Source organism: Dipodomys spectabilis, unplaced genomic scaffold (assembly GCF_019054845.1).
Source record: "Dipodomys spectabilis isolate Male_0828 unplaced genomic scaffold, ASM1905484v1 ptg000783l, whole genome shotgun sequence".
In the NCBI taxonomy this organism is placed as follows: domain Eukaryota; kingdom Metazoa; phylum Chordata; class Mammalia; order Rodentia; family Heteromyidae; genus Dipodomys; species Dipodomys spectabilis.
This window is the reverse complement of record NW_024871460.1, coordinates 69,772-320,000: the sequence shown is the minus strand read 5'-3', so window position 1 is coordinate 320,000 and position 250,229 is coordinate 69,772. Positions and strand designations below refer to the sequence as shown.

Genomic DNA, 250,229 nt, shown 5'->3' with positions numbered 1-250,229 from the left:
GGGCTTTCGTCTACCGTCCTCCTACTCATGAAATGATAGGCTGTAGTATATGCTGGTCATTGACAGTAGGTCTGTTTCCCCACAGGGCCAGACTTTATCACTTGGGTCGCTCACAATTGAGGAGACCCAACTTCCTAGCTTCCTATCTCCTGTCCTATTGAGGCTTGAACTCAGGGTCTTGTGCTCTTGCCTAGTTTTTTCGCTCCAAGCTGGTGTTCTACCACTTGAGTCATACCTTCACTTCTGGCTTTTTACTGGTTAGTTGGTGATACCAATCTCTTGGATTTGTCTCCCCAGGCTGATCTCAAACCTTGATCCTCATATCTCAGCCTCTTGAGTAGCTAGGATTACAAGCATGAGCTGCTGGCACCTGGTTTAAACAATAAAGTCTTAAAGAAGAGATCTGCCCCTCAGGCAGATAGAGATGCATTACACGCAAACAACACACTGAAAAATGAACCACAGCAGCCACTACCTTATTAGAAAGTGGCCTATCCGACTACCTTCACAGCTTTTCCTGTTTGTCACTTATTTGTGTTTTGTAAATTGGTCATTTCCTTTGGCCTAGTTAGCAATTTTTGTCTCATTGATTTGTAAGACCCCTCTTGATTAACTTGCGAATTTTGCAGATGTGGGGGCCTGGGGCGGCTCCTTGTCCTCTTTGTTAGTCATGTTGTTCCAGGAACTGATGCCTCCATGTTTATGGGGGACAACTCTTTCCAGCTCCGCACCTGACTCTGCAGCCAGACCTTGCTTTGCAAGTGAATGCAGAGACCTGCCCCATCCTCCCTGGTAGGCTTGGAGATTTTTAAATATTCTGGGACCTAGGCTTCTCTCTCCGCGCCATCCTCAGCCCTAAGGAATCCCACTCAGCTGCAGGGGTCAGGGAGCCCCACCCCAAAACTCCTGACGTAGCTCTTGGGGTACAAATGCTTCACAGCATGTTCTCGGGTAGGAGAGTGTGTGGACATTTGAGGGATATCTGTTTCCTTACCAGACTGTTGTTGTTGTGTTTTAGTGTGTGTGTGTGTGTGTGTGTGTGTGTGTGTGTGTGTGTGTGTGTACACGCAAATACTGGGTCTTTCACTTGGCCTTTTCACTCAAGACTGGTGCTCTACCACTTGAGCCACACCTCCAGTTCTGACTTACTGCTGGTTACCTGGAGATAAGTGTCTTCATGAATTCTTTTGTCTGGGCTCGTAATCTTTCTGTCTTAGTCTTCTGAGTAGCTAGGATTACAAGCATGAGGCACAGTACTCAGCTGCCAGACCTCATTTGTGTGTTCGTTTCTGTTGGTTGTAGGCCTTGAGCTTAAGAGTCTGGGTGCTGTCTCTGAGCTCTTTCACTCAAGGGTAGCTCTTTACCACTTGGTGTCACAGCACCACCTCTGGTTTTTCTGGTGGTTAATTGGAGGTAAGAGTCTCACAGACTATCCTGCCCAGTCTGGCTTTGAACCATAATCCTCAAATCTTAGCCTCCTGAGTAGCTGGGATTACAGGCGTGAGCCACCAGTTCCCGGCATGCCAGACTTTTGAAGGTGATGCCCTTTGTCTTTTATAGCATGGGATGTTGTAACTGCAACCGCTAGTGCAACACCTGCCTGGAGGAAGCTGGTGCCACCGTCAGTGAGGGCTGGGTTCTAGGCTTGGTTCTAGGCTTGGTTCTGGGCTTGGTTCTGGCCTGGCAGAGAGGACAGAGCCTGTTGTCTCTGCTAGCCGGAATCTCCACTCAGCCCTGCTAATAATCCCTGATTGCAGGAGTTTTGCACACCACTGATCTAGCAGATCTTTAGCTTCCTGTCTGTGAAGTGGCTGTCAGGGTCAGCGACCAAGGCTGAGTGAGCACATGCCTCTTCTTGGCCCTTAGATCTGTGGATGCTGGCTACGATCCATGCTTCTGTTCATCATTGTCCCAGGCTGAATCAGCACAGTGAAGGTGGCTGTTCCTGGGAAATCCTCAGGCAAGGCGGTGGAAAGTGCATGGGTGGTGACAGAAGCGCCCAGTGCTGGGAGAAACCCTATTCAGACACTCAGTGCTGCCTGAGCTCAGACCAGACTGAGTGTGGTGTTCGGGGTCATCCCAGGTTCACTGGGATCAGGGTGAGCCTGTTTTTTTTCCAGCGATGGTGGTGGGTAGGTATCAATCTGGAGGCTTTACAGATGTTAAACAAAGTTTTATAAATGTCAGTGTGGTTGGTCCCCAAGATGTCCACTTCCTGGAAGCTATGACTATTATATTGCCTGTGTCAAGAGAATTCAGGTGGTAGATGAGTTTAAGGCTGATCTGGAACTGAGGGATGACCTGGGATTATTTATGCAGTGGGCCAGTATGATGATAGAGGTCCTACAAGCTGGGCAAAGGCCAGGTGCTGGTGGCTCATGCCTGTCATCCTAGCAACTCAGAAGGCTCAGATCTGAGGATTGTAGTTCGAAGCCAGTCCCTGCAGGAAGGTCCGAGAGACTCTTATCTCTAATTAACCATCCTTGACCCTTGGCAAAACAAACAAAACCCTTAAGTGGTAGAGTTCTAGCCTTGAGCAAAGAAGCTTAAAGACAGTGCCCATGTCCCTGAGTTCATGCCCCAGGACCTGCACTCCTGAGGGGGGGAAAAATCTGAACAAGGGAAGTGTGGGTGTGTGGCTGCCGGTGGCTCACACCTGTAATCTTAGCTACTCAGGAGGCTGAGATGTGAGGATCACAGTTTGATGCCATCCCAAGTAGACACATTATCTCCAGTTAGCCAGCAAAAAAGCCAAAAGCAGTGATTCAAGTGATAGAGTGCCAACCTGGGGCAAAAAAGCCTGAAACCTGAGTTCAAGCCTCAGTAGTGGCACCAAAAAAAGATGGACAGGGAGGCAGAAAAGATCAAGTAATGTGGTTGGCTCGGGGCAGATGAGTGGCCTCTAGGAGTGGAGAAAAGCTGAGAAGCAGGAATCACTCAAGAGCCGGAGGAAAGAAGCCCTGCCCTGTGGACAGTCAGTGGGATCCTGTTTGGACTTTTCACCTCCAGAATTGCAATCCATGTCTGTGGATTTAAACCACTGCATTCGTGGGCATTCGTTCCAGCAGTCCTCGGATACCGTGGCCATTGTAGCATTCGGCCCACGGGGCTGAAGATGCTCTGGATCTTGGGGACTTGCAGAGGGAAGGGTTCTTCGGGTGTGTAATGGCAGGTGTTCCCTTCTTTGGGTGTGATCATTGGTGATGATCGCCTAGGCTGGCCTGGTGGCCTGGCATGAGTCACCAGGTACTGTGGATGGGTGAGATAAAAGGTTCTGCTTAAAAGTCCTGCTCCGGCAGCTCAGCCTTTGCCTTGGGCACCAGGCAGGGGTGAAGTCATGACTCGTACTTGGGCTCCAGGCGTTGCCACCGTTTAAACGAGTTCGATGGTATCTCACTCCCTGCCCCAGAGGGTCTCCAGGTGTTGCCTAGGCCTTGAGCCACAATCCTCCACCGTCCCGTCCTACTAGGTTGGTATTTCTTTAAGCGTTTTGGGACAGGTGCACATTAGCTCCAACTCAACACTTTCCCCTTCCTGGTCTTTCCAGATATATTCCCAACCAGCCAGTGCCGTGCCCCCGCTCCCCCCCCCCCCCCCCCCCCATGGCTTGTGTATGGAATTTGGCTGCTGCCCACCCCCTGGCCCCTTCTCTGGCCATTGATCCACCTGGTAGGATAACAGGGCAGCCGTTAGGCTGGAATGAGGTAACCAGAGCCCTGCCCACCATCTTTGTGCATTCTAAACTGAGACCTTCTGCCTACCTGCGAGGGTTGCCCTGCCTTGTCTGTGTCCCTTTTGTCCCACAGGTCCCAGGGATTCTCGTCTTGTCTGTCCTTTCCCTCCAGCATCTGGTGGGAGCATAAAAGCCTAAAGATATAGACAGAGGAATGGAGGAAGCCTGCCTGGAGGAGGAGGCCCCAATGGACAATGACATTTGACAGAGCAAATCTGGGAAGTGAGGGCATTAGATTGAGGTTGGGTGAGGGTGCCGGGTGGGAAGAGCTGTAAGTCTCAGCTTGCACGGGGGAAGGTGGGGGGGGCACGCTCAGTGACGGCTGGGAAAGCAGCCCTCCTGCTCTCCACCTCGTTCCCACGCGCTGACAACACAGCACCCACCAGCACACCGGGTGGGGCCCAGGGACCATGGTGGGGTGGGGCCTAGGTCCACTTCAGATGGCACCTGTACCTGTGAGGTGCAGAAGGCTTGGATTCCAGAGTAGGGTGCCACTGAGGAAACGCTTCTTTAAACCCTTAGCTAAGACAGCCCACCTGTCGTCACAGGCGGGACCTTCTGGTCCCTGGACCAGGTGTCAGTGTGCGTGCATTCAGCTGCTGTGGGCTCAGTGGCCTCAGACGCCCTTCTCCGTCCTCATCCTGCCTGCGGCCTTTCTCAGGCTTGCTCCCCCAGAGTGTGAAGAACTGGCCAGACCAGGGTGCTGTCTGGGCTGGTGTTTGGCTTCAGCCAAGGTCAAGTTGCAGGGGAGGGGTGCTTTCGCCCTGAAGGCAAAGGAGGAGGGCTTTAGTCAGCTTTGGCTGCTAGGCAGTCTTTTTGTTTTGTTTTTTGGGTGCATGTTCTCTTGCCTGGAACCCTTCTCCCCCATCTCCTCCTACACCAGGAAGAGAAGTGGGGTGTCTAGTTTTTCGTGGGGGCTAGTACCTCTGATCCAAAGCTCACATTGTTCTGCAGTGTCCTGGGGTTGCTGGCCTGTGGGTACCTGGCTGGAATAACAATGAGCTGATCCTGGAGGATGCTCTCCCCAGGGGCGGGCTCTGCTGAGCCAGCACTTTCCCTCTGGCCTCTCCAGCCTCCCCGACAAAGGCTGAGCATGTATTGGGATGTGGTAATGTCCTCGGGGTTGGCCTTGGCTGCAGGTGAAAAATGAACTTGGGAACCGTCCTCGAGGCTGGGCTGCCTCATTAGTTACGCAGTTGTCTCGGGGATGGGGAGAGGGGGGATTTGGTTAGATGGAGAGAAAGCCACAGAGGAAGTCAGAGGATTGAAGCAAAGCTTCAGAGCTGCCCTTCCTGCTGCACCTGTTTTGATGCAAATATCCCAGAGGTTATAGTTTACCTGCCCTTCACCCCCACAGAAGGCCACCCCCTGCCGCTTCCTGCAGAATCCAAGCTCTGCCTCCGCTGAGGAGGGGAAGTCCACCCTAAACTATGGTGAAAGGACTGTGGAAGAGAAAGGTGGCACGCAGCTCCTCCGCTGGCCTTCGATTATGGTCTCCTTGATCCCCTCTGACTTTGCATATCAGCAGTTTCCTCCCTGACTTTTTGCTTTAATGCCAGTATTTGAACTCAGGCATTGCATTCTTGTTTAGGCTTTCCACTCAAGGCTGGCACTCTACTACGTGAGCTGTACCTCCACTCCCAGCTTTCTGCTGGCTAATTGAAGATGATAGTCTTTCTGATTTGACTTCCTAAGCTTGCTTCCAACCTCAGTCCTCAGATCTCAGCCTCTTCAATAGCTGGAATTACAGGTAGAGCCACTGGTGTTCAGCAGGTATTCCTTCACTTTTAATTTTTTTTCTTATTATAAAGTAAAAATACATTTTGTTTAAGAAAGAATTGTTTGGCACCTTTATAAGCTAGGCATCTCTCTCTCTCTCTCTTTCTTTCTTTCTCTCTCTGTTACTCTGTGTGTGTGTGTGTGTGTGTGTGTGTGTGTGTGTGTGCGTGCAGTTCCTCAGGACATGGGTGCTGTTTCTGAGTTTTTGTACTCAGGACTAGCACTCTACCACTGGAGCCACAGTGTCACTTTTTGGTGGTTAGCTGGAGATAAAAGTCTCATGAACTTTACTGCCCAGGCTGACTTCCAACCTTGATCCTCAGATCACAACCTCCTGAGTAGTTAGGTGTGAGCCACAGGTATCTGGCCTTACTAGCCTTTTCCTTCTCATTTTCCTGAGATTTTAGGGGTCTGCAACTTTATGACTCAAAAGTTTGAGAATGTTTGCCCTTTATAGATTGTACAGAAGGACACAATAGATAATTGTGCTGGCTTGAATGCTCCTCACACTCCAGTTCATGGCTGTAGGAAATTTGGCATGCACAGTATTGGACTCAGGGCCTTTGCGCATATAAATTACTTAAGGCCACACTGGATGAAGGTAAGTTAAGTGACTGTTGCTAGACTGAGATATCACGAAGAACCAGGACATAAGACAGAGACATAGGCAAAAGGCCGGGTGACAAGGTGGGATGAAATAGGAGCAGTGCAGCTGGAAGCCAGGGATTGCTAACGAGAGTCACTGGGAGCTAGGAAGCAGAGGAAGGATTCCCACTTAAGAGTCTCCAGGGAGAACAACAGGAGTTTCTGGGTGACTTTGAACTTCCAACCTCTGAATTGTGAGGAAATGCATTGTATAAGGTTCCCTGTTTTTAGCAGCTAGAAGGACAGGCAGCAATCAACACAGAACCAAGCTCCCCACCTTTGTGCACGAACCACTCTATAAATACTTGCTGCTTGAAGGAAAGATGGTAGATGCTGGGGAACTGGTGGTTTCACTGGCTATTCCCTCCGGTGCTCTGGGAAATCTAAAATGTCTAGACAGGCATCCTCTCTTGGCCACCGGAAACTCCTCTTACTACTTACTTGTTGTAGGATTGTGGGCAGATGGTGAAACACAGGTCTCCAGAGCTGGGAGGCCTTGCTTGTAAAGTGCAGAGTTGTGTGAGTCATGAGGATGACCCCTCTGTCTGGGTCAGGATGATGTGTGTGCATTTCTAGCACATACCCTGACAGTGATAACTCCTATTTTTTTCATTGTTTGCCAAAGAGGTTAGTTATGGGGGGCCAAGAACACAGCACCAGAATCTGCTGTGCACCTAGGAGGGCCTTCCTGCTGGAACCCAGTATGGCAGAAGGTACCCCAGGGCAAGTCAGCAAGCCTGCAAGCTTGATCTCTCTTCTTGCTCTTATAAAGTCAGTAATGACAGCCCCACCAGTAATGGAGGCCGCACCCTCATGAGCTCATCTAATTACCTCTCCAGGGCCTCACCTCCAAACACCATTCACGCACATATTTGGGGGTAAAAATTTCAACACATGACAGTTAATTCATAGCAATATGAGAACGTTTCTGATCAGACAGACAGATATTAGGGAGAACAGGGCTCCGCCACATATATACCATTCCTGCTTTGGGTCTTTTGGCCCTTTCTGGTCCAGGTCTTGCGTGGGGAGGGAATATGTACAAGTTCTTTCTATTCTAACAGCAGTCTTGCTTTCCAGGCTGGCCTAAGAGAGGTTGCTCCCCACATCTCCTTTCCATCCTACACACGCAGAGGTCGGTTACGTTGAGGTATGAGTGCCAGGATGACCACCACTTGGGGAGATCTGTGTTTTTGACCCTGTCTCTCACCTGTCCTTCGGTTGAGCCTGTTAGGATCAAGAAGGCAGCAGGATGTGGGTAGGACACCCATCATAAAGGGACACAATTAGGATAGAGCTCTTGGTGGTTTGTGTTCATTTTGCTGGCTTGCACACAGGCCCTCACCTTTTTACCTAGCTCAAGGCTGATGCTCTACCAGCTGTTTCGCTGGTAAGTTGGAGATATGCCCCACGTTTCTTTACCTGGGCTGGATTCAAACCATGATCCTCAGATCTTAGCCTCCTGGAGTAGCTAGGACTATAGGCATGAGCTACCCATGAGTGAGTGTCTGGCTTCTTTTTTTTTGTGACTGATAGCCAGTGACTGTTCTCACATTTAGAAAACGTCTGCATATTCTAGTGCCAGATGCTAATGTGGTAACAAAATTGAGTCTGACATCTGTAGTTTCTTTGCTGATGGTCTTCAGAAGATATGCCCATTAAAAATGAGTTCCAGCACCACAGACAAGTAGAAAGTTGACATGGCCTTTCCCCCTGCCATTCTGATCTGATGGAGGCTGAGACAGAGTTAGAAGGCCTGGCCTTGGGATCCTAGCCTGACCTCACTTTTTTGAGAGGTGCCCGCAGCACCCATGGTATCTGAGGCCTTGAACCTGCCTGCCTCTGGCCTTGGGGTCCATCCTTTTGAGACTTTCAGAGGAGGCTCCAATAGGCTCAGACCAATGTCAGCTCCTCCTCCTTCTTTTTCTTCTTCTTCTTCTTTTTTTTTTTTTTTTTTGTTGGTCGTGGGGCTTGAACTCTGGGCCTGGGCACTGTCCCTCAGCTCTTCAGCTCAAGGCTAGCGCTCTACCACTAGAGCCACAGTGCCACTTCCGGCTTTTTCTGCTTATGTGGTGCTGAGGAATCGAACCCAGGGCCTCATGCATGCAAGGCAAGCGCTCTACCACTGAGCCACCTTCCCAGCCCCGCTATCAGCTCTTCTTTGCGGATGCCCAGAGGTGACACACAGGTGATTCTGACATGAGCTTCGGGCCGGTGGCTCACATCTGCAATCTTAGCTACTCAGGAGGTTGAGATCTTAAGATCGTGGTTCCAAGCCAGGTTGGGCAGAAAGTCCATGAGATGCTTATCTCCAATTAACCAGCACAATGCTAGAAGTGGAGGTGTGGTTCAAATAGTAGAGTATCTTTGAGCAAAAGAGCTCATCAGGAGCGAGAGCTTGAGTACAAGCCCCAGTGCTGGGCCTTGGGAGCACTGGGAAGAGACACAATGTGGATGCAGTCAGAGGGATGATGAGGAGATGGGTGATGGCTGCACCTGGAAGAGAAGGGCTTTGCAGGATGCATACAAGTTCACTCTTGGAGTTGAACAAGGTCTTAAAGAACTGAAATGGGAAATAAGAGTTTGGTTGCCACATCCTCAGTCCTGGGTCACCTGCTCCTCACTTGTGTGGGTGGTGTTACCATTCTGTCACCTGACACCGGTGCATGCCTGACAGGGGTTTGAGGAGATGGAGCTGTGCTAATAAACTCTTTTCTGTGCAAGGCCTCTCTCTGTTCTACAAACTAGTGTGTAAATGTGAGCGGAGGGAGTCACCTGGGAGTATGATTGTCGAGCCGTTCAAGACAGAAGTGAGGCAGTTAGGTAGCCTGTGACCAGGATCTCCCTGAAGGAAGGTCCTTGTCTTCCTTAACATGTAGCAACCCTTCCTTCCTCCGTGTCCCTGCAGGTCCCCTCCTGGCTGCAGGGAACTGACTGCCAGGTCTAGCTCCCTGGGGTTCCCCCACTGGGCCTTCGGGTGTCAGCCCCAGCTGTGGGCTTGGCTGGGTGGCTGGGTTATGCCTGTTTCACTCAGTGAGCATCTCTTTGGGTTCCTGAGGCTGCGGTCTCCATTTCCAGCAGTGGGAGGGAGGCACCGGTGAGAAGTGGCGTGGTGGTTGTTCATATTGTCTGAGGTTGGGAGAACTTGAGATGACAGGGTTGGGTCTCAGAACTTTTGCCGACTTAGTCTGTGATGGTAGGAAGTTGGAAGTGGGGAACGTTGCACTCACCCATCCTCCGCTTCGCCAGCTCCCCTCTTCTCCTAAGTTGTGATTCTGAGAGCTGCGCAAACTACCCCGGACCATGGCCAGAGAGCGGATTATGTTGGAGTCTTGCCCTTCCTCTCTTTCTCCTCTCCCCTCTCCTTCTCTCCTTCTCTCCTTTCCCTACCTTTGAAGCTGGGGCTGTTTTTCTTTGGTGATTACAAGTCATCTACTTATTAGACAAAGTTGGAGTTCAGTCCCTCTGTCCCCCCCTTTCTCCCTTTTTCCGTCCCTTTCTCTCTCTTCCCTCCCTGAGGTTCAGACTACTTTCCTCTTCTGATGATGAGTTGCACCTTACTTGGTGTGTATTTATTAGCTGTCGGAGTTGTCCTCTCGTTTCTCCACTTGGAAAGCAGCACAGTCAGGCGCTTGAGGATGCTCACACCACGCCAGATATGGCAAGTCTTTTATTTGCCTTTTCTTTTCCATTTCCTTTAATCTCTCAAATGCTCTTAGTTTCCATAATGTAGAGTAAATTCCTCTCCTTCAGACAAAGGGATTTCTGCTACTTCCACGTTGGTGACTTTTGGACTGGACACCCTCGGGGGGAGACTGCTGCTTCCAGGGGTGACTGGAGACCCCAAATGTTGAGTGTCAGGTTTTAGAGTTGTATCTGTTGTCATCGTCTTGTGCTCAATCAGAGGGCCTGATGTCTTTCATCTACTCTACCTAAGCCTCCATTTGTCTCAGGCCTCATGCTAGGAAAAGAGACTTTTTTTTTGTTGGTCGTGGGGCTTGAACTCTGGGCCTGGACGCTGTCCCTCAGCTCTTCAGCTCAAGGCTAGCAGTCTACCACTTGAGTCACAGTGCCACTTCTGGCTTTTTCTGCTAACATGGTGCTGAGGAATTGAACCCAGGGCCTCATGCATGCAAGGCAAGCCCTCTACCACTGAGCGACCTTCCCAGCCCCCAAAGAGAGACTTTTTCCCTGAATGCTTGACCCTCAGGAATGGCAGTGGAGTAGATCCAGTAGACCAGGCCTGCTTTGTAACAAGGCCCATGGGCTTCTCAGAAGACTGAGGTCTCCTTCCCAGGATGGGACCTTCCATACAGAAGGCTGTATGGAAATCTACCCGCAAAGGTCTTGGTAAGCCTGGGCAGTGTCTGTAAGCGCCTGTGTGCACAGTATGACTTGGGGAGCAGGGAAATCTACGGTACTACCCGGTTCCTATGGGGTGCTGGGTACTGAGTAGTCCTTTAGACAGTTCATAGGCGCTCGTGGAAAGCATATATGAACTCCGCTTCCCAGGCATTGGCCATCTTTTTTTTTTTTTAAATTTAATTTTAGCCAAACAATTTCCCAGAGAAATTCCCTTTCTTTCCTAAAGAAAGGTTTCCCCAGCAAGAAAGCCACACATAGAAAATGCTGTCTGCAAGAGCTGTGTTTAGGTTTGATGATACCCAGAGTCCCAGGTCAACATGCTCTGCTTGGTGCCACTTTGCAGGTGAGAGCAAGCGAGGTGCAGCATCTCCTCTGCGCCTCAGGTGTGGGGCTGCACGGGCAGCAGTCACATGCAGGAGACCATGCAATTACTCTCCCTCAGGTGGCAAGACGTTAATGGATCCAACTCCGACAAAATAAACGCTGCTTCAGACTTGCCTTGGGCCTCAGTAAATATTTAACAGTGTGTTTCCCCCATTCTCTTCTGTGCTATTAACTGAGCCACACCATAAATCCATAAATCACAGCTCTGCTTCCTGCTGTAAGCAGCTCCTCCTGGCTGACCAGGTGCCAGTCCTGATGTGAGTGATGCTGCCTCTTTCTCTCTTCGCTGCTGCCCTGTGCCAGGCACAGCTCCTTTAGGAGGTGGGAGTGAAGAGGAGCTCGCAGGAGCAGTACAGGGTGGCTTCTCCCATTTGAAGAGATGGGGACAGTTCTTAAGGTGTGCCCAGTACCTGCCACTTGATGGATGTTGATTATTTCATGTCAACTTTTCCACGTGGGTGGCTATCACGCACTCTTTTGGTAGCGTTAAACAAGAGACATATTTCTCACGGTTCTGGAGGCTGGAAGTCGAAGACAAGAGACCACACAGATTTGCCCATCTCTGGTTCATAGGGGATGTCTTCCTGCTGTGTCCTCAAGTGGTGGCAGAGACAAAGAAGGTCCTTTGGATCCCTTTTAGAACGACACGAAGCTTGTTTGAGGGCTCGACTTTCATGGCCTAATTACACCTCAGACGCCCCTCCTCCTGATGCCCAATACCATGGGGGTTCGAATTTCAACACAAGCATGTTGGGGGCATGCAAATATTGAGAACATAGCACAACCTGACAGTGGAACTATGAAATGGTAGATGCTGTTTGTGTTCATGTCACAGATGAGGATACTGAGGGTTAAAAACAGATTGCCAAGACTGCTGTAGTTGTCTATGCTTATAGTAGTCCTACCACCCAGGAGGCCGAGGCCTGAGGGTGAAAGTTAGAGGCCATGTTGCTATCCACAGCAAGACCTATCTCAAGAAAAAAACAACCCCACCCCCAAATCCACCCAATCTAAAACAACCAACAATCCCCCCAAACAAAATAAAAAAAACCCACACAGTAGAGTGTACACAATAGTAATTAGGTAGGCTAATTTGGAATCCTGTTTTAACTACCAGATGCACTTCCTCTTTTGTAGGATGGAGAGGCCAGTGACAGATAGTGCCTTGAAGGGTGGTTAGTGCTTTCATTGGGTGGCTTGGGAAAGCTGGGCCTTAAGCCCTAGAGACTGTGGAGTGGGGTATGTGTGTGTGTGTCCATCTCAGTATTGGATGGGCCTCACTTTCTCACTTGGCTTTTTCACTCAAGGCTGGTGCTCTACCACTTGAGTTATACCACCACTTCTAGCTTTCTGTTGGTTAATTGGAGATAAGTCTCAGGGATATTTCTGCCTGGGCCAGATTCGAACTGTAGTGCTTAGATATCAGCCTTTTGATTATGTAGATCACAGGGGCCATTAGTCACAAATGCCCAGCTGAGATCTATTCTTTGCTTACCTCTGGGACTGGGTTGGGGACATAAAGACATCACCTGTAGCTGGAAGAGTACTTGGTACCTTGTAGTGGCCAGCCGGGAACTGCTGAATGAGTGTGAATGAGCGAATGGGAAAGAGGCCCCCGGCTTCCCTCCCAGTGCAGGGCTGGGCCTGGAGCCAAGCCAGGGTTTTGTGGTTCTCTTTATAAAAGAAACAAAACAAAGAATGACTTCCGACCAGCTGACTTTAAACTCCTGTAGGGCCCCTCTCAGCACAGCGGGGGAGCTGGGCCGGTGCCAAGGCGGACTTCCAGGCCAGCCACCTAACTCTCTGGCTCTGTACCCCCTCTCCTCTCACCGCCTTGCCGCCTTGCCTCCCTGGCGGCTCTGAGGCGCCCTGGTGGAAGATCTGTCGGGGAGGTGCTCTGCTCCGGGAGCAGCTCACTGCGCTCCCTTGCACCTGCCCCTGGGTGCCAGCATCCTGGGAGTTACAGGCTTCTTTCCTGAACATTACAGTCTGGAGGGAAGGATGGCTCACTGCTGCTTGGGATGTGTGATTGTGACCTGACCATTGTTCCTTCTTTCCTGTCCAGGCCTAATCTTTGACCAGAGAGAGAGAGAAAGAGATAAAAGATAATCTGGAATTTTCTCAGCCCATGGATTTATAGTGAGAACTAATGCTGGAAGATGGCTGCCCTGGAGTCACAAACCCCCGCCTCCACGGGATTCGGGATGCGAGGGCTGGTGTTAAGCACCTGGCCCCGTGCAACCACGGCTGCTGTGAGGACTGGATCTCTGTACCTGATGGGAACAGGAGTGTTGGGTCCGCTCTCTGACGGCTCCCTTTGAAATGTAAGTACTGTCTTCTTCCTTTAAAGCATCTCTTGAGTGTTCTGCCCAGAGTACCGTGGGATTCGTGCCAGGGCAGCCTGGTTGTGGGTTGAAGGTTTGTGGTATGGGGTCTGGCATGAGATGGGGAGCCCAGGAAGACGGGTAGAAATTCAAATGTTCTCTTGCTGTCATGAGCTGAGGTGGAATGTAGGCGTAGGCCCAGGAGAGCCTGTCACGCCTAAGACATCACAGGTGCCTGTCACAGGCTTTCAGGGTGTAGAGAGGGCAAATGAAGGCGTTGCGGAGGATGAATTCAGACCCTGGTAGCTCCATAGGAAAGGTAGTCACAGAGGTGTAAATCTTTAGCTCTTTGCTTAGAACCACGTGATCAGTATTGTGACAGGTGTGTGTCAGCAGATGGCTGTCCCAGGTCTGAATTTCTCCAGGAAGCAAGGGCCAGGTTGCTTTCATGCCTCTCCTCAGCGGGGGTGAGCTCAGCACCCTGCCACCTTCCAGGGGCGGTGGTGCTGAGGGTCACAGAGTAGACACGGGTGTGTGTGTGTGTGTGTGTGTGTGTGTGTGTGTGTGTGTGTGTGTGTGTGTGTGTGTGTGTGTGTGTGTGTGTGTGTGTGTGTGTGTGTGTGTGGTGGGCTTTGGGCACTTAGTCAGGAGAGTGCTGGCTGAAGGTGTCTATGGAAGGGACAGTGCATTCATTGCCTGGCCCTGGACAGCTTTTCTCAGCAGAATCAGGTAGGCAGTGTGAGACTTTGCACTGGACGCTGCTGGTCAGCGTAGGCAGCCGGTGAAAGGTCACTGTCCTTGGCATCCTAGAGAAAAGCAGAGTGGGAGATTGGCAGTAGGCAGGGGCAAAACAGAGCCCTGTGTAGCTGACCAGCAAGAGATGCTCCGAGCTGGCCTCTGGGCTGGACTTGATCAGAGGGACTGGACCTCTGTGACATGTTTGTCTTAGGGCCTGGCTTCAAGCAGGAGAGTGCTAACAATCAGAGGCACTGTCAGGTCACACCATGATTGATATGGGATGGGGTCTTGGTCTGACGGTGGTTGAGTTCCTATTTCTACCATGTTGTTGGCCCTTCTCAGACAAGCCTTCCTGACCTCCCTGTGCAGAGTTCTCTGGGCGTAGTGATGCTGTTCCACAGCTTCCCGATGTGTTACACCTTCCTGTTCACTTGTGAGGAAGTGAGTGGAGTTCATTGGGTCTCCCACGGCTGGCACGTCATCTGAGGCCATGCTATGTGCCCACAGGCCGGGCACATAGCAGACACTTTGTCAGGCGTATTTGAGTTGGCCCGATGAAATGCTGACTCTTTGTCATTTTCTTTCCATTTTCCTGAAAAGGTCTGAGAGCTGGGCAGTGGTGGCGCATACTACCTCTAACCCCAGCTACTCGGGAGGCAGGGGCAGGAAAACCACGAGTCCAAGGGTAGCTTGGGCAGCATTAGCGAGAGCTCATCTCAGAAGCCAAATCCCAACAAAAGGGCTGAGTGTGGCTTACGTGATAGAGTGCTTGACTGGCAGTTGATGCAGCCCCGGGTTTAGTCTCCGGAACAGCAAAAGGTCAGAGAGAACCAAGCACTCTCTTTTTTGAGCATCTTCCAGTTTAGTTCAGCAGCCCTTTCTGTGGAGTGGTGGTATGCCCACGTTATTGCTGAGAACATTGAGGTTCTGGAGAAAGCTGAGCAGGAATCAAATTCTGCCTCATGTTTTTGTCCTAAGCAGCTGAGGGTGGAGATTTTTCTTTCCAGGTCTTCAGAACAATATGCACATTGAGAACTTCTCTGTGGCTGCTCACTGTTTTAGAAGTGACAGCCTTTAGAGGTCCCTCCTAGAGTCCAGGAGGCCGACATTAGGGCTGGGCTGAGGATGGAGGAGGATCAACATGGGGAACAGAGCTCAGGGGCTCATTGTCCAGCAGTCTCTCCTTCCCTCTCTCCACCAGGCTCCTCTACCCATTCATGCCTTCTGCCCCTTTCCTTTTATCTCTTGCTCCCAGGAGCAACCCTCTTGCAAAGATCTGGGCTCTCTTTTCCTCCTCTTAGGAGGTGACTGGTAGTACCCTGGGGTACCCAAAGACACGCAATGTTATGGCTAGACATAAGAGTGTCCAGCCAGCGGTGGACCGGAAGTTGCCTGCTGTGTCTACAGATGTAGCAATAATCACTGTTTATTAAGCCAAGCTCTGTGAGGGTATGTGGCCAGCATTGCCCCAGCCAAACCTCCAAGCAGCGCTGTGGGGTAGACAAGAGTGTTTGTCATTTGTTTTATTGCCGGAGTAAGTGGAGCACAGAGAGGCAAAGTGAGAGACCCCAGGGTACATAGTTTTGCCCAATCCCAAAGCCACAGACCGCAACATCTGGAGTGGAGAGAGTCAGCTTCTCCCCAAAGCCCTCTGACTTCGGCAGAGCTCCTCTCTGGACTCTGGGGGTGGATCCCTGTTTGGTGGGGACTCGCTGGGATGTGTGGAAGGAGATCAGAGATGACAGGTTTTGCAAAAACAGGCGACAGGACTCGGCGGCCAGGACCAGCAGCCCCACCGTGTCTCCCCTGGGACTTCCCAGGTAGATAATGGTGAGGCTGAGGCTTACTGGATCATGGCTGCCATCCTTGGTTTCCCCTTCTTGGCTTCAGGAAGCAATCTGCATTTCTGCTTACAGCTCCCAGCCTGTCTGCCTGTGCTCACCTCCCCTGTCCGTCTTTAGAGGCCTGGCAGGATGCACTTCCGGTGCATTTTCCTTGATGTGATTGACAGTACATGCAGCAGCCCTGCGGCTGCCCTCCTAGCAACACCACCTACTGCCGCCCGCCCACTGGTACTGGTTCTAGAGATGGCTTAAGGCCCTGGACCTGTCCTCCATGGGAGTGCATGCCTGCCTTCTCCTGGGCTCCCAGTGAGCACAGTGGTGGTGTGTGTGTGTGTGTGTGTGTGAGAGAGAGAGAGAGAGACAGAGACAGAGAGACAGAGAGAGACAGAGACAGAGAGCTGATGTTGACACACTTAGATGGAGCTCACTGGTATTTCATTACAATGAAGAGGGTGTGGCCTCTGGTTCATCTGTGAAGAAATAGGCTCAGGGAGTTCAAGAAAGTTGATGCAGTTTGTTATCTGTGGAAAGCACAGAAGCTGTGCTCGCAACCACCATGCCCCAACTCCCACATATTTACCTTCCTAATAAGAGCTGGTGACAGATTTCCTTCCTTCCTTCCTTCCTTCCTTCCTTCCTTCCTTCCTTCCTTCCTTCCTTCCTTCCTTCCTTCCTTCCTTCCTTCCTTCCTTCCTTCCTTTTTTCCTTTCTTTCTTTCTCTCTCTCTTTCTTTCCTTTTCTTTCCATGCCAGGACTGGGGCTTGAACTTAGACCCTGGGCACTGTCTAGGCCACTGCTCAAAGCTGGCAGTCTACCCTTTGAGCCATAGCTCCACTTCTGGCTTTTTTTTTTTGGTTAGTTAACTGGAACTGAGAGTCTCATGGACTTTTCTGCCCTGGCTGGCTTTGAACTGTGATTCTCAGTAGCTAGAATTACATGCGTGAACCACTAGTGTCTGGCTAGAGTTGCAGATTTTTGCTTAGCTCTGTGGTATCGAGGCTACCTGGCTTCCACCAGATCTTGTGCTGTATGTCCTGCTTCATGTCTGCAGAGCCTTTGATCAACTGTTACTTAATTTCAGTCTAGAAGGTCCCTGATAATGTGATTGTATAAGGTGGTCTATAGTTAGAAAACCAGAAGAATTCCAAGGCAGATAGTACCTTATAGTCCTAGAGTGCTGCTGGAATTGATTGGAGCTGCTAATCTCACTTGCCAACTCTTACATCTACTGGGCACCCAGACTTTCCCATCAGCCCCTGCATTGCTCTCTGAGGTTGAATTAGGACAGACTAAGCATTCCCTTTGCAGTCACTCGATGGCTTCTTCATTGTTTTTCATTCATATCTCCTCAATAAATGGTGGATAATATTAGTTTCCCCCATGAGCTTATTGTGAGATTTAAGAGTTCATATTCAGGTCTTAATTCAGTATCTGGCATATAATGTGTACTGAGGGAACAATAGTTGTTGTTAAACTAAATGTTGAAGTGGAATTAGATCAAAACATGTAGGCGCAGAACTGGGTGTGGTGAGTAGACTGTAATCCTAGATTTCAGGAGGCAGAGGCCAGAGGATTAAGGCCAGGTTGGGCTTTGTAAAGAGACTCACTCAAATTGTATGTATGTTTGTGTGTGTGTGTGTGTGTGTGTGTGTATGTCTATATATCTATATCTATGCAGTGTGTGTATGTATACATATGTATGTATATGTGAATATAGATCTATATATATATAGAGAGAGAGAGAAATAAAAATACTGAAGATGAATCATGCAAACAATGTTAACTATAGTTCTCAGCTTCCTAGCTAGCACAACATGCAGAGTAGGTTATACTTGTGCCTAAATTAAGGATTGGCAAACTTTTCCTACCTGGCGTCAGCATCTGGAAAACTGCCATACTTAAAGGAGTAAAGGAGTATATGTGAAGGAGTGGAAGTGGCCAGGAGCCAATAAAACTTTATTTATAAGAACAGGCTTGGGCCAATAAACTACAGTTTGTCCTTAGTTTCAATGAAGGGAGCCTGTTTGTCTTTGGAAGACAGAGACTTCTTGATCACAGGCCCTGCTGCAAATCTGTGGGAGAGGTAGTGTTTACATACGAGAGGCTAGTAAAACAGCAGATGGATGGTTATGTCACTGGCTTTTTGCAGGAAATACAGAAGAAAGCCTTCACAGGCTAGGGCCGGTCATTGTGGTGGAGCGTGTGTGTGTGTGTGTGTGTGTGTGTGTGTGTGTGTGTGTGTGTGTGTGTGTGTGTGTGAGAGAGAGAGAGAGAGAGAGAGAGAGAGAGGGAGAGAGAGAGAGAAACTGACAAGCCAGGAAACCCGAAGCCTGTGCGTTTACCTCCGCAGGAGTGCTGCACTGGCAGCTGCGGGATCTCAGTGGCTCTCTTAAGGTGTCCTCCTCTTTAGTCGCTGGATTAGAGTCTCACACTCATTCCAGAGGCTTCTGAGCCGGAAGGCCTGGGCTCTAGGCATGCTCACTCAGTGTCCTGCTGCAGAGAGCGATTATGTCAAAGACGTCCTGCCCCTTTTGTCTGATAATGTGCCCTTATTGAGAAAATGGGGTCTTTGGGGCCAAATTAACCAGGTTTTGAAGCTCTACTGGTTTATGGTCATGTGATCCTGTCCAGCTTCCTTAACCTCTCTGAGCTTCGTGCAGTTCATCTACAAATCATAAGACCTGTGAATCTCTCATTCTTACCCAAGGGCTGGCCGTCTAGTATTGGCCGTCTAATGTAGTCACTCCCCATGTGGGGCTGTACCCCACAGATCTGTCTCCCGCCAGAGCCTGTGGGCGCGAGGACCCCTGCTCCCCTCCTTCCCCCTTGAGGAAGCCTTGAGAAAACACTGGCCTGTGGAATTCCAAAGTCAGTGGAGGATCAGGATTGTTCCACGGGCCTCTGCTGGGCCGCTTTCCCCAAGCCCTTGTCACCCTTGAGCGGTTTGGAGGCCCTCAAAGGTTTAGAGCCACGGCATTGGCGATCTCCCACTAGGTGGGGCAGGGCGGTGGCGTCAGCCCCTTGAAGTGTAGGCCAGGCCGGCCAAGTTGGGGCCTCTTCTGGAACTACAGTGCAGGCTCTCTTGGGAGAAGGGAAACGACTTCCAGGCATCCACAACGAGGCCAGGGTATAAGATACAAGGCGAGAAACTTGAAAACCAAACCAAACCAGGTGTGGTGGTATCGCCCGCAGTGTGGTTGGCCCCAGAAGAGTGGCTTTAACTGGTGGACCACACTGGATTGGAGTCACTGTAGGCAGGTCACCTGAGCCGGGCCTGTTTCTGAAGCTGGGCTGTGATGCTGTATCTAGACGGGAGTGTGGTGGCCTTGGCAGTGAACCCGGATCCCAGTTGGTTCTGGTGGCCATCACCTTGCTGGAAAGTGGGTCATTTGCGGTGGCAGTGGGTTGAGGCAGGGCTAGGAGCTTCTCCCTCCTCCCTCTCTCCTAGGGTGGACCACTGCTGAGTGGGGATGCCTTCCCCTCCATCTGTCTGCCACCATCCATCCCTGCTGGGCGGGGGAGCGGGGCTCTCTACCCCTCTGCCCCCGGGGTGGAACAGCTGGAGTAGCTGCTAGTGGTGTGAGCTTCGAGTTGGACAGTTGAGCAGGGGTCGCTGGCATTAGTGAGTACACACAGCCTGCCACGAAGCTCCCCAGTTTTCTGCTCACCCAGGACCCTCAGAAACCCCCTAACTACACGTTTGGGAAACAGTAGGATGTGCCTAATTAAAAAAAAAAGACTTTTCCCCATAGAAAAATGTCTTGGGGAGAAGTTAGAAAACTCAGTACTCAGTTAAGTATGGGGCTTTGCGCTGTATGACCTTGGAGAGACCACTTGACCTCTCTGAGCCCTCATCCTGGGAAGCTGATGTGTGAAAATGAGCCAGGCAGTCCCTCCTCCTAGCGTGCTCCAGGGCTAGCATGCTCCAGGGCGGCCCTGGGAGGGGGGCGAGCTCTGCTGTCCCCAGAGAGGTCTGGAGGGAGCGCATCAGCATCAGATCGGTGACGCGGCCGTTTCTCAGTGTGGAGTCAGCCGGGGCTATTCTGGGAACTGGAGGCTCTTGCTCCTCATTTCTCATTGGAGTGCTGGGCCACTGGTCTTGTGACCCTGGAACGCACGCTGAGAGGCGAATGAGTCACCTCTGAGAGAGTGCCTGAGAGCCAGCCTGCGCGCAGTCCCTGGGGAGACCCAAGGGAGCATCTCCCCGCCAGTGCCCAGTGCGAGCCGAGCCCAGTTCCCTGGGAGGAGCCCGTTTCTCCCAGGCTGGGCAGCACTTGCTCAAGACAAGATGACGTCGCCGCACTACACATTCAAGATGATCAGCACCAGGGGCTCTGCCACAGCTGGGGCGATCCTGTTGATGCTCTGAGCTGTCTGGTGTCCTCCGCCTTCCACTGTCTTTTGGAAAGTCTCTTCAGATTCCAGAACCTTCTATGGATTTTTGGGACACTTCCTCTACATCACATGAAGTCTAGATCTGAATAAGAAGTCAGAAAGGGGGCCCTGTGTTGTGGGAGCCACTCCGGGAGATGGTGCCCTGTGCTCTGCCCTGGAGTTCAGAGCTCAGCTCTGAGTGTGAAGTTGGGGCTGTGTCAGAAGGCGGGACCTTCCCTGTGATTGGACAGTGGGGACTGGGGATGATTATGCTCTGATGGGCTACCTGTAGTGCAGATTGGTCCCAAGCGAGGATAGACAGGTGGGTCTAGGTGCTGGGCAGGCCTGTCTGTACAGAATTCCCAGACCTCTAAATGATGCATTCCTGGGGTCAATGCAGTGCTTCAAGGAAAAGATATTGATGATAACGTTTGTGTGGCGCCCCCCCCTCCCCCATCATTCTGGGGTGTGCGTCTACCTCTGGCTTTCATGAGCTCTGGACACCCAAGTGCTGGCTAGTTCCTGACAGTGACTGCACATGCCGGGCACCCACGCTAGTCACTCAGCAGTTGGAGGACCCGGAGCTCAGGTGCCAAGAGCTGAACTGGCAGGGCCCGGTCATCTTGAGCAGCTCTGAGGTAGATGCTAAATCTCCTGGATTTGAGGCAGGGAGAGGAGACTGCTGACCTGAAGGCAGGGTCCGAGACATAACGTGCAGGCCTCAGTAGAAGTGGAAATGCAGGGCCCCTTGTTCAAAAATGGCTAAGGGTTTTTAGGCAAGGACAGCAGAGTGGAAAGTTAAGCCTGGCTTTTCAGAGCCAGAGGTGACGGGGGAAGGTAGGGAAGGGGCAGATGGGCTGCTTCCCTGGCCCTAGAAATCCACGACCAGCCTGTGTTCCAAGTGTTCGCAGAACCCTGGTGATCTCTGCGCAAGCCTTTAGGTTCTTTTGCTTTGGTGTTAACTGGGGTTTGAACTCAGGGCCTCACCCTTGCTGGAAAGGTCCTCTACTACTTTAGTCAACTCCCCAGCCCTTTTTACTTTTATAAGATAGTGTCTTGGTTTCTATCTAGGTCAGCTTAGACTGCAATCCTCCTATTCCTGCTTTTATTTATTCCTGTTGGCTGGAATGACAGGCACTCTACCACGCTCAGCTTTGTTGAAATGGAGCAACTTTTTGTTCAGGCTTGCCTTCAACTGTGAGGCTCTCAGTCTTAGCCTCTCGGGTAGCTAGGCTTTCAGGCATAAGCCATGGTGCCTAGCTTTGGGTTCTTGTAGGTTCTTACAGTCTTTGAGGAAGACTTCGTTTCCCTTGTCTTTCCAAGACTCACAAACACGGGTGGATGCTTCAGGGCCAGAGTGGAGCCACTTCACTGTGTAGCTTGATGACATCATGTTTTGAGGGTGCAGGGCTGGGATTGTACTCACACCCCTGCCTAGCCTTCTTACCTGAACTTCTGTGTTGAGCTACAGAGTCTCTACTAGGAGTTGATTAGTTTCAGGGTGTCCTGAGGTTTTATCTAGGAGTCGTCCTGACTTTGGGAGAGGATTTCCTCTAGGGCTTGCATTTCCTGTGGCATCCTTTTGTCACCAACAACCCAGCTCTTTTGTTTAATCCGACGTAGAAATCATGAGAGGCAAACAAAATTCCTTAATCACATGGCTCATGCTTGCCGGGGGCAGCCTACAAGATGGGGGTGCCCAGGTTGCTCTCAAAGAAGCAAAGGGGTAAAGCTGTTCGGTCTAACATGTCCACGGTCCCCAAACCAGGAGTGTTGAGAGCTGGACATTCTATGCTTGTGAGGAGGCTGAAGCTGGGGGCAGAAAGAGCTACCCCAGGGGGGCAGAATCCTGTCTTGTTCAACACCATGGGAAATAAGGCCTACCTTATTCCGTCTCAGTCCGCAGCACAACCCAATAACGTTTGTGCATTGGTCGATGCCTGTGTGTCTAAGTAATGCTGGTTGAGAGCCGACTTGGTGGGGCAGTGTGCTGAGGATTCCTCCCTGGCTTCCACTGACTCCGTGCATTTATTCTTTGCTGGTCTTTCACATGGCTTCACCTCATTTCGTTGCTGTAGTCATCCAGCTATCCTTTCACAACTGAAAAAATGAGGTGCAGGAAGTCTCTTACTCTAGGTTTACCCAACATCGAAGTCTCAGTCTTCCTTGTCACATGCAGCCATGGGCCTGTGGTCCTGTGCACGTTATATAATGAATGTCTCTTGGTCTCTTTCTCCCCACCTGTAAACTGGAGCCCTAATAATCTCTCTATGTGGGAAGATTCTGAGAGTTAAATGAGGTACAACCCTAGTCTTCAATGATGCCAGGTCAGTGTTGTGGTCACCACCTTTCAGATGACGTCACAGTGGTTCAGAGAGGGTCAGTAGCTTGCCGGTGGTCACGTGGACAGTTTGGGGTTGCCTTTGGAATGGGCCTGGCCAGACTTCTTTTCCCTCCTCTGCCTTCATGGACAGACCCTAATGGCTACTTGGGATGCCTTTTTTTCTTTGCGTAGATTCCTTTGTCCTCACTGATAACCTGAGGAAATCTTGAAAGCCTGAGCGAGATAGGGAGGAAGGGGGAGGGAGGTAGTGGGGGAAGGCCTGGCTGCCATTTGTGGAGTTAATTAAACCGTTCCTGGCGATTCATCTGCTCTCTAGTTAGCACCAGAATAAATCCTCCAAATGGCCGTGGGGGTTTCCAGTTGACAGTGCATTTCATACCAGACAGTTCCAGCATTTTGCATCTTCTCGAATATGATAAATGTTAAGATAGCAACAAACATCAGGAGACAAGAGAAAATGGGGTGAAGTTGAGGCTTAGGCTGAGCAGATTGTGCCCCATTGGTGTGATGTGTGGGTGAGAAATGGTCTTGAAGGACTTGGGCCTTGGTTCCTTCATTCCTTCCTGTGCTGTCTTTTGCTGCTAGATGCTGGGGTATGAGAACAGGAGGGGCGTACACTGTTCTGTTGCCTGGAGAAGCCCGAGTTTTCCTGGTGTTTGTGTTGTGTGAGGCTTGAGCCTGGTTCCCCTGTACCTGTCAAGGTCATGAGCACACTCATCAACGGCCAGGTTCTCAGGTGATTCTTACCCTTAACTGGGTGTCTACTACTACGTGCCAGGGTTGAAAGGATTCTCTCAGCAAGTTCAAAAGAGAAAAGCCATATCATCAGTCATACCGCATGGATGAAAACAGAGGCACTGAGGGCTTTAATTTAGAATTAAAGAATGCAAGGCATCCATTCTTCCTGGGGCGGTGCCCGGGGAGGAGGGGGCCAGGGGACTCCCCAGTACACCCTCCCTGGCTGCCTGCTTCCTACCCGGGAATGCCAATACACGGTGAGTGCAGTAAATAGATTCTGGATACAGATGGACAACCAGGGATCCTCTGCCCTGCAGGAGGCCAAGCCTTCGTGCCAGATGGAAGTGACATGACAGGAGTCCGCCGTCCTGCAGGATTTCCGGAAGTTCTAAGCCATTGCCAGCCAGTACTCCGGAGGATGGCAGGAAGTTCTACCCCAGCTCTATTTGCCTGTCTCAGGGACACAGAGAGGGCGTAGCAGGCACAGGAGAGCGGGCAAGCAGAGAGCCTACTGCCAGGCGTTCAGGCCTTCCAGGGATTCCTGGCTTCTTGCACAGTGCCTCAGATGGGCAGATCTGGGTTGTGAAGTTTTCTGTAGAAAACTCTAATGCAGACTTGGTATTTTCCCACAAGGGCCTCCTCATGTTAAACCTGGCCTCCTCATGTTTTCTGAGCTCTCACTCCAGCCTGTGGGTTCTGGGTTTTCTGGGATGTTCTGTAGGTAGTAAGGAAGGGGTGCTTGGCAGGGTCCGGTAAGGGTGGGAGTTGAGGAAAAGGGAAAAAATGAACCTTCCCCACCCAGCGTCTTCCTGATTTGGGTTCCCTGGAGCTGAAAACAAGGGCTGATTCACGTGGCTCCAGGGCCCTCCCTGGCCTGAATCTGAGGCCCTGTGCCTTCCAGTGACTAAGGAGGAAATTCCATTGCAGTTATAGTGAGCTGTGTGCTGTTCATGGCATTCTCTATCTCAGTTTGATGGCTGCCTCATCTTTCTGGAATTTGCCCTTGATTGGGTGGGGGGTGATGGATGTTGGTGAATGTGTGATGCAGCTCCATAAAACACAACCAAATTTCTTCTATACAGAGTCACAGTGGGTGCTGGGCTGCAAGTTTTCATGATGCTTGGCTTTCTGGAACTTTAGACCTTAACTGTTTCTATGTCTACTCCCATTATCCATCCTTCAATGCTATTGTCATCTTTGTCTTATTCCTTCTTTCTTCCTACTTTTCCCTTTCTCCTCTTCCCTCTCCTCTTGTGTGTGTGTGTGTGTGTGTGTGTGTGTGCATGCACACCAGTAGTAGGATTTGAACTTAGGGCCTCACACTCTTGCTTACTTAGCTTTATCTGCTCAAAGCTGGCATGCATCCATTTGAGCCATACTTCCTAATCCTGCATTTTGCTGGTTCCTTGGAGATAAGCATCTTACAGAATTGTCTTCTTCTGCTGGCTTTTAGCCTCAAGCTTCAAATCTCAGCCTCCCAAACAGCTAGGATTATAAGTGTGAGCCTCCGGTACCTGGAGTGTGCCTTCTTCCTATCCGTTGCTGAGACTGCCACTTAAAGCATCCTTGTGTGGGACCCTGAGGTCCAATCTGATCAGACTGGAGGAACTCCAGCGCAGTGGAAGAGCCACTTGCTGCTTGGGGACTAGGAAAGAACTGGGTCTCTGTCCTAGAGATAAAAGCTGATGACCTGTTCTGCTGGGGAGTTTCAGACTCTGCCTACCTCTCCTCTTCTTAGTCTCCCCCGATCGAGGTGTTGAATTCAGTTGCAATGTTTGCAGAGTCCCTGTAACTTCCCTGGCAGCACTGTTGCTCTGACTTAGTTCACAAATGCCTCTCCTCACCTCTTCCACCTCCCACCTCCCCAAAGGGCCTGTGCACATTTTTCTAATAGGCACCCTAGTTGGGGTTGGACGCAGGGCCTGAGCTTTTTTGCTCAAGGCTAGCACTCTACCACTTGAACCACAGCACCACTTTGGGCTTTTTGGTGCTTAATGGGAGACCAGAGTCTCATGGACTTTCCTGCCCCAATGGCTTCACGCTGTGGTCCTCAGATCTCAGCCTCCTGAGTAGCTAGAATTATATATGTGAGCCACTGACACCCAGACTATTTCTCACCTTTTGGTTGTTATCTGGAGATAAGAGTCTCACAGACGCTTTGAACCTAGATCTTCTCATCTAGATTTTTAAAAATCTCCTTTTGTTAGTAAATCTCTGTTCAATGAGTGAGTTGTGAAGCCTGACCAGTCAGATCAGTTAAATGGTTTCCTGGAAGTGATAATTATATTAGTAACAAATAATAATAGCTGACATTTATCTAGTACTTATTAACTCCTGGGCAATCCTAAGTAGGCTTCATCTGTTAGATAATTTCATTCTTGTAATAATCCTAAGAGATTCAGTACTATTAATTAGCTCCATTTTTACAAATGAGAAAAACGGTGTATCAGAGAGGTTATGCATAGTGTCTCACGTCACACAGCTACACATTGCTGGACTGCTGTTCTAACCTCAGAGTGTGGCTCCTGAGCTTGAATCTGCCAGATGGGCGGGCTGGGGAGGGAGATGGTAACTGATTTGACATTAGTGTGGGCGAAGGGCCATTCCTATGCTTTGCTTTGGGGCCTGTTTGCTGGCTTCTTGGTGGGGAGAAACAGGGCTTTGCCTTAAGCCCCCTGGTTGTCAGTTCTCGACCTGGGGCTGGCTGGACCCGTGGACCCCCAGCTCTCCGTTCTCCTGCTCGGACGGCGCGGTGTCCTAGAGGAGGCTGGCAGGAGGCCTGCCGGACCCCAGCGGCAGTTAGAGCTCATTGAGCTCCCAGTGACGTCTCAGTGATCTGCATCACCGTGTCCTCCTGTCACGTGCTTTCCCAGCCCGTGTCACGGGTAGGTCCTGTTGTGTCTGCTGCAACTTGGTCTGCGAATGCTGTGGGATGGCCCTGCCTCTGAGCGCACAGCAGAGTGGCCACAGACCCCAAGGCACAGCCACCAGCCAGGCCGGCTTCGAGAAGGTGCCACAGGGCCCAGCCGTGGTCTGAGAGTAACCACCCAGCACCCGAGGCCTCTGGGGAGGGGAGCTGGAGGTCCTGGGATGGGCTGGCCAGTGCAGAGGGCTGTATTTCTTCCTCCCTGGATCCTGTGTCTCCCTGGGAAACGGAGGTCTGGCGGAAGGCCAGACCATGAGCAGAGCTAAACGTCAGCCATGTTGGATAGCCCTCCTGCCCCCTGCACCGTCCCGTGTCTCTTTACTTCTCAGGGGCTGGGTGAAGAGTTGAGGCTTTCTCTCATAACCAGGGGTGGGGCCTGGCTTTTTTTTTGCTTTTGAATCCCAGATGCCTCTTATCTCAGGCCAGGAGAAACTGAAGAGCAGCTTTAGGTTTCAACTGAACCCCGCTGCAGGGTGACTGGTAGAGCTTGGTCAACCTGGATAAAGAGTGGGTGTGGCTCAGTATGTGTGTGGGGAGGTGGGGGGACATTGGTGGATGGGGCCTGGGGCTGGGAAGGTGATGGGCTTCTGTTGGAGCCGTTGTGTGAGCCATCCGGCCCTTCCTTGCACGTCTTCGAGGGGAGGGCCTCTGGATGCCACGTGTTTTAAAAGTCTGGGATTGGGTGGCCTTCAGCATTTGCAGCTGGCGTTTGGCTCACGGCCGAAATCTGTACCGTACAGAATGCTGAGAGTTACGTACAGATGGGCAGGTCAGGTACATTCTGAGCCTTTACCTGGCAAACCGTCTTAAAGATGCTTGCTCTGTCCTCACGCCCATTTTACAGATGGAGGAAACTAGCCCAAGAGGAGCCGAGTGTCTTCTGAGCACAGGCAGGAGCGCACTCTGCCCAGTACAAGGGTAGCTCTGGTCCTGTGTGGGCGCGATTGCACGGTAGCCCTACAGACACGTTTGATGAGTGCCAGCTAGAGAGAGGAGAGCTAGGCTCTCAGTGTCTAGGAATTTGCTAGAAATTGTAAACGGTGGTCCTGAAACCCCCCCCCCCCCCCCAAATAGGAGATCATCGCTCCATCCCCTCCTCGTTTCTTGCCAAGTGGAGGCTCACGCAGCCCACATCCTCTCCCTGTCTGTTGGGTTCTTGCTCAGGTGGTCCCTTGGGGACCGTTCCGTGTGACGTCATCCCCAGGGTCGGGACAGCGTCTTCACCACGTCTCTCCCCAGCACCTAACAGGTCAAGCCAGGATGCCAGGTGTGCCCGCCTGACCCTCTGTGCTGAGCCCTGGGTGAGTCATTGAGTGGTAGGCCACCCCGGGGACCGCTTGTGACTGCAACAGGTCTCTTTGGTGAAGGTGTGCCCATGGAGAGCCTGACACTCGGGGAGACAGTGCGGCGCGGGGCCCTGGTCGCCTGTGAGCCGTGCACACCAGCGCCAGGTAATCACAGCCTCTCCAGGGGCCTCTCAGACCTGTGCTCCCTTCCTGCCGCCGCCTGTCCTCCTCTGTGTTCTGGGGAGAAAAGGGACTACTGTCCTGGAAGTCTCCTAGGCAGGCACTCCATTCATGACCTTTTCTCCTCTCCATGGCTCCTTGCTTGGCCCTGGACCCTTTTCTATAGTTCCAGCAGCCTCTGCGAGGGGAGATGAACCTCAAACTTGCAATGCTGTCACTCTTCAGGCCCAGGCCCAACCTTCCCAGCACTCTGCCTCTTGTGGCTCCTGTTACCACCAATGAATACACGTGAGGGAGCGTATGTGTGTTTGTGGCAATGCCTCCCTCTTCCTCCCCATGCCCCAAAGCAACAGTGGATATAATTAAAAAGACAACGAACATTAAGAAATGAGCAAAGTTGGGCACCACGGTTCATGTTTGAAATCCTAGTTACTTAGGGGGCTAAGACCTGCGAATTGTGATTTGAAGCCAGTCTGGGCAGGAAAGTGTGAGACTTTTAGTTCCCATTGACCAGTTGAGCTGTGGCTCACTTCTTTGAGTGCCAGACTTGAGTGAAAAAGCTAAGGAAAAGTACCCAGGCCCTGTGTCCAAGCCTCAGTACTAAGGTGTGTGTGTACCCACGTGCGCGTGCGCACACACACACACACACACACACACACACACACAAGCAAAGGACTTAAACACACATTTTTCCAGAGTGACTCAATGTATCCATCCACCCATCCATATACACACCTACTCATCCAAACATCTGTCCAAACATTCATCCATCCATTTATTCTTCTACCCATGCATCTGTCCTTTCTTCCATCTATCCATGTACCCACCCACTTAACCATCCATCATTGGTCCGTCCGTCCGTCCGTCCGTCCGTCCGTCCATCCATCCATCCATCCATTGGTGCCCTGAAGATGTAGAGAGAATGATAACAGATTTTGGTCATGCGCTTACAGGCCCAAGTGGGTGACAGTTATGTGAATAAGAAGGAAAAATCCAAATGTACTGAGTGCTGGGGCTGGGCAGGTGGCTCAGTGGTAGAGTGTTTGCCTTGCATGCATGCTGATTCCGCAGCACCACATAAGCAGAAAAAGCCAGAAGTGGTGCTATGGCTCAAGTGGTAGAGCACTAGCGTTGAGCTGAAGAGCTGAGGGACAGTGCCCAGGCCCAGAGTTCAGGCCCCACGACCCACCAAAAAAAATGTACCAATTGCTGTGATTCAGAAAAATGTAGGCTGTTCTCATAGCCATGGAGGGAGCAGGCCAGCAACCTCTGAGAACCCTGTAAAGAGACATGGGCTGGTGGGCGCTGGTGGCTCACGCCTGTAATCCTAGCTACTCAGGAGGCTGAGATCTGAGGATCACAGTTCTAAGCCAGACCGGGCAGGAAAAATCTATGAGACTCTTATCTCAAATAAACCACTCAGAAAACCAGAAGTGGTGCTCTGGCTCAAGTGGTAGAACGCTAGCCTTGAGCTGAAGAGCTGAGGGACAGTGCCTAGGCCCAGAGTTTAGTCCTCACGACCAACAAAAAACAAACAAACAAGAGACATGGGCTATTTTCTGCAAGAACTCCAGGAGAATGGTGTTTGTGACCCCAAGGCCCCTCTGAGCCACAGTAATCTGTGATCCGGAGTTTTCAGTGACCAGCTTTCCTGGATAACAAGTGAGAAAGAGAGAGAAAGAAGGAGCAAGAAACAGAGGGGCTGGTGAACCCTGCTGCACATGTAGTTTGTGGTCCCAAACCTCAGTTTCCTGGGGCTGCAGGCTGTGTGTGGGAGGCATACACGGTGCTGCTGCAGCTGGCGCTGGGGACCGGGCCTGCTGGCCGGGCTGCCCTGATGCTGTGGTGGCAGCTGGCCTGGGCTTCCCGCGCTTTGTCCGGTTAGTCAGCGTCCGGTGGCCACAACCTGTGTTTCTGAGGGCCCTGCCCCTCTGCAGAGCAAGGCAGCCCAGTGACTCGCAGGGTGACACTGGCGTGGGCTTCTTCACCCCATCATCCCCACGAGGGAGATCGCGGACAAAGCATTATTTCTAATAAGCAGCCTCTGCTTGCCCCACGGCGGATGAAAGACTGTGGCCAAGAGTGGGTAATTTGGGGTTTTCCTGATTAAAGCATTGACATTTGTGCTCAGACCTCATGCCCACTGCAAACTGCCTTTCATCTCTGGGGCTGTCTTTGGCAAGCCTGGCTGTGGGACGGGGAGGACTTGTGACCCTGGAATTGACTTGGGCCAGTGGTAGAGAGGAGACGGACCTGTTGGCTGTGTGAGGCAGAGGTGGGTTCTGGCTTGCAGGGGTGTGGGACCATGTGCCAGGCGGACGCTCGCCTTATGTGAATCATGTGTCAGCAGGAATAAAAGGATAATGGTCCAAGCTACTCAGGAGACTGAGATCTGAAGATGGCCATTTGAAGCCAGCTTGGGTAGGAAAATCCACACGACTCCCCAAAAAAAGGTGGAAGTGGAGGTATGGCTCAAGTGATCAGAGTGCCAGCCTTGAGTGCAATAGGTCAGGGCTAGCACTCAGGCCTTGAGTTCAAGCCTCAGTACTGGGGGTCAGGGGAAGAAAGTTACAGCTATGACTGGGACTTTGATAACTAGCCTTCTGCAGGTCTGAAGCTATTCAGTGCCAGGAATCTTTGATGGTTTTGACCTGCCATGCCAAGGGGCCAGGTGTCTTCTGAGCTCCCATGCCATGCTCCTGGGTAGTTGGCTTCCTGTAAATGGCTGGCAGGAAGCTCAATGGATGAAAGACGCCTTCAGCCACCCCTACAGCCCTTCTAGCTTGCCCGGCATGAGTGTGTTCAGGAATACAAAGTGAACTCAGACTGGAGTCTCTAAAATAGGGCAGGTTGCACGTGTGATGCTCTGCCCAAGTGCTGAGGACTTGCTTCATTCATTCACTCTCCACTGAAGTGTGGGGCGCCCGTACCTCAGTAGGCTGACATCTGAGGGTTGTGGTTCGAAGCCAGCCTGGACAGGAAAGACTGTGAGACTCTTATCCCCAATTAACCACCAAAAGCCAGCAGTGAAGCTGAGGCTCAAGTGGTAGAGCACTTAGCCTTGAGTGAAAAAGCCAAGTGAGAACGCGAGGCCCTGAGTTCAAGTCCCAATACCAGCACATGCTAAAAACAAGTCTCCACTGCAGTCTCCTATAAAGTATCCACACCATACATGGAATCCGAGCCCTTACCTGTCTAGTCAGCCTGGACAGCAACACTGAAGGCAGTGAGGGTCAGCCTGGCCTCCCTTTCTTCTCAGTGGATTTGCACAGGGGACCGAGGTCTGGCCAGTTCTTTGCCTCTATTAAATGGTAGGCAGTGATACTGAAGGGGAATTTGTTCATTTAGTGTAGTCCTGGGGCTTGAACTCAGGGCCGGAGCGCTGCCCCTGAGTTGTTTTGCTCAAGGCTAGCATCCTTATCACTGGAGCCACAGCTCTACTTCTGGTTTTCCCTTGTTTGTTTTTTAATGCGTGTCCCATTGCCTTTGGGGAGCTGAGGAGCGTGAGTATCCACAGTGATGCGTGGTCACAGGCCCAGGAGCTCGAGTTCCCCAGTTCCTCTGTGTGTTGATCATTTCAAAAGACACCCAATGACTTGGACCACACCGCGGAGGTTCAGGGAACAGCGATTCCTTTTCTTAACCTGTGCATCTCGGAAGTTCTTGGTGTCAGCTTGTTTGGGCTTCAGGAGGAGAGTTCTGGAGACTGGCTGTTTCTCTCCCTGTTCTGATATTGGGTACCCTGTTACTCAGCTTCCCCCTCCCCGGGGACGTCACCCATTCTCCCTCCTTTCTCCCTCTGTGTATCCCCCCCCTCCCCCCCCCCCCCCCCCCCCGCCCCGGGACTGGGACAGGACTGAAGGGACAGCATTGAAGCCCAGCGCGTGGGAAGTGCCTCTGGGCTTCGTGTCAGCTTCTCCCACTCGTGGCCTCGCCTGAGGCTCACGTCCAAGCTCGGGGACTTGGGAGTGGAAGGAGTGCTCCAGCCTACCCTTCTGTTCTCGTTTCTCCTTGCACTTTTCACCCGCAGTACAGTGATTGTCCATTCTTTTTCACTTGGCACCAGTGTGGCAGGCAGTGATTCTGGCCAGTGAGGGAATACAAAGGTGTACCTCTGGCGGAGGTTGGATCCAAACTTGCCCTGACTCATGTGGCCTGTGACTGTTCTTCCCCACATAGCCATCCTTGTCCTAGTCACTCAGACATTCAGAAGTGAGATCGCTGTGTCTGGAGACGTTCATTGCACTGGGAAGTAGGGCCTCATGAAAATCTGAGCTCAGGAAATCACTGCTGATGTCCAGCCCACCCACACCCGATGATCATCAGTCATGTCCTGATTGATAGACGTTATAAACACATGCCGGTTTTCTGCAAGAACAGCAGAAACTCTGGACTGGCTTCCATGTGGCTCGTTCATTGGATTAACCCGGGCTGCAAATTGTAAAGCAAACTGAGCGAGGCCCCTGGCTCTGGACAAATTTTCTAGATTCTAAGCTTTGCTGTGCTACTTACTGTGTGATCTTGGGTAAGCCTATTAACCTCTCTATGCCTATATGCTTCATTTATAAAAGCAAATTAATGCTATTTTCTATGGATTATGATCACAAAAGGAGTTAATGCATGTAAAGGCATAGAAGTGCTTTTTGGCATGGGGTGATCACTGGTTAAATGCTAAGTATTGATGACACTGGAGTGTCCCAAAGACTTGTTTGTTACCACAGTTAATTTGTATACTTGCTGAAAGTTTGTTGTGTTGGTAATTAAGTAGTTACCACAGTTAATTTGTACACTTGCTAAAAGTTTGTTGTGTTGATAATTAAGTAGTCTCTACACTGATGAAAATTGCATTTATCAATCTAGACATGCTTCCTGAAAAAGTTTAGTATTTTGGAAAGAATGGGTAATGCTAATTTGCACAAAAATGATCATGAAGTGATAGAAACGGTGATATTGATCAAGTTGTACTCTACTCATAAATTGTCATTGAACTGCAGCACCTTTGTACAACTGCTTAAAAACAATTTAAAAAACTTCAGGAGAAGCTGTAAGCCAGGCATTGGTGGCTCACACTTGCAATTTTAGCTACTCAGGAGGCTGAGATCTGAGAATCACCATTTGAAGCCAGCTAGAATAGGAAACTTTATGAGTTCCTTATCTCTAGCTAAACAGCAAAAAGTCAGAAGTGGAGTAGCAACTCAAATGGTAGAGTACCAGCCTTGGGTAAAAAAGCTAAGAGATAGTACCCAGGCCTTGAGTTCAAGCCCTCATACTGGTACGCACATGCACATAGACAGAAGTTTGTAAAGCTATATGAGTTCTGAATTCCATGGTTTGAGGGCAACTAAGTTTTGCAGGGCTGTAAACAGATTGCAACTAGACATCATAGTGTTGACACAGAGTATGATGTTTTTCTTTTTGCAAGGAATATACCCTGGTAATGGCATGGTGACAGCGGACCCCTCTGAACAGCAATCCATACTTAGTTGTGATCAAATGTTTGGTGTTGCTGGCTTTATGCGTTAGCTACACTTGAATGAAGTTATGTTGGTGAAGTTGGATACTGGGATTTGTTCTCTTCAAGGCTGATCAACTGGCGGATACTGCTTGTCTTTCCTCCAATGCCCTGTTTACCCTGGGAGTGGGCAGAGCTCTGGAGAGACCCCTGTGCTGGGTGCAGTGATGGGGACAAAGTGGACATGGATTCTTGTCTAGGGGACCATGAATCCCAGGGGGCATCTCACTGGAACTGAGACAGGTGTTTAAAACAGGCACAGTGATGTACCTCTCCTCTAGGTAGAGAGCAGCACCAAGGGCCCGGAAGACTGAGGAGCCACGGGGAGACCAGAGGGGTTCCCAGGGAACCCCAGTTAATAGCAGGAAAAGACTGTGCTCTTGGCAGAGGCATGGCGTGATGTGAAAACTCCCCAAATTAAGAACGGTCTTGGGAGAGAATTAATGAAGCCCTGAAAGGTCCTTTACCAAATAGTTATTTTAATGATGGAGGAGGGAAGCGAAAGAACTTTCTTCTTTTTTTTTTTTTTGGTTGGCCGTGAACTCTGGGCCTGGGCGCTGTCCTTCAGCTCTTCAGCTCAAGGCGAGCGCTCTACCACTTGAGCTACAGCGCCACTTCCGGTTTTCTGGTGGTTTATTGGAGATAGGAGTCTCACAGTCTCTCCTGCCCGGGCTGGCTTTGAACCACAATCCTCAGATCTCAGCCTCCTGAGTAGCTAGGATTACAGTCGTGAGCCACCAGCGCCCGGCCGAAAGAACTTTCTAAGCTGCGAGAAAATGCGCACTAAGAAAAGCCTGGGCTCAGCTTGATGATTAGAGTGTGGGTGAAAATTAGAACTTTGAAGTTCAGATGTAAAATATGAGACAAATTTCATCTTAGAGTTCATGGGTATTTGTAATATGTAACTATTATGTTGTGAACATAAAGACAAAAGGGTTTTGATTCTGTTTCCCTCCCTCCCTCCGGCCCTCCCTCCCTTCCCTCCTTCCACGTGGTACTGGGGCTTGAACTCACGAATTCAGAACATTTTACTCATACTTGGCTCTTTTGTTCATGGCAGGCACTCTGTCCACCACTTGAACCATGCCATCAGTCCAGCATTTTGCTGATTAATCAGAGATGGAGTATCAGGAGCTTTTCTGCCTGGCTGCTTCAGCTGCAGTCTTCTGGGTCTCAGCTCCTGAGTAGTTAGCATCACAGGCTTGAGCCACTGGCACTGGGATCTTCATTTCTTTTTTCTTCCTTTTTTAAATTAATTTTGAAAATTATCTGCATGTAGTTGTACCAAGGGGTTTCATCGGTCAGCATGTCAGTTTATCTTTGTTTCTTTTTTCAAGATGAAGGCCTCCGTGAAGAGGGCTAAGACAAATGACACAAATCCCTTGTCAAGTGGCACCTTTCCCCAGCAACAACACACACATGCCATTCACACTGCGCATCTGCACTTTATTGTAAGTGGATTCATTTTTTTCCTAGGATGACAAACCACAGCTACACTTTTGGTTTTTGTTGTAGATGAGTGGAGAGAAGAGTCTCACAGACTTTCCTGGGCTGGCTTAGAATTGCAGTCTTTAGATCTCAGCCTTCTGAGCCTCTGGGACCTGCCTCCACCTGTGTTTGATCCCTGCCATCCAGTTCCCGTCCTCTGGCTTTGGTTCCTGGTGCTCCCTCCACCTGAATGAATTTCCCTTCCTCACCCCTCAGACCTAGGCCTCTTGCTGTCACTGCATTTGTGGTTGTCCTCGTGTCCCCGTGGACAGGCCAGGGCATCTAATCTGCACTCGGTTCCCGCCTCACTCTGTGTTCTGGACCGGCCAGGCTGCACACAGGCTGGGTGGGGATTCCTAGAATGAACAGGAGCAGTTTACAGATTCTGGGAAGGGCTGTTACCTGACACAGCTGGCAGCTTGATCACAGCCCTCAGAGGCGGACAGGCTTAAGGAGTCAGAGGTCACCGAGCTGTCAGAAATACCAGTGACCAACTCACTCAGAGCTCCAGCAAGTTGGACCACCCTGGCCCAGGTGACGGCTGGGCTTTGTAGTTGGAGGAGAAGGATTCCTCTCTCTATCCCACTGGAGCCTTCTAGCTCTCATTCTTTGCTTCATCTGGCTTACTGTGTGTCGGGTGGCTAGGCCAAGGAAGTAAAAGAAATGACCGGAATCAGCCAAGGCCATAGTAAGGAGAGACGCTAGGTCTTAATATATCATCCTTTTATTTATTTCTTTTCTTTTCTTTTTGGGTGCTGGTTCTTACCTTTTTCACTCAAGACTGGAGCTCTTGAGCCACAGCTCCACTTCTGGCTTTTTGGTGGTTAATTCGAGATAAGAATGTCAGGGACTATGGGCTGGGAAGTTGGCTCAGTGGTAGAGCGCTTGCCTTGCATGCCTGAGGCCCTGGGTTCAATTCCTCAGCACCACATAAGCAAAAAGAAAAAAAGCCAGAAGTGGCGCTGTGGCTCAAGTGGAAGAGCACTAGCCTTGAGCTGAAGAGCTGAGGGACAGCACTCAGGCCCAGAGTTCAGGCCCCACAACCGGACCCAAAAAAAAAAAAAAGAATGTCAGGGACTTCTTTGCCCAGGCTGGCTTTGAATGGAGATCCTCAAATCTCAGCCTCTTGAGTTGCTAGGATTATAGGGGTGACCATCAGTACCTGGCTTACTGTACCATCTTGATGAATGCTCACAAGCATTTGCAGATGGCAGTTATGCTTTTATGGTCAGGGAAACTGGCGGGTGGGTTTATGTCACAACACAATACCTTCCTAGAGGGCAGCTGTTTTGTTTTTTTTTTTTTTGGAATGGGGGAGCAGGGGTAACTTGGAAGTGTTCTGTGCATGCCTCTCATGGCTTGGGCTTTGGCTGTGCCTCTTGGAGATCGACTGCCCTAAACATGCCCAGAGCAGGAAGACCCTGCTGCTTTTGGTGACAACGGCTGTTTGGTCTCCATCCATGGAATCTGGGAAGAGGACACTCAGCACGGGAGCCTCTGGCTAGCCCAAGAGCGTGGAGTGGAGGAGGAGGGCAGCCAGCCCACAAAGGTGGGGAGCCGAGGCCCGAGTCCTGGTAACCGTCAGGACCCCATGCACCATGCTCGCCTCTCTGTGCTGTACGATCCACGGTAACCTAGCGTTTCTCTGCGTCAGGCTTCCCACGTACAGACTGAACATTGAACAGTGACTGCTTTATAAATATTTAACTCTCACTGTTTAGGAATTGCTCAGGGCAGGAGACAAAATAAGAGTTGCAGGCTGCGTGCTGCGTGGCCCCTCTGTCAAGCTCTGGACAGTGGGGAACAGGGCTGGGGGGGGCAATAGCAGCTTGTCTCCCCTTTTGGGGAGTGCGCTTAGAGAGCGGTTCAGACCGGGTGGTGGTGTTGCTTTTTGTCATCTATCATGTGAGTACAAGCGTCTTCCTTTCTTTTTTAAAAATTAAAGATGGCACTTTTTTTTTTGAGACGGACTTCACAAACCTTAAAATTCACCCATTGAAAGAACAGCTTGGGGCTGGTGCCTGTAATCCTAGCCACTCAGGAAGGAGGCTGAGATCTGAGGGTTGAGGTTCAAAGCCAGTCCCTATCGGAGAGACTCTTAATCTCCAATTATCAGCAAAAAGCTCGAAGAGGAGGTACGGCTTAAGTGGTCAAGTGCCAGACTAAAGTGGAAAAAGCGAAGAAGAGGAGCTGGGAAGGTGGCTCAGTGGTAGAGCGCTTGCCTTGTATGCATGAGGCCCTGGGTTCGATTCCTCAGCACCACAGAAGCAAAAAGAAAAAAGCCAGAAGTGGCGCTGTGGCTCAAGTGGTAGAGCGCTAGCCTTGAGCTGAAGAGCTGAGGGACAGTGCCCAGGCCCAGAGTTCAGGCCCCACGACCGGACCCAAAAAAAAAAAAAAAAAAGGCGAAGAAGAGACAGGTACTGGCACCAAAACCCACCACCACAACAAACCGATTTCCTGTTTCTAGTTATGTTCATGGCATTCTAAAACCTCACCACCATTTACTTTAGAATGTTTCTACCATCCTGAAAGGAAACCCATTAACATCCACCCGTCTGTCACCCCTCTCCAGAGCCTCGTTTGCCACTCTGCTTTCTGGCATTGTGGATGTGTGTGATAATGGATCATGTGATACGTGGTCTTTCGTGCGACTGTCTTCTTCCACTTACTATCGCATCTTCAGGATTCATCAAGTAGCTTGTGTCAGTGAGTCCTCAATTCCTCTTTCCAGCTGCGTAATGTTCCACCCCGTTTATTTGGGCATTCATCTGTTGATCACCTCTTGGAACTGCAGGAACTCTGGGAGAGAAATCAGTATGTGTCAGACCCAGTATCACGTGGGGAAGACAGAACTCGGCTCCACAGAGGAGTGCTTTCTTGCTTTGGGGAATGATCTAGAAGGATGTCTTTCAGCATGTGGGAGATGTGAAGGACATACCATTATCTTTCATTTGTCGCTCAGTTTTGTGCTGGGCATTGTGAAGGCCCCATGTGCTAACTGCATGAGCGTCAGGTAACTGTATCATTGCATGGAAATCCTTACTTAGTACGGGCTGTCCTGTTGAGTTTCACCCTTTCTTTTTCAAGATGGACGCTGTAGGAGAGGAGCAGGAAGAAGAGGGGGCTTCTCGGGCTGCCCTTATTCTCCCCGCTTCCTGCTGGCTATCCAGCCTGCTGTCTGGCTTCTCCCTGCTATGCATATTCAGTTCTAGTTGTCCTTCCCAGCTTCGTGGAGAAGCCAGTTCAACCTGGGCAGGGCTTTGGGCCAGCTGAGTCTGTAGGAAGTCAGCAGCTGGGGGCTGCTCCTACCTGGTCTCCCTCATCCCCATCCCCCATAGTCATTTCACTGTGTCTGCCCCCCTCTCCAGAGATAGGCCATTCAGGAAGTTGCTTAGGAACACCCTGGTCCTACAGGACTCAGGACCTGAAAGGCTGACCTCCCCTGCTTGAACTCTAGGGCTCCCCCCAAAGCTCAGGAGAGTCCTTGCCCAGCCTCTCCCCTTGGCTGCCCCAGGACCCCTATTCCCTTTCTCCCAAGGATGTTCCAGTACCCCTGACCTCTCAGATGTCTCCAGGCCTCAGCCTCCAGTGCTCTCTGTTCTCTCTGATGGCACACATGCCCTGCGGACCCGCTCCCGCTTTCCTCTTTCGACTCTTGTTCTGGACAATAGGAAATATCCTGGCCGCACTGTTGGGTGTTGTTTTGTTGGGTTTGATTTCCAAGTTTTTTCAGACTAATCGGACACCAGAATGGTCTGCACTGAATCACAGTCTTGGCATGCTTCCCCCAAATTTCCCCTGAGCACCCTTTTCCTGTGCTGGCTGTGAGCTCAACTGAAGGAGAAAAGGGCCTTGGGAAGGCTGCAGGCTATGGGGGCCAAAGACCCTGGATCAAAGCCCAGCCCTGCTACTTAGTAGCTAGGAACTGACTATTGCTGACTGCTACCTAGGGCTTCCCACTCTGAAACTGGACAGTCATCCCTCCTTCTCAGCACTGTGGTGAGGACCAGGAATGGCTAAGTCAGGAATGTGCAGCAACCAGCACAGAACACGGGCACCTTCAGTGTCATCGGTCCGCTGCAGCCATCCATCATGGTCTTTTCTGGTCTCATTACCTTAGTTCACCTTGTACTTCCTTCCTAGGTTATGCTTCCTTTTTCTCTCTGACCTATCTGTAGCCCCTTTGATTGGTCTGCCTTGTAGAGTCACAGGACCCTCTCTTGGTACCTACTTGCAGATCTTAATTTGCCCAAGCTTCAACCAGGCTCCCAAACCGCCTAGGCCTACCTGTGTACTTCCCTTGAAATAATCCAGTTTAAGCAAAGAACCCGGACAACTCAGTTAGGCAGTTCCTCTCTCTACCCAGTCCCATCGGATCCCCTCAATCTGACCCAGTTCCGTGTCCGCCAGCATCCTCCAGGTGGTGTCTGACCCCTGGCCTGTCTCAGGGAGGAATCTTGGACCCCTCTTACTAACCTCAATGTTTGCTAACAGTAATTTTTTGTGCCCCAACCCCAGCCTGTTCCCTGGTTCTCAATCCTTGGGCCATGTAGAATCCTGAGTTGAGCCCAGTCTTATCCTGTGATGGCAGATGTTGCCTGTCAACTGGATTGGATTGGGAAGCATCTTAGAGAGGAGTAAAGCTCTCCTCTGGCTGTGTCTGAGGGTGTTTCCAGAGAGCACTCACTAAGGGAGGAAGACCCACCATGAATACGGGAAACATCTTATAGACTGGGAGCCCAGATAGAATAAAAGGGGGAAAGGAGGAAACAGAGCATGCCTTCCCTCCCTCTTTCCTTCCTTCCTTCCTTCCTTCCTTCCTTCCTTCCTTCCTTCCTTCCTTCCTTCCTTCCTTCCTTCCTTCCTTCCTTCCTTCCTTCCCTCTTTCCATCTATCCTCTCCCTCACTCCCCCTTACTCTCTGTCCTTTTTCTTTCCCCCTGATTCCTGGCCACCATGCAGCATACTATCACCATGATGTAAACCTGACCAGTGCTACACTCCCTCAGTGCAAAAACTGCTGTAGTGATCATGTCCACTGCATGCTTCTTTGCCATGCTTTAATGAGTATCATTGAATCTTCAGTACTTCTCCCCATCTCCTGCCAGAGTCTCGCTCCAGGGAGCCAAGTTAAGACAGGGACAAAGAGGACCGTTATAGCTGAAAACAAGGACCCAGGCTGAGTTCTGAGATTCAGTCACAGCAGAGAGTTTTTCCTGTGTTAACCACATGGCCCCACCCCTGTTCCCCTTCCAAACTTCCATCTCTTCCCCAGCCCAGCCGCTGTGTCTGGAGGCCACCTCCCTGCTTTGAAGGGACACAGTGCAGCTCACAGCCCGGCTGGCTGTGGTGGCTGTGGAGAGGGACCCAGAATAAGCCTGTGTCCGAGGCAGCCCTCCAAACCCAGCAGGGCTGGCCTGACCTTTAAATAGATGGGCTCTGGGCCACTCAGTTCCTGGAAGTTTGAAGAAAGTCGGCCTTTCAAGTGATGCGACTTCTTCCAGCCTCGGGAAGGATCCTTGTGTTTGCAAAGGCCATAATTTACGGCTGCTTTTGCAGCTCATGATATGTGCTGGTGTGGCTGCTGAGAGCCAGCATGCCAGGGTGAGGAGGGGAAAATCCTCAAGTATTTTAATATACCCCTACTTGAAGCAAGATAAACATATGTATTGTACTTTGGGACCAAGGCAGGGCTGTGGGGGGCAAAGGGAGAAGCCTGGCAGGGCATAAAAGGTCTTTTTAAACTGCACTCTGAGTGTTTTTCTTTCTTCTCTCCTATTTGTCAAGCGAAGTTGTCATGTGCGAATCATGCCAGCATCCACTCTGGTGTGTAAAAACTGACGTCGCTCCCCAGATGGATGGTAGACAGACTTCGGTCTCTTCCTAAGCCATTCACAAGCCTCTGCCATCTTGCTTCTTATCCCATGAGAAATGCTGAAGTCAAGGTTCTCACCACTGTTGGTGGGCTCAGTTTCTTTCAGGAAATCTCTCTGTTCCCCAAACACTCTTGCTTTGTAATTACGCAAAAAAGGAAAGAAAAAAAATAAAGGTTAATAAAAATGCCCAACATGAATCTAATCTTGAGGACATAATCTGCCAGGGTAAGACAGAGAGGGAATGGCTTCTGAATAACTCAGCTACTGGCTCAGCATTGTCAAGGTGAAGAGGCCAGAGGAGACAAAGGGGAGAGGTCTCACCTGGAAGGAGGTAGGTAGCTGAATGCAGAGAACTGAGTCGAGTGCACACAGTTTTCTAAACTGAAGTGGGGTTAGTTTTGACACAATGACTGGTTTCCAGATGGGACCCCTCCTCACAGGGTGTTTTGGGGTGATGGTGATAGGGTACTGCTTGTGTATGGTAGGGGCGGCGGGAGGATTTTGCTGAGCTTCCAACTTTCGAAAGTTTGTGGGTATTTCAGTCACCTAAAAGCAGTAGCATAAAAGGGAAACAAAATAGAAAATAAAAATTGAATGAACCAACGCAGGGGTTTGAACTCTGCCCCTTTCCGCTAAAGTTTGATTTTGACCAAAGACTCTGTGCCTCAGTTTTCTCATCTTATTTTTTTTTTTTAAACAGGTGTGTGTGTGTGTGTGTGTGTGTGTGTGTGTCTTCTGTCACAAGTTATGATTAGGACATCCTGGCAGTATACCGGGGGGCGCTAGGTCATCTGGGGTTTCCTCTTCCTTTGTACCCATTGGCCGCCATGCTCCAGGCCTACAGCATGGAGCAGGGACAGATGGACAGATGGAGATCCTGCAGAGCCTCCTGTACAGCAAAGGACTCTCTGTTTTCATCATGGTGCCATGATGTTGACTGCACCTATTGATTGGAGCGAATCCTAAGGTTTCATTAACCTTCTGAAATCTCCAGCCCAAACTTATTATTGTCCTGCCTGTCTTCTGCTCTCTGCTTCCTGGAAGTTCCTGGCCCATTTGGTTCCCTTGGTAGCTGAGGGACCTGACCCTTCTGCCTCCTCTGTGCATGTCTGACAGCTCTTGTGCAGACTTCTCCGCAGCACCCTTCACTTCTTCTTGGAGGGTGAGGCAGCGTGAAGCTTTACTCCAGAGCCTGGCCAGCCTCCTGTGGAAGGTTTATTTTGTGCTCAGCACGGCACCGCAGGTGAATGACCCAGTTCACTCTCAGTGTTACTGTCTTACAGATAGGGCAGCTAAGGCACGTGCCCATGTCACACATCTGGAATGAGATGGAGATGGACTCCAGATGGATAGAAAGACGGTTCCCAGAGCCAAGGCCTAACCTAACCGGGCACCACTGCCACCCTGCAGAGGGGCACGAGGGGAACGTGGGCACGTGAGGTGATGATGCTTGTAACACCGAGCCAAGCCGAGCTCCAGCCCAGACCTCTCTCCACCACCCTAATAAAGCCAGTGTTTACACAGGCTGGAGGTGCTCATCCGACATTCCTGCCAATCCCCAAATACGGCCATGGCCAAAAAGTGAGAGGTGCCCGTTATGTAAGGCCGTGCACGGGGCCCCAGACAATGCCACTTCCACGCCTGCCCTTGTGTTGACTGCATAACCGTGGGTGACTCATTTCCTCTGGAAAACTTACAGGGCTGCCAGGCCCTGTTTCCTGCTCCTGTCCCACAGATTTCCTCCGGGCACTCTGGATTGGGGCTGAGTGGGGACAGTGAGGAGCAGGACTGTAGTGTGGCCGGGAGTGGCGCGCACATCTGCTCACCTGCCCACACGCGGTGCTCAGGCCCGAGGGAGACCCCGGAGACGTGCATATGAGCCGGTGGGCCATCCTGGTTTCTGATTCTCTCCTCACGCTTCAATAAAGTTATTCCCTTCAGGGAAGGACCCGGTCACCCCCTAAAGGTGTCACCTGTTAACAGTGCTGCCAACTGTTTTGGGCCAAAAGAGTCCTACACATGAACTTTGGGCAAACGTAACTAAGCCCCAGAGCACTTACAAGAATGGCTGTTGGGTGGCTTTGTCTTGTCCCCTGCAAGACTTGGAAGGCAGACACTGGAGAGTCAATCAGCTTACCTCTCCCAGCCTTGCCTCTTCCAGCTCCCTATCACATGGCTGGGTGCCAGCCTCCTGTGGTATTTCAGTGTGTTCTGTGTAGACCAGTTGTATATGGATATAGTCCCTGATAAACACCAACATACATCCTGCCACCTATATCCACCTACCTGTTCCCATTGCCAACTTAAAATCAAACCACATATATATGTGGTTCTACTTCAGTATACAAATATAGACATAGATATTTACATGTCTATCTGTGTCTGCACACACACATACACATACATACATACATACGTGCATATTCCAGTGCCAATGGGGTTGTCTGTTAGTTTATCTGGCTTTTTTGTTCTAGCTGTCAAACATAATGGTTGTTAGCAATTAAGGATTATCTCTAATAACCTGGACTCTAATTAACTGTACTTTTCATGGGTTATTTAATTTGATTTTTTTCCCTACCAACTATGGAGGTTATTAGCAGCATCCCCTCTTTTGCAGATGGGAACTAATCCATCCAGGAACTCTGTTTCATGGATGATATTCAAGTGTCATTTGTGTGCTGCCGGCTAAGGTGTGTAACTCTGGGTTTGTCGAGAGGACCTGTCTTGCTCTTCCATGGAGATTGCTGCAGACCTGGGGCCGGGGAGTAGTTTCTCCACATTTTGTGCTCAAGAAGGAGACGGGGAAGCCTAGGAGGAGGCTGCCTTTATGCCATTAAGGGCCAGACCATATCCGATGTTGATCCCTTAGGTGGGCAGATTCCAGAGACCTCTGTGTAGTACGCGGTCCAGGAGATGGAGGACCATCTGCTTCTGTGAGCGTACTATCTTCTCTAGAACAGGCCAGGTTTCTGATGGAGTGTAAGAATCTGGGCCTGGGACCATGCAGAGCTGGATGCAAATCTACCTTCCATTGCTTTCTTGATGAGTGATAATACCTGTGTCTACTTAGCTTCTTCGAGTCATGAGTTTCCCTCCCTTCCTCCCTCCTTCCCGCCCTCCTTTCTTCCTTCCTTCCCTCCCCTTTTCCCTCCCTCCCTGAGGGAGAGAGATGTCTCACTCCGCGGTCTTCAAGTAGACATGACATCAATTTTAAGGAATTATCCTAATTATTCCCTAATTATCTGAAGGCTACAAAATCTCCTTTCCTGGGAGACAGTTTACAGGCCTGTTGGTGTTTCTTCTACCTGCAAGCGTTAAACTAGCTTTCTCAGGGATCTACCTGTCTAGAAACAGGTTGATGGTTTAGGGAAGGGAATAAAGTGCAGTGTTAAGGGTGAGTTTCAGAGCAAGTGCAGTCAGAGCACTCTTGTTTCCTGTGACCTTGAGCTTCATTGGCACTCAGTGGGACGTAGGTGTTATTTATGACAAGTAACACAAGCATCTTAAAGAAAATCATTTTTTGCTTCTTGTGTAAGGTTTATTTGACCTTTTATGTTTAGCTGTTGAGGAAAGATGTGCTGTGAGGTCTGTCTATTCCTTCCACAGAGGCAGACAGGTTGCCATGTTTTCTGGGTCTGCCACTTTCTAGGCACTCTGAGACCTTGAGAGGGTTTTGTAATCTGTATGTTCCTCTGAAGAATGAGGCAACGAGCGTGTCGGCTTCTCAGGGTTTTTTTTTTTAACTTTTTATTTATTTATTGTGAAAATACTGTACAGAGGAGTTACAATTACATGGGCAAGATAATGAGTACATTTCTTATCAAGCATTGTAGCCTCCTCCTTGTTTCCCCTTCCTATCCTCCACCTGCCCCCCCATCCAATCCTCCCCACTAACCCCTCCCCTCCCCCCCCCCCCCCCCCCCGCACCAACGTTGTAAAGTTCATTTTCAACATAATGACTTGTACATCTCATTGTTGCAATGGGTCCACCTGTATCCCTATTTAAACGATTTGTTTTTCCTCTTCCCCTCTACAAATTATACCGACATCAGATACAGTGAAAGCAGGGGTTATACCATGGGGGAGGGACATACAAAGCAACAAAGAAATAATCTTATAAATGTGTTAGAAACAATTGCATAAAGGAAAATTAAAACATTTGAATATATATCTTAGGGTTCATTTCCCTAGCATCACCTTATCTGACCTTTTCTGCTTGACTCAGACATATACTAGATATTGCAAATAAGGGAAACCATGGGACCTATGTTTCTTTGGGCCTGGCTTACTTCACTTAATATAATCTTTTTCAAGCCTTTCCATTTCCTAACAAATGGGGCAATGTCATTCTTTCTGATGGAGGCATAGAATTCCATTGTGTATATATACCACATTTTCTTGATCCATTCATCTACTGAGGGGCATCTGGGTTGGTTCCATATCTTAGCTATAGTAAATAGTGCTGCAGTAAACATAGTCGTGCTGGTAGCTTTAGTGTGGTCTTGTTTGTAAAGATTTGGGTAAATGCCCAAAAGTGGGATTGTTGGGTCATAGGGGAGTCGGATCCAAAGCCATTGGTCTCCCAGGAGCAGCTCGACCCATTGTTTCCTCCCTTTAGTTTTTTTGATGCCAGTACTAGGATTTGAACTCAGAGGCTGGGCTGTCCTTGAACTCTTTTGTTCAAGGCAGGTGTTCTACCTCTTAAGCCATACCTTCACTTCTAGCTTTTTGGTGGAGTTAAAAGCCTCCTGGACTTTTCTGCCAGGGCTGGCTTCACCCTGTAATCCTCAAATCTCAGCCTCCTGAGTGGCTAGGATTATAGGTGTGTGCCTCTGGTGCCCAGCTCCCGTGTTACTTGTCACAGCCCATACTCCATGTTCTAGGTTCAGGTATTTGGGGTTGTGGGGGAGAAGGTCCCCACAGGGACACTGAGGCAGCCAATCTGCCCCTCTGCCTCTGCTGCTGGGAGGAGGGTATCAGAGACAGGAGTGCTGGCCATATGGTCAGCCAGATGCCTCACTGGTAGCGGTCAAGCCCAGCCCCTTCAAAGTGGTTTTAAGACCACTTTGGTAACTCGATTTGGAAAGTGGTATTGATGACTCCAAGGGCGCAGGCTGCTCCTTAGCTCCTGTCTGGACTGGCAAATTGGTTTAAGTGGACTGACTGTGGCTCCTCCCTCCTTGAGCTCATGGCGGGAGGTGGGGTTGGGGGGGGGGCGGGGAGTGGGGCAGGCTCTTTTGTCAGGGAACCTTTCCTGGGCGAAGAGCTCTGAAAAGCTCTCCAGTGACCTCGGTACTTTTTTTTTTTTCCCCACCAAAATGAATTTTATTTACCGTGTGTGTGGGCCTAGACAGTGGGATGCTAAAGCATGGAAAAGAGCTGGAGTGGGTGACTGTTTCAGGAAAGGTGGTCAAGAAGAATGGATAGCAGACAACCAGGACTGCGTCCCAACGACCCCTTAATTTATGCCCCTGTTCCTTGAGGCTTTCAGCCCCTGATGAGGCCTTAAGGTAACTTTTGAATTAGTAGACATCATTTCATGGTGGTAATTCTACACATGTACTTTAGGCATGTTTGTTCCTCCATTCCTCCAGTCTCTCCTCCTTTTCAAATAGTTTGGTGATTTTCATTATGCTGTTTTAATATGTGAGTACGTATGTGTATATATATATATTGTATTAGGTATGTATATGTATATTACGCATATAGCATGTGTATATATGCGCACACTGGTATGTATGTACAATATATAATATTATGTCTATATGATTTTGTATAATATTTGTATATGTAAAGTATATGCATGTATGTATGTGCCTATACATAATGTGATGTGAGGCTTTCCACCCTCAGCATCTCTTTCCTTCTCCCCCATTCCTGATGGTCCCCCCCACGGTGCACCCCAAAACGTTCATGTTGCATTATCATCATTGTTGTCGTCACCATCATAGTTTTAAGTTTAGTTTACACAAGCAGTTGAGCACCTACTATTTGGCTTTGTGAAGCTCAACGAGATAATTTCTAGTTCCATCCATTTCCCCACAATGGCCTAACTTCACTTTTCTTTCTGGCTGAGTGCTGTTCCATGATACCTATCATAGTTTCCTCATCCATTCTTTGGTTGATTCCACAGTTGGGCTACTGTGGACAGAGCAGCAACATCGATGGGGAATGTCCAGCCTCCCCACATGTAGATGGGAGGGCAAGCCACAGCTTTGGCCCCAGGGACCTGCGTAGGCCACACCCAAGAGAACATCAGAAATCTCTCTTGCATAATCCTTCTGCATAGCAAACTATGGGCTGTGGCCCTGGCTCAGCGCCTCCCTAGGCTGGTGGGTGAGCTTCTGCAGGGCTTACCCAGAACTGGGGGACATTACTTCTGTGAGGCTCCTGGACATGCTCTGTTTGACGAGATGCTAAGAGACCGCTTTGCACAACAGTGTGCCGTGCACAAGAGCCCTTCCTGCCGTGTTGCCACCCACATCTGGTCCATTATAGTTTTGCCCTTTTGCCAGTCTGATGAAGGTGATGTGGGTTTGGCAGCTTCCTGATTGCCAGGAGCTGGGTGTTCTGCGCCTGGCATGCACTTGCCTAAGGACCACAGAGGCAGCTTGGGTCCTCCTCACCCCTGGGCCAATGGGAAGCATTGTCACCCTGGCTCGTCTGAGCTGATTGGTGGTTGCCAGGGAGCATCCTTTCCCAAGCTAGTGCTATGCGGTGCTCTCTACTTGTCAGCCGGAGGCAGAGCTGTGTTCTCTGGGAAGCCACTGCACTGTCGTTCCCACTGGTTCATTCACTTACTTTTTTTTCTTCTTTCAGCTGTTGAGCATTACTCAGCACTTGGCTAAATACAGGATGTAGAAATGAAAGGCCAGAGTTCCTTTCACGGCCCCTTGTCGAGCCCCATGTGAGCTCAGGGAGGAACTCAGGAGCTTTCTGGGTGCATTTTCTTTCTATCTAGTAAGAGATTCATGCTACCAATCTCACAGGTAATTGAACCAGAGGAGGAGTTCCTAATACACATGGTGTCTGAGAAAGTGCTAGAGTCGGGCAGGGCTGGTCACTAAGCACTCCACAGTGCCTGGCCCAGGGGACACACTGAAGAAAGTACATCCTTGTGGCTGGATCACGTCTCTTCTGCATGGAGTGTGCAGTGTTCGTCTGTGAGGAGCTCTGTGTGTGTGTGTGTGTGTGTGTGTGTGTGTGTGTGTGTGTGTATGAGATAGAGAGAGAGAGAATCTAGCTCTTCCGTCTTTCCTCCCCTCTTTCTTTGCTGCCACCATTTCTGTCTGCCAGGTCCCTCTCACTGCTTGACCTCTTCGGCTCCTGTCTCAGAGAACTCAGCCTGGTGCCCACAGCTGCCCTGTGATCCTCACACCTCACATGGCTAAACCAGCCAAGGTTGACTTTCAGACAGTGACATGCAGGCATCTGTCTGTCCTTTCTTCTCCAATTCTGGGCTGTCTTTCTCAGCATGTGCAGTTTCCAGGGTCCTGGCGTCGGTCTACTTCTCTCACCAAAGCATCTCTCATCATTGACTAGTGAGTGTCAGCCCTAGGGACAGGGAGGCCAGTGCTGGCCCTGGAGTTACCCGGAGCTTACGGTAAAAATGCATCACCCTGAACTTGGGCCAGCTTAGGCACCGGCCCAGCCCAGCCCTACCCAGTTGGGCAGCTGGATCTCCTGGCTGCCTTAGTCACTGGCTAGATAGACTCTGCTTGTTGTGGGCTGAGGCCATCTCCACCTCCCTGATGGCCTGGGTTCCTGGAAGAGCTGTACACCATCAAGTGTGGGTTTCCCCTCCTTCTAATAATTAAGCTCTCATTTGGTGAGAGCACTTGCTCCATGTCAGGGACCCTGCCCAACCCTTCAAATACATTTTCCCCCCTTAATTATCTTCTGGGCAGGTGATTGCATCTTTCTTTTACTGAAGGGAGTGCCAACTGGGCAGCACCAGTGCTGACATTAGAAGTTAGCTCACCTTTGTGGGTGTGGCCTGTGCCTGGTCCCTGGGATAAGTCCCTGGCACTTGGAATAGTGTTGTGGCCATTGTCGCCAGAGCTGTAGTGTCATGTGGAAAAATGTAAGCCGGGTGCCCTGAGCGGGAGTGAGCTACATACACACCCCAGATGCCAGCTTGTGAACGCTAACCACTGTGCACACTGTCTTCACAGACAATGTTGGGGTGGCGGATGTTTCTGTGTCCTCGGGGAAAGAGCGAGAGTCACGAAGCACCAGCAGCAAACTCGCTTTGGGTTCATGGGAATAGAGCCTGACTGCAGCAGGAGGGCAGGAGCAGTTGGCGGTCACTTCCGACGAGCGATGGGTCAAGAGAACCAAAGATGGGCCCGGGACGGGTGGGCCTTGGCCAGGGACAGCACTCAAGCTGCAGCCTGGGGACCGGGTCCTTTTTAGTGAGCTCTGTGGTGTCCTGTCACAGTTCCTCCTTTCTCCTTCCCGCCAAGCTGACCAGGAACAGCAGCCTCCCAAGGAGGAGGAGGAAGAGGAAGGTGGGTCCCATGGCTTCTGCCCACTCAGCACTTCCGCAATGTGGAGAGCACTGCACAGACATGATCTCACTCCATTAAGCAACGGCAGTGTGGGGGTCCATGCACCCCGCTGGGGACACTGGGGCTTCATGAGAGAGGGGAAGTAGAGGCCTGGGATGCTTCTACCCCTCCGTGCTCAGGAATACCCATTTCCTACCTGGAAATGGCCACCAGGCTGTCATACCCAGTCCAATAGTTAGCTTAGGAGGAGGGGTAAGCCTAGAGCTGTGGGTAGAGAGCCTGGGGTCCCCACAGAACCTGGAGTGGGTGCAAGCCTTAAGAGTAATCAAAAGAAAGGCAGCACCCAGTAAGGGCCCGATGGCCAAAGGGACACCAGAAGGTGTTACTATCTTGAGATTGGAGTAGACTCGGTGTCTCTAGAGGAGAAGCAAAGAGCTGTCACAGAAGGACGCAGGGACCCCGGCCGGACCCGTTCCAGTCACGTGCCCACGCTGCCTGCCTTGGGGTGTCCCGGGAACATCGCTTCTTGTCCCATCTCCAGACTAGGAAACACATCTGGAAGCAACTGGGCTGGGAAATAAGCCTAGGATGGACCCCAAATCTTCCCTTCTCCCTACTCCATTCTGTGCCTTAAAAAAACAAAAATAGCTGGGTGCAAAAAACAACAACAAACAAAACCTAAGAGATAGGGCCCAGGCCCTGAGTTCAAGCCCCAGGACCAGAACCATAAAAACAAACAAAAACCACAACATCTGAGGATTGAGGCTCAAAGCCAGCCCAGGCAGGAAAAGTCCATGAAACTCTTATCTCCAATAAACCACCAGAAAACCGGAAGTGGTGCTGTGACTCAAGTGGTAGAGCTGAGGGACAGTGCCCAGACCCAGAGTTCAAGCCACATGACCAACCAAAAAAACCCAAAACAAAACAAAAGCAAGTCTGTTAATGTTGCTATAGGTAGTTGATTTTTTTTTTTTTTTTTAATCCATCTCCATCTGCAGTGCTTGGCCATGAAGGGACCGTGGGTAAAGCCAGGTCTTGGTGTTGCTATGCAAGCATCCCAGAAAGGTTGCCTGGGCTGTGTGTCTGTCCAGGGTGGCTGGAAGCCTGCAGTTTCCCTGACTCAGCAGGAAGGCAGGAACCTGTTAACCTGTCTTAGAAGCTAATAAAAAAAAGTCTTCCTGAGATCATGTCTGTCAGAGCCCTTTGAGCTCCTGGGGCTCTGAGGATGTATTAACAGTCCTGCTGCTTACACAGCAAAGTCAGCCCCTGCGCTACAAAGCCCCTTCCTTCCCTCCTTCCTGTCTCTTGGTTTCTAAGGTCTTTCATTTGACACTTCCTCCGTGTCTTGCAAACCTACCTTTTATTTATGTACTTATTTATTTATGAGCTGTCATATTTGAAGACGTGTTTTGTGCTAAGCCTCTTTTCAATAAGAATTCCCAACTCAGTGAAGGCAGGGGTAATGTGGCTCCTCTCCGTCCCATGAAAGCCACGGAGGCTCAGGCTCAGGACCCAGCGAGGTCACCTGGCTCAGTGCAGAGTTGAGATTGCTTCCAGGTTCTGTCACTGTGGCTCCTGCATCTTTCAGATGATTCTCTTCCGTGCACAAAGAACTCTGCGTTTTCTTGATAGGGGGAGAGGAGGGCTGCCTGGAATTGGGCCTTGAATGGAGGTGACCACTGGCAAGGCCAGGACAGGTGAGTTGCTTTGGAGACTTGACTCTGATGGGATCTCAGACTCTGCAGCAGCCTGTCTGTGCAGGAAAAGCTTTACCTGGGTCCTGTGCATGGAATCGATGGGCTCATGATTGCAGCCAACAAGATGTACTTTTCCACTAGAACATGACCCCACGTTAGCTGTCTTGTTTCTGAAAACCATGTTCTTCAGACTGTGTGGCTGTGTGATGGATGGATGATGACAACTAGTGTGTATCATGTGTTTAGTGATGTTAGAAATAGCTCAGAATGTTGGGGTGTCATGTAGGACTAGGGACACCTACTGGAAAAGATCTCAGCAAGGCAAAGAAGGGTCCATCATCAGCCCAAAATCTGGCAAGCAAGCACACAGAGCAGGCAGGCTGCTCCCTTTTTAGCCCTAACCCAGCAGGCCCCGCCTCTGCTTCCTTGGCTGAGCTCAGGTTCACCATCTGCAAAAGGATGTGGCTTAATTAACAGGATGTAACTAAAGTTCCAGGAGCTTCTCACAGGATGTCCCCAATCAAAGTGCTCAGGAACAGGATGTATGTAACTAAAATGTAATTAACAAGAGCCAAGCCACCTGGCCAAAGGAGGAACCCTTCAGAAAAACAATTCTCTCAAGACGAACACCAAGGAAGCCAACTACCTTGGTAGCAAAGATTTTTTCTCAGGGTGCACACCAGTCATTCTTCCAGAGACCATTGGTCCTTGGGCTTGATCTTTTTTTTTTTTTTTTTGGGGGGGGGGTCTGGTCGTGGGGCCTGAAATCTGGGCCTAGGCGTTGTCCCTCAGCTCTTCAGCTCAAGGCTAGCACTCTACCACTTGAGCCACAGCACCACTTCCGGCTTTTTTCTTTTTGCTTATGTGGTGCTGAGGAATCAGGGCCACAAGTATGCAAGGCAAGTGCTCTACCTCTGAGCCACCTTCCCAGCCCCTCAGGCTTGATCTTATGCAGCAGCACTGCCCACACTCCTCCCAAGGTCACCTTGGGATGAGCAAAGCAGGAACCTGATCTGATGTGATAGCAAATTGAAGTTGTAGATTGCCGAGAATCACTCTTGGCAGTGCAAGGGGCCTGGCAACACCGATATCTGAACTAGTGTGGGATTTTGATGAGATAAGTGTCCAGTTGTGGTTTCCGTCCCCTGTGCCTCCATTCAGAAAGATACCTGGTTCTGTGTAGGTTGTGTTCCTCAGCCCCGTGTCCCTCCTGCACAGTGGCAGTACCCAGCCCTGTACACGTCTGCACCCAGGCCCAGGAAAGAGAAGCAGGTCATACAAGGTGATGCAGTTTTGGAATGATTCAAGGCTCCATGTGGGTCTACGGAATCCTTCTTTCATTCAGTGAACTCTTACTGCACTGCTGCCCTATGGCTGGGTGTGGATTGGTCCTTGGAAGCCTGATGTGACACCAGGGCCCTGGGCCAACGCATTCCTGCTGCTACAGTGTTCTGGCTCCTTTGACTCTTGTTCAACATGTTTGGGATTAACTGTATTTTGGAGCTGACGATCCTTTGAAGGTGTTCACAAAGCCAGGTACCAGTAGGCCCTGCCTGTAATGCAAGCTATTCAGGAGGTTGAGCTCTTGAGGATTGTGTTTGAAAGCCAGCTGCGTGGGCAGGAAAGCCTGTGAGACTTTTATCCCCAATTAACCACCAAGAAGCTGGAAGTGGAGCTGTGGCTCAAGTGGTAGAGTGTCAGCTTTGAAAGAATAAGGGATGGCGCTAGGCTTGGAGTTAAAGCCCTGAACTGGCATGTGCGCGTGCACATATACACAAAAGCAATGCAGGTACACCTTTCTGTCATCTTACTGATGTGTTCCAATGGTGGGTGTTAGCAGAGCTTCTCCAGCATTCATCACAGAACTGCGTCTTCCCCACCTGCTTATGTGCAAGCCCTTCCCCCCAACCACCCCCTCCAAATTTGATTGAATTTGGAGTCAGTGTCTTTAAAGAGCATGATGTTAGGGGATCAAAATGAGGCTGTTAGCCTGGCTTTGTCCAGTCTGATTGGTGTCCTCAGAAGAAGTAGATAGACACTGAGGATGTCCCTGTGCAGGAGGACCCAGCAAGAAGGCATCATGGACAGCCAAGGAAGAGAGGCTTCCTGAGAAACCAGCCCTCCCAACACCTTGACCTTGGCCTTAGTGTTGTGAGGAGGTACATTTCTAAAGTGTGAGCCACTCAGTCTCTAGTACTGTGTGGTGACACCCCAGCCCCTCTGAGGCAGTCTGTGTCTGGGGCAATGCCACTGGCCAATGCTAGGGTTTTTGTAGCAAATCTGTGAGTTTTCACAGTCAGTGGCACGAGTAATATCTGTAAACAGCCACAGGCTGTCCCAAGATCTAGGTAACCGGAATGTTGGCCTTGAGAGCTTCGTAGCTCCTGGAGTTGTGCGTGGAAGTCTGCGCTAGCATTGTTTCCAGTCTGTAGATGGTTGGCCAGGCTGGGAAGCTGAGCACCTTACCCAGGGACCCTGCTTGTTTGTGCAAGGATGAGCTTGAACTGGGGTACTTGGGCTCAGGGGCTCTGAATGTATCCACTCTACTCGACCGCCCCTTTTCTGAGGGGACACATGAATGGGCCAAGCGTGTCTGGGTAGGTGAGATCTGGCTTTGAGACCCCAGCAGTGAGTCTCTCCCGGTGGAGCCCTGGTGCGCCTGCCTGCCTCCCTGCCTGCCTGCCTCCCTCCCTCCCTCCCTCCCTTCCTCAAGAATGGAGTGCTGAGCCAGGCTGGCCGAGCTGTGGTCGTGGCCTTGGGAGACTCATCCTTCTCCCTGAAGGCCGAGCCTGGGCTGGCTGGGCTGGCGGGACCGGGGGCTGCAGATCTAGCTGCTCTTCCCACGTGTACAGGGACTGCAAGGTGTATGGCAGGGCCCCTTCTTCTTCTTATTCAGTGCTCCCTGACAAAGGCAGAACATCACTTGTCTGGAAAACGTGTTCATTAAACCCACGCTTCTCTGCATGGGCTTCTGCAGAACGGAGCTAGGACTGGTCGTTCACTGGGAGATTGTTTTTGCCTATTTATTGACTTTTTAAAAGAATGGCTCTTTCATGATACCCAAACTTCTTTCACCCGCTGTTTACCTCTGCCTCAGCTATTGTTCCTTCTCCCTGTTGTAAGTGTGAAAGCTCAGGTTCAGAGAAGTCAAGTTACTCTCCCAAGGTTGCATGGCGTGGAGGTAACAGAAACCACACTGTGCTGAGAATAGCAAACAGTAACTACATGGCATAGGACCTCATCCTCACACTCAAGGTTCTGGGGTGGTTTTCAATCTATCTTCTTTGGCTACAAGGTCTTGGCCTCTATTCTGTAGGTGAGGAACCTGAGACTCAGCATGGTGACTTGGCTATTGTCACACAGGACATTTCTTCCCAGTCTTGCCCAGCCAATCCAGAGTGTGCACGCGCGCACACACACACACACACACACACACACACACACACTGTGCACGCGCACACACACACACACACACACACACACACACAGACTGCCTCTAGGGGCTTTGTGGCCGGGGTCCAGGCAGGCACTGACACAAAGGTGCAGGGAGAGGAAGCGAGGGGTGTAGTGTGTGATCCCTTGTGCCCTGCCATTTCCTTGTTTCACAGGCAGAGGCCCTGGGGCAGGGAATGGCTTGAGCAATCTGGGACAGACTCGTCCTTCCTTAGATCTTGGCGCAGCGTCTACTTCCCTGGCATCAGGAGCTGAGGGCCCCTCACCGGAAGGGGTCAGCCTCTGGGAGTGGCCCCACGTGGTCTGAGGGCCAGAGATTGCAGTTCATTCATTTAAACAGATAACTAGAGATTTGTGATTCATTCTTTCAAATCGATACTATCGTTCAGCACGGGTGGTCCTGGCCTTGGGAAGGGGTCAGCCTTCTGTCTTATTTGATCCACTTTTGGGGGTGACAGAGCAGGCTTGAAGAAGAGGAATCTGAGGTTCAGAGTGGGGAGAAGTGGGCTGGCACAGGGGGTGGCAGAGATCTGTGCTGGGGACTTAGGGTTCCAGGCCAAAGTTTAGAGCGTGTCTTGACCACACAGGGCCCATGATCAGAACTGGGTCTCACGGCACGCGCTCCTGCTCTGCAGTGGTGCTTATGCAGCCGGCAGCGGTGAATTCCGCTGTGCCCAGTTCTCTTGTGGTTCACCTAAGGTGTCCAGATCCTGATTCTGTGGAAATGGGGACCTCGCTGGCGTCAGGAAGTCAGATCTGAGTGCAATAGGCAGTGGGGCTCCTCACATTTTCCCCGTGTCCGGTGCTGCTCTCCAGTCTGAGGGAACCCCACCTCCGGGCTCTTCCCTTCTCCTGGCCCTCCCGTGCTTGTGTTTAGTGGGAGTGGATGAAGCCTTCGCTGAATTCCTCAGCTTGCAGACGAGGGAAGACTCGGACCTTCCCTGCAGGAGCACAGACTCCCTCAGGGAAGAAAGTGGGAAACAGACACCTGTTCTGTGCCCATTGTGGGGCCATCGTGGCTTCAGATTCTTGTAAACACATCTGTTCAGGTGCTCAGGGCTTGGGGTTGAAGGAGAGGTATTAGGATCTAGGTCAGCAGCCTCTGACACTCAGGTGCCAGGCTCTGGAAAAGCCCCCACCCAGCCAGCACACAGAGCAAGCCCCTTCACAGTCTCATTCACCTGAACTCTTTCCAAGAAACAGACCTTCACTTCATCCTCCTCCCCCCCTCCATCACTTCCTGCAGGGGCTCCTAACCTCCTCTTGACACCCCAGGGAGCCTCGGAAGGGCTCTGCAGCTCATCCACCCAGCACAATGCAACTTCTGGAGATGGTTTCCCTTTCCCTCTGCTTTCAGGTCCCAGTTTCTGCTAGGAAGGGATCAGCTCAGGGAGACAAGGCAGTGTTCCGTTGGCATGTTCATCCTAGCTCTGGTTAATGCAGGTTCCCCATTGAAAGATACCTGGAGCCCGTGGAAGGTGGCTTTGTTATTATACCCGAGTCACTCAGTTGGGGAATGGCAGGGCTGAAGCAGGAGCCAGGCTTGGGCTATGGAGGCTGCTCTTCTTCCCCCCCCCCCCCCCCACCTCCCCTGTCCCCTGCCTCCTGGAGAGGTGTAGATAGGAGACACCCTTCCAGGAAAGACAACAGCTTGAGGACACCCGCTGATAAGGCCCGGTGGGTGTGGGTGGCCCAGAATAAAAGGCTTATTACCAAGAGACATTTCTTAGGAATCCACTTTTTTCTTCTTCTTTTTTTCTTTTTGGAGGTGGGTCTCACAGATAAAGATGCTTTTGAAGTTCAGTTGCTGGGAGATTGGATCTTTGTGGTGGAGCCCGTCCCCCGCCAGCCTTGTGGGGATGGACCTCCCCTGATAGAGAGCGAGGCAGGCGCAAGGCCTCTGCAGGGCTGCGTTTCAGGGGCTTCCTTCCTATTAGCTCTGCTCTGGACGCTGCCTCCACCTTACAGATACAAACACTGAGGTGTAGATCAGCGTTATCTTTTGTTTTTCAAAGCCCTAATGATAAATACCACTGTTTTGACTTACTGGGACACTTGAAATAGTTCTTTATTGCACAGCTGAGTCAAACACAGGTCCTGGGACTGCATTCCAGCAGTACGGGGCTGAGTAACGGGCAGGGAATTTGGGGGTGTCATGTCAGGAGAAAGTTTCGATAAGAAATGTGCTAATCACAGCCTAGTATCTTTGTGCCAGGCTGGGGATCCGAGTGCTGTAAGCATACCAAGGGGCCCACAGGAAGTATTCAGGAAGGAAAGAGCCTAGAGAAGAGGCAAAGGGGAAAAGTCACTTGACCAGGGACCATTTGGGCCTTGCTTGAAGGCCTGAAGGTGGCTTTGTTATTATACCCACTGGCAATCCAGGGTAGCAGCGGGCCCACAGCAGGAACCAAAGTCTCTGAAAAGGCCTGTGTGTGGGGGGGGGATATACCCTGGTGTGGGAGGCGCCTGAGGGGCTATAGCAAGGAAGGGAGGGAGGGAGTGGAACCTTCTGCCTGGTGTGTGCTGCTGGCCACTGCCTCTGGGCTGGAGCTATGCCCCGTGTTAGGGAATGCTGGGGGTCCTGGAGCTGTGCCCGTGTTAGGGAATGCTGGGAGATCTGGACTTCAACCATGCGGGAGGCTGGACCCACTTGTGATTCTGGAAGCAGATGACGGTTGGTGGGTGCTGAGTTCAGGACCACACAGCATAGACTGCCCAGTTCTCCTACCTGCCAGCTGTCTCTCCACGCTGGAGACTGGAGACTTGCCGCCATGTACGTACCTGAACCCGCATCACCACTCACCCGTGGCTGCTCACAAAGCCGGTTCATAGCTTGAAGGGGAAAGCCGGTTCATAGCTTGAAGGGGAGAGGGCCTGGCCCTCTCTATGGAACCGGCTGGGACTCCCAGAGGGCGCACTGAGGACACAGGGTGAGGCTCACAGGCGTGCTGGTCCTAGGTGCTTCCCCATAAATGCCCTAGCTATTTCAAAGATCAAGACGGAAGCCATCCACCCAGGCAGAGAGGTCAGCTCGAGTGGCCGCCCCCCAGGCAGAGTGCCTGCTCCGGGAAGGGTCGGCCATGTCTAAGAAGTCCAGGGCAGGTATTGCAGGTGTGTATGGCCTTGCTGGTACCTTGACCGCAGACCTCCAGGCTCCAGACCCCATACAGCACTTTTCTGCTGTTTGAAGCTGCACCATGGGTAGTCATTTGCCCCAGCAACCCTGGGACACCAACGGACAGCCTTTGCCTCCCGCTGGGAAGTAAGCCAGATGCTGACTCAGAGTTTGAAATCCCCCTGGGGCTGAATAACCTTTCAGAGACTTTGGTACCAGCTGTGGGCCCCTCTGCTTCCCTGGACTGTAAACTGCTGTCCTTTCCTGGCTGAGAGTAGGACTGCCATCCGACAGACATCACCTGTGAAGTGTTTCTGAAGGGAGGGAATTGAGGACTCTCGATGTGGTCCTGAGTACCAATTCCCTTTTCTCCAGAAGGGATGTCGCCTCCAGCAGGCCATTGATTCTGGCTTCTAGGAGCCTTGATTCAGGGCCAGGACACTGGGGCAACTTTTGGGGTAATGAGAGTTTCTGGAGGACACATACCAGGCTGATGGCAGGTGGGATGCTCTTCATCAGAATGGATGTTTTCCTGTAATGACAAACGGGACAGGTCAGAGGAGGGCAGGGCCTTTTTTCAACAGAAAGAAAGAAGGGAATCTGGCACGGTACTGGGCAGAAGGGGAAATGAGCTGGAGGAAGAGGTAAGAGGGTGGGTGGTTAGATGGGTTCCTGGGATTAGGTCCATGATGGTTTAGTCCCTGTCTGCAAAGTCTCCTATTCCCTCACCCCAGTACTGCTACAAAGTAAACTTGCAATCTGGAGACCAGAAGGGAATAGGCAGTGCCAAGGCTGGTATTGGTCAGCACAGGGTGAGCGTCTGGTCCATCTCCCAGGTCTGGACGTGCTCCAGCTGCTGGGAGGCTTGGCTAGCTTTGAGGCCGCTTCAGTCAGGGAAGCCTGGCTCCATAATTCCCAGCCATTTAGACATAGATGAGGGACAACCTAATCGCACGGCCCCTCCTATTATCAGGATGGAAAGATAACGTATTCTAGGTACTCTAACATCCCTGAGTCTCCGAGGATGATGGGAGATGGATTTGTAGCAGTTTAGAATTAAAGGCATACAGGCCTCGTTGGTAGACTGGGATAATTCTGTTCCTTCAGCATTCTTCCCCCACCAAAGAGACTCGAAAAAAAGGGTGTCACTGCACGTCAAGTTCCTGGTGCTCTAGAAGGGGACAAATGACAGAAGGAGCAGGCTTTCACTCAGCCATGTCATGACTGTCATGGTTCATGTTGTCACCACCACTGCCATGGAATTCAAGGGTCAACATACTGCCATAAAGTTTTATTGGAACACAGCTACTGCTGCTTTTGGTAGAGTATACTCATGGCCGACAATCTACGGCCCGTAAGACCTGAAATATTTCCTATTTGTTCTTAAAGACCAAGTTGGTCAGCCGCTGTTGTACACTGTTCTCCTGACCTCTTAAGTATTTAAAACTCTTCTTCATGGAGGCTAGACAGACTCCTCCTCATGTGCTACAATGATCCCTATTTTGCAGAGAGGGCTGGGAGGGAAGGTCTTGTTAGGGCCATACGTTGGGCCTGTGCCAGGAAGCAGTCCAGATGCACTCTGCACCCTGGCTGTGCGGCCTCCTTGGGAACTGGGTGAGGGGCAGGGCTTGGGTGAGCTCTTTCGATGATAAGTTGCATCTCTTCGGATCAGATATTCTCTGGCTTCCTACCTGGGCTAGCATCAAGCAGGGGCAATACGTGTTAACCAGAAGGAGGAATCAGTAAAGGAAGCAGCAAGACATGGCAGCATGCTACCACGAAGCCTGACGGGAACCCGTGCAAGGCCTCAAGTCCCAGTTGTTCTTCTTGACTCTAGTCGAGAAGGGCCGGCTGCTCTATGGCCTCCTTTTTAGGTGGGAATAAACCTGGCATTTAATCCCCAATGTGCCTGATACAGCACATGCAGGGAACCCAAAGGTCATACTGGCAGTGTGCTGGAAATACCTGTTACGTAGACCAAGGGCCATTTGCTCTGCATTCTGCAGGAATGGAGAAGAGAAGAGCAGCCTGTGACCCATCTTGCAAAATGCTCCAGGTCGGTACAGGTGTTGCAGATGGTGGGCGAGTCCCTCTACTCAGCCCGCCCTGGGCAAAGCCAGCCCCGAAGAGAGGCAGGGCATCTACTGGGGAGCATTGCAGTCCCCGACAATCCTGCTGGACCCCAACATTGTGTTGCAATGGCTGCAGGCAGGATCTAAAAGCTGAGCACTGGAGACTTGTGTTCCATAGGTGTCACTGCTGATTTCGGCGCAATGCCGCATGGCCTGTGCAGGCAGACGGCCGCAGCTGGCCTTCCAGACAGCTTGCTCACAGGAAGTCACTGGGATGAGCAGCAGGTTGGAGAACTCTTGCCTTCTGTCAGACACTTATACAGCAATGGCTCATTCCCACAGGAGCTGTTGAACTGTGGCCTAAATAAAGACTCCCTTTGCATGCTTTCTTGGGCCTGAGAGTTTGGAGAAGAAATCACAGGTTGCACTCTGGTGAGCTGCTTGTGCCTCAGCCCTGCCTCGCAGGGGAGAAAAAAATCAGCTTCACATTCTGACCAGGACCCAAGGTTGAGAAGCAGACCTGATTGTTAGAAAGGATGGGGACATCTGTGCCCTGGGAAGCAGCCAGGTGACCCGGATGCTATTCAGGGCATTGAGCTCTTTTCTGGTGTGCCTTCCCCTGTGCTGCATGCACATGTCAAGACCTGGGAGAGAAATCCTGTGAGGAGGAGACTTAGGGCATGGGAGCCATGGAAGACCCCACTACAGTCAGATCCGAGCCCTGTTGAGTTCTTGCCCTGGCCCTAGGAGGAAGCGTCTGGAATGCCCTTATTCTATGGATATGAAAACCGGGTTTCAGGACTAGACTTAGGTCCCTGTGGCTGCCAGGTGCTGACCCCTGACTTGTCCGTGGCTGCTTGGGGTACTTGTTGGGGGTTTCCATCTGTGCTGGAATCGCAATCCCCCCAGTCCAGCTTACAGGAATCTAAAGGTTCTCCTAACCTCAAGAACCATGAGCAGAAGCTGTCAGGTTTTCCTTTCTAAAAGAGACTCAGTTTAGCTGGGTACTGGTGACCCACAGCTGTAATCCTAGCTATTCAAGAGGCGGAGATATGAGGATCGCAGTTCAAAGCCAGCCCAAGCAGTAAAAGTCTGTGAGACTTACCTCCAATTAACCACCCAAACCCCAGAAGTGGGGCTGTGGGTTATGTGGTAGAGCCCTAGCCATGAGCATAAGAAGCTCAGGAACAGCACCCTGGCCCTGAGTTCAAGCTCCAAGACCAACACACATACACACACACACACACACACACACACACACACCACCACCACCACCACCACCACCACCACCACCACCACCACCACCACCACCACCACCACCCCAAAAACCAAGACAAAAAAAAAACAGTTGAAGGAAATTCAGGCTTTAATCATTTCTAGACCTCTCTGAAGGGTTTGTTTTAGGAGGGTGGGCATTTGAATACACAGAGAATCAAATGTTTCTACTCCTGCTTGAACCCTTTGGGTACCCTCGAGAGGAAGGAGAGTCCTGGATCTCTCAAAACTGAGACAGTCAGAGACTGGTGTGCATGAGGGACCAGGAAGGCTGGCATGGCTAATACTGAGCTCACTGTGTCTCTGGTGAGAGACCAGTTTGGGAGTGCATTCGAGGGCCCCATGGTTTTGGATCACTGTATTTTATCCATTATTGAAATTTCAGCAGTAAAATATAACCATCATCACTGTCACTATCATTTATTGCACCAACAGCATTATAACTCCAAAGTGTGGAAAAAGACTAAAGAACCAGATCGATAGTCCATATCGTGAGTAATCAGGTTGTTTCAGCTGTCCAATACATTCTGGCCATTCATTGATTAATGAACCTGTGGAGAATCATTTGGCAGCCACTTTTCATTAGGTGGTATTTTATATTATAAACGCGTTTCCATTTTATTAAAGCATTGTATAAAGGATCATCTGTAAGGGTCAGTAGTAGTTCATTAAGTTGATAAATCATATTCAAAACCAGTTGTATTCTGTGTGACCAACAAAGTTTCTAAGTTTGCTAAAGGTGCAGTAAGCACCTTGGAACACATTGCTTTTTTTCCTCTTGGAAAACCATTTGGATGAAGAATTTTCAGCAGTTGGATTATTGAGCCGAAGGCAGAGTTTTATGACTCTTGACCCAAGTTGCCAAATTACTTTCCAATAGGGTTGTTTATGTGTTTCCATTCACACCCAGGACATGCAGTTTCAGTCACCACAAGCCCATCAACACCCCGGTATTATTAGCTTAAAAAATTACAATTCAATATGTGCAAAATGGTCTCTTGTTGCATGTGTGTGTGTGTGTGTGTGTTTTTGTGTGTGTGTGTGTGTTTTAATCCTTAGTGTGGTCTCTCCCCTCTTCCACCCCTTGCTTGTTTACCAGCTCTGAGAGTGCTGACTTTGGCTGCTTCTTGAGCCGAGTTCGTTGCTTTCCATGGGGACGTCTTCAAGTTGAGCCAGTAGCAATGCCGTCTTTGCTTAAAACGAATGAGCTGCAACATTGAGCCTTTTGTACAAAATGCTGCCCGACCTGCCTTCCATGGCTGCAGAGAGTTGGAAGGGTGGGCTTGGAATTCTCTGCTTGCTCTGAAGAAATCACTGAACTGCCCTTTGGTCTCTGTGACTTTAAATTTCACCCTGGCTCCTAGGTTTCACTTACAACCAAGGCTGCATTTATTTATATTTTTCTTCAGAAAAACTTTGAGGCATACCTTCAACTATTTTTGGCCTTTCTACCTGAAAAAAAAAAATTTTCTTTTTTTTTATAAGAGGAAGAAAAAGAAAGGTCCGCGGTGTTCTTGCGAAGTCTTTTTACTTAGGGGAATGTTTGCTCCCCTTTGATGGCTTTCTCTGATTTTTTCTTGTTGTCTCACCCACCACATCCTGTAGGCTTGAAGGTTCCTCTAGCACCGTCTGTTACCTGGAGCCTGCTCTGGGCTCTCCAGCCCGGCCCCTCCTCCCTGAGAAGGCCCAGGCCGGCTGGAAGAAGCCAGGATGGCTCTTGAAGATGCTCCTATGAAAGAGTGGCGCATGCTCAGATGTCTAGAAATGTCCATGTTCACCTGGGCAGGATGTGTAGGGTGGAAAGTGGAATCTCAACTTAGAAGCTGCAGAATCAGCTCTTCTGCAGAGTACAGCTCTGCTCTGGAGCACTGTGGGGGTGGTCACTAGTGCATTTCCCTTCACCTCTGCTCTGGTCTGGGAATTGACCGTTCTCTGGCTGATTAATACCGGGCTCCTACAAACTTAATTCCTTTACATTAAAAGAATTTCTAGTTGAAAGGACACCCAGAAAAGCAAGAGACTTAGATATAGCTTGTCTTACACAGGCTTTACCTAGAACACATGTAGTATGTATTCAAACCTGACTGACCCTGTAAACTCCCTGAGCCTCTTTTTACTGCTCTGTCATTGAGGACAAAATAGCTGCTTGTCAGAACATACTAAACCTTACACCAAGGAGGGGCGCGCTGAATGGGTCTGATGAGTGACTTCCCCAAGATGGATCTCTTCGATGCTGGGGCTTCCTTCCTTTTCATGAGCTGATGTGTTGGTTGATAGCTGACCCTGGGGTCACTTGAGTGCATTCACATTTGTGAGAAGTCATCTTCCTTTTCTTTCTCTCCTTCCTCTTGGGGAGAAGTCACGCAAATGCTTGGTGTGTGTGTGTGTGTGTGTGTGTGTGTGTGTGTGTGTGTGTGTGTGTGTGTGTGTGTGTGTGTGTGTGTGTACACCTTTGGGGGCAAATTGAAAGGCACAAGTAACTTGGATAGATCTGATTTTTGACAAGGAGGTTGGTTCGGGGCCTTGGCTCCTGGCACTTGTGAATGTGAGATTCCTTTACGGGTCAGAGCATCTCTTATAGCTGTAGTCCTGGGTCCTGGGATGAGCCAGTGGCTCTGGGAAGGTGGACTTAGGGAGTTGAGGGAGGGATCCTCCGGTTCCCCATTTGCACTCATCTCCAGGTTTTGGGGAAGAGGACTTGCAGGCTTGTTTGGGATGCCTGTGGAACCGGCGAACTTGTGAGTCTCAGGCCTGCAGCTGAGGCTCCCCTTTCTTGCCTCTCACCTATTTGACTAAGTTTAGAAGATTTTTTTTTTTTTGGCCTTTTTTCCCTCTCCTTGCCTTCCTCCCTCCCTCATTCCTTCCTCTTCTTCCCCCCACCCCTTCTCTTTGCTTTTTAGAAACACGGTTCTATTTTATAGTCCAGGCTATCTTGAAATTCACAACCTCCCCCAGTCTCCCAAAGTGTTGAGATTACAAGTGTGTACCACCATACCTGGCTACCTTGCTTTCTTGAACTTTCAGTGTGTGTGTGTGTGTATTTGTACATGTGTGTGTATTTGTGTGCACACCAGTCCTGGGGCTTGAACTCAGGGCCTGGGCACTGTCTCTTAGCTTTGTTACTGAAAGCTAGCACTCTGCCATTTGAGCCACAGCTCCACTTCTGACTTTTTGGTGGTTAATTGGAGATAAGAGTCTCATAGATACTCCTGTTGACTCCCAACTGTGATCCTCAGATCTCAGCGTCCTGGTTAGTATTACAGGTATGAGCCACTGACACCCAGCCTTTAGTTTTTTCTTTGATAAAGTGGAGAATGTAAAGAAACTAGGTCGAGGAAAGGTTCTTTGGTTAAAGCAACTTATAATCCTACTGTCCCTGTCTTCTTTCCACTGAGTCCTCAGAAGTGGCTGTCGGGAGAATCGCCTGGGTCGGGAGAATCGCCTGGGCCCTAGGGCTTTGCGGAGCATACTTGCAAAGAGCAGAGTGGGAGGCCTGTGACCCGAGTCGAATGACACCAGCATTGCTTACTTAACGTTAGATAAGTGTCATGTGCTCCACACCACTGGGGATCAGGTCCAGCAGGCCCCTGAGGACGTCTGAGCGCTTAGCCCCGGAGCACACACCTCAGGGAGGTGTGCCCCACTGTGTCTCTAACCAGGAAGAAGTGGTGGAGCCTCCAGTCCAGCCCAGGTAGCCCGTAGCTAAGCCTGGCAGCTTCAACCCTGAGCTGTACTGCCTCCCTGTGACACATGACCTTCAACCTGATTCTCAGCCTGCCACCTCTGATGGCCCCGATATTTAGCTGTTACTGAGTTGCATCCAACCACAGCCCAAAGGTAATAGTGTTTTCTAGAATATATTACACTCCCTGAGCCTCTGTGAGCTGCCTGGCTTCATAATTGCCTTTCCCATTGTCCTTAGGACCTACTCTGGTTTTCACAAAAGCTGGGCTCCTCTTCTTTCCCCTTCCTCTCAACACTTCTATCTACTTCTCTGAGCATCACTCTCAGGAAAGTTCCCTTAGAAGTAGAGGTTCTGGTGGGACTCTGAGTAAGGACGGCCTGCCAGTCTATGGCTTTTTCCAGTAAGGGAGATTGAGACTAGGGTCTTGATTTCTTCAAGGTTGTTTCTAACCCTGCAGCTGCTTTCTCAGGATGGAGGCTCCTGGCCTCACCCCAATCCCCGTCTACTTCAGTAAAATGGCAGCCTAGGTGCCCAAAGCCACTGGGGGCACTCCGGGGATGGCTTAGTCAGGAGATCTCTCAGCGATTGGAAGCTTGGGTGGCCAACTTGTTGCCTGCGTTCCGTGAGCTCAGTGGTTTGGTATCACAGTAGGATTAGAGTCAGTGCCTTCTGTTAAGTTGTCACTGCCAGGGGCACACCGGAGTCCACATTCCTTGTGATGGAAGCCATTGGTGCCCTGGACCCCCTGCCGTCTCTTTGGGCTGTTGTGGGTTGGGGTATTGTGGTTCATGTGGCATGAGAAGAGGGGGAGAAATTGGCTAACACATGTCTTCTGTCATTCTCTCCCTACTTCCAAGCCAAGCTGCTGATCACAAGTCCTCCATGAATAGCTTAGTTATCTTCCTCATGGTTAATGTTGACCTAAGGACTGGAATAAATGATATTTAAAACCAAATCTGTTGTACCCTTTATTTCATTGTGTAGCAGCTTCAGGTACAGCTTCCTTGCTCAGGGAATACTTGGATCCATTTATTTGTCAATCCAATCATCATTTAATCATTCAAGAGAAGTTTTGTCAAGTTTTTTCCTATAGTGGATGTTGGGGAAACAGAGGTAAAGACGTGTTTTACATGTCAGCATCATTACTACTTTTTCTTTAACTGAAAAACTATTATATTTAGTCTTCATTTTTATGTATGAAGAAACAGGGGCATGGAACAAGTATATTGTCAAAGATTATACACCTACTATATGCTACAAGTTTCAATCTAAGCAATAAAAACCTAAACCTTACTGGGTTTATTTTTACATTTACTTATTTATTTATTTTTGGCCATTGTAACTCTTAGGAGTTCATGACCTAGGAATTTTTTTTTTTTTTTTTTTAGGTGTTCAGTGGTTCAACATTGGCTTCCCGGAAGAGGCAGCCTTCATTCTGGGGGTGTGACTTCCTGGACTATGAACTCTGAGCCGTAGGTGGGCCCCAAGCTGTCTAGAGAAGATAGTTTATTAAAATGGAGAGTTGAATGAGTATGGGGCATTTTCTCATGGAGGGGAGTCTCCCCTCACAACCCTTCTTTTGGTACACCTGAATGTGTGGGGAACTCCCTGCTTTTCTTATGCACATTGATGCTTGAACTCCCAGAAGCCTGGAACTTCCCCAGGGGTCCCATTGGCTCAGAGACTTGACATCACTCGAGTAACTGGAGACTGGAATTAAGTGGAAATATTTATACAGTTTTCTTCTGTGAGTCACCAAAAACTACAGGCCAACATCTCTCTGCGATCACTTAGCCTTTTTTTCCCCTGTATGTAAATGAACTTTCTTTTCTATTCAGGAAGCAGAGACTGTGCAAGGAGGGGGAGATGAAATCAGTTAAACTTAGATTAGAGGGAGACTTAGAGATTGCCTGGCTCAACCTCTTTAACTTGCGAGGAGAAGGACTTACTTGGAGAGGGGTGCATAGTGTATGCTTTGGGGAATGGGGAACATATTTGTCAGAAGAACTCTCCCTTTCTTCCAGCTTCTTTCTGGTGCAGAGGGTGTGTTTATCTACGCAAGTCACCCAGGTGATCAGAAAACCTTGTACAGAAATCAAGGGTTTTGATCTGGGTGGCAAGACTCAAGTATGCCTGCAGGAAGGGAGGTTCGAGCATTGGAGAAATGAAACCATTGACTTCGGGTGATGATTTAATCATTTGTCACTTCTGTTGAGAGAGGATGTTTGTGAGGAACAGCAGGATGCAAATGTAGGTATAGAAAGGAAAGTCTGAGGTGGGTGAAATGATTCTGTCGTGGCCCAGGGAAACCTCCCTGTACTGGTGACCTTCCAGAAACCTTCCCCCCGCCCCCCCGCCCCCCCCCCCCCCCCCCCCCGTATTTCCTGGTTCAGTGGTGAGATCCACATGATACCTTCCAGGCTGCAAAGAACGTTTCCATCTGCCATCTCCCTCAGACCTCACTGGAGATTCTGCCATCCAGTATTGTCTGTCCCACTCCGTGCAGCCTTCTAAGGAAGCTGGCCTGGGAACACTGAACATGGTCTCTTCTTATGGGACCATAGTGGTCCTCCATTGTCTGTCCTTCCAGGACACCTACAGGCTTCTAAAGTTAGATTCCCTCCTCTTGCTCCCAGCCTCAGTCTCTGCCGAGGCGGTGGATCTTCCTTGACTCCTCTCTGTCTTGCTTCCTTGAGCTGTTAGGTGGGGATGTCAGAGCCCCCTGCCCAGGGGTGGGGCTTGGAAGAAGGCATTCCTGCACCTCCTGGCACACCCTTTGCGGGAATCAGGTGGCTGTGGTTAGGATCCTCCAGAGCGACATTCCTCATTGGCTTTCAGGGCCCCCGACTCTCCAAGTAACCTTCTCGCTAGTGAAGAGGTTGTCGAGCCAGGCAATCTCTAAGTCTCTAAGTCTCCTTCTAATCTAAGATTCCCTGATTGCATCTCCTCCTCCTTGCTCAGAGCCTCTACTTCCTGAATGGAAAGTTCATTTCCATAAAGAGCAAAGTGATCGCAGAGAGATGTTGGGCTATAGTTTTTGATGACTCACAGAAGAAAACTGGATAAATATTTCCACTTAATTCCAGTCTCCAGTTACTCGAGTGATGTCAAATCTCTGAGCCAATGGGACTCCAGGGGAAGTTCCAGGCAGCTGGGAGTTGAAGCCTCAAACAAACCAGGGCCTCTTGATGATGAAATCTGGACACTCAAGCATCTGGGTGCTGCGGCTGCTCCCACTCTCCTGCTAGGGTTATCTGCGTGGCTGGATAGCGTGTAGATGATTTCCAGATTAGAAATTATGTGTGCTTGCTTATTTCATGACTGGCTTGTTTTCTCCAGCCCAGTACACCCCCCTGTCCACGGGCTGGTTGGTCTTTGTGCCATCTATGTTTCCATTGTCTCTTGTGCTGGGGCAGTCACTGTCCTGCTGGTGGTGGGTGGTACTGGGTCAGGCTGCCCTGCTGGTGGTGGGTGGTGCTGATGCCTTGCGGATGCGTGTAGCAGTTCCCTGGCGGTTGTTTGGTGCCCAGACACTGTCGCTTCCCTCTCCTGGTTAGAGGAAGGCCTTGCCTTTGGGTTTGTGGAGAAGGGGTAGTGAACCTGTGGTATACCGGGAATTTGGTACCTGTGACATTCTTGGAATTCTGCTGTCAGATCCCAGGGGAGAGTGGCCAGGGGACTGAGCTTGGCTATGTCTCTGCCTCTTACCTCCCAAGGGCCTGGTGGGGGCTGGGTCTGCCTGTCACTGGCAGCGAAGATCCTCAGATCTTCTGCAGAGCACAGAGCACTGATGTAGAGCACAGCATCGGTAATGAGGGGTCGCTGTGACGTCAGGGAAGGGTTGTCATTGTGGCCCAGGGCTTGTGCAGCCAGGTCCGGTGTGTGTCTTTGCCGACCACAGAGCCACCTCATGTCCTGTCTTTGGGAGGACCGTGCATTAATAAGGAAATGTCAGGACAGTCTGGGGGCTGGCCACCTCATCCTTCAGGCCCAGGCCCTCACACATGCTGGTTGCTGGTTTTCCTCTTCCCCTCTTCTGCTGGGGTGGCTGTGTGTCTGAGCAGGCCTCCTCACAGTGGCCCGCATTAGGCTGGTGGCCTGTGCTGTGCATCTAGCCTCTGTAGGTGTGAGGTGACTCAGTGGTTTGGTATGTTAAGCAAAGCCGGGACCTTGCTGTTCTCTTCCATGCTCTGAGACCTGTGGCTTGCCCAGAACTCTCTCCCTGCTACCGCAGCAATCGTTTGCGAGAGAAACTTTGACATTTTAGCTTCTTAATTTTCATGAAGCATTGCTTGTGTGTGGCTAAACACATGAAAGTGTTAATCACATAGGTGCTGGTGGCTCACTCCTGTAATCCTGTTCAAGAGGCTGAGAGTTGAGGATCATGGTTCAAAGCCAGCCCGGGCAGGAAAGTCCATGAGACTCTTATCTCCAGTTAACTACCAGAAAACCAGAATGCAGCTGTGGCTCAAGTGGTAGAGTGCTAGCCTTGAGGAAGAAGCCTTAAGAGCAGTGTCCTGGCCCTGAGTTCAAACCCTGGGACTGGCACAAACAAGCAAAAAAAAAAAAAAATCAAAATCAAAATGAGCTCAACTGCCTTGGAAGACTTCCTTCCTTCCTTCCTTCCTTCCTTCCTTCCTTCCTTCCTTCCTTCCTTCCTTCCTTCCTTCCTTCCTTCCTTCCTTCTCTCCCTCCCTCCCTCCCTCCCTCCCTTTTTTTCTGTAGATGCCAGAGTTCAGTTATTATTCCTCCAACTACTCTGCCTTAGCAGAAAAACTAGTAGCCAGTCTGCAAACCAGTCACTATGTCATGTATTGATTGGTGGCTGTCTGACTGCCTCCTTAGCCCATCCAAGTGTCGTTTCTATAAGATAGGAATGATGGCTGCACTTGTCTGGACCTCGGAGCGGGGCCACTGTGCTGTGGACGCTTCCTCGCTAGAGGGGCCACCCTCAGAGAAAGAGCCTCTACAGAATGTGCTGACAAATGTGACAGTGGTCACCGTGAATCCCATTGCTCCAGGACATGACTGAGCTCTTCCTTTACACAGTAGCATTCTGCAGCAACCTGGCGAGATGAAGGTATGGCAGTCCAGCCCATTTTACAGATGAGAAAACTGACAAGTGAGAGCCCTAGCAGACCCGGAGCTGGAGGGCCGTGGACCTGCGCAGTACTGCAGTCCCATGGTCTTCATGTACTCACTTCTCCCCACTGCTGGTCCCCTGTTCTGAGTAAGCCCTTGTAGTGAGATAAGAAGAGGGAAGACCTTTTATGTTCTATTAGGAGGTGACTAAGAAGTTAAGGCTCAAGCATTTGCTTAAGAGGTATTCCTTAGTGGCTGACATTTCTAGGTGCTTTTAGTGCAAAACTCTGCTAAGATGCTCACTTAACCTACAGAGCGCAGCCTTGAAATAAGAAACAGAGCTTCAGAGACTAAAGGAACTTGATGAGGCTCCTGGCACAGGCAGAGCTCATGGGGCCCCAGGGTTTCTGATAAGAGACCACCACCAGCCAGGAAGCCGGGCGGGGAAGGGGGTAACAAGCAACTGAATTTTGACAAGACAGCAAAAGCATGCTTTCCTGGTATCAGTGGCCCAGGATGGCTGCCTGCTGGGAAGAGGACAGGATGGCCACTGAATGCACTGCTGGTTGGCAGGACTTTCTGAGGAGGGGATACCCAGAGGGCCCCAGACAAGCAAATTATAGCCGTGTTGTTCCCAGAAGGTGAAATTTGTGGTGGGGAGGGCAAGCTACCTGCGCTCTCTTCCCAGCTCTGAGGCAAGGATATTTGACAAGCTGTTCCCAGAGCTGGGAACTCGTTCCCTTTGCTCTGTCATGAGTGATTTGCCTGCTCATCTGCTGGGGGCTGTGAGGGAGGAAGCAGGGAGGGAGGTCGGTCTGTGGGGAGGGGCACCCCATAATCCATGAAGCGTGAGTGGAAGAACTTAACTTTCTCTAGATGCCCTGGTAGATTCATCACCATCCACTTGGAGGGCAACAGGATGCATGTGTCTGAGATCATCAGGCTGGGCCTCAGGCCTGGGAGAAGCTTGGATGTTCTCTCCACAGTGAAATATCCAGGTGTCTGCCCATACACCCTCGATCCTCACATCATCCCAACCCCTTGGCTACCTCATGTAGCCAGCTGCTTCACTATCAGTTAAGATAAGAATCTCTCATGGGGTCACTTTTTTTTTCTTGGTTCCCTGAGCAATTCATCATGGCCATGTGTCACACGCCCTAGATGATAGCATTGGCATAGATAAAAGTTATATCAAGGGTAAGCTGATGTTGCTTCTGTGGTCCACACAATCCCCATGATCCACATGACAGGTTGTGTGTTCAAGACAGGGCATTTTTCAGAATAAAGTAATGAAGTATAACAAAGAATGGACACAAGAATGAGAAAACAAAAATAACAAAAAAATCCAAACCCAAAACTCCAGTAGGGAAAATGAACAGGTTCCTAGGAGTGAGGAGGACTGGAGCATCAGTTCTGGTCTGATTTCTTGCATGACGCCTAAAATGGGCGTCAAAGCTGATCTTCCAAGAATAAAATGCCTAAGACAAGGCTTGGCACGTAACAGTAGCACATAAATGCTTTCCTGGTGACTGTCATTTGGCGTACCGTAAATGTGCAGCTTGTAGTTTTCAAATGAGTGAAACATCTCATTACCAAGTCCACCCGAAGTGCACACTGATGCTGATAACTCCTTCTTTCCTTGTGTATTTCTAGAATCCTGTTACACCTGGGATTTCCATACTTACAACCTGCAAAAACAAAAAAGTGTTGTAAGCCCTCCAGAAGCAAATCTAGGACATCCTTCCCTGAATGAACGCTGGGGTATCTGGAGAACTGACGTGAGGTAAGGGGTGTTCTTCTGAGCTTTGTGGGAGCAAAAATAGCTTTTGAGATAGATAGTATCTGCAACACCACTTGAGGTGTGGTTCTTGAATTCTCCATGCGTCTTCCTGCCTTCCTACAAACTGCTCAGCAGGCTGGCTTCCAGTAGCTGCCCCTTCCCTTCCCCATGGCCTGGCTCTGTGCTGTGCTGGGTCCACCAGGCCCACACCCACCCTGTTCTGGCGCTCTTAGATGAATCCCACCATGCCTGTCCTGCTTCCTTGCTGTGATATGTGGAGACCACATTGGGGGAAGGAGGGGAAGAAACAGGGTGGGGGAGGGAGGGAGGGTTCTGTAATCAGGTCAGAACACCTTTAGGGCACCCAGATTGTGAACTCTTCCTCCCAGCCCAACCCATTCAGCATTTCCTCCTCTGCCTCCATCTCGTATTCCAGCTGCACAAACCTGAGCTGCCCAGGGGTAGGGGCTGAGAGGAGAAGACCAAGGGCTTCTGGCAGACATAAGGCTTTCCTGTTCCTTCACTGGGACAAACAGCTCAGCCTCACTAAGACTCAGGTTCTGCATTTGCAGACTAGGACCTTACTGGTGGTGCCCAGTGGCCTGAGATGCTCTGGGGATGAATGAGATATAGCAAAGACAGAGCTTCACAGGTAGCCCAGCCTGGCACAGGAAGTGCTCCCACACAGAAAAAGGGGTGTTCTTGTTGTTTTCTTTCTTTAGGAGTGGGGGTGTGCCAATCCTAGGGCTTGAACTCAGGGCTTAGGCTCTGTCCCTGAGCTCTTTTGTTCAAAACTTGTGCTCTACCAATTGAGCTACAGCTCCATTTCAGGAGTTGGGCATTGGTGGCTCATGCCTTATAATTTTAGCTACTCAGGAGTCTGAGATCTGAAGATCATGGTTTGAAGCTAGCCCAAGCAGAAATGTCTGTTAAGACTCTTATCACGAATATACTACTAATAAAAGTGGCTCAAGTGGAAGAGCATTTGCCTTGAACAAAAAAGCTCAGGGACAGTGCCCAGATTCAGAGTTTAAGCCCCAGGACAAAAAAAAAAGTCTCATGGATTTTCCTGCCCAGTCTGGCTTCAAACTCTGATCCTCAGATCTCAGCTTCCTGAGTAGCTACGATTATGAGTAGCAGGAGTGGTATTCTTTATTAATTTTTAAAATGTGCTTTAGTGACTCTATTTAATGTTCCTTTTGTGTTCCCAGGCCGTTCCAAAGTCTTGGGTATACTGTTTCCCCAGCCTTTTACCTATGCCCAAATCTGCCTGAGGGATGGTTTGAGGAGAGTGAGAGTGAGAGAGAGAGAGAGAGAGAGAGAGAGAGAGAGAGAGAGAGAGAGAGAGAGAGAGAGAGAATGCACAAGAAGATCAAAGTTTTGAAAGGTTCAGAGGAATGCATGAGATTAGTGACAATTATTCTTTAACAAGATGCTAGCAAGAATAAATACCATGATGACATGGAAACTGACATGCATGATGGCTGCCACAGATTGGACAATTCTGTTGGATGGGAAGAGGGTGAGGAGGAAGCTGGGTGCTCAGCAGTCGGCACTGTGTGGCCGGTGCAGGGAATTGCACAGTACTGTTCTCCCTACCCATGCCATCCTTTTGTCTTCTTTTGTGTCACATGCTTGTTTTTCTCAGTTGCTGGGTGCTCAGCCTTCCCATGACACTGGGAGATGGAGTGTGTGAGGCCTTGCCCTGCATTGAGGTGAGGGGCACAGGTACACACCTACGGTATTCCAGACCTATTTGGAACAGCCATTTTTCAGTTTCTTGGGGAACTGGTTCAAAGATACCCCAGTCTAAGAATGCTTGCCTTATTCAGAATAGAATATGATTAGCATATAATCTATGCACATCACACCTTCTTCTGTATACTTTAAATCATCTCTAGCTCACTTGGAATACCTCCCGCAATATAAATGCTCTGCAAATAGTTCTGCTGTAATTGTTCAGGGGATAATGGCAAGCAAGCAGGGTGCTCATGTTGAGTCTCCATGCAGCTCTTTCTTTCCTCTTTTTCATCCGCAGTTGGTTGAATTGACAGGTACAGCCTTTGTGGATGTGGCTGACTGCACTTGGGGGGATGAGGAGGGCTCTGCTCTCTCTGCAGGATGCTTGCTGGACAGGGTGCTGCCTCCTGTGCCTCTTGAAGGATGTTTGTGAGTAAATCTCCCCAGAGCTGAGCTGCTGATGAGCAGTTAGGAAGCTTCATTGTCCGTCAGAGTTCTGTCCTCCAGTGTACTCACAATTCTCCTTTCTCTCTTTTGGTGCCAGTACTAGAGTATGAACTCAGGGACTAAGTGCTGTCCCTGAGCTTTTTTGCTCAAGGTTAACACTCTACCACTTGAGCCATAACTCTACCTCCAGCTTTCTGCTGGTTAATTGGAGATGAGAGCCTCACAGACTTTCCTGCCCAAGCTGGGTTCTAAAGATGATCCTCAGATGTCAGCCTCCTGAGATGATCCTCAGATGTCAACCTCTTGAGTTGCTAAGATTACAGGCATGAGCCACCAGCGCCCGGCTGTGTGTGTGTGTGTGTGTGTGTGTGAAGTAGATACTGAGAGAGTCTGGTCCCTTTTCTCTCCTCCACATGGATCTATTTGTCCTTCCCTGAGGCTGTGATTACAGGCATGAGCCACCAGCGCCCGGCTCTGTGTGTGTGTGTGTGTGTGTGTGTGTGTGTGTGTGTGAAGTAGATACTGAGAGTCTGGTCCCTTTTCTTTCCTCCACATGAATCTATTTGTCCTTCCCTGAGGCTGTCACCAGAGCTAACCAGGTTCAGTTGCCCAAATCTTGGACTTTTTAGTCTCTAGAACCTCTTTTTTTCACAGAGATTTCTTTCAGAGATTCTGCATCAACTACAGAAAACAAATGATGACAGTTGACTCTTCTCTTTTGACCCTTCCCTGGGCCATTTGGGCTCCTGACCTCACCTGCCCTGGTTGCTTCTTTTGAATCCCTGCCTGTTATTCACACACTGGCCTTGTTTGGCACTGGTAAGAGAGCATCAGAGAGCCCTGCCTTCTCTGGTCTGTAGATTCCTGCAGCAGCCCTGGTCTTTAGCCACAGGGTACAGGTTGCTTCCTGTACTTCTTCACAGGTACAGGTAAAGGTTGCTTCCTGTATTTCTTCAATGTTGACAGTAGTAAGAATGATTAGCCCACTTGGAACCCTAGACTGGAAACAGAACAAACATCTTTTCAAATCACATCTGGTGTTGGCCCGCTACTACTATTTCTTGTGGTTTTGTATTGAGGTTTTTTGATGCATTATATTTGACCTCGAATTTATTTTTAGCAGTAAAGACAGTTCAATTAATGTCAAAACATGAAGGCATATATGCAGAGGATGGGGTTAGTGAGTCTGGAGGAAAATGTGCCTAATTTTATTTTATTTTTTCATAGAATCTGTCCCCCACCATGCACGGTGACACCCACACTCAGGAGCTTCCTCAGTGATGTTCCTTGAGGGCTCTGTAGAGGAGGGAGCAGTGGTCAGGTTCTCTGCAGAGAAAAACAGTGTTTCTGGGCCTTAGTCCAGCTTATCCAACAGCTGACTGCCCAGAGGAACAGCCATCATAGCTTAATGGTCTTCGTTATTACAGCTATCATTAGGGCCAAGGTCAGGCTGTGAATCCTCAGTGCTCAGAATCTCCTCAGTAAGCTTTGTGATTCTTTTCCTAACACCAGCTCTTCTCTCTGGTTGGGTCATGATTTCCAGGAATGTTCTCAGTGTTCTTTGGCTGGCATCATGAAATGCACAAAGGGCATGTATAGGAACCATTTTCTTGACTTACTTGATTTTTCTGGACATGATATTGACCTAGAAAGTGAAAATGGAGATGACCGCCAGTGGCTTATGCTTGTAAATCTAGTCACTCAAAAGGCTGCTTTGGATCTCCTTGGCTTTCAGTGCATTCTCCTCCCTGTTGATGGTTAGAACATAGTATTTCCCTTCCTTCCTGTTTTTCTATCTTCCTGCTGTAAGCATGATGCTGAATGGTTAAATGATTTCCATCTTTAAAGACTTTAAAATATACTTGTCACCTCTGTCCTCAGAGAAGCCAAAGCAATGGAAGATGAAGATGGATACATACCTATGTCTGTCTGTACCTATATAAGTGCATATATAAAAAATATGTATCTTTCCATAGCTGTACCTATATGGGGAGGGTCTTCTACGGCTTTGGCTTATATAGTGTGAGAGGCTGTGAAGTCTGATCTTCTGTCTCCAACTGGAGACCAGGGTAACTAGTGGTGTAGCTAGAAGGTCAGAGAGCTGGAGGGGTACTGGCATAGATAACCATTCCAGTCTGAAGCTGAAGACAAGAAGACCAAGAAGGTTGCCCCAGCTCAAGCAGCCAGGTAAGATCAAATTCATCCTGTTCGAACTTTCACTGTTTTCTACTTACCTGTCAATCCTGATCCTCAAAGGACTACCTGATGATTAAACTTAGCAAGGGTGATCTGCTTTCCTAGGTCTACTGATTCCCATTACAATCTCACCACCTAGAAGCACTGCCTAACTAGCTGTCTGTGCTTCTGGGGGACTCGTCAAGTTGACACATTCATTGAAGCATCACATTGGGAGACACAGGTGAGTCCTGGGTACCACAAATGTCCTACTGTCTGTGACAGAATAGTGTCAGTGGTAGTAGTTGGGGTGGTACTAGTAGTCATCATGATGATGTGAAGATCGGGCCACTGGTACTACCAGTAGGGATGGTAGAAATGATACTAGCCCAGACTGTTCCTCAGGGACTCCAAGCTTTGAGTGCACACTCTCATTTACTCTTGACAGCCTGCAAGGACATGGAGTAGTTAAGAACTGCTCTCAAGAGAAGAAAGGAAGGTTGGATGCTAGTGGCTCACACCTGTAATCCTGACTTGAGGCTGAGAACTAAGGAGTGTGGTTTGAATCCAGCCCAGGCAGGAAAGTCCATGAGACTCCTCTCTCCAGTTAATCAGTGAAAAGCCAGAAATGGAGCTGAGACTCAAGTGGTAGAGACCAATCTTACCCAAAAGAGCTAAGGAATGGAGCCTAGACCCTGAGCTCAAGCCCCTGTACTAGCACTGAGAGGGGTGGGGGGAAGAGAGAGAGAGAAAAGGATTCTTCCTATGGACTGTATGATTCTCATCAAGTTGAGCAGTTGGTGCTCTGGGATTTTGCATAATTTTAAATTCTTTTTATTTTTTTTTATTTTTTAAGGTTAAGGCCCATAAGAAGACCAGTTACTCAGTTGGTTTAAGTGCCACTCATTTGGCTACTTCTATCCTGTTACAGCTTTTACCATCATTCCCCTGGGGCAGATTCCAGCTCTGTCCAGGTCTTACCTTTTGCCTTTTATTCTTCTCAGTTCCAGGTTTCTAAGGAGCTGGAATAAGCTTGCTGTCCAGGCCAGTGGGGCCTGGAGATGACCCTCTATCGCTTGTCCGCCTCGTATCTGGGTGAAGGCACTTGGTTGTTCCGAGCCTCTTTTCCTTCTCTGCAAAATGGCTTTTTCTTAGGACAAGGTGACATCATTCATTGCCTGTGACTCTTCAAGGCTTCAGATGCTCTACCAGTGGGGGCAGAGCTAAAGCCTGTACAGGCCGTTGATTTCAGGCCTTTGGACCTGATCTTCCTCATCTGTATGTGAAAGCACAGCTTGGGTTGGCTACATCAGTCTCTCCCTAACTCACGGTTTCACTCATGTACCATCTGCTTTCTACACTGATGAACTGTTAGGGCTTAATGGTGGCAGAGCCATGGTGTCCCCTGGGGAACTGAGGCTGAAGGGGATGTCCCCGTGTCAGATATTACAGGAACCCTTTCCACGTCCACTCCTTCGTGAGCATAGTGGAACAAAACACTTCCCACACTTTCCCACAACACACTTGATTTTCAGAAGAGATTTGCATTTTCATAAAGTTGTAAAGGTAGTTCTGAATTTCCCATACTCCTTGTACCCGTTTTGTCTATTACTATTTGTTTTTGCCACTCCTGGGGTTTGCACTTGCTAGACAGGTACTCTACCACTTAAGCCTTGCCTCTAGTTCCTTTCAGCATTTTTTTGGGGGGGTGTTAATCTTGGGGCACTGTCTCTGAGCATTTTGCTCAAGGCTTAGTGCTCTATTAGTTGAGTCACAGCTTCACGTCTGGCTTGTTTTGGTTATGAGTCTCATGGCTTTCCTGTCCAAGTTGGCTTTGAACTGCAAGTCTCAGATCTCATCCTCTTGAGTAGCTAGGATTACAGGTATGAGCAACTGCCTGGGGCAGTGGAATTCCTCCTTGTGCTTCCCCGTGTCACTGGGGATGCCAGGCCTATACCAGTGTGCCCTGCTATTGGTTGAGTTGGAGTCTCATGAGTTTTTCTTTGCCCAAATCAGCTTCGAGCGGTGATCACCTGCTCTCCGTCTCCCAAGTAGCTATAATTACAGGCTTGAGCCTGTGCCTGGCCCCTTTTGTCTGTTACTACCATCAGTACAGTACATTTGTTACTCTTAATAAACCAATAAACTGTTACCTACTGAGTCCTTGCTTTTATTACATTCCTCTAGTACCCACTGTTCTTGGCTCCTGTCTAGAACCCCATTGGACATTTAGTCCCCTTGTCACTTTAGGATCATATAGGCTGAAACAGTTTGTCACTTACTCTTTGTTTTTGGTGACTTAGTTTGCAGGAGTATTGTCTGGCCTTCTATGTAGTGTCTCATAACTTTCCTGAATTTGTGTGTGTGTGTGTGTGTACCAGTCTTGAACTCAGGGCCTGAGTGATGTCCCTGAGCATTTGTGCTCAAGGCTAGTGTTCTACCACTTGAGCCATAGCTCTGCTTCTGGCTTTTTGGTGGTTAATTGGAGATAAGTCTCATGGGTTTCCTTGCCTGGGTTGGCTTTGAACCACTATCCTCAGATCTCAGCCAATTAAGTAGTTAGGGTTATAGATGTAAGCAACCAGCCCCCAGGCTATGTCTGAATGCTTTTAATTCTCATTACTGGATTGCAATTACAGGTTTGGGAATGAAAAGCGGAGGTAAGGTGCCTTGGTAATGACATCATGTCAATATGATTTGTCAATAATGACATTAAATTTGATTTCCTGTCTGTGAAGAATTTGTCTTTCTCCAGTGTTAAGATACTTTTTGTTTGTTTAGTTAATCCCTTTCCATATTGTACTCTGTAGAGGGAAGGTACTGTGAATAGCTCAGGTTGAAGGAGTGGAGATTCTTCTTGGTGGATAGCAGAAGTATGCAAACTATTTGCCATTTTTCTTATTATTATTTTTTTTTGGGGGGGGTCCGGTCATGAGGCCTGAACTCTGGGCCTGGGCGCTGTCCCTCAGCTCTTCAGCTCAAGGCTAGCATTCTACCACTGAGCCACCTTCCCAGCCCCTATTTGCAATTTTTCTGCATGGGAGATCAGTCTATTCTCTCATACTTCTTCGTTTAGGTTACTAAGGACTGTAGAGTTTAAAAAATCATTTTAATCTCATTTGGATTATTATCCTATTGGACGTTATTTTGTTGCTCAAAATTTTCCTGCTTTGGCTTTACAGTTCTTTCAGGAACTTCCTGGGTTCTTCAGGCACAGCTTCTCGTGCTGGCTTTGATTTGTGTGGGACACTTTCACATTTACCAGCACGGTAAAACATGCCAGGCTGGTCTGGTACACTCTCCAAGAAGCCAGCCCTTCCTCTAGCCTGAGCATGCTCACCAAGAGTAATGGACTTGAAGTACAGTCCCTCTCCTGGTGGCCTTCTCAGTTGCGTTCTCAACTTCACCGTTATCAGGACCAGCTAGACAATGGAATCAGTACTGTGGTTCTGGTAAGACCATAGAGACCAAGGGAGACAGGACCTGTGGCCTGGCTTCAGGCTCATCCCTCTGTCTGCTCCAAGTGGTCAGGCACCTGTTTATGTGAGAAAAGCATCTTTTCCATCATACTTTGCTTCTTTTCTGTGACTTCATGAGAGCATTTTTTTTTTGAAGGGTTCCTCCTTTGGACAGGTGGCTTGCCCTTGTTAATTACATTTTAGTTACATACATCCTGTTTCTGAGCACTTTAATGAAGACATCCTGTGAAAAGCCCCCTGAATTTTGCTGATGGTGAACCTGAGCTCAGCCAATGCGAGCAGAGGGGCGGGGCCTGCCTGGGGTAGGGCTAAAAAGGGAGCAGCCTTCCTGCTCTGAGTGCTTGTTTGCTAGAAATTTGGCTGATGGTGGACCCTTTTGCAGAAGTAAGCTTTGCCTTGCCGAGTTCCCTGTGAGTTAGTGTCGCTCTTCCTATGTGATACCCCAACATCCAGCGCTATTTCTAACACTGCTGCTTGGGTTCTGTGCCTAAGGAGTTGTGTCGGGATATGGTGGTGAGTGTCCGTGTGCATGCACATATAAAGGGGACAGTGGCCAGTCTGTGACCAGTGACTTCAGCCATCATGCACAGCAGCCCCTGGGTGTGCACCTGGCTGTTCAAAGGGAGACTGGAAGTGTCCTCCTCCAGCACAGGCTCCTCTTGTGCTGGCAGGGCCAGCACCTCAGTGTGGCTCTGCTCCGGCAGCATCGTTTCACTAGGGCTTTTTGTGCCAGCCACACACCCAGCCGCGCTGTTCTGTTCTGATCTCAGAGATGATGCCCTCCGCAGGACTCCCCTGCTCAGTTCTGAGAATCCCATCAGGAGATAGCTGCATCTTGGAGCCACTGTCCTTGTGTCTCTGTGCCTCTATATCCTTTCCACCACCCCCCAACCCCCCCTCCACCCCCCATGTAGACTCTTTCACATTCTATTCATGGCTTTGTTCTTTCCTAAAAGCCTATTAAGACAACCAGTGTGTGTCCTCTTCCTTAACAAGCCCTGAGAAACACCCAAGCTGTATGTCTGTAGGTCCTTCCCTCCCTTCCTTTGTTCATGGAGCCACATTCAACTCAACACCTGGAGACCCAGAATGCTGTCACCCACATCTCCTGGGTCCCTTTGCCAGGAAGCCTGATTTCCCATCTGCAAGCCCACCATGTTAAGGGGGAAGAGTGGTGTGCCCCTGTATTCCACAGCCTGCTACGCACAGAGGTGAGGCTGTGGGTTTTCCACCATGATCAACTGTCCCCAGGGTGGGCCGGGCGCCCGTGCCTGCAGGAGTGTGTGTGACCATGTAGGATGGAAAGAATCTTTTGAGAATAGACCAGGGCTGTGCTGACAGGGGAAGTGAGGCTGGGCTGGAGAGAACACGTGGGCTGGGTGCTTCTTGGGGGGTTTCCTCCACACAGAGGGCCCCCAGCAGGCTGACTGACAGCTTCCTGTGACCTGTAGATTCACTCAAATTCACACCGCTTACTTTCTGCCACTCAGCGAGCACAAAGCGGTTGCCTGGGGGAACAGAACCAACTCTCCTTTCTTTTTTCTGTTTTTTTTCTTTACTCCATTTGGATACCACAAGTAACAGAAATTTATTTCTCACAGTGCTGGAGGCTAAAAGTCCAAGAGCCGCATGCAGGTAGTTGTAAATGTTGGGTAAGAGCTCAATTTGTGATTCACAATCAACGGTTTTTTCTCCCTGTTCTTCATATGGCAGAAGGAGAGCCAGAGAGCACTCTGGGACATCTTTTATAAGGAGCAGAGTCGAATTCATGAAAGCTCCATTTTGTCACTGCCCATTTTCCTCCAGTTAAGAATACAGCATAGAGCCGGGCACCAGTGGCTCAAGCCTGTAATCCTAGCTACTCTGGAAGCTGAGATCTGAGGATCATGGTTCAGAGCCAGCCTGGGCAGGAAACTTCGTGAGACTCTTTATCTCCAATAAACCACTAGAAAACTGGAAGTGGTGCAGTGGCTCAAGTGGTTGAGCGCTTGCCTTGAGCTGAAGAGCTGAGGGACAGCGCCTAAGCCCAGAGTTCAAGCCCCATGAGCGACCAAAAAAAAAAGAAAAAAAGAGTACAACATAGAATATTCAGACAATTCAGACTATAGCAGCCCTTAAATGTGTGCATTGAATTCACTTTTCAGGCATGAAGCTAGTTGTAAAACATTTACGAATTAGGAACCACACCACATTTGTATTAACATTTGTGTGTGTGTGTGTGTGTGTGTGTGTGCGTGCGTGCGTGCATGCGCGTGCGCATGTACACGCACACGTGCATGTGTGTGCTCATGCCCGAGTCCTGAGGCTTGACCTCAGGGCCTGCTCACAGTCCCTGAGTGTTTTAGTTCAAGGCTGGTGCCTTGTGAGCTACAGCTCTCCTTCTAACTTTTGGGTGGGTTGTTGGAGATAAGGATTTCGTGGACTTTCCTGCACAAGCTAGCTTTTAATCATCATCAGATCTCAGCCTCCTGAGTGGCTTGAATTACAGGCATGAGCTGCTGGTGCCTAGCTTTGGTCTGGCTCTTGATCTTTCTCAGTATTGTTCTAACTTTTAAAGATCTATGATTGGAGGCTGGAAATGAGGCTGGGTGGGGTTTTGGACAATTCAAACTCTTTGGTCTTTTCCAAATAGCCACCCCTAGAAATAGCATCAGATTGATATGTTAGAATCCTAACTGTTCCATCTTGTACTTTTGCCTATTGCTACATGTAGCTCTGTGTCGGTTAAACCTCAGACACTCTTTCCATGGTCAGGTGTATCCAGAGTTCTTCTGCCTCTGTCTGTACCCACCTGACCTGATGAGGTTGTGACAGCTCTGTCTGGCTATCTTATTCCAATGCTAAGCCTTCTGGTGGGATGTGATTTGTGGGAGGGGAGTGAGTATTCCCTCTTGTGCTAGGTGGGGTGAAGGTGGTGAAGATGGCCCTAGTTAGCCATCACTAAAAATCCTCAGTGTGCCACATCAGGAGGCCCAGGGGACTTCCTTCCCACTACATCTCTTGGCTAAGCTACCGACTGCTAGGCTTCTGTACTGTAAAGTGTCTGTTTTTCTCTGAGTAGGTATCGTGTTGGGAGGTACTTTAGAAGCACACAAATAGTTTACTTCTCATCATACTTCCCCTGAACTAATTTTAACACCCATTGAAAATTCTTGTCCCAAGCAGTTATTACTCTGGTGTTTGCCAAAACGGTGAGTTTCTTTTTCCATCATGACTTCTACATTCATGAATTCAAGTTCTACTGTAAAGATGAACTTTCTTTTTCCATTTAAAAAGTATCTTCTTTACTCTGGACTCATGGCTTCCTATTTACAAGCCATACTGCATGGTGGTAATTAGGAAGTTTTCTGGGATTTGGCTATTAGGATACCCTCCACATTGAGGTCTATGTCCTGGATTTTGACATTCCCACATGCTCTGAGCTTCGTCTTCGTGACCCATTTTCACTGTATGTTTTGTCTTCCCTAGGCCTGGAGACAACAGGCTTCTTTGGTATTCTTGCTAGAACTTAATTATCTAAATTTTATAAGGGGGAATTATCAGACGAATCTAAATGGAGAGGTCAATCTACAGCGTGATTAGTCAGGAGACAATGAACGCCAGAGGAGTGATTTCACATTCAAAGGGACAAAGGCATGTGACAGCTAAATATAGCTTGTACCATTGGATCAGATGCTGCTGGTAAAATTCGAATGAGGTTTCTTGATTTGCAGTTGTATTTTACTGAAGTTCTTTTCTCAATTCAATCCAATGACCGCGCTGGGATAACATAAGCTAGCAGTGTTTGACAAGTCAGAAGCTTATATAGGAATTTTCTTTTATTTCATTAATGTGAGATTATTTCAAAATGAAAATTGAAAATCAATATACAATATAATAAGAAACTCATCGGATCTAATACGAACTGGTAGCCATCAGAAATTTATTGTATTGAGAAAGACAAATTGTCCTAGAGTTCATGTAGAACTGACACATTTTATTTTTTAAACAAGAGAGAACAATATATAGTACTTAAACGTATTTCTCTACACTTAGGATTAGTTCTGAGAAGGGGATGTTTTCCCCATTAACAGCCATTTCTAGGAAATGTGATTGGAAGTTGTGAGACACTGGGGGGCTTTTACTTGCTGATATTTTTTCACACAAAGGGCATATGTTAGAATGGGAGGGAGGGTTGGGCATGAGTGTGCCTGACACACGTGTGATGATTTAGAGGCCTCTGTGCGCAGCCCCTTTTCCGCTGTCTTCTCTGCACACAGTTTTGGTCAGGGGACATTAACTTCTGGATACTTTTTAGCCAGTTTTCCGCATCTGATCCATCTTTCATGGATGAAAAGTGGACACAAAGATAGTTGTTGCCTTTGTTCAAAGCTGGCACCACTTTATGCAATCGACCAGATGTGTACCTTTGAAAACTTTTAAGGAAAACTTTATTCCTAATCTTGTTGTCAATTCTGTCTCCCCAGAAGAGTTTAAGTTAGAAATTTACCAGTTAGAGTCATTACATTTGCTCCATTAAAAAGCAGTGGTTTAGGGGCTGGGAAGGTGGCTCAGTGGTAGAGTGCTTGCCTTGCATGCCTGAGGCCCTGGGTTCGATTCCTCAGCACCACATAAGCAAAAAGAAAAAAGCCGGAAGTGGTGCTGTGGCTCAAGTGGTAGAGCGCTAGCCTTGAGCTGAAGAGCTGAGGGACAGTGCCCAGGCCCAGAGTTCAAGCCCCATGATCGGACCCAAAAAAATAAAATAAAAAATAAAAAAGCAGTGGTTTAATGGTGTTTAGTATCTCAATCTACTTAGTAAGATAACTGTTGTGGTTCCTCCAAGAATGTGTGTGTGTGTGTGTGTGTGTGTGTGTGTTCATGCGCGTGTGTGCACACGCGCTCATAATGGGGCTTAAACTTGGGGCCTAGGTGTTATCCCTGAGCTTTTTTTTTTTGCCCAAAGTTAGTGCTCTACCACTTGAGCCACAGCTCTGTTTCTGGCTTGTTGGTGGTTCATTGGAGATGAGAGCCATACAGACTTTCCTGCCAGGACTGGCTTCCAACCACAATCCTCAGATGCTAGCCTCCTGAGTAGCCAGGATGACAGGAATAAGCCACCAGTGCCTGGCTCTCACAAGAATTTTTGATGATCAAGAGACCTGTGTAGTTATTGTAAAATTTCTTTTAGATGGATTTATTTTGTGGACAGGTTTGGTGTTTAGAGCAGATGCTACTTTGAGAAGAGGGGAAGGGAAGACAGAAGTAATGTTTCAATAGCTGAAAGCCTACTATATGCCCCGAGTTATTGCATACGTTGACCAATGTAGCCTCTTGATGCTAGGTGAAATTCTTCTAGTTTATCATTGAGCCCAACATATTAAAAAAGACATAACCCACAGGCTCTGAGTGTTCTCTGAGTTAGCTGCCATTTTCTCCTGCCAGTTCCTTACTCCTTTGAAGGCTTATTCTCTAGAATGCTTTTCACCACCCTCTTCAACATCCTGGACTGTCCCATAACTATGTTCTTGTAGCTCTAGAGCATTAATTTTATTTGTGCCTTCTGAGTTCCTCGGCCTTGCCGCTGTCTCCATGAATGGAACTCTTAGCTGTGGCTACAGTGGTGGTGAGAAGGAAATCGAGAATCTGAGGATGTCTTCATCAGGCCCGAGTGTGCTGGGCACGAGGTTGCGCGTTGTGTCGTTGCGTCTCCCATCGGCTCTCTGCAGTAGTGGGACTCATTGTGTGCCCAGGGTCTGAAATCTGCAGCCAGTCCCATCTGGGAACGGGAAGCGAAGGCAATACCTCACATGAGCTTTGCGTTTCCGAGTCATTTACAGGTTTAAGCTCTTCAGTGAGTTTTCACAGGGTAGAGAACACTAGCAAAGTATTTTTGCCACAAAATTATCACCATGTTTCTAGACATTATAAGTATACAGCTGAGTCAGCATTAATGCCCATTACCATTTTATGTAATAATTGAGCTAACTATGGAGTGTGAAAATATTGTTTCACAGCTCCAAAGCATATAAAATATTAGATGCCTGCTTAATTCATCAGTAGAAACATTTTTGGAGACTTAAAGGTAAAAGATAAAGGGAGGAAAAAAAATCTATTTTTCACCAAATATAACTTCCCAATAAGTATGGCTAAAGAAGCCAGGCTCTGGAGGTTCACACCTGTAATCATAGCTACTCAGGAGGCTGAGATCTGTGAATCGCAGTTTGTAGCCAGCCTCTGCAAGAAAGTCCATGAGACTCTTATCATTTAACCCCCAGAAAATCAGAAGTGGCGCTGTGGCTCACGTAGTAGAGTGCTAGCCTTGAGCTGAAGAGCTGAGGGACAGTACCCAGGCCCAGAGTTCAATATCCACGACTGACAAAAAACAAAACAAAAAACGAAACACCAAAAAACAAGTATGGCTAAAGAAACAGCAAGATAAATTATTAAGAAATGTTTGGTTACAAATTGTTTTAACTACAATGAAAAAGTGCCTCATAACAAAAGACATCTATCTTTCAAAACATTTACTGCTTAAATGACTACTCTATTGGTCCCGCATAACACACAGGGTCGATCATAGAAGAAATTACTTGCCAGTCCAGTCCTAGGCCCTCCCTAGTCAATTGTACCCAAAGGGGAAACATTAATTGAACTGCAAGCCGTTTTTGTCTAAAGGCATCAAAGACATACTGATGTCATTAACTGGACCTTTCACCAGAATGCTGTAATTTCTCAAAATCAATGTTTTTCAAAATAACATCACTACATGAGACTTTGACAGTTTGAAGAGTCTCCTAACATTTGGTTGATCCAATAAAAAGCTCATTTGTGTCAATCCTTATGGTATCTGTATGTGAATATGAGTGATGTAAACATAAAGATAAATAGACAAATGATTATGTAGTATAGTCCCCATCTTCAGTGCTTGAGATGACCAAAGCGGTAAACCATACCATGTCAAAGATAGAATACTAGCTCTTTCCTACTAGGTTCCCCCCCACAAGCTTGTTTCAGCTTGTTCATCTTGTTAAACTTGTCTGCAATTGTTAAGATTTACAGTCGGAACACTCATTGTACATGTGCGATAAAGGAAGTGGGAAATGTGAAATTGGTCTTGGGGAGGATCCGATGGGATGAGGATGAATGGTGGAAGAGGAGATGCAGATCAAGAAGCAATGGACACAGAAATGGACATGTTAAATTGTAGCTCACTGTGCAGCCATTTGAAGGTTAGAAAAAAAAGTAATTTTCTGGAAGTTAGAGAAAATCAGACAAAAGATCTGGATGTGTATGTATGTTTATATATTTATATTTAGTCTTCAATTTATTTTTAATTATATTTAAATAATTGTACAGAAGAGTTTTAGATAGATAGATAGATAGATAGATAGATAGATAGATAGATAGATAGATAGATAGATAGAGCTGGTCCTAGGGCTTGAAATCAGGGCCTGGGTGTTGTCCCTGAGTTTTTTCTGCTCAAGGCTGGCACATTACCACTTGAGCTACACCTCCACTTCTGGCTTTTTTGGTGGTTAATTGCAGGTAAGAGTTTCATGGACTTTACTGTCTAGGTCAGCTTTGAACAAGAATCCTTATATCTTAGCCTCCTGAGTAGCTAGGCTCACAGGCATGAGCCACTGGGACTAGCTAATTATATTTTTATTATCATTAAGGAGTTGTACAAAAGAGATTCAACAAAACAGTTTATGAATACAGTGCATCTTGATTGATGTTTCCCCTTTCGTCATTCTCCCCTTCCCTCCCAGCCTTTCTGTTCCCATTTTTCTTAATTTTGTAGGCTATGCCTTGAATTTTAAGCTGCATTCTTCCCCTGAATAGATAATGTTTAAAAAGCAAGAACAAACTTGATGAAAGTCACATGTATAAGACCAGGCAATAAAATTATTTTCAAGGAAAAAAAATGCATGTATCCTGTTGGGTTATTTTGACACCCAATCTTTCTAGCATCGTTATTGGTAAGATTCTGACATAGGAAATGGATTACAGCAAGAAGCATATAGTACAATAGAGCATGAATTTTGGAAAGGCAATAGATAAAAATTGTATTTCTAAGCCTGAACAGCAGGAATCTTTTTGCTAAGTGTTGAGTCCATTGCCAGGAACACAAAAGGAGAAGTTGTCCTTCTGCTGAGCTAGACTAGGAACTACAGTTCTATCCAAACTGCTTTTCAGCATTCCAGTAGAGCCATCATTGGACTGGTTTAGTACATCTCTGTGTGACTGACGTGTACCTCAAGCTAGAGCCTCCTCTCATATTCCCGCTTCCATGGCTGGACAGTAAGGAAGCCTCTTTTCTGTTAGTGTTGGGGCTTGAATTCCAGGCCTGGTTACTGCACTTGAGCATTTTTGATCAAGGCTGATCTGCTACCATTTGAGCCACATTGTACTTCTGGCTTTTTGGTGGTGACTTGGAAATAAGTAAGCATCTCACAGACTTTCCTGCCTAGGCTGACTTTGAACCATGATCTCAGATCTCAACCTTTTGAGTAGCTAGTATTACCTGCATGAGCCACTGGCACCTGACTTTAAGGAAACCTAATTTGACTGAATTTAACAGTTGTCTCATGGATATTGGGGACGAATTTTAGGAAGATTCTTCTCCAGTGTATTGCCTCATGTTAAAGCTCCATAGCTGTTTTATCTTACAGGTAGGTGGAGTAGGGGAGGGAAGCTGGCCATATTTCATCCCACTTTGCAGTTCATGCTTAGACCACACACACTAGACTTCTCCCAAGTCTTGTAGCCCATTGAAAAGCATTCTGATGCACAGCTAGCTGCTTTGCCAAATTAAAGTTTTTCAGACTTAATCTGTCAGCAAGACCTGGGACTTTGATGGTGAGTCTATTAAAAGGTCAATCTGGTTCCTGGTCACCTTTTTTTTTTTTTTTTCTACACAGGAACCAAGAGTGTCTTTGGCTCTCATCTTCAGGACCAACGATGGCTATCTTTGATAAGCAGCAAGCGGGGTGAGGGAGGATGACACTTAGAAAGACACATATCTCCTGTCGACAAGCCTTGTGAGTGGAAGGCAGTCATGCCAGGGGCCTTGGTTTTCACCTGTGGGTTTATGAGGTGCCATCATTTGAACATCTGCTCTGGACTGAGAGAAGTGTGTGGCTTCTCCACCCCACATCTCACTAACTTGCTCTCGCTTCCATAGCAGAAAACAAGATCCAGTTTCCTAAGGGCTAGTGCATTTGCCTGCCATGCTTACAGGTCCAGAGACCCAGTCCACCTTCGTGTCTGTCTGTGTCTGCCTCCTCCTCTGGGAAATGGAGATGATCATGCTAGTTCCCTTATAAGGATGATGTATGTACTAACTCAGGATTGTGGTTGGCTGGTGGACAGCTGGACTTCATACCTAGTTACAGGTCCACACTGATAGGATCATTGCCAAGAGGTAGGAAACCAGTTTCTTCATTTTTCTGTAATGAGCATGGTTCATTCATTCATTTAGTCCAGAGCAGTGTAAACAACACACGTCTCAGCGTTTCATGTTAGAGCCGTACAGATGAATGCCCCTTTATAGAGTCTTCCCAGTCTTTCTGGAAATGAGATCCCTAAGTCGGGAAATCACAGTTGCTATTATGGCTTCTCTAATGATGAATGGGGGTTCAGGGGCTTGTGGCCCCTAAAACAAGTCTTTTCTGAAAGCCTGGTTTTTCTTTTTCTGTTTGTTTGTGCCGGTACTGAGGCTTGAACTCAGGACTTTGCACTCTTGATCAGCTTTTTGCTCTCATGGCTAGTGTACTACCACTTGAGTCACATCACTGGTTGTGCTTTTTTTTTTTGCCTGACCAGGCTGGCTTCCTGAGTAGCTAGGATTGTAACTGGGAACCACTAGCACCCAATAATCCCCTGTTTGTCAATGTACAACTCTGTGTTTTTGTGTGTAATTACCCCACACACGCCCCCCCCTCCCCCGAGTTTTAGTCAGTGCCTGACCTAGCAAGTGCACAGTAATATATAGTATGGTTGCACACAGTGTGGCAACAGAGTGTATAGCTTTTCTTGGGAGTTTATCTTCTTCTCCAAATAGGAGATTAGCTAATATTATGATGTTCTCAATTAATACTGCCTTCTGGAATCCTCTAATGAGCACAGAAACAATTTTCCCCTCATTGGAGCTACCTGGGAAGGTTCATTGTTTTGTGACTTTCTCAGACTCTCATCATTGCTAGAAGCTGACTAATTTGGAGGAGGGAAGTTAGGGTTTTAAAATGCCCCTCTTTGTACATCTGGCCTCACTGTCAAATCGCGAGTTGTTTCAGGTAAATTCTTTGGCTGGTGTGAATCAGCTTGACCATGTCTGGTAGTGTAGGTGGTGGTGATAATGAATTGAACAGAGAATACAGACAGGGGCAGGGAACATGGCTCTTGAACCCAGTGGGTAGAGAAGATGGGCGTTTTAGTCCATTTCACAGTAATGAGAAGGCGGCTTTGAGAATGATCAGTGACATCCACGACCTCATTTACCTCTGTTTCCTTTGAAAATGAAATAATTGTAGGTGGACTGAACCAACTCCCACCCCCACCCCCCCAAATGGGAACTTCAACAGGACAGCTACTGATAGATGCAACTCAGCTGTTTTTAGAGTGCTGTGTTCTTCCAGAGTAATGTTGCCCTGGACTCTTCTTTTGGACTCTGTGTGCATTTCAACTCTTGGCATGTCAGCAACTAGATATTTGGGAAAGACCATAGATTGTACAAACTTTCCAAGAAACAAGTAGAAACCAGCACATTTCCAGCAATGTATCCTTTAGTTCAGCTTCCTATTTGGAGCTTCAGTTATCCTATTCAATTATGAAAGCACGTGAACTCTAATGTGATCATCCTAGGTGACACCTCAACTTGGTTTTGAGATTGATTTTTTTTTTTTCTGTTGAGTCTTTAGAATGGACTGGCTTCTTTCTACAAAGGGCTAGAGCGTGGATGGTCCAGGTTCTGCCCATCACTCTAGCTAGACACGTAACAAATACGTACAGCTGTGCGCCATCAACACTATTAGTTGCACAGTGGAATTTGAATTTCACAGAATCATATCTGTCAAAGAATACTATTCATTCATCTTTTGATTTTTTTTTCTCTCCCAACTTTTTTTTTTTCTGTCAGTTGTGGGGCCTGAACTCTGGGCCTGGGCGTTGCTGTCCCTCAGCTCTTCAGCTCAAGGCTAGAGTCTACCACTTGAGCCACAGCACCACTTCCAGCTTTTTCTGCTTCTGCGATGCTGAGGAATCAAACCCAGAGCCTCATGCATGCAAGGCAAGCACTCTACCACTGAGTCACCTTCCCAGCCCTTCTCCCAACTATTGAAAAATGTAAAAATAATCCATTTGAGCCGGGTACCAGTGACTCACACCTGTAATCCTAGCTATGCAGGAGGCTGAGATCTGAGGATCACAGTTCAAAGCCAACCCAGGCAGGAAAGTCTGTGAGACTCTCATCTCCAATTAACCACCAGAAAACCAGAAGTTACACTATGGCTCAAGAGGTAGAGCACTCGCCTTGAGCTGAAGAGCTCAGGGACAGCGCCCAGGCCCAGAGTTCAAGCCCCATGACTGACACCCCACCCTCCCCCCCCAAAAAATCCATTGTAGCTCATAGGCCAAATAGAAAAAACTATTTACCTTGAAGGCTAGGTAGTTGTCTAACTGTTCTTAAACACTATTAGTAAAAGTAAAACAATTCAGCAAAAGATAGATTTAAGAAATCCCAGGACCTAGCACTATTTAAAAAAAAATCATTGAAATAATCCCAGAAAGGCACTCATGGTCATGTGGGCTGTTCCTGTATTCCTATAGTTAATTTATCCCCTAGAGAATGTGCAGTGGACATCCACCTGTGACTGAGGGTAGATTTGCATTCCAAGTCTAACAGGCCACCATGAAGCTGAGTTGCGATTTACACACACCTGTCTTTTGCTGTCCTCTTGTAGATCGTGTTGGGCTTCATTCTGGAAGAAGGAATACTGCATAGATTCTCCATACCGGTACCACGGAGATACTTTTGGGGAAGAAAGAAAAATGGTCATACAGAGCTGTTCCTTCAATGCACTTACACTTGAATAAGCTACATAGGCGACAGGCTCTATGGAGCTATCCTGGCTAGAAAAATCATGGCTTCCCTCATCAACACTCCAGTGCAGAGACATTGAAGTACAGAGCAGTTGCTGTAAAGGTCCTTGTGAGGACCAGTGCCTTGCTTTCCTGAGTCAGGAGCTTCCTTCTTAGATTTCAGGACCATGGAGAATGTCGAAGAAAGGCCTTCAGAGGGTGTCTGGTCATCATCTCCCTACCTGCTTATGGATGGAGGAGCACAGACTCGATGGAGGATGAATGGGGGGCTGGTGAAAAGCCACCAGACTTCACATCCAGGTGTCTTTACCAGAAGACAGTGTTTGGTTTTGAATCAAGATCCTAAGGTGCTGTATTGTTGTATTTCCACACATTGTGTCTAGAAGTCTCGAGGACCTTCCTGAAGAGAGCTGGAGAGTGGATGAGCAGTAACCATGGCAAAACAGACAGGTAGGTCCATGACACACCAAGATGCTGCTGTCAGGTTCGTGAGATGATCAGTCAGCTGCGTCTTCCTTAATTTTTTTTTAATGTAAAGTTATAGCACCTAGCTGCTACCTGGCTCATCTGTATTGGCAACCATGTCAGCCTGTCTCCTGTCAGATAAGAGCTCTGTCTCAGGGAGGGGGTGCTCACTTCCCCAAATCAGACGTAGCTGTGCATATGTTTGAGGTGCAGGTCACACTCTGCTCGTCCATGCGCCGGGAGTGGGTAGAATAGCAGCTCCACTGACCCTCCTGTACCCTGGAGGTCAGTTAGTGATCCTATAACTAGGTAGGTCTGTCTCAGATCCCTTTCCTGTGAATCTATAAAAATACTGGCCGCACTGGTATTTATAACCATGAAAAATCAGAAATAGGCTAGGGCTGATAGTACATACCAATGGATCTCATTGGGCTGGAGGCTGAGGAGGGCAGATCATGAGTTCAAGGCCAACCTCAGCTACACCGTGAGACTGTCTCAACAAAACAAAATAAGGAATTGGAAATTGCATTGATCTTCTATCATAGTGGGTGGTTGAAGGCCTTGTAGCATGTGTAAAGAATTTCTTCTCCAGCTATTTAAATGTGAAAATGATGGTTAAAAATGACTATATTATGTGACAGAGTTACAGGTTGCAAAATGTTCAAATGGCATGATAATGCAAAATGGAAAGAAAAAGATGCTGTGAAAGGTCAGATAAAACCACACACAGATACACACACAGACACACACACACACACACACACACACACACACACACACACACACACACACACGTCAGCAGGATGTTGTGATTAGCTTCTTGGGCCAGGCACCCAGACTGACCAGAGGTTCTGGTGTGAGGCTGACCTATCTCCATTACACGTCTGAGCATTTTCATCACTACATGTGATGCCATTTTAATGGCATCATTGTTGCTTCCCACAATGGCGTCCTGGGGAAATGCCAACTGGCGGTCACCTAAATGTGTCAGAAGGACCAATCATTGCTATAGGTGGCAACAGCAATGGAAGTTATAAGACAACAAGGAGTGTCTTCCTGGGGGACTGGCACTTTACAGTTTCTCCTCCTAAGGGAAGAGAACCCTCGTCCTGTCGCTGAGCGCCGTGGGCTGGGAAGAGCATTATAAATGAGAAAGCCCCAGGTCTGCAGGCTTTCCCTGGATCTGACACAGGGAGGAAGGGCTGGCCCTAGAGAAGCTAGCGCTCCTTGAGCATGATTCATAATGATTGCAGCAGATGGACCCTGAGGTCCGTGGCTCAGACTGCAGCTGAGAAAGCCCTCCCCTGAGGAGATGTGGCTGGCCTGGACCCTGTATTTCCCAGCAGGGGGGTGAGTGCTGAGCCTTCCCCCCCCCCCCCCCGCCCCCCCCCCCCCCTGGGCAGGGTTTCCAGTCTGCGCGCACACGTCAGAGCCCCTGCGTTTGTACCAGCTGGAAGCAGCCAGGATGTTTCTGCCGCCTCCCAGAAGAGCCTGGGAAGTCAGGGATTGGCAGGGAGGGGCTTGTTTCACACTCATTATTCTTTTATATGATGTGCAAGATAACAGAAAACATTAAATATTCCTGTAATCACACCAATTTATAAAACAACTAGCACAAACCAGAGAGAGTAACATGCCAGTCTGAAACACATCATCCCACCCCTTCTTGACAAAACTGGATTATCAGCCTGATAAGGTATATAAACCCAAGCGTATACATACTGTTAAGCTTACTAGGAGGGAAGAAAAGCTTTGCACTGTTGAGTTCTTATGTTTTTACGGTGCAATCCCACACTTGCTGATTTAAGACTATTAAGGATTTAAAATCAGCATTTGCAAAAATCCTTGAAAATTTAACAGCTGGTTTTGAACAAGCTCATATAGGCTCACAGATGTCTGTATCTTTTCCTTCCCTTTCATCTTAATCTTCTTCCTTTCTTCCCTCTTCTTCACCTTCCTTTTTTCTGGAATTGGAAACCGTATACCACTATTAATTACTCTGCCGGGAGTGTCCTTCAGACCTGCACATAGAGGCCCACTTGGCTCTATTGCTTGTGTAGTAGAATTTCCATGATGGTGTACCTCTTGTTTCTGGAACCTTCTTAGAAACGCAGACCTGCCTGCCAGGAGAGGAGCGAGTGACTGGCAGTGCTTCACATAGACGGGGCTGCGGTGCTGTCCACCTCTGCCTTCCCTTTGTGTTTCCTTAGCTTCTAGCCCATCAAGTTAGATTGAGACTCTTTTCTTCATTCCTCACCGTCTCCAGATTCTGAGAGAGAATCTTACTTTTTCTTGTGGCAAACCTTTTCTGATACTCTCCCATTCCCCAAGTACTCTCCAAGTGCCTCTCTTCATAATTCCTTAAAATCTAACATCCTACCATGCAGTGTCCATCAATAGACCTTCTTAGTTATTGAATGATGTGTCTTGTTTCTTGTTGAGAACCTCTGGGAGGCACAGAGATCACCAAACGTGTGCTCCCTCCTCTAGTCCCTAAGTGCTATTCTTACATAGGTAACTGTATTGCTTTATATGGCGAAAGTGTCTTTGTACATCCAATGAAGGTAACGTTACTAACCAGCTGATTCTTAATAAAGAAAGTGTCTGAAATTAACCGAGTGGGTCCATAATCACAAGGACCCTTACAAATAGAACTTTCTCTGATGGGATCAGGGGATGCTAGGAAGTACGTCAGGAGGGATACTGGGAGTGAGGAGATATAGATAAGCAATGGTAAGTTCAATGTAGAGACCTACATGTATGGACTGCAGAGAGGCCACTCTTTTCTCAGGTGGCCAGCAGCTAACAAAGCAACAGGCACATCCATCCTGCAGCCTCCGGCAACTGAATTCACCAACGACACAAAAAGCTTAGAGAATCCTTCCAGCACCTTCCTATAGGAGCCCAGGCAGCCCACACCTTACATTGAGCTCTGCTATTTGAGCAGATACTTCCGCCAAACTAGCCCACATTCTGATCCTCAGAACTGTGAGATAATTATACATGCATCGTTTTAAACTGAGTCTGTGGAGATCCATTAGTACAACTGTAGAAAGTCCCTATTAGAGTCTTAACAACTGGGAACACAGGCCCTGGGTCCCTCTTCTAACTTCCAGGGTGAGTTGCTCCTTCCCAGAAGACCCTCTCATCCCTTTACTCCCTTTTATACATTCAGCCCATCTTCCTCTGGGTCTCAGAGTGAGCAAGTTTGGCCATCTTCCAGATTCTTCATCTGTCTACCTACCAACAGTGACCACGTAGCGGCATTTACTTCCATGTTATGTGCTTATTTCCTAGCTCTAGGGTATACTCACATGCTGATCTAGGGGCATCTTGAGTAAAGGAGTGAGGCATCTGGACAGTGAAGTCCCTTTTACCATATTAGGTGTGGGGCCTACAACCACACATCAAAATAGCTCTTAACAGAATGTGTAATGGCTTCCTCTTGTCCTTCTCGAACAAGGATCCCTCTAAGGACTTGAAAAATCTGAGTATTTTTAGCACATTCTTCTTATAAGAGCATTTCTCTGTGTAAGCACTGCCTACCCTTTAAAGATGGCACACACATTGTCAAATAATATGTTGTAAGCCTTACAGGTGCACTGTTCTACTGTGTCATCAAAGCTAGCACGCTGAACACCTGGAATCAAGATGGAGTCGCCCATGGAGTTCTTACAGCAGTGCCCTGAGGTTGGACTCTAAGAGGATCTGCATCTTACGGAGAGGACACTGGGGCAGAGTGATTTTTATGGGCTGGCACTGAAATGTTCCCCTGAAGGTTAGCGGGCTTGGTTCTTGAGGTAGCAGGGCGCAGAGGGGAGAGAGGTGACTGGGTCCTGAGCTCTCCCTTCACCAGAGCATTACTCCGTTGATTGATCTATAGCGTAGTGGGTATTGGGAAGTGATGGGAGCTTTAGGAGCTCGGCCTCTTTGGAAATAAGTCATGGCGGGGTGACCTTGGATTGTCTGTCGGTCAGTCTGTCTGTCTGTCTGTCTGTCTCTCTGTCTCTCTCTCTCTCTCTTTTTCTCCTCTCTCTTAGCTTTCTTTGCCATGTATTTCATTCCTCAGGCCACACTGATTCCATGAGCCACAAACCTCTCCTCCTTTATGTGGATTCCTGCAAATGTCTCATCACAGTGTGGATAGCAGACTAACAGTAATGAGTGACCCAAGGCACACAGCTGTTTAGTAGTAGAGTCTGCATGAAAAGCCCAGGCAGTTTGGCTCTAGAGTCTGTAACCACCGGAATAACCTTAAGAGTTTTCCTTCCCTTTGCTTTCCATTTTGGTAGCGGTAGGGAGAAGAAGATGGTGGTGAGAAACAAGGATGATGCATCCATGGATGTCTCCCAGGTGAAGGGATAGGCCATCCTCGCAGCCACGGAAGGCTTCCTTCCCATCCAGTCCTCATCTCCTACCTTCCGTTCATTCTTCTGCTCTTAGAGCTGCTGTCTTTGTCCAGAGGGACAACAGCAGTCCACCAGTCGACCTTGAGATCCTCAAACTATGCTGTTTTCTTTATAATTTTAGGGTGTTTTTTTGTTGTTGTAGTTTGTTTTGGTCATGGAGGCTTGAACTCAGGGCCAGGGTATTGTCCCTGAGCCATTTTTGCTCAAGGCTATAGTGCTCTACCCCTTGGAGACACAGATCCACTTCTGGTTTTTGAGTAGTTAATTGGAGATTAGAGTCTCACGGGACTCTTCTGCCTGGGCTGGTTTCGAACTGCAATCCTCAGCTCTCAGCCTCCTGAATAGTTAGGATTAGGTGTGAGTCACCAACACCCGGCGCCAATTTTAATTTTTGATCTCTGGGTTTTTACCCCCAACTGCAATCCTGAGACCCCCTTTCTTCCTTTCTATTTCCTAAGCTAGGGAAACATGGAAACAGGAGGCAAAATATCTTTCCTTCTTCCATCCTCGGGAAGCCTGCCAAACAGTCTGTCCAGAGGCTGTTGGCTAGAGGCCCGTCCCCGTCCTCGGAAGCCACGTCGGCAGTAAGCATCACAGAGTAGGAGCCAGCGCATGGCCCTGGGGGCCTCCCCAGCAGTCCTGGGCACAGAGGTCCCAGAACTGGGCTTTTGCTGATCCAGACTGTGCTTAGAAAGCACACCATGTCCTTGGCCCTAATATCCCCTATGCTGGGAAGCGACATATTTCCCATTCCCAACCCTCTCCACCTCCCGCCACTGTATTACTTTTAATAATTACACAGGAAGTTCCTTTCCCTCAAGAATGGATGGTCAACACAGTTTCCAGCCAGCGTGTTGACTTTGACTTCCCTAGAGCTTTGACAAAGGGTGTGAATCACATCTTAGAGCAGGCCAGAGCCAGGCTCTGTATCAGACAATGCTGAAGCGCAAACACAAGGCCAGTCCTGAGCTGACTGTGGATCCCTGAGCAAGTTCCTCAGCCTCCCTGAGGCTCCGTCACCTCTTTGTCAGGGGGGAGGAAGTAGACCCAGCAAGATCTCCGGGGTCTGCAGGAAAGCACATTTCTCACATGAGTGCACGCAGAGGCCTGGAGGAGAGCCACATTCTTGTTCACACACCGCTGCTTAGTGGGTTGGCAGAAACGATTGAAGAAGCCAGCGAGAGGAGGTGGAAATGAGAGGCGATAGAACAAAGCCACTGAAAAGGTGAGCAAGCTGGCAGTGAGCTCACTGCCTTAGCCAGAAAGGGTATTGGAGCAGCCCACTTGTTGAAGGACTTGACTGTCTTCTTGTTTTGTAGTGGTAGTGGTGGGATTTGAACTCGGGTCCTTGCACTTGATAAGGAAGGTGATCTACTACCTGAACCAGGCCTCCCAACTCTTGTTTTTCACATCCAGTGTCTGATTATAATCCTGTTACCTTTGCTTCCCATGTAGGTGGGATTACAGGCCAGCACACCAACTTTCATTTTTTTGTTTTGGTTGTTGTTGTTTGTTGTAGTTGGGGCTTGAACTCAGGGCCTGATTGCCATCCCCTAGCTTTTTCATTCAAGGCTAGCACTCTACCATTTGAGCCACAGTTCTACTTCTGGATTTCTTGGTGGTTTGTAGGAAATAAGAGTCTTACAGACTTTCTTGCCCAGGCTGGCTTTGAACTATGCTCTTCAGATCTCAGCCTCCTGAGTAGCTAGGATTACAGATATGAGCCATCAGTGCCCAGCTACAGTCTTTTTCAAATGACACTACAGGACAGGCTCCAGTTTCCCGTAGCAGGCACTTTCCCAGCCCTTCCAAGTAAGAGCCTGGACCCTGGCATCTGAAGTCTGCAGATACCTCCAGGAAGCCTTCAAGGAGCTTTGTGCACCTTGACTTCTCTGGGATACACTTTTCTCACCTGAAAAGTGGCCATAAACTTCTCCTCTACTTCCCAGAGTTATTGTAAGGTTCAGCTGAGGCCATAGGTGCACATGGCTTTTAGTAGTGCTGGCGTGTCAGGTGCTCAGCTGTTGGTAATTACTGTGTTCTCTCTTCCTGTGGATGTATATGCATGTGCATGCACTTCCACTTATTTCTGTCTCTTCCCCCATGGAAGCATGAATACTTCATGCCTTTGGCACGCTTCACTTCTGTGATTGGATAGCTGAAGGCTTCCAAATGTGACCTGAGAAATACCTGTATTGGACTCACCTGGCGAGTTTATTGACAATGTCGGGGCCTAGGCTCCAGCCGGGAGCCACTGAGCCAGCTGCTGGCAGTTGGCTATGATCCCTGCTGGGCCCCTTCTTTGCTGTCTCAGCCCAGCAGTGCTGTGGACCGTGCGAGGCGTTTGCTACGTGCTGTACTATCCCTATCCCCAGAAAAACCGGGACACTTGGGGGCGGGAAGTGGGTGGAAATGGATCGATTAACTTAGAGTCTTTGCTTGACCTTTACCCTGGGTTTATGGAGCTTGGAAGTACAAGAAAGGTTGCATTCCTTTCTCTGGAGCTGTTTAATTCATACCCACTTTCCCAAACCGGGCTTCTGGCTTATTTCACCTCTTAGCTGGGTGCTATTTGCTGCCCTTCTGTATTAGCCAAGAGATGCATTAGATGAACAGAACTTGTGCTAGCTCTTGGCCATCCACCACCCATGCTGTCCAGACCTAGACTACACCAGAATTCCATAGCAGTGCCCAGGATTGGTACCAAGTCCACAGTGTTGGTGTACTGGGGTATCACTACCCAGGTAGGGCTTGGACCACAGTGCCATAATGACAGCCACTCAGGGTTTAGTACAGAACAAATTGCCTGATTTCAGGGCTGAAGGTGTAGCTCAGTGCTTGGCAAAACAAAACAACCTGAACAAATCCTGACGCTTAGTTCCCTCACTTTTTCTCAGTAATATCATCTATGTATGCGTGCTCCCCCCCCCCCCCTTTTCTTCATTTATAAAAGGATGTGGTGAGTTGATTACAGGAATGTCCCCAGTGACTCCTCCATTCCTTTATCTTCTGCAGCTCTCAATCACTTTGTCCAATAAGCCGTTAAGCAGACATGCTGCCAGCTGAGCTTTGAAAAGGTGTTTCTGTTTCTGCTGTTGAACTTCTGCCACCATCACGAAAGGAGTATGTTTGGAGTGACTCTTTGGTTCAAAAAGGATGATGGATACATAAGACTCAGTCAGAGTGCTCTCTGTCTAATGGCAGTTGAAACCACCCTAGACCAGTTGATAGCCAACAGACTTCCAGACGCTGAATGAGAAAAACCATCCAGGTTGCTGCCTGCCTGCCCACTGAGATGTGTGGACACCGACCTGGTGTTTATGACGCTGAGGTTTCATTGTTCCACAGTGTTTTGGTGATTGATCGAATGGGGATATTAGTTACAACTGTTGTATGGGTGACTTGTGTTTTGCAGGGGCTGGAGCTGGAGAATACCGTGTGGGTTGCCTGGCGTACAAAGTCCTTGTGGAACATATAGACGATCTCATAAGAATGAATTAGGTTAGACCTCTGAGGGTCTGTCTGGCAGAATACTTATTCAGTCTGCTCAGATCGTGGTGAACTGGGGTCAGTATTTGCTCTACTCACTATTCTTAATTACCTTCCATGCCTACAAGGGCAGAGGTGCCATTTGCTGGACTGGGGCTGAGCAGTTCCATCCTAGCTGTATGTACACAACTCAGGGGGTAATAGGTCTCACCGCTCTACTCAGCACTTTGGGCCCCCATCCCAACGCATGCATTGGGATAACATTTCTTCAGGGGAAATTTTTGATCTGGGTTATCAGTTTGTGAATGTAGGGTGGATGAGCTAGAGAAATAGCAGTGCCCTTATTTGGGACATTTGCTTTATTCTTGGCACTTCCTATCTGTTCTTATTTGATTCTGCAGTGGGGAGTGCTCTTATGAGGTGGTGTGTGTGTGTGTGTGTGTGTGTGTGTGTGTGTTCCTAGGGCTTGAACTTAGTGGCATGGGCACTGTCTCTGAGCTTTTTTGCTCAAGCCTGTCACTCTACCACTTTGAGCCATTGCTTCACTTCTGGCTTTTTGGTAGTTAATTGGAGGTAAGAGTTTCACCAACTCTACTGCTCAGGCTGGCTTTGAATGGTGATCCTCAGATCTCAGCCTGTTGAATAGGTAGGATCACAAGCGTGAGCCAATGGCACCCAGCTTCTGAGATTTCCAGAGGAGGAAAGCTCAGAGACATCAAATGAATGACTAGGGAGCATACAGCTACGAAGGGAGGAGCAGGAAGTTGTAGGTCCTGGACTCCCCGACAGCAAAGCGCACATCATGCAGGTTAAACCTCACATTTTACTCAGGAAGGAACTCTAACCTGTGAGGGGCATGGCCTGCCCGTGGCGACCTGGTTGTCAGTGCAGCAGGCTGCGTGGCACACTTGGTGTGTGTATTGAGAGCTCATGGATCACTGAGCATCTCTGAAATGCCTGGGTGAGTTTTCCAGGATGGCATTATCCGTTTTGGGGGTTCCGTCCACGTGAGCATTGTGAAGGAGCTGACCTGAGCCGCGGTGTGCCCTGGAGAAAACCAGGCAGAATGGGGGAGGGTGCGTGGCAGGAGGAGGTGTGAAGGTGGGTTAGGGCGGCCGGGGGAGGGCAGCGAGGTCTCCAAACCGCCCCTCTAAGGAGCTGAGGAGAGAAGCGTCCACCCCTGCTCCCCGCCCCTGACCTCTCGTTTGTCCTGCTGCCAGCACAGGGTGGGGTGGAGAGCCAGTGCCAGCCATGTTCTTAGGCTTCCGCTCTCATTGGCACTGGCCAGGCAAGAGCCCTGCTTGGCTGGCGGCCCCGGGCACTTGCCACCCTCGTGTGTTTGCTCAGAGGGTTGGGGTGAGGAAGTAGGATTCTGTCTGTTGGGCCATGGGCGTTCCAGGCCTCAGGGACCAGCTGCTGGGGTGGGCACTTGGAGGAGCTGTCCCTTCTCTTCTCAGTGTCTCCCTCTCTGAAATACCCAGTGTGTAGACAGTAATGCCCCACTGTGACTTGGGGAAGAAAGCAGGAGGGCCAGCTGATGTGTGCGGAGCAGACGCCCGCAAGCCCCTCGCTCATTCTGTCCTGCAGGGTGGGGGAAGGGTGGCCAAGAGGCTCTTGTGGCACACTCCACAGGGCCGTGTCAGAAGTATTCGTTGGATATAGTGGTGTGTGCCTGCAATCTCAGCACTTGGGAAGCTGAGGCAGAAGCATCGCTTCAGTCTGAGTTACAGAGCAAACCCTGTCTTGAAGCGGGGTGGGGGGATGGGAAGGTGGGGAATGTATTGGCTGGAACTCTTTTGAGAGCCTCCAGTATCACAGTGCCTCCTCTCATTAGATGTCAGGAGGAATTTAACTTCATCTTAACACAACAGCTCCTCTCCTGTCAGAACCAGCAAGGGACTGGCTCTGGAGCCATTGCTTAGCCAAGAGGATTTCTTTCTTGCTAAGACAGAGCATGGTAGTAATGAATGTCCAAAGAGCTTTGTGATCACAAAGCAGCTTCGCATCCACTAGAACCTGGAACCCATCAAGTCAGCATGCTCAGTAACCTCATCTTACAGATGGGGCAGCTAACATCAAGGGAGCCAGAGCCACTTGCCCAGGGTAGAAGCCTCAGAGCAGAGATGGGCGCTGTCCTCAGAATAACCCCTGCTTTTGACTCTCTCGTAGAAGTGGGTGTTAGTGTAGACCTGGGGTCTTTCCCAAGGGGGACCTTTGCTCCATCAAAGTTCAAGAGATTAAACTCTGCTGTACCTCGTGCCCTGGGCAGGCTTCCCTTTGAGGGAAGAGTTGTTCCTCCCCAGACTCACAGAGGTGACGGGGCTGTGTCCAGTCCACAGCCAGCCAGAGGTAGACTATAGAGTGAGACCACTTGACCCCATCTCTCTTCTTCTCTGTGCACCGTAAGTCTCCTTCTGAGACCAGGTGTGACAAGGAGGTTGGATAGATGAGAGAGCTGCTGCTTCTGTTCTGGGGTCCAGAAAGTTCTAAAATGAGCCTTCTCTTTGCAGCCTCCCGCCTCTCTCCAGCTAGAACATGGGGTGGCGGTGTGGAGAGAAAGGTCTTGCCCTCTGCTCATTTGTCTCATTTATCCCAGCCAGGCCAGTGGGCTGGGGCTTCTCTCATGGCCCTGTCCCGCTGTCTGCTTCCTTTCGTACCTTTTAAGCTAGTAGTTACAACTTGATCACAAGCTGCTCTGTGGTCTCCCCTGGTCCCAGTGAGGTGGTTCTCGTCTCCAGGAAGAACTTAAGTTCCAGAGGCCAGGAGCAGGCTGTTTCCTTGGATACAGAGCTGGCATTCAGGGGGAGCAGGGCTGGCCTCTCGGGGGTCTTGGATCTTATTCCAGCCCTGCCTGTGTGGATCCTGTGAGCTGTTGTCATCTCTGCGTCTTATAATTACAGCTCCGCTTGTCACTGCTGCAGAGATGGCAGTGATGCCCCTTGAGTGGACACTCAGATGGACAGGCCCTGTGTGAAATGCTTGGCTCTTCCTGGTCCCTGTGTAGTACAAAGCTCCCACTGCACATGGGGGCCATGCCTGTGAGCACTGGCTGGCTGGAGTTAGGAGCATCCTCCGTTATGAGTGCATCCTTCTTCCCACAATGCACTGGTGTTCCTGAATAGCCAGCTGATCTCTCATGGACATAAGAGTGAGTCACATGCCAAGTCATAGCATCAGGAGCAGAGCCTAGGCATTTGCTACAACTTCTGTGTCATGGCACAAACTTCTGCCCTTCCTTCATCCTAGAGACACCCTGGGGGAGATGCGAGCAGGCCTCCTATGTGCCTGTACCTTTGGATCCCCCCTGGGCCCTCAGTACCGAGTGTGCGGCTCATAGCAGGTGCTCAGGCAATGTGGAGTGAGTAAATGAATAGTTTCTGAGATGCACAGACACCTATCCAGTCCCTTGGATTTCTCTTGACACAAAGGTTAGCTTTGTGCAGAGTGCCCCTACCAGCTCTTCTTGGGCCTCAGTTTCCCCTACATGCTAGAGCCGTAGCTGTGGCTTTCTGCTGGGATTCTGTCTCCCTCATTGAGTTCACAGGGTGCCCAGTACCCACTGTAGCTAGTGAGTCTCTCCCCAGCCCTCCTCTGCACCTCCCTTTCCCGCCCTCTGTCCCGCCACCAGCTCCTGCCAGCGCAGCCCATAACGGCCTTCTTTTGTTTAACCATCTCAGCTTTGGGCAGACCTGTCCAGCCTGGTCCCCCAGCTGGCTTCACTCATCCCTTTGAAGCCTTGACAGGCAGCCAACTGAGCTGGCCGAGCGTGTAAGGCAGGGTGCCGGTGCCAGAGCTGGCAGCCGCTTCCCGCCTTGCCGGCTCCCCGGACCTGGCTGCGTGGAGGCCCATTCACACGGGGACTGAAAGTGCCCGGATGTTCGTCGTGGCTGGCGTGGGCATGCCAGCCGGGGCTATTCCCACAACTTGGAGTCCTTTCTCAGCCCTTCGCTTTCTCCCAGGCCCTGAAGCCCACAGTCTGTGTCTCCAGAAAGGAGTTTGGCAGAAGAAATCACCTGGCTGAGTTTTGAGCTCTAAGGAGAGGGCACAGCCTTTGGCCTCGGATTCGTGTGGAACAACTCTATCCTTGGCTATGGGACCTGCATGCTTCCTGCCTCCATTTCCTCTACTGTAAGTAGAAAGAGTAGGACACGTTCATGAGCTTCCACCGAGCAGTAAGGAATACTACGGGCTCAGTCCATTGTAAATTCCCACTACTAGGAGCTGCTAGGTAATGCCACTCTGAGGGGCATATCACCCTAGTTGCTGAGTATGGCCAGGGAGAGCAAGAGCCAGAGCAGGCAATTAACTGAGCCCCATTCCCTGTTACCTGGCTACACTCATGTGAGTGAGAGGACTTCTGTGTTTACTGTTGAACTTTGAAAAGCAATACCCGCTTACTGTATAATTTAGCAAAAGATAAAGTAAAATAACATTTATCCTGCTGATACACAGGCCCACACTTTACCCACGTATACCTACACTAGAACAGCCGTTCACACACATGTGTTCATTACCATCTGTACACTATGTGCACATAGGCAGCATTCCATACCATACGTCTTCTACCTGCATTGTTGCATATACATATGATTAAGGCAAATAAAGAATGGGCTCTCTACCTTTTTTCTTTTTCCTCCAATCCTGGGGCTTGAACTTAGGGCCTGGGCATGTCCCTGAGCCTCCTTGTGCTCAAGGCTAGTGCTCTACCACTTACGCCACAATGCTACTTCTGGCTTTTACTGAGTAGTTTATTGGAGATAAGAGTCTAATGGACTTTTCTGCCTGGGTTGACTTCAAACTGTGATCCTCAGATCTCAGCCTCCTAAGTAGCATGAGCCACTGGCACACTGCTCTCTCTGTAGTTTGTAAAGTTTGAGTGACAAACTTTGAGAAAAGGAAAAAGAAAATAGAATGGGTTCTCAAGTTGATTGCTCTTTAAACCTAAGGTGAACTTATTTCATGTTCTCAAACTTTTCTATAGGGAAAGTTACTTCCATTTTTTAATTATTATCTTTATGTAACTGTATAGAGGGATTTCAACTCAGCACATCAGTTTGGGAGTTCAGTGAGTCTTTATCACTCTCCCCCTTTCGTCATTCTCTCCCAGCCGCATTCACCGCCCTCATTTTCCTACTTCCGTTTTCACACATGTACATGGAGTCTTACGGCTGCACTTGCCCATCCTTCCTCTCCCCACTTGTCCACCCTGTCCTCTCGACCTCACACCCCCTCCTGACACAGGTCCTGATTTCCTGGTATTCATTTTGTTAAACTGTAAGTTAGACGTTCACCATTGGAATCCTCCCCTGCATATACCATATCTTAGTTAATATGTTCGTGTGTGTGTGTGTGTGTGTGTGTGTGTGTGTGTGTGTGTGTGTGTGTGTGTGTGTGTTTATGCATGTGCATCTGACCTCCAGGGAAAATCTGAAAGCCACACAACATGTGAGTACAAACTGTGTTAGTCCCCATGAGAACAGAGCTGCTTGGAGCCTGGTTGATCCCCAGGACTTCTCTGGAGGTGCTGTGGTTGCTAGAGGCAAGAATCTCAAGGATCTAAGTCAAAAGGATGCTAATATACGTGAACTAAGTCCCAGGAGAGCAGCGGGAGCATGTCTGCCCATGACTCTGTGTCTCGCTGTACTTGCTCCAGGTAGCTGTCCTATGAGAGAATGATTGTGGGATGTCTCATCTCCTTCCTTTCTTGCTCAAACCCACTGTGACATTTGCCATGTTGTTCCACATGGCTCCTTGCTAGCCCCCCTACCCCCCCACCCCTCCTTGCACCTCCCCCCCACCCGCCCGCTCAGGGCTGCATGTAATTGATTGTCATTGACTCCATCTGCCTCAGTGCCAGCCTGCTCTGGAGCAGGTTCTCTATGCTTGAACATGGCCTTCAAGGGAGCCCAGGTTTCCCTGTCCTGGGTTTTAGCCAGTGGCCTTCATTATGAAGCCCTTCTGGACTCTCTCACCACAGGTAGAGGTGAAGTTTCCCTGATCATTGTGTTTTCTGAGGCTTGCTGGCCACCTGGGTCCAGAGCAACTTGGATGTCAGCTTCTGGCTGGCACACCTGAGATTGGCACACCTGGCCCGTCCCAGGCCAAATCCCACAGCTAAAGGTTAAGTAATACTGGAATGTGAGGCTGGGCACCGCCTCCTCGTGAATCTCCTGGGCTGCGTGGCGGGTGGCTGGTGGCTGGAAGGGGCAGCATGCCCGGTACCGCTGCCAGCGGGGCCTTTGATGTACACGCAGGAGCATTGTGGAACACAAAGGCTGCGGAAACCAGCCTAAGTAGCATGGAAAAGACCTGGGAGCTGTAGGGAGCTTATCAACCTGTCTCCCTGTTACAGGTGGGGGGTGGGGGAGGGCTCTAAGGGCGTTTCTGGGCCTTGTGGCTGGCACATTGCATGGGCCCACTGACACTGTAGATAAAGCATTAGCCTGGCAACTAGGCTTAACCCTTCACCTTTCTGGTCTTCCCAATTGAGGTGTCCAAGCTCAGGAATTGTTGGGACATTAGATGAGTTAACCTAATTATAATGTCTATGTTGTGTGTGATAATAAGGATAGTAGTAATGCATAATGGTTGTAACAACCAGTATTTGCTGAACATGTGTTCTGTGCCAACCCTTTAAATTTTTTAAATTTATTTATTTATCTACTTATTTATTCTGCTGTGTGGGGCTTGAACTCAAGGGCTCTTGTTTGCTCAGCTGACACTATCATTTAAGCCCTATCTCTGGCCCTGCATTTTGCTGATTATTTTGGAGATGGAGTTGTACACATTTTTCTACCTGGGCTGTCTTCAGACCACAATCCTCCAGATTTCAGCCTCCTAATAAATAGGTTTTATAGGTATGAACCACTGGCACTTGGCTTGTGTCAAGCACTTTGAATTTAATTTTTCATAATGAAGTCAGTAGTATGGTTATCTTCATTTTATGGATGTGCAAACAAGAGGTCAGAAATCTTAAGAAACTTCCCCAGCACCCCACGGTTCAGCCAAAGTCATCCAGAGTCCAACCTCCCAGCCTAGTGGAGCACAGGTACCTTACTGGCTGGCTCCCTGTTTCTCCTCTTCTCTTTTGACTTCTGTATTTTCCTATTTGTTTTTACAGTGGGGATAACCAGCACAGTGGTGGTGATGATGATGATGAGGAGGAGGAGGAGGAGGAGGAGGAGAATGATGGTGGTGGTGGTAATGGTGGGTGGTGTGATGATGCTTGTGGTAGTGGCAAGGATATCATTCTGTATAGCAGTCTGATTCTTGCTGAAGCTTCAAATTCATTTCGTAGTTGGTCCTCAGAGCGGGCTTGGGGAAGAAAACAATATTAAAATTTGAGGAAACTGGCCTGTAAGATGTGGCCAGAGAGCTACACACTGAGGCTGTGGAGTGGGAATTGGAAGCACTTGGGGGTTATGGATCGACATAATCTGCTGGTGGTGGCCTAGGTCTGTACTTAATGACATCAGGCTGAGGCTTGAGCTGAGGCTCATCCTTCTGCTGCCACCATTGTGCTGTGCCAGTCCCTTCACACAGGAGGAGGCTGTGTCTAGACAGTCCAGTGGCTGCCATGGACTTACTGTACATGGGTGCTTGAGTGACTCGGTGAGTGTCCAGTGCCCTTGACAGCGTGATAGTGTTGTTGCTCCTGTCAACAGAGACAAGCCCACCATGCCGGTAATTTAGTGCTCTAATAGTGTCAGGCAGCAGCAGAATTGAGTGGCTTTCAGCATCCACACACCTGGGGTGGCTGACCAACCCACCCGCTGACCCTGGCTGACTTCCTCCGTGACTGGTGTGTGACTGATTGCTTGCTGATCCAATCTAGCTGGAGTAGCTGGTGAATCTGGGTTTCTCTCCCTGTGTTTTTCTTCTTCCAGGTTCCACAGATGATCTAGGGAGAATGTCTTCTTGGTGAGAGTGGAGGGCAAGAACAAGACCAGCTCTCAGGGAGCAGGGTTGCACTGTACTTCTGCTGGGCTCTCACTGCTGGCAGCCCATTGGCCGAGGCCAGTCATAGAGCTGAGTTCATTGTACTTAGGGTGGAGTGGGGGAACGCGAGAATGAAGGGAGAGGGACCTTGTTTGCAGTACATCACTGGTGAGTGTCATGTTAGGTGTCCTTTGGGCTCCTTTGAGCTTAATATTACTTAAAAATCATTGCACTGTTAGAAAGAGAAAGGAGAGTGCCAGGCTAGCAAGTCTCACTCAGTGCCTGGACTAATCACCGCAGGAGATTAGAAGGTGATTCCCTGGCTGGGTAGGACTAGGGGACTTTCTCAAGGTGGCCTTAACTAGTACCTGTTTCCTGTGGGCCCGTGTGCTTGTGTGTGTGTGTGTGTGTGTGTGTGTGTGTGTGTGTGTGTGTAAGAGAGAGAGAGTGTGTGTGTTTGTGTGTGTGTGTGTGTGAGAGCGAGAGAGAGAGAGAGAGAGGCAGCCCCAGGTGACACAGATGAGAAATCCATTTCATCATGCAGTGCTGCTTGGGGAGCCAAAGCTATGAGGAAGAGAATCCTACCCTGCTTGCTAGAACCCTTGGCTTCCTCCAAGCATCCCGATGGGTGGTCGCCCCACACTAGGACACAGCAAGAGAATTCCCCGGGACAGGCAGGGAGTCTTTAGGGAAGAATCCCTTGAGATAGTAGTGTCACGGAGAATCCTTGAACCCGAGCTTAGCTTCGGTTGTGTGGGCTGGGATGTAGAGTTCAAAAACATTTCCAGCCTTGAGAGCTGGAACAAAGTTAGGAAGCTGGCCTCTACATAAGTCCTTCATCCTCTCATAAGGCTAGAGCTGTTTCTCCTCCTCCTTTCACCCATGCCAAGTCCCTGGAAGGGCGCTACAGTTCCCTACTCAATTTCTTTGGGGACTTTCTATACTCTTACTTGCTTCTTCTCATGCCAAGAGGATGGAGCTAAAGGTGCTTCATGGGTGGCCAAAACTTGCTTGGGCAGCTATTTCCTTTATCAGCTCATCTCCCCAGTCCTCTTAATGGGAATCTAAAGGTGACTTCGTGTGCCCCTTTTTAGTCTTGGCCTTGGGCTTGACCTAAGAAAAGAGCAGAGCCTTGAAAGGAAAAGTCAGATACAAGATGCTTTGCCCTCCTCCTCAGCAAGCCTGTCTCCCCACACCCGGGAATCTACGGGAGAGGAACCACCTGCTGCTGCCTTGGCCTGTGCTTAGGCTGTGATAGCATTGGGAACACACAGAAGACAGAAAAACAAACATATTACTCACTGGGGACTTCCATCCTTGAGCCACTGGGCTGCAGACACCTCAGGATTTATCAGGCTTCCCGGTAGATCCAGCCCGTTGGTTTTTAGGACGACACTGACAGCCATCTTCTTCCCTCGTCCTCCATCAGTGGGGCTCTTACTTGTATGTCAGGTACCTTGCTAGGTCTTGGGGGAAATAATGAAGAGTAAGACATACTACAGGGGACAGACAAGTCAGACTGTGGTTGTCTCACAGATGTGTATATTTTCATCAAGGATTAGGACAAGGATTGTAGACGAGGTGAAGATTAGGATCTAGTGAAAAGGTTGATTCTGCAGGATAATCGGGGTGGACCCGGTGTCATTGCAAGTACCCTTTGAAGAGTAGAGCAGATTTGACTAGTAAGGTGAGGTGTCCATACAAGTAGAGATCGGAGCGACAGCTCCAGGAGCCCGCCTGTGCTGGCAGCCCGTAGCAGTGGAGGAGGTGACCCTGGCATTTTCTTTTGGTGCCTCCGGAAGAAACCAGACTGGCTCCTTTTAGCTCCTTAAGATTTCTTTTAGGTTTGGATTTCCAGAGTTGTGAGAGAATACGTTTGTGGTTTCAGCTGCTGTGTTCACGATCATTAGTTACATCAGCAAGAGAAACTGGAGTGTTTGTGTGATGTCTGAATACCATTCTCCCGTGGTGATGGAGGTGCTAGCCTGGCTCGCTGGTTTTGGCCCACAGCCTTGGCATCCTCATGCCTGCATTTAGTTTCTGCTAGTTTAGAGGGCTTTTCCTCAGTCACTTCCCAAAGCCTCAGGTAGAGCTGTCATCTGTAAAAGAAGGACATTAGCCATTTCCATCTCATGGTGAGATGCACATGGCTTTGCCAAATGCCTCTGACAGGTGTGTGTGACAGCTCAGCATCCTGGGTCCAGAACCTCTGGCTCCCAACATGTGCAGTACCCAAAGCTCTTTTTCTTGACTCTCTTCCCTACTTGAGGTAGTTGTTTTTTTTTTTTTTTTCAACCAAACTTAAGTATTTCTGTGATAACTAAACATGTGTGACCTAGGAAGGGGGAGGGGTCATCAAGCCAAATTGACACATTCTGGCCTGTGTCAGGCAAAGATGCTTTAGGCGACAACTCTGTGTGTGTGTGTGTGTGTGTGTGTGTGTGTGTGTGTGTGTGTGTGTGTGTGTGTGTGTTTTCTGGAAAGGAAGGTTCCACATCTGCAATGATTGCTGACCAGTTGGAAACCAGTCTGCAGCCCTCGGGAGGAGTCCTGAGACACGGATGTACTCATTTAGTCATTTGAGATAAAGGCTTAGCATCAAATGTCTATGGAAGTACCTTTGATAGCCAGCTTTTTCCCGGAGTCCCTGTGCCAGCTTCTCCCCCTTAGGCCTGAGCAGTGCTATTTATTCCACTGGTATTATTGTTCAGTGTTGGCCAGGTGTCAGGACTTCCTGTGGGCTTGAGGATGCACCAGCCATTGGCAACTTGGCCATTGCACTAGAGGAGGTCTGGAGCCATAGTGGGGAAAGAGAGAGGGAGGAAGGGAGGGAGGGAAGGAGGGAGGAAGGGAGGAAGGAAGGAAGGAAGAGAATGAGACACTGAATGAGAATAGGATTTCTGATGCAGTTAAGGCTAAGAGGGATGGCCAGATGCTGGTGACTCATACGTACAATCCAAGCTACTCATGAGGCTGACATCCAAGGTTGCAGTTCGAAGCCAGCATGGGCAGACGAATCTAAAAGATTCATATCTCTAATATTAGACAGCAAAAAGCTGGAAGTAGAGGTGTGGCTCATGTGTAGAGTGCCAGCCTTGAGGGAAAAGCTAAACACACACACACATACACGTACATGTGCGCACACACATGCACACACACACACAGAGCTAGGAGGGAAGTGCAGGGTGGTGATCTGTGGACCCTTTGGTTACATGTACCCCTTGACAGACCTAGCTTCTTGCTAGCCTTCTCCCTAGGGAGAAAGTCCTTCACTGCTTATGAAAATAGGCTCCGTAGTTGATGTTCTGCTAACAACAGGCCTTTCCAAGGTGGGGTAACGGCTTGCTCTCATGCTCCGTGAGAAGACACTCCAGAAACCTTCAACTGGTTCCATTGACAAATCTCTCTCCCCAGACTTGGGTAAGGCCCGGGAATCAAACTTAGTGATCTGCACAGGGAAAATGGTAGATTCCTCTTCCTCCTCCATGACTTCAGCCTGGGTCTCAGTCCACAGCTGGGTTCCTTGGTCTCTTGCCTTTGTGCTCAGGTCTGGGCTGTTGGAGGAGCAGAGGACAGGTAGATAGGACAGAGGGGATCTACCTTGCTTACCTGGCTGCCCTGTTCTGAACCACAGCAGACCTTTTCTTTTCTTTTCTTTTTACCCCCTCCTGGCCACAATCAGATGTAGTTCTTTCTGCCTTTGTTCTCTGAGATTCTTGTGACCGTTGGTGTGTGAAATTGTAGCTGCTTGGCAGTGGCGTTCAAGGAGGTTGTTGAATACCTGCTCAGGTTCCCGCTTCCCCCCCCCCCCCCACTCCTTCCCTCTCTTCTTCCCTTCCTCTGCCCTTCCTTCCCTGGCTGCCACCCCATTCTTCTCTTTAGTTCAGAAAACAATCTACAGTAGCCACCTTAGGGACTCTTCCAAAGACACAGACCCTACCCTGTGTCTCCTCACCTTTAGCCAGCACCTTGCTATGTGTGCCCTTTCCTTTCTGCTGCCCTCCGGTCATCATGGCTATTACTTAAGGACACCTGGACCCTTTCCAGCTAGGTGGCCTTCCGTGCCTCATCTGGTACTGGGAAATGGACCGTCAGGGATCATTCCAGCCATAAAGCAACAGTCCAGCTCAGGGATGAGATCTAGAGGGCACTGAGTGAGAATGGTCTCTGGACCTTGCAGGACAGGGTATCGCAGTCATGGAGGAGCTAGAGGCGTGGCCAGGTGTCTGGATGTGTATCATCAAAGGTGGTGTGCGCGGGGAGAGGTGAGGGCATGGGTAAAGAGGAGCCTGAGTTCCTACTGGGAATTAGAGAGTGCAGGTGTTTTTTTGTGGGTGAGAGTGGGATTTTTCTATTGCAGATGTTGATGAGACATCTAAGAATTTTTTTTTAATTGAGGAAGAGGCTAGCTATGTGCATCTGGAGTGAACACCTTGACTAGGTGTTCAGAGGTTTGTTCAACTACCAGTTCAACTGTCATTGTGAAGATGTTTTTCCCTGTTTTTTTTTTGTTTTGTTTTTATTTTTCTTTTTGAGAGAGAGAAAACCTATTGGTGCAGCCCAGGTGGGCCTTGAACTCTCCATCCTTCTTCCTCTGCTTCCTGGGTGCTAGGGTTAAAGCATGAACCAACTATACCTGGTTACATTGATTTTTCAGTGAGGTTAACACTTAAATTAGTATGCTGAGTAAACAGAATTACCCACCATAATGTAAGTGGGTCTCATTCAATCAGTTGTAAAAAAAAAGAAAGAAAAGAAAAGATCATGGTCTCTTGAGACACTGGGAAGTGAGGATTCTAACTCTGATACAGCAGTTCTGTCCAACTCTGACTCCTGTCTAGTTATTCCATCAGCTCTTTCCTGAGCTCTGGCTTGCTGGTCTGCCTAGCTGGTGTGGACTTGGGAACCCCTGTGATTGTGAGCCAATCCCTTAAATCTGTTTCCACAGTCATACCCTACTGGTTCTACTTCTGTGGACAACTCTGAACTAATTCATGCAGGAAAGTGATCACTCTGGGAAGAGGAAAGCACTTGAATTCATATTTGAAATCTCAATTCATTGAGCCTTAAGGTTGTGATCACCTAACAAAGGCAGATATGGGCAGAGGAACAAGTCTGTTGTGGAATATAACGCAGGTCATGAGGTTCAGAAATCTGTGTGTGTGTGTGTGTGTGTATGGTACATGGAGTATATATAAGTAGGATATATAAGTAGATGAATGAGGCCAGTATTTAATGATCACTTAGTATATACCAGGTACTCCGTGATGCCTCTTATTGACAAGAGAACTATCCATCTTTTGTTGTTGTTGTTGTTGTTAGCAGTTTAAATTTTATTGACCTCCCAGTTTTTTAAAAAAAAGTTTAAGGTCACACCTCTAAGTTTGAGGTACTATATACAGAGCGTGCAGAGTATGAGTATGAAGAGCAAGCCATCTTTTAATGTTTGTTTGTTTTTCCTGGAGCTTTGGGACAGGGTCCCAGTGTAGCCCCCGGCTTTATTTGTGTGATGCAGTGAACAGTCTTTGTGTTGTGGTCCCTTCAGGTTGGGTGTGGGCAGCAGCAGAGCCCGGCTGTTGCTTCTCCTGTGTCAGACGGACTGTTTCGGCATCTTCTGGGCCAGTTTTGGTTCCCTTGCCCTCTAGCCTCTGGAAGCCATCTAGCTTCCCTTAGAACTGCATGATCCTGGTTATTAAAACATGTACCGCTTCCTTACTGGCAAGTCCCAGTAAAAATAGTTCTGCAGCCCCAAGAGACAGACTCATTTGAACTTAGTGACTCGAAAAACATTTGGTGTGAATAATGCCAAGTGGAGTGCCACGGTAATGGTCTTTGTTCCTTGTTTTCTTTGTGAGGCGGAATGTTTAACCCATATTTTCCAAGAACTGTGTAGGTGGGTTGCTGGGGACAATTGATCTTTTAGAGAAGTATTGTTCTTTGAGATGTGGAAACCATGAAGCAGAGACTCACATTGAGCAAGAACTGTCCGATGACCGGGCCTGGGCTAATTCTGGAGAGCGTGTTGCAATGTTTGGGCTTCGTGTGCTTGTAGGTTGAGTGCCCCTTACCCAAAACGCTTGTGACTAGCAGGGTGAGAGGGGCACTGGGTTGTGGCATGGCCCCGCCCTGGGCTGCAGGGTGGTCTGCAGCAACGCTTCTACCTCTCTTTGCCTCCATCAGCAAGGAACTGGGCAAGGTGGTTACTGGGGGATGGGTCTTTGGGAGCTGGCTGTTCTTGTAAATGACGCCTCCCTCTCTCGGCACCCTGCCTGCCTGCTGCTGTCCTGTGAAGGGCCTTCTGGGACTGCCGGGTTAAATTTGGATTCTGTAATGCAGTGAAATGCCCTGGATTTCAGACTTGCCTGTGAACTTCAAAACACTCAAAGCACCGGGGACCTGGGTGCCCAGCTGCAGCACACGGTTGGTTTGTTGTTCTTTGCAGGTTAGCACAGGCGGCTCTCCTGATTTGTTATGTTTTGAAATCACAACAAGTATTTTTCAGTGACCTGGGCGTAGCAAAGCCAGGCCACAGTGCTGTTGCCTAGAGAGGTAGAGAGGGGGCACAGCCTTCCTTTGTCCTAGATGAAAACCTCTGCTCACAGAGGGACTGGAGGTCACCTGCTCTGTCCCCAACACCAGCTCCTCGGTGGCATTCAGAGATAGAGGAAATCAAATATTGCACCATCTCCATTTTCTGTGTCATAATCTATCCTGAAAATCTGTGTGTGTGTGTGTGTGTGTGTGTGTGTGTGTGTGTATTGTTGTTGGTTTTTTGAAGCAGGGACTCATGTCATATAGACTGTCTCCAACTCTCAATCTTCCTGCCTCAGACTCTTTCGTGCTGGGATTATAGGATTGAGTCAACATGCCTGGCCTTTTCATTCTTTCCACATTGTTACATGATGCCCTGTGTTTTCTCTGTTGTTTTTCATTAATGCCCATTTTCTTTTCTTGTTTTGCTTTTTGTATTTATACTTCTGGTCTCATGTCAGGGGGTCACACAGCTTTATTCTTCCTTCCCTCTTTCCCACCCTCCCTCCCTCCTTCCCTTGCATCTCTGCATCTGTTTCCTCTTCCGGGCTGTTCTCCTTGCAGATCTGACACAGGGGCCAAATCCAGGGGCCTGGTATCGGACCACAGCCCAAGGGGATGGAGTGCAATCACTTGGTGGGGATACTGGAAGCAGTTTCTCTGTAGTCTTGTAGAGTCTGAGACCCTCTGAAGCAGATGCTTGTCTCTCAAAGCAATAGTCAGCCATTAGGCGCCTATAGCTACCTCTGTGTTTTGGAATCTCCTAGAACTATCATGGCCATCTCCCGCCCCTCTGCCTCACCCTTTCCCATTGCTGGTTCCTACAGCTGGGAAGGAAAACACCAGGGTGGGCTCTGGAGTGAAGGTCATGAGAGGGCATGAGGGGACTGTCCTGGACCAGTTTTAAAGTGCTCACATGACCCCAGGACCTTCTTCCATGGAGGGGTGTGCACAGGGAGTGAAGGTAGCATTCATTTTTACAGACGGAGAGAAAGCCACGATGCTCCCTTACTTCCCAAATGGGCTTAGAGGCAGAGGCAGAGGCCTCCTCTGCGCCTCACACGTTGGATTCTTTCCTGTGATCCTTCTTGCAGAAACCCTGGGGAAGATCTGTGGTGTGGCGCTAGGCACGGAAGCCTTCGTAGGTGCCATTCATGGTTCAGGCTGCCATACCCAGCAGCCTGCTCTGCTCTTCATCGCTCCTGCCACGTGAGCAGGCTGTGTAGTCTCAGTGTGTAAGTCTCCCATTCTGTCCTGTGTGTAAAATGGGATTCATGCTGTAGGCTTTCTTCTAGGGATGTTGAGCAGGGGGATGGGAAGGGAATGAACAATTTCTTGTGAAACATTTGTTAATATTCTGCTCACCTTAGGTCCTCAGCTCTGCCCAGACCTGGGCCCCTCCCATCTACCTCACTTCCTATCCCCAGACCCTCCTGCTACCTGGATGGAGATGGAGGCCATGTGCTCCCTCTTGGGGGGAACTATGGCTCTTCTAATAAACATTATAATCATCTTTCTCTTATGCCCACCTGCCTCTGCGTGGTCCCCTGAGATGGATGTGTGGGATCTTTTTCAACATTGACCTAACTTTAGAATGAGGCTTGGCATACAGGAAGTACTCAACAAGCAACACACACACACACACACACACACACACACACACACACACACACACACACACACACACACACACACACACACACACGGAGCTTAAACGACATCTCACCGGATGGAGGAGCCTTTCGTGGCCCCTGTGGCTAGTCCTCCCTCAAGCCCCCATCTCTCTGTCCTTTCTGTCTGTTATTTACTTGTCTACTGACCACTGTCCGCTGCCACCTCCACTCCGATCAAGGCAGAAATTTCTGTTGCTTTTGATTAACGTCGTTATTCCTTGGAACACGAGAGGTGCCTAGTAAATTTGTGCTGAACGAATGAATAAATATTGAATCTGTATTTTAAAGATGACCTTCAGGCACAGAGAAAGATAAAGTCTTTAGCTCAAGGTCACCCAGTGATAGGCAGGCAAATCTGGGCTCAAAGCTGTGTTGTAATGAAAAAAAAATCATGCCAGAAACAAAGGAAGGAAGGAAAGAGAGGAAAGGAGGGAGGAAAGAAGGAAGGAAGAAAGGCAGGGAGGGAAGGAGGCAGGAAGGGCGACGAAGTTGTGAGATATTCCATAGAAAATACCCAGTTTGTTGCCTGGTTTATCATCAGCCTCAAGTGTCTGGCGACTCCTTGGTATTCTCAATGGATCTAGCGCATTGTGTTGCACTCTGGTGTTCCTTGTTTGACATTTCTGTCTGTCTCTCCTCAGGGTGGGGACAGAGCCTTGAGTAGTGTAGCCTCCACCCCCTCCCCCCACACACAATTCCTGATATGTGGTTGATACACTCTACTGTAAGTGCATGAATGAAGCAAAGAAATGAGTAAACAAATGGCCTGGAGATTTGCCTGGGCCAGGCTGGCCGGTCGGTCGTCTGGGGACATGGCTTCCTGGACTCTTATCCCTTCTTGTCAGATTCAGATCCAGGACAACGGTTCCGTTGTTCCATTGTTCCCAGATAACACCTCCTATCTGAACGTCTGTGTGGGGCAGCCCCGCAGACACACCCCAGCGCCTGCCCTATCACTGGTCCCACTTGGACCCCCTGCAGCCGCTAGGAGAGCCTGCTCTGAAGACAGCTTTCATGTGGCCGCTGGGCTCCTTAATCTCCCCCCCCACAACTCCCCCAGGGAAAAAATGTTCTTCCGCAGAACATTAACTCTGTAACAAACTCTTTCTTGAAGCGTTCATGAAGATCTAGAAGCAAAGATGATTTACATTTGGCTGCCTCTTCAGCCCGACCCACAAACACTTTATGTGATAGATCTGTTCTCATCCCCATTTTACCACCGGAGAAACAGAGGCTGCAAAGTTGGATTTCTTTTAAGACCACACAGTATTTGTGGCAAAGACTGAGACTCTAAGAACCAGACGTCGATTCCTAACCCAGAGTTGGTTTTACACTAGTGACCAACATGGCTCAGCTTGTTCATTTTCTCTCCACTTCCTTCCTTCCAGGAAGGACTCAGGGGAGGCGTTAGAGATGTAGGATACTAAGCCCTTGGCCCCAGTGGCTCCCAGCTACTCAGCTACTAATCCCAACTACTCAGGAGGCTAAGATACGAGGATCGCAGTTCAAAGCCAGCCTGGGCAGGAAAGTCAGTGAGACCATTACCTCCAGTTAAACATGAGAAAATCGGAAGTGATGCTGTGGCTCAAAGTGATAGATTGCTAGCCTTGAGCAAAAGAACTGAGGGACAGCACCCAGGCCACCAGTTCAAGCCCTGCAACAAATAAATAAATAAATCAAGCAAGCAAGCAAGCAAGCAAGCGCAGGAGAGATGTAGGATACTTAGTTAGCTCCTTATAAGCATCCAGGCTCTCCAGGAGCTGAGGTGGCTTCTGGAACCTTCCCAGCCGGACAGTGGAGAGCTTTATCCTCTGCCTAGTTTCCCTCTCCAACTGGACTTGATTCTTATACCTATTATTCTTAAGCTGGGTTGAATGTTGGGGGTTCAGAGCCCTCCTGCTGGTATCCCACTCGTAAACTTGGACATCACCTGGCGTTGGGTCTGGGCATGGGGATTTGTGCCCCTGCCCCCAGGAGACCTTCTCTGTAGCACTGCGGTTACAGGGAGACTGAGGAAACTCCCAGACTTCCACTTCACACATAGTCCCAGCGGGAAGCTGCTCGCCTCTGCTGCCTTCACAGCAGCTCCTGTTCTGGAAGGCGCTGGAGGAGGAAGCCCACAGGTGAAGGGGATGGGAGCTGTGGCTGCAGCTGTTGTGCCCAGCCCCTGCTGTGTGCAGGCCCTGCTCATCCCGTTCACAGTCCTCAGGGAGGCCTCTGCGGACAGAACTTCATGTCACGCATGAGAACACTGTACGTGAAGTGGGCGGGTGTCTTGCTCGTGGTGGGGTGTAAGGAGTGACTGCCCAGCTCTGGTAACCACCTTTGCACCACTTGCAGGATGGCCTCGGAGCCGTGCTATCCTGCGTAAAAATGTTCTCTCCTCAGTTTGTCCTCCAGCATGAGGCAGATGTGCTGTGAACCTTCAGGTCCCCTCCCCTGCTTTGCTCAGGGAACTCCTGCTCAAATATCCACTCTGTAACTTGCCTGGAAAGAGGGAGCCTTGCTTCCTTCCTTTTTTTTTTTTTTTCTGTCGGTCGTGGGGCTTGAACTCCAGGCCTAAGTGCTGTCCCTCAGCTCTTCAGCTCAAGGCTAGTGCTCTACCACTGGAGCTACAGCGCCACTTCCAGTTTTCTGGTGGTTTATTGGAGATAAGAGTCTCACAGACTTTCCTGCCCAGGCTGGCTTTGAACCAGGATCCTCAGATCTCAGCCTCCTGAGTAGCTAGGATGACAGGCGTGAGCCACCGGTGCCAGGCTTCCCTGCCCTCCTTCTTGTCCTGCCATCTGTGATCCCACCTGTGTCCATCGCCCCTGGGGACCCTGGGCTCTCCATGAGAGGCCTTGTCCTTCCACACGTTTCCCCTAGGTGCTGGCCAGGCCGCCCTCATGGGCCTCCTCACACGCACGTCAGCTCTGCGCCAGGTTCGACTTGCTTCCGGCCACAGAGACCTACTCTCTTCATCTTCTGAGAAGCCCAGAGCTTTCTGGTTGGGACTGAGGCCTTCCTGCAAGGTGCCTTGGGGTCCCTATTGCATAACTGACCTCTGTTGTACTTTCCTGGGTAGGGTGAAAGCATACATGAGTCCTGAGCTCCGGTGGAGATGTGTCTCTCTTCAGTTTTGAATATCTCAAGAAAACACAAGAGTGCTGGCTAGCTGTGGGTATGGACTGTAGGAAGAAAGTGGGGTATCTGAACCCCAAGCTAGAGAAGGCAGAGGGCAGCAGGAAAGGCCATCAGGAGTGATAGAGGTTTTGTTTGCTCACGTGTTTCTGTGGACATGGCAGTGCTCACCAAGAACGAGCCAGGGCTCCTGAGTAGAGCCTCACCGTGGTCTGCAGAGGTTGGGCACTTAGGAGCCATTAGCTTGCAAAGGTGTGGGATGGATACTTTGCTGCTGTTCGTCAGAAGATTCAAAGGTCAAATGATGTTAAGTAAATTCCCACAGAGACACATGTGTAAGTACCGCATGATATAAACAAGATCTTCATTTCTACAGTCTTTCAAGTAGAAAAAGATTCAATTTAAATATTCATTAGTTGAGGATTAGTCAATTGAATCACAATACATCTATATGATGGAGTGTTACACAGTTACTAAAAAGAATTAGTTTTTTAAAAATAAGTAGCTAGGGTAATGCATACATGCATTGGTTCAGTTCAACTTAAGTGAAGTATATGTATTTCAAAACATGTTCTTTATCATAAATATGTACATTTTTTACCCGTTCACTAAAAGTAGTTAAAATAGGCCTGACATTGGTGGCTCATGCCAGCTCCCAGCTCTGTAAGAGCAGAGAAATTGGAAGAATCAGAACATGGTCCAGGGCAGAAAATAAGACCTTATCAAAAAATAACCAGAGCACAAAAGGCTGGGTGTGTGGCTCAAGTGGTAGAGTGTTTGGCTTACGAGCACAAAACACTGAATTCAAACAGTGCTATCACAAAATAATAATGATAAAAATTATAATAAAATAATTGATGGCTTTGTGAACTGATAGGAAACAATCTTGAAGTTATATTAACTGTTAACGCATAACGTCAATCTTAGCAGTGTTGACTTAACATAAAACTAGAGCAGGCAGTAAGTAAGCCAGGCACCAGAGACATGGACAAGGTCGCTTTTACTCTGCCATTTCTGCCTCTACTGATCAGCAGGGAAAGGCAAGGCCAGGGTCATGACCAGAGCAATCACGTGACAGTTTCCATCTACATGGGTAAGGGAATACATGGGTGAATGGATGGACAGAGGGAAAGTTTTCTTTCTACAGTTTTCTCCCCCCTGCTCCTCCTTAAATACAGGAGCTGGAACTTAAGCCCCACAATGAGCCTTTTTCCCTCCTGTCTCTCACCCCTCTTCTCTCCTCTATGGTTCTCTGCTCTCTAAGACTTCCTCCCAGCCTGCAGAGAAACAAGTAACAGAAATGGACCTTTGAGATTATTCCGTGTAGCTGACATTGTCAGTTAAATCAGGCAGATCTGACCTAATTGATTAATTGAGTCTTTCAAGCTGAGCCAGCTCAGAAGCTGAGCTCAGCCTTCACGTCTCCAATCATAGCTGCCGGTGAGTCAGATCTGCTGGGGTCTGAGACCACGCTCCAACACGGCTGCCATGTGGCCTTGACCTTCTAACTTCACCTTGCTGACTCGCAATTTCCTGATCTTTAAAGGAAGGCTAAAACTGCTTCTCTTGAGGTTGTAGTGAGGATTCAGTGTGATAACTCCAGTGCAAGTGCCCTTTGGGGGGACCGGGAGGAGAAAATGCTTATTGTACTGGGAGCCGAAGGAGGCGGTCCCCTTTGTCCTCCAGAGCCTCATCTCTCCCAGGGAGACAAGTCCCAAGGCCAAGGCAGAAGAGGTTATAATTTGGCTCTTATTCTTTGATTCAGTACATTTCTCCCAGCCACCAGGGATTATTTTCTTTCAGCTTAGGCAAATAAATTATCCTCTTCTACCAGGCTCTGTGTTCTGTAGCCAGCCATATGTTTGAGCTTGATAGAGATCCTTATCTGGCCGGGTAATATTACCCAGCAAGGGGATGACATTTGTTATCGGAGGCCCTGAGGAATCAGAGATAGGCCTTTTTCTCTTCACTGGCCACCAGGCCTCTGAGCTGGCAGGGAGCAGGGAGGGGCCGGCACCTGGGACTGGGGAGTCTCATTTCTTCAGTCAGCCACTCCTGGTTGGTGGCCTGCCCTGGCGGAAGTGGGCTTTTTAGAGATTTTGCATCTCGCAGGCACTGATAAGAGGCAGGGCCAGTGAGTGTGAATGGGGAAGGAAAGAGGGAGAAAGCGGGGAGGCTGAATGCTTTGTGGGCAGTCCCCTGCTATGGAGCCAAGACCTAGGGATTCTGCACTGTGGCCCTGTAGCTGAGGCCCTGGTACAGGTGAAGGGCTGGACTCTTGGAGTGGTGGGATTGTGGACAGCCTCTATCCACCCCAAGCCTTTGGGGCCTTGTGCTATGCTCACCTCTGTGTGTCTGCCTACAAGGTGATGGCACAACGAGGCATCTCATCCCACTGTTCAGTCAAGGTCCACTCTGAGGGTACTGGGTTCCAATCCAGATTCTGGTGTACTCCTCATGAACTATTGAGCAAGTGGGACCTCTGGACCTCCATAGCGTGGGAGCCTCTGCTCTTTGCCTCGTCACTTGCTCTGGGGGCTCCTTGGTCTCTGGGCTTTCTACTTCCTCCTGAGATTCTGAGGGAAAGGGCATGATGGGGCCTCCAGAGAGCCCGCCTGAGGCCAGAGCTCAATGCACTTGAGAGCTCCAGGGCGGACAGAGAGAGATCAGAGTTGACCACGTGGTACGGGGCTGCATCCTCGGTCACAGGCACATGCTCTGGACTCTTCCCCTCCCGGTTTTTGGGAAGTCCTGCCCTGTCAAGCCCTGCTCTCCAGTAATAATCTTGCTATCATCAAAAAGGGAAGGAGAAGTGGTTTTCTCTCTTCCAGGACCCCTTCCTGTCAGCAGTTCCTTCCCGATGGCTTCCTTTTCTGTGTGGCCCCTGTGTCTCAGCTCTCTGCACTCCTTTCCTGTCTAGGGCTTTATATTGGGGGCGCTGCGTTTTCCTGTCTCTCGTGTCCCTTCCTAATGGCCAAGTCCGAATACAGAGCATCTGACATTACCCCGCATTAGCCTTAAACACAGTCACTCCAGGACTGAACCAGACTTCCGAGAGTAGTATTTAAGGCCCATCATCCCCAGAGAGTCCTGGGTTCAAACCCCCACTCTACTACTTGCTAGTTTTGTGGGTTGTGCCAGAGTTGTGTTTTGTTGTTTGTTTGTTTGGTTTCTATACTTGTTGACCTGATGTATTTGTTCATGTGTTTTCTTTCCCCGTGTCTTTAGTCATCTTTCTTTATTTTCGGGTAGTTGATTGAGCTTCTTCAAAAACAATGATTTTGAAGTCTTTGTCAAGAAACCCATGCCTCTCTATTTCTTTGAGCTCATTATTGGTGTTTTACTTTGTTCCTTTGGTGGTTGCATGTTGCCCTGGCTACTTGTCCTGTGGCCCTGCACTGAACATTGGAAGAAATAATCATCTTCAGGAATGTGCTTACTTGGAAGAGAACATCATTACTAGTCAATCCAGAGATTTCCAAAGTCTGTGGCTGGACTTACTACTTGGAGACTTGGATGGACTAGGCCTGGGTCACTAGGTAGATGGGCCAGTTTCCTGGGCGTTGGGCTGTTTTGAAGTTGAAGACAATTTGGGTAGTCTTAGAACTTGGGTCAGTAGGGAATGGACCCAAAGCCTGGGTCCATGAGCAGAGGTCCGGATCCTGAATCCCTGGGGGCCAGTCTTGACTGAGGTCCTGTGGGGTGGGCTACTCACTGCACTGAGCTGGCTTGGGGGAGAGTGAAGTTGTCCTTCTGCCCAAAGTGCATCTTTTCTGTCCTTCCTACCTGAAAGGTTCCACACAGGTGTGTACCCTGTCATGTGCATTTCTTAGCTGAAGGAATGCCTGCCTGCCTGCCTGCCTTCCTTCCTTCCTCCCTCCCTCCCTCCCTCCCTCCCTCCCTCCCTCCCTCCCTCCCTTCCTCCCTCTCTCCCTTCCTTCCTTCCTTCCTTCCTTCCTCCTCGCTTCCTCCCTCCCTCCCTCCCTCTCTCCTCTCTCCCTCCTTTCCTTCTGCTCCCCTCTTTCTTTTTCAGATACAACATTTGAGCTCAAGGCCTTGTGTTTCCTATACAGGGTTCTAGCACTGAGCCACACTTTTTAAGTAAGCTCTTTCCCCGTCTCAGTCATGTGCTTGGGCCTCGATCCTCCCATCCTAGCCTCCCCTGGAGCTGGGGTGACAGGAACACACCTCTACTTGCAGCTTCTTCTGTCAAGATGAATCTGGAGAGTGATTTTTGCCCAGGCTAGCCTGCTAACATCTCGCAAACATTTCTCCTTGACTAGCCTCAAACCAAGATCTTCAGAATCCCATTCTCCCATGCAGCTAGGATCACACTCATGAGGCACCCTGCTTGTAAAATGCTGCTCAGGTCCATTTCCCTGTGACGGATGACATCCCTACTCTGCCATTTTGCTGTCACTTCCCCCTTCATTTGCTTTTGTCTCTCTGTCTTATTCCACTAGATTTCAACCCAGTGAAGGCAAGGATCTTGGAAACCAGTTTTGACTATCAACAGTTGTAATAATGAAAGCCATTGCTGCTTTCATACTATCTCTGTACTGCATACTGTTCCTAAGTCTATCCTCCTAAGACTGTTGAGACCTGGCCTGGTAAGTGGTGCATACCCATAGTCTCAGCTGTTCAGAAGAAGAGTTGAAAGAATCCTGGGTTTGAGGCCAGCCCATACAAAAAGTTAGCAAGACCTCATCTCAACCAACAAGCTAGACATGGTAGAAACATGCATGTAATCTCAGTTACAAATATAGGTAAGATGATTTTGTGGTCTGATGTTGGCCCTGAGCAAAAACAATGAGACTATCAATAATAATAATAATAATAGCAATAATAATAACTAAAAGCAAAAAATGTCTGGGGATGTGGTTTAAAAATATCTTCCTAGCAAGCATGAAAGCCTGAATTCAAACTCCTATACCACCTGAAAATAAATAAATAAATACATACATAAATAGGACTCTTAAGGCACTGTTACTGAGGCCCAGAGAGATTAAGTAATGTGGCTTGCCATTTCATCTAACTGGTGGATGGTAAAGCCAGGATTCACAGAACCACACAGTGGCAGATGGATCTGGGCCACAGCCATCATACTACTGGGGTTTCTTCTAGCAGTCACCATGGAGGCCATTAGACCTCTTGGTAAACGGGTGGCACATGAATCAAAGATCACTGTCCTGGATCTCTAGGAAGCCCCGTGTACGGTTCACACACACACCGTGTGGTAAAGCAGAAGGGACCAGGGCTGAGGAGTCCAGCAGACCTGCCTAGAATTTATTCCCATTGGTGACTGTGAACAAGCTATGCGACTTCCTTGCCCCTTGCCTTGCTTCGGTCAAATCAGAGCCTTCTGTTCGTCTCGGAGGAGATAAGGAAAAGAGACTTTGTGAGGTGAACTGAAAGTGTCACCGGCCCTATTGGCTGGGTTCTGGGTTTTACAGTCAGGTCATGCTCCTTTTCAGCTAGTCACGCTCCTTGTTAGGAGACAGTAGCTGGGAAGGAGGAGAGCGACCGTGAGGGAATGACTTTGACTTAGATTGCAGGGAGAAGGCTCAGTTGCCGCAGCTCACAGAGGAATGCACTCGCCTTCTTTTAGCCTTAGTATACCATTACGTCAAGTCAACATTGCCACCAACTTCTTTTTGCAACTGTGTGGTGTGTGAGCTTTTGGTGACCAACTGCCCCCTGCCACATGACCCAAGGCCCCTGCCTCTCCCAATTACTTACTGGCTCTACAGTCACTCTGAGTCTTTCGACGCTGGTTGCTTTTCTCATGCAGAGATGCTGCTACTCCTGACCTTCCTGTCCTGTGATCTTGCTTTCTAATGGGGCCCCAGCTAGGCCTAGACCATTGGTTTTAGCTTTGTGACCCTTTCCAGGAAATCCAACTAGGTGCCCTGAAATACAGTTTCATAGTACTGTGAGAAATACTTCACTCAAATCCTCCTTCCTTCTTCCATCTACTTTCCAGCTCAGAGACTTCCCTGCCTCACTGCCAGCTTCATTTCCTTCTACATTCTGTGCATCTGCTGTCCTTTCTGTACTTTTCCTCATTCTGGCCTCCAGATTAACAGCCTCCCTTTGTCAAAGGAACCAGCTCACTGGTGTCCTGTAAACCAGCTCTAGCTGCAGATTCTATCCTTAAAGATGAAGCCAGGCGCCTGTGGCTCACACCTCAGAACTCAGGAGGCTGAGTTCTGAGGATCACAGTTCAAAGCCAGCCCGGGCAGGAAAGTCCATGAGACTCTTATCTCCAATAAAAACCACTAGAAAACGGAAGTGGCGCTTTGGCTCAAGCAGTAGAGTACTTGCCTTGAGCTGAAGAGCTCAGGGACAGCACCTGAACCCAGAGTTCAAGCCCCATGACTGACGGAAAAAAAAAAAAAAAAAAAAAAGATGAGGGAAGAAGCTGGGCGCTAGTGGCTCACGCCTGTAATCCTGGTACCTAGGAGGCTGAGATCTGAGGATCGCAGTTCAAAGCCAGCCCAGGCAAGAAAGTCTGTGAGACTGTTGTCTCCAATAAACCACTAAAAAAACCAAAAGTGGCGCTGTGGCTCAAGTGTTAGAGTGCTAGCCTTGAGCTGAAGAGCTGAGGGACAGAGTTCAGGCCCTACAACTGACAAAAAAAAAAGAAAAAAAAAATATGAGGGAAGGACATTTGGCCCCACGACAGCTGTGGACAGTTGACTCATCCCAGATATTGGACTTGCTATACTGGAAAGTCATGGAACCTTCTTAGCCTCAGGCCTGGACCAGAGAATGGAGGCCTTACTGACCTGAGGAAGAGCTCAAGTTGGCTTGCCTTTTTGGTTGGTTCTCTCCCTTCCTGATTGTCGTTCTGGGAATCACTGTGGCCCTGAGGGCTGCACCTTCACCAGAGCCAGCCGCTTAGTACAATGGACTCTTACCTCCACCAGCAGCAGATGTCAATTCTTGACCAGCGTTCCGAAGCCACATTGCTTGACTTCTAACCCTGGCTCCTTTATTCACCAACAGTGTGATTGTGGATGAGCTTCTTAAGGATTCTGACTTCACTGCCTCTGTAACATGAGATACTGGCAGCAGTGTTTACCTGTGAGAGATTGAGCCCCTGGGTCCAGTTCTTTACTCTTCCATTAAGAAATTATGCATTTGGGTACCAGTGGCTCATGCCTATAATCCTAGCTACTCAGAAGGCTGAGATCTGAGGATCATGGTTCCAAGCTATCCAGGGCAGAAAAGTCCCCGTGAGACTCTTCTATTAACCACTCACAAACCAGAAGTAACACTGTGGCTCAAGTGGTAGAGCGCTAGCCTTGATCACGAAGAGGCTCAGGGACAGCGCCCAGGCCCTGATGGGTTCAAGCCCCACATGGGACCAAAAAAAAATTATGCATTCATGCATGTCAGTGTGGATAGCTTGTACTCCTTCACTTTGGTCTTGGTCATGTGATTTGCATTGGTCCATGAGAAGTCGTTGGCCTTATGACCTTTGTTGGCCTCATGCTCCTTTTATGATGATGACATGACTTTGGCAGCCCCTGGGCCAGAGGATGGGAGAGATGGCATAAACTCAGGGCTAACACAGCCTGCAGCCAACCTCAGACAAGCATTGCTTCTATCAGCCAAACCCCTGGGCAACCAGCAGACAGGAAGAACGAGAAAGAAATGCTTGTCATTTATGTTATATCATTATATGTGGGTTTATGCAGCACTTTCTAGCATTGTAGACTCAGAAACCATCTCATAGGATGATTTTAAGTCAGAGCTGGTTCCTGTATTAGTCCCCTCTTGGCAGTGTAACAGATTACTACCAACCCAGAGGCTTAAAACAGACATACATTGTCTTGCCATGTATAGAAGTTTGACAAGGTTCTTGCTATGCTAAAATCATGGAACATAGGATTGCGCTTCTTCCAGACACTCCAAGGAACAAATTTCTTCCTTCCCTTTTTTGGCTTCTAGAAGCTACTGACATGCCTTGGCTCGTATGCTCATCCTATTCCATCTCCAGGGTCAACAGTATAACAGGTCCCTGTTCCCTCCATGGTGACAACTTCCCTGACTCTTCTTTGTCCTTCTCCCATTTTTATTATCTCCTCCTTCCTTCCTTCCTTCCTTCCTTCCTTCCTTCGTTCTTTCCTTCCTTCTTCCCTCCCTTCCTTCCCTCCTCCCTCCTTCCTTCCTTTCTTCCTTCCTTCCTTCCTTCCTTCCTTCCTTCCTTCCTTCCTTCCTTCGTTCTTTCCTTCCTTCTTCCCTCCCTTCCTTCCCTCCTCCCTCCTTCCTTCCTTCCTTCCTTCCTTCCTTCCTTCCTTCCTTTTCTTCTCCCCTCCCTCCCTTTCTCTGTTCTTTTTCTTCTTTCCCTTTTTGTTCCTCCTTCCCTATTTCCTTCCTTTCTTCCCTGCCCTCCTCCTTGCCTCCCTCCCTTCCTTCTTCCTCCTGATTTTTGTTTGTTTCTTTTGAAACAGGGTCTTGCTATGTTGCCCAGGCTGCCTTCGACCTCCCCGAGCTCCAGTGGCGCTTCTGCCTCAGCCTCCCAAAGTACTTGAGACTGCAAGTACCCCACCATACCTGATTTCTTTCTTCTATTTTTCAAGGTCTTTCAGACAACATTTGGGACCACAGAGTAATCCAGAATAATCTCCTTATTGTAAGCAAATTGACTTTATTTAGGTGGCAGTAATGTTGCCTCTCTCAGCCCAGCCCAGGCCTTTAAAGTGGCACCTCACATACCCTAAATGCCATTTATCTGTGGGATGGAAATGAGAGGGAGTCCCACCTGATATGCGCACAGCCTTCTCTTTTAGATGGGTTTTCTTCTGCTGAAGAGGCTGTCCCCAGGAGACCAGGAGGTGGACAGGAGAATGAGACAAAGTGCTTCTCCTCATAGTAAACTGGGTTGGAGGGTGAGGCTTTGTGCCGTATTGTTAGAGCCACAGCAGACTAAGTGGTCAACTCACAGGACTATCTTCAGTGGGCCCCTCAGGCCGCGGGTTTATGAGATGGAAGGGGTGTCGTGAAAGTGGCCTTGGCGCACAGCACAGAGCACAGGTTCTCTAGGCTGCTGATAGGGCTTCTGCATCATTGTCCAGGTGGGGTCTCGGTGTTCCCACTGTCTCCTGGCAGACATGGCTGACCAGCACTAGGGATTGGTGAAGCCACGGGGAGGCCTGCTCCTGTCTCCATGTGCTGCCTGACTCCATCCCTGCATCTCACAGCCTCTCTGATCTCCCCGTGGACAATAGGTTGCAGGGAAAGAGCAACTTCCTGGCCTGGCTGATAGCAGTTTTGAAGGAAATGGCTGGCTTCTGTGGGTGCAGGAAAACAAAATCCAGCGTGTGATAACTTCTAGCCATTCTGAGCTCTGCTTTGAATAAGGAAGCGGGTGCTGCGGCTCCGTTTCGGGGAGGGGGGGATGCGAATGGCAGAAGGGCACCTTTTGGGTCAGAACTGGAGAAGTGGGTGGTTTAACCAATGGGAGGAGAATAGGCAGGATTTGGAGGCGACCTGTGCTTCTGAGATTCCATCAGTGACTCACTGTTATTGCAGGAAGCAGTTGTTTTCGCACCTCTGCACTCTGGAATTCAGCCCATTTCCAGTGCTACTTGTGTCACTGACCAGCCAGCAGTGTGACCCTAGGCAAGGTTTTTACTTCCTCCCAGCCTCTTGTTCTTTGTGGGGGTATGAGGATTGTATTAACAGACTAGAACTTTGGCAAGGAATAATCAAAGAGGTGTGTGTGTTTGACAGTATATGCTGTAGTGAATATACATATATTGTGTGACTGAGCATATAACATAAAGATGTGTATATAAATACATATGTGTTTATATATACAGATACATATATATAGTTGTGTGTGTGATTTCTATTCAAAGAATTTAGTTATTTCAGCAAAGCCTTTTTTTTTTTTTTTTTTTTGCCAGTCCTGGGGCTTGAACTCAGGGCCTGGAGACGGTCCCTGAGCTTCTTTTGCTCAAGACTAGCACCTTACCACTTGAGCTACAGCTCCACTTCCGGTTTTTTCTGTGTATGTGGTACTAAGGAAGCAAACCCAGGCTTCGTGCATGCAAGGCAAGCACTCTACCACTAAGCCGCATTCCCAGCCCTTTTCATGCATAGCTCTTAAGGACTAGTAAACACCCTGGGTCAAGCACTGGTATTCTTTTGAGAAAATTTTAAAATTTGACCAGAGAGTTGGTCCTTAGGTAGGTCTTGAACTTTGGTCATCTCCAAGTGCTGTTTCTCCCGCACAAGCCGCTCTCAGGCCCATTCTTGAGCAACATCAGAAGGTATATGCAGGTGTCTTTGAAACATCCAAGTTCTGCTTCATCCAGCCCCAGGCCTCTTGAGTCAGAGAGGTCGGCCTCTTCTGCCAGCTGCTTGGCTGGTTGCCATGGAAATTGACATGTGCTGCTTCTGCTTCCAGCTGACCCTGGCTGGCCTGTGTTTCCTCCCCTGCACCTCCTGCACTGGATGTAATTCCTATTCCTTTTCCTACCCAGAATACTACGGATTATTCTCCCTGTGTACAGCTAATGGAAGTGCCGAATACAGTCATTTTTCTGAGTGGCTGTTCTGTCCTCTTCCCCGCCCCCATTAGCCTATATCCCTGGAGAGACCAGGCGCTGTCTCCAGGTTGAGATCATGGGGACCACCAGGGTCCTCCCTTCATAATGGCTTGGTTCCCCCCTGGTGCAGCTTCTGCTAGTTCTCTGTCCTGCCTAGATGACCAGAGCAGCTGATGTTTACTGAGCCTGAGTCCTTCCCACGCACCATGCACAGGTATGGGGATCTCTTATGTGCACATAGTGTTCTTGCTACTGCCTTATAGCTCACATACAGTGAGCTATAAGAAAATGACAGAAACCAGAAAATGACAAAATAACTTCTAGAGAGACACAGATCTCAAACCTTCCTGGAATGCCTTTTCTTACTACCGTCCTCAGGTCTCACCTGTCAGGATTGCTTTCAAAGGTGGAGGTCCTGAACGACTTCCCTTTAAACTATGTGAAGAAAATCTGGCTGAGGAGGCCTATGTAATTTAAAGTGTAAAGTTTGCCCTTGGAGTTACAAACAAGTGCCAGAACTTCAGGCGTTGTCCCATGGCTGCCCGTCACTGGGAGATGTGTAAAAAACGTGGGTGCTCTCAGAGGCGCGGTGACCCGGGGCTCCGCGGCTCCCCACATCCTCAGCATAGTCTTCAGGGTGTAAACATGTTTTCTCCCCTGTGTGGTGGCATTTGTCATGATTTAAATTCCAGGTTGTCAGCCCCGCAGAGAAGGGTGCGGATGTGAGTAGTAAATCTTCCCTGTTGGGTGTGCAGGGCCTTGTGACTTCCAGAAGGTTTTCCACACCCACGTGTCCTCACAGCTGTCTGCAGAGGTTACCCGCTCTGCAGATGAGGGACAGCATCTGCTTAGCGGTGGGCGCCAACATCAGTCTCCTCACAGGTACCAGGAATCCCTCTGTCCAGGTGCTCCTTAGCTGAGAGTGTGCGTGTGCTCCAAGGCTGTGTTGACATGTGCTGAGAGACTTCAGGCCCTCCTTGTTGTCCCCTTGGCTGATATCCTAGGCTCTCTGAGCCTTTCTGAGTGATGGGTGCATGCCCTGCCTGGCCTCTGCCCTCAACAGGAAGCTTCTGTCTACCCCCAGCTTGCTTCTGCACTGCATCGTCTGGTCCCTGACTCTGGTAGGTCCTTCCAAGGGATGGATTGGTCAGAGGAGTTAGTAAATAACTAATTTATCAGCCTGTCTTGGCACAAGTTTTTCTTATTATTACAAAGCACCTCTGAAAACACTTATTCAGAGAGGTAGAAACTTAAATGCACTGATGCATGGCCTGTTGATTTGTCTCCACCCATCCATCCCTTTTATGGATGCTCGAAGTTCTTTTCGAAATTGCTGTTTTTGAGAAAGAAGTTACCATACAACATTTCCCTCTTAGGACATCTTCGTCACCTCAGAAGGAAGGTCTGTACTCTTTAGTTATCACCTCACAATTCCTCTTCTTCCTCAGTCACCCATGACCCTCCTTTCCCTTAGTATGGGCTGGTGCCTGGTAGGCATTTCACGTACGTGTGATCGTATGACAGAGTCCTTTGTGATTGGCCTCTTTCGCTCAATTCATACATTACTTTATCCCCCTACCTCCTCCCCCTTTTTGGGAGTGATACTGAGCTTGAGCTCAGGGCCTTCCATCTGCTATGCTGATTGGTACTCTACCATTTGGGCTGCACCTCTATTCCTGCTTTTTGCTCATTATTTTTGAGGTAGTATCTCACAAGCTTTTCTGACATCTACTTTACACTCAACCTCCTGAGTGGCAGCCGTATTACAGTGTGAGCCACCTGCACCCAGCCCATATTCCTTTTTTTGGTGTGTGTGCTTGAAAAATACTCAATTGGGTGGGTGCAGCCTACTGTATTTCTTCATTCCTTCGCACTGGGCTGCTTCTATCAACTGGACTCTATTGCTCATGTAGGTTTATGCACAGGTTTCTGTTGGGCTTGTGCTTTCATTGGCCTTAGGTATGCACCCATCTGGAAATGGAGCTGTCGGGTTGTATGCTAATTGTTTATCACCATTTTGCAGAACTTCTTGTTTTCCAAAGTGCAGACACTGCCTGCCTTTCCATTAGATGCTGTCTGTTCTTGCTCATTGGCCATGCTCATTTTAAACAAAGGTCCATTTATAGCTGCTTCTAGAACATTCAAGACTGATACAGTGTTAGAAATCAGCATGGTGGGTCACCCTGGAAAGTGGACAGAAACCTTTGGGAAATGTACAAGGACACCTTTGGGTGAGGGAAATGTTCTGTCTTGGTGCTTTGGTGCATTTGGGTGGGTTCATTTGTCAAATCTTAAACTGGACATTTCAGTGTGCCTAAATTAGGCCTAACTTAAAAGAAGATCGCACAGAGGACGAGTGTAGGATGGAAGGGCTAAGAGAAATACACGTCTTTCAATCATCAACGGGCTGCTTATCTTACCTACTTTCCCATGGACACAGGGCCGGTGCCTGGCAGCCAAGGCCAAGTGTACAAGACTCTTAATTGAATGCAATTAATTATGTCTCCATAGGGAGCCTCGTTAGCACCAGAGGGGGAGCAAAGGAGGCTATTTTCCACTCTCCCAGCTAGAATTTGTCATGGAGCTGACTGGATGGGGGGTGGGGAGCTAGGGTGGTCATGCCATTGGCCCTATGCGTAACCCAGCTGTGTTTCCCTTTGGCATTAAGATAAAATAATGTTAACCATTTTGTATTAGTTGCTTTAAAACCTATTCTTTATTTTCATCTATCAGGAAGTGGAAACCAATCCAATTTTCAAGGCCACATTTTGCACCAAGATACAGCATTTCTACAAAGTCCTCTCAGTAAAGCACCCTTTCTAAATCCCTTGATGGCAGAGACACAGTTCACAGGAAACAAAGAAAAGAAAAGGTGAAAGGCTTGCATTCTCTGTTGGAACCTGCAGAGCAGTGTATGTACCAGCGAGAATGCACAGCTTAGCACTGGGAAAGCACCACTAGGCCTCCATGTTTAAAAAAATATTAAAATTGTACAACTTTGATAAACCTGCATAAATTATATCATTTTGTTTTTAGGCTAGAAAATATGTATTTGACTGGGTAAATCATTTGGAGTAGTAATGGAATTATAATTCTTTTCCTTCTTTATCTGTTACTTATTTTTCCTAATAACCATGTATTGCTCATGAATTGATTTGTTTTGAAATAATTTGGGTTTTCCTCTTAACTAGAAAGATCTTTGGCCCCCCTCTGTAGAACAGACTCCCACCCCCTCAACTTCCCTACTTACATCTGCAGAACTTGATGTGTATGTACCAGTCCTGTGGCTTGACTTCACAGCCTCACACTCTCTCTTGTCTTGCTTGGCTGCTGTTCTTGAGCCACACTTCCAGTCTAGCTTTTTTTTTTTTTTTTTTTTTTTTTGCTAGTTAATTGGAGAGTCTCATGGACTTTCCTGCCTAAGCTCACTTTGAGCTTCGAACTTCAATCCTCAGATCTCAGCTTTCTGAGTAGCTGAGATTATAGGAATGTGCTACCAGCACCTAATCAAAGAACGTATGAACTCTTAAGGCAGCCTGGTATGAGCCATGAGGTCAGCCAGGTCAGGGTGAGATCTCCTAGGATTTGAGGCGAATCACAGGTTCAGTTTTTGTTTTTGTTTCCTCATCAGAAGAATGAGGTAGAACGTACTCTCACCCACTGGACTGATATGAGATTTGGGGGGATGGAGGTTTGGGTACGTACTTGACTCCTTTTCCAACTGTTACCTACCTTCCTGGGGCCTTGGAAACCCGCCCTCAATACGACAGTCTATATGACTTCTCATTGCTGGGCGGCATCTCTAATTATTGCACAGATGTAAAAATACATGTATGTAACATATTCATGTGTTATGTGTGTGTGTGTGTGTGTGTGTGTGTGTGTGTGTATATATATATATATATATATTCATTTGTGTGTATGTGTATGAATGTGTATTTGATACACGTAGCCCAAACCAGGCACAGAAAGATAAACATGATGTGATCTTATTCACATGTTGAATCTAAAATATGGAAAAACACTTGATCTCATTGAAGTAAGGTGGATGGTACGAGGGGTTGTTGGGGAATGGGAGGGTTTGTGTCGGAGGACACAGAATTTCACGTTAGGCAGGAGCTGTAAGTTCAAGAAAGCTGGTGAACATCATGGCAGCTCTAATTCTTGAAAACTGCTGAGGCAGTAGATGCAATCGATGACCACGGGATGTAATGCATAGGTTCATTAACCACATCGAGTTATTCCAACATACAGCTGAACTTCAAAACATGGCATGGCACCCTGCATACAATTTTAAGTATGATTAAAAGGAAACTATATAAAACTTTCATCCACTGGGTAAACTGAGACTGCTCATTGACGGAATTAGCTAAGGTAGAGCCTGTGACATTTGATACACATCTGGATGACAGCAATGTTTCTGTTCCTTCCTGCCGTTCAGGTCCCTGACAGCGATGGCCAAGTCGTCAGGCGCCGCCCCTCGCTGTGTGGGAAAGGTTAACTCCTCCTGCACATCAGGATTGTGAACGCTGTCCGATGGAGTGTGAGCATTGTTGGCCAGGGCTGGAAGAAGGGCTCTGCAGATGGTGAGTCGTGGTTTTGTAAGTTTGTTTCTCCTGGTGGAACACGCGTGCACACACACATTTGCACACACACAGAGGGAGCCTTCCCCACTCTCCTTTCTTCAGTCCCCCCTAGATCTAACCTCCAGCCATCCTTTTCCCCCTTCTCAAGTCCTTTTTATGGCATTGGATTTCACACTTTCTTTTGCAAATGATTACCTGAGAAATTTGCTGAACTGCAGGTGCCTGGGCTTCCATTTGATTTTCTAGCTCAGTGAGTCTGAGATGAGCTCCAGCAACTGCGCATATATATTCTATGTATATATAAAATATGTCATCGCACATATGTACACATATATACATGTATGCATACATATAATAAATACATATGTACATTAATGTATGTATACATATATATTAAAAAAACTTCTTACTTAGGTCCATTTGACTCATCAAGTGCAATATATTTAGTGCCTAGGACTTATCCCTGTTTCCCAGAGTCATAAACAAGTTTAAGAACAGATAAAACCATCAGTTTGCAAGCAAAGAAACAAACCCTGAAACCAAACCAAAAAAAAAAAAAAGCTACAAAATGGAAATCGTCACACTGTATAGATTTTTTTTTTTTTTTGGTCAGTCATGGGTGCTGTCCCTCAGCTCTTCAGCTCAAAGCGAACACTCTACCATTTGAGCCACAGTGCCACTTCCAGTTTTCTGGTGGTTTATTAGAGATAAGTGTCTCACAGACTTTCCTGCCTGGGCTGGCTTTGAACCATGATCCTCAGATCTCAGCTTCTTGAGTGGCTAGGATTACAGGCGTGAGCCACCGATGCCCAGTCACATATAGAATTTTTAAGTCAGCTTATTCAGCACAGCTAAGCAAACTGAAATTCAGGGATACATGTTAGTATAGCATAACATGGCCTCTCCTGACTGATACAGCCTGCAAGGCAATAAAGCACTAGAGCTTAATCCTGCAGGACTAAGCCATGTTTTAAAGAAATGCTTTAACTCAAACACGAAAGTCCTTAGGGGTTAGGAACATAGATCCTGCTGCCAGCTTTCTGCTTCCGGCCTCCTCACAGACACACACATAGTTTTAGAGGTCAGTTGATTGTAAATTTTTTTCAGTTTATTTTATAGTTGTACAGGGTTCCAGTTTAACATGTTAAGTGATGGGAACAATGTATTTTGCTCAGCGTCACCCCATCCATCCAGATGATCGCTAGTGCCAACCGTAAAAACATTCCCACCTGGGTTTTCCAGCAGCTTCCCTTATTTGATGCACACTGTCACTGGTCTTTGTAAGTACCCATCTTTTGCTTCCTTTTTCACTCTCTTTATTCCCATCATCTTTATCCAAGGACAAAGCACTGACAGGAGGCTCCGCCCTGGTGAAGGTCTCACGGGGTGGTGCCACGGAGGGAGCATGCACCAGGAGAGATCGCACTCAAGATGGGAAGTGCGGGAGAGGGAGGGGCCAGGCTTACACACACTCTTCATACCAGCTGCCCTGAGAGAACTGAGGGTCCCAGCAACCTTTCATTCTGGTGCCCTCATGAAGGCTTCACCCCCATGATGTCACCATCACAGCACTGAGAACCCTGCTTCAAGCCTATGAGCCTTGGGAGGACATACTCAAGCCACATGCAAACTTGAGCCGTCCAGTCTTGGTGCCTGGCATAGCTCCTGCTTGTTTATGGATCCTGTGCCCCACTGTTAGATCATAGTTCCCTCAGCCCAGTTTTTTTTTTGGGGGGGTCCAGTCATGGGGCCTGAACTCTGGGCCTGGGCGCTGTCCCTCAGCTCTTCAGCTCAAGGCTAGCACTCTACCACTTGAGCCACAGCGCCACTTCAGGCTTTTTGCTTTTTGCTTATGTGGTGCTGAGGAATCGAACCCAGGGCCTCAGGCATGCAAGGCGCAAGCGCTCTACCACTGAGCCACCTTCCCAGCCCTCAGCCCAGTTTTGTAATGAACACTGCACACCTGTTCTGTGAACTGTGGGAGAGTTCCCTGGTGTGGACCCAGCACTGATGCAAATGAGTCCTAGCACACATGCACATTTAACTTCACAAGTGCTGGCCCATTGTGTTCCAGGCTTGAGCCATACCTCCACTTCTGGCTTGTTGCCAGTTAATTGGAGAAAAAAGTCTCAGAGACTTTTCTTACTGGGCTGGCTTTGAGCCTTGTTCCTCAGATCTCAGCCTGCTGAGGAGCTAGGATTAGAGTGTGAGCCGTCAGCACTCGGTACTATTTTTAAGAATAAACTGAGACAGCTCCTAGGAATCAGACATCTGATTAGCAGGTCTGTAATTTGAACCCAGTGTCTGATTCCAGAGCTGGGCTGTACCTTTGGGAGTGAGTGCAGTGTCTAAGAGGACCATTGTAAGTCCCTGAACAAGAGTCAGTTCACAGCCAAAGCCTACATCACACCTTCCTTTCTTTTTTTTTGTCAGTTGTGGGGCTTGAACTCTGGGCCTGGGCCCTGTCCCTCAGTTCTTCAGCTCAAGGCTAGTGCTCTGTCACTTGAGCCACATTGCCACTTGTGACTTTCTGGTGGTTTATTGGAGGTAAGAGTCTCACGGACTTTCCTGCCCAGGCTGGCCTTGATGTGTGATCCTCAGATCTCAGCCTCCTGAGTAGCTAGGATTATAAGCATGAGCCACCGATGCCCAGCCACACCACATTTTTCTAAAGAGAGACTAGCCCATGGACCACAAACGCATGTGGTCTGGACCATTACCATTGTCACCTGGTAGAAGAGCATACGCCCAGCGTTCTCACCAGCAGCATCAGTTTTTCTGGTTAAGGCTGAGTTTCTGCATGAATCTTTGGCTCCCAGTTTATGCAGTCGCTGCTAGTTCAAACACTTTGTGGGTGGCAAAGACAGGCCTGGCTTACCTCTCCATCCCTCTTCACAGTGGGAAGATACCCAGGATTCATCTACTGGAGCATCCTGGGAAGTGTGGGAATTACAATCTCCTTTGTGTTTCCCCTCTAGATGAGAAAACCGCTACTTCAGAGATGTGAAGGAACTCAGAGGTCACACCACTAATAAGTGGCTAAGAGCAGTCGCAGGTCACTGTCAAAAGTTGTGAGTTGATAGGTAAGTGTGATCTTCCTAAAGTGCAAGGTGTCCTGGGTTGGTGATGGGAGAATTGCATAGCCAGTAATCCCCTCCCCTCTTCTCCCATCCCCTTCCATTTCCCCTTCCTTCCCCTCCCCTCCTCTCCCCCTCTCCTCCCTCTCCCTTTTCCCCTCTCCCCTCCTCACTCCTCTCTCCCCACTGCCCTTTCCTCCTTCCCTTCCTCCTTCCTTTTCTCCTTTTTCTTCCCTTTCCCTTCCTTTCTTCCCTTTCCCTCCCTCTCTCCTTCTCTCTTTCCCTTCCTTCCTCCCTCCTCCCTTCTCCTTCACTCCTTCCCTCTTTCCTTCCCTCCATCCCTCCTTCCTTCCTTCCTTTGAAATTCCAATCTTTCTTCTTTTCAGGAGACTGTGATGAACTTATGTAGGAGACAGATGCAGGAGTAACACCAGACCACAGAGAATTCAACACTATTTTTTTCCAAAAGACTTAGAAAAATCTACAGACCTGGAACACTGAGCCTGGGAAGCTGCCCTAGAGAGAACACCCTCCCTCCCCTTCTCACCCCTGTCTCCTGCCACACAGACGCATTTCATTAGTGATTTGGTCACTGCTGAGCTGTCTTCATTGAATGTGGTTTTTGACAGAATAGTGGGTGTGAAAATTTTATTTTCAATTAAACTTACTAGTTGGGCTGCCTTGGTTTTAAAAGGATTCCATTAGGATGATAATTATACAGCAGTGGCTACAAGGAGAGATTTGCCCTCAATTTCAGCTCTTAGGTAATTCCAATCAAATGCTTCACATCTTCCTCTCTGGATGAATCATCTCTGGGACAGCTGTGTAGAGCCATTTCTCTCCCCAGCTCCAGGCTTCCCATGACTTTATTTTTAGAAATTCAACTCAAAACAGCAATTGTGGTAGAGGCCATTTCTAGCCCGGTAGAGGAAGCCATATAGACTGATAGAAACAGGGGAGGGGGGGCAGAGCCTTTAAAGAGCATCAGAACCACCTCTCTGTGGGGTTAAGTAGTTAAGAGCTTCAAATCTTGTCCTTTGTCTTCAAACTCTAAAATCTAGAAACAATGGAGATTCCTTTTAAGACTCGCATGGATTTGTCCTCTTTCAAATCATGGCCATTAATCATTGTGTTTCAAGATGGCAGCCGGTGCAGCATTTCCTGGGGACCCTGCTTTGCCTTCTGGATTTCCCCGTGAAACATGAAGATCATCGTCTTTACTTTTTCGTTTTGCCTTGTTCAAATGTTGATTGTGGGAAGAGGCTGAACTTTTCACCTTGTTGCATGCCCGGCATTTGGTAGTTGCTCAAATAATAAATAAACAGATAAATTCTTAAGATTCTGTTTCTTTCTGTTTTCTCCCCCCCCCCCCTTTTTTTATTTTATTAAAGCCAATTTTAAGCTGATTGATGCCTGTAATTATATCTACTTGGAAAGCTGAAATTGGGAGGATTTTAGTTCCTGTCCATCCTAGGTGGAAAAATTTACCAGACTTCATTTTGAAGGGAAGAAGCTGGGCATAGTGACACAGGCCTTATCATCTCAGCTATGTTGGGAAGCCTAAAATAGGGAGATCACTGTCCAGGTCCAGGTCCAGGGAGAAAAGGAGACTGCCTCAAAAATAATCAGTTCAAGGCAGGTGCCAATGGCTCACACCTGTAATCCTAGCTACTTAAGGGCTAAGATCTGAAGATTGCAGCCTGCCAGCCCAGGCAGGAAAGTACGTGAGAGTCATCTCCAGTTAACCACCAGTAAATCAGAAGTGGCTCTGTGGTTCAAGAGGTAGAGCGCACGCCTTGAGCTGAAAAGCTCAGGGACAGCGCCCAGACCCAAAGTTCAAGCCCCATGACTCACCAAAACAAAAAAAAATCAGTTCATTAAATGGCTGGTGGTATGGCTCAGCATAAGCCTTGAGTTCAAACTCTAGTACTGCCCAAAACGTAAATCGATACAATGTCACTCATTACAGAAATAATGCAATTGACATAGGGTGGGGGTGGGGTACAGTGAAGATCTTTTAACTCTTCATCCTCATTCCTTGGCTTCCTCAAGGCTTCCACTCAGGTAACATTTGTTAGCAATTAGAGCACATCTTTGCAGACATTGTAAGTGTGTTCATGGACACCTCTCCACAAAGAACTTGTTGCAGACTTATGACATATAGATTATTCCACATTTAACTGTGGCACAGTTATACCACATTGAACAGATATGCCACCTATAATTTGGTTCAAATAAATACATAAATACTTTTATCTGTTTTCTAGTCTATCACACTAACAGATCCTTTCTTTTGTGTGAGTTCACAGATTAACTATATCCATTGCTACCTCTTAGTAGCTATACCAAATGTCACCAAAATCAGCCACCTACTTTGGAGCTTAATGTGAAATCTCAAGGTTGCCAGAGGGACCAACATTCCCTCGTCCTCAACTTGGGGAGTTCCTTAGTATTGGAGAGTTAAGTGAGAAGAAACCCCACATTGGGTGGGTCTGCCCAGAGCTAAGTCGGGTGGTCCTGGAGAGGTCGTTTTCCTCTGTGTGATGGATTCAGGAGCTGCGTCCAGCTATTCAAGTACATCTAGGATTCTCACACTAGGACCTCCCTGGCTGACCATCCACTGTTGGTACAAAGATAGAGGCTCTAGTCTGGAGCTCTTTGCTGAGAGGATACACAGGTTCCAGGACTGGCCAGCAAAACATTGCCTCTTCTTCTTTTTTTTTTTTTTGGGGGGGAGGGGGGTCCGGTCGTAGGGCCTGAACATCTGGGCCTGGGCGTTGTCCTTCAGCTCAAGGTTAACGCTCTACCACTTGAGCCACAGCGCCACTTCCAGCTTTTTTTTTTTTGCTTATGTGGTGCTGGGGAATCGAACCCAGGGCCTCATGCATGCAAGGCAAGAGCTCTCCCACTGAGCTACCTTCCCAGCCCCTCTTTTTTTCTATGACTTTTCCATTCATTTAAAACAAATTTTAAGTTGTGCTTGCTTTGGTCTTTTTATTCTAAATGAGGAAGGCAGTGAAGAGGAAAATGAGTACCGACCTCGGAATTTGACTTCCAGGTTTGTTTAATCCTGTGTGTGTTTACTTAGGTAAGACACTTAATTTTTTCGGCCGTCTCTGTGAACACTATAATTCCATATTACCCAAGGATTCAGTAAAGTTAACGGTCAACACTTGAAAGTCATCCACTATGAGTGTTTGACCTGGCCATCTCTGAGTCTCCTATCACCCGCTCCTATGACAGCGCATGAGGCCTAAGAGCCTGCCAAAAGCCATGGAACTTCATTTCATGACAAAATGGCCGCCAAACTGGCTTCTAGTCACACATACCCTGCTCCTTCAGAGTGTTCTGAGAGCCCCCTCTTCACTCCCTAAGGTCCTGAGCACCATGATTCACAGGTGAGGCTTTCTCCCCTGTGCTCTGGGGTTGTCTGGTGTGGGAGGGGGAAGGACCCGGGGTTCCCCTGGGGGCCACAAAGGTCCCAGGCTCTGATTCAATCACTCACCCCTGGAGGCTTTCCTGCATGAGGTGAGGGTGCGGCCCCTTGCCTTGGCATTACATAGGGTCTGAAGACAGTGGTCCTGCAGGCGAAAGGTCAGTGTAAGGTGGTGGAGAGGGCTCCTTGGGCTCGAAGTTTGAGTAGGCTTGGGGATCTGGCCTTCCTGGTTCCAGCATCTTGCATAGTTTTGTGCTGCTGAGGATCAAACCCAGGGCCTCAAACATGCTAGCCTAGTGTGCTAGCACCAGGCTATACCTCCAGCCCTGCTAACTGCTGGTTACTCTAAGCTTTTGTTCCTGAATTCTACTCTGCCTACATGTAGGCTGCACCCTATGGGAAAGGTCCTGGTCCGTGGGCCTCCTAAGGGCATGTTATAAATGAGCAATTAGGGGCTGGAAAGGTGGTTCAGTGGTAGAGTGCTTGCCTCACATGCATGCGCCCTGGGTTCGATCCCTTAGCACCACATAAGCAGAAAATGCTGGAAGTGGCACTGTGGCTCTAGTGGTAGAACGCTTGCCTTGAGCTGAAGAGCTGAGGGACAGCCCCCAGACGAGTTCAAGCCCCACACTGACCAACAATAAGTAAATAAAAGAGCAATTAATAAATGAATAAAGGATGGCGATTGCACGCTATCTTCGTTTTAAGAACATCCACGTAAGTTAGCTGTGCAGTTGTAGGTCAGACCCGCCACCCTGTCTCCCCAGTATTTGATCTGCCCTCCCCACTGCTGCCCTCCCCTCCTGTCCTCACATTATCTGCTCTCCTCTCCCCCACCCTCCTGTCATCTATACCGTTTTCATTCACAACCTGGAAACTTTCAGAAATGAGTCAGCCCACACCTGTGATTCATAAATCCTTGATCTGAAATGCTTGATGCTGCTGGGGAAAGGCAGGGGAAGTCAGAAATAAAATTCCCTGACTCCCCTCCCACCCAAAAGTCAGTGTGATGAACACATCTGGGGGGAAAGGGTTCTGGGGAGGGGCTAATGGCCCCCCAAGGTACAGCAGTTGCAGTGTGGAGGAAGCTCAGGCAGCCTCATACTAGGGTTGCTGATGGAGCCCCGGCCCTTCTGCAGTTAGCAGCCCAAGCTGCTATAAGAAATGTCACAGCTTGGAAGATGCCACATTCTGGTGGAGACTAGGCTGGGAGTCCTCAAAGGCTAGAGAGTTCACTGTATCCTGTGCTTATGGCCTCCTGAAAGGAATTAGCAGGTGAGGGAAGGAGTGAACAAGGAGGTTGCTAACCTCTTCTGCTCTCACTCTGATGACTCCACTGTGTCCCCAATTGGTGTCTTGTGAAAGGCCAGAGCTTGATGTGCCCATGAGCAGCCTCATCTATCTAGTGAGTTTTTCCAAGCGACCTAGAGAAGTAGACCACGGCGGGAAGGGAGGGGGTGCATTGGTCCTCACCTGTCCTCTAGCCCTGTGCTAGAGGGGTTGTAGACCTCTGGTGTATGTTGAGCAGGTATACTAAAAATATTTGAGGGCTGGGAAGGTGGCTCAGTGGTAGAGCGCTTGCCTTGCATGCCTGAGGCCCTGGGTTCGATTCCTCAGCACCACATAAGCAAAAAGAAAAAAGTGAGAAGTGGCGCTGTGGCTCAAGTGGTAGAGTGCTAGCCTTGAGCTGAAAAGCTGAGGGACAGCGCCCAGGCCCAGAGTTCAGGCCCCACGACCGGACCCAAAAAAGAAATTGAAAATCAAACAAAGTAAAATATGATCTATAGCTCATCCTTGCTAGCACAATAGAAATTATCATTACCCATTTATACTTTTTTTTTTTTTTTACATAGTTTGTATCTTAAGGTTTATTTCATTCTCTTATGGGTCTTGAACTTAGGGCCAGGGATTGTCCCATAGCTTTTTCACTCTACCACTTGAGCCACAGGTCCATTTTGGCTTTTTTTTTAACCTCAAATTAGCCGATTGGAGGTACAAAGTGATCCTTTGAACGCAGCCTCCTGAGTAGCTGGGTTTACCGGTGTGGGCAGCACTCCAGTAATCCTCTTTTTATTAACACCATGCAGCAATGTGATAAAGTGGCTAGAATTTATGAGCCATCGTTAATACATCATGCATCACAAGTCCAGAATTTACATCAGAGCTGACTTACTGTTTTGTGTGACTAAATCCTCCGTCAAGGTGTCTTATGACATCATACAGAACTGTCTCACTGTCCCCCAATCCTCTCTGCTACCTCATCCATCCCTCTTCCTTCTCCTAACCCCTGGCGTACATTGATGTTTTATGGTCTCCATAGTTTGGCCTTCTCCAGAAAGTTCCATGGTTGGAATCCCATAGTTTGTAGGTTCTTTGCCTTTAGTAATACACAGTTAGGCTTCTTCCATTGCTTTTGAATGCCTTAGTTGTTCATTCCCTTCTAATGCTGAGTAACGTTAAGTTGTCTGGAACGTGTCATAGCACCCATTCACTTATTGAAGGATATCTTGGTTACTTTCTGCTTTGGCATCTATAAATAAAGCTGTTATGAACATTTGTGTAAATAAGTTTTCCTTTTATTTGTATAAATACTATGCAGTTGCTGCAGCTTGTGCCGAGAGAATGTTTAGTATGTAAGAAACATCCACATTCATATTAAAATCATATTAAGTGATATAAGCCAGACCCAAAGAAACATAGGCCCCACAGTTGCCATCACTGGTAAAAATAAGTATATGTCTGGGATAGTCCTAGCAGCGGATCACAATAGCTCTATAGCTTTGTACGTATGAGCACATAAAATGATGTGATCAAAATGATCTCCACAATATGGAAACAAAAGCGTTTTTTTTTTTTTTGTTTTCTTTTTCCTTAGTGTACTGTATGCAGCTATTTCTTTTTACTTTCGTTTTTTTCCCTTTGGTTTACCCCTCTCGTCACTGTTTTTGATGTTGGTACCCTTTGTAGTGTATGTACGTTTATCTGATTTGGGGAAGGGAAAGGGAATCACAGAAATGGTGAGACAAAGGGTGAGCCAATACAACAGTGATATGAGACACTATGTTGGAAGTGAACTTTACAACTTGGGTGGGGGGAGGGAAAAGGGGAGTCAGTGGAGGAAGGAAAGCAAGAGAAAACAAGGGAGGGGGGTAACAGTGTTTGACAAGAAATAAACTCTTTACCACTCTTTACCTCACTTATGTAATTGTAACCCCTCTGTACATCACCAATTCTACAAAAAAGAAAAAAAGGAAAAGGAAACGGCCACCTTCTCCAGAGCAGCTGTACCATGCTGAATTCCCAGCAGCGGAGTTGCCGTGGCTTCCATCCTCAACAGCATTTGGTGTCGTCCGTGCTCTGGATCTGGTCAGTCTGGTGGCTGTGGTGGGAATGTATTGTCTTGGTTTGCATTTCCTTGGTGATATACGATGCAGAGTATCTTGATACGTTTTATTTTTTCTATCTACATATTTCTTCTAGTAAGTGTCTGTTTAGCCCTTGCCCATTTATTTTTTTTTTTAAAAATAAGAGTTCTTATACTCTTTTTCAGTTTAATTTTAAGTGACAGATAATAACTGAGTATGTCTATGGGGTAAAATTAAGTGTTTTATACATGTTATGGCACCTGGAGGCACAGCAGCCATCTTGTGAACATGAGGTAACAAACCGGCAGACTACGATGTTAGAAAAGAAAGGATAGAAAGAGACTGGGTTGTAGCTCAAGTGGTAGAGCACTTGCCTAGCAAGTGCAAACCTCAGTTCCAACCTCAGTTCCACCACCAAAAACAAAAAAAAAGAGGGAAGGAGGGAAGGAAGGAAGGAAGGAAGGAAGGAAGGAAGGAAGGAAGGAAGGAAGGAAGGAAGGAAGGAAGGGAAGGGAAGGGAAAGGAAAGGAAGGGAAGGGAATGAAGGGAGGAAGGAAAAAAGGGAGGAAGGGAAGGAAGGAAGGGGGAAGAAAGGAAGGGAGGAAGGGAAAGGAAGGAAGAAAGGAAGGAAGGAAGGAAGGAAGGGAGGAAGGAAGGAAGGAAGGGAGGGAGGGAGGGAAGGGAAGGGAAGGGAAAGGAAGGGAAGGGAATGAAGGGAGGAAGGAAAAAAGGGAGGAAGGGAAGGAAGGAAGGGGGAAGAAAGGAAGGGAGGAAGGGGAAGGAAGGAAGAAAGGAAGGAAGGAAGGAAGGGAGGGAGGGAAGGGAAGGGAAAGGAAAGGAAGGGAAGGGAATGAAGGGAGGAAGGAAGGAAGGAAGGAAGGAAGGAAGGAAGGAAGGAAGGAAGGAAGGAGGGAAGGAAGGGAGGGAAGGGAAGGGAAAGGAAAGGAAGGGAAAGAAATGAAGGGAGGAAGGCAAAAAGGGAGGAAGGGAAGGAAGGAAGGAAGGGGGAAGAAAGGAAGGGAGAAAGGGAAAGGAAGGAAGAAAGGAAGGAAGGAAGGGAGGAAGGAAGGAAGGAAGGGAGAGAGGGAAGGGAAGGGAAAGGAAAGGAAGGGAAGGGAATGAAGGGAGGAAGGAAGGAAGGAAGGAAGGAAGGAAGGAAGGAAGGAAGGAAGGAAGGAAGGAGGGAAGGAAGGGAGGGAAGGGAAGGGAAGGGAAAGGAAAGGAAAGGAAGGGAATGAAGGGAGGAAGGAAAAAAGGGAGGAAGGGAAGGAAGGAAGGACGGGGGAAGAAAGGAAGGGAGGAAGGGAAAGGAAGGAAGAAAGGAAGGTAGGAAGGAAGGAAGGGAAGAGAAAGTCAGGAAGATCCTAATAGCATTGTTGAGTTGCTCTTTTTGCCCGTAAGTGAGACCATCTTGTTATTACAGGAATCAAGTTCTGACTGTTCAAAGCACTCTAAATTGAGTTGTCTTTTATCTCAGCTGAAAGCTTTTCTAATAGATAGTCTAACAGGTTATATATTTCCAACTGATACCCAGATTTCTAACAAAGCAGGCTGCCAGTCTGCCAGAGTTGGTGGGTTCTAGTCTGGGATCTGCTAAGTAACCTTGAGCCAGTCCCTTGACTTCTCTGTGGATAAGAGTTAATACATGTCACTTGCCTATTGAGTGCGGGGTAGCAGTCCTACTTTTACTCATCGGAACTCCTGGGTTCATTCAATGAATACGTTACAGAAGGATTAGTTAGGACCTTGCCTGACACAGGGTAAGTGGCTGCAGTGTCTGTCAGAATGAGCTGAAAAGAAATATAGTCCCTGTTACAGGCTTCTTGGGTTGGTACCTGATAGAATCCCACCACTGGGCACTGTGGTCTCTAAGCAGAACCTTAACCCTTGAGGTTCTGAGACCCACGGAGCATGAAACCCAACCAGACTTCAGTCTCAAAGCAGTCACACTGGTGGTTTCCTTTTGACACTGAAGTCTCCTCAGTGAGCGTTGGCTTGTCCAGAAAGAGGCTGTGACCACCAAGTCACACCACTGAGAGACCAAAATACCCAAACCTGCCCCCCCATGCAAATGGGTTTGGGTCTGTCTTGGCAGCTGCTTTTAGAAGACTCTAGATATATTTTTTAAACGTTTTTGAAAGGGTCTTTCCAGTTAATGGTCTATTCTTTTGAATCCCTACCCATCTCTCTGGCCGGAAGTTGGGGATGGAGAGGAGGGTCTCCAGCCGTTATTCTTGCCCTCTCCGTGAAGGGGAGATCAGATGGCAGGCTGGCATGTAGGGGAACTGGCAAAGCCTGCTGCTCTTCCTTCCTGCTACTCAGCTGACCCCTCTCTGGAGAGGTCACTTTTGAATTTGAGCAACATCGAAGCATTGTTTTGAAAGAAACCTTGTTCTGGGGTTAAAAGATCAACCAGTAGGTGTTCCCATGAGCAAATCCTGAATAAACTTCCTGCAGAACACGAGCCCTTTCCCATCCCTTCTTACCTTCTCCACTAACACCCAGGATCAAGCCGCACCACCTTTAGTCAGCGCTTCTTCCTAATCAGCCTTCCTGCTGCTACTCTACCCTTATAAACACGACCAAGTAGGCAGGCCTGGTGGCTCATACAGGTAGTTATAGCCAATGGAGAGCGAGAGATGACGAGAATCAGGGTTAGGGATCACCTGGGGAACATGGTAATGAGACAATACGCTAGAGTGGTGGTGTGGTGGTGTGGTCCCGGCTCCACTGGAGGCTTAGGTAGAATTGCAGTCTGAGGCTGGCACTGGGCAGCAATGCAGGACTCTGTCTGAAAAACAACCAAGGCAAAAGAGGGTTAAGGGTGTGGCTCAAGTGCTAAGCACCTGCCTAGCGAGCACAGAGTCCTGACTTCAGTTCCCTTACCACACACCACACGAAACATCGAGTAAACCCAAACTTGAGACTCAGCACAGCTCTGCCTGGGAGTTCCATCTCATCTCAGAACCAAAGACCAAGTTCCTACTGTGCAGACTCCACGCCCACAGTGCTCGCTACTGCTTTGTCATCTGTTCACATCACACTCCACCTGGCCTTCCAGCTGCAGCCCAGTCTCGTGGAGCACAGCCACCACAGGGCCACTGCACGTAGCATCTCCAATTTCTAGAGGAGCCTTCTCTGACCACCCTTTTATTCTTTCTCCCCTCCCCATCTGATTATCTTTTATTCTCCCGCCCCCGCGCCCCCCCCCCCCCGCCCCTGTGTGTATCCTAGGGCTTGAACTCAAGGTTTGGGTGCTGTCCTTAAATTTTTTGCCAACCCACTTGAACCACAGCTCTACTTCCAGATTGTGTGTGTGCGTGCGTGCGTGCGCGCTTAATTGGAGGTAAAAGTCTCATGGACTTTCCGGCCCAGGTTGGCTTTGAATCACCATTCTCAGCTCTCAGCCTCCTGAGTAGGTAGGATTACAGGCATGAGCTACAGGCACCTGAGTTATCACCCTTTTTTTGGGGGGGGGGGGAGCTCCAGTTGTGGGGCCTGAACTCTGGGCCTGGGCGCTGTCCCTCAGCTCTTCAGCTCAAGGCTAGCGCTCTACCACTTGACCACAGCGCCACTTCCGGCTTTTTTCTTTTTGCTTATGTGGTGCTGAGGAATCAAACCCAGGGTCTCATGCATGCAAGGCAAGCGCTCTACCACTGAGCCACCTTCCCAGCCCGAGTGATCATCCTTCTTAAACATATTCTCTGCTTCTCCTTTTCTGTCATCTCTAGTGAGATGCTGAACCCATTGCAGACTTGCCTATTATTGAATCCCCCTTCCCCCTTCACCAGAACATAAATCTGGTGAAGAAGGCAATGTTCTGTTCTTCAGGCCATCCACAGAAACTGAAATATTCTTCACTGGGTGTTCACTAAATAGTTCTGACACTACAGAAAGCTGCTTTGGGTAAGAAACACGGTATCGTTGACTAAGTTCTAAGCCTTTTTTTTTTTTTTTTCTGTGAACCTGCTATGTGTTAGCCATGAAACCACTTTCTTGGACATTCCAGATACATTCTGAACAAAGAGAGAAACCATAGAGGATTCAATGTGCCCAAATGAGCACATTGCAAAGGACACAGTTCCTGATGAGATGGACCCCATGTTTGATGGAGACCCCAACTCCTTCCTTCCTCGTGCCCTCTTTTTTCTGTGGGGTCCTGACAAATCACCCCAAACATGGGATAGTCAAGCCTGGTTTCCCAGATGGGACATTTGAGGATATTTCTCCTGGAGTGTTTCCTGCTGTGTCACTGTGGACTGTGTACAAATCCTGACTGGTGTTTCGGGGATCTTCATTCTGGGGGAACACTATGGTTGTCACCTCCTAAAGATGGCATGTGTGCTTTGCCTGTGGTTTGAGTTGAACTCCCAACCATCAATCAGCAGCAACCCAGTGCCTGGCCATCTTGGTTGTTCAGGCCTTTTGCTCTTTGAGCTGACACCCGATGATAAGTTCATGGGAAAACCCTGAGGAGAACCAACTAGATAAGCCTTTCCAAATTTTCTGGCAAATAAAATAAAATAAAATCGTGAGTTACGGAAACCCCAGTGCTGTTTTAACACAACAGAGTTTGCAGAGTCAGAACTCATCTGATTTCTTTCTCCCATATGCTATGCAATTAAAAGAAACCAAAAAGAAAAAAAGAAAAAAGTTTGCCATTCTGGGCATCCCATTTCTTACCTGCTAAGTTAGAGGGGATTTTACAGCTGCTGTTGGTTAGAGTGAAAGCAGGTTTTTGTCTAGATTAGCATCATTTCCAGCACCCACTGCATTTCAACATTCACTCAGTTATATGACACCATTTATTTATGTGTCCTCCTCTCCCTTGTTCCAATTAAACTGCAGCATACCACTAGTTGTGTGAAACATTTACTTTGGAGATGTTAAAATTGGAAAAGAGGAAAGGATCTGAAGGCCGAGGAACACAAATACCTGGCCAGATCCACATGAGATACAAGACCCTGAGAATCTGAGTGGGGAAGGGATTAGCAGAGAACTCAAAGCAAACATGCCATTGCATTATGTCTCCAGTCTGTGGTCCCATTTTACAGGACAGTGCCGTTACTGGGCCTCAGTCAACTGCTTAGCATTTAAGTCGGGGTCACATCACAACTATTGAATTATTTAGCCAAGAGGAATGAGGTCAGATCCCTGAATTGGGTTGGGTTGTTTTTTTTTTTTAAGCAGGAACTCACAGCTAGTGATCCTGATGGATCAACCCCTATCTTTGGGTTTTGAGCCTTCTTTTTTAGGACATGAACTTTAAGCTCATGAGATACCAGTAAGAGGGTAAGAAGGGGACAGAGGAGACCAGATTATATCTAGTGGAATAGAAACGTAAGCACCAGGACCCTAGCGGACTTCATGATGGTCCCTACCCAGAGCACCTCAGTTAGTCAGTTATTATTATGTTGACCTTGGCACACAAGATGAACCCTCTCCAAGGTTAGAGAGATTAGTCTCTCTTCCCAAGTGACACTGGTTGATTATGTCCAACTATTCCACCTCACACCCCAACATGGTGGAAATCAGAATGTGTGCAGAGATGTAAAAGTGAGTTCCCCTCAGACCCCAGCATAGCCAGGTTTTTTACTTCTGCACTTGTCTGGACAATCCAACCCAGCTAGAGGCTTCTCCCAGATACCTTCTTGTTCTTACTAGTGTAGGTCTCCTCAGATAAGGCCCTTTGTACTTGTGTTCCTGGAGAAAAACTGAAGTTTGCTGAGACCCTTTAGCCTGTTGTTCTGCAGCATAGTTCCTGACTGTGTTGCCTTCATGAAATGTCTTTACCTGCTTTCCTGATGTTGGCGGTGGCTTCTATATGTCACTGCTAAGAGCCTGAAGATGTCCCAATGCTGGTTCTGATGTTAAAGTGGATGTCACCTCCTCCACAGCTTCCAGCTTGGGTGCTTGGGCACATTTCTTAGTGTTTCTGTGTTTTAATTGTCTTATTGACAAAATGGAAGACAACTTAGTATCTGCTTTCCAAGCCTGTTGTAACTGTGTTGGCTCGAATCACGATATAAATGCCCAGTGTTCTTTATAATGGTGTGAGAGGCACTTGCCCATGTTTTTGTGACTCATCTCTTCATCTTAACCCTCTGAGATGGGCTCCTTTACTATCTCCTTATTTTATGGAGGAGGAATCAGGTGAAGTCCTTTGCCCATGTCCTACAGCTACCAGGTGACAAAACTGAGTTGTCATCTCATCTCTTTAGATGCCCTTTTCTTGATGGAGTCCCTGAGCTGAGTTTGGAGAAAAGTTTACACTAGCTTCTTCTATGTGTGGTTTTTCTTTTTTAGGTATCAGGAAATCGTTGTACATCCATAGAGGGTACAGTGGGACGCTTTGATACATTTATACCTTGTGTAGTGACCAGCTCAAGATATTTGTCCATTACCTCCAACATTTCTCATTTCTTTGTGATGAAAATATTTAGAATCTTCTCTTCTAGGTACTTTGAATTATGTGACACAAGAGTGTTAACTGTGATCACCTCTCAGCACAGTAATGCACCAGAACTTACTCTCCCTGATGAAGAAATTAGTAGCCATGCACAATGGAAGACCTTTAGGCTACAAGAGATAATCAGTTGTTTGGGGGCACTGCACTGTGAATGGAACCTGAGACCATCCCATTAAATAAAGCAAGATGGGCACAGAAAGACAAGCAGAAACTCAATTTCGTTTGTGTGTGGAATCTGAAAAATCTGAATTCCTATAAGGAGAGTGTAGAACAGTGGTTACTGAAGGCTACAGAGTGTAGAAAAATAGGGGATGGGGAGAGATTGGCTGTGATGGTTAATCTTGATTGTCCATTTGATTGGGTTGAGGCACACCAAGAGATCAGTAAAGCATGCTTCTGGATGTGTCTATAAAGATATTTCTAAAGAGGACTAATTAAGCAGGGGGAAGACCCATCCTGTATGTGGGCATCAGCCTCCCATAGCCCGGGGAACCAGATGGAATAAAAGAGGGAAAAGGAAGAAGTTCGATAGCATAGGCGTTCTCTGTTTCTCCCTCCCTTCCCCCCTCTCTCTCTGTCTGCCCCCTTCTCCCTTCTTTCCTCCCTTTTTCATTCTCTCTCTCCCTCTCTCTTTCCCTCTCTCTGTTTCCTGGCTGTCCTGGATTGAATAACAAAAGAGGGAAAAGGAAGAAGTTCGATAGCATAGGCATTCTTGGTTTCTTTGTCTCTGTCTCTCCCTCTTTCCGTTCTTCCCTCCCCCCCCCCCTCTGTTTCCTGGCTGTCCTGGATTGAACAGCTCTGCGTCATCATGCCCTGCCGCCATCATCATGATATTCTACTTTACTACAAGCACAGAAAAATGGAATCAGCCTACCATGCACTGAAACCATGTGCCAAAAAATAAATCTTTCCTCTAAATTGTTTCTCTTGGGAGCTTGTTCACAGCAATGGATCACTGAGACATTGGTTAATGGGTTCAGGTGTGCTTTAACTAAGGTCTTAATTTCCCATTCATTCTCATCTATGTTCTCTTACCCTGATTTGTAGGAAAATGCAACTTCAGCTGCCTTTGTCTGAGTGAACGTTGTTGCTTATGCATTTCCCATGCCAGCTAATAACGTCCCATTCAGATCCCACTCACTCCCCTGGCTGAAAGGTGTCAGAGAAACTCATCCTTTACCTGAAACGCTACTTGTGGCCCTTCTTTGGACTATATGGCAAGCAAAGCCAAGCCGGGATTCCTGTGTGTTTTGATGGCTTTGTGTGTTAGAACTCTCCTATTAAATCCCATGAGACGCATCACACAATCCAGTCTCTCTCCACTCCCCAAAACTTGTTGGGAGATTCCTTTGCCTGGACACCAGAAGGGGATCTGGGGAACGCTGAGGGTCTCAGAACAGAGTTGGAGGTTAATTCCCCGTCAAGTTCACGGTGCCAAGCCGACAAGGAGTGACATGCTCAAGATTTCAGCTATGTCTTAGGCTGGGGAGGAAGGAAGGCTGACCTTCATCTTTAATGGCTTGAAAGGGCCTGACTGTGGTGAGGATGTTGGTGGGGGCAGAGGTTGAAAGATGGAGCTGCCAGTATCCAAGACATTAAGCAAGGTTCTTCCTTTCCAAGTACTGCTGATTGTGTTAGTTTTTCCTCATCATAATAAATATCTGTGAAAACTTAAGTGGAGGAAGGATTTATTTTGTCTGTCACATCGGAGGTTATAGCTCATGATACGCTGCTTCCATTTCTATGGGTCTGAGGTAGCATTTCATGTAGGCGAGTCTATGTAGTGGAGCAATGTTTCTCATCTAGGGACAAAGTGCCTAGATTAGTCGTATTCTTCCCTCCCTTTTTTCATTCCATCCATGTCTCCAGCCAATGGGATACCGCTGCCCACATTCTGGGTGGGTCTTCCTCCTTTAGTTAATCATCTGTGGAAACACCTTTACAGATGCACCTAGAGCTGTACGTTACTAATCTTTGGGGCATCTCTTCTACAATCAAGTTGACAGCCAAATTAACCATCACAAGGATGCTGGACAGTTCTGCTATTGACAAGTTCCAAAGTATTTCTGTGATGCTATACATGATTTCGGATCTGTTTGTTTGCTTGCTTTGTTTTGCTTCGCTTCGCTTCTGTGCTCAAAGCTGGCACTCTACCACTTGAGCTGCTACAGTTCCACTTCTGGCTATTCTGGTGGTTAATTGGAGTCTGATGGGCTTTCCTGCCCAGGCTGGTTTTGAACTGTGATTCTCAGATCTCAGTCTCCTGAGTAGCTAGGATTCTAGGCATGGGCCACAAGTGCCAGGCTGATTTCAGTGTTTTTGAGGGTTATGGGGCTGTATATGTATGAAAAGGTCATAATGAAACCCATTATTTTGTGAAACTAATGCATCCTAATAAAAGATGAGTGGAGATGTCCTTAATGGCTCAGCATATCATGCATGGTGAGTGTACACTTGAAAGCACCATGTGGGGTGGAGTGTTCCATAAACATCCATCGTGAAAGTCCCATTGCTCATTTTGAGGAAGAGTTGCTTGTAGAAAAACTTGTTCTTTCATTTATTGCTATGATACCCAAACAAGTCCACAATCTGAAGGCAGTTTTGTTTCCTGGGTGGACAGGCATGTCCATAGTTTCCTGTGGCATGTCCGTAGGAAGAGAGCAACAGTAACCATGCGAGTGAGAAGCTACCAGCAAGGCCTTGACTCTAGGAAACAGACCCTGGCCAATGTGTCTTCCATGAAGCCCAAAGAAGAAGAAAATGTCAAGAACTCTAAACAGACTGCTAAAGCCAATAGGAAGCAGCTAAAGGTCTCCTCCAAGGCAGGATAAACTCATCAGCAAAACAAAGAGAGAAGCTGCTTCACAACTCTGTGCCCCTCAAGCCTCCTGCCAGAGAGCTGCTGCTGCCATAGTTCATTCAGCTCCAGAGTTCCACAGACTGGAGCTCATAAACAGGGATTTAGTTCTCACCGTTCTTGCTGCTGAGAAGTGCAAGATCAAAGCAGGCTCAGTATCATGTGAAGATCAACTTCCTGCTTCGTAGATGGCCTCCTAATTGCTGTATGTTGGCGTGGCAGAAGGGATCAGGAAAGCTCTCTATGGTGTCTTTTTTTGTGACTACTAATCCAATTCACAAGGACGCCACCTTCATGATGGTGTCATCTCCTAATACCATTACACGGGAGGTGTAGGGGGATAGAAACAGTCAACTATAACAGCTCTTCTTCCTGCCACAGCTGTACATGCCCAGATACAAAGATTCCCCTGCTATCCCAGAATTTGCAGGCCACAAGGGAACGCAGATAATTGAATACACAGAAGTGAGGCTTGTAATAGGAAAAGTCTTGATAGATAAGACAATTTTTTTTCTTTCTTTCTCTCTCTTACACTTGATTTCCACAGGAAAGCTGGAGGCTGGAGCAACTTGATCCTGTCTGTATCTTTTTAACAACTTGTCTATATCATGGTTTGGTGAAAGGTAAGAGGTGTAAGTTAAGTTCCTTGGAGTCTGGACCCCCAGGATTGGAAACTTTTGAAAGGTGACTGTGTGTGTGTGTGTGTGTGTTATAAGAACATTTTGGCAAACAGAAGAAGCTTGAGATTCCTTTTTGGAATAATGCTTTCAAAAAGTGTTATAATAAGGTATTCAGTCATGTGAAGGAATATGGTTCTGTTAAAACACAAGTTTGGCCTTGGTCTCTCACACCTATAATCCTAGCTACTCAGGAGGCTGAGATTTGAAGATCATACTTCGAAGCCAGCTCAGCAGACAAATCTCAGATACTTGTCTCCAGCTAACCAGCACAAAGCCAGAAGTATGGCTCAAGTGGTAGAGCATCAGTTGTGAGATAAGGAATTGAGTGATGGGGCTGGGAAGGTGGCTCAGTGGTAGAGCGCTTGCCTTGCATGCATGAGGCCCTGGGTTCGATTCCTCAGCACCACATAAGCAAAAAGAAAAAAAACTCGAAGTGACACTGGCTCAAGTGGTAGAGTGCTAGCCTTGAACTGAAGAGCTGAGGGACAGTGCCCAGGCCCAGAATTCAGACCCCACAACCGGACCCCCCCCCCCCCAAAAAAAAAGAATTGAGTGAGAGCAAGAGGCCTGGCGTTAAAACCCTAATATGGGCACAGAACAAAACAGGACACAGTTCTAGGCCTAGACCCTCCCACTTCTATCTCAGGGAGAGAAGGATGTAGAAGTTTCTAGAGGAGCGAAGAGATAGTTTGCTATCGATGATAGCATTTTTTTGCAACCTCCAAGAAGGTCTGGTTTTCTTCTCATGTGGTTCAGGTCATTCCATTAAAGATTGTTCTGCAAGAATTCACAGTTTCTGTGCCTTCTCACCGGACTGTAGCCAGATTTTTGCCAGGCAGAGGCTCTACCACTTTAGCCATGCCCCGGTCCCTTTTGCATTTAGCTTTGTTTTAGCAGATAAGGCTTCATTAACTCTTGCCTTGGGCTGAAATCCTCCTGAACAGCTGGGATTACAAGCATATACCCCCACACCTATCTCAGCCACGGGACTTACATCCCTATGTTCATTGCTGGGACCTGGGCTCCTCATTTTACTTCTAAGACAAAGACATTAAGCACAGTTGATCCGCAATCACCCATCTAGAAGTGATGGCGTTAAGAACTTATTTCCATGTTATCTAGGCTCCAAAGACCATGTGATATTTGTTATTTTTATTCCATCGTACCCCGACTGGTGTCTTGCCTCTGGCATAGAAGTCCCAGGGGCAGAAGGTAGAGTCACATGACTCGAGTTTCCATTCTAGCTCCTCTGTGAAACAGCTCAGCAATTCCAGGTGAGTTCACTCCTAGATTTCTCCGCTGTACACTGGAAACTATTTCATCACCTTTTCCACAGATTTTTATATTTTAAAAAACATTTATAAAATCGTATTGGGTGCCTAGTAATTATGCATTTTGGGGGGCACCCCAGGGCATTTCACAGGTAGAGAGTGTATCGTGTAGAACCTGGCCAAGCTAGTTGGTATGTCCATCCCTTCAGCAGATGCTTCTTTGTGGTGATCACTGGAAATTGTCTACACTGGCTACGTTGAAATGCACAATTAATTCTGTTTTAATCAGTCCTTAAGTACCTTACCAAGCTATAGGACCATTGAAGTTATTCCTCCTACCTAACCTATCACGCAGACTTTTGGGGTGAATAAAGCTCTTAGTGCACGTGCCCTCATACAGCATCGATGATCCCTCCATGACGGTCACAGAGATTATTCCTAGCCCAGCAGGGTGGGGAGGGGCGGTGGAGTCCCTGGGGTGCGATCACTCCTGTTTACTTCTTGGACTCTGCCTCCCTGGCTGGCAATGGCCAGTTTGTTTTTCTGGTGTGAAGGTTGCCTGGTGTTCTGGAGTGACCCAATGGGGTCGAGCTCACCACCGAGTCCTGGATGCTGGCCTCCTTCCAGCTGTGCTTTGGCTGCCTGCTGAGCCTGTGTGCAGGGCTGTGGTCGCAGAGACTGCCACTCTCCAGCCTGACTCCTCACTTTGGAAAGGCACGACCTTTGGTTCAGAGCCCTCTTCCAGTCCCCATGCCACACAGCAAACTGGTCTCTCTTCCGTTGCGTGTCCCTTTCACACAGTGCTGGTTTTTCAGTGTCCAAGTGGTCTGGATAGGTAGGGGGTGAGAGGCAGGCCCAAGCCCAGGATTCTAAGCAGGGCAGTGGCTGTCAGCTCCGCCTTCCTGAATCATGATTAAGTCGTCACACTGCTATGTCCCATTCTAAACCAGGACCAGTCCGCTGTGGCCTGCCACTTGTGTTAATAAAGTTTTATTGGAACGCAGCTTTGGCTGTTCATTTATATGATCTCTGGGGCTGCTTTCCCCCCCAGCACTGGGATGGCTGAATAGTGTGTAGGAGAGAGACAAGTACATGCTGTCCAGCTCTTCATGGAAAAACTTGAGGATCCTGTTCTGAGAAGTAAGGGCTACCCATTCTGCATGAGCCCAGATTTTGATTTCCCCTGTTTGTAGGTCTGTTAGGTGGCTACAAATCCAAAGCCAGCAGTGAAACCGAGATTCATATGTTTGATGTTCTTTCTAAGATATTTAGAGTTTTCTTTGCTGTTTGGATTCTACCCTCAATCCTCTTTCCGCCCTGATCAGAATTGATTGTGACCCCCGGCCCCCCAGCTCTTCTCTGTAAGGAGGTGTTACTTTCATTTCTGGGTAAAAAGAAACTGAACCCACCTGTCAACTGCTGGCATTTTCATAAGGCCTGGCCATGTGTCCTGCAAATAATCTAGGCATGGGCACCTACGTGGGACAGTGTGGATCCTCTGTCCACCTACAGCACAGCTTGTGTCAAAGGTTGGGGTGTGGACAGACGGGTGAGGAGGGAGCCCACTAGGGGCCACGGGGTGAGGGGGGTGTGTGCACGAGTTTCCATTCGCTGTTCAGCATCATGACTTTTGACACATTACACTCCCTTGAACTCATCTCTAATTGGCAAGATGAAAACAGTGATATGTACGTCCACGTGGGTTGTTCGTGAAGAGTCAGTACGATAATGTGTCTGATATGGGAAACCCAGCAACCACTTGACATTTCTGTAATAAATTCTTCATCTTTACTGTATTTCGGGTGTGAGATCTTCAAAGATCTCTGCCACTCTGAAGAGTCCACTGGGGCCTGGCACTGCTCGGCTCATCCTTGTCATCTTAGCTACTCCAGAGGTTGAGAGTGAGGATCCTGGTTTGAAACCAGCCAGGGCAGAAAAGTCCGTGAGACTCTTATTAGCCAGCTAAAAAGCCAGAAGTGAAGATGTGGCTCAAATGTTAGACTAACAACCAGAAGAAGAAGAAGAAGAAAAGACGAAGAAGAAGAAGAAGAAGGAGAAGGAGAAGGAGAAGGAGAAGGAGAAGGAGAAGGAGAAGGAGAAGGAGAAGGAGAAGGAGAAGAAGAAGAAGAAGAAGAAGAAGAAGAAGAAGAAGAAGAAGGAGAAGAAGAAGAAGAAGGAAGAAAGAAGAGGAAGAGGAAGAGGAAGAGGAAGAAGGAGGAGGAGGAGGAGGAGGAGGAGGAGGAGGAGGAGGAGGAGGAGGAGGAGGAGGAGGAGGAAGAGGAAGAGGAAGAGGAAGAGGAAGAGGAAGAAGAAGAAGAAGAAGAAGAAGAAGAAGAAGAAGAAGAAGAAGAAGAAGAAGAAGAAGAAGAAGAAGAAGAAGAGGAGGAGGTTAGCGAGAACAGAGGCTCTGAGTTCAAGCCCCAGCACATATACACAAAAAGAGCCTTACTGGGCCATGTTTTCCTGGCAGGTGCAGGCGCAGTTCCCAGAATGGGCAGTGTGTATCAAGAGGCCTGAGATCTGTGTCTGAGGTGCACTGGTGTCTGACACCAGTGGAATGCCACGGGCTGGTGTGCAGTGTCACTGCCCAGCCAGCAACCTTTGCCCTTTGTCCCCTGCAGGACAGAACAGTGGGCTCCCAGATTTCCAAGTCCCAACTGGAAGTCCATCCAGGGACCACTGAAAAAGAACTCACCCAAACCAGCGCATGAGAGACTTCAGGAAGGAGCCCAGCTCAGAACTAGCACAGGTATGACCAGCCACAGCTGAGATTTCCAGGCATGACTTTGAACAGCCTGTGCCATCTGGCATAGCATTTGTCCATGCTGACAGAACAATGGATGGTGTATTGCTGCTGCTGCTCTGAGGGTCCAGTCTCACATGCTGGACCTCATCTTGCTTCCCACGCTTGCCACGTTTCCTGCTGTCCTGGCCTGCTCCTCATTTCCACGCCTACCTTACCACCTATGTCCAGGGTTCCTCCAGCTGCAGCAGGTAGGTCAGTCTACCTTCCTCTTGTCCCTTGTTGCTCTTCAGTAAGGAATTGGAGTCTGGTGCATGGGTGTGGGAACGTGGCAGGGGTGGGGACAGAGCAGGGACCCATACAGGAAGTTCCAGGTTCTTAGCTGAGACCCCCATCCCTATGACAAGTCCTGGGCTTTGAGTATCACAAAGAACATTACTAGCTGCTTCAGAAATGGGGGTGAGGGTGGGAATGGGAGGGAAAAACTGAGAGAGTGAGGGGAGGAATATCACTGTCCAAAAAGAAATGTACTCTTTACCTGACTTCTGTAACTGTCACCTCTCTGTGCATCACCTTTACAATAACAACAAAAAAGTAATACGGGGCTGGGCAGCTGGGCAGAGCCTCTGTGATCCATCGTCCTGACCCAAGAGGCAATGGAGGATGGGAACGGAAAGCCAGCTGCCTAAGGAAACACTTTTCAGGTCACCATTGTCCCCTCCCACAGGGCCTTCACTAGGCCTGTCCGAATGATGGGAAAGCAAACAGAGGGAAGATGGACACGCCATGTTCTGGTGTGTGACCCTTGCACGCAGGCTGCTTCGCACTCTGCCTCCCTTTCTTCATGTCTAAAAAGGATGCTGACCAGTGTCTTCTGTTGGAGTTAATGTGGTTCCTGGCATGTGGAAGGTGTTCGGCAAAGAAATGCCTCTGCTCACTCCCTTCCCATTCTAGCCCTCGCTGGAGGTCTCCTTGGTGATGAGCCAGGCCGCAGTACCCAGCTTCCAGCTGCACATGTCCTGTGTGTGTGGAAACCCTGTTGCGTCTGATCCATAGGTCCCGGCCATGAGAGCAGGGACGGCTGTGGGCAGGGACCTCCGTGTCTTCCTTCTGATCTCAGCAGGTCCTCACCCCTGGACGGGATTCCTGAGGGCCCATTCTTGCCAAGATTAGTGAATGGCTACTGTCTAGCCATACTGGCTCTTGTCCCATTCATTACACAGAAACCATCCCTCTGTCCTCACAGCGGCTGGGTAGTCAATACCCACCTTATAGACAGCTAATGCTCTCAGGGGAAATGACTCAATAGGATCACACAGTGAACTAGGGGTACACTGTCAAGCTGGACTTCTCCTGGTCCTCAGATGCGGGGGCACTGGGGGCGCATGCTCCTGTGTTCCCTGGGTGACACAGGATTGTATGCTTCTCTTGGGTCTTATGAGAAGGCACACTGGAGGGACACTTTGGAATGAAGAGGGTGCCGGGCCAAGAGGTCACTGTGTCATGGCTGTCCAGGAGGGCCTCCCAAGGGGACAGGCCACACGATTCATCTCTCTCTGGAACAGGAGGGATCTGGGGCTGCTGCCCAGGGACATTGTGGGCAAATGGCAACATGGACCACCTCGGTCCAAGACCCCACTCTTCCTGGAAGCTTGCTTGGCCTGAGCTTTCCATAAGAATCACTGTTCAGTTTGAGGTTTGCTGGAGTCAAACATAAACGCAGTGCAAATTATTTATTTATTTATTTATTGTGTGTGTGTGTGTGTGTGTGTGTGTGTGTGTGTGTGTGTGTGTGTGTGTGTGTGTGTGTGTGTGTGTGTGTGTGTGTGGTGTGCCCGTCCTTGAACTCAGGATCTGGGCACTGTCCTTGAACTTTTTTTTTTTTTTGACTTTAATTCTTTTTTTTTTTTATTGTGAAAATACTGTATAGAGGGGTTACAGTTACATGGGCAAGATAACGAGTATATTTCTTATCAAGCATTGTAGCCTCCTCCTTTGTTTCCCCTTGTCCTTGAACTTTTATGCCTAAGGCAAATGCTCTCCTGCTTGAGCCACAGCTCCACTTCCAGGTTTTTGGTAGTTAATTGGAGATGAAAGTCTCACAGACTTTCTTATTCAGCCTGGTTTTGAATGGCAATCCTCAGGTCCCAGCCTCCTGATTAGCTTGGATTACAGGTTTGAATCAGCAGCACCAGGCCAATGTGAAACCTTTTTTTTTTTTTTTCTCTCTTTCCGAAGGTGACATATGATCACTATGGAACATTTAAGTAAACAAACATACCAAATTGCCACTCACATTTTGGTATGTGATGTTCTCCTACGATGTCTATGCACACATACACATATATACACACAGATTATATTTCCTGTGCTGCTTTCCAACTTGCTCTTTTAGTTAGAACCATGTCCTAAGCATCATCTTTGTCAATTAAATACTCTTTTGAACCCAATTTTGCTAATGCTTTCCTTCATGTTTCCTGATCACTCTTGGACTCTGTGAATGCATGCTTGCCTTCCTTGTTAATGTTATAAGCTCTGTAAGCATCTGTGGTCTTCAGCATGGGGCCTGCCCTGGGAGTCACTGACTAATGGTGATGTAAGGGACGGGAAGTGAGTGGAATTGGGAAAGGCAGACTAGGGTTCAATGGGGTGCCTGCAAATGCCTTAAATTGTCTGTCTGCCTGCCTGCCTTCCTCCTACCCTTCCTTCCTCTTTTCCCTTTCTTTCTCTGTTCCCTTCTTTACTCCCTCCTTTTAAATAGGTCCTGTCACATATTTAAATATTCATGTGAGTATACTTTTATTTAGGTACCACATAGACGTCTCCGCTGAGTTAGTCTCAGCTTGGTTCTGGAGACGTGGCCGTACTCAAGCAAGGCAAGGCCGCTACTCTGTGGAGTGTGTACTCTGAGGGGCCACGGACTTGAGTAATCACTACCTCTTGCAACCAGCCCCGGTAAGATGATACTGAAAGCGGATCTGAGGCAGGACAGGGTCTCTCGCACCACCCTGGTGGTCTCTTCTGCCTCTCTGGCCACAGTGACAGAGTATCTGATCTGGGTGATTGCCACTGTTCAGTATCGCTCTTACAAGGGCACTGCCACACAGGGGAGAAAGCTATCTGAAAGAGGAGGCAGAGATGGGGGTGAGGCATCCACAAACCGAGGATCCGGGGAGATCTCCTATGGCCTGCAGAGAAAGCCAGGCTTTGCTCATGGCTAGACTGCAAAGTCTGGCCCAGAGTAGCTGTGAGAGAAGCCACTCAGCGTGTGGCTGCCCTGGATGCCTTTGAGTCCCTCCCAGTCGTGAGTAGGTGCATTTAACACCTGCATCTATGTCTTTTCTGGGTCTGTAGGCTGCTGGTTCTCTTGTCCTGGGAGAATGGGAGCCCTGTAGTTCATGCTAGGCCCTGGGTTTCTAGCAGACTACCCAGCATGCACTGGGCACACAGTATGTTGAGTGATTGAATTCAACAGTGTGTTGAATGGGGTTACTACAGTCCTAGGGAGAAGCTTCCGGAGGTATAAATTCATCTTGGTTTGAATCATCTGACTGTGTGTCACAAGATCCCTGGGCAGAAGCTCACTCAGGGTGCTTCCCCTGGAAATCTTCAAATCACAGAGTTCAGCCCAGGAGATGTAAGACCCAGGAGAGTCCCAGGACTTTGCAGTCCGGGTGTATTTTACTGTTCACTGAGGACATGTTTTCCTGCTGAGAACACGAGCTAGAAATGCATTCTGCTCCATGGTGGCCTGCAAGACCTGAAATAGCAAATCAAAGTTCCCAAAGTGTAAGTTCTTGTACAATTTAAGCTCGCCATCTGTAAAACTTCCCAGACTGGTATCCTAAGTCAGGGTGTAGGGTAGCCCTATTACAGATTCCCCACATTTGGTTACACGTTCCCTCCTTGGTTTCCCACAGAGATGCTGACTCTGTTCTTGTAAGAGTTTCTAGAACCCCACCTTCCCCGAGCACATCTGCTCACTGCTGCTGAGCAGTGGCTCTAGTGGATTCAGAGAGCCTTTCCTGAGCACCTACTATGTGCTAGATTTTACATGCAGCTTCCTTTTTATTTACTATCTGCCAGAAAGGTAGGTATGCTATGAAGGGATCTCCCTTCAGATTTTGCTGGTCAAGAATTGGAAGCTCAGAGAGGATAAGCAATTTGATTAAGGTCCTCCAGCCAGTGAGTGGTACAGACATATCCACGTCTAGATCTGTCCAACTCTAAGGTCAGTGGTTGTGTTAGGGGAGAGGATGTTGATATTTTCCCCCCTCTAAATTTTATAGATCCAAATATCACCTTAAATAAGCATCGTTATGGGCTCTAAGGTGGTGATTTGGATTGTGACGGAGAGTAACAGCCCTATGATTACTTAGCTGTCTGTTAAGAAGACTTGCTTCCCTCCCTTCTTCCCTCCCCCTTTCCTTCCCACCCCTACCCCTCTTCCTTTTTTTGTGGTAGTCTCGAACTCAGGCCCTGGGTACTCTCCCTTGGCTTTTTCCAGTCAAGGCTAACACTCTACCACTTTAGCTACAGCTCTACCTTTGGCTTTTTGGTAAATCATTGGCGATGAGTCTTACATACTTACCTACCCAGGATGGGTTTCAACCACAATCCTCAGATTTCAGCCTCCTGAGTAGCTAGGATTCAGTTGTGAGCCACTGGCTCCCAGCTGAAGAGGAGCTTTCAATCACTGGATTTACAGACTTGGCAACTTGGTGTGTGTTCATCAAGCTCAAGTGGTCACTCACTAGTCACTGGTCACTCCCTCCCTGGACTCCGCCTTCTAACTAAGAACACTAGCTGGCCATGTCCCTCTTCCACCTCCATCTGGAAAGTTAGGACGTGGTTTCCTTCTTTATGCTACTGTCTTGCCCTGATAATTGGCGGTTTTGGCATCCTGGGCCTGTAACTGCCAAATCTCTCACACCCCTTAAAGTGAAGCCTTCCAGCTCCAGTTGAAGCCATGGCTCAGGTCCAAACTCCTGAGCATCCATGCAGGACCCTTCTGTCATGGGTCCCAGCTTCCCCATGCCTCTATTCCCTGCTGGTGCACAGGACACTAGTCCCTCAACTGCTCTGAGTTTCCATGACCTCCTCTCTAGGAAGATCTCCAGTGAGTGGAAGAACCCCCGGTGGAAAAGCCCGCTGCGAGGATTAAATGACAGCAAAGGATTAAATTGTGCATGCTCTGTGTGTGGGGTGCTGTGCAATGCTCTGGGCTGATGAGCAGCAGTTCTCCTGGGCTGCTATGTTCATTCACCCTTAGCAGTGGCTGGAGGTCATCTGGGCACCCATCAGTCTGAAGGCTATGCCATCTTTCTCCACATAATACCAGTAGGGACGATTCATGACTTGGCCAGATGCAGAGAGCGAGGCCTGAGCCCAGGATGGTCAGACAATGAAAGTCCAAGCTCCTGGCATTCAACTGTTCAACTGACTGTGAGAAAGAGGACAGCTTCCTGCCCAGGGCTTAATGGTCTGCAGTGCGTCTTGAAGTGGTCTGTTTTCTTTGCATTTGGGTTTTGTAAGTGCAGCCCTGGTTCTTCCACCTTTCTACCTTCCCAGGTGGGATCCTGGGTCTCTGTACCCCTGTCCTTGCCCCCTCCCCCAGCATGCTCCTGCGGGATTGGGGCACAGCCCTGGAGATGAGAACTGGTCCCCACACACGCATGGTGTGGGGGAGATGGCGCCCCTCCCACCAATGTCCCCGTGCAGGAGAGAGAGAATGACATGCAGTAGCAAATTAAAAAAACAACAACCACCCATGGTGAGAGGTCCTGACAGGTCTCAGGTGGAAAGAAAGGGCTTTTCCCTCTTCGAAGAAGTCTTATCACTTTGTACCAGGCCTGCCAGAGCTGGGTACCAACTTGTCACCATAGGGACGAGAGGATGAGTCTTTTCCCTTTCAGAGAAGCAAAGGAGCAGGCTCAGTGTTTAGCCATTTACTGCACATTGCTCTGAGTTGGGTTTTGGGGGGAGAGAGATAAAGAGGGCACCAAACCCAGGGCTTTCTGTAGGCCAACCACATACTTTACCATGGAGTCCACTCTAAGCTCAAAATTCATTATTTCAAATATTTATTATTACTATTATGATTATTAATAGTAGCAGTAGCAACACTAGGAGGAGGAAGAGAAGGAGAGAGAAGATGAAAAGGAAGGGAAGGGGAGGGGGAAGAAAGGAGAGGAGGAGAAGAAAAAGAGGAGGAGGGAGAAAAAGAAAAAAGGAGGTGCAGAGGAGGAGGGGTGGAGGAGGGAGAGGAAAGGAAAGGAGGAAGAAGAGGAGTGGTGCTGGGTATCAAACCCAAGGCCTTGTGTATGCTAAGCACACAACTCTCCTACTGAGCTGTATGCAGGTCCCTGATCCGATTTTGACTCGTGTTGAGACAATGCCTTTTGATTGAAGGGCAGAGAAGGGGCACTTTGTTCATCACCTACACAGGTATCTCCTCCAAAGGCTTCCAAGGCCTTTATTAGATTCGCGTCTTAAATGTGGGTGCATTGCAGTCAGCAGCCTGTTGGCTCAGGGAGACTAGGGAAAGCTTTTCTCCTCTTCTCTTGCTGTCACCTGCAGGTGCACAGGGTTCTTTGTGAAAGGTGTGAGCAGCAATTCCTTCCTACAAATGACTGCCCAGCAAGACACCTGGGAGAAAATGGGCAGATCACAGGCACACACACAGGCAGAGCTGGAGGTTGGAGACTCACTGAGGGATCCACACAGCTTTTGTATTTAGCAAGCCTGCTCTCCATCCTCCACGCCTGATCTGCCTCTTTGCAAGCTGGACACCCTGTTCTAGTCCTTGTTTATTGGAAGAGGAGAGTAAGGAGGGCACAGATCTCCTTGGTATCTTTTGAGTGAGTTCTGCCACTTCTCAGAAAGGACAAGCCAGGAAAGGGGTCCACATCACCTCAGAGAGCTTCCAGTGCACAGGTGAGCAATGCTGTACTTTTAAAAATCCAATTTCTGGTTAGGCATAGTGGTGCATGCCTGTCATTTTAGCATCCAGGCTGAAGCAGGAGGATCATAAGTATGAGGCCAGGGTGTGCAGCATAGTGAAATCTGCCTGAAGGCATAAACAAACAGCTGATGTTCACTGAATTCCACACAAGAGCCTGGACTGCGTGTGGAACTCTCCACATACATGACCCCTTGTGAATCTGTTTTTATCGAAATAGGGTTTACACAGAATGAAAAGCAAAGATCCAAAACAGAGGCTCAGGAATGCTTTACAAATGTATCCATCCTTTGTCCCCTCATCATCTCAGAATGTCCGGAACTTTCTCCCACCCTGGAATTTCTTTGCGTTTCTTCCCATTTCATCTTTTCCCCAACCCCAAAGAACAGTGTCCACAGCTGGATCTCTGTCACCAAGGACTTGTCTTCTCTGTCCTAGAATTGCTTGCTTTTCTTTTCTTTTTTTTTTATTTTTTTTTGTTTTCAACTTTTGAGATTAATTAAGCGATTTTATTTGAATAATAGACATTATATACGTATCTAAAGTCTTAAGGTCTCTGTATAGTTTTGAAGTGGTAAATTAAAAACATACCTTTAGTATCATAATGCACATACATTTAAATATGAATGATCCTTGCCTGCTTGCCTTCATTTAGAATGATTTAGGGTTCATATAATGTATTTTTAAAATGAATCTTGCGCTTATTTGCTGACATTTTGTGATTAGAAAAACCCTAAGTAGAACTCCTTAGCATTGGAACCATTTTTAATTTCTCCTTTCTGGTTTCTTTTCCCTAGAACAGTACTTCTGAGATTCTTTTCAGGTTGTATATAGCTACTGCTCTTCTTCATTGCTGTGTAGTATTCCACCATTGGGCTACCAAGAACTATTTCTCCTCTCATCAGCTAGCTGATGGACTTTTTTCTTTTGCAAGACTGAGATCTGTGCTTGCTAGATAGGTGCTTGACCACTTGAGCCATGCCTCCAGCTTGACATGGTGCTTCTCTTCAATGTGGTGATAAAGAAGGCTGCTGCAGGCTTTTAAGTCTTTTATGGAGCTATGTCTTGGGGAAACACCCAGAAGAGGAATTTATGTTGTATGACATAGTTGTAAGCAACCATCAAATAATTTTCCTCAGCAATCATGTCCACTTTGCCTCTTCCCAGGAGGCCACGAGAGGGCTGGTCTATGCCTTCACGGATATTGGCAGCCTTAACCCTGGCACCGTAAGGGTTCACAGGGCACCTCCTTGTGCTTGTAATTGAGGTTCCCTGCTGGCTAGCGCCATTGGGCAGCTCTGCCTGTGTGTGCTGTGCCTCCCCCTTGTCACGTGTGTAAGTCTTCTCTGTGCTGAAAGAATGTGCTTTGTCTTTTAGTTACTGGGTTGCACTAGGGTTCATTTTAATGTGTTCCAGACACAAGTCCTTGGTGAGCTTATGCTGGGCAAGTGTTTCCTGCTAGTTTGTGCCTGCTAAGTCCGTTTAGTCCCCCAGGAGCTCTCTGCAGGCAGTGCTGTGGACCCTCTACTTTATTTCAGAATCCAGGCCTGAAACAGAAAGGTTCAGCCTCAACTCTCCCAGTCTCCCAGTAGCAGAGTGGGGCCTTGGAGCCCCTTAAGGGTGACTCAGATCTGGCTTAGCATCCAGAAAATCTCCAAGCGCTTCTGGCGCACGTGAAGTCTTCTATCTCCCTGGCAGGCCAGAGCCCGGCGGCCAGGCTGGGGTTATTTCGGTTCATTCCTTGCTCCTTCTTCCTCGCACATACCAGACCATCCTGGGAAGCAGTCGGCTTCCAGACCTGCTAGGGAGCGGGCTCCTTTCGGGAGGATGCATGTGGCTTGGAGCTGTTCGGATGAAAGGCACCATGCACGTATTTTTACTTTTTTATGAGGAAGCTGGCAGGATCACCTTGTGCCAGGAATCACAATGAAGGGCCTGGGCTAGCTTGCTGCCAGCCCTGCTCCCAGAGCATCATGGGAGCAGAGCAACCAGGCAGTGGAGGGCAGGACTGGAATATTTCACAGCGCAGCTGTCTCAGAGAAGGATCTCTGGGTTCCCGGGGGGGGGGGATAGCCCCCTCCCTTTTTATTTCCTAGCAGGCACAGGGGACCCCCCACAAGGCAGTCAGAACAAAATAGTGGGAGAAGGTTTTGAGAGAGCAGGAATGACAGCAAGGCCAGGCCCCCAGATGTGAGTCAGAATTGACAGCCATGGTGAGCATTTGCTCGGTGCTGGAATTTAGGACTGTGTTTTACTCCCCTATTAGGTACTGGACACTGAGTAGGTGCTTTTGTCCTTACCAGCTGAGTCCTCCTAATAACTCTCACAAGACAGATACTATTAAAATGCCCACAGAAGGAAACTGAGGTTCAGAGAAGCCAAATAATTTGCCTAACGTCACAACGTTTTAAGTGGTTGAAGTATGAATAGGGTTCAGCTATTCTAAAACCCAGTGGCTATGCACTGCTGGCTTTCTATTTAAAAAGCTTGTGTCAAATTCCTACTTCATGTGAAACATGGCAGGAGGTGCCTTGGGCAGGGGAATTCATGTTGAGTAGGACTTGTCTTCAACTTTGGGCCCTGCCATGGGTCAAGCAGTGTACTTCCCAAAAGAAAGGTCTCTTATCCCAGAAACCATGAAAGTCAGCTCACTTGGAAAAAGTGAAGCTGCCATGGAGCTGGAATTAAGTCCAGAATCTTGAGATGAAACCACACTGGTGGCCCTAAATCTACAGCCTGTCTTTGTAAGAGCCAGAAAAAGTGGGGGGGGGGGCGGGCAACAGAGAGACAGACAGATACAGAGACAGAGAGATAGAGACAGAGAGAGACAGAGACAGAGATAGACAGAGACAGAGACAGAGAGACAGACAGAGAAACAGAGAGAGAGATAGACAGACAGAGAGAGAGTGCTCCATGTGAGGAAAGAGGCAGAGGTTGGAGTGGTGCAGCCACTAGCCAGGGCATGGCAGGTACCTCCGGAGGCTGGAGGGGCACAGACTTCTTCCCCCAAACCTCTGAAGGGAGGATGGCCTTCCCACTTCATCAGCAGTGAGTCTTCAGGTCTATCCATGCCTAGCAGGAGGGATTTATACAAGGGCCCCTGGGATACCATGTCCCACTTTCTTCTTCCATGCCAGTTCCATGGCACCTGGTTCCTAGTTGAAGGAAGCTACCTAACATTGCACCTGTATTAAGGAGAAACACACTGTGCACTGTCTATAGTGAATGAATCAGACACTGGGTTAGATTCCTCCTTCCGGCATGAATACCAGGCAGTCTCACTTAACCCTGTCAGGAAAGCCACCAAAGGTGATACTCTTATCTCCATTGAAAAGAGGAGAAATCTGAGTGTCAAAAAATAAACAAAACCCCCAAACAAAGTCCAATGCAGGTGGCTTAATCCTGTAATGCTGGATATACAAGAGGCTGAGATATGAGGATCATGGTTTGAAGCCAGTCCAGGCAAGAGAGTATGTGAGACTCTTATCTCTAACCACCAACCCCCCCCCCCCCCAAAAAAAAACCTGGCAGTGGAACTGTGGAATAAATTGTATAGTCCTAGCCCTGAGCATAAAAGCTCAGGGACAGTGCCCAGGCCCTGATCAAGTCCAGGATTGGCACCAAAAAAAGACCAGAACAGACCCAAAACTACAACAACAACAAGGAAACAAAACCAAGTCCACATAGTGGCTTACCAGAATGAGCCACTGGCTCACAAATGTTAGCTGTACCAGAGTCACTGATTAACCATTGCTGGCCTTTTGTGAGGTTTTAAATTCTAGTTTGGAGTGGAGCTTAAGAAACCACAGGGTTCAATACTGTGAAATGGACTGAGCTTTCATGACCCCTGGAGAGAGAGTTGCTGTTAATTACAGTGACACACCCAAGCTAAGGAGTTTCATTTTAAATGGCCATTTATGATGATTCATTAAACAGTGTTCTAAACATTCACACAGCGAGAACAAAGGAAAGATATTCTTAGGAGAGGATCACAAGGGCTCAATAGCTATGTGCTTATGACTACATAAATGATGCTTATCGAAATGAACTCCAAGAAATGGAAACAAGTTTTCTTTTTTTAAAATTATACTTTTTACAGTTATCTCCCTTTTCTTTCTTTTTCCTCACTTTGGTTTATTCTCTGTTGTCATTGTTTTTGATTTCTGTACCCTTTGTCAAGTATATAAGTTTATCTGATTTGAGGAAGGGAGAGTCACAGAAATTGTGATACAAAAGGTGACCAATGCAAGAATGATACTCACTAGACACTATGTTGGAAATGAACTTTACAACTTGAGAGGGAGGGGAGTTGGAAGGGGAAAAAGTGGGAGAAAATGAGGGAGGGGTAATACCATTCAAAAAGATACGTACTCGGGCTGGGAAGGTGACTCAGTGGTAGAGCGCTTGCTTTGCATGCATGAGTCCCTGGGTTCGATTCCTCAGCACCACATAAGCAGAAAAAAAAAAGCCGGAAGTGGTGCTGTGGCTCAAGTGGTAGAGCGCTAGCCTTGAGCTGAAGAGCTGAGGGACAATGCCCAGGCCCAGAGTTCAGACCCCACAACCGGACCCCCCCCCAAAAAAAAAGAAATGTACTCATTACCTGGTTTATGTAATTGTAACCCCTCTTTACATCACCTTTACAATAAAATTTAAATTCAAAAAACAAATAAAATGTCCATTTATGTATGTAATGCATCTTGATCAGAACCACCCTGGCCATCATTCTTCCTCGGTTTCCCTCTCTAACACACTGTCTTATTTATTTAGTTATTTACGAAGGAAAAGCCTTTTGTTTCTATTTCGCAGAGTTCATTTCAATAAATGTTATTTTATTTTATTTTTGTATCTTAAGTATTTTTCTTTTCTTTTTATTGTGAAAATACCGGTAAATGTTATTTTATAAGACTAGATGCACATAGGCATGACACCTTTGTGCTCCTCTAAGCATCCTCCTAAGAATATCCTCCTTGGGTCTCACTGTGCAACAGTGTTCTTGATGTGCCTTCTGCTTCCCCAGACAGCATCCAACATCTCCCTCTCTAGCTTTTATGCCCTTGCAAGATGTAAATACTGTGACATCTGCCAAGGCTCTTTGTCTTCCTACTGACACCAGCTCCATGAAGCCCTTGGTCATCAGCAAAATAAATATTGACCTTGCCCTCCTCTTGACCAGAGGCAGAGAGCTGCTGGTTTCTTCCTATCTGTGTGTCAACTCTTGTCTTTGCCTGTGTAGATATGAAGGCTCTGCCCAGGACCCATCTTTCCTTAGATACTGGCATGTTCAAGAGTCCAGACTATGAAGTATATTTTAATGGTCTCTTCATGAACCACAAGGCTAAGCTTCCTGTATCCTACAAAACCAGAGGCAAGGAAGGCAGGCTCTAGCCTCGTATGTGCGGGCTTTGGATTTGAGGCAAATTCTTGTTGTTTGGGTTTTTTTTAACTGTATTTTTTTGTCTTTTCTTTTTTGGTACTGGGGATCGAACCCAGTACGTTGCACTTGCTAGGCAAGCGCTTTGCCACTGAGCTACATCCCAGCCCGGATTTGAGGCAAATTCTTAGCTTCATCACATCTCTGTTTTCTCATCTGTAAAATAAGGTATATCCAATGCACAAATCATCCAGAAGCTCTTTCAACACTTGGAACTGCATACAAAACTTTTTAAGGAATGCCAGCTGTTGTTCTGTTATTATCCTTGCCCTTGTTATCACCTTGATACTTAGCATACATCACCTGTATCAAGTTACTTCCTGTAAATTCCTCTTAGCTCTTTCCTGTCCCTTTTCACTGGACTTTTCCCACTTGAAATATCTATCTACTTTTCTGATCTCTGAATAACTTGAGAGAAGGCCCAGGCAGTGGCGCACACATATAATCCTAGCTACTCAGGAGAACATTAAGATCCCAGTTCAAGGCCAACCCAGGCAACACATTTATGAGATTTCAGCTCGACTAATAGAAACCAGGCTGTGGTGGCATGCACCTGTCATTTTAGCTGTGAGGATTATGGTCCAGTCTGGCCTGGGCATAAATGTGAGACCCTATTTTAAAAATAACAAAAACAAAAAGTGCTGGTGGATGGCTTAATTGTCTAGAAAGCTCAGTGTCCTGAGTTCCAGTCCCAGTACTGTACACCTCTCCTAAAAAGGAAGTTGAAGTTGAGAGAAAAATAAAATGCTCTGTGTCCCTGCTGTTAACTGATGTGGATCCAGTTCTTCGCATCGGGCTAACACATAAGGGAGCTTAGTGGATATTTGCTGAATGAATATTGTATTGTCTCTTAATCTATCCCCAAGGCCTAGTGAATTGTAGGTGGTCACTGAAGGACTATTTCTATTTCTTGAAGCCAAATCACCATGGGTGCTTATTGCTTAAAAGCATTAATTCTGAACCAGGCATTGGTGGCTCACACCTGTAATCCTAGCTACTTAAGAGGCTGAGATCTAAGGATTTTGGTTCTAAGCCAGTCAGGGCAGGAGACTCTTATCTCCAATTAACCACTAGAAAACCAGAAGCAGAGCTGTGACTCAAAGTTGTAGAATGCTAGCCTTAGCACAAAAGCTCAGGGTCAGGACTCAGGCCCTGAGTCCGAGCCTCAGGACCGATGACATAAAAAGTCTTAATTCTGGAGGACCACTTTTAATAGGTATGCCTGCGTTTTGCCACTTTCCCCTAGTCCAGCTTGACCAAGTTCAAGTGGATCTGTTCTCTGAGCACAAAAAGAATGTCATTTTTTGTACCTGTGGTTTCTGGATCATTCCAGGGTTATCAAAGACTTATCTATGGTTGCCATTCTTTATATCATCTCTGGGAAACTCCATGTCTGGTAGCCACAAAAGGAAGAGGGAGGGACTTTTCCCTTTTCTACTCTGGCTAGTGTATTAGAGATGAAGAGTGCCCTGGTAGTCTCAAGAAGCAGATGAGAACATTTGGCTGAAGGAGTCCCAGGGCTCTCTTTTCATGAGTTGGTCTGATTTCTTTGGTAGCTGAGGTCTGGTTTTGATTTGCAAGCTGCCTGTAGAAATCAGGCTGGCCCTTTTGATCCCACCTCCTTTAATTTCCTGGCTCGTGACTCCCAGGGTAGGCAGTTTGCTCCCTCCAGGTATGGCTGGGATGGAACTCTTGGTGTTGGTATTGATTGTGCTGGGGAAGGGGATACAGATGTTGAGTTTTGTGTTGACTGAGACTACTGAGTTCTAGGATGTTCTGAGCTATTACATTGCTTTGCATCATAGAGGAACTGCATCTAATTTAATGGGCATTTCCTTTTGTATCTACTATTATTTAGCAAGGATTGTTAAGATGGGGATCCAGGATTTATCCTTTTATATTAACTGTCTTGCTTAAAGCCATGCATAGTTTGAGTATCTATTTTTCTCTCCTCCCTGCAAAGAAAAATTAATACTAATAATGTGTGTCAGAAACTTGGTATTGTCCTCTCTGTTATCTTTTTTTCCTTTACAATTATCTCACAAGGAAAGTTATTAGTTCCACGTTACCAGAGAGGAACTTGTGGCTGAGAGATTTTAATTTCACCTAGCTAGTAAGTGTCTTATTATTACACATACAGTCTCTCTGTGAATTTATTGGTTTTGCCTTGTATCTAACTTCTAGATTCTTTTCCAGGTGTTTTTGTCAATTGATTTTATCTGCATCACACATTTCATACCCTGTCCTGCTGTGCTTACATCTTGTGATCTCTTCAAATAAATGCTACAGAACCTAGGCTCCAATGCTAATTTGTTTGTAGTTGTTATTTTCCTCAAGGAGAAAAATGTGCATTTATGTCTCATTTTATCTTTTCAGATCCTTAGGAGCCCATTCTCTGTAGTTCCTTTTGGAGCAGATGTAAGCAAGAAATCAATATAACTGTTAGATTAATCCATGGCAGCCACAATGTTGCTGCATCCCTGGTCCTGTCATGTTGACAGAGATGTCAGAGCCAGGAGGAGGGGAGAGGCTTAGAAGACAGGATAGGAGCTTTGGAAGAGAGGGGCGGAATTAAAACCCCATGGAGTCTCACTCAGCCGATGAGAAATTGTCGGTTGCTTCCTACAGTATAATCAGGTCTTCTCTCAGAGAACGTAATGGCGTGGTGTCAGATGTGGCAGGGGGAATGTACAGTACTTGGGCATTGTGAAGCCCTTCAGAGGAATTAAATCAGGAGCTGTGGGGGTGTCACAATCAGAGCCAGAGTTTTACTTTTCTCTGTTAGTACCAGGTGCTCAGTATCTCCAGAGGTGAGGTGGGAGTATACAGTTCCGTGTGACTTCCTTCCAGCAGTGGATATGGGCTTTTGTAGTGGTGGTTGTTGTCATTAGATCTTGCATAGGAAATCCTTTTGGAGTACAATGGTTGGTTCATGGAAAGCAGAGGGACATTTGAACACCAAAGGATGGTGGAGCCCATACAATATTACATCCAGTTAGTTACAGATACTTGTTGCATATTGTCTGTATGTTAGGTGAGGGGCTCCTGGAGAAATCAAAATATGACAAACATGCACTCAGGGAACTGGAATCCTGTAGGGACCATGAATGAAGGGAAACTATTGACTTGAACATTCTCTCTCCCATGGGAAACCATCATTGCCTTCCCATTTGTGTCTGTTCAGCAATGATTTCTAGTAGGGTTAATTCTGTTCCTTCAGAGATCATGTCTGGAGCATGTTTAGTTGTGGTGATGAAGATTGGGGTGAAGTGTGTATGTGTGTGTGTGTGTGTGTGTGTGTGTGTGTGTGTGTGTGTGTGAATCATAAACATGTTTAGTGTTCAGACTCACATATACCATTAGGTAAATGGAAATATTAAAAAACTAAAAATAATCTGAAATCTGAAATAATTACGCTTATAAGCATTTTAGATAAGAGATATTCAATCTATAATTTGTGGAAGCTGACTGCTACCAAAAATCTTACCATGCATATACCCTGGAGGAGATAGGAGCAGTTGCTTCGTCAATAACTGTTTCCCAGCATCCCTTGCAGCTAGGTATGGCCTCATGACTTGCTGTCACTAATGTGTGCCCACATACCTCAGGAGGCTTTGCCAAGTGCATATGCCTCTTTCCTGTCCCTGGGCTGGATGAAGAGAACAATGTCCTGGAGTGCTAGGAATCCACCTATGATTCTAACCATGTGAAGGGCAGGTGGCTCCAAGTAAGGGACATGGGTCTTAGACTGTCATGTGAATAAGAAAAAAAATTAAGTTGTATTTCCATCATTTATCCATTTGGAAACTCCTCAGCTATAACAATGTAATCTACCTTAACTGCTGTCATCCTTAGGGGCTGCCAATGATTTTTTTCAATGATAAAAACAAGTAGCCCACACTGAACCAGACATTAAGCTTCTTGAGAGTCAAATGTCATTTGGTCTACACACTGGTTCTATGAAATCCACAACTCTGATGATCCTTGTTTTACAGATAAAGAAGAAAATGCTCAAGGAGGTTGACAAGGCATGTAAGTACATGAGTGATCTGTCTATTTTATTCCAGATTCCATCTCAACCCCTGGAACAAGTCCCTTTTCCATCCTCTGTGTCTTTTCACGTGGGCACTATATCAAGTCAGAGCATTCCTGCCCACCCTCCTGAGGTGCCTCTTCACTGCCTGCCGAACAAAGCAGACATACTACAGCAGGACTCAGTGGTGCTTCAGGGATGACACTCTGCCTGCCCTGCCTCCATCTTTTCTTATTGCTTCTCTCTTTCCCAGTACATGGGAAAGGCTGTAGCAAAAGGAGGGATGATTCTTCCCCTGCTCCCAAACTGTTCTTGCTTTAGGCTACAGATGTCCCTCAGTGATGGAGAACCAACCTAGCAAGCATGAGGGGTGAGTTCAAACCCAATACCATCAAAAGAAAAAAAGTATTTTTACTCTACAGAGGGAATTACGGTGAGTAGATCAACCTCCACTGTGGGCTTGGAAGAGTTCAACAAAGGGTTGTTTGACAACCTCCTGGAACACTGTTAAAAACACTCTTACATTGGGTGGGAGCTTCATTCCAGCCAGATACTGCTATACTTCTTCAAAACACATAATTGCATAATACAAGGCAAACCCAGTTTTTCAACTGTGTTCAGCTCTCAAATTCTATTTGTTCTACGGAAGACTGTTATTGACTCTGGAAAGTGATTTGGCAGGATTACACTAGAGCAACTTTATTCCTAATTATACTCTCTAGGGAACTCATACTAGTTTACTAGAGGAGAGAAGGGAAATGAACTAAGCATGGAACTCAAAAACAGGCTGGCAGGCATAAGAAGCTGTTTGAAAAGGATTGCTGCAGTCTATGGTAAATAATGTTTTACATGGGGCCTGCAGGGTCTCAGTAGGAAGTAGAAAGTTTGCTCACATGGAATTACATTGAGAAGGGAAGGAAAGTTCTGCACATCGGATTGTAGGGTAGATGGCCACAAATTTTTCCTATTCCACTGCATATTCCATCTTTGTTATTTCTTCCACACGAGGAATCTACATCCTACTGATTGCTTGAGGCCTTGTTTTGATGAGTGGACTATGGCAAAGGTGACATGGGGTGGGATCCTGGGGTCCCACAGGCCCTACTCACACTTTTCAAGTGCTTCTGACCCATGCATTGAAGCCTGCACTAGCCTAGGCAGCAAAAGACACTCCATCCCCACCCCCACCCCCATGGTCAATAGGCAGCACCAGCCAGGGAGAGCAAATGTAGGAGTGCATCCAGTCAAAATTAGCCCTCTCTTAAACTTGAAGGATACTTTAGGGCTCCCAGTGACTTCTGAACTGATAGGCCAAACCCTATCCAGAACACATTTCTACCACACATATATACTTACGATGATGTCTTTTTCTTACGTTATTAAGTCAGGGCTTTTTTTTTTTTTGTTAGTAGTGGGGCTTGAACTCAGGGCCTAGGAGTTGTCCCTGAGCTCTTTTGCTCGAGGCTAGTGCTCTACCACTTTGAGCCACAATTCTACTTCTGATTTTCTGATGGTTAATTGCAGATAAGAGTTCAAGGACATTTTTTTGGCTTTGAACTATGAGCCTCTTAGCCTCCTGAGTAGCTAGGATTATGGGCTTAAGTTAGGAAATTCTTATCTTTTTACTTAAAGAAAGTACTTTACAGCTTCCATTTGGCATATTAGAATTGCTAGTACTTCTACCACTCTTGGGCTTTGGGGCTATTATTCAGCAAAAGAAGGGCTGCTTGAATACCAGTTGTGCAAGTTAAGTCTGTTTGATAACTGTGATACTGTCACTAGTGAGAGGGTAGCAGATACACTGTGGATGTACTGGACAGAGGGATGATTTATGCCCCCTTCCCCAATTTCATTATGCTCCTCAGAAGAGCATGCAACCTCAAACATAGTAACTGCTTGTTTGTGGTATTTTTGGGTGGGCATTTTTGAGAGATAGCTGCCTACAGATAACTGAGACCACAAAAAGCAAAACTGGACCAACTGGGGAATGGGAGTTCTATATAGCACCAGAGGGAAGAAAAAGAATGAGGCTCTCTGGATGCCTGACCCCTGGCCCATTCTTACTCAGCAGCTATGTTATAAGTTATGTCCTCACAAACAGCTCCGCAGGGCCATAGGTGGGTTATGTCTCATTCCCAGACCAGGTTCAGCAAAAAGAGTAGCTTTCCCAGCCTCACAGCTTAGTTCATGGGCTATTGATTTTCAGACTCTAATCTACCCACTTGTAGCACTTGTGTGAATGAAGAACCCTTACTTATTTCCTTTACTTTATACTTACCTCTGATGGCAGATAGGTAAGCTTTACATGATTCTCTCAGTTAGCATCCCTCCCTCCCTCCCCTATTCCCTCATCCTCTGCCCTCCTTCCCCCTCCACCTTCCCTCTCTCCTCCCCTTCCTCTCCCCTCCTTTCCTCTGTCTGCTTTGCAGTTGAGAGAAGGGAAAGAGACAAAATGATCCCTGCATACTATTTGTCTGCACAGACTGTTTCAGATAAAATAGTGTGTCTGAGGCTGCCTTCTTTTTGAATAGCCCTATAGCACCTGGTGTAGGTGGGAGGTTCTGGAATCTGTGGAGATTGATAGGAGTGTTTTTCAAATTCAGCTGTCAAAGCCACAGTAATCATCAGGCCTCCTGCCTGGAAAGTGATTTACAATTTTCCTCTTTGGTGGCATCCTGAGGCAAACAGGCACTTCTGTTTCCATGGAGAACCCACTCTTCACTCTGAGGTGGATTGCCACCCGCCCACCCACTCCTCTGTTCCTTCCACCTCTCTTCCTGTTGCCTTTCATGACTCTCCCTTCCTCCTTTCCCTCCTTCCATCTCCTCTTGCTTCCCTTCTGTCCATCTCCTTCCCCCCTCCCTGTTCTCTCCCTCTTCCTACTCTTCTTTCCTCTCTTCTCTCTCTTTCCCTCTCTCCCTCCCTCCTTCCTTCTCTCTTTCTATTTCTCTTTCAGTTTTGCCCTTTCTCTTGGAAGAACAGGCCCATCTTCAGCAAAAGCAGTGCTTCCCTCCCTCCCTCTTCTCAGTGTCCTCTGGACCTTTGTGGGCTGAGAAGTTCCACGCTGATGTCTGGGCTGTTTCCTTCCTAAGCCCTGGTTTTTACAAAATGCTCAGTGCTGGGAGCAGGCCTGGGCTCAGGGCCTGGAGGTTGTCTCGGCCCCATTTTGGGCTATAGCCGCATGTCATTGTTACCTCAGGTTCCATTTATCTCTCAGTTTTTTTTTTACCTGAAAAGCGACAATGAACTCTCTGAGCAGCTCTCATGAGAAAATGCTGGGGAGGAAATAGATTACTTTGTAGATCCTCTGGCTCGTTCAGCCTTTTGGTCCCAAAGATAATTTAATAGCCCTCAGATGAAGTGGGGGCATTCTCCAGGCTCAAGAAGAGGGGGCTGATGATGAACGCTGATTGTCGAGTAGAGTCCTAGGATGGCCTGTGTGGGCCTGGTCCAGCGTAGGGCCGCCTCGCATCCATGGAGCTTCAGAAGACGTGTAAACCGTCAGGAGCAGCATCTGCATGTTTGGAATAGAAGGAGACAAAGGTGATCTCAGCACGGGTGTGTGTGTGTGTGTGTGTGTGTGTGTGTGTGTGTGTGTGTGTGTGTGTGTGTGTGTGTGTGTGTGTGTGTGTGTGTGTGTGTGTGTGTGTGTTTCATTTCATGTCAGGCTAGCAGCTTCAGTTACAGGACAGGAGTCTCCTTCATCTAGGCAGAACATTCCAACATTCTACTCCCTGAGGAGAAGACTGCTCTGGGAAACCGGCTGCCCTAAGCAGAAGCCTGTCTGTCCCCACGTTGTCTACCTGGAGGCTCTGTCCCTACCTTAGAGCATATGGGGTAGGACATGAGGTCAGGGGCTCAGGCCATCATGCGTTGCCAGCGTCTGGGCATGGCCATCTTCTGTACTGCGGTGTGGGCTGTGGATAGCTGTGTGTAGGTCCCCGCTGAGTGCATGGGTGCATGGACATGTCTGTTCGATTTCACTCTCTGCCACCTTCACTTTCTCTCCACACTGAGCACCTTCGCCGTGTCTGGATGAGAAACTCTGTTTAGTGGGGAGAGGAGTCAACTGGAGGCATGGAACCATTCTGGGGATCCACAGGGCCTTCCAGGAGTGCAGAGGGGCCTGAGGAAGTCACGGGGGGCGGGGTGGGTGACTTTTGCAGAGCAAGGCACAGGACAGAGCCCTCCTCTGGAGGTCCTGGAGCTCCCTGTGAGACGATGGCTGGGTTGTGTGTTCTTTTCTCAGCTCTGTCCTGAAAAGAGACATTTAATAGAAGGATAAGCAGTGCAGAGTAGTGAAGGTCTGCCATCTGCTAACGTAGTTCCCCCGCAGGGGAAGGAAGGAGAAAGGGGAGATGAACAATTGCTGATCACCAACTGTATCTCAGCTGACTTGAAACATCATCTCACTTAGACCTCCTTCATAGCTGTGAAGTACGACGTTTGACAGCCAAGGAGATTTGAGATTTGTACAGATCACCTGCTCCACCACTTGAACCATGACCCCTGAACTTTTTTCCTTCCTTCCTTCCTTCCTTCCTTCCTTCCTTCCTTCCTTCCTTCCTTCCTTCCTTCCTTCCTTCCTTCCCTCCTTCCCCCCTTCCCTACTTCTCCCTCCCCTCCCCCTTCTTCCCCCTTCTCCTTTCTCCTTTCCTTCCCTCCCCCTCCCCTCCCTTCTTCTCCCTTCCCTTCCCTTTCCTTCCCTTCCCTTCTTCCTTTTTCCAGATAAAGTCTGGTACTTTTTGCCAGGGTAGTCTCAGACTGCAAAATTCCTGCCTATACTTCTGGTGTAGCTAATATTATAACCATGACAACCATCCTTGACTTGCTGGTTGAAATAGGGGTCTTGCTAACTTTTCATCCGGACTGGCCTTCAAGGATCTTCTAGATCTCTATCTAGTAATGTGAGTAAATGTGATTACAGGAATGAACCACTATGATGGATTTAAGATTTTTTTTTTTATTGTGAAAATACTGTACAGAGGGGTTACAATTACATGGGCAAGATAATGAATACATTTCTTATCAAGCATTGTAGCCTCCTCCTTTGTTTCCCCTTCCCATCCCTTCCCATCCTCCCCCCGCCCCCCACCCAATCCTCCCCGCTACCCCCCTTTATGCCCCCCCACCAAAGTTGTAAAGTTCATTTTCAATATAACGACTTGTACATCTCATTGTTGCAATGGGTCCACCTGTATCCTTATTTAAACGATTTGTTTTTCCCCTTCCCCTCCACAAATTATACTGACATCAAATACAGTGAAAGCAGGGGTTATACTGTGGGGGAGGGACATACAAAGCAACAAAGAAATAATCTTATAAATGTGTTAGAAACAATCACATGAAAGAAAAGAACCATTTGAATACATATCTTAGGGTTCGTTTCCCTAACATCACCTTATCTGACCTTTTCTGCTTGACTCAGACATATACTAGATATTGCAAATCAGGGAAACCATGGGACTCATGTTTCTTTGGGCCTGGCTTACTTCACTTAATATAATTTTTTCCAAGTCTTTCCATTTCCTAACAAATGGGGCAATGTCATTCTTTCTGATGGAGGCATAGAAACAGAGTCGCTGTATCCTGGCTGGCCTTAGCCTTGTGATCCTCCTGCCTCAGCTTCCCGAGTGCTGGGGTTATAGGTGTGTGCTACTCTGGTTAGCAGCAAGAACTGCTACTTATATGGCTTGATTCCTAGCCTTGTGCTGTCTTTCCCATACCTCTACCCCCAGAACAGGAACTTTCTAGAGATCACTACATTATGACCAGTGTGCTTCTTGTCAAGGATCATAAACTTGGAATATAATCGAAAGTCACTATTGTTCAAGAAAAAAAAACCTGATGTTTTTCCATCCAGAAAAAAAAGCAGCATGCTTTGGCAAGATGGCTATTAATATACATTGTCACCGACATCAGCACTCCGGGCTCATTCCTTGGGAAAGCTGGGATGCTCTCATTTGTATACTCCTTTGCATTCATTTGCATTCTCTCTCCTGTGAAAAATCGAACACCACTAATTAGTGCAACCTTGCAACAATGAGAAGCAGACCTTCTGAGCCAGAGCGGCCGAAGTCCAGAACAGTGACTGGACCAACCCAAAGCCAGCTATTTCCTAGGTTGGACACACTGGCTGGGGGAGCAGGGGCAGAGGGGAGGGCAGACAGACAGACAGAGACAGAGAAACCAAGAGACAGAGAGACAAAGACAGAGAGAGATAGACAGAGACAGAAACAGAGTCAGAGACACACAGAGACAGACGGAGAAACTGGAACTTGGCCTCCTTGGCCTCAGGCAGGATTTTGTGGTGAATGGTACCAGACTGGATCCCAAAGACTTCCCCATGTGTGAGCTGGGGCTTCTTATGCTTCAGGGACTTGTGGAGATGACATGGGAGGATGTAGCTAGGAATGCACTTTACAAAAGCGAGACACCATGTAGATGAGGGCTCGGGGCTGAGGGTTGGAGAGCTGTTGGCCTCCATGTTGTACCAGTCCCTGAGTATGATGTGACCTGATGTACAGATAATATAAACATGTGTGTAGACATGTATGTATGTATGTAATATGTTTACAAAGACTTAGAAATCACAATTGCAATCTCATTGAATAATCCCCCTGGGAATCCTAAGAACTTTTCTTTTTAGTCAGTCATGGGGCCTGAACTCTGGGTCTGGGCATTGTCCCTCAGCTCTTCAGCTCAAGGCTAGTGCTCTACCACTTGAGCTATGGCACCTCTTCCAACTTTTTCTGCTTATGTGGTGCTGAGGAACTGAACCCAGGGCCTCATGCATGCAAGGAAAGCACTGTACCACTGAGCCACCCTCCCAGCCCCGAAGAACTCTTATTATTAGTACCTCATTGTATAGATCATTATTATTACTATATAATATAATCATCATCATAATTATTATTAGGACCTCATTCTATAGATAATGTTTAGGTGAAAATCATACTGCCATGTGAGCCAGAAAGCACTTGTCAAATAACCAGAGCCTTCTCTCTCGAACAGTGATAATGACATTCCTGTTTTAAGTCCCTCATCCGCTTTCCAGCCTGTTGCCTATTTGTTATGCATTGGCTTTGGCTTTGGTCCTTGGTCAACAGAGTAGTTCCATTGGTCAAGTGATGGTTTGGTTGTTCTCTAACATTTCAGCTCCAGGTTCGGTGAGTCGCAAGGTCTTTGTCGAGGGCAGCTCCAGTCTACCAAGGCAGACTGCGTTACGGTTCATGGATGTTCTGGGCATCTCCTTGGGGGTAGTATGTACAACCATACTTCCTGGTACACGGCCTGCTCCAGGCCCTGTGAATGGGAGCACGGAATTACCTTGAGTCACAAGACTGCATGTGACTGGTGGCCTTCTGCATGGTGCTCCCTCCCGACTGATGGAGGAAAGCCTGACACGAGGTAAGGTACAGAGGTCCCAGGCACTGACTGGTGATGGGCAAGTCATGGGAACAAGACGTGAGTCTGTGCAGTTGTCAGTCTTCAGGATTGATTATGAGACCCTAGCCTTTCCATTCTACCTGAACCATTCTCTCTCTATTACTTGGTCTGAGGCTAGCTCTCCCAGCATGGACCCTAGAGAACTGACTAGGTTGTTACTGTCAGTTACTAGACACTTTGATCTCAATGTCTCTACCATGGCTCACAATACTTGGTGTTTCCATTAAAAAAAAAAAAAAGACTCCTTTAAAATAACGAAAGTAATACTGCTGCTACCGGTGACAGGTAATACTTGACAAGATGATTTTATTGCACCTTGATTAAAGACACCCTGAAGTCACACAAATGAAACAGTTCAGAAACGTTCTGCGTTGCCCTCACAATCGCACAGCTGGGGGGGGGGGTCATCATGCTCTGCAGCGCAAACCCCAATCACATTCCTGTTTCCTCATCCATTTCCCCCCCAGGATATTGACTGGCTGAGTCACTTACCATATTCGTCAGAGATGGGCTGCAAATAGTTTGACTGCTTATGAAAAGTAAAGGAATTATGAAGCAGCAAAAATAAGACTAGATCTGGGATAGAGGTGATGTCAGTCCGGAGCCTTTTCTTAGAACCATAAGTGGTTGGTTTTACTCTTAGACTCTGGAGATTTCCACCTGTAAAATGGAACATTTTGTCTCAGAGCACATGGCTTCACTCTCTGGCAGGGTATGAAAAGTGTCTTGTGGAAATGTGCTTTTCTGGGCAGAGAATCTCACCACCTGTTACTTTCCCAAAGATGAGATAGTCAAATTCTCTGATTTGTTGAGTCTGACTTATCACTCTTCCCACAGGAAGATGTGGCTGACTAAATCACAGGTTTTTGTAGGGTGAGTATTGGATTTATCAGAGAATAACTGGAAAGCAAGCTGGATCACTCCATTAACACACACACACACACACACACACACACAGTCAGAAAGGGTCCTGCCTCACATTCCTGCAGCTCCCTGTCATCCCCTCTGCACAGAAGTCTCCTTCCCTCTCCTCAGCCAGCAACTGTGTCACTTTCTGTGGTCAGTCATTTCCTGTGTCATTCAGCCAAGACACATTATTTTGATTGGGATGAGAATGGATTCTGATCTGTGAACTTCGTCTCAGAGCAACTGGCGGATGCATTTCCTTTCACGTGGGAAGAAAGGAAACAGGGCAGAGAAAGGCATTCATGGAGCTCCAACACTGTTGCTCTGCAGCCATTTCATTCATTTACTTAGTCATGAGAACTAGGTGCTGGGGGACACAGAATTGCACACATCAGACACACACATACACTCAGAGACACACACACACAAAATAGGTCTCTGTATTCCTAGACTTTAGGCTCTGGTAAGAGAAAAGAAACCTGATAGTTAAGTTTAACAAGGACATTATGTGCATGTATGGAAAATAGAAGAATGAAACTCACTGCAATTGTACAAACAAAAGGAGTGGCTAAGAAAGAGTGAAGGTTGACTGTGAATAAAGTACATTACATGCAAGCATGGAAATAACATAATGAAGCCTCTTTGTATAATGAGTACATGCTAAGAATATGTTTTAAAAAAGAACTATGATAGTAAAATTTGTTCAGATATATATATTAATTATGTACCTATGCTTTGCCTATGCTGATGCAGGGTATGATAACCAGGAGTCTTGCATGGTATAATCTTCGTAGTAGAGGACTAGAAACAGGAAATAGTTATAGCAGTTTTCTTTCTCTCTCTCTCTCTCTGTTGACCTTTTATCATTAAGAAGTTTCTCTCAATGTCACTAGAAATCCTGAAGCCCATTTTGTTCGCTAGTGGTATTATAACCCTGTATTTCTCTTTTTATTTGTATGATATCCCTTTTAGTTTTCATCTTTAATCCACTTGGGACTTATTTTTAAGGTGTATCTTTGGTTGGTGGCATATAGGCAGTTCTTGAATTTCTACCAAGTTTGACTCCTCCTCCTGCTTTCTTCTTGAACTTATGTCCTTGAGCTTGATGTGCACAGCCTCTATCATTTGAACCACTAGGTTTCCAACCCTTCTCATTTTAGTTCTTTTGCAAATTAGGCCTACAGTTCTCCTATTTATACACTACCACACCTAGCTTTTATTGGTTGAGATCAGGTCTCCTGAACTTATTGCCTGGGCTAGTCTTAAACCATGACTCTCTCTATCTCTGCATCCATGGTAGCTGGGATTACAGGTCTGAAACACCCTGCTGGACTTGACTCTCCTTGTGATTGGATGATCTGGGAGGCATTTATAGATTAATAGCTGCACCACTCTTAAAGCGTTGTTATGATTTCTTTCTCTTTGGCATCACTTTGAACATTTAATTCCAGTAACTTTTGGTTTCCATAGTTTCTGATGAAATGTCAGCCAACAGTTTTATTGATGGTCACCTGTGTGGAGCATCCTTTGGCTAATTCCAAGATTTTTCCCTTATCTTTGGTTCTTGGCAATTTTTCTATGTGTTTTTAGGAGTGTATTTCTTTGTGCTTATTTTGCTAAGGGTTTGTTAAGCTCCAAGGGGTCTTTAAGCTAATGTCTTGAATCTGGTTTGGGAAGTTTTAGATCCCTATTTATTCAAACAACTTTTCTCCTCATTCTATCACTTCTCTGATTCTGGATTGTACTTGACACTGTATCACAAAGCTCTGAGTTTTAGTTTGCTTTCTTAAACATGATTTTTTGGATCAGATATTTGCTGTCAATTTATCATTTTCTCCTCATATCTTGAAGCATATTTTTCACTATTTCTTCTTTCTCTCTACATTCTTTGCATTTTCCAGGTTTGTAGTTTTTAACTCCCTGTTGGTATAGCTTACTTGATCATTCTTTCATACCATATTTTGAAGCATGTGTCTGCTCACGGAAGCATCTCTGCTCATAAAGCATTGCTTTATTGTCTGGCATGTCCCTGCCTATAGCTAGCTCTCCTCTGTTTCTTCATATGTTGATAATTTTCAGTTGAAAGCTAGACATTGTAGATAGTTTCCTATACACTCTGGATTATGCTGTGTTCTTCTGGGAATTATTAGATTTTATTATAGTAAATAATTACCTTAGCTGCATTCAGAGCACAAACTTTATGTTGTTGCATCTGATACCTTTGCTGGCCCATGTTTTCTCATTGCTGCTTTTTAAACCTGACTCAGGGTGTGTGTGGGGTGGTGATGTCTCCCAGCATCTGTTTATTCAGTTATTTTTCAATAATTTGGATAATCTTGAGTTCACATTTTCAGGCTTTTTTTTTTTTTTTTTGGGTCCGGTCGTGGGGCCTGAACTCTGGGCCTGGGCGCTGTCCCTCAGCTCTTCAGCTCAAGGCTAGCGCTCTACCACTTGAGCTACAGCGCCACTTCCGGCTTTTTTCTTATGTGGTGCTGAGGAATCGAACCCAGGGCCTCAGGCATGCAAGGCAAGCGCTCTACCACTGAGTCAACTTCCCACCCCCTCAGGTTTATTTTTTAAACTCATAAGTTTTACGCTAATTTCTAGTTTTTCCACTCATGTTCTAGTTTTTTCTGTCATGTTCTGGATTCTGACATTTCAAGACTGTAAGACAGTGCTTTTTTTGCCACCTGTTCTGTGTGAAAAGGAGAAATCAGCTGGGCAGTAAGTCCTGTTGCCTATCACCATCAATAATTGTGGTGAAAATGAGAGCAACTTGTTCTCTTACTGCATCTACAAGAGGAATGAGCACCTATGATGTATTCAATATGTTATGTCCTTTGCAGCACATTGATTTGGAGGTGTTGGTTTGAATGCAGTGGTAACTGGATGTTTTCTTTTGAAAGTACTGTTTCGTTCAACGTTGTCACTCCCCTAGGTTTTGAATCTAAGATTGGCATGTCTTTTCCTATTCCTGGCGATAGAGATAATTAAAGGATGCTATATGGTCCAGGTTGAGACTGTGTTGAAATTTTGGATATAAAGAAGTACTTTTCAATTTGGAATTTTTGAGAAGATGAGTACTAGAACTTGCCTTTTTCTGAGAAAGAAGAACATGATGTGAGAATCAGGCCATAGTCTATTTCCTCAGCAATGGTGACGCCTTGACATCTCTTGGGAAGAGTTGGTCTTCATAGAATCAAAACTAGAGACATTAGATTTCAGAGATGAAGCTAGATGAAATCTTACTTGGATTTCTAGAAACAGTCATCTGAATTTTTTGTTTGTTTTTGGTGATACTGGGTTTGAAGTAGGGACCTAATGCTTGTGAGCCAGATCCTCCGTTACTACTTCAACCATGCTCCAAGCCCTTTTGCTTTTAGTTATTTTTAGAAGACAGTCTTGCATTTATGCATTGCCTGGCCTAGACCATGACCCTCCTATTTATGCTTCCTATATAGCTACGATGACAGACACATACTACCATGCCAAACATTTATTTGTTGAGATCAGGTTTTATAACATTTTGTTTTGCTTGGCTGACCTTGAACCAAGATCCTTCTCATCTCTGCCTCTAGCTGAGATTACAGACTTCATCTACCACGCTTGATCTCTGCAACCTTGTATAGCCAAAGTTGATACCAAAATATTTAATTATCCAAAGCCCAAAACTCCTTTTAGGCTGGAACTGGGCTTTTAAATTCACTTACAGCCCAAGAACCCCAGACTAAAAATAAATAATTCATTGTCTCTTTAGTTTCCATGTGGTCTTCATTGTTGTTGTTGTCATCATCATCATCATCACTATTATCACTTACCCTATTCAAAAAGTGCTTGAAACTCCAACTATTGTAAGCTGTGATTCACAAGTGGAACTCAGACTGAGAGAGTTTAAGGAACTTCTTGCTCATGCTCAACCAGTTCCCATGTGTCAGATTTATAATTCACATCCTGGTTTGCCCACATCCACATCAAGCACTGTGATTCACCCAGAGCCCATTTGGTGAACAGCAGAAACAACCCTCTGCCCCCCTTCCTTCTGTCCTCCTCCTTCTGTCTTCCTCCCTCTGTCCTCTTCCTTCTGTCCTCCTCTCTCTGTCCTCTTTTGTCCTGAGCCTCTTTCAGAGCTCTGTCAGGTTTTTGCTACCACTCATTGATCCACTTGTGACTTTTCTAAGGCCCAGCTGCATTTTGTCCTTCTTTTGGTCTCAAAATATTTTTTAAAAACTTTGGGGCGGTATTAAAATTTTCATTATTTCCGTTTGTGATATCTGCAAAGGTAAGACATTTTCTAAAAGCATTTTATAAACTCAGAAAGAGACAGACAGGGAAGGAGTCCTCATAAACCTGAAACAGATATTTCTGATAAAAGCATGTGGGAAATGTATCCTTATTTACCTCAGTGTTCTGCAAACTTTGTCATCGAAACTTTATATTGATCTTGTCTTGGTCTATGTCAACATAGGTAACACTTGGGTCAATATGGCCTGATTATCTGTCTCAGGAAAGACTGGAATGAAGAAATAACTTGCTGACATTTCCACCAAAGATATTCTTTGTGTTGAAAATATAAACACTTTGTGAAAACCCCAGAGAGAGAGACTATTCATTTCATTTCTTTGAAAAATATAAATAATTTTCACAACAGCCCCTATCCTTTTCATCTTATGGTCTTTTTCTTGATCTCTCTATCTTTTGCCTCTCTTTCCATGGTGCCTGTTTCCCTTCATCCAGATACATGGCTGTCTTATCTCTTTAGTATCTCATCTATGTTTCTCCATATCCATTTCGGGTCTTTCTCTCACAGTACAACTGCTCTTGACATTGTTTATCAAAAAAACAATTTTTCTAACCCTTATTCTGAGGAAAAAAGCCAATTCCATTGGCTTCCCCAGTCTTCTAAATGGTGATACTTGCAACTAGAAGTTATGCTTGTTTATTTCTCTCCCTTACTGAAGGGCCATCAAATCACATCAAGGTTTATGCTGTAAGACCCTAAGCTGGAGACAATATGCCTTGTTTAAAAGACTTGATAGTAATTATTCTAGGCCTTGTTTGTCATTTTTTGGGGTGGAGGCCTGGCCATTGTAATGTCCAAACACAATGTGCAAATGCCTGTATCTGTGTCCTATTGGAACACACGAGGATATTTGGCCCTGTTCTGGAACGTTCCTTTTGAGCAACAAAGCACCTCTTGATATTTTCCCCTTAGTTTCACCCATCAGTGTGGTTGCCCAAATTATAGAGTAAGAGTGGAGCTGAATTTGAACCAGAACTGCCTAACACTGAATCTGTTCTTATTCCTGCTTTATAACAGCTTCTCTTCACAAGAACAATCATAATTTTCTGAGACAGGTGTCATCTTCCCTTTCCACAAACCCCTAGTGGATTTTTCCTTAGCCTGATGTCTGAGTCAAACCTCCCTGGTCCCCTGAAATGTTCCAGAAACTTTTGTGCATCCATCCACTCTTATGCATGTACTGTCCTCCAACATCTCAAGTTTAATTCCATGGCTGCTCGAAGGTCCCTTCCTGGACCTCCTTTTCATTTTCTAATTATCATCTTTCATTCTCTGTCTTCATAAAAAACCAAGTTCCAATGGTGATATCTGAGCCAGTAGGTGATCTTTTTGTGATAGGCTTTCCCATGTACTAAGATTTAAGCCCTCTGGTTTTTTTGAGTAATTTATGAGCATGCCTGATATGCTTCTTCCCTTTGTAGTTTCTGCCTCTTTGTATCCTGATGGTTGGGGAATTACACCCTCCCACCATTCAGGCCTCCACTTATATGGGAAATTCTTCAAGAGTCCTTCCTTGGTCCTTCTATCTATCTCCGCATACTCAAAGACATCATGCAGCCCTGTCTGATTTCCTTCTAATACCTGCCTTCAAAGTCTGACACCATATTATTCACTTGTTTATTGCCTTTCTCTCCAACTAAATGAAAATCTCTTAACCAAAAAGCTTCTAGTGCTTTTTAAAAAAATCAAATTGATCAATTGCTTCATCAACATTTGTTGACTGAATAAAACCAGCAGAAGAATGAAATTCTTTAAGAGGAAAACATAAACAAAAGATAAAACATTTTTAGCATCAGATAAATGGTTTGATCAAGTCCCTTAACCCTTAATGTTGCCAGAATTTTGTGATTTGAGGCAGTACTGTCTGTTTTGAAAGATTAACTCTTTCTCTGAACTTCTGCATTCCTGTTGACAGGTCGACCTCTATTTCAGCCACTCAAGTTTGGAGACTCCCCATCTGTAAAAGTGTGTGGCCATGCCATATCTCCATCATTCAGTTTGGCTTGCTCTGCCCATTGTCTTCATGACTTCTGGCAAGTATAGAGGAGAGGAACACAGGAATGTCCAATTCTATTTCCTCCTAGTTTAGCAACTGTGACTGAAAAGAGACATCTCATTTGCAATGTCTGGGTAGCAATCTAGGATAAGATTCTAGACTGTTTATTATTACAGGGGGATTTGTTTTGGGGATGGTTCTCCTTGTATCTACTCCTTATGAGCAAGGCTGAAGTGAGCTATCCTGGTCCTGTCAGGACTACTTGGAATGGAGAAGGGTAGTTCCTCCATGGAGGACGCATTGGACAGAGAAAAGCAGGATAGGTTCACTCCCTAGCTGCCTGCCAATGGTTTTATGGTGTTTTACTTGTGCCACCTCTTTCTGAAATGAAAGGAGCAAATATATCACTGTAGCATTGAAGGCTGGGTCCACAACATCTCAAAGCTGTGGAGCAAGTTCCTGGAAGAGATGAATGGCTCTCTGAAGACAAGAGGTAAGGATCTGTTTATTTCTGAACACTGTTTAGATGTGTGTCATATTAGATTGTCCTGAGAAGAACAATTTGTTTTTTATATTCTTGTTTGCTTTGGGTTACTTTCTCTTCCTGGAATAATCCTCCCCCCCTTCATCTGATCCCACACAGAAAGGTTTAACTCTGGAGACTTTCTAAATACTTTCTTTTTGAATATTCATATCTCTAAATTATGCTTTTCTGTATGTGCATTTGTATATTTGTACTCTCTCCTCTAGATTAAAATTCTGAGGATAGAGGCTTCTTCACTTTGATTAATTTCTGATTAATTTTGTATTCTCTCTTGTTCTTAAAATGCTCCTTTCACCTAGAAGAAACAATTGACAATTGTTGCATTAGATTTAATGGAACTGAGTTAAACTTACTAAGTCTACCTAACTTCTGCAATCTGAATCAGCATTGAGTTTGCACATGTGCCAACTCCTATTAGTGCTTATTTCTTTTTGCAGATTTGTCTAAGTTGTATCATATTACTGTTGTCTAGCATGGGACTTCTCTGGAGTAAGATCATCACATGACATTTTATTCAATGGGACAAATGTTGACGGTGTGCGTAAGACATACTGGGAAAGAATACCTCCTTATAGCTATGACAAAGCCCATGGCAGGCCAAGTTATGTCTTCATAGAAATTCTAGTTGGTTCTGAGCACTAGGTTAGGTAGTGTGCATACATAGAACTGTGCGGAGAGGGGAGCTGCTGGAGAGCAGTGTGGGCTGAGAAAGGATCACTTTCCCATGTAGTGAGATAAATGACTAGGGAAGTTACAGGTGAGAAATGGCTGTTTTTCTTCTTCAGTAGATCAAATATCCCTTCTCCAATGTTTTGAATCCTGAAAAGAGGGAGAACTCTCCACTTGTAGGGATGTGGGCCTCTGTGCTACTGATAATTTTCTTCATTGTTGCATTTATTTATCACATTACATCATATTATATACTACATTATAGAGTAATCGCATTTGATGACTGTCTGTCTGTTTCTGGCACTCTGCTCAACATATATGAGTGTTAAAAATTACATTAAATGAAGTAAGTCAGGCTCAGAGTAACGAAGAGTACATGTTGTATCTTGTATGTGGAAGTTAGATCTACAATATACACATAGATGAAAATATATAAAGGGCCATATGCATATACATACCATGAAGTTGACTTAAGTGTAGTTTACCCAAGGGAGGATGCTAATGGTGTAACTGGTCTGAATCATTAACTTACAGTTTAACAAAATGAATGTCAGGAAGCTGAAATCCATTTGGTCTGAGGAGGATGGGGCTCGTGGAGAGGGGGAGCAAACAAATGGAGAGAGAAAAGGTTATAACATCCCATAAAAAATGGAGCCAGGTAATGCGATGGGATAGGTGGGGTTGAGATAGATGGGAGGAAGATAATGATGGAAGGGGTAACATTGATCAGGATGCATTGGTTATACAGCTACTTAAAGGTAGTAAATAATAATAACTATTATAAGTATAGTAACAGCAATAGAAATGTCTGTTGGCTGAAAGGATAAACTAAGCAACGTGGACCTGGGTTGGGTTGGGGTAAGTGAGAGGTTTATGTGAGCCATGCACATGATGGTGTCTGGCTTATAGACCGGATGATGTACTTGGAGAGTTGATGGTGCATGGGTGTTTGTCATCCAAGGTGTGGACGAGCCAGGGGGATGGTGACAAAGACGGACATATTGATCCTGAATGGAGCATGACAATCAAGTATGGAAGCAGATGACCCTTGGTGCTAGATCACAGGATGGAAGACTTTGGCTCATAACTTCAGGATGAGTGATGCAGATATGCTTTTCTGCAGAGACGTTACTAGAAATTAAATCTGTCTCCAAATTTCCAGCAGTGGAGTCATGATCCTGAACGGGGCCTATCTTGTTTTGTGCTTTGCTGTTTGGATTTGCTTTGTTTCTTCAAAACCAAAAATAGGCAAAAGACCTTGGATGAACTATTTCTGGGTGGCGGGTGGAATGCTGAAGTCCCCTCAGTAAACATTAGAGGTAGACTCTGAGCCAACAGGAGCCTTGGACGTTGTAAGGATGCCTCACACACACGCAGGGAGAAGACAGTGGTGGTAGTGGGGTTACATTATCACATAATCATCATGTCTTGATGTGGTGAGAACCACTGAGACAATAAAATCAAATTACTACATTATTTCCATCTCACCTTTACTATGCCATAACCCTATTGCTGCCACTCTGCTGAGCATCTGACATTATCATTTGTTCCAGAAAAATCAAGTCGAGACAATCAGTGTTCTCATTTTGCAGCTAAGCTGAGGCATGGCATGATTTTTTAAAGCCAACTTTATTTAAATGCCTATTTCTAAATACATTTCTTTTTGAACAATGCCACCCATTCTTTCACTTTGTTTTTCTCTCCCATCCCAACCCTGCCCACAAGTTGTATAGTTCATTTTCAGCGTAGGTCTAGGGAGTAGTGTTGCTGTGTTTGTTCACCCCTTGTCCCTCCACTTCTGTGGGCCTCCCTTCCCCTCCCAAAGACAGAGATAAATGAACAAACAAGACAAAAATGAAAAGAAAACAAAACCAGTATGTGAGTCTGAGCATTATTCAGTGCCAAGTTATATACTAAGTGTCACATAGAACCCATGTCACCTTCCCAACAGCCTGTGGACAAGGAAGTATGCAATCTTCCTGGGTGGAAGGATAGCTCATGTGATACTTTTGTTATACCAGTTACTCACGAGATACCTGAGTCCCAGGAGGCAAAGCTCAGGATTAGCATTGAGTGGGATTGGAAATGGATGCATGCCTGTTTGACTTGGAAGCCCCCAAGCCATGTACTTTTCATAGAGGTACAAATTGGAATTCTCTACTAGATTTGCCTTGGGCCACAAGGAGGTTGGAGGCGGGGCAAAGAGTAACCAGGATATCTGAAGCTGAGACCCAAGCTTTATTAATAAAAGTAGCTATGACCACTCTGTGCTTGCTATGTTCAAGGACACACCCTACACTATTCTGAGTTCTAGCAGCTGCTCTGAGAGATGGCAATTGTTACCTCACTTTTCCTGAGAAGAAAGTAAGACTTAGGAATCCAATTACTTGCTAAGCTCCCAAGTTGTGAATCTGATCTTTGATCTGGGTTCCCCGGTAGTTAAGCCAGTGTGCACTCTTCAACAAGACCTTCCTCTGATTCACAAGTCTATGCATCCCAACCCTACCTTACCGGCCAATAATATGGAGTAAAAGCCTCTAGGAAGATTGTACTCAGCCCCAGAAAAGTGACATTGATGATGGTTAAAACGTTGGGGCGTATCTAGCCTATTTTCAAGAGATTCTCCCTTGAGCATGCTTCGTGTAAGGTCTCTTTGCTGTGTGTTCACCATGCCTGTGTGCCCCCAGGGCTGCGTGCTGAGAGGAGTACAGGTGTGTGTGTGTGTGTGTGTGTGTGTGTGTGTGTGTGTGTGTGTGTGTTCAGTCATGGGGCTTGAACTCAGGGTCTGGATGTTGTCTCTGAGCTTTCTTATTCAAGGCTAGCACTTTACCACTTTGAGCTACAGCTCCTCTTCCAGTTTTCTGGTGGTTAATTGAAGATAAGAGTCTTATGAACCTTCCTGCCTGGGCTGGCTTTGAACTGCTATCCTCAGGCCTCAGCCTGCCAAGTAGCTGGAATTACAAGCTGAGCCACCAGTGCCCAACAGGGCAATATATAATGTTTTTACCCTGACTTCTATGAGTAGAGCTAAACAAGGATCAGAGAGGGACACAAGTGGCCCTGATGTGATCACCAGAGTGCCCTTCCCTGAGCCATCCTTAGAGATGTCTGTGTTCCTGGGCACTTGGGAACCACAAGCATAAATGTGGTGGTGCCTCTGTTCCAAGATCCCTTCCTATAGACTCATTCAGAAGAAGAGAAGCAAGACATAGGAATGGACATGGGCTACCAAATTCTTTCCCCACACTCTCCTCCCATTTATAGAAATACTTCTAAGACCAATGGGAAGAAAGGATGGTTGAAGACACAGAGGAAAATATGACCCTGTATGTTACTTGTTCTCACTGATTTAATTGAGTTATAGAGAAGAGAGTTCAGATGTGTTGTCAGGGTCCCACAGCTTGATTGGCAGTGTACATACACCCATGCTGCCATATTGGTTCAGGTCCTCAAATATTCCATTCTTTTTCCTGCTTCAAGACCTTTGTACATGCTGGTCCTTCACAAACCCCATCTCCACACCACTCTGGCTTCATGAGGCTGCTTCCTGCTCATGTTGCAATCCCCAATCTCAGTGCCTTCTGCTTGAAGAGCACTTTCCTTACCTCCCCTTTGGAAGTCATCTATTCTCTTCCCTAGACAAAACAAACAAACAAACAAAAACCCCCAAACAAAAAAAAACCCAAATTACCTTTCCTACATAGGGATCACTTTAAATTCTATCTTAATTTCTTTCTTTATTGTTTAATGTCTTCTTCCTTCTATAAACCTTATTAAGACAAGGACAATGGAGCTTTCATAACGATGCCACTGTTGCCTGGCCCCGGGTGACACACACAGTAGGTATACAATGAACATCAGGCATGTGTATGTGGGATGGATTTTACATTGTACGCATTAAAGAAAAGGTCAAGGTAGGGAGAGAAAGGAGAAGGAGGTGGGAGAATATAAATGCTTATTTTCCCTGCAGGAGTTTGGGATGGAGACACATAAGGCAAACTTTTGGAGGCATGGACCCTGCTGTTGCTAGGAAGAGGGTCTCTGCTGAACGGGGCCTGCTTGCAGTGTGCAGCTCTTTCTGAGCACGTAGCCCAGCTGGAGCTTGTCAGAGGCTGGCAGGTGGAATAGCCCGCAGCATTTTCTTCTTGCCTAGATCCTGGCAGCTCTCTGACTTCAAAGCTGGAACACACTGACCAGAACACTGTGACCTTTGGCACAATTTCCTCCTGTCCCCTCCCCTGCTCCTTCCAAAAGGGAGGAGGAGACCAGTTCCCTTGCATTGGCTCTGGCTGCCATCAGGGCAGGTTTTTCTGATATTCAGAGAGGAGAGGAGGGATGGGGAGCACTGTGGGTCGCTGTGCTCTGATGAGCAGAGGAACTAAATTGCTTTGGATCCCATTTAGAATCTGGGCTTTTGGGAAATCCTGTAGCAGCTCATGCTCTTTCTTTTCTTCATACACTGGCTCCAACTGGGACTTGTGTGTTGAGAGTAGCTGCCAGGTTTCTGGAAAATTCAGAGTGGGGCTACCTCCTTCCTACTTCCCTGCCCTGGACATCCAGCTTCTCAGTGCCATCTGCTTTATGGAGAAGTCAAATTGGATTTTGATTTCGTGGATGATTATTAAAAACCCCCCTCTGAGCCTCAGTTTTCTCATCTTTAAGATGGAGATAATAATAGAAACTTACCAGGATCAGTAAAAGAACTGGATCTCACACACACACACACACACACACACACATCTATGTATGTATATATTATATTGTCTAGCAGAATACCAGGCCCAAGGCAGTAAGTAATCCATACATAATGATAGTCCCCACCATGAATATTTGAGTTATCATACCTTTTTCTGCAGGCAACTCTACCCTGTCTCTTATCCTATGTATAGATATAACTATTTATGTACTGACATAACTACTTCTTAGCTATGGAAAGTGAGGCTGGGTGGCTATCCAATGACCCTTTATTCACATTGCTAATTCATGTTAAAGCAGAAGACACAAATTCATGGCTGATCATCCAATGCAGGGACATTTTCTGCTTTATTTCTTCCTGTTTGCCCTGGCTTATCTCTCTAAGCAATGGAGCAGACCAGAATCTGTGATTTTGGCTTCTGCAGAAGGCTTATTATTCTCAGGTGACCATTACTATCAAATAAAGAGTAGAGAGAGCTGCCAACGTTTGTAAAAGACTTTGTCATTTATGAAGGACTTTCACTTGTATTGTTGTTTTTGAATCTACAATCCTGCTTTTACAGATGGAAAATTTTAGAAGGTATGGAGATAATGGCTTTATGGGCATGGTTTGCTTGGAGTGGAGGCCTTTTAAAATATGCTTTATTTGAGTGATTTGTTAGTTCCTAGGATATGTACTTAGGTGTCTCACTTGAATTTGACTCTGCTGTTTGTGGGCTCTGGGATCTCAGTCATTCTGTGTGTGCTTTTTCACCTATAAATTGACAATAAGTACAAGAATCAGAGACAACATGTAAAAGATGTTCATCACTGCGCCTAGCACACAAAAATCCTGATCAAAAACAGATGCTATTAATAGGCTGAAAAATACTCATCTGGGTACTTCAAGCTTGATAAAATTATACTTGCAGATATTAAGTGAGAGAATACCAAGGAACCAGTGAGCCAGTGTTGGAGGATAGCCAGAAATAGCAGCACCCAAGGGTGTGGTAGTCTGGTTCAGGACCAAGGACAGTGCCCATCCTGCTCCCCTACCCCTCTTTGGGACCATATGCCTGCCTGGGGTCTGAATAAAAACTCTCCCACTTCAGAGATTCCTTGTTCTATACTTCCCATAATCTTCCAAGCTCTCTGTCCTTGCCTGTGCGCTTTCTCTCACCAAAATGTTTCTTCTCTTCATCTCTTAGCATGAAATCATTCTAACACAGCAACATGCATGGGAAATACAGTAGTAGCCTTTGTGCTTCTCTCTAGGCTTTTACAGATGCTGATGTCTTGCCACAGTTACTTCTGATCTTTCATTGTCTTACAGGAGATTTGGCAGAAGCCACTGTAGGTTCCTCTGTGTTCAACCTCTTCAGCCATCTCTTGTCTTTCTCAGGGGAAAGGCAGAGAAGCACGCTGTTTACCATGTTTACCATGCCAGTGCCCTTCCATTTACCCAGGTCCTCCATGTTTTAATGAGCTAAGTCAAGGATTTTCTCCTCCAACTCATGATGACCTTTCACATATTCAACTTTGGAGGGCTTCCTGTAATTTATTATTTATCAGCCCAATCATTCATTAAGCTTGTGCTAGACAGTTGCTACCTTGAGGCTGAACCCTTCTATTCTACTTGTGGGAGAGGGCCCATCCTCAGAAGTCTACCACAGCTTTTGCACAAGAATTAAGTCTCACATGAACACATAAAGCAAGGTGACAGAAAACTGGGAAACAAGGTGAGAATAGATAGCAAAGGAGGCACGCTTGGGACACATCAGGCCTCGTGTGAGGCTCTTTCATCGTGTCATCTCATTTAACTGTTTTGTCAACCAGTGAGATGAATGCTACTTTTTTCTAACTGATGGAAAGTCAAGATTTAGAAATCCACCAAAGTTGGTCAAAAGTGCAGCTCATATTGATTGGGCCTTCCTGATGTCTATGCTTGTCTCTTTCTTTAGACTAAGAACAACTTGAGACAGAGGCAGCCTAATTTATCTCTGTTTCTCAGGCCTAGCACTGACCCTTAGCAAATGCTTACCTGGTGAAAATATGTGCCTTTTAGAAGCACAAGGATGCCTGGGCTCTTCCTATTAGGAGTGCCTAAAAGATGGGCCTCAGGAAAGTAGAATGCCAGTGCCCATTCCATAGCATGAAGAGATGGAATTACATTCTCTATTCTGGTCTTCACCTTAATTGCATAAGGCCAAAGCACTTGGGACATTATATTTTCTAGTACTTACCCCAGAATTCCTAAGCTCAGGTGGCCTCTTGTCTCCCAAGCTCCATCTTCTGCTTCTCTGCCACACTACGGACAGCCTTGAAAGTTTGGCTCCAACCTTCCACATGGGTTCTCTTTCCTCTTGTTTGATGCCCCTTGTCTAGGGAAGAATCTACTGCTCGAACCTCCAAGACCCCAAAAGATGAATGAAATCCCACTGCAGGGCTCCCCATATTTCCTATCTTCATGATGTTTCCCAAACAGGAAGGTATGGCTTCAAATATGTGCTGTTCCCAATGTCCCTTTCCAGAACCTCTATCTTCTCCTAAACTCAGTCAGGGACACATTCTGTCATTGTAATATGCTAACTTAGTTGCTTAATAATGAATCACTCATAAAGGTGTGTGTGTGTGTGTGTGTGTGTGTGTGCATGCACACATGTGTGCGTGTGTGCACACGTGTGTGCATGTAAGTCAGCTCCATAACCAGTTTTATCAGAAACACTTTGTCGTTTGTATGATACACAACATCATTCTGCTGCGGAGGAGATGTAGGCTTCATCTGTCTGTCATGGTGGTCTATGCTACCCAGAAGTTCAGAGTGTCGGCCTCAGATTCTGGGAGAATCACATCTGAGATGGTCTTGGCAGGAAGACGTTGGGGCAGAGAACATTGAAGGCAGAGGGAAGTGAAGGGGATCTCTGGCTTGCAATTTTTGGAGCAAGAAAGAGTTTACATATTTTCACTTAATTGTTCTTGAAGAAAAAAAGAGTATGAGGTATTATGGGTTTGATAAAGGTGGTATGACAATGTAATGAATGTATTCATAGCTATAAAAGGGAAATTTTCTTTTTGTGTACTTACCTTATTGTTCTTGTCTACTGAATATCTAGGCCTCTATTAGAGAAGTCAAGGATAATTCTTGACACTTAACTATCTACTGTGACATGGGTAGCTTTTTTTTTTTTTGTTAGTTGTGGGGCTTGAAATCTGGGCCTGGGCACTGTCCCTCAGCTCTTCAGTTCAAGGCAAGCACTCTACCACTTGAGCCACAGCACTACTTTTGGTTTTCTGGTGGTTAATTGGAGATACGAGTCTCATGGACTTTACTGCTCAGGCTGGCTTTGAACCATTATCCTCAGATTTCAGCCTCCTGAGTAGCAAGGGTTACAGGCATGAATCACTGGTGCCTGCCACACTAGGTAATTTTTATCTCACTTTGCCTTTTTTCTATTTGTAGCAATGAGGAATTGAACTTGGTTTCATGCTTGCTAAGCAAGTGCCTTTGAAATGACAGCTCACTCCTTTTAGCTTGTTTTTTTTTTTTTTTTTTTCTATTGTGAAAATACTGTACAGAGGGGTTACAATTATATGGGCAAGATAATGAGTACATTTCTTATCAAGCATTGCAGCCTCCTCCTTTGTTTCCCCTTCCCATCCTTTCCCATCCTCTCCCTTTCCCCCTCCCCAATCCTCCCCGCCCTCCCTCTGCACCAAAGTTGTAAAGTTTGTTTTCGACATAACGACTTGTACATCTCATTGTTGCAATGGGTCCACCTGTATCCCTATTTAAATGATTTGTTTCTTTTAGTTTGTTTTTATAGATAAGGTTCTCACACGTTTGCCTGAACTTGTCTTGAATGGGATTCTCTTGTGTCTGCCTCCAAGTAGGTTGATTACAGGCCTTTAGCTTTCCCTTTGTTCACTACAGATACTTTCTTTGTGTTGATCTACTTTATCTTCAGTTGGATCCACTTTAGACTTTTAAGCAATGCATTCATTTTTTTCTTTTTCTTTTTTGTCAGTCATGGGGCCTGAACTCTGGGCCTGGGCACTGTCCCTCAGCTCTTCAGCTCAAGGCGAGCGCTCTACCACTTGAGCCACAGCGCCACTTCCTTAAGCAATGCATTCATGACAACCTTCTTGCCATGCAACCTCACCCAAGGAGATTTCAGATTTCTGCAGAGCCCTGTCTTCTTTCTCTCCTTTGTGAGCATCTCCATCCCTTGAGAACCCCTGCATGACTCCGCATATTGCCCAGTGCACATCCACCACTTATGACTGAGAGTTCCTCTGACTGTCTTCAAGTTCTCATTCGGGAGCTAAATCCAGCATTTCCTCCTCTTTCTCCTCCTGTCTGTTTGCTTGTCTTTGCTATTTAGTCAAAGCATGTCAATCCAGTTGGCAGATCTTCTCATCCTGTTTCCTCTTCTCTCTAAATCCCCTTAGACCACAAGTGCCAACTGAAGAACTCAGAAAGAGGACCTAAGAAGGGGGATTTCTGGTGGGCATCAGTGAGTCACTGGCAGAACCACTGTTTAGACAGGCTGAGACAGGTTCTTCTGGCTATCAGATGAATCACTGCTGTGGGGAGAGCGGACTGTCTTGCATGGTCACTGAGGCAGATGATGTGTCAGTGCCCCTCCTCTCCTGGGCCCTAGATACCCTATTAGCCTGTAGCTCTGTCCAGCTGTGTCCACTGTAGGCCTGTGACCCAATTCTATGGACAATTTAAACCAGCAGTGAGGGTGAGAGAGAAAGAGAGCTCTGCATTCTAGATGGTCGCGTTGAGGTTTAAATACTGTAATAAATGTGTTTAAGTCAGGCTTGTCATCTTAGCCAGTAATCACCTAAGCAGTACCTTGTTGGATCAGGTCTTCTCCATACTTATAAATGCTGTGTTTTCCATCTGAATGGGTGCTTATTGTTGCATTTGACAGTGAACAATTCAGAACAGATAGGGCCTGCTATCTACAAGGCAGAAATAGGAGCACTTTTGGGAAGTAAACACCTACTAGGCTAAGCAATGGGCAAATATAATCTCTTTTAAGTCTCCTACATTCTAAAGCAAGTATTGCTCACTCTGTGATTTACAGAGCATGAAACTCAGGCTAGGGAGTTTCAATAGGTTCTCTAGGCTCACAGGAATAGAAAAGGACAATGCAAAGTAAGGTGACGATAACATTTCTCATCCAAATTAAGACACTTTGGAGAATAAAAGGTACAATGATTTATAATTTTGACAAGCAACAGATGGAAAGGTAGAATGCCTCAGTAAGCTAGAAGACACGGGTCCCTGAGTTTTGGACACAAGTGTTTAGACTCCAAAGCCCAGCTGTTTTTCATTTGCTCATTGACTTCTAGGAAGAGGGTAAGAGACATTTCAATTCAGCAATACATACCCTTTTACCTCTTTTTGCTTGATGTTTTCTTCCCCTCCCGTCTCATCCTGGTATATTGGGATGAAGCCTTGGTGCTTTGAAAAGCCCCATGAGTACTTCTGACTTTCTGCCAGGGGTAGGAACACCTGCATTTGTTGATGTGACATCTGAGAAGAAGAAGTCACTCTTGTTTACCAGATGTCTAAGTAATTGAGACAGGGTTATAGAGTAAGTGCTTGAAAAATATGCTTTAATGACTAGATGAATCAGTGGATGAAGGAATGTAGAGACAGAGGAAAGCAGGGATGACTGTTAGTGGGTCAGGAGAACATGTATGTAAGTTTGGGCTGAGAAAGGTAAACTGAGTCAGTATCCACTAAGCCAGGCTTCAATTTCATCACTGAGGGAGAACCGCTGAAGAGTCTGAGCAGGAAATGGATACAGTTTGATTTGCAGTTTGGAAAGGACACGCCTGTGGCTGTGTTCCAAGCTCAGCCACGAGAAACTGGACACTGAAAGCATTTCGAGCATGTGTTCAAAAGGCCACTGAGTACCCAGCATAATATAACCTTTTGCATATTTGCGACCGTGCCGAGCTGGGATTGCACCACCCTCCACAGCAGCAGTCTCTGAACGTACTTCAGGCAGAGCGTTGGTTTACCTCTCTGGGACACCTGAGAGTCACCCTCTTACGGGAACTTTCTCCCTATGAACATTCTGCCACCTTCCCCCATTTGCTCTCTAGATTCCTTCCCTCTCTCCTCCGCCCCCAGCCAGTATCAGTGCATCCTCTATAGTTAGGTGGGAGAGACTCACATCCATTCAAGATGGTGAAGGTCACTTCTGTGACCATGGCCGATCTATACACTTCCAGGCCAGCTCTTGGGGATGGGAAGAAGGAGGGAGCTACAAACATAGGTGTTCCTCCAAAGCAGTGCTGCAGTTCTGTCACCTCAGCAGGGAAGCCTAGAAAACTTTGTTGTTGGCAATCATAGGTCCTGGGGATTCCTGCAAAACTTTTCCATGTCTGATGAGGAGGCCACAAGATTCTCTGGGATAAAAGACAGTGCTCACACTTACGGTGTCAGGAATGCTTTCCATATAAATGAGGTGAGGTGGGGACCAATTTCATCAGTACCTTGCAATTTTGTGATGAATGGCAAAGCTCTTGGATACACTCTTTCATTGGCTGCCCTCAAGAAATAGGAAGCATCTGACACAGTTCTGAACCAATGTGGGGTAAAATATCACAGCTCTGAATATAGTGATCCTTGAGCATGCTTTTCTTTCTCTGTGGCCAAAGTCTTCATCTTCCACAGCTGCCCAGATCCTAGCTCCGTCCTAGCACCTTCATACACAACCTGCAATCTTCCTCTACTGCTCATTCTTGACTTATCAAATGTCCCTGTTTATCTTGCTAAATGTCCCTGTTCTCACTTCTATATTCTTTTTTTGAGTGTCTACGCCCTGTTGGCTTCTCCCTATGGATTTTGCATGAGTTATTTGGTCTCCAAGCTCAGGCAACATGATTAACAGACTTCTGCTTGTATCTTTTGGGCCTCAGTGAGTCATAGTTCTCTATCAGCTGCAAGAAAGGCCGGAGTTCAGATGTTTCACTTCCTATAGATGAAGTAGCAATGGGTGAACAGTGTTGGAAAAGGTTTTCTTTCCTTCCTTCCTTTTCTTCTCTTTCTTGTCTTTGATACTGTGGATTGGACTTGAGTCCTTAAGCTTGCTAGGCAAGTACTCTACCACTTGATCCATATCCCCATCTATTTCACTTTTAGTTTGTTTTTGAGATCATGTCTTCTGTCATCTTTGCTTTTGGACTGTTCTTCTTCTGTCACCGCTTCCTAAGCAGCTGGGATTACTAGTATGTACCACCATAGCCCTCTCCTTAGCAAAGGTTTCAACAGTGGAATCAACAGCTGCCACCGGCATTCCTTTCTGCAGATTAGGAGATTGAGTTATGTGGAAGGTAAGCAACTTGCTCAAGATTGCCTAGCCAGAAGTGACAGAGACATGATTAAGCTCCCAGGTTAACAACTCCTGAGTGTAACCTCGGATGACCAGTCTTCCTGGGGAGAACCTCAAAGGAGGGGCGGGGGGGGGGGTGAAGATAGGTTCATGTTGAATTTAAAGCTTGACCAATCAAAATAGATGAGTGTATAAAAAATGTGGTACCTGTACACAATGGACTTTTATACAGCTCTTAGAAAGAACAATATGTCATTTGCAGGGAAATGGACGGACCTAGAACAAATCATGTTAAGTGAGGTAAGCCAAGCTCAGAGAGACAAATGGCCCATGTTTTTTTTCTGTAATACATTATAATAATACATTATACAGGTCTTTAGACATTCACATACAGTGAGACCAAAGGAGGATACTCTTAGGAGAGGAAGAGAAAGGCACAATGCCTATGTGCATCTCATCATACAAAATATTATTCTTAAAATGAGCTCCAGGAAATGGAGACAAGAGGTTTTCTTTCTGTTTCTCTTTTCTTTTTGCCTTGTTTATTTATTCATCTATCTTTGGGGGCATAAGAGGAGGTGCAGAAATGGAGGGACAAAAGGGTGAACAAATGCAGCAGTGGTGCTCAGTAGACACTAGGGTGAAAATGAACTATACAACTTGTGGTTGAGGATGGGATGGACAAACTGGGAGAGAGTGAGAGAAGGGATGAGACTGTCCAAAAAGAAACAGACACCTTTATAAAAACAATGAAAAAAAAAAAGCTAGAGCAATCAGTTGTATCTCAGTGACTGGGACCAAGAATAACAGCAAGATTCTGCCTGACATATTAAAGCTCTATTTGTGAATGTAAACAATAATATCAAATGAGAGGCTCCATGTGCTACTTGCTTTGCATGTTGGCTCTAATTCTAAGTTTGAGTCAACCTCTTCCTTCAAAAAAAAAAAAAACCCCAAAACATAGCACAATGAAAGCTCACAGAGATACGTGAATTACAAAAGGTAGCAATGGTGGTCACTGTGGATAACAGCTCAGCCTCACCTGGGTTTGGGTGGCTTCGAAGTGCAATCAGTGACTCGACAATGTTCCACACTGCCCTCTTACAAGGAAAATTGAGGACAGTAGCCACGGGGAGGCTTCTGTGAATTGTGTTGTTGGAATTCCTGTCTTTCCTTGACCCAGATTTGTAAACAGAAGCTGTGAAAGCCAAAGTACACAAGAGTAGATGCAAACAAGCCCTCTGGTGAGAGAGGCCAATGGGCTACTAGTGGGTACCTTGCTGGGCGTGTGTCAGTGAAGACTCATGCTGCTGTCTCAGCCCATGCTCTACTCCTGGTCATTGATGGGCAACTCTGCAAAGCGTTCCTAGGTGGCCCAGCTACAGTCTGGGCATGCAGCTGGGGTGAGGGTGGAGAGGGCAAGGCCAGTCACCAAGTCACCTCCTTAAACACACTGTCTCCAAATATAGCCACATTCTGCAGTACCAAAGGATAGAAAGGGAGATGCAATTTGGCCCAAAACAGTCCATTATCCTCCCAATGTATTTAGTAGAGAAATGGAGTATTTTTTCTTTCTGCCCTGAGTTCTACGCTCTTTCTGAAATTTTCAGATTGCTTCCCTGTGGTTTCCTGCTGCCTGTAAATGGTACTTAGGTGCTGGATTGGGTTTGGGGTTGATTTTCAAGCAAGAATACTATATTAGAGGATGGATTGTGCGTCTACCAGGAGGTGAATGAAGATGTCTGCTTGTCTCTCTTTGTTTCTCTGTCATGTTCCAAACAAATTGAGAACAACAACAACAACAAAAGAAACTTAGATGACGAGGGCAATGATGTACCTGGAATATTTTACTGGCGGTTCCTTGGATGGCCTTGAGCATACATGAAGACCCCATGGGCCTGCTGAATCAAACCAAGGCTCACTCACATCCTACATGAGTTTAGTAGCCTCTCTTCCATGGGGTTCTCATTTGCAAATATCATTAAATTTGCATATGAGATGAGACCATAGTTTGGACCAGCATCCCCCACTGACCTATCATGCAGAGGGACGGATGTTTCTCCTTCCAGATGGCAGTGAGCTGAGTTCCGGGGCACTCAGATCTGGCTCCTTGTCCTGCCACATAATAGAAGGTAGCCTCAGCCAAGTGGCTTAAAACCTTCAGTCTACATTCCTGATGGGTGAAGTGCATATTAAATTCTCTTCTTCAAAATTGCTTCAGGTGCCATATCACCAGGTAGCCTCTTCTTGCCCTCTTCTCCTTGCTTTGACTGACAGCTTCCCCTAGGCAGTCCCCCTACGGATGCTTGCTTCCTGTGTGCACTTAGCTTCCCTCTTGCTATTTGCTTTTGTGTCGCTTTCCAAGATTGTGTGATTCCTCACACAATTTTCCTGCTCCAGACTGTGTCCTCATAGCTGCTTTTAGAACAGCTGCCTCTTCATAGAAGCCGCTCGACTTCAGTGGATAAAGAGTCATTCCTGAGCAAGTTTCTGAATCCAGCTATAAACTAGAATGAGCTGGGAGCATGTAATAATTATTAATGCCTGAGAACAACACATTAGACCAGTTGAGTCCTTGAGGGTACTTTGGGGGAGAGATTTTTTTTTTTAAAGAGATTTCCAGAAGATTCTAATGTGCAGCCAGAGGTGAGACTTCCTCTCACCTCTGGTGCAGTTCATTAGCTTCCAGTCGTACACTTCAGACAGGCAGCATTAAAATTAACCTGGAAATTTGTAAGAAATACACATTCTTGAGCATTCCACTAAAGTTGTACAATCCAAGTTATAGGTATGAGCCTAGCTCCCAAATACCTGTGTGCAGTGACAAAACTAAAACAATTTCCAAATTAATTCGATGTAGGGTCAAATTTGAGAGCCCCTGACTAAACATTTATAACATGATAGTAAACACTTCCTGTAAAGGACCAGATTGAATATAGTAGTCTTTGCAAGTTTATCATAGGGGCTTTGTTACCACTCAACACTGAAGTAATGGCATGAACAAACAGCTGGAGACTTTGTACAAATGAGTGGGTGCGGCTGCCTTCTAATAAAACTTTATTTAAAAGTAATCAAGAGGTTGGCCTAGGCTCAAGTGTGGCAGACAGCTTTTGTTTTGGGCATTACCTTAGTCAGCTGTTGCTGTGTAACAAGTCACAACATGATTGGCTTCAAATCACAACCACAGTGGAAATGGGAAAACACAGGCTACCTCTAGGCTCAGCTGTACAGTCACAGGGAAAGAGGGAAGAAGAAGGGCAAAATGAGGGAGGAGGCTTTAGTACAATAATTTAGTACATTGCAGAGTTCAGGCAGTATAAAAAGGGCTCTGGAAAGTATGTACCAATGGCTGATGCCTTGTAAGTGCTGACTATGGCACTTTCAACTATGACTATTAGTCCTTATTCTTCACAAAGCAGGGCTTGAATTTGGCTGCAATGGTCCAGTCTTCAGAGAAGGCTATTATAGATACCCTGTGCCGTGCCTGTCACTTACCATTAGCACTCATGACCGCAGGTTTGGAGTCTTCGGTGCCAGCAGCCTGCTGGGATGACAGGACAGTTTGTTCCCAGTGCTGTGGGCTGTTGGTTCAGAGAAGGCCCCAGGACAGACCTGTCACCTCATCATCACTCCCTGCTTGAAAGCAAGCAAATTGTTCCTGAGATCCCACATTCAGTAGGGAGGGAAAACTCCAACCCTGGTTTCAAAGAAGAAATGACTTGATGATTGAAACTCAAACAATGGGAAGTTCTCAGTGAATGAGAGTTATGTTTCTGGTACCTTTTAGGGGAATGAGGCAAAGGTAAAGGAAGCAAATTGGTCCTTAGAGGTTTATTTAGTTAAAATAGTGGTTAATTTGACATGACTATCCTGGGCTCAGCACAGCTTTTGACCTTACTCCTTCCCAAGGGGCTCTCCATATGTTCCCTGGGGACCACTTACAAGAGAATCACCTGAATTAGCAATACACACACATATCTGGTCCCAATGCTCATAAATTCTTCTTTGAGATGAGCTGGGATATTCTTGTTTGAAAACCCTTCTAGTGATGCATAGTCCCAGGAGCATGGCAACAGGCCTGCTGTTTATACACTCATGTATATTTACACAATTGCACAGAAATTGGAGTCTTCACTGAGAACTGATACCAACTGGAGAGCTGTGAATTCGGAGTCTTTAAAGGATAAAGCCCAGCATTATTCATCCTTGTGTCCCCAGTTAGGTGTTCTGGGAGCACAATGCCAAGTTCAGCATTCGTGAGACCTTTTTATTGTTTGTTTATTTTTTTAAAAATAGAACTGGAGATGGGGGCTCCAAAAAGTGACATGACTCACCCACTGTGTGCCTCTAATGAAAACCAGGGTCATTCAAGGCCCTCACTGTTTCCCTTCTAACCTGCTGTGCCTGCCCTTCCCAAACTTCTTGGGAAGGGAACTCCCATGCCTAAAATTCCTCTAACATGTTGGACCTTGTGCTAGATGATTTAAGCATGTTAGTTCACCTTATTCTTTATTGAATAAAACTTGTTAACTGGGCAATATTAACTCCACTTTATAGTTGAGAAAATATGCTGAGAGTCATGCCACTAATGAGGGGTGGAGGAAGAATTTCAATCAAACTTTCTTTTTAAGCAATTTTTTATTGTTATTATAAAGGTGGTTTACAGAGGGGTTACAGTTGCGTAATCTGGTAATGAGTACATTTCTTTTTTGAAAGTGTCACCTCTTCCTTTGCTTTCTTCCAGTGTTTTCCTCCCATTGCCACCTATAAGTTGGATAGTTCATTTTCAACATAGTATCTAGTGAGTAGCACTGCTGCATTTGTTCACCTTTATCTTTCCATTTCTTTGCTCCCTACTTACCAGCACAAAGACTGATAAACAAACAAGACTCATCAAGCTTTCTTTGATGGACTTAATGATTAAAAAAGATCTTGAATACTGGCAAGGATGTGGCCAAAAGGGAACCCCAGTACACTGTTGGTGGGAATGTAAACTTGTTTACACTGGAAAGAAGTGTGGAGATGTCTCAAAAAAATTAAACATAAAGCTACCCTATGATCTAGGAATTCCAATCCAGGGCACTTACCCCAAAGATTACAAATATAGCTATAGTAAAGCCACCAGAACAACCATGTTTATTGCAGTACTATTCACTAAAGAGCCAAGGTATGGAAGCATCCCAGATGCCCTTCAATAGACAAATGGATCCAGAGATGTGGTATCTATACACAATGGAATTTTAACATCCATTAGAAAGAATGATATTGTACCTTTTGTAAAGAAATGGAAAGACTTGGGAAAAAATCATGTTAAGTGAGATAAGTCAGGCCCAGAGAGATAAAGAACCTATGTTCTCCCTCATACGTGGAAGGTAAATTTAGCTCTCAAACGCATAAGTAAATGCAGTGGGTGGCATGCAAGTATATACAAACATATTAACTGAAATATGGTAGATTCAAGGGACATCTCAATATAATTCCTTTGAACGATAAAATTGAAGTTCAGCAAAATAAAGTAACAGGAAGCGGGTATTTAAAACAGGTGGGGTGGGGCAAGGGAAAAAGGGTGGACAAATGAAGAGAAGAGGGGAGAGTGAAGTCAAGAATCCAATGTATATTCTACCATCTTAAGAAGAGTGAGGAAGGAGTGGGAAGGGGAGGGAATGGGTGAGATTGTTGAAAGGGATGATGCTGATCAAGATATAATGCATTTGTAAACTGCTTTGACAAATGGCTGCTCCTTTTTTACAACTACCAAAAGATAATAATAAAACAAATAAAAAGGATCTGGAAGGAGTTTCTGGGGTCTGCTTGGAGATCCCTTGGGAGAGGTGTCCAGGTATGAAATCTCCCATTTAGGTTTTCTACCCCCATCTATACATTCATTTTTCAATGACAAGGTAGAAAGAAAGTCCATGGGTCTGGGCTGCAAATCCATGGTGTTCTCTTAGACCCTGCTGCATCCCAGTAGGAGATCCTGACTCCATTCCAACCAGCTCCTTGGACATATCAATGTCAAGTCACACAGAAATGAAAAGGAGGGACAAACTTAGGACTTGTGGCCTTTATCCCATAAAATCCTCCTCTACACCAACCACTTATGGGAATATCCCAGCATACGCTGGGTACGACTGTTTATAGGGTAACAAATCACAGAAGAAGAAGACTTCACCATTATAAACACCCCTAGCTCCTTAAAGAATAAAAAATTTCTCCAGGTATAAGTGGCCTATATTAGACCGGCATATATAACTACATATATTTAGAGCATACAGTTTGATACATGATATATCCATGAAATAAAATAATGTCCATATCAATCACCCCAGAATGTTTCTTTATAATCTCCTCTATCCTCTCCCGTTCACCTTCCTGGGGATCTCCAAGATCTCTATTGATGTACAATACAATTCCTATAGTTTTATATAAACAAAATCACTCATTGTGTGATCCTTAGTACTTTCAAACATGTTGGATCTCCTTTTATTATCATCTGGCAATCCATTTTAGGAATGATTTGTGGATAGTCCTTATGGAGTGTTGCTAATTTTTGGCCGTTTCAAAGCTGGTGTAAACATTTGTCCATAAGTCTTGTTGGTCATACACATTTTTGTGTGTGATGATAATGAGCAGCAGAATGGCTGGGTCGTATACTAGATGAATTTGCAGCTTTTAGGGAGTTATCAGAGTGATTGTGCTGAGTTACATTTCCATGCACAGAGAAGGAATGTTTCAAATCTTCACCACCTTTGTGCTTGGCAAAGGGATAGTTTGTTCATTTCAGCTTTTCTTTTTTTTTTGGGGGGGGGGTCCGGTCATGGGGCCTGAACTCTGGGCCTGGGCACTGTCCCTCAGCTCTTCAGCTCAAGGCTAGTGCTCTACCACTTGAGCCACAGCGCCACTTCCGGCTTTTTTCTTTTTGCTTATGTGGTGCTGAGGAATCGAACCCAGGGCCTCAGGCATGCAAGGCAAGCGCTCTATCATTGAGCCACCTTCCCAGCCCCCCTTCAGCTGTTTTTATAGGTATGCAATACAGATCTCTAAAGTTGTTTCTTTGTGTGGCTTTCTCCTATTTGGGTCTGGGTTCTGTAAACTTTAGCCAAGTACTTCTGCTTCTTCTACTGTCTCAACTTGTCTATGGGGCTCTGTGCTGATGCCTAGAAACTTTCTTCAAGGAGTAAGTTAGGAAAGCCATGGGGATCATCTGAGCTGGAACCCAAAGTCTTTCTCTGCTCAGTGTTCTTCAATACCAGCACTTAGGTAGTTGTCATTGTTCTAGGTTGTCTGATACAACCTGTACACTTGTGTGTGTGTGGGGGGGGCTGTTTCATGCAAGTCTTACCTTAATTCAGCGAGAGTGGAAATCTCCTTCCTTGCAGGGTTTCTCTCTGGTCCTGTATAGGAGTAAATCCAGTTTCTCTCTGATATACAGAATCAGTGACTCCCAATGGCTTGAAGAACCTTTTGTGTAATGGTAGTTCAAAGCTTGGCTCAAGCAATGGTGTCCTGAGGATGGACTCTAGACATCTGCCACTATGGGGTGTGCAAAACAAAACAAGCATACAAACAATAATTCCACACTAAGAAGTAGCTGGTGAATTTCACAGCCAGCTAACACTGACAAGTCAATGAACATGTACCAGGTACTACTGTTCCAGGTACTGCGTTAAGTGGGAAGAAACTGAATCTCAGTAATGGCTGACTAACTTTGGTGGGCTCGTATGCTACTGGGCACAGAAGTGTATAAGCATGCCATTACTGCACATTTAACTATGAAGATTTGAATAGGTATTGAGTGTGTTCTGTATCAGTGGGGTGAGAGCTGGGCAATCTGTTCTCTGCAGTCATTCCTAGATCCTAATCGATGGTGTCTCTTCTACCTGTGGCTCCCCTGATCACATGGACAAATATTCCTGCCTGTGATCTGGAGGAAATCACTCAAGGGAGGTTCTTAGTGGCCAGACCAGGAAATGATGCTTGCCAAGTCAGTTTCCATTGGCCAGAACTCAGCCATATCCAACTGCAAAGAACTCTGTCTATGCCCAGGAAGAAAAAACCCCCAGAGATTTTAGTGAACTGCTAGTAGAGTTTAATTTTTTTTTTTTTTTTGCTTTTCCTAAGCTTTCTGTTTTGGTGACACTTTGCACAGAATCTGAGGGAGAGGCAAAGCTGAGCCTGTCATGAGCTTGTGGCCTTTTTGCCACCACAGGTAGAAGGCAAGGAGCAGGCGCCTTGTGGTGCTCGGTGGAATATAAAGATAGACACATCAAGGCACTTCCTTCTAACGTTTTATAATGACCTCTTATCAGCAGATTGCCAGGAAGAAAAAGAGGGAGCCCTCAGTGAGGTGGTTCAAAGTTGCATCAGGAGAAAAGTAATAGAAGCAGACCCCAGAAAGAAAGCAGCTCTACAGTCATGTCCTCAAGTATGCCAGGAAAATGGTTGATGTTTTGTTACCTCAAATCCTGACTTTAGGTCACTTCTAGGTTTTGTCTAATTGCCTATGTTATAAAAGGACTCTGGGGTTAGATGAAGATTTGATCCCAACTCCAGAATTGCTAAACTTACCTAAATAGTTGACCTAAGTTCCCAATGTTTTGCCATCCGCTTGTAAAACAGAACTACCACAATGCCTGCTCATCCACATTGTAGCAGAGATGAAATGAATTCATACTTTCACACTTGTAAAATGTTTAGTACAGTGAGCACCTAATCAATATTCATCATGACAACAATTACTATTAGTAAACTAGGTACCATAATTCCTATCGAATAGAGTTGTTGTAAGGATCAATTTGAGAAACACCACAGAGCCTGACTATGCTAACAAGGTCCAAGATATCCAAGGTAACAGGAGAGTCCAGAAATGGTGCTGGTGAGCGGGATGGCTGGCTCACTGTGCTGAAGAGCAGAGAAGCAGGGTCTGCTTTTAATACTGAAAGGAAGAGATAATTGTGGCATGTCTTCCTACAGTGATTACTAGACAGTTGAGATTCCAGGAGGTCTAGGATGGTCCTAGCTCTTCTCCTAACCACAGCGACTAAGTTTATTGCACGTTCATGTTGCATTCTCAAACGCTATAGTGGGTCTTGTCTTTTTTCTTTTTAATCTCATCTGTTCTCTGTGTCTTTTGTTATTCCCATGGACAGTGTCATTGCTATAAACAGAGCCATTCACTCTTCTGTTTGGCACCCTGTCTTCATAGAAAACTTCATCTCATCCAACAACATTCAGATCAAAGGCTACCCTGTTTCTGATGCTTTCCTTGGCACTTCCGCAATGGCATGCTAGTGTGGTATTCCAAGGTGATTTAGACATGGCTTGTGGTTCTTGACACTTTCTTTTGCTTTTGCTTTTTCAACATTTGGTACTATATGGCTTTTTCTTGCTTATTTACACATTAACTTGTTTAGTGCCTATCTGTTCCACTGCATCAAAGTTACTATAGGACAGAGTTAAGTTTAATCACTGTTGTGTTACTGTAAGCGCCTCAGGTATGTAGTACAGCCTCAAGTGTATATTGGATGAGTGTTAAGTATCTTGCTAAGCGTTTTAGCATTCTATTCCTTTATATCAGGATCTCAGGTCAGGCTTCAGATACTAAAAGCTGGAAGCTTGAGAGGGTACTAGAACCTCCAAATCATAAAGCAGAGTACCGAGTCTTGTTAATGCAAAAGGATTATTCTTTGAGTTATCAAACGTTACATAGACACGAATAAGGGAACAAACAGTAATTACATAAGTCAAATTCTGGCATCTTGATAGAAGATGACTCCCTTAGTAGGTGAGAACCAATTCTCAGACAGAGGCAAAGAGAGAGAGAGAGGGAAAGAGAAAGAGAGCAGTTTCCTAGCATATAATTGTAAACTTTTATTGTGTTCGGTGCTGGAAGATGAAAGAGACTGACTGGGACAAGGATAGCTGAACAGGATTGGCTCTTAGAATTTCTAGTCCTGGCCATATTAGCCTAAGTGCTTTATGTATACACACAGACAGTCACGCGCTCATGTGCGCACACACACACACACACACACACACACACACACACACACACACACACACACACTCTTATCACCCACTATGTAAGTGTAAGAACAGCATTTAATTCCGAAGCAAATGCTTGGCTGTCACTTCTGATTAAGCCATTAGGTTGGCTCTGCAGACTGGGTGACACCTTCCTAGGACTGTGAAGAAAAGAAACTTGGAGATTCTCAGTGAGTAGGTGCTCTTTCTGGACCTGGGATACATTCTTTCATTTTGGAGCCAGAGTATAGATATTTGTCATTAATTATTACTATAATTATCACAGATTGTAGCAGAAAAAATACATTAGAGTAAGAGCCACAAAACAGCTGGATGGCATCGGATAAATCTTGCACATTTTTTTTGGTCTCTACTTTGGTATCTGTTTTGTTAAAACAGAGAGAATGATCTGCCATGAGAATTCATTACATCAGTTGGAAGTTTGGGGACTTGGCATAGTCCCTGTGGGGACATTTAGAACATTTAGAGATGAGATTGCTGAGGGCAAGACCTCTATAGATCATAAAAGAGAAACTGAGAATGTCCCTGTGGGAGTTTAGAACATGGACAGATAAGTGAGCGGCTATACACTTCAGTAGGCTCATCCCACACATGAATCCCAGCTATCTATTGCAGGGAAACAGATCACTCCAGCCTAGGTAGGACAACAGGTCAGCTGTTGTGCTATGTTCAAAGATTCTGTGCTCATGGGTTTGGACCAACCCCAACAAGGAAGCTTTGTCTCTACCCCATGATGTCTAGAAGACTTGAATGGCTGGAGATGGCACAGAGAACTGAGAATGGAATTTTCCATTCCTTTCTGGGATGTGGTGAGGGCTATGCTCATTGTGGATTATCTAGCCGAATGTCTACATTAGATTTTCAAGCCTTTAGATTTTCAAGCATGGTAAGTTCAAGTTCAAATGTCAGGAGTGAGAAATGAAGTGCTCCAGCAAGACAGAACACCATGACCTTTATTGTCTGGCTTCAAAAGTTACAAGGTGTCCCTTTTTGGACTTGACCCACTGAAGCCATGTCTATTCTTAAAGAGACAGAACATAGGTGGCATGTTTCAATCAGAGCAGACTTGAAGAATTGGTAGCTATGCCTTTAAGTAACTACAGAGCTTATACAAATCTTCTTGGAATTACAGTAACATAAGAGTAAGACATGTAGAAGTAATAATGATGATATCTAATATTTTAAAGCTTATGTATGCCAGGCACTATACTATATGCTTTGCAGACTTTACTCAATCCTAAAAATAATCCTAAGAGTTGTACCATTACTATACCTATTCTATAACTAGAGGAACAGAGAGAATTGTTCAGGCTCTCAGCACTAATGATGAGCTAGTTAGGAATAGCAGCAACTGAAAAATATTGAATATTCATCCAGCACTATGTAGGGGGAAACATTTAGTGAGCCTATAAAATTAAAATCTACGGGATACTTCCATGTCAGACACTTTGTTGGTTTAGTTTCCAAATAATCCCATGATGTAGGAACATTATCTTCACTACCTCATACTTGAGAAATCTGAGGCCCAGTGAGGTTAAATTACCTATCCAGATTTACTGAATCAGGAAGGGTTTAATTTCTTATCTTCCTTCCCCACAAACCTGGGGCCTGAATGTATTCATGTAAGAACTTAGAGAGAAGCCGGGAATCTGGAAGATGCGGCTGTGGATCACATCATATCTGGATTGTCATCTCCTTCTGGAAGTGGGAGTGGAGTGGGATCTAGTCAGAGGAGTTCATAGCTTCGCTGGGAATGAAGGAGGAGAATAGTCGCAGATGCATACTCTATGTATCGAGTGACTGTGTGTGTGTGTGAAGGTAAGGCCCATCGTCATTTGAGAAGTGTCTATGATGCTCATCCATAGAAGGAATGAGCCTGGTCCTACTCCAGTGCCCATGGATGCAGAGGAGCATTGCCTAGTACAGAAATGGCCTGCAAATACTCATACCCTCTGTTGCTCAGGATGTCAGCACCTTCAAGACACTTTCCCACCTGCCCTCCTACTGAGGCTTCTAGAATCCTAAGGTTTGGGTCTTGGCATCTACATCTTACAAATGAGGGACTAGAGGCCTGGGGATATGAGATGAGCAACAATGAGCTGGTCATCAAGATGAAGATCAGAGCTCTGGCAAGAAATGCCTTGGCCAGTTTAACTCCTCTGTGAGGTGCAATGAGGGGAGATGAGTTGCTCTAGGTTAGCACGGACAGAGGAAGTCTGGACTAGAACCTGGGTCTCTTGATTTTTAGTATGTTCCTCTATATGTTCCTCATTCAAATCACATCCAGCTTGTCACCTCCTTCTGGAAGCCTCCCTGACTCTTCCATAGCCAGAAAAGATAAGCATTTCTGTCATGACAAAGCATCATTGAGGCCCTTGTGAAACTCTTACCACATTCCTGTCGTGTATTTCACTCTTCCTCTGTAGGAAAGGGTAATCTTTTATCCCGGCATCTCAGTATAGATGTTGAATAGTGTCCAGGAATGCATGTTCCTAGTAAGTGTTCACTAAATGGATTGATGAACCCAGTCCAGAGACAGCTGGTAGAAAGAAAGGGATTTGGGTGCAGTTTGGAAATAGAGATCAGAAAGGCCTAGAAAAGGGCAAGAACACTCCAGAGGCAAAGTGCAGGGACCAGGAGGGCTTCCGTATGTGCAAGGCCAAGAATAAAGCCTGGCAGTAGTACTTTGCATTGTCTGGAACAGCTTGAATTAGTGCTAGAGATGGAAGTAGCTCTGTGGGACCCTAGAACGTTCAGATGGCCTGGGCATAACTCTGCTTGGACCTGGGTTTGCTGTTCCTCATGTCATCCTCTTTGACCTGGAAGTTGCCAAGATGATTCATGCCTCAGTCACAGGCAGTCTGGATCCTTCCTTGCAGTGCTGCTGTTCTAGACACCCCCAGTCTCTAAGACAGTTCAGCTGTCATTCGATGCTCGTTGAGGGGAGTGAGTCAGGGTGGGGACTTCAGACACCATATCCACCCTTCTCCTTGCTCCCTTCCTCTTCTTTCCCTGCGGTGCTATTTTGAGCACACCTACTCACAAAGCTTTGTGGGGAGTAGAAAGCCGCTGGGCTTGGAGCCACCAGACCTCCCAGCCAATCTCAGCTTCGCAGTGTGTTTGCTGTGTGACCTTGAGAAGGGAGTGTACCTGCTCTAGTCTATTCCATCAGCGTCATGTGGGGTTGTTGTGGGGATTGAATGGGGTGGAGCATGAAGGCTTCGTGTAGGATTTGGGATGGCATGGGTGTGTATCCATACTCCTGCTGTCTTAGGTTTGAGGTTCAAGTCCCATGCTTTCCTCTGCAGCATGGAGACAGCAAGGCCATCTTACATGGGTTCCCAGTGGATGCTGGGAACTTTTTCCTCCCTCTTTCCTGGTTGGCTATGGAGATCATTCCTGCAAAATTCCTTTCTGTAGTTCTCATAGCCTCCTAGGCAGCACTAGACCAGAGCCCGGCAGAGCTCCACACGCTGCTTTCTGCATTTTCAGTCTCACTGTGTTACCTATGGGCAGAGTCCCGTGCTGCTTCTCCTACTGGTGACACGCACAGGTGCCCGAGCAAGGTCCCGGGACCTCAATGCTCCTGCTCAAGCGGGCCTGGCTGCTGATGGGACTTGCCTTTTGCTCCTTGACTTTTGGATATGATTTCAGAGTCTCCTGACTTCAGAATCTCACCCACCCACCAGCCCCCAGACTGCCTGCTCCTCTCTCTCCTCTTCTCCATTCCTCTGTAAAATGCAATCCTGTCAGGTGAAGACTAGTACTAGTACTTTCCTGGCTTTAGTACCTCCAGTGCACCCCAGCCTGTCCACTGCACTGCCCAGATTAGTTGATTCTCTTCTGAGTTGTGTTTCATCTTCCCATGGGTCCTCTTCTAGCCTTACCTCCAGTTTGTAGGAGTTAATGGGTACAGGAGCACTAACTTTCTCAGTCAGCATAAAGAACCACTTTCACCTTCTCCTTACCAACCCCCCTTCCTCCCTCTCTCCCGGGCCAAATTGTTCTAATGGACAAAATGAAATAAGAGTCATAAAATTCACATTCCTCTTCGACAACTCGCCCATTTTATAATTGTGAGCAAATTGAGTAACCTCTCAGAGCCACAAATGTTCATATTTGAAAGGGTGTGGCTAATGCTAATTGCCCCGCTCCCCTTCCCTCTAACCCCCGTTTACTGTGAGAATCAAATGATATAATGTCTGTGGACATGCTCTGTAAACCAGAAGCTGTGATTATACTAACAGTGGCCTATGATTATTAAAAACTGGTTTCCCTCCTTTTTTCAGTTCTCCCTCCAGGTCCACTGAGCTGACTGGAGGTGGAGGCTCGTGGAGATGATGCTTGGGATTGGGAACGGAACACCATTCTGCTTTGCTGAGTGAAGAAGTCTTATTCACTCTGATTGAGACATATGGAACCAAAAAGGATGGAAAGAGTTTGACACTTAAATACTCATTGGTTTCATTGTTCAAAAAAATCCCTAGTAGAAATCAGCCCAGTGTCCAGTGGTGAATGAGTTAGGAGAGTGGATGGGTGCACAGTCAGAACTCGATCTCTGGATGTGGCAACACACAAAGATAGCAACATAGATGAGCTCATTGTGAAGAAGAATGAGTGAAATACACAACTCATTTTTCATTCTACAGCTGGCCTTCTGAGGCCAACTAGGTTAAGGTTTTGTAGCACTTAATCTATGCTTGACACGGTCCTGCACATCTTACATGAGGCAGCTTCTTCAATCTTCCCAGCCATGCTTAGACTGAGTGCTAAATATCATCCTGCTGTGTGACCCATGAGACACTAGGGCTCAGAGACTCTGAATCAGAGACTCTGAATCGCTTGTCAAAGTCACCCAGTCAGCAAGTGCATGATTACTCTTGAGCCAGGGTCTGCCTCCTCTTAAGTCCATACTCTTAATCACTGTGCCAGGTCATGAGCTTTCTGATCAAAAGATACAGGTCTGAATTCCAAAGACTCCCCTGCGGTCTCAGTTGAGGTAAGTCAGTTTTCTTCCTTTGCTCCATTCCTTGTTAGAGTAGTCTGTAAATTAAAGCAGATGATGGTTTGAAGTGCTTGGTGTTTAGTAGGTTTTCAGCTTCCACTGCAAGTCTGCAAGAGGCAAACAGACCTTACATTAAAAAAAATCAAGTGATTTTAAGAATGAAGACCCAAGTGCTTTCTTTCTTCAGAATTCTTACAGAGAGAGGCCTTCAGCCCATGCAACTGAGCTCCTCCTCTTCCTCCTTTTTCTTCACTTCCTTTCTGATTATGTAACTCAGCCCAGCCTTGAACATGAGATCCTTCTGAATGCTGGGATGGATAATAGGCGTGTGCCTATCTATGCCTGACAGAATTGCTTTTTAACTTTTTATTGTATTGTACAGTTACATGGGTAAGGTAACGAGTACATTTCTTGTTGAGCATTGTTCCCCCCTCCGTTCTTGTTTTGCATCTTTACTGCATCCCAGGGAAGTGATCTTTTCTTGAGTGAGGTGGGTGAAGCTGCGCTTTGACAGTTAAGTTTCTGGGAATTGGTCTTTTCTACAGTCACCTGAATCCTGCTTCCCCAGCGTCTCCTTGCTGGGCTGACGCATGCGTTGGAGAGGGCATCAGCATCACCATCTGGTACCTTCCTGGACACCTGGGCACAGCTGGGGTGTCACTGTGCCACCATCTTTCACTTTTTCTGAGAGATCACATCAAGTCCTCTGCCTCCTTTTCATGGACCAAGGAGCCAATTCTGCTCATGGTCAAGCATCATTGTTTACCATCTCTTTTACCTCTAAAAGCTAAGACCAAACTCAGCAGCAAGGGCGTGCACTGGAGTGTTGATTGATGACAATCGTGACAAATAGAAGCACTTAAATGTTCGTTGCCAAGGGACTGGCTGAGCAGACTCCATCTTGTTCAAATGAACACATGGTCTCAGGAGTGACCATCAGAATGATACTGACTGACATGAAGAGAGACTTAGGGTGGACTGGCAAAAGGAGAAAGCTGGGGGAAATCAGGACGTGATACCATGCATTTGTATGTGGAAGAAAATCTGGAAGTATACAAAAGGGTAGACGTGTTTATCTGTGACTCTTGAGGTGAGGGGGGGTTTCTTGTTCTAACTTTTCTTTGGGAGGAGGAAGTATAACTTAGTGGTTATGAAAATGGACTTCAGAATGAGGCTGACCTGGTTTTAGTTTATTTTCTGCCATGGGAGCGCTTTGGCACCTGAGTTTCATAATTTGTAAAATAAGAGTAACGATAGTTCCAGCTCTTTAGTGCTGTTGTGAGGGTGATTGGGCGGGCCCTGCTGCGGGTGCTTGCTGTGCGCCGGGCGCCGGGCTAAGCACTCTCCGTGTATATCCTGTCATGCCCTGCATCGGACAAATGGGAGGACGAGGAGTCTGAGAGACTTTGCTTCATCAAAGAGGGGCCTTTTCTATTCTTGCCATTCTAGATCTTTCTAAGCGGCTGATAGTGGCTGTTCTCTTAGCATCACGTCTCAATGCTGACTCATTCGGGACCCATTTGAGTGAAACCCCGGTATTTTCAGGCTTGCCCTATCTCCTTTATGGTCTAGTTGGACTCAAACTTGTGCTTGTTATTTTCTTTTTTTTTACTTGAATGAACTAATTATTGAGCACACAGGTGGGTTCGAAATCTGTGCATTCAAATCATGCCATGGGCTATGAGGAAGTCCAAGAATAAACCTTACAATTTGGCAGTAAGAAATTGACAGTCATATCTCTTTCACCCTCCAGAGCCCCACTGGGTAGCAAAATGCATGAGCTTTGCATTTTTTTTCCCTCATCTGGAAAGAGTGACTGGTCCTGATGTGAGGGTGCGTACGTAGAGAAGGCAGGACTGTCTTTCACTAGAGCTCCGAGGAGAGAGCAGAGGACAGGCATCCTTGAATAGAACGTGGAGTAAGATGGAAGAGTTGATGCTGAGTGCCTGGCAGATCTGCGATCTAATCCCTGTGTCTCTGTCACGCTGTGACTCTGAGCATCTTCCTGAATTCTCCAGATTTCATTTTCTTACCCTCAAAGTACTGTAGTTGGCTGAAGAGATCTCAGCACATTCGTATGAACAAGCATTAGAGAATAAGCATTGAGAATGACTGTAGGAACACACATTTCTTGACTTGAAGAGGTGGCTCTGAGGTGTTGCCAACTGTAAAAAGCAAGCTGTATTAAAGAACGTGGTGCATAGCACTCGTTCATCTATGTCCTGTTCCCTCTGAGGGTGATATGGGGTTTTAACAAACGACAGAAGCAGAGAGCCTTACACTCCTTCTTCTGCCTGTCATCACAATGTATACTATAACCTTCTGATGAGTCCAGGTCAGAAAAAGACATACTTAATCCCAAACTTCCTGGCGGAGCACCAATTATGTTATCCAGAGAATTTAGGGCAGTTAAACCGCCTTGGTTCTAGCATCTGGCAAGAGAAGCATTTGAGCAGCATGTGAACATAAGTAAAGATGATAGGAAAGTTTACTAAGAAAGAAATATGGCAGGGAAAGAGAGCATGTAGCATAGTTATGCCACAGGAGACAGCTCTTCAGCCTGTCTCCGCCATCTTGGTTGTCTTCTTTGAGACAGAGCTGGTAAATAGTGAGATTTGGAGTCCTTAAAGATGGCGTTCTGAATGGTGGATCTCCTTTCTGTTTCTGTAAGGCTGTGATACCAAAGATCTACTGTCTCATCCTTATTTCCTTGTTCTTTTGTAACTCCCTTTCCCCTGTTTTGTTGTCAGGTGGGTTTTGGCTTATCAGCTTATCCTGCCTTCTGCAAGCTGTCTAGACCTGCTTTTCTACTAATGTCTACTGATACTGTGGGGCAGGCACAGTTCTGGGTGCACAAGTGGGAGCCATCTGTGATCCTCAGAGCTAGAGGTTGCTATAGGGTTTTTGGAGACATTCAAGAAGGGTTTCAAAGTAGGAAGAGAAGTTTGTCAGGCAAAGGTATGTGTGTTCTTTCTGCTTCATAGAGGAAGAATAATGTTCACCCATGTAGGAAATACAACAGGAAGGGTATATGTGATCGTGGGTTTGAGAGAAAGCCATAGCCTTGACTGAGGAACTTGCTGAAGCTCTCCTATATGAAAAAGAAACACCTCAAATTTCATCAGAGAGAGAGAGAGCTTCTTTAGCTCAACTCGAAGTGGAAGTTTGCTGAGTCCCTGATTCACACAATCATCATTTATTTGACAATTACGATGTGCTTTGCAATGTGCAGGGTGCTAGGAATAGAATGCATTTCTCTGGATGATTTCCTTAAAGGCTTGGTAATCAGTGTTAGAACCGAAGCTGATGGTCATCTCTGTGACCTTTGACCTACACGAATGCACTTCTCTACATTGAGGATGGAAATCAATCTGGGTGATTCTCTGAGTTGCAAGGAGGCACGTTCTGTCATAGATTCACATCTGTCTTGGAATAGATGGCTTATTAATACCTTAGAGAAATCACAGCAGTAGCTTTGCACGCTATTGGCTCAGCCATTTTGACTGAGAAGACATTTGTCCAAAATTACGTGATGAGCTGGGTTAGACAAGGAAAGAGACCTTCTAGCAGCTGCTGAGGTTGAAAAATATAGTTGGGGAGACAGGGAAATTTAATGAATAATAAGAGAATCACTACCAGAAATTAGAAGAACTGGAAACATAAAGGGGCTCATGTTCTTCATTCTCCTTTGAGCAAGTAAGAAGCTGTACCTCTCCTTGAGGCAGTGGGTAAAGAGCTAGAGAAATGAGTGGCATGTCTGGGAAAAGGAAGTCCTAAAAACCATCCTTAGTCTAGGTGTTTTGGAATGGCCTAAATCACATTTCCGTGCTTTAGAATAACAAACAGTATGAGCCATGGCCCCTAGAGCCTTTGATGGTTAGACTCTCTAGGGGGAGATGCTTCTTCTTTCTCCTTTTGTTCCCTCCCTACTTTTATGCTATTATACTAAAATAAATCCTTGCTAAAACTTGCACCTTGTGAGACTGTCTTTTCCCTGAGACAGCTTAAAATGCTGATCCCATCTGGATCTCCATTACCTGTAATTTTCACGAGGAAACTGGGAAGCTGGGGGAAGCCTCTTATCTTGTATCATCCAGTGGCACGGGTGCCTCTACATTTCGATGCCTCCATAAATACAATGTTCGTTACCCAACCCATGATGAGATCTGTCCAGAGACCAAGGTTACTGTGAGCCTACCGCCCTCTCCCTCCTTCCCATCTCATTTCGGTGGGTACTGTCTTTGCTTTCATTGAACCTAGCTGGCCTGGGCTCAAGTTCACCTGTCAGTTTTCTTTTTAATTGCACCTGATGGTCTTCACTGAGTAGCCTTTCACTGGTTTCTTTTTGGTAGAGGAACCCCACAAGCACAGATGGGCAATTAGGGACAAAGGGCATCAACAGGTTGGGACTACTTCAACTAACTGTCATCCTGTTGAAAGAGATCTTCATGGATCATGGGTGGCCTGAGCTATTGGAATTGCTTTGAGCAGCTTCTTGAACATTGTCTTTGGAGGTGGGGAGACAGGAGATGTGATTCACATACGGTTACTCAACACACTGGGCATGGTGAGTAGATTGGTCCTTCAAGGATTGGAACCCCTGAACTCTTGGAAGATGCTCCAAGTCTGAATGGGCTTTTGATTGTGTCAAGTTGTATTCTCAATTAAACTAGGATGACAAAGATTGCTATGTGAACTTATCTGAGCTGAGGTGGGAGAGGCTCCTAACCAAGAACAGGATGAAGAATTTGATGTCTGTCTCTATTCATTCTTAGAGTTTTTTGGAAATGGATTGTGCAGTTTTTCTTTTCTTCTCCTCCTTCTCAGACTGCCAAGTACAAACCCCAAAAAGGAGGAAGTTAATTCACATTCTTGCTTTCTTATAAGGGCAAAAATATGTACTGGCCTGCTCCCAAGTGCTTATTTTCCATCTCTGCTCAGCTCATCAGTATGTAGTCTGAGCCTATATAAAAGCCTTGGAGGAGGAATGCTCAGACACTTTGTGTCCCAGTTTCCTGTATGTGAAATGTGCCATCTCCCTGTTCACCTGGCTCTGGGCTCTGGTCCCTCCAAGGCAGCTGTTTGTAGTGGACCCAGATCATTGGTCCACACAGGGAAGCTGCAGGGGGTGTTGGAGTTCACGAGCTCCACATTCCAGGCAAATGTTTCTGCATTGAGCAATGGCCCTGCTCTGCCAGGTTGAAGTCTGTCTGACTGGAATGCAACCCAGAAGGAAAAGTCCCTGAGAGAAAGTGATTCAAAACTCCTCACCTCTCCCCACACCCTCTGGTTCATTTTTGAATTCCTTTTTAATGGTCCCATGACCAAGTCAGTTCAGCACTCTTGCTGACCGCATGGCTCTTGTTGGTGCTGATAAATACAACTTCCCAAGGGATAGGAATGCAGGCGGTAATATTTTGTTGAGTCATGTGTGTACTGCAGCTCTCTTTCCCAAACATTGCCTCAGACCCATAATTGGCAGCTCTCAGGACTCTGCTGGATGACACTCACTGCCCAGGAAAACCTCAGTCCATTTCTCGAAAAAACCTTGTCTCACTCTCTCCATCTGCCTGGCGGTAATATCCTGTTCTTAAGGAAACTAACCCCCCTAAGGGGAAAGCAAAGACTAAGTGGGTTTTGCAGATAAGTTGGAAAAATATGGTGATTGCCCTTTTCCCACCCACTCTGGTCTCTTAGCAACCAGACAACTGATTTTCCTGGTATCCACCAGGAAAAGAAATCCAGAACCTCAGGGAAGCCTGTCTGGGCTCTAGCCTGCAGTCTGATTTATCTAAGCCTGCACAGGATTCTTGGCTGTGGACACCCAGGAGTCAAGTCCTGAGACTTTCTCCTGCCCTTCTCTTGAACTCCACGAGTGAGCAGATAGAAGAAAATCTCAGAATGACAGGGATCGTACTATAAGAATCTGTCTAGTTGAGGACGACCATTTCCTTTGGGATTTTCCAGTTGAAATCTTGGGCCCTTTATAAAGAGGTGGCTTGGGGTGGAGTGCTGGGAGTCTGGAGCTCAGTTGGTTGTGTGTTGGGTGGGACTGCTAGTGACAATCTCCTTCCCTGGGAGAGCACAGGCAGGGATTCCTCCCTGCTTTCATCCCCAGCCAGAATTGATTTTCTCAGCTGCCAAGCAGAGGGATTGAATTAGATGTTCTATCTGATCATCTCACATTCTGTTTTTCTCTCATTCTCCGTCTCTCTCGGTCTCTGTGTGTCTTTGTGTCTGTCTTCTGTGTCTCCCTCTTCCTCTCTCTGTACCTCTATGTCTCTGTATGTCTCTGTCTCTTATTCTCTTCACAGAGTCATCATAAAGCTAGAACAAAAATTCCAGCCCAGGTCCAGCCAAGTCTCCCTCCCTCTGCTATTATGATATACACACACGGATATAAACACATATAGATAGCTCATGGTCAGAATGTCACATGAGGATCAGGTGGTTTTTGTATCGACATCTTTTAGCCTGCAGGAGTGGAACTGGGAGGTTGGAGTGGATTTCTCCTAGCAACAGAGAGACTTGAGTCACCTTCTTGCTCTGTCGCTAAACAGCTAACGGCTTCAGGATGGGCCACTCTGAAAGGGGACTAAAGAGACCGTGGGGTCAGATGTGGCTGAGAGGACTCAGCTTTGGAGAAATGATATATGTACAGCCCCCAGAACAGTAAGCAAGAGAACTGGAGAGAGATTGAGACATAGATTGTTTGAGGATCCTTGATGAAAGGGACCTGTCTTAATTATTCTAAGCCCTCAGCACATCTTATGGCACACAGAAGATAATTATGTTCACTGAGTCACACAAATGCAACACACACACACACACACACACACACACACACACACACACACACGCACTGGAACTTCTAAGTAAGGTCCTGTATTTAGAGCAATGCATCACATCTAAGATAACTAATGTGCTTTGGCTACAGTTGACTGCTTCTTATACAACTTAATGTTGTTCATCAATCATTTAAAAATATGAATCCTTGCTTATCAAATACTGTGATTCTCTCCCTGCTCCCTGGCTAGATATTGTTAGGGTGTTTTTTTTTTCTTGCTGTCTCTCTACCCCTCCTCTTTATATCCAGCATTAAAAAAAATCAGCATTTACTATGCAGTGCCTATGACATCAAGTGTTTCATATTCTTATTTCACCATAGCTTCTGTTTCCTTCCTAGCAGTCTTTCCAGATAGGCTTTGAGGCTCAGAAAGCCTAAATGTATCATGGGAGGCCACACAAGGTTCAAGTTTTAAGATAGAGTGTTTTAGGAAGAGCAATACATATTCCATCTTACGAGCTTCCTCCTGTGGGGGGAAAAACCCCTATCCACTCCCTGACTACACTAGGGAACTTTCAATATTACTTCTGTTCCTGGCTCCGTCCTTATGTTCATTGTACACTATCTTATTTAATGCTGGAAATGACTCTGAAGGGTGGGTGCCAATTAGTAGACCTCAATTTTAGAGAAGGTAATTATTGACATACAGACAGATTAACTAATAAAACCCTGTAACCAAAGCTATAATTGGCATACCGGATTTTAAATGTAAGTGGTCTGACTCTAGAGCCAACTACTTATGGACTTGATCTACTGCTTTGATCGGTGTGCAGGAGGTCCTGTGGTTTCCAGAGTTCCAAGGAGCATTATCATGGTTCATCTAGAACCCTAGTCCTTACCTTTCAGACCCTGAGAATAAACAAAGGAAACATCAGCCAATAGGAGGATTTAAAGGAGGAAAGACTTCTTCAGGAAGCCATCTGGTCTAATGGGTTCTAACTGTGGAGTATGGCTTGTTTAGTGGTTTGTGAAATTAATTTAGAATTTCATGAGCAACATTTAAAAAACGCAATAGAACATATTAGTGCGTGCCCAAGTTGGGGTAAAGGAGCAGTAGTGTCAGTCACATATAAACCATTCATTATTCATATACATATACATATATATATATGGATGTGTTCAATTCATATCTACCAATATTTCTCTCTCTCTCTCTCTCTCTAATATCTGAATGTGTTTCAGGTGTCAAAATGTAATTCATTTCTTTTACTGAAGGTCATGTTTATCAGAATTTGGAAAATTTTGACTTCCTCTAGTAGTTAATGTTATTCTATGCCATTAAAGGAGGGTGTATATGTATGTGTGTGTGTGTGCGTGGGCGTGGGCGTGCGTGTGTGTGTGTGCGTTTGTGTGTGCATGCGTGTGTGTGTGTGTGTGTGTGTGTGTGTAGAAGTGTTCAGTAAATTAGCATGAACTTTAGGAATGTCTCCTTTTCTAGCTATACAACCTCCTTTGCTATTCAGGCTGGATTTTCCTATAGTATTTTATCTTTAAGAAAAGAGGGCTTCACCTAGGTTGAGGAAAATGTGTCTGGGCACAGAACTGAGGAGACACTGACTTACCACATTGGAATGGTGTTGTGTTTGGTATTGTTTCTTTTTGTGTCTGACTTGATGTGGTAACTAAGGACCAGCTGTGCTTGTAGCCTGGCAGTGACCACCACAGAGGATGCTGGACAATTAGAAAGGGTGCTTATCTGTGTCTTTAAACGGACAGGATCCATGTGATTGACTCTTAACACATAGGCCAGACTCTGATGGGAAATACATAATGATACTTGTCAGAATTTGGCAGCTTCCTTTATTTTTATATTTTTATTATCTTTAAGGAGTTGTACAAAGGGTTTTCAAGTCAACATATCAGTTTATGAGTACAGTGCATCTTGATCAATGTCACTTCTTTCATCGTTCTCCCCCATCTCTCCCTGGCAACTTCTTTGAAAATAGGACAGATAGGATTGCTAAAGGAAGAGAGATAAAGGGAAGAAAGCTGGATGAAGTAACAGCGAAGGAATTGAATATGAAGGCTGACACTTCGGTTCAGTTCAGCAGCATGAAGATAAATGTCATAGGACTTTACTTGACAATATTTCATGACACAAAGTCTGAGTTTATTAATTAACTTGTCTCTGAGTCAATAGTGTGGCACAGGCCAAAATCCAAAGTAAGTGAGGCAACAAACTGTTCTTTTATAAGACATGTGCATAGTAGAGCAAAGGGGCAGTGAAAGAAATGACCAGAGCACTCTGCCTCTTTCTCCACATGAGGCAGAGCTTGTTTTCTTAAGTCTTCATTTTGGAAAGGCTCTATGTCTTGTTTTTTTCCATTAAGGATACAGCAGGAATGATATCTTTTCATCTGAGACACAAATACGCAGCTTTCTTTTTGTGCTCTTGGAACCCTGACTCAGACATTTGAGTAAGTTCTGGTTCTCCATCTGCAGGAAGAAGATAGAGACCACAGTGAGAAACCCAGTCTGTTGCAGCCCAGGTCATTGTAGAGCAATCAAATCAGCTGATTTGCTACAGGAACAGGAGTCAGCTCAACAGAAATCAATCCTGGGCCAGAATTGCCTACCTGACCTTGAGAATTGAATTTTGGAATGTTTTGTTAGGCACCCAGTCTTAAGAGATACACTCATAGTCTTGTATTGGCAAATCTACTCTGGGAGACAGTACCATGACCACATCTGAGTTCCAGAAACATTAGCCAGAAATGTTTATAATCATTGCCTTGAAATGGTCATCAACAAGCCTGTGTTTAAGTCAGAGTGGGAAGAAAGGCTCAGAGAAGCTGCTGGGTAAAAAGCTAAGTTGGGCTTGTCTCACAATCCCGAGCTTAAGTAATCCTCCAGCCTCAGCCCGGGTCTCGTGAGAGGGTAAAAGGCATGGCAGGCTCTGGCTGTGGCAGCCCACCTTTATGACATTTAGGTCGCACAGCTCAGCATTGCTCACAAATATCAACCCTGGGTGACACATGCTCTTATCTTTTCATTCCAGGACTCCATTTGGCTCTCCCTCCTTTCAGCCAAATGACAATGAGGAGGACATGACACATAACCCATGCATACCAGCTGGGATTGGAGAAGGAAATGAAAAACTAGGATGAAGCCCAGACACTTGCTCCTTCAGACCCAGCGTCTGTTTGTTCTATTACCCTCTTCTGTGAAAGGAGATCTAAAAAACATTAAAACAATATAAAATGGTCTAAGGAAGCTTAATTGAAAAAGCAAAGGATGTTCAGAGGAGCAGGAGCTCTACCTTCTGAGATTAGCCATGAGTCAGGGAAATGGGATGAATCATGTGTAAGGTCTGTCATGGATCCAAAGACCAGTTATGGTTCTAACTAACCCTCTTGCATTCATTCTTGACAAAGACTCTGTGTGTTTAGCATATACTGTCCTTTTCCTTGACTTGGACGTGTGAGTTGATCTGGTCAGTGAAATGTAGACAGAAGTTGCAGGGAGCCATTTCTGGCATTTTAAGGGACAGTTCACATCTCTAACCACTGCCCTGAACTTCTAACACCATGCTACCGGCATGTGCCATGTGATCCATGGCTCCCAGGCAAAATGGGAAGCGTGTAGAGTCGTCTCTGCCACCCACCACACTCAGAAAATCTTCCCAGCTGGGCCATGGCTCTGTGGCTGGAAATGAATGCTTAGTTCCAAATGTTCTGACAGTTTACAATGATTCTTACCTGGAATGAGAACACTTCTGAGATTAAAATGACCATCAAGTAGTAGCTGCAGCAAAGAAGCAGGCTTTTTAGAGTGGAAGAAGAGATCTTTGGCCACAAATGACAGATTAGGAGTTTCCAATCCATGGGAAACCATCAGCCACTAGGAAAATGTCCAGAGTTTTCCTAGTAGCCAATCAGCCTCATTCAGAGTGACGATGGTTTGAAGGAATTTGGGGGAAAGTTCACAGATCATTTCAGTTGTGTTTCAGCAGAGAGGGAGGATGGGGCATTGGGGTGAAGGCATGAGTGTGCAGAAAAAAAGCCAGGACTAGAGGGGAGTGGTAAGCTTTCAATGTCTGGCCGAGGTATCCTTTGAATCAAGCCAATGTACATTTGCTATTCAGTCTAGTACCCTCCTCTGACCCCGGAGCTGTTCTCACTCCTGAAGATCCATACAAGTCTATCGTTTCCTTCAGTTTTCTCTGTGTTGGCCAGAACGTAGGGACCATCTCTAAATCATTTCTCTTGGTTGTAATTTAACTATGACACCGCTTTTTTTCTTTGTTACTTTTTTTCCAGGCTGATATTTGCCATGTGCTTGGATGGTATTTCTTCAAATTATAAAACCTGTTGCTCTGACAATTGTCTTGTCTTTTTAAAACTGTGAGCTGGATGAAGGCCAAGAGTATGATGTATTCAGCCTGTTACCCCCTACCTCTATCTACCACAGTGCCTGACAGGAAACACTTCTCTATTTCTCAGATGGGAGGGTATGAGTTTCTTTCCTTCCTTCCTTCCTTCCTTCCTTTCTTCCTTCCTTCCTTCCTTCCTTCCTTCCTTCCTTCCTTCCTTCCTTCCTTCCTTCCTTCCTTCCTTCCTTCCTTCCTTCCTTTCTTCCTTCCTTCCTTCCTTTCTTCTTTTCTTCCTTTCTTCCTTTCATCTTTTTTTCTTTTACTCCTGCCATGATTTTGGTACTTTCTCATAGTACTTCAATTTTTGTGCATTTATTCATTAAGCAAATATTAGATGAATGAGCCTTACACTGACTTACAAAGCCTTATTTCACTGCCTATCTCTTTGACATCATCTGGTATAGCTCTCTCTTGCTCACTGACCGGTTGAGGTCTAGTATTGACTAGTATTTGCCTAAGTTTTTGAATCCTTAAAGCTCATCATAACCCCTCAGGGTCTTTGAAGTCTCTTTGAGATTTCCTCCTCTTGATTTTCAATGACCTCTATTTCATATATTTCAGATTCTTCTTTGACAATGCCATCCTGAGTGTCCAGACTGAGCAACCACCCTGCCTTCTTCTACTACGGCTTTAAGTCTTTGTTCTCTGCATAACGCTTGATACTTTCTGACTATTTCTTTTCATTTTCTCCCTCCCTTCTTTCTTTCCTTCCTCTCCATCCCTTTTTCCCTATATCTTTCCTTCTCATCTCTTTCCTTGCTTCCTTCCTTCTTCCTTTTCAGCAGACAAGTCAGAACAAAACAAAATGGACTAGAATGGGTGTGACCCATTGGAAATATCTAAGCCACAGCTTGCTCTGTGTAATACTTGGTTTGCAGGTTCTTTATGAGGGTTAAATGAGATGACAAGTGGACAGAGAATTCAGCATTATGTCTGTGACACAGAAGGCCATTGACATGCGGTACTTTCTACTCCCTTTCCCGCCTCCTCTCTGATGTGAACTAATAGATACTAAGCAATTCATATGTGTCTTTCCATTGGAATTCCTACTGAGAATTTAACTTCAGATGCACATATGATTCCTAGTCTTAATTCAGGTGTGAATCATTTTCTGTGTCCAGTTCTTTAGAGTTCTAATAGTGGAGGTGGAATTGGTCCTAGATCACTTGTGTGTTATGTACATTGATCCTCACAAAGGTTTTGTGTGACTCAGAAGATCTTGTTAGTTACTGTTTCTGCCCAGTGTGGTGCAGAGCTTTGCAATGATAGGTTATACAATACTGAAAAGGTATGGAGGGTCTAGAAATGTCACAGACGAGGCCGGTCTTCTGCAGAGGTGCAGTTGAAAACTGAGTATTACCTGAAATAATACCATCAGGGACTCGGTCCTTGGGACGATATTATTGCTGGTGTCAAAACCCAACTTCAATAGTCATTCACCTGTTCCATTCTAGAGCTTACATAGATGGCTAACATCTGATCATACAGAACAGTTATGGGGACTATAGATGATAGAGTTAAACCAGTTAACTATTAGGGATAGTTCTTAATATATATATATATATACATATATATATATATATATATATATATATATATATATATCATCTTTTAAGTAGTTGTACAAAGAGTTACCATTCCACAAATCAGATTGTAAGTATAGTGCATCTTGATTGACGTCAGATCTTCAGGGATAGTTTTTTTTTCTTTTTTTCTTTTTCTGAAGGCAGGATGGCTGAATGTCTATTGAGTGAAGTCCCACAGAAGCACTGGAGAATGAAGCACGTTTAGCCAGTGGACTGGGTTAGGTCAGGGACAGTTACACAACAGAGTCCCCAAAGGTAGTGCATATCTGTTCCTAATCTCTTTCCTCTTCCTCCCTCCACCTACACAGACATGCCCTTTAAATATTTATTTGCCCACCTTTGCTGTGTGCAGTAAACTTGGTCTCAGAAGTCAGCTTGATCCCTTTGAAGGTGTTTACTAATTAGATCATGCGAGGAAGTTGGGCAACTTCAGATGTATTTATCCTGTGTTAAAGCACTCCCTGGACCCAAGACCCCTAAATAGCCCCAGGGGGGTCAGCTGCAGTTTCCCCACTAACTGTCTTTATTGGAGGGAGTTCTAATGATAGCCCAATTAAGCTGAATTACACACTGCTTCTTTTCTACCATTAGCTTCCGACACAGTTCTAAGGAGACATCACAGTGACTGCAGCCAGAAAGCTAAATGCTCTTAGCAAGTATGATTAAGGACTGCTTGTGCCCTGGGTTCAATTGGACACAGACAAAATAAATTTGCTGAGGACACAGAATTCAGGCCATTGGTATTGACTTGAATAAAACTGTGGCTTGCCAAGAAAATGGCTGCGGCAGTAAATCAAATTCAATAGACCCATGGGTCACAGTCCTTGGATATGTTAAGCAGTACTTTCTATACAAGAGTCTGCACACACACACACACACACACACACACACACACACACACACGAGAAAGACTGCATAGTACATGCATGGTATGTGTGTCCAGATGTGTACCAATGGGGCATGTGAATGTCTATGTGTATCTCTAGATAGAGAAGCTTTTTGAAGACGTGAAAGTACAAAGTAAGAGAGAGAAAAAAAATCTTATTGACTTGGGTCTTAGGTAGCCTTGGTCCAGAGCTCAAGCTTATTTGATTTGATTATCAACTCATTTGGTCATTGTCACTGATCTGATAGACAGGAAGAGAGAAACACTTGATTATGATTGCCTGGGAAGTCCCTTTGTAGTCCTGGGAGATCTTGGGATTCCCTCCAAGGGCCTTGCCTCATAGGTCTTAGCTAGTTTCAATAGCAAGGCCGAAGGCTTCCCACTTCAGTGGAATGAAGCCCTTCGGGGCACCTAAAAGCATGCTGGGAAAAACACTGTCATCATCATGACATCGCTGAAGGTGTCCACGGGCTTTGCTTGGTGTTTAGCTTAGCCTTCCTCTCCTCAACAGAGCCGAGTGCTTTTCTCTCTGTTTTTGCAGACCATTGTTCTCATGTCTTCCAGGGTTCACAAGCCCAAGTCACTTACATTTTTATTATAGGATGAGAACACTGTTTATTTATTTATCCTTAAATAGTTATACAAAGAGATTTCAATTCCACACGCTTGATTTTGAGTGCAATGCATCTTAATCAATGCTACCCCTGTCATCCTTTTCTCCTCTCTGGGAGCACCTTAATACTGAGCATGTGGCTCAATGCCCAGCTTTGCAATAAGTGTGAAAGAACCAAATGTATATCTGATAGGAAGGTTAGCTTTCCTCTTGAGGTTCCTAGAATATGGCTTCTCTCAACAGCATGAAGCCAACAGGTTCCCAGTAGGGTAGTTCCCATGGGTTCTGGGGATGGTTTGATTTTCCATTTGAGGAAGGTCCCTTTAATCCTGCTGCCCCTAACCTGATGCTCTCCAGTGCTGTTCTGTTTTCTGATTTAGTTATTTTGACTCCAATGAAAACAAACATCCATCTGTTTCTTCTCTCTGGGAGAGAGCTTGGTTGGAGTTTTTAGGGTTGAAGTGTCGAGATCTGAATCCCATCCATACTCTGCATGAGCTGGGTCACCTCGGAGAAGTAACTCTCAGCCCTTCCCTCAAAGGTAAAGGGGATCTGGGATAAGTGTTTGTTAAAGATGTTTTGAGGATTAAATGAATAGAGGTAGAGGCTTCGTCATATTGCTTGGCTTGGCATGGATGCTCAGGAATGTTGGCTGTTCCTGAATCTCACACCATCCCTCCTACATCCCACAGCTGTGTGCAAGACCGAGATAACAGATACAAAGCACTTGGTCCAATTAATGTTAGTTACTATTATTGTTATTGAATCCTCAGGAAGACAGAAATGTTGAAAAGGTTTCACAATTTCCCAGGGAATGCACCCCAAAAAAGGACCCAGGATTCAGCTCTGAGAAAACATTGACATACTTTTTCCCTGGGCAATTCATTTCTCACATCAAAGCCATCATAACCTTTTGAGAAGATCCCAAGGGGATAAAAGACTCAGGAAGAAGATTCCCCTCCCCCACCTGTCTCTCATTGTTTAATTTCTAAGAGATACACCTTTTTTTCCTGGGAGATTAGAAGAGTACAAGGAGGACCTCCCATTTCAGATGAAAATTTCTGTTCTGTTCAGAGTTGAGCTTTGTCTCTTCAGAATGCCAAGTTTTTTGGTTGTCCCATCACTCTACCAGAAAATATATACTCATCTATTTCTATATGTTCATCCCACAGATTATTATATTCTTTATATGATACTTCTGAACACATAACTGACTTCAGGTATGCTTTTGAACAAAAATGCCACTCTGCTCCAATTACTATTTTTCAGTCTTTGTTTTAGTCTCTTAATAATATTCTGTAAACTTCATGAGGATCATTGAAAATACTTTTACACCATTTTGAGATCAACAAATCTCAGTTAGGGATTTGGGAACAGTTATATCATTTTGGATTGCTATTGCATACTGTAGTGAACATATACCATATTGTTCTTCATCAAAGCCCTATTTGCAGATAGAGTCATGAGTCACCTAACAATGGAGATATATGCAGAGAGATGTATCCTTACACCATTTGGTCACCAAGAGGACCTCACGTTACACACAGACTATTATGAGGCAGTAAAATCTTCGGAGACCATAAACATGAAACTTCATGTTTATCGTATTTGTTTAATTGTAATTCACATTCTGATGGACATTATTATGCTTTTATTCTTTTTACATTTAATTTAGATGTCAAATACTTTCTAGTAGAATTTCTAGTAAAAGGACATGCGTGTGTGTGTGTGTGTGTGTGTGTGTGTGTGTGTGTGTGTGTGTGCCAGGATTGAGGTGTGAACTCAGAACTTCACTCTCTAGTTTGGTGTTTTTGCTTAAGACTAGAACCCTATCACTTGAGCCATGCCTCTGCTTCCAGCTTTTTGCTGATTAACTGGAGATAAGAGTCTCACAGACTTTTCTGCCCAAGGCTGGCTTTGAATCTGAATCTTCAGATTTCAGATACCTGAATAGCTATTATACGCCAGCAGGGACCAGCTGGCCTCTGCTTTTTAAAGTTTTAAGTTTTCTTGCCCTTCAGAAAGTTTTTACAAAGTTCAAGTTCTACCCCCAAATCATCTTGGTGATGTTTCCTTATTTTGAGTTTTAACATCTTGGCACATGTGGGAATGGATAAGTCTGGCATGGTGAACTTGGCGACAAAGAAGAATAACTTCTCTGGAGCTTTGGCTGTGAAGAGGTGTGAAGAAAGCAAGAGGGTTCCCTTGCAGTGTGTGTTATACTGGACTCTCTCTATTCTTAGGCTGCTCTGATCTGTAACAGAGGTCACACATTCCCAATAGCGTTGGGGTTCCAGTTCCACAAAGAAACTAGTTTTCCCCCCCCTAGGGAGCAGGGCTGGGTGGTGATGTTACCAGGAGACTGGAGAAAGTGGTGCAAGTGAAGAGATGTCAACATTGTAAGCTTTTAACTAGGATAAAACCAGCCACGATGGCTTTCTCAACTCTTTTTCAGGTGATCATTTCAGAAGAGATGGACTCTGGGATGTTCCTGACTTGTCACTGAAGCTCAGTGGGCATCAATGAGTCATAATGAAGCATTACTTGTTTCATCTGTCCAAGACCTGGTCAAGACAGAAAGGAATGAGGCCAGCCTTTCGGTTCAACTTTTATTGGAGAACTAATGGCAACAGCTGGACTTTCTTCAGGTGACTATGTATGCCATTGTGGTTCATAAAGCTTTTATGGAACCTCAGTCTCCACCTTGGCCAATCCTGTTTGTGGGGAATGATGCAGAGAACAGAAGAGTATCCCAATGACCCACTCCAAGTTCTGCTTCTTCCTTACAAGGAGGCGAACTCAGCATTTTTGTCTCCTGCCAAGAAACCAGATTCCTGAAGTTGTTAGACTTGTTTCCAACAGTAAGATCTTGTTAGAAGGGAATGACTGTAGCTTTGTGTAATTCTGAAGGTTATAGGCTTGGGTGAGAACTCCTTACTATCAATTGGAATTTGATGACTGAATGATGAGAAATGGGAAAAGTGAGTCTTTATTGACCCAGTAGAATCTTGTTAAGAAATACAGACAGAACAAAACAACAAACAGCATTTTAACCAAGTGTCAGGAGACAAAATGGATTTCCATTTACTGTGAAGTTTTCTAAATTGGCAGGGGGCTATTCACACCTATTTTAGAAAAAAAATCAAGTAGATGTTCAACTACTGTATCACATAGATAACTAGATCTGAGTTCTAATTCTAACCATCAACTGTGTGGCCTTGGAAATGTTATCCTGCCTCCCTGGACTTGACATACATCTTCTAAGAAACACAGTTAACAAAACCCATTGAAAGCAGTGTGGACGCAGCAGGTGATGATATATTTCTGTAGGAGCTATTGTTTCCCTGAGTTCCTGGCAACTATTATTAATACTGATTGTGGACCCTGGAATTCTGTGTGGATTCTGGTTAGTGTTTGGAAGAACTATTGTACTTACAGGGATGCTGTATGGTAGGATCTGAAAGACTTAATTTGAGAATGTATGGCATCAAATCAGCTTCCTTATTGGGACAGAGATTTTTTTTGTTTTGGTCTTGTTGGAGAGCCGTGGCCTTGATTTATCATAGGCATCAGAGACTTCAGATGTTCCTTATCCTTACCCTGCAGCTGACACACTTAGCAAATTCCCAGCATTTGGATTATTTACTCCTAGAACTTGCTTCTTTGTTTCTGAGTCCTGAGTACATGATTCTTGCCTGAGATTCTGAAGACCAGATGTATGTCTCAAAGCCAACGACTGCTAGAATTATTCACAGCTAAGGCAGTGTGGGTGTTGGCATTCAGCTGTAGTCTTCCTCCAGTGTTATTGTTGAGCTTCCTCCTCTTTAGTTATCCACTTTGTGATGATGGTGATGATGATGTAGTTGTACAAAGAGGTTTCAATTCTATAAGGCAGGTTATGAGCACAATGCACCTTGATCACTGTCACCATTTCATTCCCTCCTCCTGTCTCCATCTTCAAGCTTCTTACTTTTTAAGTGTCCTGTTGCTCCAAGTCTCTGAGAAACTTTAAATTCATCTCTAGGCTCCATGATGCACTTTTTACTTCGCTAAATGTTGTATCCAAGACCGAAGAAGAACTGCTCTGTGTCTCAGGTACCTTGCCTATGCTGACCTTCTCTTTGACCCCCCTGTCCGTGAGTGACAGGGAAGCTCAGTGGGCCCTCCTGCTGCTATGGTCTCCGTATCCTGATTTCCATTGTTTATTTTCACGGAACCTTGCAAGTTGGAAAGGAAGTTGAGCCGCCCCCTGGCTAAGGCATTTGTTTTCAAATCACCTCCAGGAGATTTTTCATTGGCTAGCAACGATCAACCTGAATAATTACCATGTTCTAGTCTTCCATTCCCACCTTCAGAGGGTAGATGAACCAAGGAAACTTTGAAGCTGTTGCTTTCAACACTTAAATTTGTTATCAGGAAACCTGGGCTTTCATCTCGCCTTTGCTGTGGAATCATTGCATAAGCCCAATTACCTCTTTGTTCTTCAGTCATCTCACCTATAAACTGGGCTAAGTGGCAGTAGAGACTTATTCTAAGGAAGAAGAATGATGATTGCATACTGGCATCTTTGCAAAACAACACTCAGGAAGCAAGAAACAGATGGCACCGTGAGTATATTTCACAATGATAACAAAAATCTATGGCAAGACCATGAGGATATATATTGGGTGAAATTTTTGGCTTGAATTATTCACCACTGAGAATAATTGAGCATTGAATAGTCCTGATGGACTGGGGACTAGATCAAATACACCATTTTTCTTATTCAGTTAGTGACCTCTTCTGGGGAAAGAAAGAGGCTAGCAGGCCCTCAGCACCAGCAATCGCACACACCATCTGCACCAACACGACCAAGGTGGGCGGATAGTCAGTCTCCAAGAAAAACTGTCTGTGTAGATGTCTGCGTTGGGCAGTCAGGTAGAAAACACAAACAGCATTCCCCTACCTCCATATAATGTGTTCTGGTCACACTAGTCTTCTATTACCACTGTAACCCTATGCCTGACTATTTCTTTTTTTGGGGGGGTACGGTCATGGGGCCTGAACTCTGCGCCTGGGCGCTATTCCTCAGCTCTTCAGCTCAAGGTGAGTGCTCTACCACTTGAGCCACAGCACCACTTCCGGCTTTTTTCTTTTTGCTTGTGTGGTGCTGAGGAATCGAACCCAGGGCCTCATGCATGCAAGGCAAGTGCTCTACCCCTGAGCCACCTTCCCAGCTCCTGCCTGGCTATTTTTGTAGTCATTCAAGAAATATCTATTGAGGGGATGAATTTCATCAAGTTACATTACAGACATGTATGGAAATATCACAGTAAAAATTCCTTTATGTAGTTAATCAACACTAATAAAAAGACAAAATAGTTGTTGAATAAATGAACAGAAATCATAGCTGCTACATTCTGACTCAGTCAATATTAACATTGTCAACTAATTTAGTATGAAAATAGGGAACTAGAAGGGAGATTACTAACAGAACATAAAAGATGGTCAGCAGATACAGTTCTAATTTGAGCCTCATTCCTAGATCATCACAAACCCCTTATGTTGTACGTTTATTATATGCCAAAGATAAAAAATAAAAGCCCAAAATAAACAAAAAGGATAAACTTAGTCACTGTGAAAATAAACCCTCAATAACAAAGATGATGCTTGAATCATTTCCTAAGGTGAGAATTTTGATGCTGTGTGATGTTGCTACTAGAGAAGAGGCTCCCCTAGGGAGGTGGAAATTCTATTTATTTGTTATTTGGTCATAAAATCTCAGAGTCATCCTTTCCTCTTTGCATTTTTGTGCACTCTAAATCTTGTCTCTGAGTAAATAGTGCTGACAGCGCATATGAAATGTGTTCAGAACCAGCCTTTTTCTTATCACTTCTGCTGTCACGACACTTTGTCCAACCTTCCCCAATCTCCTGTCTGTTTAATCACTACATGGTCTCTGCTTTTACTATTGCTTCCTGGTGGTTAATACCAGGATAGTATATTTCTTAAGTTTTGTCCTGCAGAACCTTTCAGAAAGCTTTCCATAGTAATCAACATAATAACTCTTCAGAAAGTGGGTACAGCATACAGCGTACTACAGACATGTTTGACCACAGAACCTTTTCTCCCACTTTGCTTTCCTGGCCTTGCCTTTTCTCTTTTCTTTTTTTTCCTCTCCTTTTCTCCTTATTCACTCCCCCTTTTTTTCTCTCTCAACCTTCTCTTTCCTTTTCCCTTTCCCTTCCCTTTTGTGCCAGTACTAGGCTTTGAACTTAGGGCCTAGGCACTGTCACTTAGTAGTTTCTGCTCAAGGCTAGTGCTCCACTATTTCAGTGATGGTTAATTGGAAATAAAAATCTCAAGGTCTTTGCTGTTCAGGCTGGCTTCAAACCAAGGTCCTTATATCTCAGTTTACTGAGGAGCTAGGATTCTGGGCATAAGCTACCCACACAGGACTCTTTTTCTTATAGTGTATTTTATACAACTTCAGTTCCACAGAACATGCTCTGGGATACCTATGAGAATATGTCACAGAAAGGATTAATATCCCACAGGATGAAAAGAAGGAAAAAAACACCCACTTAAAACAGATGCACTGAACTTAGAATCAGGTTTCTTGCATTCTAGTTGTAGCTGTCTTCTGAACTCTGTGGTAAGTCATTTTATTTCTGTTTGCATGGTTTACTTATCGTGAAGGGTGGGTAACGAGTCTTGTTATGTCTGTTTTCTCTGGCAATTGGAAGAATGTTCTAAAGGAAAAGCATCCCATTCTTTCCCCACAAAACCAAATCTACACTGCTAGACTGGTAGTGTGGACATCCAGAAAATCAGGCCCATGTAGAATATACCCTCTCCTTCTCTGCCCTTCATTTCAGCCAATGAACACAATAATAATAATAATGATGATGATAATAATAATGTTTTGTTTATTTATCTGAACAACTACCCGTAAAACTCAGGGAGTTGATGGCTGTTGGTTAGAAGTGAAACAAAGCAAAGGATTTGGAGCTAAGGCTCAGAAGAGTGAAGACCAGTGAGTGATGCACATAGGGCAGGCAAGATAAACCGATTACCTAGAAGCATAGGTGCCGTGTAAAAAAGGTTAGAGTCTAAGAAAACCTGAAAACAGAGTCTTGTGGGAAGATGGTTGTAAAACTTCAATGGCACGATAAAGTAGTATTACCACCATGGCTGATGGTGTTGGCATAGGGTCCCACAAGAATCATTGAATGATACTGGGGGCCAACAAGGCAGCTGTACAAAGTTCTGTGAGTCTTTGCAAAGTGCCTGTACAGAGAACTCATTTCATACCAGGCTGAGAAGAAGCAGTTTTGTTGATGTGATGAGGATTTCCAGATGCATGTTTTCTCTCAGATGTGAAAGTTAGATCTTAATAATAAACATATATATATAAAGACAGGCAGGGTCTTATGCATATATGCCCAAATCTATGAACCAAAGTATGGGATATGCAGGGGAGGATTCTAAATGTAACTCCTTTGAAAAGCAAACTTAAAATTTACCAAAATAAATGCCAGGAAGCTGGAACATGTGTTGTCAAAGAGGGGGTGAGGGCAGGAGGAGGGGAGTACATGATGGGATAGAAGGAAAGTGAATATCGTAAGTATAGTCATAATACTCAATGGGAAATTGAAGGGATGGGTTGGTTGGGAGAGAATGAAGAGAATTATGAAAGGGGTGACATCAATCAATGTACATTATATTTGTAAACTGACACGTTGAGTTGAAACCTCTTTGTACAACTAACAATAATTTTTTTAAAAAGATTTCTCTTTTTGACTGAAACTCTGCTGGGAATGTTTCCTCTTAGGATTTTTGGCTGCAACTGATTAGACTCTGATACTCAAGACTCATTCACACTCAACAAATACAACTGAATGTACATGAAGGCAAAAGTTATAATAGGAATGATAGTTATATTGAGTATGTCGATGGTGATAATGATGATAACCATGATGTAAATAAATATGGCCTCTATAAGGAAGATTACCATCCACATTTGTAGTTAAACCCTCAAAGTATGGCATCATATTGGTATTGAAATCCCTTCAAAAAAATTTCAAGGCAGGAGCCTGTGGCTCACATCGTTAATTCTAGCTACTCAGGAGGCTGAGATCTGAGGATCATGGTCCAAAGCAGGCCTGGACAGGAAAGTTTGTGAGATTTTGGTAGTTTCTACCAAACTACCAAAAACAATGCCAGAAATAGAACTGTGGCCCAAGTGGTAGAGCACTAGCCTTGAGCAAAGGGTCAGGGACAGAGCCTAGACCTTGAGTTTAAGTCCCAGGACTGGCACAAAAAAAAAATAAAAGAAAAAAGAAAAAAAAGAATTTTAAGGCCCAGTGAATTACTGGATATCACATAGGCCAAGACAGACAGCTGAGACAGGCGTTAGAGCTTCAGTTCCTTCATCTTAATGTCCTTGTTTTATATGACAGGTCTTCTCTGGCTACCATCCAAGGGAGGGGACAACAACCCTTTTGGGCCTCTAAACCTAGAAGAACTCTGGCTGGACTCTCTCATTCTGGAAGAGAATGCCATTGGATGAGTAGTTTTGTGTTTGGGGGGCACTTGTAGGCTGAGATAATCTGATATGACCGCAAAACCTAGCTGTCATCAGACCTCTAAGTAAATGCCAATCATGGAATTTACATGGAGAGGCAAAATGCAGTCAGTGAAAACTACCCACCCAGTTCTGACTGTGGAATCCAGCACTTCCGAGCTGTGTAAACTATGTCTAAGGGTTTAAGCGTTATCTATCTTTGTAAGGACATTGGGAAGGTCACAAGAATATGTACAAGGTACTTGGTCCAATACCAGTGAGTCTTAACATCAGTGACTCTCAGACTTGGAAATTTGTGTTTCTATTGTAGTCTGTTATTCTTACCATCTTAGAACTCACGTTCTGAATAACTGTATGCCACTTACAAGACTGAGAGGTCTTGAAAGTCAGGGAATACATCTCACTCACTGTGTTGCCTTATACCTAGGCATGTAGAAAGTCTCACAGAATAACGGTTGAGTGAGTGAGTGAAAGAACAAATGCATGGATAGTCTGTAGTGCAGCCCATTGAAAGGAACCGAACCATTTTCCATTAGTTGTTTCCGAATCATACAGCATGTCATAATTCCTTCTGACGCAGCTATGGAGTAGGTAAATGAATATCTTGTCAAAGTTTTGGCCTCCCTACACTTACATACTAACTAATATACCTGTAATTGCAGAGAGAGAGAGAGAGAGAGAGCTCACCAGTGCTCATTGGAGAATGCTTTCTAGTCCATTATTTGCTTGTATTATCTAGAATGTCTCCTTATGAGAACAGAGACTATTTGTTCTGTTATGTCCTCAACATGAAAGAATTGTGCCCGACTACCCCTGAGTTCTCAGACAACCATGGTGGAAGGAATACATAACTAGCTATTTGATATTCTTTCATTTTTGTTAATATTATAACCATGGTAATGGTTATAACTTTTATGAGGAAGCCTAAAGGAACTTCATACAAAAAGTTTAAATCCAAAGTACATTTTCCATCTACCTCTCCTTGGACTTTAAGATTGAGTCTGGAAGTGTCCTAAGCAAGAACTCAGTAGAATTAATAGGTTTCTGTTTGCACAAAGCTATTTACCAGGATTGCTAAGCAAACAGGAGAAATGGAACAAAATGATAAAAAAAAAAAAAAAAAGCAAAACAAAACACAACAATCTGTGGTGCTTTCCTGTGGGATTTTTCTAAGCTTTCAAGGCATGACTAGTGACTGATTGACTTCTTGGAGGAAGAAGAGGAAAAAAAATGCATTCCCATTAACAAGGACTTTGTCTCTTGTGAGCTTTGTGACTCTAGCTGATGGGATTTCTGTCCAGCCCACCGTAAGGGTGGCTTATAGTTACTGGCTTGAACACAGGCAAACAGATTCTTTGGGAGCCTGAGTGTGTGGAAGCTGTGGAATATTAGTTGAGTGGAATGACCTGGCCTTTCTCAGAAGTGAGGGGTTATTATGCAACAGAATTCAGAGGCGGTACAGTCAGGGGACCAGGGGCATTGGCTGGGCCAATGGTTATCAGTAGTGGCACCTTTAAGACCTGGATCGGTAAAGAACACAAATATTTAGGTAGCTGCTGGGGTTCTCACAATGAGAAGGGCTGCTGCTAGTAGAAAAGCCTGACGGCTCATTTACTTTGAAGTGAATGTTATTATCTATTGAACAGGTTAGGAAACTGAGCCATAGGGAGGACATTGAATTTACTTTCGGCTACTCAGCCAGGAGCAGTCAGAGTCTACATCCAAGTTTTGAGCTTTTGATGTCATACTGCGAGCCTTTTACTTATAGGAAGGATCTAAGTACTCCTAACTTTGCTCAGCCCCAGCCCAGGGAGTGGGAATATTTGAGTCATTGTTGTCTAGTTACAAGTTGTTCTGTAGCTTGGCTTAATCTCTGGAAGGCTTCTGGGATGGAGACACATTCATATGTCACTAGCAGAAGTCAATAGGCATTCTTTCTGGAATTGATCACGTAGCCTCTTGAGGGGATGCAGGGAAGTAATCACCGAAGCTGAGAAGCCCTAGAATTTTAACACACGGAGCCCTGATCTAAGTCTCAGGACAGGTACTGAGGGATCTCAGAGGAGGAGCTCTTCTATCCTTTGCAACATCATTACCTTTGCGGCACACAGAGTCAATGCCCTTATTTAATAGTGGTGAGATTGAGGCTCAGAGAGAAATTGACTTGACCAAGGTACACAGCTAGAAAATTATACAAGGGTACATTGGCTCAAAGCTGTTTGATCCTGGAATCCTGCTGCCTAGGTCCTTGTTCAGTAATAAGAGATTCTGGTTCTCAACATGGTCTGAGAGTCAACAGTGTTGTTGTAGACCAGCAACTTAACTTGTTCGAGATGCAAATTTTGGGCCCCACCTCAGATGGATGGTTCAGAAACTCTGGGGAGTGGGTCCCAGTAGTCTGGTGCGTGGAGTGAGGGCCTTAATGACACATGGGAAAAACCTGCTAGGAACTGTGAACTAGTCAACAGTTCCCCACCCCCACACCTCTGCTATTAGTAGAACGCAAAAATGCCCATGTAGAGATTCCCAGAAGGGAACAGAAATCACCTGAGTGGTACTTGTAGATGCAGGGCAGGTGTGAGAGCCAAGAAGGGGCTACCCTTTTCAGAGGAGATCTGAGTGAGCATGTTTATGCGGAGTCTGAGTATATATGAACATTTCCCATTCATGCCATGCACTTGATGTCTTTAGGTCAGCTGTTGCTCTGCCTTGGCTCTGGTCCATAGTGAAGCAATTTCCATGAGTCTTCTCAGTCTGTGACTGCATTTACACTGGCCTGCAATGTGCTCTTCTCCTGGCAGAAGGTGAGACCAAAAGGACCCAATCTCAATGCTGAATTTGCCTTCAGTTTCTGCAGGATGTGGCTCACACATCACTGGCCAAAGGAATTCACTTCACCAATACTGGCAATAGCTATGGAAAGTTAGGGGTGTTATAGAGAGGCCTGGAAAATGTGGGCTGTATGTCCTTCTACAGAGAACTGAACTGCAATGCAAACTCTCACAGGAAGTTCCAGGGCTCTTCTTTAGCTGTTTTAATACAACAGATTGGAGTACATTGTAACAGTATTTATTAATACTAATATTAATAATAAGCCAGGTGCTGGTGGCTCAAGCCTGTAATTCTAGCTACTCAAGAGGCTGAAAGTCAGCCCTGGCAGGAAAGTCCATGAGACTCTTATCTCCAATAAACCACTCCAAAAAGTTGGAAGTGGCTCTGTGGCTCAAGTGCTATAGTGCTAGCTTTGAGCACAGAAAGGCTCAGGCCCTGAGTTCAAGCCCCAGGACTGGGGAAAAGAAAAGCATTGTTTACCTCTTATGAACCAAACACTATGCTAAGACCTACAAATACAAAAAATACAACATGTTATTACTCCTTATAATAAAGTAGAAACATGATATCTGTGAACTAGGAAAAATTGTGGCATCTATTTTTATAAGTGAAGAAACATAAAGTCAGATAGTTCAAAAGCTTCCCCGTGTTATATAGCTAGTAGGAAGACAGAGCAACTCCAGTTTGACCCCTAAACCCTGTCATTTTCTGTTGCTCAGATATGCCAATCTCTTCCAATCTCAGTGTCTTTGTATTTTTACCCTCTCCTCAGCCTAAGTAGTACCTCCTCCTAGTCATTCACTTCACTTGGCAAGTTTTGGCAGCAAGATCACATTATGTATATATATATGTATGTATGTATGTATATATGTATGTATGTATGTATGTATGTATGTATGTATGTATGTGCTGGTCCCCAGGCTTGCATTTGAAGCCTGAGTTCTGCCCTTGAACCACTTTTGCCCAAGGCTAGCACTTCGCCAATTGAGCCACACCTCCATTTCTGCTGTTTGATAGTTAATTGGAGATAATAATCTCAGGGACTTTATTGCCCAGGCTGGCTTTGAACTTCGATCCTCATATCTCAGCCTCCTGAGTAGCTAGGATTACAGGAGTGAGCCACTAGAACCTGGCTCAACGTCACTTCTTTAGAATGGCTTTCTGACTACAGCCTCTGACCCGCCCACTTTTTAGGTCTACTAGATTTTTTCAGCTTCATCTGAATTTCTCTGCTTTGGTAACTTGTTCGTCTTCCTGTCCATCTCGTCTTCCTTACACCCCAGGCTGTCTCAGCCCGCCCAAGCAGACAAGAGATGGAGGCCAATAACAGATCATCTCTTCTTTCCTCTTGGTTGTTCCCAGTGGTTCATCTATTTGGGCCATTGGATGTAACTGGCACCATCTTGATAGAGAAACCCCTAGTGTTTGTTTTCTTTCCCTTATGGTCTGCCTCATTCGCTTCTTTTCCTTTACTATTCTTGCCTTGAACAGTATCTCCTAACTAAGCCTTAGCAAGCAAAATATACTGCAGCTCCATTTCCCTGTGAGTCTCCTTTAAGCCCCTGATGTCTGTCTGTCTGCCTTTTCTCTCTCCCAGTACTTGATACCTTTCTCTCTACCTTTAAAACTAATTTCCAACCACAAAATTATTGATCATAATATACTTATGCATGTGTGATTATCTGTTTAATGATAGTCTTGCTCACTTTACTATACGCTTCAGGGAGCATAGACTGCATAGCATTGTTTACCACAGTGCGCAATGTGCTCACACATACTATTTGCTAAATAAATGGGCATGACTAGACTTAAATCCTTGCTCAGTGTGGATTGCTTTTGTCTAGTTATTGAATGTCTCCAAGCCTCACTTTCCTTCCTTTTAGAAAAATGGAATTAGGTATCTACTTCCTGAGACTTAAATTTAGATGACTGTTCAATAACTGATAATAACTATTGTTCAATGACAGATAACAATTGCTGATATTATTATACTATATTAGTGGCCAACCTTATTTTCCTGCAAAGCACTGAAAAAAAGAGCTATTTTAGACTTGATGGACTAGGCAGTCTCTGTCACAAAATTCAACACTCCATTGTAGTGGAATATGGACATAAATGATTTATAAACAAGTGAACATGACTATGTTCCAATAAAGCTTGATTCATATAAGCCAATGTCAGGCTGGGTTTGGCTCATAGGATTAGTTTGCTGACCTCTATCCTCCATCATATAGGCAGCAGCATCTAAAAGGTGCTAGGTCACACTAATAGACAGCAAATCTTCTTGAATTTCCTAGGCTTGACTCTTTCCTTCATGTTTTTCTCAGTGGTAAAGAGGAGAAATATTTTCTTGGAAGTGACAGCGTGCTCACTGGGAAATTAGTGTTCAAAGACTTTTGTGTTTGTTGATAATATTTAGTGTGACAAGTGTGAGGTGAGATCTCTCACACATATTTTCCCCCTAACTCAGTGTTTCCTAGTAACCAAAACCCACTACACCTCCAAAACGAATCTGCAGTGAGAAAACTAGAAATAAAGGAACTTAGAGTTTTGCTTGTCTCCCAAGTTGAATGTTAGTAATACGGTATAAATACCTAGGATAGATTATTTCCTGGAAATGGCCTAGGTTGTTGTTGTTTATTTGTTTTAACATGATGGGGTCTTAAGAGAAGAACCAATTATATACCTACAGGAATACCAGAGAACCACATAGAGTGGGGGAAATTGGGGTGCTTCTAGCAGAAGGAGGGCGGGGATGCTGAGAATTTGAAAATTGTGTCTGTTTTGGGTAAATATGAGCAGGCTGGCCATCCTCCTCCTTCCCAGCGTTGGCTTTTGTCTATTGCTCAGATGCAAAGTGGTTATGTGAAAAACACCAAGACCATTACTTGGCATGAAACAGACTCAGGGTAAATGGATATTGTAGGTATTCTTCTGACTCCATAGCAATGCTCCATGAAACCAGGCACTTCACATCCTAACAAGAGCTAGGATCAGAGCTGTTCACCTGCTTGCAGGCCTCTGATGTGCATTGCCTTTCTATGTTGCCAGAGACCCATACCTTGCACATATAGCTTTAAAGGTTCATCTATAGTTCTCTTCATGGGTGAAAATGGTTGCCTAGCTCCAGGCATCATGTACTCCTAGATCTCATGTCAGCCCAGGAGGAATCAGGCAAAAAGAGCCTTCTCCCATGTGCCTTTCTTTTTATCAGAAGGCAAACCTTTCTAAGAAGGTCCCTTGCAAATGTCCCCTTCTATGCTATTGACAGATGCATGTTACATGTCTGGTTCTAAGCAAACAGCTAGCAAAGGGAGTGGGTTATCATGATTGGTTGAGAAGCAGAACAAGGAAGGTGCATGTAGCCACACTGAGTAGTAGGCAAGGTCTGCAACACAAGCCTCCTTCCTCTTCCACTTCTCCTTCCCGGGGAGAGTGACTGTTTGATTTGCTCCCTTTTCACAGTGGCTGGCTGGACATGGGCATTAATATGTATTTTCTTTTGGCATTGAGGTTGCTATAACTAAATATCCAAGGTAGGATAAGTTATAGATAATAAAACAAAACAAATAAAATAATAAAAAATAAAATAAAATAATAAACGAATTCATTTCACAAATTCTGAATCTGTGGAAGTCCAAGGTGAAAGGGTTGAATGTGATGGGCGTCATCATGTTGTCGTGGAACTGTGAAAGTCCCAAGGTGGACAGGGAAGTACGGAGTGACAGGGTCATTGCTAAACTGGCTTTTGCATTAAGCTTACTCTCCAGATAACCCACCAACTCAACAATCCATGAGCCCATCAGTGGATTACTCTGTTCAAAGCAGCCATGACCTAATCACATTTTGAAGTTCCCCCATGGCCCCTCCTCTTAATACCGTACATGGGGGACTATATTCCAACATGTGTTTTAGTGTGGACACTTAAACTATAGCATTAAGGATGAACAAAGGAAAATATGAATTATAAAAATATTCTTCTCTCACCTGATTTTCATCTGTTCTTCTGTTTTCCTCTTTTCCAAGTTGTAGAGACAGTGGTGGAGCTATTTCTTCTTGTCTGAAGGTGACTTTGGTCACTCAGTAAGGCATGGGCATGGCCTATCACCCTGTCTGCCTAGGCCTTTGTTGAGGGCTGGCCAGTGTGTTCAGGGAATAGATAGCATGGTAGAGATTAAGACAAGCTTTCTGTTGCATGCATGCTAGGACCTAATTAAGTACTTTCTAGCTAGACTGGAAGTCAAGTTAAGCTTGACCTCTTTAATCCTCTCTCTGGGCATTCTTGTGTAGCATCTCCTGCTTCTCTATTGGATTGTTAATAAAGTAAAAGGAATCTGCCCAAAGCTATTCAGATAAATGGTTTGGAATGCTCCCACCCCCTAGGAAGCATTCGTTATCAAGCACTAAATGGGATGACTACAGACTTCCTCTATTTAACTCTCAGCTCAAAAGGTCTAACGCCCTTCACTAGCTATCACTTTGTTGATCTAGTTTGAATGAAGCGCCAGAAAACATTTCTTTAGAAAAGCGAACTCAAAATGAGGATTTTGCGCTGATATCAGACACGAGCAGATGGAATGACAGAGAATGACTGATCTCGGTTGAGTTCTATTGCTTACTTCTCAGTGTGACACATTGGGCAAGTTGATTCATGTGTGTCACCTCAATTTCTTCATTTGCCAAATAGGGCAATGATTGGTGGTGGTGCTTCCATGGTTTCTACAGCACACAAAGGGCTCCATGAATTACAGCTGTAATGGTTTCTGACACCATGCTGTGTTTCTTAACTTTGTTGCTGAAATGCTCACATTTTACGACAACTGTAGTTTTTTTTTTTTTTTAATCTTTGAAGAGTAGATTATACCATGTGGGCTATTCCACTGGTCAGTTCACCCTTCAACAGCCAAGTGTTTTAAGACATTTTGGCACAAAGCTGGGTCCTGGGGTATATTGAGCTGCTGGGGCCTCGGGATGCTAAAAATGACTGTGAAGAAGGATGGTTGGAGAACTCCCATGGGATTAATAGCTTTTTATTTTGCAGAAATGAGTTTCTTTGGGCTGATTTGACCAATGATATCTTCAATGTAGATGGTTACTTGAAGTGATGCTGTCAGTGTGAAGCATAGACTCACAGAATGGGCAGGGTGGAGAGCCTACAAGACAGCGAGTTGGGTTGGATGGGTGTTTACCGGGCCTGCTCATGAAACAGCTGGCTCTTCTGTCCTCATGTCACTGTTTTGGGCTTCATCAGATTCCTGATCAAGGCAGGGGCCACACCGGGGCTGCCCACCCACCCACATCATTCAGCTGGGTCCTGCAGAGGGAAAGCTGAGATGGTTTTGTTGTAACCAAAACTATAGCTACCATGGCGTGCAAGATGACTGCACACTTTTCCTCCACAAAGAGGAAGAGAACGATTGTTCTGCTAAGGTGAATTATTTCCAACGCTGAATAAAATTCAAGCTACATTTAAGAGGAGGCATCTGAATAGCTAGCATACACCAAACAATGTCAACAATGTAAAAAACAGATCCTGTCCGGTGTGAGGGTGTGTGCAGGAAACAGAAGGACAAACAGAAAGGTTGAGTATGGTCAGAATGTTTTATGTGCAGGTGTATGGAAATGAAACAATGAAACTTATTGAGATTGGTTTGGGAGGGGGATAAGGAAATGGGGGAGGGATATAGTGGTAGAGGAGTCTGATGATGATATAGTGCATATATATATACATATATATATATATGAATGGATCAAAATAAAACCCTCTGGTACAGTGAATTGATGTTACCAATAATGGAGGAGGGGGATAAAAGCTACGCAGTATTCTTCCTTTCTATCACCCCCACCAGAAAAGATTTCTACCTTGATTACTTGGAAGTTTGAATAAACTAATGTGGATGTTTGGATGATCTGAGAAACACATTGGGTGGGTCTAGGGGCTAGGGAGTTACTGGAGGAAGCACCTGTGAAGAAATAGAGGAGGAAGTAGGAGGAGGTGGGGAGAGCCTTCAGATCTGATGTCTGTCTCACACCTGTGAAAGTAGAAGGGAAAGAAAGGCAACTGGGTAGAAAAAGGCTCAGGCTATGTGTAGCTCTCTTCTGGTAAATAGTAAGCCACTGGGAGTCCCTGAGTCAGAGTCAGAATTACCTACCACAGCAGCCTGGGCTAGAATTCTGCATGCTCTGTCATTGCAAGGATTCACTCACTGGGACAGGCAGCCAACTGCTTGAGCGAGAGATGCATGCGGTGAGTTTTCATGGTGACCCACCAACTTAGCAAGGAATAATTTTGCAAAACATAGATCTTTGAGAAATGAAAACAAATACCCCAGAACATTTGTGATAGGGTAGGTTTTGCATCCCAAAATCAAGGTCCCCTTCCTTCCTTGACTTTCACTTCCTCCTCAGTTTCAGCTCTGCCAATCATGTTGAAAACCCCACCCAGGTTTGTAGAGTTATAGAGTTCCTCATTTGACCACACACACACACACACACACACACACACACACACACACACACACACACACACACACACGCACGCACACCTTGCATGGGAATCAGCCTCATGACCTTCTTTTGTTTTTACCTTCTCAATGAGTTCTGATTAGCTTGCTTGGGTTTTGCCTGTTTACTTTCCTTTGAATGGTTGAAGTCACCAGAGGTCAGTTTTTTCCTCTGCCTTCAAGTCTAAACAAAATCAACCCACTTATCCAAAAAGTCTGAGCAAAAAGAACATCTAAAAATTAAAAACTAGGGAAGTAATTTCAGAGAATGTGTCATAAGGCTTGCTAAACATAAAGCATTCTTGGAACTTGTCTCTAGCATAGGGCATGACTTGGAGGTTTTCTAAGGGCCTGCCCCAAAGATTTAGCATTTTAGAGTTTCTAACTAGGACTGCTTATAAGATGTAGGAACAGTGGCTGAGCTCCTTTGACAGTCCCCGAGTTGCTTTTCCCGTGGAAAAACCAGTTATATTGATAGAGAAATGGTCCAGACTAGCCAGATGCTCACAAATCCTCTTACATCTTTTTCTTTCTGACCGTCCACTTTGATGGGTTTTCTCACCATCTTTAGCTGTGATTGAACGTCTAGCTCACCACCAGTAGCAAGTGGGAAGAAGTGGTGACTGTCACTTCCAGACCTGCTCCGTCCATACAAGGAAGTCCTGGTCCTCTCGCTCATCCTTTGCTCTGCTGGCTCGTGCTGGGCTGGAAATTGAGTGAGAAATAAGCATTTAGTGAGTGAAGCCGTGGAGCTTTTAAGTCAATCGTGGCACTTAGCGCCTCCAAGAGAGAAGATGTGGAAATCTTTGGAGGAGAAACCATGCTGTGGGAAGGTGGATCTGGGTCAGGGCAATTCA

General features: G+C 46.6%; 1 long non-coding RNA gene across 4 annotated transcripts; it reads left to right on the top strand.

The window, feature by feature from the left end:
- Positions 1–12,972: 12,972 nt before the first annotated feature.
- LOC122102458 lies at positions 12,973–138,313 on the top strand. 4 transcript variants are annotated; one of them, XR_006146494.1, is made up of 7 exons: positions 73,894–75,578; positions 75,693–75,810; positions 87,946–88,065; positions 90,985–91,573; positions 133,755–133,899; positions 136,878–136,982; positions 137,363–138,313. It is a non-coding gene; the product is annotated as an uncharacterized LOC122102458 (long non-coding RNA). The 4 variants fall into 4 exon arrangements; XR_006146495.1 differs by lacking the exons at positions 73,894–75,578; positions 75,693–75,810; positions 87,946–88,065 and adding exons at positions 12,973–13,230; positions 71,078–71,207; XR_006146493.1 differs by lacking the exon at positions 87,946–88,065 and having other exon boundaries at positions 73,896–75,578.
- The last annotated feature ends 111,916 nt before the right edge of the window (positions 138,314–250,229 follow it).